Consider the following 285,322-nt stretch of genomic DNA (forward strand, 5'->3'; position numbering starts at 1 on the left):
TTTGCATTTTTCTTATTAGGGCTTGAGATTGAACATCTTCTCATGTGTTTAAGAGCCTTCTGATCTGTCTGGTCATATCCTGTGCCCACTTTCCTTTTCTCTCTTTCTTTTTTTTTTTTGGCCGTGCCACATGCCTTGCAGGATCTTAGTTCCCTGACCAGGGATTGAACCCCGGGCCCCAGGCAGTGGAAACAGAGAGTCCTAACCACTGGACCGCCAGGGAATTCCCTCTTTTCTCTTTCTTAGGTTGGTTTCTCTACACGTCAGCAAGACAAATTCTTTGTGATCTGAGTTGCAAATACTTTCTACTGCCTTGCCTTTTGTTTTGTTTTGTTTTTTCCCATTGAAGAAGACTTTTTACATATTTGAATGTATCCATCTTTTGTTATGGCTTCTGTGGTTTTTTGTTTTGTTTTGTTTTTTCCGTACCGCGGGCCCAGCCGCTCCGCGGCATGTGGGATCTTCCCGAACCGGGGCACGAACCCGTGTCCCCTGCATCGGCAGGCGGACTCTCAACCGCTGCGCCACCAGGGAAGCCCCGCTTCTGTGTTTTGAGTCATAGTTAGAAAGACCTTTCTCATTCCAGTCTTATAAAGGAAGCTTCCCACGTTTTCTTCTGGCACTTTGTGGTTTCCTTAATTTACAGGCAAATCTTTGATCCTTTTGGCATTTACCCTGATCTGTGGTGTGAGGTATGGATTCATCTTTGTTCTTCTTTCCAATGGCCGATTGTCCCATTACCTTTATCAAGAAGTAAGGTAGGAGCTGCATCAAACTGGAATTTCTTTGTTTTTGTCTTTATAGCAACATCGGCTCCCACTTTCCTGTAAATGTGGTCCCATCCACCCCCTCCCCCCATTTACCTGTTCGATGCTTGATCGGTTGATTTTTGTTTGTTTGCCATTGAGAATTTTATTACTAATCGGACATTGTTCTGACCTTTGGGGTTTCTATTTAGGATTTATTTTAGTTAATAACCAACAACGATGACCTTTTGTTGAAGGTCTAATATATCTGTTTATAAGTATCGGTTCCGTTAATCATAAAGCAAACCTATGGTGTCAGTACTATTATTATTTCATTGGAGGAAAGTAATCAGAGAGTTTTTCAGTCTTGTCCAAGGGCCCACAGTTAAAAAGAGGCAGGGCTAGATGCAATGCAAGAGCCAGGTCTCTGGGGTCTGGGCTTTTTACTTGCCTTGACCCTGTAACTCATCTTTGTGGAATGATTGCAGGAGGGAATGAATGAGTGAGTCAGTGAGGGCAGAAAGAAGACAGAATGAGTCAGCTCCTGCCCTCGGAGGAACCCAAAGGGAGAGATAAGCTGTGAATGCAAATAACCGGAACACAAAGTAAACAGTGATCCCACCAGCATTTTGGAAGCAGTCCACTTTCTATTCCCTCCTATTTAAAAATGCTTAATTCTTTCCAATTCCTCCCTACCTAGAAACCAGGGAGCCATACACTGGGGCAGGGGCAGTCTCCTTGGGTTTGATGCATTAAGTCACCCACTTGGAGATCCCCTGTGGAGCCCAGCAGCCTGGTGGGGGGGCAAGGGGGGAGGGGGATAGAGGGAGGGGATAGAGGGGAGGTGAGTATAGGTAGGAGGGAGGGGGGTTACGGAAGTGGGAGGAGCAAGGAGGAGGAGGGGAGGCGAGGGAGAAAATGAGGAGACAGGCTCAAGGAGTGAGGACGGAGAAGGACAAGAGAAGAGAGAGGGAAAGGAGAAACGGCTTGGGGAGGAGGAAATGGGGGGGGAAGCTGGGGGAGTGGGAGAAGGAGGAAAGGGCTGGGGGATACAGGAGAAGAGGGGGTAGGGAGAAGAGGAGGAGGAGGAAGGAGGAGGCGGGGGGAAAGAAGTCCCCTCCTCCAGCCCCCGCTGCAGAGTTGCGCAACTCACTCGGGCTGGGATTGGTCGCTGTCACGTAAAGAGCCCCGCCCTCGACGCCCTACGACCAATAGCGAGAGGAGGCGTGGCGGGATGCGTCCTGGGAGGCCAATGGCTGGAGGGGGGCGGGGCGGCGCGGCCTAGGTCTGGCGCGCGCTCACGGCGCCCTCGGAGCCAGAGCAGCGCTCGGAGCTCAGAGCTCGCTTTCCCCGGCCGCTGTCGCCGCCGCTGCCCGCCCGCCCGCCCTTGGAGCGTCCCCGCCCCGCTCTGCTCTGGTCCCTGTAGCCGTCCCGGAGCGCGCTTATCTGTCGCTGCGAGCACAGTATCCACGTTGCGGCATCGCGGCGATGGCCACCAAGATCGACAAAGAGGCTTGCCGGACGGCGTACAACCTGGTGCGCGACGACGGCTCGGCCGTCATCTGGTGAGGAACTTTCCTTTGCTCTCCAAGCCCCGCTCCCGAGCTCGCAAGGGGCCTGGTGCACTGACCCGTCTTCCAGACCGGACGGATGAAGGGTCATCCCGTGCTGTCTTCCCGCAGCCTTAACCCAGGACGGCGTGGAAAGCCAGCGCTGGCTTCTCCCTAGCCAGAGCATCTTTTAGATTGTCCTGCTGGAAGCTCGGCACTGTGCAGCTACCAACGCTGATGTGTGTATGTGTGTTTTTCTCTTCTCCCAATCCAAAGGGTGACTTTTAAATATGACGGCTCCACCATCGTCCCCGGCGAGCAGGGAGCGGAATATCAGGACTTCATCCAACAGTGCACAGGTAGGGAGACGCGCCATCTGGGGGAGTTCCCCGTCTTCTGGGATATTGTCAGTGCCGGGGAGGGGCGGCAGAGGCCAAACTGGGCGGAGCCTGTGGCCACCCTGGGCGCCTCTGGCACCGTAGGAACCAGATTTGAGCGTTCTAAAGCCTCACAAAGGCTTCTCCCCTCTGGGCATCCAGAGCGATCAGAGGCGACCGCCTGGCTTCCTCTCTCCCAAGGTAACCTTTTCAGGCACGGCAGCTCCTTTGCCTCCTGCGGGTCGCTAGTTTTCCACCGTCAACTGCCGCTGTTCCAAACTCCTGGCTCCAGCCCTCCCCGCTTTCCCCTTCCACCGGTCAGTGAGCCCCAATAAAAACAATCCTAGCGTTTATTGCAGGAGCTGGAAACGGTCAGCTTCACCCACCCCCCTTCTCCCACAATCATTGTCCGTGTGCTGGTGAAATGTTTTTATTTGTAGACTATAGAACCAGATATGAAAGTGTACCCACCGTAGGATCCCATGTATATGAAATGATAGAAAAGGCAAAGCCAATCTGTGGTGTGAAAAGTCAGAAGAATGGGCATATTTGCGGGTAGATAGGCACTGGTGGGGGGAGGGGCACCCGGAAGGTGGTGTGGGGTCGGGTGGGGTTGAAAATGTATTTTGATCTGTGAGGCGGTTAAACAGGTTTCTACATATGTAAGAAATCTTTCAAGCAGGATCCTTAGGGTTTGTAAACTTTCTGCCCTTCCCTGCGGTGTGTTGAACCATTAGGAGGAAAGAACGCACGCAGGTAGAACCACAACCCCCCATCCCCACCCCATAGAAGCAAAAGGCCCAGCATCGTTGGTAAGAGGGCCTTTTAAAGCTGAGATTGGAGAATGGGCTCTTTTCCAGGCTCTGGTCTCTAGCTTGGAAACATAGATTCAGACACAGGCAGTGCAGCCTGGAGGTTAGGGTGGGGACTCAGTCAGCAAGGTGGGTTGGAATCCCCACGTGGCCACCCTCTAGCTGTGTGGTTTGGGGCAAGTTACTTTAACTCTCGGGGCCTTGGTTTCCTCTCCTGTAATCTTAGAGGGCTGTTGTGAGAATTGGTGAGTCAGTGCCTGTGCAAACGACATGGTCATTTGTGAAATAAATAAAAAGTTCTCATCGTGCCCAGGATCATGCGACGGCCCCTTTCCTTTATTCAAATGGTATTTTGCATTTACTCTAATTAAAAGAATGTTTATAAAGTGTCTGCTATGGACTGGGTGGTACTGAGCTTTGTTTATTTTTTAAATCTTCTCTCAACTAGAACGTCTTCCTAAGTGCTGCCTCTAGACGTTCACTCACTGCTTTTGGATTGTTTAAAATATCAGATGTGTGAAGTACTCTCACAACTGACATCTAATGAGGTGCGGGGGCCGCTTGTGGAGAGCGGGGTGGGGGTGGGGGCTGGGTTCCAATCCTGGCGGAGGAGCCCCGTCTCTGAACCACCTCTATCCTTCCGCCACCACGATGACTGCTTTTACAAGTGGAGTAAGTGCAGACTCCTGGCTTTCACCCCATCTGGCATATAACTGGGAGTTTCAGCAGTATTTTCTGCCTTGCTGTCTCGGAGGCTTTGTCACAGGCTGGCTTCTTTCCTCCCTTGACAGTAAGGTAGCAGTTTCCTCCTGCCGGCCATCCATCACCCCACCCCCCATCAGAATGGGGTCTTCCCCTGCCCCCCGCCCCCTGCCTCTGAAGCTATTGTTCTCTCCATGGAGTAGGAGAAGGTGACCCCGGGAAGAAAGGGCATCCTGTGAGTAGGTTCCGAACAGATGCTCCTGGCCATGGGGCGAGGCTGTGGTCAGAGAACACTTCCTCCCTCCCTGGAGCTTTGCGGTTTGCTAGTCAGACCCTTCCCCCAATGACAGGAATGGGAGTGGGGAGGGCCTGGGGGGAGAACTAAAAATGCTCTCCCTGCTGCTTGTTGATCTTATGAATGGGCTGTGGGATCTGAAGGCTCCGTCTGCTTTGGCTGGAAGTCCGCCTTCCTTCCCCAGCCATCTGTTGGACAAATGTATAGGCGCGTTATGGTTGCCGTGTCTGCTCTTGTTTGTGTTAGAAAAGCTGGTTCCATCCCACTGCCGTGTCCTCATAACCCAGTGACCAAGGATTCAGAACGCTGAGTAGTAACTTTCTATATGCAAGTCACTACGCTGGACATGCCTTGTCTCTGTTACTTCCATAGATGAGGAAACCAAGACCCAGAGAGGTTAAGTGACTTGCCAGAGATCACACAGCAAGGTCGTGGCAGAGCTGGGACTTGAACCCGGGCAGGCTGGCTCCGAGGTCTGTGCTCTTGGCCCCTTCTTGCTGAGGAAGTGGTTTAGGCTCTCATTTCTAAGCCATGAGGATTCTTCAGTGGCACAGCAGGTTCTGGTCAGGGCTTGTGGGGTTGTTTGCAGGTCACAAAAGACACACTTGCCTATTCGCGTGATGCCGGGAGGCTTCTTGGTGGCCCTCATCCCCAGCCAGGTGTCCTGACAGGCCTGAGGCTCCCGCTCTGGTCCAGCCTTCCTATTTCCAAACCTCTCACAAGGTCACAGCGGACCTGGGGGCCTGAAAACAGCACCTGGTCTCCCCTCCGTCTGCACTGTGGGGATGAGGGGGTGGAGGGTCCCCGGGCTCGCTCTCCTCCCTGACAGCCCCTCCTTGGGCATCGTCTGTCTGCAACACCCTCCTTCACCTCTCCTGTGCTCGCTGGCTACTGTCTTCCTTCTCCTGTCCTTCCCCCAGGTTTTCCAGAATGGAATGTGCCCGTGCAGCCTCTCCCTGTCACCTCTCCTCAGCCCCCAGTCTGGCCTGTCCTTGTCTGCAGGAGGTGCTTCCCGAAGGTCGTGGATCTGGAAAGTCGCTGGGCCCTCGTCCTCCTGTTTCTTTCTGCCGGCAGGATTTGGAGTCCTCAGCGCCCCGCACTGGCTCGTCTGGCGCTGGACTCACCTGGCCCCCTTCCTGCTGCACTAAGTGCTCCATCACCGCGTCTGCGCTTGCTTCTTGCCCCAAACTTCAGTCCGTGTGGAATGGTGGGAGATCTGTCAGGGGCGGTGAGAGAAGCCCAGTGCAGTTAGCTTAAGCAAAAAAAAAAAAAAAAAAAAAAAAAGAAGTGTAGCTTCCACGGTTGGCAAGTCCAGGCCAAGTAGCAGCTGCAGGTAAGGCTGCCCAAACTCAACCTCCCCTCCTGCTGCTGCTAGCTCTGTCTTCCTCCTTTATTGCCCTTCTTGGGGGCAGGAGGGCAGGTTCTCCCTGAGCGGTGATACAGTTGCCCCCTAAGCATCCCAGCTTCCGGGCTGCGGGCAAAGCCATCCTGATGGGGACAGACAGACTCTGCCACCGATTTCAGTGGAAGTCTCCAGACTGACAGACACTGTTTGGCCTGGCTGGGTTCATGTGCCCACTGTGAACCAATCACCGCCATTCTGGCTGGCTAGAGCTGGATCGGTGCCCACCCCTGGAGAGGGGGAGGGGCAGGCCCACCCAAACCAGGAGCCAGGGTGGGGGAGGGTGGTTTCGTAAGGGAAAAGTGGATGGGAGGGCATATTGCTTCCAGAAGAGGGGCAAACCCAAAACAGGTCCACGGCCCGCGCTTACTGCAACAGTCCCTCAGCCCTTGTTCTTTCTTGTCCTACAACCATTCTACCCCACCCCAAACCCCCACTGGGAGTAACTCTTCCTAAAGAAGAGCTCTAATCAAGTCTCTCCTCTGCTCATTAGCCATCTATAGCTCCCATCTGCCCATTGCATTTACAGGCTGCCTGCTTGCCATTCCAGTCCGTTGGTCCCCACCCACCTCTCCTGCCCAATAGCTCCCCACACCCTTCTTTGTGCACCTGTGGCCTGACCCTGTGTAATACTCCCAGCCTGCAGGCCAGTGATTTTGGAGGTTCCCTCCGGGCAGAATTCCTCTCCCCTGTATCTGTCCATCTGGGATTGAGCCAGCAAACCAGTCTAGTGCAATCCCTTCTGTATTTCAACAGCCAGAACCCTTGGGAATCAGAAAAGCTCTAGATTCACATCCCAGCTCTGCCCCTTGCTGTGTGGCCTTGGGCAAGGACATCCCTTTCTCTGTGCCACAGTTTTCTGCTCGGTAAAATGCGGGTCCTGATGGTGCCTGCTTCTGATGGTGACTGAGAGGGTTAACTGAAATATCATGTCTAAAAGGAGAGTCCAGCACCTCCCTGGTGTTACTGTTACTTTTTATGGTATTATTTTTATTCTCCTAGTACTTAGGATGACAGGGTGCTTTCTACTCTGAAGCTATCAGTGCATGCCCCAGCTCAGCACACAGTAGGCGCTCAACTCTGGGTTTGCCCATGAGAGACGCTCAACCCCAGGCTGGCACGCAGTAGGCCCCATGTGGGCGTGCATGAGACCTTTAGCCTGGGCCTGCATGCAGTAGGTGCTCAGTACATGGTAACAGGTGGTTAGCACAGTGGTTAAAGGGCTGGGCTGCTTCAAACAGGCCTGGGTTCAAATACTTGCCAGTCGTGGGATCTGGAGCAGGTGAGTTCATCTGCTCTTTCTTTTGCTATAATGTGCTCAGTGGCAGGATTAAGGAAGCAGGTCTATGGTGCCAAAGATGCAATAAGTGCTCCCTAAATGGTAATCACTGCGATTGTCACCTCATTGGTGGATTTAGTTGTTGTGGAAGTAACGTATGTGGTCTGAGAGCACCAGAGAGATGGGAGGGGAAGAGATGCTGGGGAGGGAATGGGTACCGAGCTGTGCTGGAGGGTCTTTGGTTGCCCCAACAGAGCCCCGGGCAGTGGGGAGGAGCCAGGGCTCAGCTGGCAAAGGAGAAAGGAGCTGTTTCGCAGATTGACTGGTCACGTGATCTCTCTGATCTCAGCATAAGGGCTTACAGATCATGTGTGTGTGTTGGGGCAATGGCTCGAGTTGTCTATGAAATCATGTCTTCTTTCTGTACCTTACAAGTAATACACGTCCTTTGCAGGATACTCGGAAAGCAAGACTAAGCAGAAACAAGAGAATAAAAACCAGATATAGTTCAGATATAGTTGAACGCTCAGAAATTTGTTCATTCGTTCGTTCGTTCCCTCTTTCCTTCCTCCAGTGTATACGAGCGGCTACTCTGTTGGGTACTGTTCTAGGCACTGAGGATAAATATAGACGCAGAGAAAGCCCCTGTCCTCATGGAGCTGATGTTCTATTGTCATCGCCCAGCCTTTAAAGTAGCTCCAGGGGCTTCCCTGGCGGCGCAGTGGTTGGGAGTCCGCCTGCCGATGCAGGGGACACGGGTTCGTGCCCCGGTCCGGGAGGATCCCACGTGCCGCAGAGCGGCTGGGCCCGTGAGCCATGGCCGCTAGGCCTGCGTGTCCGGAGCCTGTGCTCCGCAACGGGAGGGGCCACAGCGGTGAGAGGCCTACATACCGCAAAAAAAAAAAAAAAAAAGCAATGGAGTTTTGGGCTTCCCTGGTGGCACAGTGGTTAAGAATCCGCCTGCCAATGCAAGGGACACGGGTTCGAGCCCTCGTCCAGGAAGATCCCCCATGCCGCGGAGCAACTAAGCCCGTTCACAACTACTGAGCCTGCATTCTAGAGCTCGCGAGCCACAACTACTGAGCCCACGTGCCACAACTACTGAAGCCCGTGTGCCTAGAGCCCATGCTCCACAACAAGAGAAGCCACCGCAATGAGAAGCCCGTGCACCGCAAGAAAGAGTAGTCCGTGCTTGCCACAACTAGAGAAAGCCCGCGCACAGCAGCAAAGACCTGACACAGCCAAAACTAAATAAATAAATTTATAAAGTAGCTCCAGAATGTCCTCTCATATAAATGTAGCCTTGTTTAATACATCTATTATTGATGGACCCCAAAATACTCTGTTGCAAGCCGTTCTATTTTAGAAAGAATCCAGCCGCCTGGGAAGGAATCCAGTTTTCTGTTGGTGCAGATTTTAGAGCCGATCAGTTACAGTTACGAGCATCGATGTTGGAGCCAAGGTGTCTCGCCTTCAGTTGTAGCCTTGCTGCGCTGTGTGACCTTGGTCAAGTCTCCCAGATTCTCTGTTTCCTCTTCTGTAACGTGGGGATAGTAATTGCACATGGTGTGCAGGGTTGTTGTGAGGGTAAATTGACATGATACGCATCAAGCTTGTAGGGCAATGCCTGGTATAGAGTGGCTGCTCAATAAATGTGGTTACTGTTAATGTAGCACTTCGGAAGGTGGTCTGTCTGGGTGCAGATGATATTCCCATGATGCTCTGGTGAGTCTGGAGTGTTCAGCTCCAACATCACTCCCAGAGAGATGTGGGGTTGCATGTTTTTGTCTGTCCAGCATGCCATCCTCTGGAGGAACTTCTCCCTGTCATTTTATAATAATCCTGCTCAGCCAGTGTAGTTCCAGTGAGGTTGACTCTGCCTCTCCCCACTGAGAGGGCACATGACCCAGATCTGGCCAGTCAGAGTAAGCCATTAACTGTTAACAAGTCTGTTAACTGATTGGTTCAGGGTTGGGCCCAGGTGACTCAAGTCAAACCAATCGGCTCCATCCCTTAGACTTTGGGTCCCTTTATCTTTCTCTGGGATTAAGACCTGTAAGCACGTTGAAGGCTTGGGGCTTGCAGCACCCATTAACCATTTGGAGAGGGAACCTGAAAACTCAGGTATAGAGCCAAAGATGGAGGATGGAGAACAGATGACATGGCTTAAGCTTCTGGATCCAGCCATGCCTGAAGCTCTCTCCTGGCTGTTTGCTTTCATGAGCCAATTAATTTTTTTTTTTCCTTAAGGCAGCTTGAGAGGGTTGTTTCTCATTTCCCTCTAAAAGAGTCCTGGTCATAGCACCCAGAGTAGATGGCTCGGACAGGCTAAGAGAGGAGAATCCAGGTTGGGCAAGGAATTCAAAACCTCTCATGTGAGAACTGACTGAGTAAATGGGGCATATTTCACTTGGAGAGACACCGCAGGGGGACAGGAGTGTTGTCTTCAGATGTTTGAGGAGCTGTCTTGTGGAAGGTGTGGACTTCTTCAGTGTTCCTACCCTCACCCCAACCCCATGTGGTAGAGCACCAAACAGTAGAAATTTCAGGGACAGATTTTGGATTTGCCTGAGGAAGAACTGGCCTCAAGTTAGAATGGGCTGTCACTGGTGGTAGTAAGACCCCCATCATGGGAGATATGTTAGGAGAGGCTGCCTGACCCCTTGGCATAGATATTTAAGAAAGAGGCCCTTCTTGACCATGCATTCTCTTTCTCTCTCACAGCCCCCTTCTCTAGTCTGCTCTGCTCCCAAGAAGAGTGGCAAAATGCATTAGCTGAGGTATAGGTAATGCCGCTCTGGGATGGGATCAGCCCCACCAGGGACTGAGTGTGGCAGTGGGATGGTTCCTAAGGAAACGGGGGTGTCTTTATTGTTAAAGAAAAAAACCATTCATTCTAACTCTTGTTAAAGAGCAGTAAGGCAGACTTTGTTCAGGGGACTGTTGGAGTAGGTGCAGGGACCACTACAGGGGAGAGAGATCAGGTCCAACTCTGAATACAACAAGGAAAAGTGGGAATTTGTAGTGAAGGAGCAAGGTGGGGATCCGTGGATAGAAAGTTACCAAGAGGAAGGGTCAGGGGTGAGGGGGGATTCTTGCTGAACTGACCTAACGGGATACTTGCTGAAGGCAGGCCAGTGATCAGACATCACCGGGGGAGGGTGGGGATGAGGAACCCAATTTAGATATCGAGGGTGATCGGATATGGAGGATGGGGGATTCTAGCTCGACTGACTTGGCAGGATCCTTGCTAAAGTCGGATAAGGCAGGGATGAACACAGAAGTCCAGAAGTTGAGACCTAGTTGAAAAAGAGCTCAGAAGAGCCTGGTTACAGTTTAGTCAAGGAGAGAGTCTTTGCCGTTACTGCAAGAGGGATGGAACGGGAAAGAGACAAATACACTTGCTGTCCATGGCCTCTGCCTGTGCAGCTGTACAACACACGTACAAGTGGCGGTCTATGTATTTTGCTCTTCTACATGTGGATCTTTTCCCCCTAGCTTCGCTCAAATTTAGAAATTGGTGTGAGAAGGGATGAAGAGAAATTGTCTAGTGAGTCTAAGGCAATATGAGGTCAAAAGGAAGCTGTAAATCTGTGACAGTGCTTTGGACATTGTAAAGTGCTAGATAGTCTGTTCCTCAGTATTCAACAAACATCGATTGAAACATCGCTTCTGTTGCTCCAGAAACAATGTTGGGTGCTGAGTCTTAAGTGGCACCTGAAGGGCTACTGAGACATTACCTCACAGTTTTCTGCAAAATTCACTCTCCCACTGCCTTCTTGGCCCACACATCCGTTGCTGGGAGGTCCTGAGCTGCATTGTGTCTTCTTTGTGTCATGAGATGCGTGGGCTTTGTGACAGCTCTTCTGGGTGATATTTGTGCTTCCTTTGGAGTTTGTGGGCCCATCTCCCATGGAGAAGTTTGCTAGATGTCCCTTTTCCTGGTAAGTAGGGTGTCTATGGTTCAGCAAAAGTGTTCAATTAGTTGAAATGAATTGAGTTTCTGCTCCTTGAAAATCTTTAGACGTTAATGCAAACTTTTTGAAAGTATTGCTTGTGGATCATATAGATGTTATATCTACGTCCTCATCTCCCATCGTTTTTTCACCTCGTTACATCGTGGCATCCCCCCCATAACCAGAGCTTGGCACCCTGTGCACAGGTCCTCTGTCACCCTCTGGTGGCAAATGTAGTGGCCGTTTCTTTGTCTTTTTTAAAATAAGTTTATTTTATTTATTTATTTATTTTTGGCTGCGTTGGGTCTTCGTTGCTGCACGTGGGCTTTCTCTAGTTGTGGCGAGCGGGGGCTAACTCTTCGTTGCGGTGCACGGGCTTCTCATTGCAGTGGCTTCTCTTGTTGCGGAGCACGGGCTCTAGGTGTGCGGGCTTCAGTAGTTGTGGCACGTGGGCTCAGTAGCTGTGGCGCACGGGCATAGTTGCTCCGCGGCATGTGGGGTCTTCCTGGACCAGGGCTCGAACCCGTGTGCCCTGCGTTGGCAGGCGGATTCTTAACCACTGCACCACCACCAGGGAAACCCCGTTTCTTTGTCTTTATTCCACTTTCCCTCCTTCCAGCCTTCGTCAGCGACCACTACTCACTGAAAAGATAATTTTCCCATGCTTCTGCGTCTGCACTGCAAAGCTTGCCTAGTTCTCCTTTTCTGTTTCTCATCTCTTGCTCTCACTTCCTTCTGCTGGTTCTCCTTCCCTTTCGTGCCCCATAAGTGTGGGTGTTTCCTGGGGTCCACCCTTGGCGCTGGCTTTTCCTTCTCCGGGATATGTATTGAGTGCCTGCTCTAGGGAAGCCCTTTGCTGAGTGCTGAGTTGACCCTTTCCTGACCCTGGCGAGCTTGCAGTCCAGGCGGGGGTGGAGATGGGAGGCGGACTTCTCTCTCCCTTTAACCACCTTTTGTAGTTTTTGCCCGTAAGGTCCAAATGCTTAGAGATGACATGGAATGTCCTTTAAGATGGGATGCTCGCCAGCTCACCCCACGCATATGCACACTCCCAACACATGATTCTGTCCCCATGGAGGCCAAATGCCCCGCACTGTGTGGCGCTTTGCATGTATCGGCTCATCTATTATAATTTTTCTTATCCATGAGGGGTGTGTATGTAATATGTACAATGGACCAGAGTAGGAGTCAGCCCCATTTTACTGATAAGGAATCTGATGGTTTCCTTGGAGAGTCAAAAGTCACTTGCTTGGTAGACTCACAGATGCAGAGAACAAACTAGTGGTTACCAGTGGGGGGGGGAGGGGCAAGTTAGGGGTGGGGGAAAAAAGGGTTATTATGGGATTATAGGAAATCATGTGTGCGAAACTTCTGAAAATTGTAAAGCACTATGGAACTTAAAGAATGTTTCATCCCATAAACAAAAATTTTTTTTAAAAGTCACTTGCTTGCTTGAGATGGCACAGTAGGTAGAAAATTTGGACTTTGAACCCAGATCTGTGTCCGAGGCTCCCAGCCTTTCCCCTGCACTGTGCTGCCCTGCCTCCCCTTTCCTTGGGACTTGTGCACAGTCTTCCCTCTTCCGGCCCTGTCCTCGTCCGTTTTGCTTTCCTGGAGGACTTCTATACATCCGTCAAGGCCCAGTGTAAATATCCCCTCCACTCAGATGCCCTCATTGCCTTTGTGATGCTCATCACATTCTGCGGTGGTTACATGTGCATCTGTTTCTTCAATTCCATGGCGAGATCCTGGAAAGGGAGACTTTGTCTCTGTGGCGGTGGTATCCTCAGTGGAGCATCTCCACCCCTCATGGTTACCTGGTTCCAATCTCTCTTTTTATTTATTTATTTATTTTTTTAAACATCTTTATGGAGTATAATTACTTTACAAGGGTGTATTAGTTTCTGCTTTATAACAAAGTGAATCAGTTATACATATACATATATCCCCATGTCTCTTCCCTCTTGCGTCTCCCTCCCTCCCACGCTCCCCATCCCACCCCTCTAGGTGGTCACAAAGCACTGAGCTGATCTCCCTGTGCTATGCGGCTTCTTCCCACTAGCTCTCTGTTTTACATTTGGTAGTGTATATATGTCCATACCACTCTTTCACTTTGTCCCAGCTTCCCCTTCCCCTTCCCTGTGTCCTCAAGTGCATTCTCTAGTAGATCTATGTCTTTATTCCAGTCTTGACCCTAGGTTCTTCATGACCTTTTTTTTTTTTTTTTTTAGATTTCATATATATGTGTTAGCATATGGTATTTGTTTTTCTTTTTCTGACTTACTTCACTCTGTATGACAGACTCTAGGTCCATCCACCTCACTACAAATAACTCAATTTCGTTTCTTTTTATGGCTGAGTAATATTCCATTGTATATATGTGCCACATCCTCTTTATGCATTCATCAGTCAATGGACACTTACGTTGCTTCCGTGTCCTGACTATTACAAATAGAGCTGCAATGAACATTGTGGTACATGACTTTTTCTGAATTATGGTTTTCTTAGGGTATATGGCCAGTAGTGGGATCGCTGGGTCATATGGTAGTTCTATTTTTAGTTTTTTGAGGAACCTCCATACTGTTCTCCATAGTGGCTGTATCAATTTACATTCCCACCAACAGTGCAAGAGGGTTCCCTTTTCTCCACACCCTCTCCAGCATTTATTGTTTGTAGATTTTTTGATGACGGCCATTCTGACTGGTGTGAGATGATATCCCAATCTCTTTTTCACCAGTGGGTGTGTCACTCCCTTGTGTGGACCCAAGTCGCGGGCTATAGCACTTCCTAACCCGCCAAGCTCTATCCACATGACTGTTCATGTACCTGTTTGCTGTCTGACTCTCCTGCTAGAATCTGAGCTCCTGGGGGGCAGAAGCCTGCTCTGCTTGGTTCTCTGCTGTACCATCAGCACCTGGCATTCTCCCCAGGTGGGTGTTGAATAGATGAATGAACATAGTCCCCTGAGATGTTTGAGAGCTGAGCTCAGCCCTGGACGGCCCGCTGTTCCCTCTGCCAATATAACAGCCCAGTGGCCTGTATGGAATGCCTGCAGGTGCCGAGGCTCTGAAACCCTCACCCGCACTGGCCTCTGGCCCAGCTCCCTGTCCCGGAGCCCGTGCGTGGCTGCATTCCTCACCGACTTAATTTGATGCTTTCGGCTTTTCAGATTCCACTCAGTGGCCTCTGCAGGGGCAGGTCCCCAGAGGCCTGTATGTGAAGGCAGGGCTGTTAACCTCAGCATTTTGTGTTTTTTTTTTTTTTTTTCCCGGTACACGGGCCTCTCACCGCTGTGGCCTCTCCTGTTGCGGAGCACAGGCTCCAGACGCGCAGGCTCAGCGGCCATGGCTCACGGGCCCAGCCGCTCTGCGGCATGTGGGATCTTCCCGGACCGGGGCACGAACCCGTGTCCCCTGCATCGGCAGGCGGACTCTCAACCACTGTGCCACCAGGGAAGCCCAGCATTTTGTGTTTTATTTCATCAGTGTATTTGAAATTAACCTGCCTGACATCCTGTTTAATTCTGGACTTAGTTTCTGGTCATCTGTCTCATTTTTCCTCACGTACTTAATCTTTTTTTATCATCCGTGTATTTGTGTAAGCTTCCTTGCCAATAATAAGTAATAGTAATACTTCAAAAATAATGGTGAACACTGGGCTTTTATTGTGCCAGGAATTGTGCTGAGGTCATTGTATGAGTTTCCTGTGGCTGCTGTAACAGATGGCCACAAACGTAGTGGTTTAAAACAATGTACTTTTCTCATCTTAGAGTTCTGGAGGGCAGAAATCCAAAATCAGCCTCACTGGGCTAACATCAAGGTGTGGGCCGGCTGTGTACCTTCTGGAGGCTTGAAAGGAGAACTGATTTCCTGGCCTCTTCCAGCTTCTAGAGACGCCTGCATCCCTTGGCTCGTGGCCCCTTCCTCCACCTTCAAGGCCGGCAATGGCTGGTTGAGTCCTTCTCACGATGCCATCTCTCTGATTCTTCTGCCTCCCTCTCTTCCCTATTTGAGGACCCCTGTGATGACTTTGGGCCCACTTGGATCATCCGGGATAATCTCCCCATGCCGAGATCCTTAATTTAATCACACCCATCAAGTCCCCTTTGCCGTGTCAAGTCACAGAGTCACAGGTTCTGGAGATTAGGCTGTGGACATCTTTAGGGGCCATTGTTTTGCCAGCCAGAGTCATCCAATCGTGATTTCATTTCATCGACACCGTGACCCCATGTTGTAGGCCCTGTTGTCATTCCCATTTCATAGACAGGAAAACTGAGGCTCAGAGCCATAAAGTCATTGGCCCGGGGTTGCACAGAGGCGGAGCTGTGTTCCTCACCCAGTGCCTGTGCTCCTGGCCACCATTCCTGACACCCTGCAGCACTTGCAGCTGAAATTCTTTTGAGACAAGGAGGGAAGACCAAGGACGAGCTCTTTTCTTTTTTTTCCTCTTCCCCTCCCCCAGTTTTATTGAGAAATAATTGGCATGCGCCACTGTATAAGTTTAAGGGGTACGGCATGATGGTTTGCTTTACATATATCATGAAATGATGACCGTAATAGGTTAACATCCACCGTCTGATATAGATACAATAAAAAGAAAAGAAAAAAGATTTGTTTTTCTCCTGTAATAGGAACTCTTAGGAGCTATCCTCTTAACAATTTTCCACAAGCTTTTTTCTTGAATGCCAAGGGCAGACCCGAGGCCTGTGTCTCTGGCTGGTGGTACATTTCTAAGAACATGCAGCTCAGAGGTACTTTTTCTGCCTTTATTCAAGTGAAGAACCTGTGATGGTCTCTGGGGAGCAACACTCCGTAATTCAAACGCCTCCATTCTTCCCAGGGAAGAATTGTCACTCTGCTACGTTTTTTTTTTTTTTTTTTTTTCCAGTACGCGGGCCTCTCACTGTTGTGGCCTCTCCCGTTGCGGAGCACAGGCTCCGGACGCGCAGGCCCAGCGGCCATGGCTCATGGGCCCAGCCGCTCCGCGGCACGCGGGATCCTCCCGGACCGGGGCACGAACCTGTGTCCCCTGCATCGGCAGGCGGACTCTCAACCACTGCGCCACCAGGGAAGCCCTCTGCTACTTTTGACCGAAGGGATGGCCCTTGGAGGTCATCTGATGTGACCCGGAAGTAGTGTTCTTCCTCTTTTTTGGCTATAATTCTACCCTGGCTCTAGAATGGAGTATACACTGTTCATGGTTTGCAAATAAAGGAAGCTGCTGCCTTGGGCAGGCCGCAGGCCCCCCTCTGGGTCAGAAGCTGGGGCTTCTGAGGAGGAGTGAGAAGAGCCAGGCTCTGTGCAGCCCCTGTGTGAGCTCCCTGCCCAACCAAGGAGGGATCCTTTGTTCACTCCGGCGAACTCTTGCAGCCCTGAGCTGGGATACCGTTTGCCCTGTTTTTTTGTGTTTGTGTTTGTTTTGTTTTGGTTTTAATTTTATTGAAGTATAGTTGATTTACATGACTTGCTCTGTTCTTTTTTTTTTTTTTTTGACTGCGTTGGGTCTTTGTTGCCGTGCGCGGGCTTTCTCTAGTTGCGGCGAGCGGGGGCTACTCTTCGTTGCGGTGCGCGGCCTTATTGCAGCGGCTCCCCTTGTTGCGGAGCATGGGCTCTAGGTGCGCAGGCTTCAGTAGTTGTGGCATGAGGGCTCAGTAGTTGTGGCTTGCGGGCTCTAGAGCGCAGGCTTAGTAGTTGAGGCGCACAGGCTTAGTTGCTCCGCGGCATGTGGGATCTTCCCGGACCGGGGCTCGAACCCACGTCCCGTGCATTGGCAGGCAGATTCTTAACCACTGTGCCACCAGGGAAGTCCCACTTGCTCTGTTCTTGATTTGCCAAAACCTACTGCCGTGTGTTCGATTTGGGGAAAGTAACTTACTCTCTTCTTTGGCGCTTTGTAACTACTCATTATCCAACAAACGTACACTGCGGACCTACTATGTGCCAGGCACTCTTGGTACTGGGGAATTGGGGGATCCGGATCACAGAGCTTACATTCAATGGGAATGCAGGGGTAGCTAATAGATAAGCTAGCAAATCTGATCTTTTCAGAACGAGATGAGTGCTAAGAAAATGAAACGAAGCAATGGGCCAGAGACGGATTGTGGGGAGGCCACTGTTAGCCAGGGTGGTCAGGGGAGGCCTAAAGAGGAGGTGACGCTAAGGCAAGACCTGAATGAATGGGAGCCGGGCATGCGGGTATCTGGGTGAGGAATGAGCCCAGCAAAAGGGGAGGCCCTCAAACCATACGTCCAATAATGGTCTAGCTTCCAGAATATATAAAGAACTCTTACAACTCAACAATACCAAGACCAATAACCCAAGTAAAAAATGGGCAAGGGATTTAAAAAAAATTTTTTTTAATTTATTTATTTTTGGCTGCGTTGGGTCTTTGTTGCTGTGCGCGGGCTTTCTCTGGTTGTGCCGAGCTGGGGCTGCTCTTCATTGTGGTGCACGAGCTTCTCATTGCGGTGGTTTCTCTTGTTGCAGAGCACCAGCTAGAGATGCGTGGGCTTCAGTAGTTGTGGCTCGCGGGCTCTAGAGCGCAGTGCCAGTAGTTGTGGCGCACGGGCTTAGTTGCTCCACGGCATGTGGGATCTTTCCAGACCAGGGCTTGAACCCATGTCCCCTGCATTGGCAGGTGGATTCTTAACCACTCTGCCACCAGGGAAGCCCTAGGCAAGGGATTTGAAGCGACATTTCTCCAAAGGAGACACACACACGGCCAGTAAATACATGAAAAGGTGCTCGGCATCATTGTCATTAGGGAAATGCAAACCAACCCACAGGGAAGCATCACTTCACACGCACAAGGAGACTATAATAAAAGGTGTTGAGAGGACGTTGCAACTCAGAACCCCCATGCACTGCTGGTGGGAAGGGAAACGGCTGCAGCCCCCATGGGAAACAGTGTAGCAGCTCCTGAAAGGTTAAGCCTGGCTATTTCATGCCTTAGTATCTACCCGACAGAGATGAAAACACACAAAAATTTGTACATGAATGTTCACAGCAGGATTATTCACAGTCCCCAAAGTGGAAACCACCCAAATGTCCATCAGCTGATGAACGGATAGACAAAAGGTGGTCCATCCATCAGTGGAATATCACTCGGTCATAAAAACAAACGAAGTACGAATTCATGCTATCACATGGGTGAACCTTGAAAACATGACGCTGAGTGACACATTATTGCTGAGAAGTCAGACTTGAAAGGCCACAGGTTGTGTGATTCCATTTATTTCAAGTTTCCAGAAGCAAATCCGTGGAGATAGAAAGCAGATTATTGGTTGCCAGGAGTGGCGACGGGGGACGACGAGTGACTATTCATGGGCACGGGGTCGCCTTTTGAGGTGATGAAAATGTTCTAAAATAGTGGTGATGGTTGCACAACCTGTGGATGTACCAAAAACCAATTAATTGTACACTTGAAAGGGGTGAATTTTATGGTATGTAACTATCTCAGTTTTTAAAACGTAAAGAAGAAAGGAGGTGGGGCTTCCCTGGTGGTCCAGTGGGTCAGACTCTGCACTCCCGATGCAGGGGGCCCGTGTTCCATCCCTGATCGGGGAACTAGAGCCCGCATGCTTGCCGCAACTAAGAGTCCACATGCCACAATGAAAGATCCCACGTGCCGCAACTAAGACCCGGTGCAGAATAAATAAATAAATAATTTTGGGGGGGGAAAAAGAAAACAAGAAACGGGGTGAGGGGGATGACAGAAATCCAGCAGGGTGGTGGCCTTGCGTGTGCAGGGAGGTGGGGTCAGAGGACTGATTTTGCCTGAACAGCGTGCATTTTATTCCCATGTCTTTTGTCCTACGACTTTGCAGAATTTCGCCTTGGGTCTTCCTGTCGTTCCTTCCCACGTCCACATTTGTGGTTCTGCCTGCCACTTTTCCCTCCATGTCAGACCTGCTTTTCCCCACGGCCCCTTTCCAAACCCACGCGCCCAGGACACGCTCAGCCCCGCCCCTCGTGCTCACGTGAACTTGATCGTCTCCCGGCTCTCATTTCCCACTGCCTCCGTGTGCTCTGAAATAGTTAGCCACATTCTTATCATCACCACTGTCTGGCGTTTTTAGTGCCGCTGCCTCTGTGCCAGGTTCAGTTCTGAGCCCTTCCATAATTCTGATGAGGATTGACAGCCAGACACAGCACCGGACCCACGACTGGGTTTTCATCTTCCAGTTCAGCGCCTGGCACCAAACTGGTGCCCAGAAGTTGTTTCATTGCCTGCAACTGTTGCATCGGACATGGGTACTTAAGGGAAAGCGGAAGGTCTGTCTTGGATGTTCATGTGCGTTAGTAGCTAAGAGAATCAATAAAAGAGTGAGTTGACACAGCTGTAAATGTGGGGGCAGACTCCAGGGCTGCGAGTGTCAACAGCTACGGGGATGAAGACCACTTGTGTGTCTGTCTCCACCACTCGGGGGCTCTGAGGCAGGGACAGAGAAACCCCCCACCCCCCCACCTAGCTCAGAACATTGGGGATCAGAGAGGGGATGCCAGGGAGCCCTGGTCACACAGCATAGAGAGGCAGAGTGGGGACTTGAACCTGGGTTTCCTGGATCTCTGAGCTGCTGAGGGTTGGCGTTTGCTTTGCACCTCTGAGGCCCCATGCTTGGTGATGTGAGCAGGGAAGGGAGAGGAGAACCCCGACGTTAGGCAGGCATTGCTAATCCTACCATCACCCTGTTCTCGGGCTGCCCTTCCCATGTGCTTTTAATTACAAGGCACATTTGTCCAGACCAGGCAATTGCTACCTGTCTGTCCACATCTGATTATTTCTGCTAGTCTCTTCATTAGAATCTACGCCTTTAAAATCCAGGGAGGGGATTGGTTTTATTCTTATAAGATAGCATCTCCCAGTGAAGTGACGCAGCTGAGGATTGGGGACCAACGTGCTTCTGAGCTGCTGAAGAAGATGGGCAGAGGCTCCTCATTTACTCGAGAAATGTTTATTGAGCGTGGACGGTGTGTCAGGCACCGTTGTGGGCACTGCAGATGTCACAGGGAACAGGATTCCTGTCCTCCTGGTGTAGGGATGAGCAGGCTGCAGGAGCCCTCAGGGATGTCACTCTGAGCCTTTAAACTCTTGTTTTACACACAGTAATAATAAGCTAATTATATGCCCCTCTAGCCTGTGGCAAGTCAGAGATAGAGAGAGGGACTGGTAGAGGAAGGCATTTTGAACTTGCCCGCAGAAGCTGGTGCTTTTGTCTGTGGAGTTCTGTCAGAATCTATCCCTCAAGTTGTTAACATGGGCCCCCTTCTTCCTCATTACCCCGTTAGCTGGGTGAACTCTAGGTCATCCTTCAAGACCCAGTTCAAACATCACCTCCTCTGTGAAGGCTGCCCTGATCACCACCCCACAGGAAGAGTTAATTTCTTTCTTTCTTTGATGTTCCCATATGCCCTGTGATGCCTCGTGGCTATGGTGCTAACTTCATTGCGTCCACACACTTAGTTTTTCTTATTTGCCCCGCTAGATTGTGTATTTTTTGAGGGTTCATATTGTGTCTTATTCAGCAAAGTCTTTGAACCAAAAATTGTCAACAAGTGTTTGTCAAATGACTAACAGCAATGGAAGAAACAGCAAAACTATAAAAAGTGGATACGAGAATGCAGAGCCGTGCACACCGGGGCACGTAGTGCTCAGGCAATCCTTCAGTGTCTTCGGAGTGTCTCATTGTCAACGCTGCAATTATGTACTCAGAGCCTCCAGGAACTGGTTACAGCCACTGTTCTCTAAGTCAGAAGGTGAAGCCAGATATAACACACTGACTGCCATTTAAGGAAGTAAAAGTAGTCATTAAAAAAAAAGTTACGGTGCTCTGTCACTGAGGGAAAACCTTTAGCTGTCCTGATAATTTGCGTCTCCAGATCAGCCCGTTCCCTGAGGGTTCTACCAAAGTCATCATCTTTCTTTTCCCCTGGCTATATTCTATACTCCATTTTCTTGTGTTCTCTGGCAAACTAGGAAAGCTGGATCATTCGCTTCACGAAAATGCAACGAGGAAGGAATCATTTGAGAAGTCTACTGCTTTGAGGAAGGGGTGGGACAAAGAATCAATGTGTACAGACAGTGTGATCTCACATGCAAGGACTGTATACACATCCATGGAGCCCTTGTTCTCCGTGTCCAAGAGAGGGAGGACATTTAGCACTTCCAGGTCTTTGTCTGTCGCTGCCTGGGCTCCCACATCAGCAACTTGCTGGAAATGATGCAGCTGTGGCAACCGGCCAGCTGTCCCTCTGCCCCAGGCGGCAGGATGTTTGAATTCTTTCCTGTTTCCTTTCATGCCCGCTCTAGGGAGCTTGCTTGGTGGAAGCTGACAGCTCAGCTTTTTGGAGTGTGGGTTGTTTTTTCCCTTACTGAACCTTGTTTGCATAACTTCTTAGGGAGTCTATATAAGGTAAGGGCAGCTTCAGCGCAGCTCTGGGGCAATTTCCTGCTGTCTCCTTCCCCCTTTCTTTTGTCTTGCTCTGAAGTTCGGTGTTGGATGGAAATTATGAAATGATTACTTCTCTCTCTCTCTTTTTTCTTTCTGTTGACCAGTAGATGTTTATTGAGTGCCTACTATGTGGCTGGTGCCGTGGTTTGTGCTGGGGATATGACAGGCATTGGACAGATATGAAAGCAGCTAAAGAGATCAAAGGACATGCACCCAAAGGTTTACTTAGGTGGCACTTAGGGAGTTTACTAAGGTTATTTAGGTAGTGAGGCTTTTTTTTTTTCCTCGCTTGTTTGTGCTCCTAATTATTCTACCCCTAGTACGTGTTTTTGTGTGTAATGAAAAAAATTGTTTAGAGCATTTGCAAAAGTGTGAGGAAACCTCACACTGCTTGACTCGTGGCAGATCCTCTGTCTCCTCTGGGTTTCATCCTCCAGCCAGTGCCAGCTTTGGGAAAAGGCAGAGGGGAAGACAAGCGTCTTTTTTGGGAGAAGGCGGGGCCCCTGGATCAATGTGGATCTGTGTCAGGGTCACCGTGGTGAGCATACTGGGTGTGACCAGTCAGAATCCGTCCCTCAGTGATTCTGAGCCTTAGGAGATTTCAAGTGTGGGTGGGAGGGGTGGGAGAGGGCAGGGAGTCGTTAAGAGCTTGGTGGGGATTATGTGCCGTTTATAGTTTTTGGGAAATTTATTAGAGCAGCTCATCCTGGTGGCCTTGGTGATTCCAGATAAATCTGACCCCCCTCTTTTCTTCACCCCTCTTCCCATGCCCTCTGTGGTCATCTCTCCCTCTTTGCGTCATCCTATTTCCTTCATATCCCTCTGCCTCCTGCCTTACCTCTACTCTCTTTTCCTAAGTCCCTCCCTCCTTTCTAGCCCTAGACTGGAGCTGGAGGAGGGAAGAGATGGGAGAAGGGGAGGGGGTGGTAAAGGCAGTTGATAGGAGAGAGAGAGGGAAATGCAGGGTTGAGAGGAGGATAGAGGAGGGCCGGGGGAGGAAGGGGCTACAAAGGAGAGAATGCCTAGTGACCACTGCCGGCGTTTCTTTTTTTTTCTTTTTGGCTGTGTTGGGTCTTCATTGCTGCACGTGGGCTGTCTCTAGTTGTGGCGAGCGGGGGCTACTCTTCGTTGTGGTGTGTGGGCTTCTTATCGCGGTGGCTTCTCTTGTTGTGGAACACAGGCTCTAGGCACGTGGGCTCAGTAGTTGTGGCTCACGGGCTCCAGAGCTCAGACCCAGTAGTTGTGGCTCGCGGGCTCAGTAGTTGTGGCGCACGGGCTTAGTTGCTCCGCGGCGTGTGGGATCTTCCCAGACCAGGGCTCGAACCCGTGTCTCCTGAATTGGCAGGTGGATTCTTAACCACTGCGCCACCAGGGAAGTCCACTGCCGGTGTTTCTGAGCAGAGTTCTGCCAGCCAGTATCCCAAGAACTTTTCAGACAATGACTTTATGCTGCAAATTAACTTACACGTAGTCAGTGAAGGCAAGGAGCTTTGAAAAGAGGAACCGGACTTTGAACCAAGTGGGCCCTGCCTGGGGTCTCTAGGTCCCGAGGGGTCCTTAGGGCTGTGGGACTGACTGGTTCAGGAGCTGTTTCACACTGATAACCCATCCTTGGCCCGTGATGAGGCTTCACAGACCAACCAAAGGGTCAAGTTCTTTGAGAGTGGAGTTTTATGAACGCCCTCTGAGGACCGTCTCTTCATGAACAAGACTCTCACTGAGCGAGGGAGGGGAGGGTGGTCACAGTCCCGAATTGGGGCCACCTCAGCGAAGGTCAGAAGGCAGCGTGCGGTGGTGTCGATGGTCCTTGGGGTCGGGGCTCCCAACCTTGCTTTGTCATCGGTTGATGGCTCCCCTGAGATGGGGCTCTGTGTGGTTTTGTGATGCATTTGGAAATCGTTGTTAATGATGGCTTATGTCAGCAGACATATAGAGGTCACAGAAAAACTCCCTATTACCGGTACCGTAGCTCAGCAGCTTTTTCTCTAAATACTGCTCTTCTGTCTTGGGCTGTGGGATTCGGGGGAAGGGGGAGACTCTGCGGGGGCAGTCCCGCTGGTCTTTGATGGGGAGATGCTCAGGGAACCACGCCTAGATGCCTCAAATTCTGTAAATTCTAGTGTTGAGAAGACACACCATACGGGAAGCTCCTTTACGCGATCAATTCCTTAAAATAAAAGGTGCTGGTGGGGAGGAAGTGGGTGAGGCTAAACTCTGGGCACTTCAACTTTTCTGCCCATGAGACGTTTTTTCTCACTCCCTTTCCCGGCCACGGGATAGCGGGTCCTCTGAGCTGAAAACCCCATCTTCTCTTCTCACCTCTTCCTCTAGGTCAGTGGTTCTCGGGCTTTGGAGGTACCAGAATCCCCCAGGGGCTCGTTCAAACTCACTTCCCAAACCCTATTCCCAGAGTTTCTGAATTCACAGTCTAATGAGTACCTGGGCGATGCTGTTGCTGCTGGTCTGAGCACCACACTTTGAGAACTGCTGCTCTAGATGTAAGCAGAGAAAGGGAATGTCTGGCTTCTTATCACTTCACCTCTCTGAGCCTTAATTTCTCCATCTGTGAAATGGGATCGGAAGCAGTGCTGACCGGACAGAGAGGTTGGGATAGAAAAACGTGCAGCTACGTGTAAGTGCTTAGGACGGCGCCTAGCACGTAGTAAATGCTTAGTAAACAGCCTCTGTCATCTTCAGGACCCTTGTTGGTCTTATCTGTGGCCCCTAGTGCTTGACACTGTGCTTGACACACAGTAGGTCCTCAAGAAATACTCATGGGACGAGTGGCCACATGACTGTGTGTGCCTAGGAGGGCCCTACTTTGAAACCGAGCAGAGTGTGCGTAAGTTTGGCAGATACAGAAAGCCAGCACAGAGGCTGGAAGGCAAGGAGCCTGTCCTGTTGGAGGGACTTTTTTTTTTTTTTTGACCGCACAGCACAGCTTGCGGGTTCTTAGTTCCCTGACCAGGGATCGAATCTGGGCCCCCTGCATTTGGAGCATGGAGTCTTAACCGCTGGAACTCCACGGAAGTCCTCGAGGCTGTCCCGTTGGGTTTGGCAGTTAGGAAGCCACTGTGGACCTCGGAGGGCATTTTCACCAGACAGATAGGGATAGAAAAATAGTCACCATCCCCATCAGGCAAGCCTTTCACATCTCTTGCTTTTTCACTGAATCCTCACAACAAACTTGTGAGGTAGGTATTGGACCCATTTTGCAGATGAGGAAACTGAGGCTTAGAGGCATTCAGGAATCTGGTCTCATCACAGAGCTGGTATGAAGAGGGGATGAGTTTCTAATGGATTCCAGAACTTGGACTCAACCTGGATACTGTAGACCAGAAGGTTGAGGCTGAATGGTCAAGGGAGCAGCAGGTGTAGACGGCTGTGCTGGGACCTCTCACAGAGGGAGCTCAGAGTGTGTGTCCCCTGGTATGAGTCCTGGGCCCGGGTGCCCCCCACCAAGGTTGTCCAGGGCTGCACCTCAACTTTTCAACCTCAGACTGGAAAGGTGTGCCATTGGCCCACTGGGGACCAAGCGCCACCCCAGGGGTGACAGTGACCCCAAGTACCAAACTTCTTCCGGCCAATTTTGCCATCCTAGTGTGTATGTGCCCACACATGCATTCACACACACACACACACACACATGCACGCACGAACATGCACACACATGCACACAGGCACACACACACACACACACACTCATATATGCATATGTGATGGGGTCAAGCTCTGCCTTCCAGGTGATGTGCCCGTGTGCACATCCGTGTTTGGCCTGCCCTGTTTGTTCAGAGGAAGGAAGTTAGCGACTAAATGAGAACTTCCTCCTGCATTGACTAGTTGGAGGTCACATGGGCTTAGGACCTCCTTCAGGCTGCGTGGGGGACAGAGGTCTGTGTGGGCAGCTGTGAAAATGTCACTCAGACCAACAGGTTTTTCATCTCAGACTTTCAGCTGACTTTTCAGTGTCATGCCAAATCCCGAGTGGCAGACATTTGTAAGCAAAACGTGACTCTCGGATTTTCAGAAACGTCAGCAGTCTTCTTGGCCAGAGCATTGTCAGATAAGCACCAAACAGGCACCCAGGAAAGCAGTCTCTCTGGCCTTGATAATTTAAATGACATTGGCCTGCAGTTCTGGAAGGGCTTAAAAGCCAGGTTCCCTGTGTCTTTGGAGGTGGGCGTGAGACTGACTTATCGGATATCTGTCTTGTGCCAGGTCCTGGGCTGTACTTGGGACACATGGTTTGAAACTTTCCCACTGAGTTTGGCCAGTGATGGGGCTGTTGGGATCCAAGTGTGGTCATGGGATCCCAAACGTCCAGGCTGACCAATGAGGAAAAGGGAAATAGAGTGGTTGCCATGGAAACAGACTGCGAGTTCTTTTTGCTGGTGTTGTCTTAGCCTTAACAAGGCGCGAGGCATCTGAGGTGTGGCCCGCCTCCCCCTCAAGTCAAGACTGCAATTTAATTAAACACTTTGGAGCTGGTTCTCCTGTTCCTCCAATAACACTAGGAACAGTGTGCTGGCTTCCCAAAAGCGGCCTCGATGCTCGGAAAAGCTCGGGAACGAAAGTCCTGCACCAGCCGTGCGTGGCTGCGTGAATTTCAGTTCCTCAACCCGGACAGCCTCATTTCCTGTTCTCACTCTCCACCCGCAGCTCTGCCTGGTAGCTCAGGCTCCGGGGAGAAGGTTCTACCATGTCGGGCCAGCATCCTATTGAATCCTCATGGCCACGGAAGGAGGGAGGTATAAAATGACCCCGATCTGGAAACATCCCGAGTGTCCATCAGTGCATGCATGGAGGAACAGAACACAATGTGGTCCATCCGTACAATGGAATATTATTCAGCCATAAAAGGAGTGAAGATCATGCTACCACGCGGATGAATCTTGCCAACATGCTGAGTGAGAGAAGCCAGACACAAAAGACCGCATAGTGTAGGTTTCATCTGTGAGAAATGTCCAGAACGGGCAAATCCAGAGACAGAAGGCAGATTAGTGGTTGCTTAGGGCTGGGGGAAGGGGGGTGAGGACTGATGGCTGGTGGGCAGGGGGTTCTTGTGGGGATGACGCAGATGTTCTGGAATAAGGTAGTGGTCACGATTGCACAGCAGTTTTCATGTACTAAATGCCGCTGACTTCTCTGCTTTAAAATAGTTAAAATGGTGAATTTTTTTTTTTTTTTTGGCGGTACGCGGGCCTCTCACTGTTGTGGCCTTTCCCGTTGCGGAGCACAGGCTCCGGACGCACAGGCTCAGCGGCCATGGCTCACGGGCCCAGCCGCTCCGCGGCATGTGGGATCTTCCCAGACCGGGGCACAAACCCGTGTCCCCTGCATCGGCAGGCGGACTCTCAACCACTGCGCCACCAGGGAAGCCCAAAATGGTGACTTTTGTGGTGTGATTTTTACCTCAATAAAGAAAAAAAATGGGGAGGACCAAAACAATCACCCCATTTTACAGGTGAGGCAGCGAGGCTCCGATGTTTGGGGATTAAGTCAGATTCCTCCGGGACTAAGAGACAGAGCTCACATGGCCTCCTGCCCTTGGACTTTTCTCATTTCCCACGGCCAGTTGGTCACCAAGCCATGTCAGTTTGGCCTGTGAAGTGTCCCTTACACCGGTCTGTCCTCACTGCCTGACCCCCGTGGTCAGGTCCCAGGATGGGCACCCACCAGGCTCCCATGGCTGGGTGGGGTGGTCCCCTAAAGCAGGGCAGCTGGGCAGACACACCCGAGATGTCCTAGCCCTTGGCTTCAGGCTGGCTCTGTCCTTGGCATGTTACCTTGGGCACGTCACACAACCTCCCAGCCTCATCTACCAAACGGTTGTTTGGATGTTGATGAGGGTGACAACGATGCCCCCCGACCCCACGGCCCACCTCCCAGAATCTTATAAAGACCCAATGAATACTGACCCGTAAACCGAAAGGTGCTGTGCCAGCGTGAATGGCGATTATGATCTGTTTCCTTTAAGAAATGCCCACATGGGGCGTTCGATCAGGAGTCCGTGGCTTGCCAGGGCTGTGTCTCAGCTCCCCGGTCAGATGGTTCCCCCTTAGACAGCATAGCTTGTTGTCAGGATGAGCTCATGCTTTGAGGTACTAACCAGCCAGTGTAGACTGTGTCTCAATTACACTGAGAGGGCTGGTGGCCTTGGATCTTGGTGAGAACCTTTACTTTGGTGGGATTCGGCAGGGAGACACCGGGAATGATTCTAGGAAGAAAGACTCCTTGATTTAAAAAAAAAAAAGCCATAAAACCTCAAAGTGTGAACCTTTGACCAGCATCAGTATCACTTGGGAGCTAGTTAGGAATGCAGACCCTGGGGCCCTATCCCCAACCTGCCGAATCAGAATCTGCATTTTAGCGAGATCCCAGGTGATTCAGACAATGCTTGGGAAACGCAGCTCGATGGGTCATTGGGTCGCTGAGAAATCCTAAAGCCAGCGACGAAAAGCCATTTGAGAATATGAGCTGAATGAAGCGGCAGGTACAAGATGCATGTCCCCAAACCAGCAGCATCCCGCGTACCAGCCATCACGGGGGGGGGGGGGGGGGGGTTGGGGGAGGGTGGAATGAGATTTCACCGATAACTTTAATTGACATGTGAACTATTTAGGCATTAATCTGAGTAAGGATATGTGATGCCCTCAACAAAACGTGCAGGATTTTGGTGGAAAACACAAAGGGGTCCTGATTAAATGGGGACACAAAGTATGTCTAGAATTTGTTCTCACCTGCGGGCGGTTCTGCGCCCCTGGGGACGTTGGGCAATGGCTGGAGGCGTTGTTGATTGTCCTAGTTGGCAGGGCGGCGGGTGTGTGTGTGTGTGTGAAGGCCAGGATGCTGCTCAGCACGAAGAATGACCCAGCCCCTAATGACTAGAGTACCTAGGTGGACACACACACACACACACACACACACACACACACACACGTCACTTTAAGAACTCAAGAATACCAGCTGATATCTGGGGGATGCAGAGCAGCGGAGGATGGGGGAACTTAGCACAATGTCCTATGAAAGAGATTCTGAAGTGATGGTGATGAGATTACTGGTGTGGCAACGACACAGACTTAAATGTGGATCCATCAGCCAGGATAGCCCCCAGAGTCATTTTAATAAAAACAAACATATACCATATAACAAGCATCACATACCCAGTGGAAAAATACTCAGAATTCTTTTTTTTTAAATTAATTTATTTTTATTTATTTATTTTTGGCTGCATTGGGTCTTCATTGCTGCCCGCGGGTTTTTTCTAATTGCGGCGAGCGGGGGCTACTCTTCATTTTGGAGCACGAGCTCTAAGCGCACAGGCTTCAGTAGTTGTGGCATGCGGGCTCAGTAGTTGTGGCTTGTGGTCTCTAGAGCGTAGGCTCAGTAGTTGTGGCGCACGGGCTTAGTTGCTCCACAGCATGTGGGATCTTCCCGGATCAGGGATCGAACCCGTGTTCCCTGCATTGGCAGGCAGATTCTTAACCACTGCGCCACCAGGGAAGCCCCAGAATTCTTTATTGGCCTAATTGTCTGGCCATAAGCTAGCCATGCCCAGTCGGCCCAGAGCTACATCCCAGACCAGAACAAGGGCCACCGTCTTTGTTTCCTCCTCTCCTCCCCACCCCAGCCCAGTTCCCATCTCTCCACCGTGTGGCTTTACTGTTCCAAATAGGGCCTCAAAGATTTGGGATTAAAAAGAGTCGACGAACTTCTGTTCCCTCAATCAGATTCAGAATTTGAGCCTTGACTGTATGGGGGAGGGGAGGGTCGCAGGCATGGCAGCCAGAGAGGCCTGGCCTCCATCTGCCTGTGCAGCCTTGGGAGTGTCACATGGCCCTTCTGTGCCTCCACTTTCCATCTGTGAAATGGGCATCCCAGCTTGTGGCACTGTTGTCGAGACTGAGTGAGGGAATGTTGGCTCTTGCCATGTGGCTCTGGACACCCTTGTGGCTCAGAGCCCCCGCTGGGGATGTGGATTTGGGGTGTTTTAACCGAGCACCGTGCCCTCCCTTTGCCGTTGGTGCAGATGACGTCCGATTGTTTGCCTTCGTGCGCTTCACCACCGGGGACGCGATGAGCAAGAGATCCAAGTTCGCCCTCATCACGTGGATCGGCGAGAATGTCAGCGGGCTGCAGCGCGCCAAGACCGGCACGGACAAGACCCTGGTGAAGGAGGTGGTGCAGGTAACTGTCCTTGTGTTCTTGTAGGGTCTCTGGGCGGGGAAGGGTGCTGGTCACATCCCACAAAGGGTCACCATCCAGCAGGGACACGAGGGGCTGGGCTGGGCTCCTTGGTCTGTGACTTTGAACGTGTCGTGCTACATTTCTGGACCACTAGCACCACTGGTGAGATGTACTCCAAATTGCTTTCTGGGGTGGTAGCCGCATTTGTGATCCTGACCATCAAATACTAGAAACGTGGTGGCTGGTGTCTGCCTCTGCGGGGGGCGGGCAGGTGGCTCACGGAGAAGGGGTGGCTGGTGTCTGCCTCTGCGGGGGGCGGGGCAGGTGGCTCACGGAGAAGGGGTGGCTGGTGTCTACCTCTGCGGGGGGCGGGCAGGTGGCTCACGGAGAAGGGGTTGGAGGGATGACCAAGTGGCACCGCTTCCTGATTGGGTGATGGATGACTTCCAACTGTGGCCATGAGGACCCAATGGGAGAATTCACGAGTGCTCTCTGAATGGTGTCTAGCACACAGTAGGTGCTCAATAGCACTTGGTGAATGAATAAATGTCAACCTTATGGGCACCAGCAGGGGTTTTATGATGACTTTGATGGCCATAGGATGACAAAGGCTATATCAACAGTGGCAGAGATGCCTAGTCTGGGCACTGGGCGTTGGTCATGACTGACTTACTCCTGTGTCCCTATGAGACGGAGAGGAGGAGGAAAAGGTGGGTGTACCCTTGGTTTTGTCTCTGAGCTTCTAAACAGTTCTACCTGTAGAGCTCCCCATTTTAAAGTTTTTCCCATTCTGGACATAACAAAAATTGACACTAAGTGATTCATCTGGGGCTGGGACACTGGGTCATGCTGAGAAAAATAAAATCCAGATTCCAGAAAGATAAACTGGGGAAGAGAGGTGAAGGGGAGATAGTTTTCTCCTTACCAAAGGATTCTCCAGTTTGCAAAACAATTTCCTAAAACCCATGAAGGGGAGGTGGTATAGCTACCGCCCACCGCGGGTATGGGGCTTCTTTTTGACGTGATGAAATATTCTAAAATCTGTGGTGATGGTTACACATATCTGTGAATATACAAAAGGAAGCCGTTGCATTGTAAAAAAACCAAAACCAAAACACACACACACAGAAATCGGCTGTGTGCAATGTGGTGTCCTGGATTGGATCCCAGAACAGAAAAACTGGTGACATCGGAATGAAGCCTGGGGTTTAGTTTAGTAGTCACGTACCAGCGTTGGCTTCTTAGCTGTGAGAGATGTGGCACCGTAACATAAGATGTTAACAATTGTCAAAATGACCGGTGGGGTACATGGGAACTCTTGGTATTGTCTCTTGCCACTTTTCTGTAAATCCTCAACTATCCCCAAATAAAACTTTTATTTAAAAAATAATAATAGGAAAAAATTTTCCTATCATTCCATTTTTCCATCTTCGCTACGAGTTCTGCGGGGAAGCTCACCTACCTCTTGGCATTGCTTGGTCACAGCCTGTGAATCACGCCCTAATCAGCTTCTTCTTTTTCTTCTTTTTTTTTTTTTCTAACATAACATAATTACATAAATTATGTGGCCTCAGAGTCTTTGTAATGAAGGTTTTTCTGGCGGCTGAGCGTCCCATTTCCACCGTGAGTTACTGAAAATCCCCCTGCTGTTGACCTCTTGAGTTGCTTCCACTTTTTTTTTTTTTTTTTGCGGTACGCGGGCCTCTCACTGTTGTGGCCTCTCCCGTTGCGGAGCACAGGCTCCGGACGCGCAGGCTCAGCGGCCATGGCTCACGCGCCCAGCCGCTCTGCGGCACGTGGGATCCTCCCAGACCGGGGCACGGACCCGTGTCCCCTGCATCGGCAGGCGGACTCTCAACCACTGCGCCACCAGGGAAGCCCAGTTGGGGGTTTTAATGGTTAACCAGCTTTCAAGGATCTCCTTTATGGCAACAGAATGGAAAACGCAAAAGAATGCATGTCCAAGTCCGAAGGTCTCCTGCTGGACTCGGCCCTCCACACTTAGCCCTCTTGTTGGCCAGCCAGGGGAACAGGGCACACAGGGAGAAGATGGTTGCTGACATGTGTCCAGTGGCGGCAGTCTTCTGAATCTTGCAATGCTCCTGTTTTCTTTCCATTTTTAAGATTGTGGTGAAATACAGTAACATGAAATGTTAGCCCTTTGGTGTACGGTTCAGTGGCGTGAAGTACATTTGCAGTGTTGGGCGATCATCACCATCGTCCGAAAGTTCCAGAACTTTTTTTTATCACCCCCCAAAGGAAACCCTGAACCTATTAGCAGTCTGCAGAGTTCTTTATATATCTAGAACTCTTCTCAATTTGGCTCAGTGGGTTAAGAGGGTGATTTGGGGAAATACGATTCTTTGGTAACCTCAATTGGGAGTATTGGTTATAATTCATTTGTTTGCAAACTCAAATACATTGCAGCAAAAAGGGGAATTGCTTGGCTCTCTGAACTGGGAAGCGCAGGGGTTGCCAGCTTTAGTGGTGGCTGGATCCAGGGCTGAAGCAGTATCTTCCTTTCGTTTCTCTTTTCTCTTTCCCCTGGATTTGTCCTCAGGCGGCCTCTGTGCAGCGGGAGAAATGGTCCAGGCATGGTGGTTCTTCCCGGTCTTGATCCCAGGGGAAGAGAGAGCCCCCCTCCCTCAGTGTCAATCATTCCCTTAAAATGATCCAGTTGGCACATCCCGTGGACCAGGCAGGTGGGGTCCCATGATTGGCAGCTCCGATTGTTAAAAGAAAGGGATGCTGGTAGATGAAAAGCACAAACGTCCCCTCCGGTGGTGGTGGGGGTGGGGGGGAACAGACGACAACGACGATGACGACTGTATCTTGAACTGCAGGTGCAATGTGATATTTTGACCATTACCTTTCGCATTTTTCACCTCTGCATTTAAAAAGGTTTATTACCCGAAGCTATTACAAGACCTCACATTTATACTACAGTTGCAAATACAGCCATTCATGTTACAAAGGGGTCGCTATTACTGGCATCATGGTATTTTCTGACAGTCACCGAAATCATGCTGATCTGGTGTGTCAGTTGTCCTCTCTGCTTAATGGAGACTCAGAACAGATGTTCTCTAAGGGTCTCCAGATGGACCTTTCTGGATTCCGTGTCTTGGGGACAGGATCACATCCCTAGATGCCTTTTACCACCGTTTCCATGTGAAGAATAAATGGATTGAGTTTTAGTGTAAGATTACTCATAACCCTTGGTTTTTGTAATAATAAAACTAATGTACCCACATCCTTAGGCTTTGTATGAGACGTAGACAATGTAAAGTAATGTAGAGACATTGAAATCCAGAGGAGTGGGTCTTTACGCCACCTGCCTGCCTGTGGGCAAGTCTCTCTCCCTTCCTGGGCCTCAGTTTCCCCATTTAAAAATGAGTTGGATGACTTGACCTGCTGTGTCGTATTCTGCTTTGATTTATTCTGAAATTGTTTCATTTTTTATGGGGTAGTTCGTTTACGACAGCATATTACATTTAAATGAACCATACTTCGCTTTGTCGGACAAAGAGAGTTTGTAGTGCAGTGGTCTGGGGTATAGCCGTTTGAGCCAGATGGGGTGAGTTCAGATTTCAGCCCGGCCATTTACTGTATGGCCTTGGGCAAGTTGCTCTCCTCTGGGCTTCACTCCCCTGATGGCTAAAACTGGGCTGGTATAGTGTCTGCCTCTTGCGGTTGTTGTGAGGATTAAATGAGCAGCTATACGGAAAGCGCTTAGAACTATCTCTGGTAGAGGCCTGGAAGTGCGGCTCTTATGACTCCCAGCTGTCCTGTTTAGACAGCACCACGATGCACAGCTTTCTAGGTTGTGGAGTGTTTCCCTGGGAGCCGATAGGTCCGCGTGCTGAGCCCGGGACACAAGGCATGAATCTTACTGTTGAGCCATCCTGCCTGACTGTCTTGCAGATGGCTTGGATCAAAGTCACATCCATCAGCAACACAGGAAGGTCCTGACCCTCACCCACCCTTGCTGACTTCAAACAATCCAGACTCCTTCAGGTTCCAGCCTGGGGCCTGCACATAGGTGCATCAGCAAGGGGAGCCCTAACCTTCATCCTAACCTTAACCCTAACCCTAACCCAGAGCAGTGATAGGATTTGCCCCGAACCCATGGCTACCAAGCAGCAGGCCTGGGGCTGGAGCCCAGAGGAGTGAAAAATCAGGAGGTTTGATTCTGGGTCTCTTTAGTCTGTGTTCAGAGCCGGGCTGAGATGCTGAGCTGCATCTGTGGCTGGTGGAAAACAAGACAAGACCAGCAAGGCCACGGGCAGTGACGGGTGCTGGGCTGGGCCATGGTGACAGCCGGACTCGAGCCCTGGGAATGTGCTGAGTGGACAGGGTGCGCGGCTGCGTCGTCACAGCCGTCATCAACACAACACCCGTCCCATTGTTCCGGCGCCTCTGTGGGATGACCGGGGCGATGCAGTCACCCCCCGTTAGAGACCTGCCCGCGCTGGGCCAGGCTGTCTTGCTTTAGAGCAGACTCGGTCGATGAAGCATTGTGCTGGCCTTGCGGAATCACTTTGTTCACGCGGTCCTTTTATCTGTTTTGTATTTTTTAACATCATACGAATGCTCACGGAGCCAAGTAACCAGAGGTAGATCTCAGCTTTCAGCACTGGGAAAAGAACGGCGGGGAGTGTTTCCTCCAAGGAGAAGTAGAGGTGGGAAGGATGGGCATGTCAGTGACTGCATGGAATCATCAGTGTAGTGTATCCTCATGGCCTCTAAACCCCAGGATCAGGGCTGGCTTACATTCCGGAGCCCCTCCACCCCCAGAGCCAGGACCAGATGTCCTAACTCTCCTCCAGGAGGGTCGTATTTGTGTACCAATATGGTAGTAATATTAATAACAAGAGTTTTACTGTGCCGCTACCACATGCCTGGCACTTTCAAGGACTTTCCACACATTAAAATGATTTCTTCTTCCCAACAAGGACAGTTCTGTCATTATCCTCACTTTATAGATGAGGAGACTGGGGCCCGGGGAAGTTGCCCAATGTCCCCTGTGCTTGTAGACTGGCCCCTGGGGCCCTGGTTCTGTCACTTCACCCCACTGAATGTTTCCCAAAGTCCTCTAGCACTCTGAGAAGGCTCTGAGAAGTTCTGCAGGAAACAAACCTCTTACATTTATTTTTTAAATTTACTGATCTGGTTCTCAAGCTCCTTGATGGTAGAACCTTTTTTTTTTTTTTTAAACTGGAAACTGAACATCATTGCACAGTGTTTCTTTTTTTAAAAAATGCTGTGTCAAATGGTAGAGATCATGGGCTTAAGGGGAGTGAGACCCAAGTTGATATTCCAGCTCTAGCAACTTTTCATCCTAGGACCTCGGGCAAGTAACTTTATCTCTAGACTCTGTTCTCACTTAGGAAAAAGAGACTGTAAAATTTCATAGAGCTGTTGGAAAGATTAAAGGAAAGTAAAGGATGTGAAAGGTTTCCCCTTTTAGTGACCGATGAACTCCTATTCATCCTTCAAAACCCTTCTTCTTTACCCCATTCTCCTACCAGCCTCAATCAGAATTAATTGCTCCTTTATCTGTTTGTATGATACTATGACCCAAATTCCATGAATTATAATTAAGTGACCCTAGAAACTAATCTCAAGGGCTGGGACCATGGCCGCTTAATTTGTGTTTCTCAAACCTAGAAAAGTACTAAACAGGTGCTAAAAAGTGAAGAAACAGATCTGTTCACCTAGGCTGTAGTCTGTGTCTTATTCTTGGTGTATTCCTAGGACAGAAGCTAGTAAATGTTCAGTAACTGCTCTTTGGGCTGAATTAAATCGTGGAAGCCATTTACACTCAGGGAGGGCTTTGGGGGTGGATTGGAATTTCCAAAGGCTCTGCTTTGTGTCAGTGAAAAGCAGAGGTGAGAGCTGGTTGGGTCAGCCGGGAGAGCCCACACGCTTCTGTGTCATGAGATTTACGGGGCTGCTGCTCCCCCTTGCAAAGCATTAGTTGCTGCCTGGCCCTCGGGTGACCAGCTTTGGGCTTCATCCATCTTTAAAGGGTTTCAGCTGTTTGTTTTTACAGGGAGTTTTATGCTTCTTCAAGCCCTTGGTTTGTGGAAAGGCCCTTTATTCTTCTCAGAACCAGAAAGGGCCTCTTGTGCTGATGCGTTTCACCTGGGCCTGGGCTCAGGCAAGGGGGCTTTCCCACGCTTGTGTCCTTTATTTAACACAAATACAAAACTCCCAAGCGGCCTGTGAATGGTGGAGCCAGGGATCATGTGTGGAGGGGCAGGTGCCATTATACACCCAATATACAGATGAGGAAACTGAGGCTGGGAGGGGTGAGTCCTCAAGCCAAGGTGAGTGTCAAGACAGAAGCCAGCTGGTGGGGCTCAGAGACCGCTTTAGTAGTGGGAAGGGCAGTGGGGAACCTGGTTCTATGCTCCTGCTACCAGGAGGTTAAAAGCCCTTGGGAGAGGAAGACGCCCAAGCCCTGAGCCCAGCACGTAAATGGAAGCCGCTTTCACAAGCCTGCCCTGCCAGGGGGCTGTGGCCGGGTGCCCATCACTGAACCCCAGACGGGTCCCAGACCTCGGCCAGCTGGCCTTGGCGTGGTGCCTGCCTGGTTGCCCCCCGCCAGCTGGCCTCCTGATGTCCACACAGTGATTCCCAACACTGTCAACAGCAGACAGTTTCCATGCTCTGGGGATGCCAGATTAGTGTGTGCAGGTCTTTACTGAAGGAGCCCAAACGCTGAGTCCAGACAGGCCTCCATGTGTGGCATGCATACCCCGTGGAGCTTGTCGGGGCTGAAGGCTGCCTACACTCTCTACGTTTGTCTTTCAGATTTTCCCTCCCTCGTTCTCTTCCCTTGCATGGACCAACCCCACGTTCGTCCTTGTCATAGTTTGTCCCTCGACATCCTGCCTTTTGAAAGACCTTCCCAGAACAAGCTCCAGGCTCTCTGTTTTCTCCCCCTTGGTGGTTTCTCCCAGGGTGATGTGGTTTTGAAAAATGGTTCGGACAAAATTAAGGACCTAAATGATGATCAGGCACTCAGCGATTTCTGCTAATTCCCCTGGAGCCCTGGCCACGGGGTACATGTTATTACAAACGGGATTAATCATAGCCGTGGTACAGTGTGTCCTTTCATGTAACATTTCATAAATGTTTTCAGTTTTCATAACTTTAATGGCTGAATACTATTCTGTTAGTGAATATGCGATTACATGTACGTGTGTGTGTGTGTGTGTGTGTGTGTGTGTGTGTGTGTGTGTTTTCACTCTCCTGGTAAAGACCTTGGCGTGGAGTTAAACACGGGTTTTGGTCCCAGCCCCACCACTCACCGTGTGTGCGACATTTTGCCGGCTACTTTACTTCCTTGAGTTTCAGCATCCTCTGAAAATTGGGGGTGATAATATCTAAACTCATGGAATTGTAAAAATTAAGTAAAATACTGTGTATCGTAAGTGTCTACTATGTATGAAGTGTTCAGTGTAAATACTACTTATTTACCCAACTTCTGTTGAAAGTGGAAGCAGTCTGGTATTTACTGACAATGAACATCTGTGAGTATGTGTGTTGTAATTTTTAAAAAATTCTGTTGAATTATTCCTTTGGGAAAAAGTCCCCAAAGTGGGTGTCACTGAGGAACAAGAAATGCTAAGCACAATTTCAACCAGGCAGCAACTGAAGCCCTAAACATGGATTTAATATCGTTTGTCGAGTGATCCATGGCAGGGGCTGTTTGGAGTTCTGGGTTAAGGATTTTGAGGTTAAGTCTGGACCCAGTGGGGAAAGTGCCAGGATTGATTAGTGATGTCTGCCACGGATACTGGAGAAGAGAGCGGAGTTTGTTTCCCGCGTTCTTACCGTCCCTGGTCTAGATGGAGCCGTAGTCAGAAATCAGGTGGAATGGAGTCAGGGCTTCTGGAAATGTCCGTGGTCAGGAAAGCAGGGGGTGTCAGAACCCAGGCAGCCACTCACACGCTAAAGAGGTGGGTGGCCCTGTGGGGGTCAGGATTCAAGGCATATGGATGTCTGCTCCTTTTCGGTTTGGACCCAAACCTACCCCAGCTTGCTATAAGACATCATGCTTTCCCCCATCCATCTGTGTTGGGCAATTACCTTGTGTCCACTCGAGATGCCACCACATTCCTCTCTCTTGTCCTTTGTCCTCTCCTTAGTGAAATAGGGTTGTGTCGTTTCTGCCCCGTGGTGGTGACGCAGGTGCCTGTGTTCCCGAATCTGTCAAACACTGGACCATACCATTTTGATCTATTTGTTTTTCCCTTGTCTGTGGTGACTCACGCCAGTTACGAGAACCTGTTCTTTTTGAGTGAATTACACCTTGCTGGAAGGATTTTGAAAACCTTGATCTCTGAGGCGCTGTAGAATAGTTGTAGGAGGGAAGGCGTAGGGGACCCAGGAGGGGTTGGCAGGTTTGATACTGTGCATTTTCATCAGGCCCGTGTTCCTTGGAGGGTGCCTTTTCTCCTAGCAAGATGCAGGCTGCTGGGGACCAACTGCTTTTCTTCAGCAGACCAAGGTCTTTGGTTTATAATTGATCTCTGCCTCCCTGGGGGAAGATACAATACTGTGGCCAGCATGCGTCTCACCCACCCCCTGTCCCATTGCACACATGTGGGAGGGGAGGTTCCATCCCCCGTTTTCTGGCCAGACTTTACTAGCACGAGGCCTCCTTTTCGAAAGCCACGCTCTAATCCCCAAGTTGACAGCTCTGTGCCAGTTTCCCCCGTTGCTCCTTGATTCTTGTGTCCAAGGTGGAACGTTGTCCCACATGCTCTGGAGGCTCAGGTGCAAATCCACAGATGGCTGGTGGGGAAAGGGCTGGCCGAACCTGCCTTCTAGAACCTATGAAAGAAGAAAGCCCTCTTCTTTCACGGAGGTGGAAACCAGGGCCCAGAGCCATTGGTGGCTTCCTTCGGGACATTTTAGAGCCCCCTGGTTCTCTTTCTCTGCTCTTAGACTCTCAGAGGGACCTGTAAGTACCAGATTTTGACTTCCATGGCCTAGGAGAGCGTCTGGCGTATAATAGGTGTTCAGTAAACACGTGTTTATTGCAAGAACGAATTGCATTACTTCTTTGGGACATTTTAGAGCCCCCTGGTTCTCTTTCTCTGCTCTTAGACTCTCAGAGGGACCTGTAAGTACCAGATTTTGACTTCCCGTGGCCTAGGGGAGCGTCTGGCGTATAATAGGTGTTCAGTAAACACGTGTTTATTGCAAGAACGAATTGCATTAGCTCTCATTGTCTTTGGATACAACGAAGGCCACCTTTCCTCCCCGGCCCTGCCTTGTAGAAATGTGCACAGCTGGCATCGCAAACTTAACTGTCGAAGGCTCCCACTCATTTTTTCTTCCCAGACCTTCCCAGCACCCATATTCTCTGCATAGGGTAGCAACCCACCATGGTCCTAATGTTCTAGGTAGAAGACCAGACACACTCCTACCCCAACAGGCTTCTTCTCTGTCCTCCTGTGGCTACTCCCACGCACAGCTTTTGGACGAGCAGCTGAATTTGCCGTCTTCTCTCTGCAAGGGCCGGGAGAGCCAGTGTCACTACCTTGCTTATTCCGAGGAATTCTCCAGACTTCCCTTCATTAAAAAGTAAACAGTGGGGATGGAGAAATCAGTGTGGGTGAGAGAAGAGGAACTAGCCACTCCCTGTGCTCTGAGTGTTTCAGAAAACTTTATAGCTCAGACTCCTCTAACAATCTTGAGAACAGAGGTAACTCAGGGTCATTTAAAATATTACCTAATCATTCTGGAGCACTTCTACTTCACAGTCATCCGATCATCACAGCCAGCCCTGGGATGTAGGTCCTCTTATTGTCCCGGCTTGGAGATGAGGAGACTGAAGCTCGGGGCAGGTAAGTTTCTGGGGAGGGTCAGGCTGCCGGAGATGCGTATGGACAGCTGTCCCTATTTGTATTTGGCACAAACTACTCCTAGCACGTTTTAGGACTGAAGCTGGGCTTTAAACCCAGGCAATTGGGAGCCATTTAAAAATGAAGTGATTTAAAACCAAGGATAGGAAAATACTTATACACTTTTAAAACCAGCCTTGCAAATAGATTGTTGACTATGTACAGAGCCCCAGTTCCTAACCCCAGTCCTTGCCTAGAATTGCCCTCCTTGGAAGCAGACCAATGTCCATCTTATATCTTTGAAGCATGAACTTAAATGCACTTGAGAAAAGTCACAGGGACAGAATGTATCCTGAACTTGACTGGTGTGTTTCCAAACCATCTTGGGGTCCTTTTTAGCTGGATGAGGCCTCTTCCTTTGAAAAGTCCTGCACTGGCAGAAAAGGGAGAGACCCTGTCTGGAGGCTCTCAGCCAGGGACCCCGAGTTCCCAGACATGAAGATCTTTCTAGAACCACAGGTGACAGTGCCCCCAGACTGGCATATTTTGCTTTGAAGTCTCTGGCATGTGGCTTTGGTAGCCTTGAGGGTATGACGGATGCTTCTGTGGGTGGGACAGACAGGCTGGAGCAGCCTCCCGGGGAGCGTGCGCAGGAGTGAGGACCTGCCCCCAGGGCCCCGAGGGGAGGCTGCTGTGCGCCCTGGGATGAATTGTTTCCCCCCTCTGGGTCTCCTACTTCTTCTCTATCAAATAAGGGGGTGAATGTCAGGGTTTCAAAGGCTCTTTCAGCTCAATGTCCCCTGCCCCCCCACCTGTTTTTGTTAACCAAGGTATAATGTACATAGGGGAAAAAGCACGAATCTTAGATGTACAGCTTGATAATTTTTTTTTTTTTTTTTTTTGCGGTACGCGGGCCTCTCACTGTTGTGGCCTCTCCTGTTGCGGAGCACAGGCTCGGGACGCGCAGGCTCAGCGGCCATGGCTCACGGGCCCAGCCGCTCTGCGGCACGCGGGATCTTCCCGGACCGGGGCACGAACCCGCCTCCCCTGCATCGGCAGGCGGACTCTCAACCACTGCGCCACCAGGGAAGCCCCCAGCTTGATAAATTTTTGAATTTAAAAATTTTGAATTTTTGTACGTACCCATGAAACTACTACCCAGATCAAGTCGGAACATTTCACGCTCTCCCTGTGCCGTCCCCAAAGGCTCCCCCTCCCCCACTCAGATCGGCTCCAATATTTTATGGTTAATGATTCTCCTTGACTGAGCACATTATTCTCTCAGGTTCTTTCCTGTTCTATCTAGACCTGGGCTGCCCCCAGCCACGTGTGGCTGCAGAGCACGTGAAGTCTGGCTTGTCATACTGCTGTGTGCCGTGCCTATGAGCAAAGTACACACTGGCTTTCCAAGATTTAATCTGGAGCGCAAACTGTAGACGTTTCACTGATGGCTTTATATATTGATTACCTGTTACGATGGCAATATTTTGGGTATAGAGTTAGATCAAATACTATTACAATGAATGTCACCTGTTACTTTTTTTCAGTGTGGCTACTAGAAAATTTAAAATTCCCTACGTATTAGCATTGCTCTGGGCCCTGCCGGTCTCCTTTCTGGAGAAAGGACTTGCTCCCCCTCATCTTGCAGCCCTCGTGTGGCCTGCCTCTGCCCCAGGAGGTGTTGCCTGGAGGATGCCAGTGACAGTGGCTGAGAGCAGAGGTGTGAGCGTGGCGGGGAGGTGGCCCAGCTTTGTGCAGTTGTGTTCTTTGTGGTTTTCAGCGCAGGCAAGTCCATGCAGGTCCCAGGTATTGCTCCCACATCAAAGTCTGGCTGTGCACAGAGCTGTTTTCGCTCTGTTTCTGCCTCTTTTGGAAAACTCACACTTAAGCCCACTCCACAGAGGTGGTGGCATCTCCCTTGCCACGTCGAAGGCCTGCTCTGTGAGAACCCTGGCAGGAACAGAGGTGGAGGAGTGTACAGTCATTTTGAGTTGGGTTCAGGCTGACTCAGACCTTTGCGGGACTTTTTGCAGAGTCCACACCCTGAGGGGAAGCATCGGCTCCCCTTTGAAGCCTCTGACCCCCCAGCATCCTGTGGTGGAGGAGGCCCACCAGGCCTGCTGGGACCACATCCACGTGGCCGGCCCCCTCCTGCCTGCCCTCTGGAGGGCAGGGGCTGGTTCCTATAGTGGGGATGGGTGACGTTGCTTTTCTCTGTACTTTTGTTTGAAAGAATTATTTTTTGGCAAATCTTTTGGTTTTAAACGTCTCAGATTCTCAGGTATATAGGGTTTGGGGCTGCTTTTCTTTGCACTTTGAGACATAGCTATTTTTTTAAGGTAATTTTTTTCATTTACATTTATTGTTATGTTTCACTGGGTTCTGCTATCCCGGTTTGCTCCTGCTGGCTATGATTCGACTTCCCATATACCTGTGGGTTGAAGGCGAATTGTGCTCTATGTGCACTTTCATTGTGGATTTCTGAGATCTTATCAAACTTCTTTTAATCTAGGTTGTCTAATGGCTAACAGACACAAGCGTGAGTGTTCTTGTTTCTCTAGATTGCCATATATAGCTACCACAGGGCAGAGGAACTTTGGACTTCCTTCTATAGGCGTCTTGAGCTGTGGGCTTCCTCCTTCTGGTCTGCTCTTCGCCCCTCCCCCTGCCGCTGGGGCTCAGCTTGAGAAACACATTACTTCTGGGTTCCCCTTTCTGGCTCTGCCATTCTGCTGTGTTCGGTGGTGTGCTGATGACTTACACAGACGCTTAGCAGCACAGCAGGGCAGGCTGGGGGTAGAAAGGGTTGAAAGGATGTTTGGTCATCTGGGCTAGTTACACAATCTCTCCAAGCCCAGCCTGCGGATCTTATCTTTAAAAAAAAAGCTAATATACTGAGGGAGGATTAAGTGAGAAAGTGTGTGAGCCCGCACCTGGTACATAATAGGTACCTGATAAATATTAACCTCCCATTTCCTCCTTCCTGTTAGTATTCTTGGTGGTTTGGCATGGCGAACGTTTCGTCTTAATATTGTAAAACTTGATCTTGGGAGTGCTCCTGGTTTAGTCATTCTCCTTTTTTTTCCTTTCTCTTGTTTTTTAAAAAATTGAGGTGAAAAAAAAATTGAGGTGAAATTCACATAACATAAAATTCGCCACCATTTAAAAATACACAACTCAGTGGCGTTTAGTACCTCACAAATGTTGTGCAGACACCACCTCTATCTAACTCCAAAATATTTTCATCACTCCTAAAGGGGATGGTGACACTTTTAAGAAGTCCAGCTTTAGAGTCGGCTGTACCTACTAGCTGTGTGACTTTGGGCAGGTGTCATAATCTCCGGCCTTTGTTTTCTCATCTTCACAATGGAAATAATATTGATCGTTTTATAGGATTTTTAAAAAAACAGCTTGATTGAGGTATAACTTACATACCACAAAATTAACTCATCCTAAGTCTACAATTCAGTGATTTTTTTAAAGTGAATTTACAGAGTTGTGCAGCTCTCTCCGCAATCCACTTTCAGCACATTTCCATTATTTTCTGTTGCGATCTCTAGCTCCTAGAAACCATGAATCTACTTTCTGTCTCTCTGGATTTGCCTTTTCTGGACATTTCATATAAATGGAATCATACAATATGTGGTCTTTCATGTCCGGTTTCTCTCACTGAGCATAATGGTTTTGAGGTTCATCCCTGTTGTAACCTGTGTCACTACCTCATTCCTTTTCATGACTGAATAATATTCCATTGTATGGATACACCATGTTTTGTTTACCCATTCATGTCTCGATGGGCATTTGGGTTGCTTCTACTTTTTGGTTGTTATGAATAATGTTGCCATGAATGTTTGTGTTTGCAAGTGTTTGTGTGGACATATGCTTTCACTTCTCTTGGGTACCTATCTAGGAATCCCGTACTAAAGGTTTTAAGAATTAAGTTTGCTAATGTGTGGCAGTGTCCGGTACCCACAGGTGCTTTGTAAATAGTGGTAATTGTTTACATTATTTCCTTGTGGACTCTTTTTGAATGGGGATGATTTCTGACCTTCAGACTTGTTATTCATATTTTGGTAAATTTCTCTGTATTTTTACCTGTCACCATCCTGCAATGTTCCTTGTTTATGGAAGTCTTATGATGCGTGTATTAAAATAACTCTAGATTCTTCATGCTTCAGGGTTACCTGCTAAGCCAGATCACCTGTGTCACTCATTCATGCCACGGGCGTTTATAAGAGCCTCACGTGTGCCAGGCCTGTGGGGTTTTATGGTTGAAATGTGTACCCTAAGGGGGCACAGTGACTGCCTCCATTTGCTCTCATTGTAGCCCCATCGCACGGCATGGTTTTTCTTGAATGTATGGAGACAGACTCCCTGCCTTCCAGTAGCTGAGTGTGGCTGAAGAGCCCAGTACATCCTTTAGTGCCTTCAGCGTCTGGGCTGATCACTCAGGCCTGGGACCAGAGGCCCTGCATCACTATGACAGGGGAGCTTGAAGCTACCTTGTACCAGCTGGTGACATCCAGTCATGTATCTCTTCCCAGCCCCACGTACTGGTCCCCTGTTGATAGCTTGTAATCAGATATCATGTGAATATATACACCATGGAAATGCGTAAAAGCTACAGATCACCCCGCCACCACCCCTCTTTTGAGAGAGCCTGGTATTAAACATTTACCAGCTGACCTGCCTACCTTTCCAATCTCCTCTTCTATTGAGAAGATGGGTTTTCACAGATGAGGAAACTGAGGCACAGAGAGTTGAAAGAACTTGCCCAAGGCCACACAGCCGGAGAACGACAGAGCCAGAATCCGAACCCAGACCTGACCTTGGCCCATCCCCTTGGTCCTGGAGCTGCACAGTCTCTCGACTTTACCCATTTCCTGATCTCTGGTCACGTTATTTTTGGGTTTGTTTTTTCTTCCCCTGCCAAACCATTCTGCCACCAGATTTTCATTTTGATCACTTCTTAGCGTTTTAGGTGCCAAGACTTCCTGGTGTGTTGCCTGAGCCATGCTCAGATCCCGTCCCCTCTTTTTTTATATATTTTTATTTTTATTTATTTTTTTCCCGTCCCCTCCTTTTTAACGGGAACTCTGTGTTCTATTTTGTTCCGGCAGAATTTCGCCAAAGAGTTTGTGATCAGCGACCGGAGGGAGCTGGAGGACGATTTCATCAGGAACGAGCTCAAGAAGGCGGGCGGAGCCAACTACGACGCCCAGACGGAGTAGCCCCCGCGCCCCGCCCCTTGCCAAAGTCATCTGCCTGCTCCCCGGGCGAGGGGCCCACGGCCTCAGCCACCAGCCCGCCAGGGAGAGGAGACGCCATGAGAGGCAGCGCCCAGCACCCCGTCCGAAACCCAGCTCCCCTCCCCGCTTCCCTTGTGCACCTGCCGCGTCCTAGCCCACGAAGCTCGTGGAACATCTTTCTTTTCTCTTTTTTTCTTTCTTTCCCCCCTTTCTTGTTCTAAAGAAAAATCATGTTGATGCCGAGGGCACACACATCATCAGATCAGAGGTGCCTCCCCTGGTGACCCTCTCCTGGTATTTCACTGACGGCACAGGTAGCCTGCCCGGCCTCACCCACCAACCTCGTGTTGCTTGTGGCGCCCGGGCCATGGCTGCTATCCTGGTTTTCCTCGGCGCCTGCCTGCTTCCCGCTGAGGAGGCAGCTGTGCCCTCGACGGCGGCCTCCACAAGCACACACATGTCCCGCTGGCCAGGCTCACACGCCCCGAGAGTCGCTCCAGAGTCCCCACCCCCCCATCCCAAGTTGCCTAAGCTCCAGGCTCCATCAGAGATGTGCAGGGCTGACTCAGACCGAAAGAGAAGAGAGAAATTTTGCCTTAAAAGTTGCCTGGCTTTGCCACCGGTCTGAAGTGGCCCCTTTCCCACCCTCTTGATCAAAATGTCACGATGGTGTGGAGTGGGGACAAAGGTCTAAGTCCAGATTCAACAGGAGGAGCCCTTCAGGGTTCACTTCCCAGGCTCCCCAAGTGGTGAGGGCATTAGGGAGAGAGGCCCGGGGTGCGGGATGGGAATTGAGGTCCAGTCGGTCCTCTGCCCGACGGCAAGGACAGCAGGGGACAGAGCATGTACAGCAGGAGCCCCGGCCTCTCGGGACCAGAAAGTAGGTGGTTTTAATCCTTGGTAGCACCACACCGGCAAAAGGGTTTTCTTTTTTTCAGAGAAAGATGAGATTGGCTTGGTTCTTCGTGAGCACGTTTGGTAGCATTCTTTTTCTCTTTTCCTTGTTCATTTCGTTGGGGGAAGTCTGTGCTGTGTTGGGGTCGTGAAGAGCATCTGCACTCAAAACGGTTTACAGAAATAAATGGGTTTTTTGTTTTTCAAAAAACAAGGCTGTCTGATTGGTCTTATGAAGCTTCTCACTTTACTGGAAAAACAAAGGCGGTTGTCGTATTCAGATGGAATCGGCATTCACAGAGCTATTAGGGGCTGGCGTATTCTCATTCCGTAGCTTGTTTAAGCTTTAGCAATAACCGTCAGAAATAGGTGCTGTTTGGGACTTCCCTGGCAGTCCAGCGGTTAAGACTCCGAGCTCCCAATGCAGGGGGCAAGGTTCGATCGCTGGTCGGGGAACTAAGATCCCACAAGCCTCACAGCGTGGCAAAAAAAAAAAAAAAAGAAAGAAAGAAAAAAAGATAGAAATAGGTGCTGTTGGCATCCCCATTTTATGGAAAGTGAGGCTCAGAGAGTCTCAGTGATTCACCTGAGGCCATCCAGCTGGAAGGTGGCAGAGCTGGGATTCGAACCTGGGTTTCCCAGTGGCCCTGGTGCTGTAGCTCGTGAGGGGAGTGGAGAGGCCCTGGATTGGAGATAGAGAGGAGATGGCAGGATTGTGATGTGTCTTGTGTGGTCAGAAGCCTCCTCTCTGTGTGTTCAGGAAAAGCTGGGAGAAAGCGTCCTCCTCAGCTGGGCTGTGACTTCCTTTATGAGGTTGTCCTAGAGCTTCAGCACGGGATTTCCAGCATGCTAGCCCCAGTGGGAGTGCAGAATGAGGCCAGAGGAGTTTCAGATGCACAACCGGCTTTGGAGGAGCTGACAGTGGGGAGGGGAGGGTGCGGGGAGAGGGCAGAAACCGAAATCAGAGCAGGAAGGAATCCTGCAAGATGTGGGCAAGATTGGAGGTCGCCCAAGGCCCATCCCCAGCCATGCCCCTCTGCTCACGGCTGTGTGGCTTTGGGCAAGTTGGCTAACCTCCCTGGGCCTCAGTTCTCTCATCCGCGAAATCCTTAAGGAACGGCGAGGATTTTGAGGGTATCCAGCAGGGCTCAGTCCTCATCCCATCCGGCCTGCCGCTAGGTCTTGATAGCTCGGGGTGCCCCAGTTTTTCCCTAAACCTAGAGCAGAGAGAGTCAAAGTAGGTCTCTGGCTTCCTGGCCTACGGGCTTTTAGCTCTGGTCAGAGAACTTGGGATAATTACACATGTAGATAAACCCCTTTGGGAAGAAAAGCCAGGTTCTGTGAGAGTAAATCACAAAGGGACTGGGCCTGGTTGGGGGCCAGGGAGGGCTTCCCTGAGGAGGTGACACCCGAGGACTAAAGGAGAGGAGGGAAGCAGGCAAAAGCTCCGTGGGGATGTTTGCCCAGGGGAAGAGCAAAGAGGATGGAGCTGGGTTTGTGTGTCAAGGAGCTTGGTTTTAATTGAAAGCTGAAGTTCAGGCCTTCAGCTGGGATTTCAGAGGGTGCCTGATGGGATCTCGAGGTCTTCAGGGGCAGAGAGACTTTGCCTTTAGCTCATTATCCCCTGTAAGTAGCATCCAGCAGGTGTCTGGTCACGTTGCCTGGAGCTGCCTCCACCTGCTCCCGACACTGCCCAGGGCCTGGACGCCCTGGATTGACCTCCATCAGGGCCCGGCAGGGGTTGGGGTGGAGCTCTGGGTACTCGAACCTCCTTGCTCACAGATGCTCTGAATTACTTGATGCACTGGGCATTCAGCAGCCGTTCCAGGTTATCCCAAACTGAAGGGTGTAAAGCAACCACCATGTTTTGCCCTTGATTTTGTAGGACCAGAATTTAGGAAGGGCTCAGCTGGGCAATTCTTACTAGCGGGGTCTCTCCTTTGGCTGCGGTCAGATTGACTGGGCCTGATGCCCAGGCTGAACGTGGCCGGCCGCTGATGCTGGGCTGTGAATCAGAGCGCTCAGCTTGTCCTGCCACTGTGCTATCAGCCTGTGGCCTTTTTTTTTTTTTTAATGTATTTGATTGACGTATAGTAGACTTACAATGTTGTGTTAATTTCTACTGTACAGCAAAGTGATTCGGTCATACGTATACATACATTCTTTTTCATATTCTTTCCCATTATGGTTTATCACAGGATATTGAATATAGTTCCCTGTGCTCTACAATAGGACCTTGTTGTGTGTCCATTCTCTGTATAATAGTTTGCATCTGCTAAACCCAAACTCCCACTCCATCCCTACCCCCCCACCCCCTCCCCCTCCCCCTTGACAACCACCGGTCTGTGGTCTGTTCTGTCCGTGTGCGACTGTTTCTGTTTCATAGATAAGTTCATTTGTGTCATATATTAGATTCCACATATAAGTGATATCATATGGTATTTGTCTTTCTTTGACTTACTTCACTTAGTATGATCATCTCTAGATCCATCCATGTTGCTGCAAATGGCATTATTTCATGCTTTTTATGGCTGAGGAGTATTCCATTGTACATATGGACCACATCTTCTTTAAGGGCTGTGGGCTTACACGGTGGCCGGCCTCCCCCAGAATGAGCATCCCAGACCAGGACGAGACTGCATGGCCTTTTCTGACCAACTCTCCAGAGTTACATGGCAGCATTTCCCCTGGACTCTCCTGGGGGAAGCAGTCATGAGCCCCTCCACATTCAAGGGGAGGGGACACTGACCCCGCCTCTCAGTAGGAGGAGTGCCAAGACCTGTGACCTTTTTAAAGCACCACGCCTGGGGACTTTCCTGGTGGTCCAGTGGTTAAGATTCTGCGCTTCCACTGCAGGGGGCCTGGGATGGATCCCTAGTCAGGTAACTAAGATCCCGCATGCCCTGCGGCCAAAAATAGTAACAATAAAAAAAAATATATATATATATAAAATCAAGTACCACACCTGTGACCAGGCACTGTTTGGGGCATGGGGTGACCCAGGCTCAGGGGACTTGCCCAGGGGTCCGTGTGGGGCAGAGGAGATCTACATGGAAACCAGCCAATAACTGTAGGGGCGGGGCTGGGGTGGAGGGGCTGATTGATTCCCCCGGGGGAGGCCCCGCCTCCCCATGGACGTTTACTCTCCGGGGGGCCATCTGAGGCTGGGAAGGGGGGCTCAGCCCCAGCTGCTGTCCTGGTAAGGGTGGGTTGTCCTCATCTCCCTGCTGCTTCCTGTTCCCCGCATCTTAGTGACTCACAGAAGAGAGGTGAAAACGAGAACCTAAAAAGGTCGGCTGTGAGGAAGTGACTCGTTAAGAGACAGGAGGCAGCTCTGCACTCAGGTCGAGTCAGGTCGGTGGCCGGCCAGGTGGGCCGCACCTCAGTTTCCTTCTCCTAATGGCTTTTCTTGCCGGTCAGAAAAGCTCTTCCTGAAATTAGCAGAGAATTTTGCTCCCCACCTGCAGCTCCATCCCGGCCCTAGGCTAACCGCCCCCCACCCCCAGGAGCACCTCACTGCCCTGTGATCAAGTTTAAACTTCCCAATGGGATGGCGCTGGGCAGGGGCCCTGTTTGTCTCTCTGCTCAGGACTCTGTCCACTTCCTCCTTGGACCCCCGATCCGGCATCCTTCCTTCCTTCACTTTCCTGAAGGCTACGTTCCCTCCCTCTAGAGAGAGACTGGTTCCTGCTCTGACCTGCTTCTTCAAGAAGGTTCCCCACGCCCTGTGTGGTCGGTTGGATGGTGGTCCCACAAAGATACACCTGTGCCTGGACCTTATTTGGAACTAGGGTCGTTGTAGATATAATTAGTTAAGGATCTTCAGGTGAGACCATCCTAGATTTAGGGCGGGCCTTGAATCCAATGACAGGTGTCCCTTATAAGAGAAAGCAGAGGAAAGCTTGAGACAGACATAGGGGAGGAGCCTGTTTGAAGACAGAGGCAGAGACTGGAGCAAGGCGGCCACAAGCCAAGGGCGCCCGGAGCCCCCAGGAGCCGGAAGAGGCAGGAGGGACCCCCTGACCCCGTGGAGCTTCTAACATCTGGAGGGAGCCTGGGTCTACCCACACCTTGATTTCAGACTTCCGGCCTCCAGAACGGTGAGAGGATAAATTTCTACTGTTTTAAGCCCTCAGTTGTGGTCCTTCGTTACAGGAGAGTCAGGAAACTTCCCTCTTTCATTTACTAACTGTGAACCTCTCAAGGGCAGGGACCATGTCTCCAGGGCCTTACGCAGTAAACAGTCCATGAGTGGGGCTCCCCTGGAGCAGGTGTGGCCTGAACTGGGAGCACGTGGGGCTCTGCACCCCTCTCCGAGCTCCACACAGAACCCAAACCTGCCTAGATCGGGGTCAGACTTGGTCGGTGCTCAACCAGGCCGAGGCTCCAGGGGCTTCCCGGCTTCCTTCCCCCGGGAGCTGGCTCTGCCCGAGGGCCGGTACGTACCTCACGTACCTGTCTACCTGTCCACTTGTCTCATGCACCTGTCCGGCTTCTCCACCTCTGGGGGCTCAAAGCCATTATCCTGATTGCTTCTCCCTTATCATTGTCTCTGGAAAATCCTTAAGATACCTTTAGGGAGGTTGCTGCAGAGGCTGGAGTGTGCCCCAGGGCTGGGGTGACTGGGGTACCTTGGTTTCCTCTGGGTGGGGCAGGAGGGGGCAGATTGGCCCCGAGGCCACGAGCCACGCCATTGAGTCTGGGGCTCTGGGGAGGACTCGGCCTGTGGAACCTTGCAGGTCCCCTCGGGATCCACCCTGTTCTGTCTGCCTGTGCCTGGGATCTGGAGCGGGGAGCCCATCACCATCCCTGGTTTGGGGGAGCTGCCCTGCAGCTGGGGAATAAGGGAGAAAAGAAGCCCCTTTGAACTGAGGGCCAACAGACTGCCACGGGTTATTTCTGGTAAAGCCAAGAGAAGTAGCGCAGACATCAACATGCCCTGGCCACATCCCCAGCAGGGCTGTGTCTGATGTCACTAGCAAGGAGGACATGCAGAGCCATGGATGGTGTGCATGGGCAAGACAAACTAGTTCTTCTGATAAGTCCCAAAGCATAAAGGTGGGTGTAAAAAAGTTGTAAAGGGCAACTTGCAAAACGATGAGGGTAGAGGATGGTAACACCAGAGCTAAATTTTCAGACAAAATAACATGACCTATTGGTTGTGCGTATATACTCACGAGCAAAAATACATCACATGCCCTGAGGGGTGGGTCGTGGGGAGGGAGAGCAGGAGGCAAAGGGAGGGTCAGAGTGAGACTCCAGCTGTGTCTGCTTGGTTCATTTATTTGTAACAGAGCTGAAGGAAATCTATAAAATGGAAGCATCTGTGTCATGGGCAGGTGGGAATTTGTCAGCTGATTTTCTGTTTTCCTGTCTGTTTGGGTTATGGAAGTTTCAAGAATTTTTAAAAACAAAAGAATTTGCGTAGCGTACCCAGCAACGGCAGGGAGGAATGACAGAGGGCTCACCTAGACAGGTGACTTTGTTTGAACTAGAACGGATGGAGGAGGCCGGGGAAGCAAAGGGAACAGCGGTGAGTGTTCTCACAGAGGCCCCGCCCAGAACAGACAGCCTGACTGCTGCCCAACAGCGTGATTTTTTTTTTTTTTAATTGAAGTATAGCTGGTTTACAATGTTGTGTTAATTTCTGCTGTACAGCAAAGTGACTCAGTTTTACATATATATATTGATAATTCTTTTTCATCTTCTTTTCCATTATGGTTTCTCACAGGATACTGAATACAGTTCCCTGTGCTATACAGTGGGACCTTGTTGTTTATCCATTGTCTATATAATAGTTTGCATCTGCTAACGCCAAACTCCCAATCATCCCTCCCTGATCCTTCTCCCTCTTGGCAACCACAAGTCTGTTCTGAATGTCTGTGAGTCTGTTTCTGTTTCGTAGATAAGTTCATTGGTGTCATTTTAGATTCCACATATAAGTGATATCATATGATACTTGTCTTTCTGACTTAGTGTGATAATCTCTAGGTCCATCCATGTTGCCACAAATGGCATTATTTTCTTTTTCAAGGCTGAGTAATATTCCACTGTATATATGTACCATATCTTTATTTATTTACCTGTGGATAGACATTTAACAAGACAGTTGTTTCCATGTCTTGGCTATCGTGAACAGTGCTGCTATGAACATAGGGGTGCATGACTCTTTTTGAATTATAGTTTTGTCTGGGTATATGCCCAGGAGTGGGATTGCTGGATCATATAGTAATTCTAGTTTGTTTTTTGAGGAACCTCCCTACTGTTCTCCATAGTGGCTGCACCAAGTTAAATTCCCACCAACAGTGCAGGAGGGTTCCCTTCTCTCCACACCCTCTCCAGCATTTATTTGTAGACTTTTTGATGATGGCCATTCTGATCGGTGTGAGGTGGTACCTCGTTGTAGTGCTCATTTGCATTTCTCTGATAATTAGTGATGTTGAGCATCTTTTCATGTGCCCCAACAGCACATGTTTTGAGTTAAAGATTCAAACTCCAACAGAAGTGCGGCTGGTTGCTGTTAAGAACAAATTGTTAGTCTGAAAGATCACGAGGAAGAAAGTCCCCAGATGCTCCCAGCGCCCTCCTCCAGGCTGCCTCCCTCAAGACCCGGGGCACAACAGCCCAGGCCCCCAAGTCCTGTATCCCTGCACCGCGTCTCGTCAGCCTCGGCAGAAGCCTTCCACCGGATGCTTGCTCCTTCTGGCTCTGCCTCCAGGGTCACACCTGGAGGGCAGGGGTATGGCTTATGCATCTGTCCAGTTCCTGGCACAGTGCCTGGCATACAGTAGGAACCCACTTAATACTCAGTAAATGGATACCACCTAAATGAGCTGGCACTACAAAGAGATGCCCGTGCTCCTCAAAGCATGTCCCCAGGCACCCACAGCAAAATCACCTGGCATATTCGCTAAGACGCAGATTCCTGGGCCCCAACCCAGACGCAGTGAGTCACTGTCTTTGGGGACCATCCCAGAATCTGCATTTTTAGCAAGTTTACCGAGTGATTCTTAGCTACCCTGAGAAGAAGGTCTTTTCAGGGGGTAGAGCCTAGTAACTCATTTTCCCTCTGGTTCTTGGTGTTTGTGGTCCAGGCACTGCATTAGCGTCACCTGGGAACGGGTGAAAGGCAGACTCTTCGAGCCCAGTCCCTGGCCTATTGAATCACAGACTCTGGGGGCGGGCTGGGGGGTTGTGCATTTAAAGACGCCCTCAGGCCGATGCTGGTGCACGTTTGAGTTTGGGAACCCGTTTCTGACCACAGCCCTACTTTCCACCCTTTTGCTACGTTTTTCATTGTATAAGTATTACTTGCCATCATAAAAGTATTTACAAAGCAGAGATAAAGAAGATAAAGATAGGGAATTCCCTGCTGGTCCAGTGGTTGGGACTCCGTGCCTCCAGTGCAGGTGGTGCAGGTTCGATCCCTGGTCGGGGAACTAAGATCCCACGTGATGCAAGGCACAGCCAAAAAAAAAGATAAAGATAAAAATGATCTGATACTCTACCTCTCAGATAGAAGTCTCGTCCCAATTGGGGGTATATCTTTCCAGATTTTCTGAAGCAGCTTATACATTTTTATTTTCAAAAATGGAGGTTGTACTCTGTTCATGTTTTTGTAACTTGCTGTTTCTACTCATCAATATGTGGTGAACACTCTTTCAGGTCGGTGAATACTACTATAGTCATCACTTTTTATGACTTATACTGGATAGTTGGACAGTCATTAAATTAGCCCTACCTCTATGACTGCATGTTTAGAGAGTTGCACTTCGCAAGCTGGATAAGCCAGATTTGGCTCCTTGATGTGATGGGATTGCACATATATAGCTGCACAGTTTGCCCCGAACTTACATGAGACTAGTGACTCCAGAGTTGTGCAGTGTACGACCTGCACAACGGTACTCAGAAGCCCCACCTCAAATCTTGAATTGGCTGCCACTGTTTAAAAATGGAAAGATTTCACATAAAAACCCAGCTCTCAACTTCTGACAAATCCAAAGATCTAGTAACACTGGGATTACATTCCAGCAGAGCCAGGAGAGCCTGGGACTGAGACAGCTGCTCTTACAGATGCGGGTGTGTGTGCACTCCCCAGGGCCCTGCAGTCTTCACCTCTCTGGTTAAACCCCTGGCCATCCTTTTCCACGAACTCCTTTATGTCAGCGGTCTGATCCTACAAGCATTTGAATTTGCCACTCCTGGATGACACTTTCAAATATTTATTGAATGAATGAATGAATCACTTTTCAAAGCCACAATAGCCTAGAGACAGAAGATGCTTCTGTTATTTCATTTAAATAACCCAGATGGGGAGTTGCTATAGCAACTCGGGGACCGAATTGTAGATTGCTTCAGGGATGATCACAGCATCCTTCAAGAAACAGTATCCCTCCCTCCCCCAGACCTCGACCCGGTGGGAGTTACTTCCAGCATGGCTATAGATACAGTGGCTGTTTAATGGGGAGAAGTAGGTGTGCTTTTAGAACAGAATGTTAGCTCTGAAAGGAGCAGAGGTACCATTTAGTCCTGTAGATTCCAGCTCCTCCCCCACAAAGGATTCCTTTCATTATTTACCTCCCCCTGCATCCCATATTTTAGAACAGTTGTCTTCCAAACAAACTGCATTTAGGAAGCACAGACTTGTTTTCTTATTTAAAAAGAAAATCAAAGATGAATTGTGGCAGCCCATGTTATATTGTGGTTAAGAGAACGGGTTCTAATCCTGACTCTGCCATTCACTTGCTGTGTGACCTTGGGCGAGTAATAAAACCCCTCTGAGCCTCAGTTTCGTTAGCTTTTTGTGTGTGTGTGTGGTACGCGGGCCTCTCACTGTTGTGGCCTCTCCCGTTGCGGAGCACAGGCTCCGGACGCGCAGGCTCAGCGGCCATGGCTCACGGGCCCAGCCGCTCCGCGGCACGTGGGATCTTCCCGGACCGGGGCACGAACCCGTGTCCCCTGCATCGGCAGGTGGGCTCTCAACCACTGCGCCACCAGGGAAGCCCTCATTACCTTTTTAATGATAACAACAGTCCCCATCTTATAAGGTTGTGGCACAATATCTGATACGTGGTAAGGCATGGAACACTCAGCGCAGTGCTTGGCTAATAATGACAACCACTCGATACAGAATGGCCATTGAAATTTTGATATCAACAGTAATCACGGGGGCCACCCAAGGCTCTCCATGCCACCTTGTGAGTGTGTTGTTGGGCCTTGGAGTTGGACTCTGCCCTATCTCCCAGGCCCCCGTCAGGGTCGTTGAACTCGTGTCATGTATTGTGTCTCTTGGGTAATGACCCTGGGTACTCAGTGTTCATTCTAACTCCTTTGAAAAGTTAAAAACCAATTCCCCAAATTCTCTTGGAGCTCAGGTTCTGGGGATGAGTTTGGCTGTGCCAATCAAATGCGTTCACAGGAGGTCTGGAAGGTGGGAAGGAGATGAAGCTGTGTCTCTGTGGTCTGTTTTTTTCTTGGCCATCAAGGTCGTGGGGATGCTGGTGTCCAGTCTCCAGCTTTGGGGGTGTCTAGATGCAGGGCAGCAGTGGGGGCTCTCACCCCTGGACTGCAGCTCTGAGGATGTGTTCCTCACTCAACAGTCCCCTTGGCAGCTTTCTGATTCTCATTCCTCCTGATTGTGGCAGCTCCCCCGGTGGGTCAGTTCTGCAGCGTCTGGAGGTCATTACTGCAGCTGGGCCTGGGGCGGCTCTTCCAGCCAGCCCTCAGTTTTGTAAGCACCTAGTGCTTTGTACTAAACTGTTTTCTGCCGGAAATACTTAGAATTGTTTCTGCTTTCTGCATGGAGCCTGACTCAGGCCACCCCCCCCCCGACCCTGTACCCCATCCCTGCTGGCCTCCTGGTATGTGTGCCTGCCCTGCCCTTCCATCAGCAGCTGGGTCTGACTCTAAGCCTGACTCAGGTCTCAGGGGTTGCTGCTTACCTCCAGTGTAGATAACCTACTTCAGACTGCAGCCTGCCTGCCCGGAGGCACTTGGACCCCTCTCGAGTACATTGAACAGGGGTGTGGTGGTTCTGCGTTCTCACTACTCTGATTGCTGGGAGCTCTCGCTTAGCAATGAGTAAGTTCGAGAGTCACTAAGGAATATTTCAAAACTAAAAATAATGAGTCTGGCTTGAAAATTACTCCCAGCATCATCACATCATAAAAGCCCGCGGGGGTGGGGTGAGAGCCAGACCAGTTTTCCTTCATGTGCCTTAAAATGTAATGATTCAACTAGTGACTAAGTCATAGCTTTTTCTTTCTTTCTTTTTTTAAAAAATAAATTTATTTTTCTTTCTTTATTTCTGGCTGTGTTGGTTACTTTTGGCTGTGTTGGTTCTTTGTTGCTGCACGCAGGCTTTCTCTAGTTGTGGACAGTGCAGTGCGCGGGCTTCTCATTGCGGTGGCTTCTCTTGTTGCGGAGCAAGGGCTCTAGGTGCATGGGCTTCAGTTGTGGCTCACGGGCTCTAGAGCACAGGCTCGGTAGTTGCGGCACACGGGCTTACTTGCTCTGCGGCATGTGGGATCATCCTGGACCAGGGCTCGAACCTGTGTCCCCTGCATTTGCGGGTGGATTCTTAACCACTGTACCACCAGGGAAGTCCCGATGAGCTTTTTCTTATTAATGTTTTAATCTTTCTAAACGACAAAAGTAATAGATACTCAGTGTAACTAATTCTAAATAATACAGAAGTATATAAAATAAAAAGTCTGGAAGAATACAGACCAAAGTATAAATGGCAAGTACCTCAATCATCTGTCTTCTTCCAGACTTTTCTTTGTACATGTACAAACACACACACATGTACAGGCATGCATAGATAGAATTTTTTGATAAAATGAACTTATATATGTAAAATTGCACATATATGAGAAATCTTACATACATGTGGAGAGAGTATATATAGTTTTGCAATGTGCTGCTTTCACTTAACAGTGCATCAGGGAAGATGTTCCCCACCAGTGCGTATAGATATCTTTCATTTTATTTAAATTCTCTTCAGTTTTTGAGGTCACAGAGGTACAACGGTTGACTGAGCTAGTCCCCTATTGATGGACACTGTGGCTGGCAGAATTCTCTGATGACCCCCAGTGACCCCCCTTAAATATCCGCCTCCCCCTTGAGTGTGGGAGGACCTTACCAATATGATGGGGTGTCACTCCTGTGACTAGGATGTGTTCACGGCACTGCAGATTTTAAGAAAGGGAGGTTAAAAAAAAAAAGGGAGGTTATCCTCGGTGGGCCTGACCTAATCAGGTGAGCTCTCAAAAGGGATGTGTTCTTTCTGGTGGGGAGATTCTCCACTGTTGAGGGGTGGGGGTCACGTGGAAGGGCCTGAGAGAGGTCCCCAGGAGTGGAGAGCCGCTCCTGGCTGACAGTGAGCCAGAAAAGGGGCCCTCAGTTATAAAGCCACGGGGAAATGAATTCTGCCACCAACCCGAATATGCTTATAAGAGGACCGTGATGTGCCGGTGAGACCACAGCTTGCTGACATCTTTATTTCAGCCTTGATACCTTGAGCAGAAAACCCAGCCCAGTTGTGCCAGGACTTAAAACCTACAGAATCGGGAAATCCTAGGTGGGCAGGGGGTTAGAGGGGTCTCATTTTCAGTTGCCGAGTTGGGGGTAATGTGTTAACACAACAGAAAACGAATGTGGCGTTTAGGCTGTTTCCAGCTTTTATGTGTGTGTGTTTGTTTTTAATTAACACCTCTGTCTTGAACCTCTTGCACATGCATATTTATGTCACAGAGTTTCTAAAAGATTTTTGGGTGAAGCATTTAGATTATGCCATGAACGGGCAAACTGCCCTCCTGAAGCCCTGTGTCGATCGACACCCTGCCCCGTGTCCCCACACCCTCACCATCACTGGCTATTAGCCAACTTTTTTGTTATGGTAAAATGCACACAACATCTACCATTTTAACCATTTTATTTTTTTAAGCATTTTGTGAGAATTTATTTTTAATTTATTTATTTGGTTGCACCAGGTCTCAGTTGCGGCTTGCGGGCTCTTTAGTTGTGGCTCGCAGCTCCTTAGTTGCAGCACGTGGGCTCCTTAGTTGCGGCAGCCAGGCTCCTTAGTTGCAGCATGCATGTGGGCTCTAGTTGCCTGACCAGGGATCGAACCCGGGCCCCTTGCATTGGGAGTGTGGAGTCTCATCCACTGCGCCACCAGGGAAGTCCCATTTTAACCATTTTATTTTAAAATTTATTTATCTATTTTTAATTTTTGGCTGCGTTGGGTCTTCGTTGCTGTGCGCGGGCTTCTCATTGCGGTGGCTTCTCTTGCTGAGGAGCACGGGCTCTAGGCGCACGGGCTTCAGTAGTTGTGGCACGTGGGCTCTAGAGCGCAGGCTCAGTAGTTGTGGCTCACAGGCCTAGCTGCCCCGCGGCATGCGGGATCTTCCCAGACTGGGGCTCCAACCCGTGTCCCCTGCATTGGCAGGCAGATTCTTAACCACTGAACCACCAGGGAAGCCCCCATTTTAACCATTTTAAAATGAATGATCCATTGGCATTATATTCACAACACTGCAACCGTCACCACTACGTAGTTTCAGAACTTTCCATCAGCCCGTAAGGACACCTCATACCCCTTAAACAGTTGCTCCCTATCTCCATCCCCATGCCCTGGCAGCCACTAATCTTTTCTCTATTTTTTTTTTTTAAGATTTTTTGATGTGGAGCATTTTTAAAGTCTTTCTTGAATTTGGTACAATATTGCTTTTGTTTTTTTATGTTTTAGTTTTTTGGCCATGAGTCATGTGGGATCTTAGCTCCCCTACCAGGGATCCAACCCAAGCCCCCTGCATTGGAAGGCGATGTCTTAACCACTGGACCATCAGGGAAGTTCCTTCTTTCTGTCTTATTGTTAACCTTTCTACTTTTTTGCCAACTGGATATGCAAATAGGGGTGTTTTTTTTTCAAACTGCTTTGACAGGAGGATAACGCACTGTCCTCCTTGAGCTCAGGCTTGTGTGTTTCAGTTGGGGCTCAACAAACAGCAAATGGACACATCCTCGCCCTCCGGTTCCTCCCTGCGTTCCGCATCTCTGTCGACCTCCATCTCGGCATCGACCACCTCCCAGATGGAGACCCTCATGTCCCTCCTCCCTTACTTGTCCGAGGTCTGTTGATTCCAACTGGGAAAGCCTCCTGCCTCCCATCCTGCTCCCCGCCCCCTTCAGGCCCTCCTGTGGCCGGCAGGGGACAGGGGGCAGGGAAGGAGGCTGAGTGCCAGGGAGACAGCAGGGAGGGGTGGGGACTGCGGCCACGGGGCGAGGCCATGCCCTGGTAAAGAGAGCACCCTCACCCACACTATGGTGGCTGCGTGTTCCCAGATCTTCTGGTTTTCAAAAGAAGCCCCAGATCTGGATACTGAAATAAAAGGGATTGGCATGTTACTCAGAGAGCAAGTTCTCGGTGTTCCGGACAGCCCAGGGGGAAGCGGGGGCAGCGGGGGGAGGCCTAGAGCCACGTTTCCCCACAGGCGGCTCTCTTGCCAGAAGAAGGTGTGGGGACAGCAGTTCCCAGGTTGCCAGAGGCCTGAAAAGCCCCAGGCAGACGTCCCCAGCTAGTCTCCAGGCCCTGCTCCCTCCTGCTAGGCCCTTGAAAGATTCTGGAACGTTCTCTCCAGCTGCCCGTGTGACTATGGCCGTTTCCATAGCGCTGCCTAGCGTCTGCAGAGCAGCAGACCCGTGTGTGTCGCTTTCCGGGGCCAGGGCCGAGCACCCCACCCCGTGTGACAGGGAGATGTCCGGCGGGGGTGTGCGGTGGGTTTCTGAGCAGAGGCGGGGGGGCGGCTCTGACCTGCCCAGGCTGGTGAATTGTGCTGAGAAAGTGTTAGGAGCTGCGGCTGTTACTGGGCTGAAAGAAAGAAAACCTCAGCCCCAGGCCAGGCTTTGGGAGCTGGCCGGGGCCACAGCAGCCGTCAGGGAGCGGGACGGGGTGCTGGGCGTGAGGGCAGGGAAGGCTGCCTTTGACAAGCTCCAGGGACCTTAGGACCTGCCTCCTGCTTGCAAGTTTCTCTACAAGGCTCTTCTTGGGAGCTTCCTGCTGGTCTAGTGGTTAGGATTCGGCACCTTCACGGCCAGGCCCGGGTTCAATTCCTGGTCAGGGAACTGAGATCCCACAAGCCGTGCTGTGTGACAAAAAAAAAAAAAAAGGCTGCTCTTGACAATAGCCATTAGGCCCCAAGGTCTGCTGTCACTTAAGATCTCAGGTTTCATTTCCACGTGGGAAGGCATTAGCTCTGGGCTTCCTGCGGGACCCACCACTAAAACCTCTGTGCTCAGAGGAGAAATTGGCAGTGTAGGTGGGGGGAGGGGAGCAAGAACCCCTCCCTTGAAGAAAGACCCTGTTAATTGAGGGCCTACTATGTGACAAGCCTACCTCATTCTCATCTAGGTGGAAGGCAGTACTATTAAGCCATTTTACAGATGTGGAACCTGAGGCTCAGAGAGGTCAAGCTACTTGCCCAAGGTCACAAAGCTAGAAAGCGGTGGAGCTGGCATTTCAACCCAAGTCTGCTGGCTCAAAAGTGCACCCTGATATCCTTCTCTCCCTCCCTTGCTCCCCCTCTACCTCCTTCCTTCCCTCTCTCTTTTTCCTTTTGTCCTTCCCTCCCCCTCTCCTTCCCCATCACCTACAGAACCATCCATCCTATGGTCTTTTATACTCCAGGTTGGATATTCCACCGGCCTCTCAAGCCTAACAGACGGGGGTGGTCCAAGCTGCCACAATCCTTCGCGTGGACCGTGGCCACAGTCTCCTGACTCCCCTTTTTGCCTGGTTTTCAAGATCTAAGTCAGATCACGTCCCTCCTCTGCTCAGATCCGGTATAGGTCCCCGTTCACACAGAGTGGTTACAACAGCACCAAGGCCAGATGTGACTGGGACCCCGATGTCTCACCAACCTCACTATCTGCCCCTGCATCACCGCCTAGTGTCCAGGCACACGAGCCTTCTCACTGAGCTTCACGCTCATGTGGCACAGTCAGCCTCAGGGCCTTTGCACGACTCCCTCCCCTCCCCGTGCCTGAAGTTTGCTTACGCTGACATTCCTGTGCTGCATCCCTCATTCACACAGCTCTCTACCCATGATCACCTATCAGAGAGGCCCGCCTTGACCCCTGTTCTAAAACAGCACCCTGCATCCTTCTCTAGGCCCTGGGCCTTACTTACTTTTCTTCAGAGTGCTAATCACCCCCTCGAGCAGAACAATCTATCTCTGCATCTGCGTCTGCATCCATATGTCCATCTGCATCTATAGCTGTTTCCATATCTGTATTTCTACTTTTTCTGTATCTGTGTCTATATGCATATCTATCTGGTACCCTAGCTATGTGGATAAATAGCTTAGGGGGTTTAAAAAGCTGCGTACGGTTCTGTGACCTTGTTTCACATTGTTCCACCTTATTTCACCTTGTTTAGTGCCCTTGACGTGAGGTCAGACCGGTGATTCTCGACCACAAGTGACTTTGTCCCTAGGAGATGCTGGGCAATGTCTGGAGACATTTTTGGGAATCTTGACTGGAAGGGTGGCGGGTGCTACGTGGCATCCAGTGGGTCCAGGCTTGGACCATCTGCTCCTTCACTTCTCCCTTCCCAGCACCTAGGAGGGCACCTGGGCCACAGTGGACGCTCGGTAAACAGGGTTACTGTCTTCGCCCTAAAATGTCAGCAGTGTGACAAGGACTGGGGAGGGAATGTGGGAAACTGTCCTAAACCTTGTGTTGAGGAGGCTTTTGTGACATAAAAACTGGAGATGATTGAGATGGTCTGTGTATCGATTTCTCCAAAGGCCAGACTTGTTACTTCACTAGTTATTTGTACTGAAGTCAGAAGAATCTTTTTTTTTTTTTTTTTTTTTTTTTTTTTTTTTTGCGGTACGCGGGCCTCTCACTGTTGTGGCCTCTCCCGTTGTGGAGCACAGGCTCCGGACGCGCAGGCCCAGCGACCATGGCTCACGGGCCCAGCCGTTCCGCGGCACGTGGGATCTTCCCAGACCGGGGCACGAACCCGTGTCCCCTGCATCGGCAGGCGGACTCTCAACCGCTGGGCCACCAGGGAAGCCCAGAAGAATCTTTAATAAACCTGAAAGGGACTTCCCTGGTGGTACAACGCAGGGGACATGAGTCTGAGCCCTGGTCTGGGAAGAACCCACGTGCCACAGAGCAGCTAAGCCCGTGCACCACAGCTACTGGGCCTGCGCTCTAGAGCCCGCGAGCCACAACGACTGAAGCCCACGCGCCACAACTACTGAAGCCCGCGCGCCTAGAGCCCATGCTCCGCAACAAAGAGTAGCCCCCGCTCGCCACAACTAGAGAAAGCCCGCGCGCAGCAACGAAGACCCAACGCAGCCAAAAAAAAAAAAAAGCCTGAAAGGAGAGGGTCGGGGACGCAGCGGTGAGGGCTCCAGGTCAGGAGAGAGACAACACACATCACCAAATACTCTGGGAACCCCTGGGGCTGTATCCTAAGGATGGGGCGAGATGGCTATTTAATTATTCATGATTCGCACTTTATTTCAGTTAAAAAAAAAAAAAGAGAAAGTTAATGCCTGAGGCCTTGGTCATGGGGTCCTCAGGTTCCCCCTGACACGCTGCTTCTGAGCTCTGGTTTCAGTGTTGATTTCAACGCTGGGATGACCCTGGGCCCCTTGGCCTTCGGGTGCCAGGTGTTGGCCCAGTGACCCCATCTGCTGTGCTGGGAATGGGATCCTGCCCGCCCAGGGTCACGGAGCCGGCACTTGAAAGGCTGTCTGTCTGACCCCCAAACCTGCGCTTTCTCACATGAAATCGTGTTCCCTTCACCCAGCGGAATTTTGAGCATCAACATGTCCACCAAAACAAGAGAAGTTGAAAGGCCAAAGGCATCCGCTCAACCCCATGTGTCACTGAGAGGGGCCCTGGGCAGAGAAGGGAGGGTTGGCGGTGTGGGGTCCTGGCTCTGACTCTGGTTGTGCTGGGGACAAGCTGTGTGGCCCTGGGACAGTCCCTTTGTTTCCATGGCTCTCAGTGTCCCTGGGATTAGGTCGGTATCCCCCAGAGTTGCCAGATATGAGACTGGCCATTTGCGTGGTGATTTCAGGGCACACAGAGGAACAGTCATTATGTTAATTGCCGTGTAATAATCGGAACATATTAAAACACGCAACAAAGGGAGCTAACATTTCCCCCAGCAGTTCTGACACTTGGGCAAGCACAGAACCCCCTGGAGGGTGTGTTAATATCCCCAGGACCACCCCTAGCATTTCTGACTCAGTGGGTCTGGGTAGTGCCCAAGAATCTGCGTTTCTGACCCCCAAGGGTTGCTGATGCTGTGCGTCGGGGGACCCCACTCTGAGAACCACTGACCAGCAGGACACTTCCCGGGTGCGATGTGCTCAGCGAGGTGCTGGAGCCGGCTTGACCTGGGGCTCATTCCTCCCAACACCACGGTTGGTGACCTCACATCTGTAACTTGAAATTGACTGTGATGGAAATATTTACACCAGGGAAATTGGAAATTCGTAAACGCTGCAAGTCAGGGCTCCCCTCAGAGCCAGTTGTTAAAGTTCCCAGCATACCACTGCCTGCCCAGAGCTGTTCTAACCACCGCACTTGTATTAACTCATTGAATCCTTTCAACCACCCGAGGCAGTACATGTTATTGTTATTCCCACTCTACAGATGTGGAAACAGAGGCCCAGGAAGTTTAAGTAACTTGCCAAAGATTACCCAGCTCACGCGGGCTTTTCAGCCTAAACATTCTGGATTCACAGTCTGTGTTTTTTGGGTTTTTTAAAATTTTTATTTATTTATTTTTGGCTGCGTTGGGTCTTCGTTGCTGCGCACAGGCTTTCTTTAGTTGTGGCGAGCGGGGGCTACCCCTCATTGCGGTGCGTAGGCTTCTCACTGCGGTGGCTTCTCTTGTTGTGGAGCATGGGCTCTAGGAGCACGGGCTTCAGTAGTTGCGGCACACGGGCTCAGTACTTGTGGCTCACGGGCTTAGTTGCTCCGAGGCATGTGGGATCTTCCCAGACTAGGGCTTGAACCCGTGTCCCCTGCATTGGTAGGCGGATTCTTAACTGCTGCGCCACCAGGGAAGTCCCCCACTGTCTGTGTTGTTAATCACTGAACTGTACAGCTCATCAAAACCCTGATTTCATGGATATTGCCTGGGGTATGGCTAAGAAAAGAAAAACCACAGTAGGTTGATTTTTTAAAAAATATGAACTGAATAATAGTGCTGCTGTGTTGCAGACGACAGAGTTAGCTCAGATGAGCTTTTCTGGGTTTATTTATCAGGAAAAGGTGTCCCCTCCTTTGGAGAAAAGATTCCAAAGCACTTCCACTGTGGTAGAGGGTCATACCAGGTGACAAACAGGGGACTCTTGGGGATTAAGAGTTCAGACGTGTTTCATCGTGTTCAGACGATGTTTCTAGATGTTTCTGAGATGCATGTTATGGCTTTGAATTTTATTTTTTATTTTTATCTTTATCTGTTTGGCTGCACCGGGTCTTAGTTGCAGCACGCGGGATCTAGTTCCTTGACCAGGGATCGAACCTGGGTCCCCCGCTTTGGGAGCGAGGAGTCTTAACCTCTGGACCACCAGGGCAGTCCCAAGGCTTTGAATTTTAAACAGTGATGCCAGGTTGAACTTGTCGTAAAATTTGGATCTATGCCCATTCCTTCAAAGTCTTATCAATATGTAAATAGAAAACAAGATTAAAAAAAATCCACGCTACATCGTCGTGCCTGGATGTGGGGAAATGTGTCAAGGTGGCCTTGAATGAAGGTCTTGGGGATGCCACGTGCTGTCGTGGGACCAGAGCCAGTGTTGACTGCACACCTCAGCTGTGCTGGGTGGATCGTGGGTGTTCACTGCCTATGTTACACGATAAGGACTGTCTGCCGACTGAAGCTTGGGGAGGCTCCGAATAAAGAAATGATAGAGAAATCGGGAAGTCAAACTCGGGACAGTCCAGTCTCAAGTTCCTGTCCGTCGCCTGTGCCGTCATAGTGCTTCGCAAATCAACTCAGGGCTTTGTGAGTGTGTTCAAAGACAAAATGCCAACTCATGTGTTCATGGAGCAAATAGTTATCGTGCTCGTAGTACGTGCCGGGTGCTGGGCTAGCAGAAGCCAACGATACACTCAGCCAGTTAAAAAAAAAAATGTAAATAGTCCACATCATTATAGTTAGTGCCACGCAGGAAAGAAGCAAGAGGGTGTGCTAAGAGCAATAGCCGTGGGTGGGAGAGGTGCGAGATCTCCTTTCAAACAGGGTGATCCTAGAAAGCCTCTCTGGATGCTGAAACTTCAGCTGATATTGCAAGGCTGAGGAGGCGGGGTCAGTTGGAGATCTGAGTGTGTTGGGGAGAATGGTGGTAGGTTGCCTAAGAGCCTCCTAAGGTATTCAGGTTTTAATCCCCGGAACCTGCAAATATTACTTCCTATGGCCACAGGGACTCTGTGGGTGAGATTAAGATTCCTGACACACAAGGTGCAGGATCCCAGATGATCCAGGGGGGCCTATGTAATCAATCACACATTTTCCTCTAGGAGGGAGGCAGGGGGATGTTTGATGACAGAAGCAGGTGTGGTGATGGAAGCAGGAGATTGGAGTGATGGGGCTGTGAGCTAAGGAATGTGAGCGCCTCTGGGAGTGGGAGGGGCAAGGAATGGATTCTCCCCTGGAGCCTCCAGGAGGGAACCCACACCATGGACACCTTGATTTTAGCCCAGTAAGACTCATTTCAGAATTCCGACCTGCTGAACTGTAACAGAATCATTTGTATTATTTTAAGCCACTGCCTTTGTGATGATTTGTTACAACAGTGAGCAGTAAAGGATTAACCTTGCCCGATTTGACCTGAGTTCTGGGAGGCGACCTTGGAATATCCTGCCTGAGTGCTTTTTTTTTAACCTGGAGCCTTGGGCCACACTGTATAGTCTAGGCCGACAATGGGATGTATGGTGGCGGCCTTGGACTCAGCCTCTGGAGGGGCTGCAGGTTAAGGTTGACCATGTGGGTGGTCAGGTCAGCCAAATCCATATGACTGAGCCCCGATAAAGACTCTGGGTGAGCTTCTCTGTCTGGCCATATTCTGAGTATGTTTTCACATCAATGATGGGAGAAATAAGTGCTGTCCACACGACCCCCTGGGGAGGGAGCAACTAGGTGCCCGTGCTTGGTCTTTCCCGGACTCCGTCCTTTGCGTCACTGCCCTTTGCTGATTTTAATCTATCCTTTCACTGTAGTAAACTGTAATCACAAGTATAATGGCTTTTCTGAATTCTGTGAGTCCTTCCAGTGAGTCATCAAACTGAAAGGTGGTCTCGGGGACCCCCACGTACAGTTGGTGTCGGAAGTGAGGTGGTCTTGGGAGTCCCAAGCCTTGTGTGCAGCAATGGGAAACCACCGCAAGTGCAAAGGCCCTGTGGTAGGAAAGTCACATTATGCACTTGGAGCTTCACTAAAGCCACTGTAGCTGGGGCATAGAGAATGATGGGGGGTAGGGGGCTGCCAGCCATGGAGACACAGTGTCCCCACCACTGACCATGATGGGGGCTCATCCACACCCCCCCTGCTGGAGATGGGTAACGTGGGCCTCCAAAGCTGGGCTGTTAAACCTGAATCCTTCGCTCCTCTGCCTAGCTCTATCCCTGAGATCCGGAATCTGTTCTGGGATGGTCCTTGGGCTCCTCTTAGATCTCTGCTTCTGCACTGGCCGCCGGAAGTTGTTTACACTGAGTCAGTTTCAGGCAGCTTGTCCACCAGGCATGTCTCACTGTAAAGGAATCTGGCTCTTTCTGGCGGATATGTTTCAGCCTCTTGTGTCCCGAGGTAGCATGAGCCCGGGTGCCAGGAATCTGTCCCCCAGGGTGCTGACAGTCTCATTAGGGGACTCCTGGGGGTCCTGCAGGTCGAGGTAGATGGAGACACCAGTGGTGTCAACGGGAACCACACACAGTAAACATTTGGGGAGTGCTCACCCTGCACAGACCCTGCCATGAGCCTTCCTGCCTCGCTCCCGCTCATCCTTACAGGCACCCTTTGGGGTGACCGATGATTATTCCCATTTCACAGGTGAGGGTCCTGAGGCTCAGGGGGGTAGTAACTGACTCTGGTAAGCAGACACACATGTGACTGGAATCCAGGTCGTACTCCAAAGCCCAGCTCTTAGGCCACGATGAGCTGCCTCTCACTCAGCAGGAAGGCTTCACACACCCCGGGGAAATCTGCTTCTTCCGTGGTTTGCTCGAGAAATGGTTTCTGAGCGCCCCTGCTGCTGGACTCTGCACTGGGGATTTCACGGTTGGTTTAGTTTGGGTTCGCAAACCAAAAGAACTCGAGGCAAGGATTCAAGTGCAAGGGGTTTATTTCGGAGGTGGTCTTGGCTAGTGAGGAGGGGAGTGGGGGTGAGACAGGAAGGGGAGGAGCCAGTAACGGGAGGGGCTGTGACTGCCATAGGACGCTTGCGGGACGCGCCTGCGTGTCTTTCCACCCGAGGTCAGGCGTTGGCTCAGGGCTGCTCTCAGCCTGTCTGGTGGGCCAGGCTTACAGGTGGGTCAAGTGGGTCCCGGCCAAAGAGAGCTTCCAGGCAGAGAAATGCAGGTGCTGGCGGTCCAGGGCAGGTAGGGACATCACATGATAAAGGCAAAGGGGAGTTGGGGCTAGAGTGGCAAAAGAGCCTGGTGGGGGGGGCATGTGATTAACATGTAATTAACTTATCATGAACAAGGTCCCAAACTGTGACTCTGGGGCCAGAGGAACCAAAGTGAGCAAATGGTCTGGGTGGGGACCAGGGTGACCAAATGCCCCGGTTTGCCCCAGGAGCATCCAGTTTTAAAACTGGAAGGCCCACGTCCTAGGCAATTCAGCATGATTGGTCCCCCTACCTCCTGCCTCGTGGGGACTGTGGGACCATGCAGAGCAGGTGCTCCCTCTGAAGGGACAACCCCACGTAGTTCCGCGAACTTCACCGTGCTGGGGGTGCGGCTTGGGTCTGCCGGATCATCTAACATTTCAAGGAGAGTCAGGAATCTAGATCTTATGTGAAATTTCTCAATTTGAATTGTTTGGAATTAATCCACATTTTAGAAGCTCTAGGTGTGTCTAGGGAGTGATGGGACAGCTTCCCCTGTAAGTGGTCAGAAGTCATTGCTTTGGTGAACAAGAGGCACCAAGGGGGCAGGACCCAGGGCAGAGCTCTTTGTTCTTTGCCCTTTGGTAATCCAGGCCGCCTGTGGGTGCCCATGAAGGAGCCCGTGGCTGAGGACGGCCCTCGCTGGGTCTACAGAACCCCATGGGAAGGGAGCTGAGTACCTCTAGCCCCTCATTTCACAAAAGAGGCCCAAGACTGAGAATCCTCTCCAGGGCCCCAAAGCAAAACCGTGAACCACCATAGTTCACCCATCCCTCCATCTGTTTGGCCCCCAGCCTCTTCCGCCTCACCACCCCTTCCAAGATTTCTATGACAGGGTCTGAGATTCTTCTCGAACACAAGCACCACGGACAAGTAACAAGATCCTTTGACAAACAGGAAGGGCCAAGGACACAGCTGCTCCTGAGGTTTTATTAGAGAAATCTGCCCAATGAAAGGAAGTTGCTGGTTGACTTTCTTTTCCCCAAAACAAGGAAGCTAATAAAACATTGTCTTTAGAAGGAAGGATAAGTATGCACTTTCCTAGTATATTTTTCAAGAATCCTATTATGGAGAGAAGCCAGATCTCCTCTGATGTTGCTTTAGCACACGATTATTTTAATGACAGAAGCCTGGGTTTCTATGCAGCTGAGTTTTGAACTCTTACAAACACAAGCCCCCTGCTTCATGCGAACATGGAAAGTGTGAGCACAGCTCTCAGGGTTGCTGGGCCCCACCTGGGCGAACTTACGAGGAAACGAGAGGAATTTATTGGAAGACACACGGTTGACTCCTAGGGAGTCAGAACCAGACGGAAGGCCATCAGATACCCTGGTAGTGTCCCTCCTCCATCTTCTCTCTATGCCGGTCTACTTACTCGCCTCAACCCACGTGGCAGAGAGCTGCCCGCAGCACCTAAAATTATGAATCACAAATCCAAGACACAGTATGATAAGGCATAGGCTCAGAGGAAGAACCTGATTGGCCCAGATTGAGTCAGGTGACCACCCTTTGTCCAATCACCTACAGCCAGAGCAGCTGACTTGCAAGGTGCAAATATGGCCGCTAGCGTCCGAGCCGCCCGAGGGGCTTGTGGAGCAGAGTTGCGGGGAGGTGGGGTGGGTGGGCTCGAGGGTGGAGCCCCTACCTGTGCTTTTCATCGTCTGGTGATACAGAAAATACCTAAGGACAAAAAGCCACTGAAGATTTAAGACGCCGATGGTAAGGGAGCTGTGTTTTATTCCTTAAAACTTCATTTATATAAATTTGTGAAATAGTGAATATATATTGGAGCCATTTTAAAATTCTGTTCACTAGTGGATTGTAGACCCCTTGCAAGGACCCCACCCGCAGCCTGAAGTTCAGGAACGGAGGTCTCAGATAGCTTCTTGCATAAGGATAATGAACTCTTTGCCGATATCGGCCTTTCTCCCCCAGGCGTGCCTCGCCTGTTTGGGCCCCGGAGAGGAAAGAGCTCGACCTGTCCGCTTTTTAGAAGGTCCCTCTGAGCTGGATTAATCCCCCCCAAGCCGAGGGGCAGGGAGGACCTGCCTGCGTGTTTTCTCCGAATCCTAAAGCAGGTGGAGAGCCAGGAAGGGAGTTGGGGGGGGCGGGGAGGGACCCTGAGGCTTAGCACGTGGGTTTATCAGCTAATCAGTCACCTCCTCCTTCACTCTGGTAACCCGTTCCATTCCTGTATTCATTCCTGAAAGTGTTGACCAATGAGAAAACGTGCTTTCATAATGCTGCCAGACCACTCTGGTGAGGGGTGCAGGGCCCCAGGGCCGGGACCTATCAGAGGCTTCAGAGAGGACAGGTACTTGAATTAGCCTTAAAAGGTGCGTTCATTCATTCATTTACTCATTCGGTCACCAAATACTTACTGAGCGTCAGCTGTGTGCAGACACCATTCTAGGTGCCGGGGATACACTGGGGAGATAAACAACAAAGTTCCCGCCCTTGTTACAGGCCAGGGAATTGATTCCACCATTTAGGGATGAGGGCGAAGCCAGCTGCTAGCGTTTAGACCCATCATACTTGTAACCCAGCAAAGGGCTTACGTGCCCGAGTTTCAGAAAGCCAAACTCTGGCAGCGGGAGTTTGCAGCAGGGCACCAAGCAAAGGAGTGGGAGACCAGCCTCAGACCCACTTGAACTTGGTCTTTGAGTTGGGGGTGTTTTAAAGGCATAGAACAAAGAATCTGGGTTTAATCATGGTCTTGTGAGATTTCTTAATCATAGTTTGGGGATTCGGAATGTCTCTGGTTTCCGATTCTCTGGCCAGGTGGTCCATGGCCGGGGGCTCTGTGAGCTCACGTTGCCCTCGAGGAGCAGCCCGAGTCCGTCCATTAATGATGACATCTGTAATGGCCTTTTAGTACACTAACGATGTTATCTACAACAGCTGTCTTAAGTCATCTGCTTCTAGCTGATTAGTTAGTGATCAGTTAGGCCGGAATTAAGGTCAAAGGGGACAAGAAAGGGAATAAAGTTTCTGTTAGAGAGGTTAATCATAAACTCGGTTAAGGGAATTCAATTTTAGGGGGACGCGGTTTCATACTCAGCTGGTGAGACTCCCCGGGCCGGGGTCAGCCCCTCCTCCCCACCTGGCAAGCACTGAGCACCTCCTGCCCGCCAGGCACCGTGCTTAGTGCTTGACCTGACTTTCTCATCCCGTCTTCATGCCAGTTCTCCTCAGTGGACACTCGCGTTAGCCCCACTTTGCAGATAAGGGAACGGAGGCTTAAGCCACTAGAGCCTTGTTCGCACCTGTGTGATTTGCTCTGTCCTGTATGCCGGGAGATTTGTCTGCTCGTCTATTATAATTCTCCATTCATCCGCTGCCCTCTCTGGAGGAGGAGGACCTCCCCTAACACAGGAAGTGCTCAGTGGGGTTCCTGGAGGGGACCAGTGTCTTCCCCACCCCCGGATCGCAGGTGTCTGCCCCCCACCTTGGAACCCTTGTTCTCAGCTCTTTCCTCCATGGTAAGGACCAATAGTAGCAAAGCAGTGCCCTTCCAGGGGAAGAGAAAGGATGACAGGGATGGAGGCTTTCGTGCTGGAATTTCAGGCATCAGGTTGCGGAGAAGATTTTAACCTCCACTTTCCGTGCTCCCGGAAGTGTCCCCATGGAATTGGTGGCAGTAAAAGTATACGGGTTGGGGAAGGATCTGAACCCAAGATTTCCCATTTCTATGTCACTGTGATTTACTGGCCCATGGGGCACCTGCCTGCATTGATGCCCAAGGTCCCCCAAATCTTGGGGAGGGTACCTGATGCTTCTGTTCCCAGAAAAGTCACCCCTCAGCTTACGCCTCGCAAAGGAGTCAGTACCCCTTTCTCAGTGGGTCCCAGTTGCTTTAAAAAGGAGAGCAGAATCGAGAGCTGCGGGGTTTGAAGCCATGTATTCTTGCGGGCAGTCAGTGGAGTTAGAATCCAGAGGGGAAGGGTCCCGGCCTTCTGTTCACTGCAGTCATAGCAAGAATGCAGCTTTAACCTCGAAAGTGACGTTGCCTCCTTCCAGTCCAGATGAAATTAACCTGTCCTGCATGGGTGATGTCCTGAGGGCCCCATAAACCTGGATTCCAGCTACCGCTCTGCTGCCCACCTCGGTGTGTGGCCTCACTTCCTCTGAGTCTCAGCTTCCTCTGCTCAGAAGTGAGAGACTCTTGGGTGCCTACAGGGGCCAGGGCATGGGTGAAGCAGATAGGGAGGTGGTGCCCAGGCTAAGTGAGCCTGGGAGACCCCTGCCCTTACTATGTGGGAATGAGGGTTCGGGTTTCTAGAGCTGCTGATTTTTCAAGAGAAACTAGAACGTTGGCTTTTTTGTCCTTTGAAGATTTTTATCATACTTTTGTCATTTTAAAGTTTTTAATTAACATACAACATTCATGCCCCAAAAAGGTGTTCACGTGCAAAGTGTCCAGCCAGATGGATTTTTGAGAACTGAACACAGTTCACCGCATCCAGAAACAGAGCACACCTGCCCCGAAGTCCCACCTTCCCCCAGCCCTCACTATCACTGCCCTGGTGGTTCCCCATCCCCAGAGGTGACCACCGTCCCAGCCTCTAACACTGGACATCAGCTTTGCCGGTTTGTATCAACACTTTACATCCAGGTGTACTTCTGAGGCTGGCTTCTTTCCCCCACATTGTCTGAGATTCAGGCAGATTTGGGGTGTGCTTGTAAACCATTCTCTCTCAACTTCTGCTTTAGTCATTTTACTGTGATGGGCATTTGGGTGCTTTCGTGTGTGAGGCCAATAATAAGAGAGCTGCTGTGAGCATCTTCGCGCGTGCCTGTTGACGTCTACACAAACACATTTCTATCGAATTCATGCCAGGGGTGGAATTGCTGGCTCATAGGAAGGCACACATTCAGAGAAAGATGAATTTGCTCTGAAATCTCCCTACTTTATAGTGACAGAAAGCAATGAATATTCGTTTAAACAGGGATTCAGTCAAGTGAAACATTCTTCAGGCAGATTAGGCCTGCTGGCAGCCAGTTCATACACTGTGGGCTGGGTTGAACTTGACGGTCTGAATTAACCCTCATAGTCTACAATTAGCTTCATTGGTGTTTTGTCTTCTTAAATTTTTTAACATTTTTCATCATAAAAGAGCTATAACCGTGTTATAGAAAATTCAGAAAAAGGAGAAAAGTAAAAAGTATCCCTGAGAGTTCATCCCCCTAAAACAAACATGGTAGTATCTTTGTATCCTTTGTGTTCTAGTGCTTTCTTCCCCCCGTGGATATATGTATTTTTTCTTACAAATGTGCAATTTTGTGCCGCATACATTTGTATATTCTGCCTTTTTGATTCAATCGTAAGCGTTTGCATGTTATTACATGGTCTTCCTATCCAACTGTGGTTGGTTTTAGATTCGTTTAATTTTCTGGGTGGAGAGAAAACAATTCCTGTCTCTGTTATTAGATGTATCATGACATCTGTAAATAAAAGGGCTGCTGGTAAGAGAGCTTTTTCTCCTTTAATAATGAGGCTTTATTCCAGGCGCATAGGAAAGTGGTTTTAAGAGCATGAAGTCTGCGGCCACGCTACTCGGGTTCAGAATCCTGGTTGTACTGATGGCCCGCTGCGTGCCCTCTCAAGGCCTCAGTTTGCTGTATCTGGAAAATGGGCACAATAAACAGCGTTTACCTCATGGTTTGTTGTGAGGATTGAATGAGGGGATCCATGTCACGTGCTCAGAACAGGGTTTGGCATTTCGAAAATGTATAGCAAGGGCTAGCTATTTAGTCTGAGCTACAAGAACTATTTGTTAGGTGTATTTTTCTGCGTATAAAACCAATACTTGTTCATTACAGAAACATGAGAATACTCAGAGCGAGACCCCCTGTGAACATTTATGGGTACATTTTGCCGGTCCAGCGTCAGTGCTTATGTAATACGCATGCTTGTCTGCCCATAACTCGAGATCGCAACATAGGGACTGTTTGTTTCTCGGTGACCCCAAATTTCTCTCTCTGTCATTGTTGGGAGCTGTTGTCCGTGGGCCTCTTAGGTTTCTGCGTGTTTTCAATGGAAAACATGGACCCTCTGTTCAAGGATGTTTGTATAGTGGTGGTTAGACGTGGCGCTTCTCTCCAAGTAAAGGCCAGGGTTGTTTTCTGATCAATATTAATACAGAATCTCCCTCCAGGACAAGGTCAGGCAGGCTGCCTGCCCCGCAGAAGAGATCTGGGTGCCTTAAGCTCAGGGTCCCTCAGCAGGGGAGAACATGCAGTGTGAGTGGCATCCTGCCGGGGCCCCCTCATGTCGCCCTGGGGAGCCTGGGCCGATGCTCATGCCGCCTGCGGTGTGCGAGGGATCAAGTCCTTTGTCTCTGATCCAGGACTCTCGTGTCTCCTGCGGCAGCTATGAAACTGTGGCAGGCTCACCTGTGGGCTTGCACGTTCGGTACAGTCTCTGCTCATCACAGGCCTTGAGAGCCATTCCACAGCCTCCTCCAGCATGATTTCCAGTGGCTGTGTCGTGGTCCCTCACTTTGCTTTTCTGTCCCTCTCTGGACCAATCTCTCATCATCGGAAACAGGTTAGTTTTCATTTGTTCACTATTTTAACCTTTTTAAAACTTTTACGATGTTGTTCATTTCTGCTGTACAGCAAAGTGATTCAGTTGTACGTATGTATACATTCTTTTTCATATTCTTTTCCATTATGATTTATCACACGATATTGAATATAGTTCCCTGTGTTATACAGTAGGACTGTGTTTAATTTTTTCACCATTTTCACAGCGTTGCAATGGACAGTCTTGTAGCTAAGCTTGGCTCTCATGTGACTATTTCCGTGCCATAAATAGAAATTCCAAGGAATGACAAGATGCTGGTGTTGGCATATCAATACGCCCATTGTGGATTGAGACCTAGCTGATCCTGAGCCCTGGGATTTTCTGTGTCACAGATTCCCAGCTCTTTGAGAGCAGGGACATCCTCATCCTTGTGTCCCTAATACCAAGCACATAGTAGGTGTGCATCCAGTGTTAGTTGGACTCAAATAGGGTCCGTAAATCAAGAGGGTGCCTCGGCACTGTATTGGATGACGTTGAACCCGCCTGTTCTCTCTCTTCACCGTTGTCCTCCAGGAGACCGTCTGAATGCCACAAAATTCCATTCAGTGTAAGGAGATAGGCAGAAGGCAAAGGAAACCCAGGACTTGGGGGGCTGCCCTGGGGGGAGGGGGCCGAGTCAGCTCCTTCATCCCCTAAATCATCCCCACAGTTATCTGTGAGATCCAGCCCTGTTGTCGTTTGTATTTGCAAGTCATTCTTTCTTCTGTGTGGGTCCCATCACCTGGAAAGGCCCCATTTGTTGAAGAATTCTGCGGTTGATGGGCACTTGGGTACTGCATTTCCAGCGTAGGGCTCTTGGGAGCAACGCTGCAAAGAACATTGTAGTACAGGTGCTCATACAAGTAGGTGTTCCTCTTGGGTGTCTACGGAGGAGTGGAGTTTCTGGTTGATACCGTTATGCCTATGTGCCGCTTCAGCTGGTGCTCCCGAATGGTTAGAAAGCGTTTATTCCATGAATGACTTTCTGGAATCCAAGAATCAGGGCGATGGATAAATCGGTCATCACTGCAGTCAGGGCTGGCCTCCCGGGCAAACGGCCCTGCGCTCAGACGGGCCTGGGCTTGGGATTTAAGGCTCTGTGGGAGCCTTCTTGAAATTCTAAATAATTTTATCTTTATGTTTGTGTTTTGTAAGTGATGTGCGATGGGTAATGGAGCATGCGCCGGGGGCTGGGCGGGCCTGCCTGCTGCCACCTCCCTGCTTCCCAGAATGAGTTCCGGCCACCGGCTCCCCCCTCCGCCCCTCCCAGTAGCCAGGGCTGCTCTCCACCCACTTGTCCCATGAGCAGCCTCTGTCTGAGGGAGCCTGTCATTAAATAACAAACGAAAAACACCGTGACGGTCTGAGAGAGAGAAAGAAGAAAAGGAAAAGAGGAAGCAGAGGAAGAGGTTTTTTTCTGCACATTTCCCTTCGCCCGGGCCCGCAGATTCCTCAGCGGCCCTGGCTGGAGTTCACGCCCTGCTCCCCGTGGCCAAGACCTTCTGCCCAAGTACTTCACACACGTGATCACACTTAACCTCTCACCACCCCGTGAGATCAGCATTACTGTCATCAGCTCCCGTGTGCAGACAAGGCGCCAAAGGCAGGGAGCGTGGAAGTAACCCTCCCGAGCAGAAGCTGGGAGGTGGGCACTGGGCAGGTGTGAAGGCTGCTGTTTCTGCCCCCAAAGCCTGTGCTTGTTACCCCCTTAGGGCACCCGGCCTCCCTGCCGGTCTGCACCCCCTCAGGCAGGAAGGGCCAGCTTGTCAGGGCAAGCGGAAGAGCCTCGTGGAGAAGGGGCCTTCTGACGGCTGGTGTCGCCCAGCGCGGCATCCGCAGAAGGCCTGGCGGACGCTTCTGGCCAGGGGTTAGTCCCCGGGGGGCTGGCGTGGGGCAGTGGGGGGCCAGCAAGGGGGCTCTGCAGTGTGTGCCCCGTGGGTGGGTGACGAGGTCGCGATTCATAATGCGTGAGGGGTCGGGTGGAGACGCCTCTCGGGACACAGGGCCTTTGTTCCCGGCTTGTAATCATCTCAGAAAGGAAGGAAGCAAACAAGATTTATCTCCCAGAGCCTAATCAACTTCCTTTTGGGGCGGCCTCTATCTGTCGCGCAGAACTCTGAATGCCCGCCAGGGAATGCTTTGCGATGAGTTAGTATTGGTCAGACTTTGAAGGGCCGAAGATGTGTAACTTGCTTACAGTGTCTTAGAAAACACGCGTTCTATTTTGTGTGTGTGTGTGTGTGTGTGTGTGTGTGTGTGTGTGTGTGTGTGTGTGTAGCTCCTTTCCAGACCAGCCATCTCACAGATCTCTGTATTGTTCACCCTTCCGGCCTCTATGAGAAGTTTTCTTTATTTCAGTTTGGTTTGTTTTTAAATGGGAGGAGAAAGAAAATGACAGGAGGGGAGATGGTTTGCGCCAATCAGTAGCTCAGCTGGAAATGGACTTAAGGTCAAGGGTCGGCTAATCAATCCCCGAATAGGCTTTGAGGAGCTCCCGCCTAGGAGTGAAGCTCCTGGGAGAGAACACCGGGTGCTTAAGCCGTAAATTCCGGGTGGCGGCAGCCAGGGGGCTGCTGACCGAGTGTCACGGGAAGCTTCAGGGCAGATGTGTCTCTTGCCAACTGCTGACTCTGGTTTCCGCCGGACCCTGCCCCCTGGGCCAGAACTGATTGCACGAAGGCTGGACACCCGATCCGCGCTGGGCCAGTCAGCATCTCTGCCCCCTTGAAACGCCATCAGGGCTGATTCTGGAACAGAGGAGATGAAATCCTGGGTGGGGCTGGCAGCCGCTCAGAGAGAGAATAAGCAGGGGTGGAGAAGGGGAGCTCAAGGGGGAGGCAGGGGCGGGGGAGCTAAAGAGAGAGAGACCTCCTTCCCGTTTTCCAGGCCCTGCTTCCAGCACTGCGACACCTAACCACATGCGTGCCTTTGGGTTCCCTGAGACACCCCCTGACCTTCCACTAAATCTCCTTTGGTAATTCAAGTTTCTAGAATGGCTTTATGCAGGACCAGCCACATAATGCTGGGGCCTTAGTGCACAAGGAACCCGTAGGGCCCCTTGTTCAAACATTGTTGAGAATTTCAAGCTGGTGACAGCAGAGCATGAAACCAAGTGGGGACCCTTCTAAGCCAGGCCCTGCGCTGTGACTATGCAGGTTGTGGGCCCCTGGGAGCCGGCCCTGGGTTCGTGTTACCTGCAACCCAGAGAGTCTTGAGCTAGACAGACAGACCCGGCCGGAAAGGTGGTCTTCCCACCTGAACAAAAGGTATTTCAAAATTCTTCCCAGAACTGCATCAAAGAGGGCAGCCACGGACCAGGAAACCAGAATGGACAGAAAAGAGTCCAGGAATAAAATGAAGGAAAAGGCACCTAGCAGGGAGCCCTGGGGTGGGGTGGGAGCTGCGAGCAAACTCCCTTACATTCCCTCCTGCCGGCCAAGTGCAGACAGAGCCCGAGGTCTGGGGGAGGAACGCGCCGAGGGCAGAGCAGTGCAGCCTGAGGACCCCACACGGGGCCACCACAGTGTGTGACAGTGAAGAGGGGGAGTCTGGCTCAGATCAGCGCAAAGAGAACCTTCCCTGCGCCCAGTGCAGCGGAGGGGGGCCCCATCAGCCGTGCGGAGAGCGGGGCTGCAAAGCACCATGGGCACCTCTCAGTGATGCAGGTGCACATCCCCTCTCTTGGTGTCTGCCGCCGTGTTTAATGAACTGAGGAATTAACTGAATCCTCTTCTCGTTCTCCTTTGTGAGTTCAAGTATTCCCTTCCCATCTACACCCCCAAAGGCCCATCCCCAGCTGCTGTCACGTTTGGTGCTTAAGGCTTCAACCTAACGAATTCTGAGGGGACACAGACATTCAGGCGATAACATCCAGCTGTGTGTGGGTCTTTGCCTTCCGATCCGGCTGTGTATCCTGACTCCGCTGCTGTCAATACAGCTTTGCCGTGGAAATGGCTCTGTGCTGAAACTCGTGACTTCTTTCAGTGAGTCTCTGAATGTGGGTGTGGTCTGGGAACCCTCGCCGCAATGGGCGTGTGTGGTTTCTTGCTTTTTTGTTTCTGGTAGGTAGTTCTGTTCCTTTCACAAGGAACACATAAATAGGCTCTAAGATTGTGTCGAACGAACGCGCAGATGCGCAGCCACGATGTTATTTCTGCAACAAGATCCCGTTCTCGGTGCGGCATCCGCATTGAGTGTTTCCAGCCACCGCTCGGCCCGGTGGCTTCCTTCCCACTCCTGGCCCTCGGCTCTGACATCCCTCCGATGAGGGGCAGATGGTCGGAACCCACGCCCGCCTCTCCTCCTGCCACTGAAGCCAGGAAACTGCTGGGGTACCCCGGAGCAGGGCCTCACCCCTGGAAGGGAAACCAAGTGTGTGCATGTTGCCAGAAACCAGAACTCCCAAGTAGAGAAGGAGACTGTGAGCAGTGGAGGGGCGCGCTTCCAGAGCTGGTTCCGAGGTCCTCAGTCGCTCCTGGGGAATTCCTCTCAGGAATGCAGAGGCGACTGGCCGTTCTTTTCTGGAAGGGTCACTGCTTGCATCCCATGCACTGTCCCGGTGACTGTCCTGGTTGCGCCCCAAATGAGGGAATCAGAACGGAGTGATTTCAGCCAGCAGAGTGGGCAAAAGATCGCTGTGCCAACAATACAAACCCGGCAGAGTCCAGAGTGCTCCTAAATTTGCAAGTCGGTAACATTGTTGCGTTCCTTTGTTCCTGTTCTGGCTTGTCTGCTTGGACAGCGCGTTTGTCCAGAGTTTCCCAACTGGTCCCCGGGGGGCCGTCTTCACACCGGGAGATGACGCCTCTCCCGGCTCCTGGAAGCCGAGGATGGAGGAGGGGAGGGAGAGCGGGCCCGGGGGTGGCTCTTGGGAACGCAGCACGCAAGCCCAGGGTTCCAAACGGTGCAGGCTGAGTGACATGGCAAGAGAGCGCAATGGTTAGAACAAGGGCTGGGGCATCAGACAGGCTTGGTCCCCCGCCTGCCTCGGCCCCAGGGAATGGGGGCAAGTCAAGTGACCTCTCTCTCTCTCTGAGCGTCTGCTTCCTCATCTGTAACGTGGTGACAGTATTTGTCCTTCACCTGAGGCTGAAATGAAATTGTGCGTGTGAAGTGCAGGCACTGGGCAGCGGTGGTTCACCTCTGGCTCCCTAGGGCCATCGCGATCGCTTGCCGGCGGAGGGTGGAGCGGGGGAAGGAGCTGACCTTTATCGAAGCCAATAAGGTACCAGGAACTTTAGATTTTCTTGACTCCAAACAAGAATCCCGTGAGGCAGGGCAGGACTTTCCAGACTTTAACGTGCAGACACATTCCCTGCAGGATCTTGCTAAACTGTAGATTCTGGTTTGGCAAGTCGGGGGTGGGGGGTGAGATCCTGCGTTTCTAACAGACCCTGAGACCTCACTGCTGCTGCCGGACCATGACCATACTTTCCTGCAGCCTGGCCTGATTTGTCCTCTCTCCTTACTGTCCATCTCCTAAGCGCCCACCCTCCCTGACCAGGTCGCATTCTTTTTTTTTTTTTTTTTTTAAATTTATTTTATTTTTGGCTGTGTTGGGTCTTTGTTGCTGCGCGCGGGCTTTCTCTAGTTGCGGTGAGCGGGGGCTGCTCTTCGTCGTGGTGCGCGGGCTTCTCATTGTGGTGGCTTCTCTTGTTGCGGAGCACGGGCTCTAGGCGCGCGGGCTTCAGTAGTTGTGGCGCGTGGGCTCAGTAGTTGTGGCGCACAGGCTTAGTTGCTCCGCGGCATGTGGGATCTTCCCGGACTAGGGCTTGAACCCGTGTCCCCTGCATTGGCAGGTGGATTCTTAACCACTGCGCCACCAGGGAAGCCCAGGTCGCATTCTCTGTGACCCTTTCTCCTGGTCCTGTTGTATTATCCTTCACAACACTTGTGATCAAGTGTTTATGTACATTTTAAAGATGGGGAAACTGAGGCCAGCTAAAGCGTGGGCGCAGGTCCCACAGCTAGGGAATCTGCAGAGCTTGGCTCCTGGGCCGCCTGTCTTTACCCGGAGGCTCTGCCGTCTGTTTGACGGTGGGTTCATCACAAAAGCTGTTCGATGCTAAAGGCCAAGGGTATTTCTGCCCTTAAATTCAGTGAGTTTTGATCCTTTTCATGAGCCAAACCCAGTTCTCTTGTGTTTCCTTTCTTTCCTCTGTGGCAGAGGGCAGCATTTAAAGCTCATTGATGCCAAACCACATGCCCGACTGTAAGTCCCAGCTCCGACATCCTTGTGTGATTTTGAGGGGGTCCATTAACCTTCCTGTGCCTCGGTTTTCTCAGCTGTAACACTTGAACCTGCCTAATGCCTGAACCTGCCTCCGAGATGATCAAACGAAACAGTGCCGGTGACGGGCTCAGAGCAGAACCTGGCAGGTTGTGAGCATGATACGTGTGCTTGGTGTTGTTACATTTTAAAATAACAACAAACCTATGTTTGCTCAAAGAACAGCGCTCTGTTGGGAGATTCTTTTGGCCGGTTCCTGGGTGGCCAGGCAAGCTGCCCTTTCCAGCTGTGTGACATTAGGCAAGTTCCTAGACCTTTCTGAGCGGCATTTCTCCCACCTGCAAAATCAGGGGTCGTCCTCCCCACAGGATTCCTCTGAGCAGTTGGAGAAGTACTGGGTCTAGAGAGCAAGGGACTGAACCTGAGAGTCTCTGCCTTGGAACCAGCGATCTGAGATTCACACGGGCAAATACAGCTTCAGAGGGAGAATCGTGCTTCTCTGAGCCTGGCGCGTGCGCCGCTGGAGAGCCTCTGGGTCGTCGTTGATGGCGCGGCCGCTGTCTCCCTGTTTCCCACCTTGTGGGCTGCCGAGGGGCTGGGCTCGTCATGTCCACGGTGGGGTTGGTGGGCCTTAGAAGAGCATCAGGAACTCTTCAGTCCTGACCAAAGAGGCAACACACCCGAAGTTCTCCGAGGCCTCGGCCTCCACTGCGCATGTGCTGGGGCCGCTCGCCCCCGCTCTGGGTGTCCCGTGGCTTTCCGGAGCGGGAGGTTATGGAAGGTCGGGGCAGCCTCTTGGACTGGCGGGGCTGGCAAAGGCGGATTGTGCTCTCTGAGGGCGATTTGCATGGAATCTGCTTATGCTCTTAGCTTGGCCGGTTCGGATGAACAAAGGATGGAGGCAGAGCCCCGGGGCCACGCGGCTGCAGGGAGGCCAGGAGGGAGTTTGGGGTCAGCAGGAGAGGGGGAGCCCTCCCCAAGCCTGGGGCTGAGGTGCTTCTCTGCACACAAGGCTTGTGGGGTGGGGAGTGGGGTGCTGTCAGTTCCAAGGTCGGGCTGGGGAGAGGGGCGATGGGGGCAGCCCTACGACAGAGCTCCTGAAAGTGTCTGGGGACCACTGGCTGGTCAGGAGGGGCCTTCCTTAGGTTCTTCTGGGCAACTGGTCAGCAATTCCCTGAACTTTCATCTCGATGTAAAGTAAGGGATGCTTAGCAGTAACTCAAAAAGCGAGTTATTAAGTTATTGTAATTATGAAGTTGGTGTCCATGGGATGCGGAAAATATTAACAAAAAGTATGCACGTCCTTCTCTGCTCTTCCAAGTGGGACTGATGGCAGGATTGCCTGATGGACATCTCTCAGGTCTTTATAGCTCTGATCAGGGAAATGGGTTATGTTTCTATGAGAAAGGGCACAGCGGAAAGATGCAGGGAAGAGGAGACCAGGTGTTTAAAAGGGAGAGAAGGATGGGAGAGAGGAGAGAGCAAGGGTGCTGGGGAGGGAGAGAGAGGGTCGGCTGCTGATTGGGGTGGGACTTTGGGGAGTGAGATGCACACAGAGGACACGTGTCATGTTGTGGCCATGGGTGTCTCGAATCCCATTCCTGGGTGTGGGGACCCACCCACCTGCCAGCTCCTGAGCTAGAAGCCAAGTTGAACCCTGTGCCAATTCAGAGGCCTGGTTGGAATTAGACGTGCAAGAGCCTGATTGGGTGGGAAGCCTGTGAAGGATCGGTGGGGAGGGAGAAGGAGGGGAGACCCACGGTGCGGGTCTGACACCCGGGAAAGGAGATGCAGAAGGAAGAGGCTCGGCCTGCAGGGCAGCACAGAGGGGGTCTTGGCCCGGCTGGTGGGGAGCCCCAGAGAGAAGGTGAGGTGATGGAGGAGCCCCCCGGGAGGCTGGAATGACCCATTCCTCCAGGTCTGTCCTCGGCTGGGAGCAGGGAGGCTGCTGAGTTCTCTCTTGGAGAGAGATGTGAGCAGTGCACCCCCATGGCCACCACAAACCCAGGAGCACAGACAGAGTAGCCCTGAAGAGCGTGGGTTCTGGAGGCAAAAGTCCGCTGCAGGACGGGGTTAGAAGAGGAGGGTCCCAGGCTGAGAGCCGCTGGTCTACACCAAGAGCGACGGGAAGCTGGATCTTTCGACTCAGTTATGCTCTGGATCCAACAGCCTGTGCTGTCCAAGTGTGTGTGTCACACATGGCCCAGCTCAGGTAACCTCCAGCACCTGAGCCCCGAGGCCTGGGGACACTCACAGTCGGTGGGTCTCATCAAAGCAACTCCCAGACCCTTCAGTGTCGGGTGTTAGGTGTTTCAGGAAGCACCGCCAGATGAGCATGCTCGTATTTAGGGCCGGATCCTTCCCTGGTGGCCTCTCCTGGGTGCCCCAGTTTATTTTGTGAAATTTGCTGGTTGGTGGGTGGGGCCCTGTCTCAAGGCCACGCCCCCACCCCTGGGGGAGGAGTGCCACCTGGCGGTCCCTCTCCAGCCTCAGTCTCCTGGTGGGTGTCAGTGGGCGCTGATGCCACTGTCATTGAGGCTGGAGGCACCCGTCTGGGATGAAGCCAGCCTCTGCCATTAGCTCTCGGAAACTGAAATCTCTTAAAGGAGGTTGCAGCCTTTCTTCCTCCCAGATGAGAGTGGAGACTTAAACATAAAACCTCCAGAGAAGAGGGGCTGAGATACTCAGAGGTGTAAGTCACAGAGCAGACCTTCGGGGGGCTGAATGGCAGCCCCCCTAAAAAGGCAGGTCCCAGCCCTCATACCTGGGCCCTGGGCATGTGACCTTGTTTGGAAGTAGGGTCTTTGCAGATATAATTAAGGCTCTGGAGAGGAGCTCATCCTGGATTAGGGTGGGCCCTGAATCCAATGACGGGTGTCCTGATGAGAGAAGTCACAGCCTCAGGAAGGCCGTGCGGTGATGCAGACAGAGACTGCGCTGATGCGTCTACGAGGTCCCTAATGCCCAGGAGTGCTGGCAGCCATCAGAAGCTAGCAGAGGCCTGGGGCGGTCTGCCCCTCGGAGCCCCGGAGGGAACCCACGCTGCCGACACCTTGATTTTGGACTCTGACCTCTGGGACTGTGAGAGAACATTTCTATTGTTCTCAGCCCCACAGTTTGTGTTGCTTCTTTACAGCAGCTCCAGGAAGCAATAGTTACAAGACCCATTCCAGGAAAATCGAGCTTGAGCACTGGGGGATGATAGCTAACACCTGTCTTATGAAGAATAGGTGGGCTTGGAGGCCTGGGAGGCCCCAACCCGGGAGGCCACCACATTGACCGTGTCCTTGCATTTTGCCTTTAGTGAACCAGGTTGAACCTGGGCGATGCTGGGTCTGCCGGGGGTCTTGTTAAAATGCAGATCCTGAGTTAATAGTTGGGGGCGGCCTGAGGTCCTGCATTTCTAACAGGCTCCCAGGTGATGCTGCAGGCCTAAGGACCACCCCGGGCAGCGAGGCCTGAGGATAGTGGGTCTGTGAGTGCTCCCTGGACCACGTGTGCCAGGATGGAGACGTCCCAGGCCCCCACTCGTGACCTGCAGAGTCAGCCTCTCTGGGACCACGCACCACATCTGCGTGTTTAAGCACCTCCCCAGGACAGCCTTACAACCACTGAATTTAAGGTGCCCAGGACCGTGTGGGTTCCTGGGGGTGGTCAGGGCTGGGGAGACAGTGGCCCTGAGGGAGCCAGAGTCCCTTTATTGGGGCCAGGGAAAAAGCATCCATGTTTTTTGAGCTCCTATTGTGTGCCAAGCCCTGTGACAAAATGCCTTCATCATTAGCATATTTAATCATCAGAACAGCTCCTGGGAGGCAGCTCTTATTCTTACCCCCATTTTACAGATGGTAAAACTGAGGCCCAGGGAGAGAGCGGCATCTTACTCAGTGTCCACAGACAGACACGGCGGCGGAGTGGGGTGCACAGCCAGCTGTCTGACGGTTCACTGCCCCCAAATTCACGCTGTCTGAATGCATGCCTTTCTGGGTCTCTGCAGAGCTCGGCTCGGGCAGCCCTTCTCAAGCTTTCCGGTGCCTGCGAGTCACCTGGTGAAACTTGGGTTCTGGCTTCCAGGTGCTGCTTTCTGCTGCCCTCAGACCAGGCATCGATGGGCCCAGTTTAGGAGACATCCGCGGGATCCCTCTGCAAACACGCATAGGAGGTGTGCGACGGCGAGCTCTCCGGGAGGGGCGGGGGGCGGGGTCAGACCGCCCTCCTGTTTTCTAGCCATTTTAACACCTGGATAGTAGAGACCAGGCAATTGAATTACGGAGCAGTTGGTTTCATCAGCTAGAGCTGAGTGAATGAGGACCTGCCAAAGGATTTCTTTGAGAATGAAATCCAGCTGTCTCAAAAATCTCATCAGACACGTGCTTGGAATTACCTTCCCCGAGCAACTCACTTGGCCCTTCCTCGTGAGGACAGAAGGCTCATTCTGCACTAGAGACCCCGGGACAGCAGGCGGCGCTGAGAGCGGGACGGGGGCGCCTGCTGGAGCCTCTCTTTACAAAACGACGCCCTTGGGGACGTTGGTGGGTGAGTGCACGTGCGCAATCCTGGATCCCTTCTTCCCTCGAAGCATCGTGTTGAAAACCATTCCAGGAGGAAGTTACTGCAGGTCTGTAGTAACTGAGAAACGCGAATCTTCTACGAAGCAAAGTACGTGGTTTTTTTTTTTTTAGCCTCTTAAAATAATCTTGTCTTGCTAAGATTTCGGTGTTAAAGTGGTTTTACTTTATGGAACAGAGGTGATGATAAGTGGCATTACTTTTTTTGTTTTTTAACATGCTTGTCGGTAAATAAGAAGCAGGCAGCCTCGTATCAGCCCCTTGGTGTTTTTAATTCATCTGTGAAATCCACAAATCTGGAGACCTTAGCGTTCGGCCGTTGGTATAAAGGTATCTGCAGAAGGGTGTTAAACGTAACATCACACATAGAACTAAAAGTTGGGGAGCAACGGAAATGCTCCTTCGTGGCGGATTGGCTTAAATCCGCTCAGACAGTGGCATGTAATGAAAACAGAGGCTTGTGTGGCTTCGTGATTAAGTAGAGGAAGGAGAGGTATGAAACTGCAGGGCTGCCGGAGTGTGGGTTTAAGGGAAATGGACGGCTGTGAAGGTGGATTCATAGCAGAGCTCTGGGAAAATCCACCAGAAGCTTCTGGCCGTGGTGGCCTCTGGGGAGAAGGACTGGGAACTGTGGGGAGATTTCCTTCCTCTCTTGGACCGTTTGAAATTGTTACCGTGTTGGTGTGTTAATATTTCAACGAACAAGTTAATTAACAAAGAAATTGGGGGGCTCCCCTGGTGGCGCAGTGGTTGAGAGTCCGCCTGCCGATGCAGGGGACACGGGTTCGTGCCCCGGTCCGGGAAGATCCCGCGTGCCGCAGAGCGGCTGGGCCCGTGAGCCATGGCCGCTGAGCCTGCGCGTCCGGAGCCTGTGCTCCGCAATGGGAGAGGCCGCAACAGTGAGAGGCCCGCGTATCGGAAAAAAAAAAAAAAAAAAAAGAAATTGGGAACCAGAGTCAGAGGGGGGATGCTGGTCAGGAGGGTCAGGAAGAAAACATCTGGTTTGTGGCTAGCAATGGAATTTGCTTCGTTTCGCTGATGGTTCTTAAAACTCCCACCGGCTGGCTCGGATGGAGGCTGTTAAGTGCACGCCGGGATCGGGGCCCACACCTCTCTGAGGCTTGTTCTCAAACTTGAGGTGCATGGGAATCACGAGGGGGGTGCTCCTTCAAACACGGCTTTCTGGGCCCCACCCCAGAGTCTCTGAAACAGCTCTGCCTGGGGCACGAGCCTCTGAATTTCCCACGAGCTCCCGGCTGGTGCCGAACTACTGGTCCAGGACCCCTGCTTTGAGGACTCCTGGCGTTGGGTATTTCTCTCCGCAGGTAACCCGCTAGCCCTTCACCACAAAGCAGTAGGCAGCAGGTGATCCGCTGGCTGATGGTTAACTGGGGAAGCAGAGCAGTTATTCCAGCCCGGCTACAGCTGGGAACCCCTCAGGAGCGTTACAGACGTCCACCCCTGAGCCTCTGCCTCAGACCCGTTATATCAGAAGCTTTCAATGGGGGCTCAGCTGGGGGCACTTAACCCCCCCCAACTTTGAATACTGAGTGTCCTAGGTCTGGCGCAGCAAAGTACCACAAGTTGCATGGTTTAAACAACAGAGGCATATCCTGTCTTAGCTCTGGGAGCCGGAAGTGTGAACTCAAGGTGGCTCTCAGCAGGGGTGGTCCTTCTGAGGCCATGGGGAACGGGTCTGGTCCAGGCCTCTCTCTTTGGCTTGGAGACGGCCGTCTACTCTCTGTCTCTCTTTAAAAAAATTTTTTTAAATTTTATATTGGAGTATAGTTGATTTACAATGTTGTGTTAGTTTCAGGCGTACAGCAAAGTGATTTAGTTATACATAAACATATATCTACACTTTCTCAGGGTCTGTTTCCCATATAGGTTATTACAGGATATTGAGTAGAGTTCCCTGTGCTGTACAGTAGGTCCTTGTTTGTTATCTGTTTTATATATAGTAGTGTGTGTATGTTCATCCCAAACTCCTAATTTATCCCTCCCCCCACCTCTCCCCTTTGGTAACCATAAACTTTTTTTCTAAGTCTATGTGTCTGTTTTGTAAATAAACTCATTTGTATCATGTTTTTAGATTCCACATGTAAGTGATATCATATGACGTATATATCATGTGACAAATAGTCTTTCTCTGTCTTCACTTAGTATGATAATCTCTAGGTCATATTGCTGCAAACGGCACTATTTCATTCTTTCTTATACTGTCTCTTCACATCACCCTCCCTTTATGCATGTCTGTCTCTAATTTTTAAAGTAAGGACACCAGTCATATTGGACTAGGGGCCACCCTATGCCAGTCTGACCTCGTCTGAACGAATTACGTCTGCAATGACCCTATTTCCAAATAAGGTCATAGTCCGAGGTCCTGGGGGTTAGGACTTCAACGTGTGGATTTTATGGGAGACAATTCAATAACAGACTGGATGTAAAGTTTGTTTCTCAAACTAATGGGCACACGAATTCTTCGGGACCTTATGGAGATGCAGAATCTGATTGAGAAGGCCTGGGGCAAGGCCCAGGACTCAGCATTTCTAATCAGCATCCAAAGAGTGAAGACTGGGTTATATTAAGGAAATATTGTTAATGGCATTGTGGTTGGGTATGAAGGTGTCATTTTTTACAGAGATGCAGACGGATCTATCTAAGGCTAAAATGTTAGGGTGCCTCTCATTTTCTTTCAAATACTCCCATGAACAATAGGAAATAGGGCAAAATGTTGATCATGGTTAAAGCTAGGTGGAGGGGTAAGGTTTGTTTGATTACCCTGCTTTTCCTCACGTTAGAAATTTCTCTTTGTGTGTGTGTGAATGTTGGTCTGGTATTTTTTTTGTTTGTTTTTTTAAATTGAGGTATAGTTGATTTACAATGTCCTGTTAATTTATGCCGTACAGCAAAGGGACTCAGTTTATATATATACACACACATACACATTCTTTACTGTTCTTTACCATCCTGGTTTCTCATAGGATATTGAAGATAGTGCCCTGTGCTCTACAGTAGGACCTCGTTGTGTGTCCATTCTCTATGTAAAAGCTTACAGCTGCTCCCCCAGCCTCCCATTCTACCCCTCCCCCAGCCCCCTCCCCTTGGCAACCACGAGTCTATTAGGCTGAGGTCGATGGAAGGACAGGTGGGGGATGTGGGCCTTGGGTTCCGGGCCTGGCTGCTGAGTTCTCTGACTGGAAGCACCAGCTGTATACATCAGTACCTGTGTGTCCTCTGTGGGTCGGCACTTTGTTTTTCTACCATTGTCACTTCCTTGCCTGTGCCTCTTGCTGAGTTCTGGGAGGTGTCAGGAAGGCGGTGGGATTCTAGGAGTCCCCTGCTGGACTTACCTGCTCTGGGGGCCAGGGACAATTCGTGTTTTTGAGCCACAGTCTTTGCTTCTGTGTCCCCAGCCCTTAGCGTAATGCCCAGCATGCGAGAGGCACTCAGTAAATGCACTGAATGAATGAGCAGTTGTACAATTACTTTGAAGGCCTGGTCTACTCCAGAGGAGCCAGGCTCGGGGAGGTCAAGTGACCTGTCCTAACCGCCGAGCTGGGTCTGAACTTCCAGGTCAGCGCTGTCCAGTGGAAACAGGCAAGCCCCGTGCACGATTCTAAATGTTCCAGTGGCGCATTTTCAAAGCGGAAAGAAACGGGCGGCATTAACCCCGATGATTTATTTTGTTTAACCCAACACAGCCGAGATAATATTTCAACATGCCATCGCTATTCTATAATTACTGTATCTCGATCATGGCGGTGGTTACACGAGTGCACACATGCGGTGAAAGGACGTAGAATTATACACACGTCAGTTTCCTGGTTTTGATACTGTACAATAATTATGATAATTACATAAGATGTCACCATGTGAAACTGAGTGAAGGGACCTCTGGGTACTACCTTTGCAACTTCCCATGAATCTATAATGATTTCAGAATGAAGCTGAAAATTTTGGAGATAGTTTACAGTTCAGATTTTTTTAACTTAAAATTTAAAGATGCAACCAAGTCTCTGAACTCTGGTGTGTGTTCCACACTCACAGCACATCGCAGCTGGGACCAGTTCAAAGGCTTGGTAGCCACATGTGGCCCGTGTGGCTGCTGCGTTGAACAGCGATCCTTCTCAGAGGGGGATTCCTGGAGGCCTCTTCAGTCTCTCCCACTTGCTGGTTGTCTGGTAGAAAAGCTACTTATCTTACCTTAGATAAGTTACTGCCTTCCTCTGAGCCTTAGTTTTCCTTATCTGCAAAGTGGGACTAATAGTGGTACTTATCCTACCCAGCTGTTGTAAGCGTTAAATGAGATACTGCGTGTCGGGTACTTGGTTCAGGCCTGGCCCATGGTTCACTAGAGCCGACATGTACTAGTATTGTCATCTTCGAAACCCCAAACTGCAGCTTCATCTGGTTCCCCTGATGTTATAATGCCCTCCTGCCTCTGTCTGCTAGCTGCTGGCCTCCCCAGGCAATGAATGTCCAAGCATCTCTTCTGGTTTTAACTGCTGAAAAGGAAGTAGGACCCTGTCCCCGTGCGTCTCTGGCACCTAACTCCTGTTGTTAACAGATACCCTGAGATACCCTGTAGCAAGCTGGCTGGGGGCTTGGAGGCCAGACCTGCAAAGATCGGTGCAGAGCTTCTTGCGAAACTCAGGACTTCCTTTCTGAGCCCTGGGCTGAACCCGCAGCGGGCGGGGCGGGCGGGCGGGCAGCTGCTTTTCACCTTATAAGGCAACCCCTTGACACACAGGTGAGCAGGGGTGAGCAGGCCGCTGCAGGGGCCTCGCTCAGCCCAGCCCCCAAGGCGCTCCTAACTGGGGGTGTGCACCACAGGATCTTAGCCATGGGGGCAGGGTGTGTGTGATTTGACATCTTTTATGGTTTTAGAGAAGAAGGAAAAGACCGTGCACCACAAAAGCAGAAAAACAGTGCTTTATCGTGGTGAGAAATGCTGGGTTGACCTCCCAGACACTTATTGCAAAACCAGAATGTAACTAACCCCTCAGAGCAGAGCGCCTGGCTCACAAGAGACCGCGAAGGAGGCTGTGTGTGCCCCCCGGGGTGGCCACAGGAATCACCTGCAGAATTTAAGCCCGGTGGGGGGGTTGGTCATTGGTTGGGGGGGCGTAAACCCCCATCCCCCCTCCGGAGCCTCAGGGCTCATCCTTGGGGTCTTCCCTGCTGGCCAGGTTAGGTTTTCCCACACGGTCCTTGAACCCTGTACTGTCTTCAGGGGACATCACCCTCTCTGCTCCACTTCATCGAGGCATCTGGGGTAGGGACGGGGGTGGGGGTGGGGGTGGAGGCAGGAAGGTCTCTGGGAGGTGGGATCTGAGCCGAGGCCTGAAGGTGAGGGAGTGGAGAAAGTGGGACACCTGTCCTGGGCAGAGTGGAAGGGCCCTTACAAAGGCCCTGAGCTGGGGAGTCGGTGTGCCCGTGACCCCATAGGTGGAGGGATGTCCAGGCCCAGGGTGTGGAGGCCGCAGGGTCTGCCTGGGACCGGAGGAGGTCACACAAGGGTTTCTAAGCAGAGAGGTGTGATCTGACTTAACTGATGGAAACTCACTGAGCTACAGGGAAGCCGGCCTGGGCGGAGTGGGGTGGGGGGCGGGTTGGGGGCACCAGTCTCCGTTCTGAGCAGCGCCGGTGTGTGTGTGGGGGGCGCATGCGCGGTGCCGCACTCCTGGGACGCCAAATCCTCGTGCTGCTCCCAGGGCAGCGTGACAGGGTCCCCTCTCCCACCGCTCTCCCTGGCCGCCCTCTCCTGTGCTCTCCTTCCTGTGACCCCTTCGAGGACACTGATGGAGGTTTACTTGGATCATCGGTGAGGTGGGAAGAGGCAAGAACCGCGAGTAACTGTCCTAGACTCCAACCTTTGTACACCCTGGGATGCATGTCTCCACTTCTCATGCCATGTGAGGGGCACCCCCCGCCCCCTCTTCTCACACCCGCCCCCACTGTCCTAACTGAACCAGGGGTGACACGAACTGATTTAAAAAGGAAACCTTTGGGAGTTCCTCGGTGGCCCAGTGGTTAGGATTCCAGGCTTTCACTGCCATGGCCCAGGTTTCAACCCCTGGTCAGGGGAACTGAGATCCTACAAGCCGTGCGTCCAAAAAAAAAAAAGGAAACTTAAAAAAACCACATGATCCAAGGAGCTCATTATGGAAAAGGGGAGCACGTGTAGAGAGGAGAAGCTGGATGGGACTGACCTCAGCCAGGTGATCAAGGCCAACACCAGCAGTGAGGGGTCTTGGGGCCCGTGTGTGCCCTTGATACCTGGGATGAGAGGGCACTGGACCTCTGGGGTCCTCATTCCCCAAATCCCAACTCCAGTCTAATCGTGAGAAAAACCTCAGACAAATCCCAGTAGAGAGGCACCTTACAGAACACCTACCCAGGTCATTACTAACCAGGAAAAGTCTGAGCAACTGTCAGAGCCCAGAGCTGCCTAAAGAGATACGATGCCTAAATGTAACGTGGGATCAGTATTGGTTCATCAGTGCTGACAAATGTTCGACACTAATGTAAGACGTTAATCACAGGGGAAGCTCGGTCTGGGACACACAGGAGCTCTTTGTATCCTATTCTCAACGAGCTTGTAAATCTAAAACTATTGTAAAATATTTTTTTGTGACAACAATGACCGGAGCAAATTGTTTTGCAGTGACCATGAGCGCCACCTTGTGGGCACACGGCTATATTAGCTGTGTCGGGTCTCCTCAGACACGCAGGGGCACAGACTGGGCTTGGGGAATGGGATAGGCCTGCTTCCGGCCCTGCACTGGCTGCACATCCAGTGGGGAACGTGCAGAGCAAACACAGGACTCGTCATCGCAGCCAACATCTATCTGCACCTTTACCTTGGGCGGGAGACGGAGCTGATGCATCCCATTGTCACTGGTCCAGGCCAGCCCGGCAGGTGTAGCAGCTTTATTTCCTGCTGTCCCTCCAACCTTCTCAGCGTGATGGAGGGAGGGAGCCACCTTCTCATCCTTGGATGAAAAGCCCAGACATTTCCTGTGGTTTTTTTCTCTCCATTCTTAGGAAATTAGGTCCCAGGGTCACTTTAGATTGAAAGTGGTCCCAATTCATGAATTAAAAGTGTCCAGTCCCAGGTAATAAAGTTTGGGGCTTGATTTAATATTAAATCTCTCTTCTCCCCTGGAGCACTTGCCGTGGGTGTCAGGGACAGGGCAGTTTTCCTCTTCTTTGCTCTTTTCTTCCCCTACAGCTGCTGTCTGTGGCTAGGGCTGCCAGATACAGCCACAGTATCCAGTTAAATATGTATTTCAGCTGAAAAACAGATCATTTCTTGTCAGTATAAGTATGTCCCATGCAATATTTGGGACTCTCCATACTAAAGACCTATTCATTGTTTACCTGAAATTCAGAATTAACGGGGCGTCTTGTATCTTTATTTGCTGCGTCTGTCCATCCTATTTCTGTCCCCTCCAGGCTCGTGGAGGAGGGAGGAGAGGTGGAAGGTAGGCAGAAAGTTTGTACTTGCCGGATGACAGTTTATTCATTTCCCATTGCTGCTGGAGCAAATTACCACAGATTTAGTGGCTCAAGATGTTCATTTATTCTCCTACAGTTCAGAAAGTCAGAAGTCTGAAATCAAGAATTCCTTCCCTTGCTTTTTCCAGGTTCTAGAAATCCTTCATCTTCAAACCAGTAGGCATAGCATCTTCCAGTCCCTCCCTCCCTCCTTCCTTCTTCTCCCCTCCCCCCCATCATCACATCTCTTTGTCTGACTCTGACACTCCCAATTTTTTTAAAAAAAACTATTTATTTATTTATTTATTTTTGGCTGTGTTGGGTCTTTGTTGCTGCGCGCAGGCTTTCTCTAGTTGTGGAGAGCAGGGGCTACTCTTCGTCGCTGTGTGTGGGCTTCTCATTGCGGTGGCTTCTCGTTGCGGAGCACGGGCTCTAGGCATGCGGGCTTCAGTAGTTGTGGCACACGGGCTCAGTAGTTGTGGCTCGCGGGCTCTAGAGTGCAGGCTCATTAGTTGTGGCGCACAGGCTTAGTTGCTCCGCGGCATGTGGGATCTTCCCGGACCAGAGATTGAACCCATGTCCCCTGCATTGAAAGGAAGATTCTTAACCACTGCGCCACCAGGGAAGTCCTGTCCTGCTCTCTCTTATAAGGACCTGTGATGACACTGGGCCCACGTGGATAATCCAGGATCATCTCCCATCTCAAGATCCTTAATGTAATCACATCTGCAAAGTTCCCTTTGCCATGTCAGCTCACATATCCCCGCAGGTTCTGGGAATTAGGACCTGGACGTCTTTGAGGGCTGCTGTTCGGCGTCCCGCGGGAAGCACGCTGGCTTCAGGTCATCTGGGCCTGGCCCATGTTTTGAGCTGACTTTGATCTCATGGTCACCTCTGCGCATCCTTGGGAGGCCTCCTTGGCCACTGCAACTCCCCTGACTGGGCACTGCCTGCCCTGGGCTGGCTGATGCCCTGCAGCCTGTTGCCGTGGGGCCCTGGGGAGACTCAGTGTGATTCCAGGCGTCTGCGCCCAGGGTGTGTCCTGAATCCTGTCCCAGATCCTCTTCCTCTGACGGGCTGCTGGGTGGCAGGGTGGTGACTGCCGGGAGCAGAGCCCGCTCCGCTGCCCTCACACCTCAGCTGTGGCATGTGTGACGTGGCCATTGGCTGGAGCTCTCGGAGGGGCACTGTAGCCCCGAACCCCCAGGGCCTGAGGTCAGAGGCAGGCTCCCCCCTCTCCTCCCGGGGAAACAGACTCGGCCCTCCAACAAGTCTCTCCCCAGATCTCCCCTCATCTCCATGACCTTGACCCTTTTACACCTTCCTCCTGTGAGGGGTTGAGCCTCCCTGCAGTGGAGATGTGAGCTCACGGGAGGGAAGAAAGAAGGCATGCCTGGTAACTGGAGAACAGCCGGTGAGGCTGGGAGAGATGCAGACTGGGCGGAACGTTCCAGAGAAAGCGGAAATACACAGGGGACCAGGGGGTTGAGGGTCCCCGGCCTGCAGGCCAACTTCATAGAGTGAAGAAGCTGCCTTTGCTGGGTCCGTGATGAGCTGAGGGCTCCCCAAACCAAGGTCACAGAGGGACCCTCTGGTCAGAAGGTCCCATTGTACCCATGTAATTTATGACTGTTGATGTCAGCTGTGATCATCTGCGTGCGGTAGCCTGGTCAGTTTCCTGCCCTGTGTGGTTCACTCCGGTCTCCATTTCCATTCTGATCTCTCTGGAAGGAAGTCGCCGTGTGCAGCCCAGGCCCAAGGAGAGGGAGTCATGCTCTGCCTCCCCCACTTGGGAGCATCTGCATAAATTACTGGGATTCTTTGGAAAGGGAGAGGTACCTTCTCTTCCACATTTATTTAAGCCATCACATATATATGAACAAGTTTTATTAGCTTTGCTTTCAAGATTGCTTTCATGAAGCAGCAGCTGTATGAGTAGGGAAGGCCTTAAGCCTAAGGCTACGTTTGACAGAGATTCACCCAAATTGCATTACATGCTACAGTCCAGAAACTGAAAAGCCATTTATGCCTCAGTTCCTTTGGGATTTATTCTAAAGGCTTTTAGATTGTTCTGGAGTTGAGAATTTTTAAGCACAAAAAGTCCAAGTGGTCATGTAGAATGTCAGCACTGAAGTAGCCCAAGGCCTGTTTCTTGGTCATGCGCATCACTGTATTGGTGATGTTTATTTCAAATCTATTCTTTCAACGCAGGGGGGGGCTGGAGACCCAAACTGCACCCTGAGTGACCTCAGAAAATTCCAGGTATTTCAAACTTGCTCTTGAGTTGAATGCCTGTAGCTGTATCCATGTGTGTTGGGGCCAGATCTATAACTGGTGTTCTCCAAATAAACCCAGTGTTTTAAAAGAGTCTACTTTTTATTGAAGTATAGTTGATTTACAATATTGTGTTAGTTTCAGGTATAAACTGATTCGCTTTTATATATATATGTGTATATGCGTAATGTTTTTTCAGATTCTTTTCCATTATAGGTTATTACAACATATTGAATATAGTTCCCTGTGCTATACAGGAGGTCCTTGTTGTTTATTTTATACATGGTGGTGTGTATCTGTTAAGCCCATGACCCTTTTTTCCCCTTCGGTAACCATAAATTTGTTTTCCTTGTCTGTGAGTCTGTTTTGTAAATAAGTTCATTTGTATCATTTTTTAAAGATGCCACATATAAGTGATATCATATATTTGTCTTTGTCTGACTTAGTATGATAATCTCTAGATCCATCCATGTTGCTGCAAATGGCATTCTTTCATTCTTTTTATGGCTGAGTAATATTCCATTGTATATATGTACCACATCTTCTTTATCCATTCATCTGTTGATGGACACTTAGGTTGCTTCCGTGTCTTGGCTATTGTAAATAGTGCTGCTATAAACATAGGGGTGCGTGTATCTTTTCGAATTATAGTTTTGTCTGGGTTTATGCCCAGGAGTGGGATTGCTGGATCATATGGCAACTCTATTTTTAATTTTTTGAGGAAACTTTGTACTGTTTTCCATAGTGGATGAACCAATTTACATTCCCACCAACAGTGTAGGGGGGTTCCCTATTCTCCATGCCCTCTTCAGCATTTGTTATGTGTAGACTTTTTAACCATGGCCATTCTGACGGGTGTGAGGTGGTACCTCATTGTAGTTTTGATTTGCATTTCTCTAATAATCAGTGATGTTGAGCATCTTTCCATGTGCCTATTGGCCACCTGTATGTCTTCTTTGGAGAAATGTCTCTTTAGGTCTTCTGCCCATTTTTCGATTGGGTTGTTTGTTTTTTTGCTGTTGAATTGTATGAGCCATTTGTCTATTTTGGAAATTAAGCCCTCGTTAGTTGCATCGTCTGCAGAGATTCTTCTCCCATTCTGTAGGTTGTCCTTCCCTCTTGTTTATGGTTTCCTTCGCTGTGCAAAAGCTTGTAAGTTTGATGAGGTCCCATTTTTTAATTTTCATTTTTATTTCTATTGCCTTGGGAGACTGACCTAAGAAAACAGTGGTACAACTTATGTCAGAGAATGTTTTGTCTGTGCTCTCTTCTAGGAGTTTTACGGTGACCTATCTTACGTTTAAGTCTTTAAGCCATTTTGAGTTTATTTTTGTGCATGGTGAGAGGGTGTGTTCTATCTTCACTGATTTACATGTAGCTGTCCAGCTTTCCCAACATCACTTGCTGAAGAGACTGTCTTTTCTGCATTGTATATTCTTGCCTCCTTTATTGAAGATTTATTGACCATAGGTGTGTGGGCTTATATCTGGGCTCTCTGTTCTGTTCCATTGATCCATATGTCTGTTTTTGTGCCGACACCACACTGTTTTGATTACTGTAGTATTGTCTGAAGTCTGGGAAGGTTGTGCCTCTGGCTTGGTTCTTTTTCTTCAGGATGGCTTTGGCAGTTCTGGGTCTTCTGTGGTTCCATGTCAATTTTAGGATTATTTGTTCTAGTTCTGTGAAAAATGTCATGGGTAATTTGATAGGGATTGCATTATATCTATAGATTGCTTTGGGTAGTACACCATTTTAACGATATTAATTCGTCTGATCCAAGAGCATGGGTTATCTTTCCACTTCTTTGAATCATCTTCTATCTCCTTTATCAGTGTTTTATAGTTCTCAGTGTGTAGGTCTTTCATTTCGTTGGTTAGGTTTATTCCTAGGTATTTTATTATTTTTTTTGACGCAATTTTAAACAGGATTGGTAAACTCGGTTTTTAAAGAAATGTCATAAAAATGTACAGTTTGAAGCTTATGTAAATATTATAAATATACATGAAAATATATAAATAAAAATATAAATATTATTAAAACATAAGCTTCTTCAAGCTCACTAATTCTTCCATATGGTCTGCTCTATTTCTAATGCTTTTTTTTTTTTTTTTTTTTTTTTGCAGTACGCGGGCCTCTCCCTGTTGTGGCCTCTCCCGTTGCGGAGCACAGGCTCCGGACGTGCAGGCTCAGCGGCCATGGCTCACGGGCCCAGCCGCTCTGCGGCATGTGGGATCTTCCCGGACCGGGGCACGAACCCGTGTCCCCTGCATCGGCAGGTGGACTCTCACCCACTGCGCCACCAGGGAAGCCCTCCAATGCCTTTTAATGCATTTTTCATCTCATTGAGTTCTTCAGCTCCAGAATTTATTTTGTTCTTTTTTAGAGTTGAGTATCTTTACTGAAGTATTTCTTCTGTTCCTTAATTTTAGTCCTGAGCTCACTGAACTGCCTTTCTGAGTTCTCTTGTAGCTCTTTAGTTTGTTTATGACAGCTGTGTTGAATCTCTATCAGTTAGATCATAGTATTCCTTGACTTCATGTTTGGTTTCTGGAGACTTGTCATTTTCCTTTTGTGAGATGATGTTATTGTGGCTCTTCATGCTTGATGAGTTGTTCCTCTGTTGGCACTTTTTTTTTTTTTTTTTGGTACGCGGGCCTCTCACTGCGGTGGCTTCTCCCGTTGCGGAGCACGGGCTCCGGACGTGCAGGCTCAGCAGCTGTGGCTCACGGGCCCAGCCGCTCCGCGGCACGTGGGATCTTCCCACACCGGGGCACGAACCCACGTCCCCTGCATCGTCAGGCAGACTCTCAACCACTGCACCACCAGGGAAGCCCTGTTGGCACATTTGAAGTAGCAAACAGCTTTCTTCTTTGGGTAAAGTTTTTTTTTTTTTTTTTTTTTTAATTCTAAGAATTCATCCTGCTAGTAAAAAATAAACCAACCAAACAAAAAAAACCGTCACAGTAACTGCAGTCCAGCCACTGTCTGCTTTTATATAGCCAGTGAGCTAAGAATGACTTTCATACTTTAAACAGTTGGAAACAAAATCAGAAGACTAATATTTTATGATGTGTGAAAATTATGTGAAATTCATATTTCTGTGTCCATAAATGTGTGACATAAACAGCCATGCCCAACTGTTCTTCTATTGCCTGTGGGTATTTTGGTGCCACAAGAGCTGTGAGTAGCTGTGACAGAGATGGTATGGCTTGAAAAATCAAAAATATTTACTGTCAGGCCCTTGACAGAAAAAGTCTGCCAACCCCTGGTTTTGTGCTTAGCCCAATAAAAGGCTTTTTCAGGGAGGAGAATGATGTCACTTGATGTTGCTTAGAATTGCTGGCGCTTGGGGATAAAAAGCAGACCGACTTTTAGTTGGTTTTATTGTCGGTATCTCTACAGCCGGGGGGCCCCCGCTGCCCCCCACTGCCTGCACCTGGGACCACCATAGCCCCCTGGCCCCCTGCCCTGGGCGTGTTCCGGCCTCTAGGAAATTGCCTTTTTGCACAGAATGCCACCACCTCGGATATTCCTGAAAGTATACTCACGAGGTTTGCACGCATAAGTACAGGGGATCTTATCCTTCCACTCCCTTGGCTGCAGGCGGCAGAAACCTGAGCGGGCGGAGACGAAGAGCTGGGGTTACTCCCTCGTGTCCAGGAGGGTGAGGGCGCCTGGGCTGCGGAACACTTTGCTCCCACGGGACAGCCTCGGTGCTCAGACCCATCTCTCCACGAGGGCCTGTGCCTTGCGGGCCTGAAGCATCCAGGCAGTCCCCAGGCAGCAGGCAAGAAGGGGCTCTGGCCAGGAAGCACCCAATTGGCAGGAACGGCGGGGACGAGGGTGAACAGAAAGAGTCTGGAAGGCAGTAGTCCCTTGACACAAAAAGGAAAATGTTCAGATGGCCTGAGTTCTTTTTTTTTTTTTTAATTGAAGTACAGTTGACTAAAATGTCGTGTTAGTTTCAGGTGTACAGCAAAGTGATTCAGTTTTTTATATATATATATATATATATATATATATATTCTTTTGCAGATTCTTTTCCCTTATAGATTATTACAAAATATTGAGTATAGTTCGCTGTGCTATATCGTAGGTCCTTGTTGGTTTTCTATTTTATATGTAGTGGTATATGTGTGTTAATCTCAAACTCCTAATTTATCCCTCCCCTCCCTTCCCCTTTGGTAACCATAAGTTTGTTTTCTATGTCTGTGTGTCTATTTCTGTTTTATAAATAAGTTCATTTGTACTTTTTTTTTCCTTTTTTTAAGATTCCACATATAAGCAATATCATATGATATCTGTCTTTCTCTGTCTGGCTTACTTCACTTAGTATGATAATCTCTAGGTCCATCCATGTTGCTGCAAATGGCATTATTTCATTCGTTTTGTGGCTGAGTAAATTCCATTGTATATGTACGTATATGTGTATATGTACACTACATCTTCTTTATTCCTCTGTTGATGGACACTTAGGTTGCTTCCATGTCTTGGCTATTGTAAATAGCGCCGTTATGAACGTAGGCATGCATGTATCTTCTCGAGTTAATAGTTTTCTATGGATATATGCCCAGGAGTGGGATTGCTGGATCACATGGCAACTCTACTTTTAGTTTTTTAAGGAACCTCCATACTGTTCTCCAGCTCTGAATTCTTTTTAAGCCTTGAAGTCTCTGTGTAGTTTTTAATATCCCATCTATTTTCCCGCCGTAGCTTCTCACCGTCCTGGTTTTTCTCCCTCTTATCTTCCCCAGCCTCTCCTCTGCAGCCAGAAACCCCCCAACCATCCCCTGCCCTCAATTTAATCATGCTCCTCCCCACTCATTCAGCAGGTGGAACTGAATGATAAAGGACTAGAAGACTGAGGGCAGGGACTGTAATGCTCACTGCTGTATCACAGGCCTGGCAGGTGTATAGCAGGTGCTCAGTATGATCTGGGGACCTGTGACCAGCACTGCCCTTGCCCTTGGGACCTTACAGCTGTCCTAGCCCCACAGGCCCAGGACCATCAAGGTCAACCCGTAGTCTGACAAATCAGGCCTGTTCACCCAGGACACTGGGAGCCCTGGGCAGCTCAAACTGACAAAGGCAAAGACAGATTTCATAGGACTTTGTGGAAAGGTGGGGTTTGGGTGAAACTTAAGAGAAGCAGCGTTTCAACAGGCTCAGGGCCAAACAGGGCTGTGTGGGAAGCGGCCAGCATCTGGCCTGGGCTGCAGTGTAGACTCGGCTCCCGTTCCCTTGGGAACCACAGAGTTAGGAGGGCAATGGACCATCATGTCCAAAAACCACTTATATGGATCTGCACCTGGGTTGGAAATCCCGGCTGCTTCTCCATCAAAGTTGACTTAAATCCTCAGGCGGGAGCAGGAAGTTTCATTCTGAGTGATACAATTTCAAAGAGTGAAGTTTCTGCTCATCTATGATTTTACAGTTCAAAGTTCTTTTTGAGTAAAACAGTCACTACACAAAAAAGGGGGTGATTATGACACTTTACAGCTGCAGCTGAGTGTCCTTGAGAAATGTTGTTCCTCGTGAACTTGAGGACAGCAAAACCCAGCAGCTGGTTTCATCTGTGTCTGTTACTCTGCTCGATCCTGTGCTGCCGTTTCTCAGTCTTGGGGGCAGGAGGAAGATTTCTGTGCTCACTGTTCCATTGGTTCTGGCTGGGAGATGGGTTGGAGGAGGCAAGGAGGCTGTTATTGGGGTCTGGCCCAGACAGGGGGCCCTGGGGACATGGAGGGAAGTGGGTGGATGCAGGCCAGATCTTGGGGGTAAAACAGATTTAGTGAGTAATGGAACACGGGGAGAGAAGGAGGAGGAAGCATCCAGGATGGTTCCAGTTCTCTGACTTGGGCCTGGAAGGTGGTGGACGGCCCTCAGGAAGGAAGTAAATAGGAGATGCAGTTTTGGAGGGAAGAGTTTGGATTTGGCTGGGCTGAGTTTGAGATGCAACCTGATGGGCGTTAAGGGTCAGAGTGCAGTCTAGACCACCAGGTGGACGTGCAGGTTTGGGGGTCAGCAGAGCAGACAGGTGGGAAGTGAAGTCACCAGGAAGGCAGGAGGAAGGAATTAATCTCAGGGAGGATGCGTAGCGTGAAAACTACCAGGGAGGGAGGGGAGAAAAGCCAGGGCTGAGTGACCTAGATGCCCAGGAAGGAGAGTTTTAATAAGGCTGACTGTGAACCCCTGCATGTAAGGACTGAAAGTGCCCCATGGATTTAGTGACAGAGCCCCTGGGGCCAGGTTTCAGTGGTTTGGGGAGCGAATGGAAGGTTTATAAATCCAGACAACAGTCCTGAGACATTTTGGAGTGAAGCTGGGGTCGAGGGGTTGAGGATGGGATGGGAGAAGCTGGAGAAGGCCTGAGGGTCTAGGTGAGTTTATTTATCCAGACTGGACAGACTTAAGCACGTTGAAATGCCACTGGAAAGGACTGGGGGTCAGAGAACCAAGACAGAAGTGAGGGCTCCCAGGAAGAGAGAGGGGCTGGGCTGCCGAGGGTTAGAAGCGGGGGTGGGGGGTAGGCAGGAGCCCGGGCCCTGGGATGCGAGGCTGCGCCCAGATTAGTTGGGGGAGGGAGAGGGGTGCCAGAGGAGGGTTGCCTGGGTCTTAATCCATGGAGGCCTCAGTAGCGGAGGGTCCCGCGGCTGGGTTACCTGCCTCTCTCGTCTCTCGCTGGGTCTCACTTAGGCCCGCTCTCCTCTCTCCCAGCTCCGTCCTCATCCCGGCCACACCCCGTACTCCCAAGGCCCAGCTACTTTACCCGAGGCCAGACAACCCCTCCCTCCCCAGGTGCTCCTCCCTGGCTCCTCCCGTGAATCCTCAGCCACTCTCTTTCCCAGTTCCGCCTCTAGCGCCTTTTCCAGCTCCTCCCACGGCGGCTCCCCAGGAATCCCACCTCCTTCCTTCCTGCATCCGGCCCCGCCCACGGCCCCGCCCTTACCCTTCTGCGCCTGGCCGGCTCCCCATGAGGTGCATATCCATTGACTGAATTCTTTATAAGGCTCCGCCCCTAGACTTCCGCTTCTGCGATTGGGGCAGATAGCCGTCCGTCAGCGCTGTCGCCTGGCAACGGGGTGGGCGGCTCTAGAGGAGCACCTGTGGACCGCAACCGGAAAGGCAGGTCGGGTCGGCTCTGGGGCTGAGGGTGAGGGCTTCGGTGGGAGGAAGGGTGGGGGTGTGGGAGGGGGAAGGTCGTTGGTCAGGAGGCCTGGAGGGAGCAGCCTGGCCAACTTAGGGTTGGGGGCGATGACCCTGGTCCTGGGAACGAATGGTGCCAGAGTGGACCTGGGCCCTGCCCCTCCCTGGCAGCCCGTGCCTCTCTGCCCAGCGGCGGGGTGGGGAGTGGTGGGGGGATAGCTGCGAGGGAGGAAGAGTCTCTCCGCGTGTTGGAGCACAGAATCACTCCTCACATTCTGCTTGCCGTGTGGTTGAGATCGGAGGGTTCCGGCAGATTCTTACCCGAGGGTTCTCAGGGTGGAAGCCCGCTGTCAGAAGGGAAAGCGAGAGAGAGCTGTAGAGACGCAGGAAGAACTGGGGAGCGTCGGCGGGAGGAGGCGAGGCAGGGGGCTGTACTGGAGTGTGTGCCGGGCTGGGGCGGTCTCTCTAATGACCACAGCCTACTCACTTTGTCCCCGGAGAGTGGAGCTGATGGCTAAATTTAGGGCAGAGGGGAGAGAAGAAAGTGCTCCTAGGCTGACACCCTGCAGATGAGCCACTGGGGCTCCCTGGAGGGAGGGAAGCCAGCACAGGGCAGGAGCGGGACAGGTCACCTTCTGGCTAGCAGGGACTCTGCACAGCTGGCGGCTGGCCCAGGCTCAAGCTGACCCTTCGCGGAAGGTTCTGGGATGTAAACAAAGCTTGAAGCAGATGAGGGGCTGGGAGTCTTCGCAGAAGGGGCGTACTGAGGGCCAGATTGCTGCTCCCAGGACTGTGGCCCCTTGGAGGTGGAGGGTCCAGGGTGTCCCTCGAGCACAGGAGTCCTCAGAGAGGCTCTGAAAAGAGGTGCCTGAGCCATGCTAGGATGCCAGCAGGAACTGCGGCCGATTCTGCAGAAAAACAGCTCCTGGCTCCCTCCCTAGCCCTGGGGAGCTTGTTCCTTCCAAGCTGAGCTGTTTTGTTCCAAGGCAAGAAACCTTCTGTTGCCTTGGGCTCATGTGTCTCCTCCTCTGGCCTCCAGAAAGCCGAATTATTGATAAATAAATGCCCGATGCTGCGTCATTTAATCCTTTCCCCTCATTACAGGGCTGGTGGCACTGTCCCTGTGTTACTAGGGTTGGAAAAGCCTTCATAACTTGCCCTCAGTCTTAGCACCGACCAGTGTCAGAGCTTGGACTCGGATCTGTGCACCTTTGCTTACACCGCCTGGATGCCAGCGCACTTCAGTGCCCACCCTCCCGCTCTGCCCCACGGCCCTGCATCTTTGGAAGCCAGTTTCTCATTCTCAGTCCTACTCACATTTGGGGCCAGGGACTTCTTTGTTCAGGGGGGGCTGTCCTGTGCGTTGTAGGGTATTTAGCAGCACCCCTGGTTGGTATCCTCTAGATGCCAGCAGCACCCCTCTCCCTGGTCGTGACAACCAGACATCATTGCCAGCTGTCCCCCCGGCAGACAGAACCGCCCCCAGTTGAGAACCGCTGGGGTTAGCCATCTTAAAGGAACACTGAGGCGCGTCCTCTTGAAAGAGAATGTGATATACGTAAACCTGCAGGAGACTCAGGCCAGCGCTGGGTTGTTTTATGCACAGCTTGCCCGGAAAAAAAAACCTGTGGCACATATCGAGGTGCACCCAGGACAGTCCCGTGAGAAAACCATGGCCAGGGACTGAAAGAAAGTTCAGGAATATGCATCTGGGGAGAAGTAAGGACGCATCAAAGGCCTTCAGTTCCTCCCCAAAGTTGATTGAAGAGATTTCAGGCCTGATAAAACGATGCAGTCCAGGCTGGAGGAACTTGGGGACACTGTACCACTGCCACTACTTCATCCCGCCGTGTGGAGCTCTTTAACAGGAGCGGGCTGTCCTTGGAGCTGTCTAAAGATGTGTCCTCTTACCAGTGCCCTGCGGACGCCGAGAATGGTGGGCCAGGGGCCTGGGGCATGGTCTGAGAGGCTGCCCTTCCTTCCACCTTTTGTTGGCTCCAGGCCGGTGGCTCCTGCTTGAGGGCGTAGCAGTTCCTCCTCCTAGAAGAAAAGCCAGTGTTGCCAGCTGCCCTGCTTCTGGGCCATCCCTGGCATCTCTTCCAGGGGCCGCCCTGAGCCTACCGCATGCATGCCGATGGGCCGCACCTCTCCTGTGCATTTCTGCCCTCCAGTCCTCCCTGTGGGCGCCTCGCCCAGCTCTGGTCCTTTCTCGAAGGCATTTGGACCCTGAGGAGGCCAGGCTGCTGTTTCCGGACAACAGTGGAGGAGACTGTTTCCGGTGGGACAGAGGAGGGGGCTGGGATGGGCTGGAAGTGAGTGGCTGGGTGGAGGCAGATGAGGCCGCCTTGCTCTGTAGACCCCTCTGGCCCCCTCCGCACACCAGACCTCGCCTGGACGATGTCGGTGTCACCCTGCACCTTTGTGTGCACTGTCCCTGCTTCCTGGGTGAACCACCAGTGGGTGCCGGAAAACCCAGCCAGAACATGTCCTTTGGGACGTTTTCCACTCTCGCCCCATCCCTGCCGATCCCCGCAGCATTTGCTGGACGGGACGCTCCTGCAGGCCCTGGGCCTTTCTGAGGCTTCTGTCTGCTCTCCCTCGACGGGGCCTGGCCTAGGAGACACCGAGTTATCTGTTGAAGGAATTAGACGCATGTGCTGATGTCAGGAAGGCCAGTGTGCTGGAGGGGGCAGGCCCCGTGACCTCTCAGTGCGCTGCCCCTGGTCGCCCTGATTGCTCAGTCATGGAGCATCTGGGAATGACTGAGGAGAAGCATTTACGTGTTGGCAGCCTCTTAGCCCCAGACGTCCCCCTAAGAGAGGCTGGTATCCCCCGGTCGAGCGATTCCTTGGTTTTGAGAAGGAAGGATGTTTTCCCAGGATGTGGGGAGTTTGAGGTGCGGCATGTAGATGGAGCCCCTGTCCTTGCTGTGAGCTCTCCCTGGTGGCCCAGGCCTGGTGGACCATGGGTACAGAGGTGGGCAGGGGACTGGTCACGGGTGGTGGAGTGAGTGGCACTGATCCAAGGGGCCCTGAGTGCCTGGGGTCTGGGAGTGAGTCCCATGGGGCCCGAACGTGAGGGACCCAGGCAAGGCCGACCTCCTGGAGTTAGCACACGGGATCTCACGAGCTGGTGAGAGAACAGGCCGTCCACCCGAGGGGTGGGTGGGGAACAACATAGCTGTTGGACCGGCACGTCCCCGTGCGTGCGTGTACCAGGCTGACTCAGGTGCTGGCCAGGTGGCCGTGCGGCAGTCTCTTTAATGGCATTCAGATTCTGCGGTGGGTGAGTCAGGCGTGCAGGTGTGGGTGCCGCGCAAGCAGCGTGAGTAAGGAGGGCCCTGTGTCCCCGTCAGTTAAGGCAGCAGTCGGTTCTAGGAAAGTCAGGAATGCTGGGTAGTCGTGGAACCTGAGGCTGAGTAGATGATGAGGGGTGCAGAGGTGGACATGAGGGTCCTCTGAGCCAGACAACGGGCAGAAGGGAACTGTCCACAGAGACTGGTGTCTGACGTTCCGAGGGGACCACACGCATCCGCCAGGTCGGCCTTGGGAGCCCACCCGGGTGGGCACGGCTGTCACCGGCCGGGAGGGTCCAGCTCTGATATGCAGCTGTGCTGACATCTCAGAAACCTTTCCCCGCAGGTGTCAGAAGGCCGCCATCTCTTCCAGAGTTTAGGTGAGTCAGGGGCCTTCTCGTGTCACAACCTTAAGGTTTTCTAGAGGAAGTGAAGAAACGTGGTGATCTTTGCTAGGAAGACCCTGAGAACGAAATAGCTTTCACTAGGGTACATTTTAATTCATTGACCATTTCCAGGATTTCAGCAGGATAACAAGGGAGGGACGCAGGGAGAGTTGTGTGACAGATCTTTTGGTGACTTGACAAATTAACACAGATTTTGAGAGAATCTTGAATTTCCCTGGTTGGAAGGGTGTGACTCTAAAAATCCTTTTGACTAAAGCCATCGTGATGTATCGCTAATGGAAGCAAAGCGGGGGTGAACCCAGTGAAAGCAAGATCATGCTGTGTAGACAGATCAGGTCACTGTGCGGGGTCCCAGAATGACCTGCAGCCTGCTTTCGGGTCCACAGAACAGTGCAGCGTCCTTCTTAATTATCACCCTAGCCCTTCTCCGTTCCTCCTGCATCCTCGATGAAAAGGATTAAGCTACCCAGTCACTGAATGGCATCAGCCCCTTCTTCGAGCCTTCCAAGAAAGCAGCCCCCTTCACACTCTCACCGAGACCCCGCGCTTCCTCGCTGCCTTGGGTTGGAAATGCAGCTCTGACCACACGCGTACTCCTGCTTGTCGATAGCCGGGGGCACCGACCTATTTTCTATTGTGATTTCTCTTAGGCGTGGCTTTCAGACACTTAATACTAAGAGCACGGCTTGGCAGTTGGCAGAATATATTAAATTAACTGCAGCGTCAGTGATGTTCGTACCTTCTTTCTGCCTTTGCTTGGCACTCTTTCCTCCTCTCTTCCGGAAGTGGCAGGTAGTTAAAAATCAGATGATGATGGCTCGTCTCCTCATCCACTCCTACGTGATCAGGTTGTTTCCTGGGGCTCTTAGAAAAGTTGACAAACAAGACGGGTCTGCCTTGGCATGGCTGCTTGGGCTGTGCCCCCTGGAGGGGACCAGGCACCCGGTGGTGCCACTCGCTGTATCTTAGACATGAAGAAAGACTCACGCAGGCAGGACCTTGAGCCCAGGGCCAGAAGTTTTCCTTCTTGGCTCTTAGGCTGCTGAAAAACTTGAGAATTGGAACCAGTTAGATCAGGTGGCCTGTGAGTGATAGCCCCAAACTGGGCTGCACAAGCACCCGTTTCCAGCAGCCTTTGCAAGTGCGCTACAGCTCCTGTCCAAGGAGCCCTCTGCTGGACGCTTCCTGTTTGGGGCAGATGGGCACCCCTGCCAGGATGGCTGGATTAAAAAGCTGGAAAAATAGCAAGAATGTCAGAGAGGATATGGAGAAATTGGAACCCTCATGCTTTCCTGCTGGGAATGTAAATCAGAAAATAGTTTGGCAATTCCTCAGAAAGGGAACATCAGATTATACAACCCAGCAATTCATTCCTAGGTATAGCACCTGCCGCCCCCAAATTTGAAAGCAGGGACTCAGACAAGTACATGTACACATATGTTCACAGCAGCACTGTTCACAACACCCAAAGGATAGAAACAGCCCCCAATGTCCATCAGCAGACGAATGGATAAGCCAAAGACGGCATCTCCATCTACCATAATTATTATTCACCCATAAAAAGGAGTGAAGTACTGATCGTGCTACCATGCAGATGAAATTTTAAAACATTATGCTGAGTGAAAAGAGCCAGAACCCAAAGACCATGTACTGGATGATTTCATTTACATGAAATGTTCGAAATAGGCAAATCCACAGAGAAAGCGCATTAGTGGTTGCCAGGGGCTGAGGGATCGGGGATGGGGAATAACCGCTCATGGGTGTGGGCTGTCTTTTGGGGTGATGGAAACGTTTTAGAGCTAGATAAAGGTGGTGGTCTCACAATGTTGTGAATGTCCCAAATGCCACTGAATTGTTCACTTTTTTTTTTTGGTACCTGGAGTTTATTTTTTTTTATCTTTTGTTTTTATACATAGATCTTTTGGGGGGAATAATCGCTTTACAATACAGTTTCTGTTGTACACCAAAGTGAATCAGCCATATGCATACATATGTCCCTATAGCCCCTCCCTCTTGAGCCTCCCTCCCACCTTCCCTATCCCACCCCTCTAGGTCATCACAGATCACCGAGCCCATGTCCCTGTGCTATGCTGCTGCTTCCCACTAGCTAACTGTTTTACATTTGGTAGTGTATATATGTCAATGCTACTCTCACTTTGCCCCAGCTTCCTTCTCCCACCCTGTGTCCTCAAGTCCATTCTCTATGTCTACCTCTTTATTCCTGCCATGCAACTAGGTTCATCAGTACCATTTTTTTTTTTTTTTTTTAGATTCCATAAATATGCGTTAGAATACAGTATTTGTTTTTCTCTTTCTGACTTACTTCACTCTATGACAGACTTTCGGTCCATCTACCTCACTACAAATATTTCAATTTCGTTTCTTTTCATGACTGACTAATATTGCATTGTATCTATGTGCCATATCTTCTTTATCCATTCATCTGTCGATGGACACTTAGGTTGCTTCCATGTCCTGGCTATTACAAATAGTGCTGCAGTGAACATTGCAGCATGTCTCTTTTTGAATCATGGTTTTCTCAGGATATATGCCCAGTAGTGGGATTGCTGGGTCATATGGTAATACGATTTTTAGTTTTTTAAGGAACCTCCATACTGTTTTCCATAGTGGTTGTATCAATTTACATTCCCACCGACAGTGCAGGAGGGTTCCGTTTTCACCAAACCTTTCCCAGCATTTATTGTTTCTAAATTTTTTGTTAATAGCCATTCTGACCGGCGTGAGGTGATACCTTATTGTAGTTTTGATTTGCATTTCTCTAATAATTAGTGATGTTGAGCATCTTTTCATGTGCCTCTTGGCCATCTGTATGCCTTCCTTGGTGAAATGTCTATTTAGGTCTTCCGTCCATTTTTTAATTGGATTGTTTGTTTTTTTGATATTGAGTTCCATGAGCTGTTTGTATATTTCGAGATTAATCCTTTGTCTGTTGTTTCATTTGCAAATATTTTCTCCCATTCTGAGGGTTGTCTTTTTGTCTTGTGTACTGTTTCCTTTGCTGTGTAAAAGCTTTTAAGTTTAATTAAGTCCCATTTGTTTATTTTTGTTTTTATTTCCATTTCTCTGGGAGGTGGGTCAAAAATGATCTTGCTGTGGTTTATGTCAAAGAGTGTTTTTCCTATGTTTCCCTCTAAGAGTTTTATAGTGTCTGGCCTTACATTTAGGTCTTTAATCCATTTGGAGTTTATTTTTGTGTATGGTGGTAGGGAGTGTATTTCATTCTTTTACATGTAGCTGTCCAATTTTCCCTGCACCACTTATTGAAGAGGCTGTCTTTTCTCCATTGTATGTTCTTGCCTCCTTTGTTGTAAATTAGGTGCCCATATGTGCGTGGGTTTATCTCTGGGCATTCTGTCCTGTACCATTGATCTATATTTCTGTTTTTGTGCCAGTACCGTACTGTCTTGATTACTGTAGCTTTGTGGTATAGTTTGAAGTCGGGGAGCCTGATCCTTCCAACTCTGTTTTTCTTTCTCAATATTGCTTTGGCTATTCGGGGTCTTTTGTGTTTCCATACGAATTGTAATGGCATTCTAATTCTGTGAAGAATGCCATTGGTAGTTTGATAGGGATTGCATTGAATCTGTAGATTGCTTTGGGTAGTATAGTCATTTTCACAATATTGATTCTTTCAATCCAAGAACATGGTATATTTCTCCATCTGTTTATGTCATCTTTGATTTCTTTCATCAGTGTTTTATAGTTTTCTGAGTACAAATCTTTCGCCTCTTTAGGCAGGTTTATTCCGAGGTATTTTATTCTTTTTGTTGAGATGTTAAATGGGATTGTTTCCTTAATTTCTGTTTCTGATTTTTCATTGTTGGTGTATAGGAATGCCAGAGATTTCTGTGCATTAATTTTGTATCTTGCAACCTTACCAAATTCATTGATTAGCTCCAGTAGTTTTCTGGTAGCATCTTTAGGATTCTCTATGTATAGTATCATGTTATCTGCAAACAGTGACAGTTTTACTTCTTCTTTTCCAATTTGTATTCCTTTTATTTCTTTTTCTTCTCTGATTGCCGTGGCTAGGACTTCCAAAATATGTTGAATAAGAGTGGCGAGAGTGGACATCCTTGTCTTTTTCCTGATCTTAGAGGAAATGCTTTCAGTTTTTCATCATTGAGTATGATGCTTGCTGTGGGTCTGTCATATATGGCCTTTATTATGTTGAGGTAGGTTCCCTCTTTGCCCATTTTCTGGAGAGTTTTTATCATAAATGGGTGTTGAATTTTGTCAAAAACCTTTTCTGCATCTGTTGAGATTATCATATGGTTTTTATTCCTTAATTTGTTAATGTGGTGTATGACATTGATTGATTTGCATATATTGAAGAATCTTTGCATCTCTTGGATAAATCCCACTTAATCATAGTTTATGATCCTTTTAATGTGCTGTTGGATTCTGTTTGCTAGTGTTTTGTTCAGGATTTTTGCATCTATATTCATCAGTGATATTGGTCTGTAATTTTCTTTTTTTGTGATATCTTTTCCTAGTTTTGGTATCAGGGTGAAGGTGGCTTCATAGAATGAATTTGGGAGTGTTTCTCCCTCTGCAATGTTTTGGAAGGGTTTGAGAATGATTAGGTGTTAGCTCTGCTCTAAGTGTTTGATAGAATTTGCCTCTGAAGCCATCTGGTCCTGGACCTTTGTTTGGTGGAAGATTTTTAATTACAGTTAAAATTTCATTTCTTGTGATAGGTATATTTTTTATCAAAAATAGTTATATTTTTTAAGATATATTTTCTAATTCTTCCTGGTTCAGTCTTGGAAAATTGTACCTTTCCAAGAATTTGTCCATTTCTTCGTGGTTGTCCATTTTATTGGCATATAGTTCTTTGTAGTAATCTCTTGTAATCCTTTGTATTTCTGCAGTATCAATTGTGATTTCTCCTTTTTCATTTCTAATTTTATTGATTTGCATCCTCTCCCTTTTTTCCTTGATGAGTCTGGCTAAGGGTTTATCAATTTTGTTTACCTTCTCAAAGAACCAGCTTTTAGTTTTATTGATCTTTGCTCTTTTGTTTGTTTCTATTTCATTTATTTCTCCTCTGATTTTTATGATTTCTTTCCTTCTACTGACTTTGGGTTTTCTTTGTTCTTCTTTCTCTAGTTGTTTTTTTTTTTTTAAATTAATTAATTAATTAATTAATTAATTTAGGGCTGTGTTGGGTCTTCGTTTCTGTGCTAGGGCTTTCTCTAGTTGTGGCAAGCGGGGGCCACTCTTCATCGCGGTGCGCGGGCCTCTCACTATCGGGGCCTCTCTTGTTGCGGAGCACAGGCTCCAGACGCGCAGGTTCAGTAGTTGTGGCTCACGGGCCCAGTTGCTCCACGGCATGTGGGATCTTCCCAGACCAGGGCTCGAACCCGTGTCCCCTGCATTGGCAGGCAGATTCTCAACCACTGCGCCACCAGGGAAGCCCCTCTCTAGTTGTTTTATGTGTAGGGTTAGATTGTTTGAGATTTTTCTTGTTTCTTGAGGTGAGATTGAATTGCTATAGACTTCCCTGAACTGGTTTTGCTGTGTCCCATAGGTTTTGGATTGTCATGTTTTCATTGTCATTTGTTTCTATGTTTTTTTTTTTTATTTCTTCTTTGATTTCTTCAGTGATCTCTTGGTTATTTAGTAGCACACTGTGTAGTCTCCACGTATTTGTGTTTTTTACAGTTTTTTTCCTGTAATTGATTTCCAATCTCATAATGTTGTGGTTAGGAAAGATGCTTGATACGATTTCAATTTTCTTAAATTTTCTGAGGCTTGATTTGTGACCCAAGAGGTGATCTATCCTGGAGAATGTTCCATGTGCACTTGAGAAGAAAGTGTATTCTGCCACTTTTGGGTAGAATGTTCTATAAATATCAGTTAAATCTAACTGTTCTGTTGTGTCATTTAAAGCTTGTGTTTCCGTATTTATTTTCTGTTTGGACGATCTGTCCATTGGTGTAAGTGGCGTGTTAAAGTCCCCTACTATTATTGTGTTACTGTTGATTTCTGCTTTCATGGTTGTTAGCATTTGCCTTATGTATTGAGGTGCTCCTGTGTTGGGTGCATAAACATTTATAGTTGTTATATCTTCTTCTTGGATTGATCCTTTGATCATTATGTAGTGTCCTTCCTTGTCTCTTGTAACAGTCTTTATGTTAAAGTCTATTTTATTGGATATGAGTATTGCTTCTCCAGCTTTCTTTTGATTTCCATTTGCAAGGAATATCCTTTTTCCATCCCTTCACCTTCAGTCTGTATGTGTCACTAAGTCTGAAGTGGGTCTCTTGTAGACAGCATATATTTGGGTCTTGTTTTTGTATCCATTCAGCCAGTCTGTATCTTTTGGTTGGGGCATTTAATCCATTTACACTCAAGGTTGTTATTGATATGTATGTTCCTATGACCATTTTCTTAATTGTTTTGGGTTTGTTTTTGTAGATCTTTTCTTCTCTTGTGTTTCCCTCCTAGAGAAGTTTCTTTAGCATTTGTGGTAAAGCTGGTTCGGTGGTGCTGAATTCTCTTAGCTTTTGCTTGTCTGGAAAGCTTTTGATTTCTCCCTTGAATCTGAATGAGATCCTTGCTGGGTAATCTTGGTTGTAGGTTTTTCTCTTTCATCACTTTAAGTATATCCTGCCACTCCCTTCTGGCCTGCAGAGTTTCGGCTGAAAAATCAGCTGATAACGTTATGGGAATTCCTTTGTATGTTATTTACTTCTTTACTTTTTAATAAATTAATTTTATTTATTTATTTTTGGCTGCATTGGGTCTTCATTGCTGCATGCGGGCTTTCTCCAGTAGCGGCGAGTGGGGGCTACTGTTTGTTGTGGTGTGCAGGCTTCTTATTGTGGTGGCTTCTCTTTTTGTGGAGCATGGGCTCTAGGTGCACGGGCTTCAGTAGTTGTGGCATGGGGGCTCAGTAGTTGTGGCTCGTGGGCTCTAGAGCACAGGCTCAGTAGTTGTGGTGCATGGTCTTAGTTGCTCGGTGGCATGTGGGATCTTCCCGGACCAGGGCTCAAACCTGTTGTCCCCTGCATTGGCAGGTGGATTCTTAACCACTGTGCCACCGGGGAAGTCCTGATCTCACAGCTTTGGCCAACCATGATCACAGCCGTCTGAGGTTGGGCTGTGATTATTCCCATTTTACAAACGAGGAAACTGGGGCACAGAGAGTTTTGGTCGCTTGCCCAAGACCATACAGCCAGCCAGGTGGAGCCAGGATCACAAAGGGAAAAACATGTCTAATAGCACGTCTGCTCTCTAGGTGATATTTGCAGGGTGTTGATTTTTTTAAAATGTGTGTGATCATCCAGCCTTATAGATTATTTTTTCAACTCAGACTTTTAAAAAATAAATATTTAGATTGAAATCCTGATTCTTCTACATTTTAGTTACATTAGCTTAGAAACTGTTTTCGAATAAAGAAATCGACTTTTGGTTGGCAATTATGAGCAGGCCTCAGGCAGTCAGAAGAATTAGAATTGGGTTTTCCCACTTTATTTGTGTCGACCATTAATTTCTGCCACACTGAAACAACATTACATAGCTCTGACGCGTTGTAGCTGCATTTTGCAAGGAGGTCAGTATTGATTACCTTGACCATGTAATTATCAATGTTTATTTTCTGTGATGATTACCTCTTGATTTCCCTGCTAACTGGGTGTGAACTTTCCTTCTGCAGAGACTCCTGCCAGCTACCAGGACAGATGGGGAATAGCCAGAGCCTCTCGGGGCAGAGTCTCTCCCCGCGGTTTCTTCCTGCGGAGCAGGCCGAGATCGACAGATTGTTTGATGCTCTGTCGTCGGCGGAACTCCGCTCCAGTACCTCGCCCAGATCCTTCTCTCTACAGGCACTGAAGGCAAGAGTAACAGTCAGAAGTTCATGTTGAGTTTGGGGAGGGGTCAGGCCAACATTGGCTGTCTGTTCCCGTAAGACAGGTGTGGGAACACGGAGGGGTGTGTTTTCTAGAAAGGGAGAGATAGTACCTATTTTCAGCTTTGTGGGTTCCGTGGTCCGTGTTGTAGCTGCTCTGCTCAGCCTTCGTATCACAGTGTTTGGGGGACTTTTCCCACTTGAGGTTGACTAGAGGGGCTGGCCTCTTCCTGTCTCTTGAACCACTGTCGCCGGTTTCCCTCCAGACGAGTGATAGGCTGCCCTTAGCTGTATTTGTGGGTCCAATAACTGCAAAGTTTCAAGTCCACCTTGGCCTTTAGGATTCGTAAGCGTTTGACGTCCTGGGAGTTTGGTGGTTTTCCTAACAAAATAACGAAGTCTCAGAGTCAAGATTCACCTGACAACGAGTGGGAACTGCCCATTTACCCATCTTTTGGCCCCGTTCCATGGGGCTCTTAGCCACATGTTTGGGTGGTTTGGGTGCTCAGACAGAGCGAGACAACAGCAAAGAGACCTCATCAGCCCATCCCCCTGGGCAGTGGGGAGGCGGTGCAATGTGTGAAGACATTTCAGAGCCTCCTCTTTCAAATTTAGTTTTTTATCGAACTATAGTTGATTTACAACGTAGAGTTAATTTCTGCTGTACAGCAAAGTGACTCGGCTATACACATATACACATTCTTTTTTATATTCTTTTCCATTTTGGTTTCTCTCAGGATATTGAATATAGTTCCATGTACCATATAGTGGGACCTTGTTGTTTATCCATCCTATGTATAATAGTTGACATCTGCTAACCTGAAACTCCCACTCCATCCCTCCCTGACTCCCCCTCGGCCTTGGCAACCACAAGTATGACCTCTTATGTCTGTGAGTCTGTTTCTGTTTTGTAGATAGGTTCTTCTGTGCCATATTTTAGATTCCACATATAAGTGACATCGTATAGTATTTGTCTTTCTCTGTCTGACTTACTTCACTTAGTATGATAATCTCTAGGTCCATCCAATGTTGCTGCAAATGGCATAATTTCATTCTTTTTTATGGCTGAGTAGTATTCCATTGTGTATATGTACCACATCTTCTTTATGCATTCCTCTGTCGATGGACACTTAGGTTGTTTCCATGTGTTGGCCATTGTCAGTAGTGCTGCTGTGAACATAGGGGTGCAGGTATCTTTTTGAGTTATAGTTTTGTCTGCATGTATGCCCAGAAGTAGGAGTGTGGGATCATATGGTAGCTCTATTTTTAGTTTTCTGAGGAGAGCCTCCTGTTTTAGGACATGCAGAATAGGAGCGGATGGTATTGGGGATCCCCCCAACATACTCACGTTATAGTTGAGGAAACTGGCCAGGGAGGTTATTGGGGTTACAGCTTGTGTGTGTGTGTGTGTGTGTGTGTGTGTGTGTGTGTGTATCATGTGTATCTCCACTAGACCAAAAGCACCCCAGTCTGCTGGGTCGCCCACTAAGCTGGAGCAGACAGAACAAGACAGGCCACTTAGGGACTTAACTGCTGAGTTCGTGACAACGTTCACAGGTGTTTATCAAGATAAATAGGGTGGGGCTTCCCTGGTGGCGCAGTGGTTAAGAATCCTCCTGCCAGTGCAGGGGACACGGGTTTGAGCCCTGGTCCGGGAAGATCCCGCATGCCGCAGAGCAGCTAAGCCCGTGCGCCACAACTACTGAGCCTGCGTTCTACAGCTCACGAGCCACAACTACTGAGCCTGCATGCCACAACTACTGAAGCCTGCACGCCTAGAGCCCATGCTCCACAAGAGAAGCCACTGCAATGAGAAGCCCGCGCACCGCAACGAAGAGTAGCCCCCGCTGGCTGCAACTAGAGAAAGCCTGCGCGCAGCAATGAAGACCCAGTGCGGCAAAAAAAAAAAAAAAAAGATAAATATGGTGAAAAGTTGGTCAGAAAACCTTGGCAACCAAATAAAGGTTCCTTTGGGAACGAATTAGAGGTTTCTCTTCCAGTAGAACTTTGGAAACACCGACAGAAATAGGAATACTCTTTTTGAGCAATGAGGGTGGGAAACTGCTTTACAAGAAATACAGAATATTGATGTTGTCACAGACCATGTAGACACGGGAAGTTGTTACAGGAGAGTTCAGTTTTCAGACCTCGCTGATTTAGTTCATGGTTTGCTTTCTCTCCCCCTGTATTTATGATCCCTGGACAAAATCAGATTTCATGTTGGAGTTAAAGAGAAGAGGATATTTACAGAACGTTACTGGCAAGACGATTAAGAACTAGATTTTTTTCTTTTAATTTTTTGGGCTTGCTGTGTGGCATGTAGGATCTTAGTTCCCTGACCAGAGATTGAACCCATGCCCCCTGCATTGGCAGCGTGGAGTCTTAACCACTGGACCGCCAGGGAAGTCCCAAGAACTAGAGTTTTAAAATTTTAAAAAGTTTTTATTGGAGTGTAGTTGATTTACAGTGATGTGTTAGTTTCTGCTGTACAGCAAAGTGAATCAGTTACACATATATCCACTCTTTTTTAGCTTCTGTTCCCATATAGGTCATTACAGAATTTTGAGTAGTTCCCTGTGCCATACAGTAGGACCTTATTCGTTATCTATTTTATATATGGTAGTATGTATATGTCACTCCCAATCTCCCAATTTATCCTCCCCCCCCCTTTCCAATGCATACTGAGCACAAAGAACTCGGATTGATAAAGCTAGCTAATATATTTGGAAGTCCATAGTATAGAGCATGCCAATTTAGCACTACACAGACCGTATGTTCCATATGGAAATGAATTTAGACATGCAAATGACAGCTACTAGAATCTAGAATTGAGGAGATGTTGTAAGCAGAGTGAAGAGCAGACGATGGCCAGAGGCAGGAATGACACAGCCAGTCTGGGAGACTGGGAAGTCTGGAGGGCAGGATGGGAACAGATGATGGAAGAGTCGGACGGCCAAGATGAGCCACGAGCCAGGACGCGTTAGGTGTGTGGGTCCTGCGGTGTCATGATGCCCTTAGGTGGGGAGAGATGGTGCATTTGGGGATCTAGGAAGGTTATGTGCTGGTAGCAGCGGTTGGTCTTTCTCCCTTAGCTATATTTCCATCATCCTGCCTCATTTGACTGGCACCCTGTCTGACCTCTTCACCTACCTGTCCCCGCAGAGCCATGTGGGGGAAGCTCTTCCCCAAGAGATGGTCACCAGACTGTTTGAGGGCATGCGGAGGGTGGACGTGACTGGGAAGACCAAGGGGCCCAGTGAGCGCATCTCCCAGGAGCAGTTCACAGTGTCCATGTCCTACCTTTTGAAAGGAAATGCTGAGGAGAAGAGTCTCGTGATCCTGAAAATGATTTCTGCCACAGAAGGTCCTGTGAAAGCAAGAGAGGTCAAAAAGGTAAGAGGCCACCAGGCCCTTTGCAGCCATCCCAAGCAACCTTGGTATCCTTTGGTGGGGGACCTAGGACGATTAAGCAGCTGATGGAGGCATTGCGCACAAGTCCACCCCGGGGGGCGGGTACCTAGACCATGTCACTGGTTGAGGTCAGAACTCCTGGACAAAAAGGCACTGGCAATCTAGACCAGCCAAATGTGTCATTGGAAAAATGAGTAACTACCCAAGTTACATGATCTGTTCCAGATTGTGGGCCATCACAGTTGGCCTTAAGGACATGAGACACCCTTCCCCATGTTGATATGATGTAGGTCATAGGTGACAACGGAAATGCGATTAATGGTAAAATTGCGGTCTTCAAGTTTACAGAGGACCTGGTTGGCTCTGTGGCACACGTGCTAAACTACAGACAGGAGCTGAGAGGCTGGACTCAGAAGCAAGGCCCAGGCTCCCTGTCCAGGGTGCAGGTGCTGGCTGCTCAGCTGTGCTCCGAGATGAAGCTTCAAGGCAAGTGCCCTGCCTCCGTCCTTAGACCTTGGCCTTGTAGAGTGGTACCACGCCATCTCCATTACTGTAGGCTTGTACTGAACCTTTGAAGCCAGCAAATGTGGGTCTTCCAACTTTGGAGGACTATTTAGATTATTTAACCGTGGGCAGTCGTTCATAGTATTCCCTTATAATCCTTATTTCTGCAGGGTCAGTAGTGACGTCCCCACTTTCATTTCTGATGTTAGCCATTTGATTCTTCTCCTTTTTTCTTGGTCAGTCTAGCTAATGGTTTGTTCACTTTTTGTTATTTTCAAAGAGCCAACTTTTGGTTTTATGGGTTTTCTCTGTTGTCTAATCTCTATTTCATTTATCTTCATCCAAGTCTTTTCTTTCTTTCTTCTGCTTCTTTTAGATTTAGTTTGGTTTTCTTTCCTTTTTTTAAAAAGAAATTTTATTGAAGTATAGTTGATTTACAATGTTGTGTCAATTTCTGCTGTACAGCAAAGGGACTCAGTTATATATATATATATATATATATATATATATATATGAATATATACATTCTTACTCTTTTTAAAAAATATTTATTTACTTTTGGCTGCATCAGGTCTTAGTTGCAGCACGCAGGATCTTTCATTGCAGTGTGCGGGCTTCTCTCTAGTTGTGGCACATGGGCTCAGTAGTTGTGGCACGTGGGCTTAGTTGCCCCACGGCATGTGGGTTCTTAGTTCCCTGACCAGGGATTGAACCAGAGTCACCTGCATTGCAAGACCTGCATTGCAAGTGATTCTTAATCACTGGACCACCAGGGAAGTCCCTATATTATTATTCTTTTCCATTCTGGTTTGTCACAGGATATTAAATGTAGTTCCCTGTGCCATACAGTAGGACCTTGTTTATCCATCCTATATATACTAGTTTGCCTCTGCTAATCCCAAACTCCCAATCCTTCCCTCCCCTCCCCTACCTCCCCCTTGGCAACCACAAGTCTGTTCTCTATGTCTGTGAGTCTGTTTTTGTTTCATAGATATGTGTCATATTTTAGATTCCACATATAAGTGATATCATATGGTATTTGTCTTTCTCTTTCTGACTTACCTTTCTTAGTATGATAATCTCTAGGTCCCTCCATGTTGCTGCAAATGGCATTCTTTCATTCTTTTTTATGGCTGAGTAATATTCCATTATATATATCTGCCACATCTCCTTTATCCATTCATCCGTCCATGGACATTTAGGTTGTTTCCATGTCCTGGCTCTTGTAAATAGTGCTGCGGTGAACACTGGGGTACATGTGTCTTTTTGAATTATGGTTTTCTCAGGGTGTATGCCCAGTAGTGGGATCGCTGGGTCATATGGTAGTTCCATTTTTAGTTTTTTAAGGATCCTCCATACTGTTCTCCACAGTGGCTGTACAATTTACATTCCCATGAACAGTGCAAGAGGGTTCTCTTTTCTCCGCACCCTCTCCAGCATTTATTGATTTTAGATTTTCTGATGCTGGCCATTCTGACTGGTGTGAGGTGGTACCTCATTGTAGTTTTGATTTGCATTTCTTTAATAATTAGCGACCTTGAGCATCTCTTCTCTTTTTGGCCATCTGTATGTCTTCTTTGGAGAAATGTCTGTTTACGGCTTCTGCCCATTTATGAATTGGGTTGTTTGTTTTTTTTTGTTGTTGAGTTGTATGAGCCATTTGTATATTTTGGAAATTAAGCCCTTGTTGGTCATATCATTTGCAAATATTTTCTCCCAGTCTGTAGGTTGTCTTTTTGTTTTGTTTATGGTTTCCTTTGCTGTGCAAAAGCTTTTAAGTTTGATTAGGTCCCATTTGTTTATTTTGGCTTTTATTTCTATTGCCCTGGGAGCCTGACCTAAGAAAACATTGGTATGATTTATGTCAGAGAATGTTTTGCCTATGTTCTCTTCTAGGAGTTTTATGGTGTCTTGTCTTGTATTTAGGTCTTTAAGTAATTTTGAGTGTATTTTTGTGTGTGGTGAGAGGGTGTGTTCTAACTTCACTGATGTAAAATGCAGCTGTGCAGCTTTTCCAGCACCACTTGCTGAAGAGACTGTCTTTTCTCCATTGTATATTCTTGCCTGCTTTGTTGAAGATTAATTGGCCGTAGGTGTGTGGGCTTATTTCTGGGCTCTGTCTTCTGTTCCATTGATCTATATGCCTGTTTTTGTGCCAATATCATGCTGTTTTGATTACTGTAACTTGGTAATATTGTCTGAAGTCTGGGAGGGTTATGTCTCCAGCTTTGCTCTTTTTCCTCAGGATTGCTTTGACAATTCTGGGTCTTTTATGGTTCCATATAAATTTTATTATTATTTGTTCTATTTCTGTGCAAAATGTCATGGGTAATTTCATAGGTATTGCATTATACCTATAGATTGCTTTGGGTAGTATGGCCATTTAAACAATATTCTTCCAATCTAAGAGCATGGGATATCTTTCCATTTCTTTGAATCATCTTTTAAAAAATAAATAGTTAATTAATTTATGGCTGTGTTGGGTCTTTGTTGCTGCACACGGTCTTTCTCTAGTTGTGGCAAGCCAGGGCTGCTTTTCATTGTGGTGCATGGGCTTCTCATTGTGGTGGCTTCTCTTGTTGCAGAGCACGGGCTCTAGGCATGCGGGCTCAGTAGTTGTGGCCTGCGAGCTCAGTAGCTGTGGCTTGTGGGCTCTAGAGTTCTAGTAGTTTTTGTGTGGAGTCTTGAGGGTTTTCTATATATATTATCATGTCATCTGTGTATAATGATAATTTTACCTCCGCCCTACCAAGTTGAATACCTTTTATTTCTATTTCTTGTCTGATTGCTGTGGCTAGGATTTCCAATGCTATGTTGAAAAGAAGTGGTGAGAGTGGTCACCCTTGTCTTGTTCCAGATTTTAGCAGGAAGGCTTTCGGCTTTTCACCATTGAGTATTATGTTGGCTGTGGGTTTGTCATAAATAGCTTTTATTATGTTGAGATACGTTCCCTCTATACCCAATTTTGTAAGGGCTTTTATCATGCATGGGTGTTGAATTTCATCATATGCTTTTTATGCGTCTATTAAGACGATCATGTAGTGTTTGTCCTTTCTTTTGTTGATGTGGTATATCATGTAGATTGATTTGAATATGTTGAACCATCCTGGTGATCCTGGGATGAATCCAACTTGGTTGTGGTGTATGACTTTTTTAATGTGTTGTTGGATTTGGTTTGCTAATAATTCGTTGAGAATTTTTGCATCTATATTCATCAAAGGTATTGGCCTGTAATTATCTTTTTTGGTAGTGTCTTTGTCTGCTTTTGGTATCAGGGTGATAGTGTCTTCATAGAATGTCTTTGGGAGTGTTCCTTCCTCTTCAGTTTTTTGGAAGAATTTGAGAAAGATCAGTATAAGTTCTTCTTTGTATGTTTGGTAGAATTTGCCTGTGAAGCCATATGGTCCTGGAATTTTATTTTAGGCAGGTTTTGTTTTGTTTGCTGTTTTTTTTTTTTTTTTTTTTAACAGGTTTGATTTCTTTTCTAGTGATTGGTCTGTTTAAGTTGTCTCTTTCTTTGTGATTCAGTTTTGATGGGTTATATGTTTCTAGAAAGTTGTCCGTTTCTTGGAGGTTGTCAGATTTGTTGGCATATAATTGTTCATAGTATTCACTCAGGGTTTTTTGTGTTTCTGTGGTATCTGTTGTGATTTCCCTTCTTTCATTTCTTATTTTGTTTATTTGGGTCTTCTCTCTTTTCTTTTTGGTGAGCCTGGCCAAAGGTTTGTCAATTTTGTTTACCCTTTCAAAGAAACAGCTCTTGGTTTTATTGATTTTTTTGTTTGTTTTTTAATCTCTCTTATATTTATTTCATTTCTGATCTTTATTATCTTTCCTTTGCTTTATTATCTTTTCCTTTAGGTTTTGTTTGTTCTTTTCCTAATTTTTTTAGGTAGTGTGTTAGGTTGTTTATTTGAGATATTTGTTGCTTTTTTAAAAAAATATATTTAGTTTTGGCTATGCTGGGTTTTCATTGCTGCGCGCGGGCTTTCTCTAGTTGTGGCGAGCGGGGGCTACTCTTTGTTGCAGTGCGCAGGTTTCTCATTGCAGTGGCTTCTCTTTGTTGCGGAGCACAGGCTCTAGGCACGCGGGCTTCAGTAGCTGTGGCACACGGGCTCAGTATTTGTGGCTCGCGGGCTGTAGTGCACAGACTTTGTAGTTGTGGCACACAGGCTTAGTTGCTCTGTGGCATGTGGGATCTTCCCGGACCAGGGCTCGAACCCGTGTCCCCTGCACTGGCAGGCAGACTCCCAACCACTGCACCACCAGGGAAGTCCCAAGGTATTTGTTTCTTAAAGAAGGCCTGTATCACTATGAACTACCCTCTAAGAACTGCTTTTGCTACATCCCATAGTTCTTGTATGGTTGTGTTTTCATTGTCATTTGCTCAAGGTATTTTTTAATTTCTTCTTTGATTTCATCATTGACCCATTGGGTTTTAAAAATTATTTTTATTTTTGGCTGCATTGGGTCTTCGTTGCTGCGTGTACGCTTTCTCTAGTTGTCGTGAGTGGGGGCTACTCTTCGTTGCAGTGCACGGGCTTCTCATTATGGTGGCTTCTCTTGTTGTGGAGCAGGGCTCTAGGCTCGTGGGCTTCATTTGTGGCATGTGGGCTCAGTAGTTGTGGTGCACGGGCTTAGCTGCTCTGCAGCATCTGGGATCTTCCTGGACCAGGGCTCGAACCCATGTGTCCCCTGCCTTGGCAGGCAGATTCTTAACCACTGCGCCACCAGGGAAGCCTGACCCATTGTTTTTTTAGTAGCATGTTTAGCCTCTATGTAATTGTTTTTTTCTTGTTTCTTTTTCTGTGGTTGAGTTTTAGTTTCATGCTTTTGTGGTCAGAAAAGATGCTTGAAATAATTTCTTTACTCTTAAATTTGTTGAGGCTTGTTTTGTGCCCAAGTGTGTGGTCAATCCTAGAAAATGTTCTGTGTGCACTTGAAAAGAATGTATTTTTTTTTAGATGTAATGTCCTGAAGATATCAATTAAGTCTAACTGTTCTAATGTATGATTTGGGACCTCTGTTGCCTTATTGATTTTCTGTCTCAAAGATCTATTCATTGATGTGAGTGCGGTGCTAAAGTCTCCTACTATTACTATATTCCTGTCAGTTTCTCCCTTTATGTCTGTTAGTATTTGTTTTCTGTATTTGGGTGCTCCTATATTGGGTGCATATATGTTGACAAATGTAATATCCTCTCCTTGTATTGATCCTTTTATTATACAGTGTCCTTCTTTATCTTTTTTTATAACCTTTGTTTTAAAGTCTTTTTTGTCTGATATGAGTATTGCGACCCCTGCTTTCTTTTCATTTCTGTTTGCATGCAGTATCTTTCTCCATCCCCTCACTTTTAATACACGTGTGTCCTTTGCCCTAAAGTGGGTGTCTTGTAGGCAGCATGTTGTAGACTCTTGTTTTTTATCCAATCTACCACTCAGTGTCTTTTGATGGGAGCATTTAGTCCATTGACATTAAGGTAATTATTGATAGATATATATTTATTTCCATTTTAAACCTTGTTTTCCTGTTGATTTTATATTCTTTTGTCCCTTTTTCTTTTGTGCTTTTCTTTTGTATTATGCTTATAGTTTTTTCTTTTTGATTTTTGTGAGTCTGTTGTATGTTTTTGATTTGTGGTTGCCCTGTTTTTCAAGTATATTAACCCCTTCATTTATCTACTTGCTTTAGACTAGTAGTCACTTAGGCTCAAACACATTCTAGAAAAATAATTGTGATTTTTCTCTTTCCTATAGCTTCTTACTACTTTTCTATTTAGAGAAGACCTTTCAATATTTCTTTTAGGATAGGTTTAGTATTGCTGTATTTTTTTTAGCTTTTGCTTGTCTGAGAAATTCTTTCTTTCTCCTTCTGTTCTAAATGATCATCTTGCCGGGTAGTGTCCTAGGTTGCAGATATTTCCCTTTCAGGACTTTGGATATATCTTGCCACTCCCTTCTGGCCTGCGACGTTTCTGTAGAGAAATCAGCTGACAGCCTTATGGGGGTTCCCTTGTCGTTAACTCTGTGTTTCTCTCTTGCTGCCTTTAGAATCCTCTTTCTCATGTTTAACTTTTGGTATTGGTGTGGGTCTTCCCGGGTTTGTCTCGTTCAGGACCCTCTGTGTTTCCTGTATCTGCATATCTGTTTCCTTCTTTAGCTTTGGGAAGTTTTAAGCCATCATTTCTTCAAATACATTTTCAGTCCCCTTTTCTCTTTCTTCTCCTTCTGGGATCCCTATTATGTGTAGATGGGCATGCTTTACATTCTCCCATAGGTCTCTTGGATTGCTTTCATGTTTTTCACTTGGCTTTCTGTCTGATGTCCTGATTGGATGATTTCCTTTACTGTATCTTCCAGATCACTTATTCGTTCTTCTGCATTATTTATTCTGCTATTCATAGCCTTTGGTTCTGCTTTTGTCTCAGCAAATGAATCTCCTAATGTTTCTTGACTCCTCCTTATAGTTTCTAGTTCCTTTTTAGTTATCTGCATTTCTATTGATAGCCTTTCTTAGTTCCTTCAGTATTTTCATTATCTCCTTTTTGAACTTGGTATCTATTAGACTGAAGAGACCTGTTTCATTGTTCTTTCAGGGGAATTCTCTCGATATTTTAATTGGGAGTGGTCCCTCTGCTTCTTCATTTTACTTGTATTTCTCTTGCTCTGTGAGTTTAGGAGAAACAATTACCTACTGTGGTCTCGGTGGGCTATTTTTATGTGGGAGCGTCCCTGCGTAGCCTGCATGGGTTTAGTATTTTTTTGGTGCAAGGACTGTTTTCAGTATGGATGCCTGCTGCCTCTTTCCTCAGCGTGTGCTGGCTGTTATCCCCTTGATAGGAGGTGCGACTAGTGTTGCGATGACCAGAGCCAGCACTGGCCAGTGAGTGGGGACTCGTCTTCCCTCTGTGGTTATCACTGCCCTGTCCAGGGCAGGGTCTGCTCTCTAGTTGTTGGTGTAGAAGCCCCTAGCTCTGTTTCTGATCTGCAGTGCAAGAATAGGCGGGACTGGAGCGCTCCCACTGGGAGAGGAGCCACGGAGTATTGCTGTGCTGGAGCTGTTCCCCTGTGAGTGTGTCGCCTTTCACCTGCTGTGCGGGCTCACCGAGTACACTGTTGTTGGCACTGCCCTCAGCCCCACCTCAGCTCTGGGTGTGCTGGCAGGCAGCCCTGGTGCCTCTCAGGCTTTGTTTTCACAAGGCCACCAGCGCAGATCCACTGAAGTCAGGTCCCAGGACTGCAGTCGTTACATACCTGGACCCACTATGGGAGCTGTGGATGCAGCCCAGACCCTGGCCCAGCCCAGCCCCCGCGTGTACGCGCCCACAAAGCCCACAGCTGCTGAGGCCAGACCCGTCCCAGCTGCGGGAGCACCAGTTGTCCGTTTGGTTGTTCCACAGGCATTGAATTTACAAAGTCGGCCGTGGAGGTATAAATCCAAGGTTCACGCAGCCGTGGGGAGAGATTTCAGCTCCGCTTCCTAAGTCACACGGCCTGTGGGCCTCAGCTGTGATTTCAGCCCCACCTGTGCGTATGGGCAACCCACTGCTGTCTGCTTCTGGGGGCACAGGGCAGTGGCTGGGGCACACGAGCCTGCCCAGGCAGGAGGGGACCGGGGTGGCCGGGGTGTGTGACCTGCCTGGGCAGGAGCCTGTCCTGGAGCCTGCGTAGGCAGGAGCCGGTGGGTGGGGAAAGAGGCTGCGATGGCAGCCCCGCCTCTACCTTGGCCACTTAACAACGGCGCCCGGGGTTCTTAACAATGGCGGCCCGGGGTTCTTCCGCAAACACTCCTGGTTGCTGCGCCCCACGCTCCAGCCCCTTCAGGCGTCTCTGCACAGCCAACAGCAGTCCTCTCCCTGGGTCTGTCCCCTAAACCCCGTATTACAGCCCCCAGCCCCCACCCATACCAGCGGACGTGCGTCTCAGGCTGGGGCACACAGGGCGGTGGCACAGCCATCCGTGTAGGTCTGTGTCTGTCCTGCCCGCCACTAACTGGCTGCCGTGCTCTCCTCCAAGCCGCTGAAGCTCCCTTTCTGTCCCGGCCGATCTCCCCACCGGTGAGGCTTCCCTGGGTGCGGGAACCTCTCCTGTCCTTCAGCTCCACCCCCCCAGGGGCACAGGTCTCGTCCCACTTCCTCTATTGTTTTTTTCCTTTGTCCTGCCCAGTTACTTGGAGATCTTTCTTGTCCTTTGAGGTGTTTGAGATCTTCTGCTAGTTTTCTGAGAGCATTGTTCCATTCATAGATGTATTCTTGATGTTTTCGTGGGAAGAGGTGAGTTCCACGTCCCACTACTGACCATCTTGATTCTGATCGCTAGTTTGATTTTCTTTTTTTCATTTCTCAAGTTAGAAGTTTAGGTTATTGATTTGAGATCTCTCTTCTTTTTCATATAGGCATTTATGACTATAAATTTCCCTCTAAGCACTGTTTTAGCTGAAGCCCATAAGTTTTGGTATATTGTGTTTTTGTTTTCATTCATCTCAGTTTTTTCTTTCTTTTTTTTAAAAAAATTATTTATTTATTTATTTATGTGGTCGTTCTGGGTCTTAGTTGTGGCAGGTGGGCTCCTTAGTTGAGGCTCGCCGGCTCCTTAGTTGTGGCCTGTGAACTCTTAGTTGTGGCATGCTTGTGGGATCTAGTTCCCTGACTAGGGATTGAACCTGTGTCCCCTGCATTGGGAGCGTGGAGTCTTATCCACTGCGCCACCAGGGAAGTCCCCATCTCAGTATTTTCTAACTTCCTTCATGATTTCTTCTTTGGCCTGTTGGTTGTTTAGAGGTATAGTCTTTAATTTCTATGTGTTTGTGAAATTCCCAAATGGCCTTGTTACTGATTTGTAATTTCATTACATTGTGGTTGAAGAACATACATGACATGATTTCAGTTCTTTTCAATTTATTGAGGCATGTTTTATGGCCTAACATATGGTCTGTTCTGGAGAATATTCCAGGTACACTTGAGAAGAATATATATTCTGCTGTTGTTGGCTGAGAAACAGTATATAATTAAATTTACTTGCGATTTTAAAATACCTTGTGGTGAATCTCTTTGCAAAGTAGATTCGTTTTATAAAAGTGTTACTGTTTTATTATAAAGCTGGATTTTTAAACACAGTTTGAAAAATTAAGTGAGGTATTTGGAACTTGGAAAGAATAATGACATCATATACTATATAATACTGTTATATATATATACACACATATATACGTGTGTATATGTACGTATATACATATATATGAATGAAGTACCGACAGCTCGTCTCTTGGTATCACCTCCATGTCACCTCTGTTCTTAGTAGATAAGAGATGGAAATCAGAACGATGGGTGCTGGTCGGAAACAATTAAGTATAATTTGCAGTTAATGATATCCGTTCTCCCCAGATAAACTAGAGGGGTGCCCAGGAAGTAACCAACCACTACCCTGCCATAGCTGGAGGACAGCACACTTTCTAAATCCTTTGCAAATGATTTTGTTAGGACTAGTGGCTTTTGGTGTAGCCCTCTCAGGAGGGATTGCTGGGGAGTCTTGGGGCCCTGGGGTGAGGGTGTAGCTGTCTCCTGTGTCTCTGAAATGCAGCTTGGAGCAGAGAGAAAAGATAAGAGTGTCGATATTGAATTGTTTAGATGAGCACTGTCCGATAGAGACAGAATGTGAACTCCAAAGCCAACCACATATGAAATTTTACGTATTTCAGTAGCCACATGGAAATACCAAAAAGAAACAAGTGAAATTAATCTTAAGAATATGTCCAAAGTATACTTTAACATTCGCAATCAATGTAAAGAAAAATGAGATATTTTACGTTCATTTTCTTTTTCACGCCAAGCCTTGGGGTGAAATGGGGTGTGCATTTTACACTTACTGTGCATCTCAATGCAGACGAACCACGCGTGCCTCCCCCGCTGGACAGAGCAGGTTTAGGTAAGTAGAGAAAAGGCGATGTCCTCACCCACTAATACTGTTTTCTCCTCCCCTAGGCGGTGAGAAGCCTCTGGGGCCTCAGCGGCTGGAATGTGACCGCACCACAATTGAGGACTGGGTGTTCAGGGCTCCCCACGTGGCCACGTTTCTGAGCGTGGTCATCCACCAAGGCTTCCTCCTCCTGGGCTCGTCCCTCGATCTGGCCACCCTGGTCCCCGAGCGCCAAGTCGACCAGGGACGGGAGTTTGCGAGCGTCCTGGATGTCCTGTCCGTCATCTACATCAACTCCCACCTGCCCAGGGAGCAGAGGAACCACTGGCGCCTGCTGTTCTCATCCGAGCTCCACGGGCACAGCTTCGCCCAGCTCTGCGGGCGCATCACACACTGCGGGCCCTGCGTGGTGCTGCTCGAGGACCACGACGGCCATGTGTTCGGTGGCTTTGCTTCCTGCTCCTGGGAGGTCAAACCTCAGTTTCAAGGTGAGTCTTGGCCACCAAAACCCCACACGGTAGCACCAGTGCTCGTTCCAAGTTCTGGTCAGACGGCTGCTGTGTGGAGACCTCCGAGCCCGCCAGGGGATGTGCGTGTTTCTTCCATCTCCTCCCGCAAGCGTTTTGCGAGACGTGTTTGGGGGGATAGTGAAACGGGGTGTTTCTTTATGATGGTTTAACTTCATGGATTTCCTTATAGATTCTGGCTGCAGGGTCAGGTAAGCAGGACAGCTGTCCTCACCCCTGGCCTTCAGGTGAGGAAACAGCGGATCAGCATTAAACGATGCCAGGTCCTGACCGCGGGCGAGGCTGGGCCGTAGGTGCTGCATAGGGGACTGGGAGATACCGGCTCTTGCAGGTGGGGTGTGTTTTCTCGGAGGACCGTCTTCCTTTCCTGGAACCCCCTGTGTGGGTCTGCTTTGCTGCTTCTGCCCGTAGTTTTTCGGTTTTGTGATTTTGCTGGAGATTGGAAGCTCTTTGCTAGACCTTGAATGCCCTGGATCAAAGGCCCTGATGAAATACTTCCCTTCCTCAAAGAACTACTCTGATAAACGCTCTTAAAGGACTCTTTTTGAAAACGCTCATCTGTCAGTGGGCTGTTCTCGTACTCAGAGGTGAACCTGTCTTCCCAGGATTGATGTCACGGTGTGTCCCCTGGGACCTGCCCCGGGCTGCCCGAGTCTCTGTTCTCAGAAGGTCTCCTGGGGGCCAACAGCTGTGAGATGGAGGCCTTTTCCTAGTGGCTCTGAGCAGCTGGATACAGGCCTGTCATCACTCCCCTCAGCTAAATGGCGCAGCCTGGCCGACGCAGTTCCGGGGAGAGTCCCTCCCAGTGAGGGCGCGAGGCTAACACCCTCCCTGGCTGGGTCAGTGGAAGGGAGAACCCAGGGTCCTGAGATGCGAAATACGGGGGAGAAAGGCCACGTGCTCCTCTGGGATGGGGGCTGCACATCGTAGCCAGACAGCTGTCAGCTGCATCCACCTTGCCTGCGTCCCCGCTCCCTCTTCTCTCCACCCCACTCTCACCTGCATTGCTGCGGGTGCCTTCTGCCTGGCCCTCGCCTCCTGGTCTCACCCGTCCAGTTCATTTGCCACATCCCGGCCCACCTGCCGTGGTGCTTGTGCCCTGGAGACCCTTGGACGGACCCCCCGTGCACTCAGAATGGTGAATCCTTATCTCCAGCCTCACGACCTCTCCTGTGCCCTGGGCCCTGGGCTCAGTCTCACTGAATTACCCAGAGTTTCCAGAACAGGCCACGCTCTCATCTCAGGACTGGCACATGCTGCTTTTTCTCCCTCTTCCACCTGTGCACAGTCAGCTCCTTGTCGGGACTCAGCCCAGGGTCACCTCCTTCAGGAAGCCTTCCCGACCACACGAGTGCCAGCTACTCCCCGCGGTCCTCTACGGGACTGCACGCTTCTGGAATTGTTCCCATCTTCCTTGCACCAGGGAAGCTTCTGCTGGTTGGGGAGCCGTGTCCAGGTGCAGAGGTGCCATTACAGGAGGGCTTTTAGCAGTGGTGGGGTGGGTGGAAGGGACCATGGTGTGAAGGCTGGGTGCCTTCATCCCCGAGATCCTGTTGCTTCCAGGGTTTGGTTCTCTCTAGGTTTTAGATTGTTCTAGATCTTTAATCCAGCTGTTGCTACCAGCCCTTCCCCACTGTGTCAGGGTCCCTTAAGACCACCCACATATCAGTGAGTCGCTAGGAGGACTCGGGGACGCAGCACAGCGCTGTCATCACAGCTGATCTATTACAGTGAGAGGATGCAGAGCACGATCAGCTCAGAGGCTGGGTAGGGGTTGGGAGGGTGAAGTCCGGGGGAACCAGGCTCCAGCATCCTCTCTAGTGGGGTCGCACAGGACGCGCTAAATTCCCCCAGCCGCGAGCTGTGACAGCACGTGTGCAGCGTCGTCCATCAGGGACGTGTTAGAGGTTCAGCGCCCAGGGTCTTTACTGGGGGGACTGGTCACACGAGCACTCTCTGCCTGGCATGCACCCAAACCCCAGACTCGCAGGAGGACAGCAGGAGTCCGGCACCAACACCCCCGTCTGTACACACGGCCTAGGCACAGGGAGCTGCTCATCAGTCTTGGGAGGGGGGGACCCTCCCCAAATCCACCTTCCCAGACGCCAGCCAAGGGCTGACCTTGGAAGGCGGCCCTTCTGGGGACCCCAGTCTCAGGCCTGGGCTTCCACACACCCAGGTCTCTCTGTCACGGTGTCACGGGGAGGGGCTCTGGGGGGGTGACGGGCTGGGTCTCTGTGTGGTTGGAGGATGTGGAAAAACCCTGAGAATCATTATTATAGACGGAACTTCCGCTTCTTCCAGCTCCTTTAGTATTAACTCCAGGTCAGCTCTGCTGCGTCTTCATGTTTTATTAACAAGCAGAATTCATCTTCTTGAAGAAAGGGGGAAAAATGAGATTACCATGTTTTCAAACTTGAGCTCATTCTGTTCTGAAGCGTGAGGACAGAATTCCAGCAGGGGGCAGCCTAGCATCACAGATTCCAGTCAAGTTCAGGGCGTTCCTGTCCATTTGTCCCGGGAAACAATCACTCCGAGTATCTGAGCCTTGAGTATTTGAGCCTTGTGACAGCCGCTGGGTCACTTCATTTTCGGCTCTGTCGTCCAGGGGGCAGCTACAGGCCCGCAGCTCTGAGCTGAGGCCGGCTCTGTCCTGGGCAAGTTGCTTACCCTCTCTGGGCCTCCGTTCCCCAGAACCACAGGAATGGCAGCTTGTAACCCACTGGGCGATGGGTGGTGGTGTCACTGTGAGAGTTGGGTGAGGAGCCCCTCTGTGGAAGTGATGTTTTTACGGGTCTTATGACTCCTTGGTCCTTGCCCTGCACCCTCGAGGGTCATCTTCCCCACGGGGCCCTTCTCTCTGGGCACAGACCGGAGGATGGACTAGAGTGGGGTCCGTTGTAGCCAAGGGGCCCACGCTTTGTGGCCCCATCACCTCACTTAGCATCCGGGACCCAGTAAATGTTGGTTGACAGGCAGCCTTAGGATGGCAAGGCAAAGTGATGCTTAGGCCCAGTGCCCGGGGCCACAGGTGGGACCAGGCAATTCCTTGAGGCTAAACCCAACCTTCTGAGGCACATGGACTCAAGCCGGAGTCTTAAGCCTGGAGGGGAGCCCTGTGCCACCTGGTCCCGGTGACCTCCCCAGGCTCACCTCCCCCTTTCCCCAACCAGGGCTCACACCCTGCACTATAGCCGAGGGCCCTGCTGTTTCCCCCATGCCCTGCGGGGTCCCTCCTCCCTGAGTGGCTCTCACCCAACCGTCTGCACCTCAGGACGTCCTTCCCGACTTTGGGAGAGCTAAGTCCCCGCAGAGGCCCGAGCGTCACTGGTCCTGACTCGGCAGGTCCAGGCCCATCTGTGGCCGAGGGCTGTCCTCCCCAAGGCCCCTCTGGGGCTCAAAGCCCCCTTCCTGTCCGCCCTCCACATTCGGGCTCCCTGGAGCTTCCTGGAGCGTCCTTCCCACCTGACGAATGGCCCCACCCCCAAGTACCTGAGCTCGGTCCTGTGTCAGGTGCCCTCACGCTGTCACCGTCAAGGGGCGGTCCTTCCGGCCAAGGTCTCACAGCTGTGGGCCTCATGCTGTCACCGTCGAGGGGCGGTCCTTCCGGCCAAGGTCTCACAGCTGTGGGCCTCATGCTGTCACCGTCGAGGGGCGGTCCTTCCGGCCAAGGTCTCACAGCTGTGGGGAGCATCCCTGGTCTGGCTCTGGCCTAGCCGGGAGTTCCCTTGGTGAGGTGCAGCCTCCGTCCCCTCCCTAGCGAGTGCGTCGGGGAGGGCAGGAGTCTCTGAGCTGGAGGGTGCTGTTCATTTCCAGGATTTTGACCGGTACCTTCTCTGCGTGGTGGCATGCCCACTCCTGTGCCCGGGCAAAGGCAGAGGGTCCCCTTTCCCTGCGTGTCCCCGCCCCTCCCTGTGGGCGGCTGTGTCTGCAGGCACCCTGCCTTCTCCGCGCTGCGTGATGTGCCTGCTTGAGGCCACGTGAGTGCCCAGCCAATACGTGGAGTGGCCGCCTGCCCCTTGCTCCTTGGTTGAGACGAGGCTGCTCTTGCTGACTCTGGGGCGGTGGGGCAGGGCTCCCATCTCCCCGGGAGAGCGCTAACAGGTGTTCCCAGCAAGCAGATGTCACATTCCTTTGTAACGGTCACCCGCAGCTCATCCTACGGTCCCGGGCTCCGCCCGCTGGCCGGCCGGCCCTGCCCCCAATGCACAGGAGCCCTGCGCACGCCGAGGACCCGAGGGCAGCCCTTCCTGCTCAGCCATCCGAGCCACGGCCCGTTTCCATTTCCTGCTTCTCCCCGTGCCCAGCGCCGATGGCTGACCTTGCTGCTTTTTGCTCTGATCGATTTCAGGGGATGACAGGTGCTTCCTGTTCTCCATCTCCCCCAGCATGGCCGTGTACACCTCCACGGGCTACAATGACCACTACATGTACCTGAATCAAGGGCAGCAGACCATCCCGAATGGACTGGTAAGGACTTGGGCGGGCAGGGCACGTCCCCCCCGTGGTGATGCACTGACCCCGACGTGCCCGGGGACACTCCGCCCTGCGTCAGGGCAGCCGTACGTGCTCAGTTCGTTCTGCCCGAGTCTCAGGGTGGTGATGCGATGAGCGACAACGAGGACAGAATTTCTCTCGTGGAAAAAAGGGGCCTCTATTGGGGCATTTCCGGGGTTTGTGTGCAAATGACAGAGTCGCCCAGTGTTCCTGGCCGTCAGGTGGTTGGTCTGTGGCCTTCATGGCTGGAGATGCTGCCCTGCCTGGGGTACCACCCGGGCACGGGGCCGGGGCTGGGCTCCCCAGACCCTTTGGACCCACGGGGGGTTGTCTGCTCTGTGCTCCAGCCGGAGCACAGGAAGAAGAGGACGTGGGGGAAGGCCGGGGGCGGTGGTGGGGACGGGCGCCCGCACAGATGCTTAGCTTGGGTGAGAAATGTGTGTCCTGGCAGCACCAGCCTATTTCTTTCCCCTGCTTCTTAAAAAGCCCCTCTCGGGAAATTCCAGCCCTGTCTCTGCAAAGCCAAGGGCCGGGGGGGCTGGTCCATCTTGTCGGTGTGGAGAGGGCCCTGTGCTCCTTCCCAGGCTCACTGTGAGGCTCCCACGGGGCCACCTGATGACCCCGGACGCCTTTCAGAAAGGGGCTTCCCTGGTGGCGCAGTGGTTGAGAGTCCGCCTGCTGATGCAGGGGACACGGGTTCGTGCCCCGGTCCGGGAGGATCCCACATGCCGCGGAGCGGCTGGGCCCGTGAGCCATGGCCGCTGAGCCTGCACGTCCGGAGCCTGTGCTCTGCAATGGGAGAGGCCACAACAGTGAGAGGCCTGTGTACCGGAAAAAAAAAAAAAGAAAGGTCAGTTTGGTGATGACAGGGGCGAGGGCCTTGGCCTCAGGAGCAGCACCCAGTGGGTCTCGGTGGTGGTCAGTAATCGGCCCGAGGGGAGAAGCAGCCCCGAGGTTAGCTGCGTTTCCTGCCCTGGTCTCTTGCTCTGGCGTTAGCTTCAGGCTCTCCGGGCCCGGGGCGGGGAGGCACTGTTGGAGAGGGAAAGGGATCAGAGAGGTTGAACAGCAGTCTGTTCCCATCGGCCGCTGGCTCAGAGCCGGCCGTGTGCCGAGTGGTTCCCGCCTTCCCGGGGCTGCCTCCTCCTTTCCCTCCCTGCTGTGCTGAGTGAACGACCTGCCTGCTTGAGCACCGGGTCCTGGGCCGGGTACGGATCGGCATCCCTGTCCGGGAAGTGCTGTGTAGACCTCTCCCCTTATTTTACCGATTGGGGTCTCTAGGCCTGAGGGCCTGTATTCTTTTGTCCTCTCTTGTCCCTTGTGTTTCCTGCCAGTGCAGCCCCGTGAGAAGGGGCCATGGCGTACGAGTCAGGACACCTTGATGAGTGTTCTAGGAACTTGTCATGGGATACTTAAATTGTATCAATCTGTGAATGTGTATTTCACAGTTAAAAAAAAAAAAAAGAAAGGAAGAAAATTGCGTTCACTTCTCATACGCCCCGGTGGCATGACGGCCGGGGTGGGCTTCAGGTGTCTGGTGCTCCAGACCGAGGCGGTGCTATGCCCCTCCCTCCGCAGGGCATGGGAGGGCAGCACAATTATTTTGGCCTGTGGATCGATGTCGATTTCGGGAAAGGACACAGCAAGGCCAAGCCCACATGCACCACGTACAACAGCCCTCAGCTCTCGGCCCAGGAGGACTTCCGGTTCGAGAAGATGGAGGTGTGGGCAGTGGGAGATGCTTCGGTGACACAGCTGGTGAGCATGGGGGCGTTTCTCCCCTTTCTCGGCTTTGTCCCTTTTACTCCTCCATCTGGAGATGGTTTATTCCAGTTTGTTTCCAGCAGCCGTTGCTGGCCAGAGGGATGCCAGTGGGTGCACAGCAGAGCAGAGGATGCTGTCTGGGGTCTGTGGAGGTTTATTAGAAAGAACCGCCCCAGGGAGGTGGGATCCCGGGGGAGTGGGGACTTGTCTGCAAGATGAGGAGGGTCTGGGGTTCCTTCCAGTTCCGGGGTTTGACGGTGAGTCGCCGTTGGGGCCCCTGCGTCTTGTCACCTCCCAGCGATGGCATCCCGGGGCGGGGGCACTCAGTAGGGCTCGGGGGAGGAGCCTCTACCACATTTCCCTTGTGGCGACAGTAGGAAATTCCCCTCTGATAAACTTGACAGCAGCAGGACGTCACTGCCTGGTTTTGGTCACTGAACACACCCATCCTTCCCTTCTTCCCAAGGCCAAGAACACCAAGAGCGTTCTGGACGTGGACCCTACGGCCCAGGCCCTGTTGGAAGTCAGTGGGCGGATGCGCCACAGCGAAGGGCTCCGGGAGGTGCCTGAGGACCAGTGAGGCGGAGCCCCCAGCACGGGCCTTCCTGGAGCTGGAGCACAGCCTGCAGACTGTGTTTTACTTTAATCCAGAGCGTGCTGGTCACGTCTAGGTGGTCCTGGAGGTGCCTAATTGAAACAGAGTACAGTTCCTCTGATGCTATATATCAATGGTGGGTGTGTCTCCCCCGAACTATGTCCAATTACCAGCTTGATTCCTGGACTTCGCTCATTTTGTACAGATGAAATCCAAAGACGATGCTGAGACGTTTGAGGCCGACTGCAATTAGCAGTGGTTGGGGATTTGAGTTCTTGCTGGAGGGGGGGGGGGTCCACTCACTGAGGGTCACTTGGCCTCTGCACAGGCCTCTCGATGTCCCATTTCTACTGGTAAAGGGCAGAGGTGCTCAGACGGGAATCTCAACCCTTTGGGGAACAGCTTCCTCTGACATGGAATTTTTGTATTTCGGAAAAAAAAAAAAAAAAAAGCACAGGAGTGTACTAACGGGGGTAACAGCTGGAGATTTTGAAGATAACGGTGATATGGGTCTTCAGTAAGGTTCAGTATCTGCCTTTCTCAGCTGTTTTTAACACATTACTGACCAGAGACGTATTACTACGTCTTTTGTTACCCAAACATCATTGACCAGAGACGTTTCAGTATTCATTTACCTAACAAATCGCTGTCCACAGGCGTTAGTTTCTGCAAAAATCCCCCGGTCAATGATGAGTTAAGTGAGTCTGTGCTATGAGCAAATGGGAAAACCAGGAGGTCTACAGAGAAGCAAAGTTGTGGTTCTCTTACTAATTTAAACGTGGGGCCATTCGGGGCCCTGAGGCTAAGATTCCTGTTAATACACGTATGGCCTGTCGCAGGAATTAGTGGTGAGTAACTGGACTGGCCCGGGCTCCTGACCTCCCAGCATCACCCCCACCCCGTGCTGCTTCCCGAGGGGACGTTGGGTACTTTGACAGCATGGACTTGCTTTAAACGAACAGTGATCCTGAAGCGCTAGCACAGATGTTGGTGGGCTGGACCTCAGGCAGAGCTGCCGTGTCCCTTCCAGTCCCTGCAGGAATCTCCGGACACTGAGAATCCCGCTCAGCGGAGCTCTGCCCTTTGCTACCCATTGCCCTTCTGCAGATCTGACGAGATGCCGCCTTGTTACTGAGTTGCCCCCGATTATAAGCCGTAGTAAACCGAGCTGTTTGCATTTCACAGGCTCTGCATTTTCCACCGGGAGGCTCGTCAAACTCTGCGCTGAGCCCTGAGCAGAAGGCCTTGCACATGGGCCTTCGAAGAGAGGTGCTCAGACGGTGACATGCACGCTCGGTCATGATCGATTTTCCTTATAAAAAGCCAGTTTTTAACAGCTTCTCAGGTACATTTTGTGAGTTCTTAATTGATGGGAAGCAGATGCAGGATATTAGGATCCTCACATATCCTTACCGTAATCTGAAGAATTAGGCCCCGAGTCTTCAGTGTGTTACAGAATATTTTTTTAGAAAAATGCAATGAAATAATGCCTCGCTAATAAAAGGTCCGTTGAAGACCACTTCCTACGGCCTCTGTCTGTGGCTGTCAGAGAGGCTGGATGTGTCTGCCGGCCCGTTTTCTGCCTTGTGCCTCTTCTAACAAGAGTGCAGGTCATACCTGGGGGCCTGACGGTTTCCTAAGACAGCACACCTCCTCGAGGGAAGCTGGGCGCCCAGCCCAGGCGCTTGGTCACCTGGGGTGTTCGGCCCTCGCAGGGGGTGTGGGGCAGCCGTGTGATTCCCCAGCACGTGTGGTCCCGAGCACACAGACCAGTTTGGTGTCAGCCGTGCCCGGGGCCACAGGACCCGAGGAACCACGCTCCTCCTGGGCCTGAGAAACCCATGATGCTAGTTTTAACATGTGATGAGTTTGTTCTTTGATAAAATGGGAGTAAGAATTCAGGTTGTAAGGACTAGCGGTCTCCCTGGAGGTGAAGACTCATAAGGGCCCCTGATAGGCGCTGGAAGAAAGCGGTGAAAAAACGCTGTTCATGGTACAGCATGGCTGTTGTTACTTTTCTCCCCCACCATATTTTTTTCTGGAAATTTTTTTCTTTTATTGAATGAAAGAGTCTTTAAATTCTCCAGTGCTTTACAATTTTAAAAGGTTTCACACACGTGGTCTTATATAATCCCATAATCCCCCCCCATATCGCCCCTCCCCACTGGTAACCACTAGCTTGGTCTCTGTATCTGTGAATCTGCTTCTTTTTTGTTTTATTCCCTAGTTTGTTGTATTTTTTAGATTCCACATATAAGTGATATCAGACAGGATTTGTCTTTCTCTGACTTACTTCATTTAGCATAATGCCCTCCAAGTCCATCCATGTTGCTGCAAATGGCAAAGTTTCATTCTTTTTTATGGCTGAGTAATATTCCATCATATGTATGTACACACACACCACATACTCATGTGTACGTATATATGTGCACACCACATGTTTATCCATTCATCTGTTGATAGACACACCATAGTTTTTTTTAATTAAAAAATTAGCTTATGCATACACAGCAAAAAAGGTCAAAATACAAAAGGATGTAACTTGAAAGCTAAGTCTTCCTCCTGACTCCGCTCTAGCATTTTGTTCCCAAGAGGTAATGTGCTGTACACACTGGTGTGTCCCTCACCTTTTTTTGGGTGGAAATTGCTCTGTCTACCCATTTATTCTCATTGTCTATGTGATGTCCCATGAGATGGACGCCCCATCCTTTCTGGTGGTCAGCCATCCCCGGCTGGGGAACGGTCTGTTTGTAGCTAATTGTTACTGGAATGAATATCGTTTATATACATCTTGGTGTGGTTTTGTCTGGCGAATAAACTCTTTGAAGCTGAATTGCTGGATCAAAAGGTACGTGCTTTTTTATTTAGGTATTAACAAATGAACCTCTTTCAAGCTAGATTTTTACTTTTGAGACCTGGCATGCCTGTTTGCCATGTTTTCACCAATACTATATTAAAATTTAGTTTTTGTTTACCGGATGCTTGAAAACTAATTTTTTTTTTCTCTTATGAATGACAGTGAAGAGCTTCATTTTTCAAGAATGGTGTGTGTCCTATCCCTCACCTGGTTTCCTAGGGTGTGGGTGTTATTGGTTTGCAAAAGTGCTCTTTTTAAAAAAAAAAAAAATTTATTTATTTATTTTTGGCTGCGTTGGGTCTTCATTGCTGCACGCGCAGGCTTTCTCTAGTTGTGGCGAGCGAGGGCTACTCTTCGTTGCAGTGGCTTCTCTTGTTGTGGAGCATGGGCTCTAGAGGTGTGGGCTTCAGTAGCTGTGGCACGCGGGCTGTGTAGTTGTGGCTCGTGGGCTCTAGAGCACAGGCTCAGTAGTTGTGGCGCACGGGCTTAGTTGCCCCGCGGTATGTGGGATCTTCCCAGACCGGGGATCGAACCTGTGTCCCCTGCATTGGCAGGCAGATTCTTAACCACTGCGCCACCAGGGAATTCCAAGAGTGCTCTTTTGAATTAAGCAAAATGGCATTGGCCGCGTGTGGTAAATGTTTTTTCCAGTTTGTCTGCCTTTATTTTTCCATACATAAATTTTGCATTTGATGTCATCATATTTCCCAGCTTCTGAGATGTGTGGTTTGCTTAGGAAGTTTTTCTCCACTCTGAGATTAAACAAAAAGAAATACCGTGTTTTCTTCTACTACTACTGTGCTTTCCACTTATACTTCTGAATCTTTGATCCATTCAAAATGTATTTTAATTTTTTATTTGTTTTTTTGATTCTCTTTAAAAATTTTTTTATTTTATATTGAACTATAGTTGATTTACAATGTTGTATTAGTTTCAGGTGTGCAGCAAAGTGATTTGGTTATACATATATCTGTTCTTTTCCAACTTCTTTTCACATTCATGTTATTATAGAATATTGAGTAGAGTTCCCTGTGCTGTATAGTAGGTCCTTGTTGGTTATCTATTTTACATATAGTAGTGTGTACATGTCAATCCTAAACTTCCAGTTTATCCCCCCATTGCCTTTCCCCTTTGGCAACCATAAGTTTGTTTTCAAAGTCTGTGAGTCTGTTTCTGTTTTGTAAATAAATTCATTGGTATCATTTTTTAAAGATTCCTCATATAAGTGATGTCATATGATATTTGTCTTTCTCTGCCAGGCTTACTTCACTTAGTATGATAGTCTCCAGGTCCATCCATGTTGCTCCAAATGACATTATTTCATTTTTTTAATGGCTGAATAATATTCCATTGTATATATATACCACGTTCTTTATCCATTCTTCTGTCGATGGACACTTAGGTTGCTTCCATGTCTTGGCTTCTGTAAATAGTGCTGCAATGAACATTGGAACTATGGTTTATAAACTATGGTTTATAGCTTCCGAACTATGGTTTTCCCCGATGTATGCCCAGTAATGGGATTGTTGGATCATATAGCAAGTCTATTTTTAGTTTTTTAAGGAACCTCCATACTGTTCTCCATAGTGGCTCTACCAGTTTACATTCCCACCAACAGTGTAGGAAGGTTCCCTTTTCTCCACACCCTCTCCAGCATTTATTGTTCGTAGGCTTTTTGATCATGGCCATTCTGACCTGTGTGAGGTGTTACCTCATTGTAGTTTTGATTTGCATCTCTCTAATAATTAGCGATGTTGAGCATCTTTTCATGTGCCTGTTGGCCATTTGTATGTCTTCTTTGGAGAAATGTCTGTTTAGGTCTTCTGCCCATTTTTTGATTGGGTTGTTCGTGTTTTTGATATTGAGCTTCATGAGCTGTTTGTGTTTTGGAGATAAAGCCCTTGTCGGTTGCTTTGTTTGCAAATGTTTTTTCCCATTCTGTGGGTTGTCTTTTCATTTTGTTTATGGTTTCCTTTGCTGTGCAAAAGCTTTTGAGTTTAATTAGGTCCCATTTGTTTATTTTTGTTTTTATTTCTGTTACTCTAGGAGACAGATCACAAAAGATATTGCTGCGATTTATGTCAAAGAGTGTCCTGCCTATGTTTTCCTCTAAGAGTTTTATAGTATCTGGTATTACATTTAGGTCTTTAACTCATTTTGAGTTTATTTTTGTGTATGGTGTTAGAGAATGTTCTAATTTCATTCTTTCACATGTAGCTGTCCAGTTTTCCCAGCACCACTTGTTGAAGAGACTCTCTTTTCTCCATTGTATAGTCTTGCCTCCTTTGTCATAGATTAATTCACCGTAGATGCGTGGGCTTTCTATCCTGTTCCATTGATCTACATTTCTGTTTTTTTGTGCCAGTACCATACGGTTTTGATTACTGTAGCTTTGAAGTATAGTCTGAAGTCATGGGGCCTGATTCCTCCAGTTCTGTTTTTCTTTCTCAAGATTGCTTTGGCTCAAACTGTATTTTAAAATATACCTCTATCTTACCCCCAAATAAATTCCAGTACATTTTATATTAAACTGTGTGTCTCTTTCCCACTGACTTAAAATGCTACTTTCTCACTGAAGGTTTCTGTCTCATGTTTTAATTATCAGAGTTTTGTGATAAAAAGATGTAAGAGCTGGGCTTCGCTGGTGGTGCAGTGGTTGAGAGTCTGCCTGCCGATTCAGGTGACACGGGTTCGTGCCCCATTTCCGGGAAGATCCCACATGCCGCGGAGCAGCTGGGCCCGTGAGCCATGGCCACTGAGCCTGCGCGTACGGAGCCTGTGCTCCGCAAAGGGAGAGGCCACAACAGTGAGAGGACCGTGTACCGCAAAAAAAAAAAAAAGTAACAGCTATTCCTTTATTACTACTGGGTTTTTTTGCTTGTTTGTTTTGTTTTGTTTTGTTTTCCCTTCAAATGCTTGCCTGCTTATTTTGTCTGATCTTTGGTAGCACTTTGACTACTTCTAAGAAGTTTGATAGTATTTTCTTTTTCTTTTTGGATAGTATTTTCAAGATGGCATTAAGTATCGATGAACGTAGGCAGAACTGACATTGGCTAATGCTGATTCTTCCAAGAACAGGAACATCTCAGTTTGCTATGTAAATTTTTGTTGTCATTGCTGGCACTGTGAGTGGACTTCCCCCTCCCCCCCACCCCAACTGATGATTCTATGAACATTGGAAAGCTCTTGATTTTTCTACATAGTGTTGTACCCCGTTACCTTACTGAATTCTTTTATCCAGCGGTTCTCGACCTTGAGCCCGCATCAGAATCACCTAGGGGGCTTCTTAAAGTACAGACTGGGGACCTCCACTCCCAGAGTTTGATTCAGTAGTTCTGGGGAGGGACTAGAGAATTTACATTGCTAATACATTCCCAGGTGATGCTGCTGTGGCTGGTCTGGGGACCTCACACAGAGAACTACTGCTGTTCATTGTTTCTGATAATCTATGAATTCTCTGGGAGTTTGCAGCTATTATGATTCTTTTTGTCTGAAAAAAATTTTTGCCTTTATTTTATTTTGGCTGCGTTGTGTTTTCGTTGCTGCGTGTGGCTTTTTCTAGTTGCTGCGAGCGGGGGCTACTCTTTGATGTGGGCTTCTTATTGCGGTGGCTTCTCTTGTTGTGGAGCACGGGCTCTAGGCACGTGGGCTCAGTAGTTGTGGTGTGCGGGCTCTAGGGCGCATGAGCTTCAGTAGTTGCGACGCGTGGGCTCAGTAGTTGTGGTGCATGGGCTTAGTTGCTCTGTGACATGTGGGATCTTCCCGGACCAGGGATCAAACCCGTGTCCCTTGCATTGGCAGGTGGATTCTTAACCACTGTGCCACCAGGGAAGTCCTTCCCTTTATTTATTTATTTATTTATTTTACGGTGTGCGGGCCTCTCACTGTTGTGGCCTCTCCCGTTGCGGAGCACAGGCTCCGGACGCGCAGGCTCAGCGGCCATGGCTCACGGGCCCAGCCGCTCCGCGGCATGTGGGATCTTCCCGGACCGGGGCACGAACCCGTGTCCCCTGCATCGGCAGGCGGACTCTCAACCACTGCACCACCAGGGAAGCCCGAAACTGTCACTCTTAATGTGTTCATTCAGTTGGCCCATGTTTAGTGTTTTTGTGGCAGTGTGTATAAATGAGTTGGTCTGTGGTTTCTTGTTTTGTTTTGGTCAGATTTTATGTAAGTCACGCTTTAAAATTGTGCTGGCCTTACAAAAATAATTTAGAATCTTTCTTTCTTCCAGGTTCTAGAAAATGCAAATGAAAGGAGTTCCTTAAAGTCTGGGTAGAATCCATCTGGTATTTCTTGGTTTGGTGGTGGAGGGAAGGGGTTAATTATTGATAACCTTATCCTTTTTTTTTTTTTTTAATCATCTGGGTTGTCTGAAATCTCTGCTGGGATCAGTTTTGATGATTTTTTATATTTCTTAGTAAATTTTCCACATCATTTAAGTCTTCAAATTAATTTACATAGATTGACTGAAATATTTGAAATTTTTTATAGTTGTAGATTTTTCCTGTGTTTTCCTTTCATTTTTTTCCCTAGGTTAGGTTCTACCAATTTGGTTTTGTAGTTAATATTGTTTTTATATTATTTTTGCTGCTTTTTTATATTTATTTTTCATTTTCATTTTTTTGAGTTGATTATTAAATGACTAAATAAAACGAGAGTAAATTAGAATATTTGGGGCTACTACTGTTTTTCTGTGAGCTCTGCTTTACCTTGCGGCGTGACCATTGCATTTACAGATTCTGATTGGCGTGTGTGTGATGAGCTTCCAGGTTTTCTGCAGTTGCATTTTGATTTTCTCTTGGGCCCAAGAGTTTTACAGTTTTGGTGTGCTAGAGAATTTCTCCACAGCTTCTTTTGTGTTTTTTTTTTTTTTTTTGCCGTACGTGGGCCTCTCCCGTTGCGGAGCACAGGCTCCGGACGCGCAGGCCCAGCAGCCATGGCTCACGGGCCCAGCCGCTTCGCGGCATGTGGGATCCTCCCGGACTGGGGCACGAACTCGTATCCCCCGCATTGGCAGGCGGACTCCCAAACCACTGTGCCACCAGGGAAGCCTCTTTTGTGGTTTTGTTGAACAGTGATTAGAGAGGTCGATTGTATCACATCTACTTCCTGGAATCAATCGAGGTTTCAGTGGTGTCCTTACATGGCAGGTTAGTGATGAGTGAGGTCACCTGTATCTACTTTTTGAGGTCAATTTATTTCCTTGCTTGTGGTCAGTTAAGAGTCTCCTAGTGAAGTTTCTGTGTTTTTCCTAAATTTCCTCTACTGTGCTCTATGAATTCGGATGTTGTGTTGGTACGTACCGAGGCCTATTAGATTTTCGGTGGTGGTTATGTCTTATTAAATTCCCTTCTTTGTCTCACTGAATGCTTTTGCCCTGGATTTTTAAAATCTCATCTGACGTTAGTAGTGTCACCCCTGTTGCGTGAGTTGTTGTCTGCATTTGCCTGGTATATTTTTGCTCAATTTTTTTGAGTCTTATTTTTCCTTGAACTTTATTTTGAAATAATTTTAGATTGACATAGAAGTTGTAAAAATAGTGCAGAGAGTTCCTGTGTACCCATCACCCAGCATCCCCCAATGAAAACATCTTAAATAACCACAGACCAAATGATCAAAACCAGAAAATCAGAGTTAATGCAGTACTATGAACTAAACAGCTCAAACCGTATGTGAATTTTACCAGTTTTGCATAGTACCTGATTTGAGGCCTACTTGAAGTTAAGGGCACAGTCCTCCAGATAGCAAAGTCTACCCAAGACTTCTGAAACCAATTGCAAGTTCAGGGAATTCCCCAAACCACCCTCAGGTTGGATAATTTGCTAAAAAAAAAAAAAAAAAAATTCATGGAAACCTATCATACTGATGGTCATATTTATTACAGGGAAGGGATACAAATGAGAACCAGATAAAGGGAAGATTCTGGGAGGGTTCAAAACACAGAGCCTCTGGTTGTCCTCTTCGTGTGAGTCCTTCTAGAGAATCACTGAGCCTGAGGGTAGTCTTGGGGACCCCTGCCACAAGTTATATGAAATTTTATTACACGTGTAGATCAGTGAAACCACCACTACAATTGGGATACAGAACTATCCCATCACCCCCAAACTCCTCCAGGTTCTCCCTCGACAGTCACACCCTCTTAATCCTACCCTTAGCAACCTCAAATCCATTTTCCATCATTATAATTTTGTCACCTTGGGGATCTCTGTAAATGGAACCATTTAGTATGTAACCTTTTAAAACTGGATACTGTCACTCAGCATAATACCCATGAGATCCATCCAAGTTGTTCTGTGCGTGTTCCTTCTCATTGCTGGGGAGAATTCCAGTGTATGGTTGTACCAGTTTCTTTATCTGTTCACCCTCTTAAGGACATTTGGGTTATTTCTAAGATTTGGCTCTTGTAAATAAACCTGCCATGAACTTTCATGCGTAGATTTTTGTGTGGTAAGTCATCTTTAGGATCAATACCTAGGAGTAGGTGATGGGTCACGTGCTAAGTGTATGTTAAAGTTTACAGGATGTTGCCATGTTCTCCAGAGAGGCTGTAGCATTTACATCCGCATCAGCAACATATAAGAGTTCCAGATGCTGTGCATCCTTGTCATCACTTAGTATTGTCAGTATTTTATTTTAGCCACTTTAATAGGTGTGTAGTGTATCTCATTGTGGGTTAAGGTTGCCTTTCCCTACTGGTTAATGATGTTGAACATCTTTTCTTGTGCTTACTTATCGTGGGTATGTCCTCTTTGGTGAAGACTCAGTTCAAGACCTCTGCCCTTTTTGTAAAATTTAACTGTTAAGTTTTGAGATTTAAAAAATATTCTGGCTCAAGTCCTTTGTTAGATATGATTTGAAAATGGTTTTCAGTGTGTAGGTTCTAAAGAATTCTCTTAATTGTAACTTTCATGAGTAAAAGTTTTTAAAGTTGTGAAATTCAATTTATCAGTTTTTCTTTTCTTTTACGGATAGTACTTTCGGTGTCACGTCTAAGAACTCTTTGCCTAATCCTCAATTCCAAAGATTTTCTCTCTTGTTTTCTTCTATGGTTTGGTCTATTGCCCATTTTTGGTTAATTTTTGTAGAAAGTATAAGTTTCTTTTTTGCTATGGATGTCCAGTTGTTGCAGCACATTTGTTGAAAGGAATATTTTTTCCCCCTTGAATTGCTGTTGGCTTTTTGTCAAAAATAAGTTGGCTATACTTGTGTGGGACTATTTCTGGACTCTATTCTGACATTGATCTGTGTGTCTGTTACTTTACCAGTATTGCCCTGTCTTGACTACTGTAGCTATATAGTAAGTCTTAAAACCAGGAAATATGTTTCTTCCAACTTTTTGCCTCTTTTTCAGAATTGTTTTAGCTATTTTATAGTTCCTTTGTCTTTTCATATAAATTTTAGAATAAGATCGTCTATGTCTTAAAAAAAGATCCTGCTGAGATTTTGATAGAAATTGTGTTAAATCTATAGACCAATTTAGGGAGAACTGATATCTTTACTATATTGAGCCGTCCAAGGCATGAACACAGTATGTCTCCCCATTGTTTTAGGTTTTCTCTGATTTCTTTCATCGGCATTTTGTAGTTTGCAGCACACAAACAGATCCTAAACATGTTTTGTTACTTTAAGTATTTCAATTTGCTTCATTGTAAATGTGTATTATGTTTAAAATTTCAGTTTCCAATTGTTCATTGCTAGTATATAGAAATACCAGTGATTTTTTGTTAACCTTGTATCTGTGGCTTCCCTAGACTCACTTATTGGTTCTGGAAAGGTTTTAGTGTTTAGATTCCTTGGGAGTTTCTACATACACAGTGTCACGTGAATAGGGACAGTTTTATTTTCCCCTTTTAAATCTCTTTTCCAGTGCCTTTTAATTTTCTTTTCTTGCCGTATTGCACTGACTAGGAATTCCAGTATTATGCTGAATAGGAGTGGTGAGGCTGGACATCTTTGCTTTGCTCTTAATGTTATGGGGGAAGCATTCAGTCTTTCATCATTAAGTATGATGTTGACTATAGGGTTTTTTGTTTTTTATTTTTTCTAGATACTTTTCATTTGGTTCAAGAAGTTTCCTTCTATTCCTAGTTCACTGAGTTTTTATCATGAATGGGGTTTGAATGTTATGCTTTTCCTGCTTCAATTGATATGACCATGTGGTTTTCCTTCTCTAGATTATTAATATGGTGGATTGCAGTGATTATTGAATATTGACCTAGCTTTCCATTTTTGGATTAATCCCACTTGCTCATGGTGTCTTGTACTCTTTATATATGGCTGGATCCAATTTGCTAATATTTCATTGAGGATTCTTGTCTCTGTGTTCATGAGGGATGTTGGTCTATGGTACTGTGTTTGTATGGTTTTTTAAAATTTTTTATTATTATTTTTTTGCCGTACGTGGGCCTCTCACTGTTGTGGCCTCTCCCGTTACAGAGCACAGGCTCCGGACGTGCAGGCTCAGCGGCCGTGGCTCACGGGCCCAGCCGCTCCACGTCACGTGGGATCTTCCCGGACCGGGGCACGAACCCGCGTCCCCTGCATCGGCAGGCGGACTCTCAACCACTGCGCCACCAGGGAAGCCCTGTATGGTTTTGATATCAGGGTAATGTTGGCTTCATAAAATGAGTTGAGAAGTGTTCCCTCCTCTTATATCCTGGAAGGGATTGTGCAGGATTGTTATTTCTTTAAACGTTTAGTAAAATTTACCAGTGAAACCATCTGGCTTTGGTGATTTCCTTTTCGGGGGATGGTTTTAATGATAACTTCAGTGTCTTTGCTAGTTATACGACTACTCAGATTATGTATTATTTCATCTTCAGTGAGTTTTAGTAGTTTGTGGTTTTCAAGGAATTGGTTTATTTCATCTAACTTGTTGAGTGCGTAAAGGTGTTCTTAGGGTTCCTTTATTTTGGGAATATCTTGAGGGATCTGTATGGTATACCATCTCTCATTCCTAATATTGGTAGTTTGTATCTTTTTTTTCCTTGGATGAACCTCTAGCAAGACTGATACTTCCATTGATTTTTTTCAAAGACTGGTTTTGATTTTTTTTTTTCTATTTTTGCCTTTGACGTCATTGTTTTCTGCTCTTTCTTTACTGTCTATTTTGGTGAACGGCCCCCTGCTGTTGATGGGTGGAGTTCTATAAAAATAAATGGAGCTAAGCTGCTTAATGGTCCTGTTCTCTCTGTTACATCCTTGACGAGAAGAGTGTCTTCACTTGCATGCAGTCCAGTCCATCCTGTATATATAACACTTAGTGGCTAGCTCTTTGTGTCTCATTTGGTAAAAATTTACCTATCCCTATTTTTTCTTTCAAAAGCTTTACTGTTTTACCTTTTACATTTGCAGTTTATCCTGGCTTGTTCTGTATGGTATAAGTAAGGGTTAAGAATACTTTTTTGTTGTTTCTATTGCAAGTATCAATCGACCCTAGTTATTATTTTAATGAGAAACCTATTGCTTGGGCCAGCAATTTGCTGAAGAATCCTGAAAAGGGAGGGAGCCGCAGGGAGTGTCCCTGACTCAGAGAGAAGCCCCGTAGCAGGCTGTGTGTGTGTGACGTTATTTGGCTTTACGTCTAGGCAGTCGCTAAAGGCTGGTAGCTGTGGGCAGGTATCACCCCTGCCCCAAAGGGGTCTTCTCCAGCCAGCCCCTCCCCTCTTCTCGTGGGGATGGCTTGTGTGTGTGTCTCCTCATTCAGCTCTGCTGTCACTAGGGGCCAAGGAGCCTAGTGAGGCTGTGAATCTTACTTTGGAGGAATGTGGGCTTTGCCTGGGAGCTTCAGGGGTCCACTTTGACCTTCTTCGCCCTGTCTGGCCTGGGTGTTACCACCCGGGGCAGCCTGTCTCACAGCTCCTGTGGCTGGGTGTAGTGATTCACTTTCGTGTGTCAGTTTGGCTAGGCCATGGTGCCTAGATGTCTCTGGGATTTTTTAGATGTGATTAACATTTCAACCAGTAGACTCTGAATGAAGCAGATGACCTTCATCATGTGGGAGGGCCTCATCCAATCAATTGAAGGCTAGAAGACTGAGGTCCCCAAGAAGAAAGGAACCCAGACCCGAGCCCTGCCATACCAACTCCTTCCTGAGTCTCCAGCCTGTCGGCCAGCACTGGAAATGTCAGACTCCCTGGCCCCGACAGTCATGTAAGCCAACTTCTTAACACAACCGTCCTTCTCTTCCTCTCCTCTCCATCCTGTTGGTTGGATTTCTCTGGAAAGCCCTGCGTCGGGGGTGGGGGGGCGTTATAGCTATGGCCTCATTTCATGAAAGGTGGAGTTGCATTTCTGGTTCTCCGTGGTGGTTTTCACCTGGCCACAGACATCCCCGCTCTGCCATCTTTCAGCTGGAAGGGCGGACACGTGTTAAGAACAGCCCTGGGGCCAGTGGGAAAGAAGCCTCAGGCTGGGGGGACATATTCCGGTTCCTGATTCTGGAGGGCAAGGCCACGCCTTGTTCAGCCTCAAAAGCAGAGGCCTTTGCTTAGGCTGTTCAGGATGTGACTGCCTCTTGCCACATACGTGGTCATGAACATGAGGTTGTGCGTTTCCCACCCGGCCACGTGTAGGAAAGGGCTGATTAAATCCATCAAAATAATCATCATTAAAAATACCGAAAGCCCCCCTTTTACGGATGAGGCGAGGGGGCCTCAGTTGGGCAGTGCGACCAGAAGCCTGGGTCCTGCCCTCTCCCCCGCCCCCACCTTCCCATCCTACCAGGGGCTGCACGGCATCAAGCTATGGCACAGATATGTAGCCACACGTGGTTAATAAAAATCATTGTGATTTAATAAATAGTGAGGTGTTTCTGTGCAGGTCCTTCACTGTTTGTCCCAGGGCCTGGCGGGACACAGTGGTGGATGGACGCAAGGCTGAGCCCAAGCTCCCCGCCGGTTTCCCAGGAATAGCCAGGTGAGTGACCTGACGCCACGGTGTCCTGAAAGCACCTCTCGGAAGAGGCGGGGCAGGGGGAGGGCCACAGTCACATAAAAATATAGATTTAGGGGAATTTTACATGGGTCGGGGTCCACTATACATCTTCCTGGTGGATCTGGGCTTTCTGGGCTCTGGAGCAGAATTTTTCACATAGTTTGAAGAGCTCTGACAAAACGAACACGGAGGAGGCCAATCCAGTTAAAAGCAATAGATCTGCCAACAGGTGAAGAGGGAAAAAGGTCAGAGAGCACAAGCTGGCCCCTCTGGTCCCCAGCCCTGTGCTGCCCAGCACTGGAGCCCAGGGGGCCGCGGAGTTCCCCGTGCTTGGTTCGTTCTGAGTCACAGAGGCGAGGGGCCGGGACCCGGGAGCCGAGGACCAGACTTTCCACTGTCCTGATGGGGCAGAGATTTCCCCAGCCCAGCATCCAAAACGCTGCAGAGCCAGCTCCACCAGGACCAGCTGGTCTTTGCAGGCGGCTCAGAGCTGGGGGGCGGGCAGGCTGCAAGCCTCAGCTGTAAGGAGACCCTGCCTTGGGCAGACGCCCCCGCCACGGTTCAGGCTCCCAGTCCAGCCCGACTCCAGCTTGTTCTGACCCCTACATTCTCCCCCTGAGCCTTTTCTGGGCTCCCTGCTGTCAACGGTGCGTGACGGACATGGTGTCCGGCACAGGCCCTGCACTTCCTTTAGACTTGGGAAGCTTCCTGAATTCCCAGTGGATGGAGACATCTGTAAAAAAACATTTTTAGGTTTTTTTCCTTTCTCCGTACCCTCAGGGACCCTGCTTTTTAGATTTTGGGGAAGGAGAAGCTGGGGGTTCCCAGTCTTGCCCAAAGGTTTTCAGTGCCCTTGTCTCCACCACCTCGGACGCTGCTGAGCATTTCATGATCCTGGGAGGTACCCCGCACTGTGCTCTGCCTTGGAGGCTGCCCTGGGGGGCTGCCTCCCCAGCCCCCTCACCCTCTGGCTCCCCGGTAGGGTCTGGGATTGCCGACGGAAAGCTGGGTCGGCGGTCACCCTGGTGCTCTCCCTGCACTGCTGCTCTCCAGGCCCCCTCCTCCCACTTCTGGTCCCCGTCACCACCGTTTCAGGCACAGGAGGCCAAGCCACCCGGCGCAGCTTCCGAAGAGAAGCCTGCTGAAGATGCAGGGCAGTCCCTGGGGTGCCCCACGTGGCATGTGTGCTTGGGGCCCAGAGAGCTGTGGTCATCGCATGTGGCCCTTTCAGCAGGAAGTGCTTGCTGGCCCACTCCTGCCTCCAGGTAAGCGGGTCCCAGTGACACAGGCCCTGTTAAAACCCCCAACAGGGTAAACTCACTCCTAAGCTGGGGCAGCACATCACAGGCTGAGCCTAGACTGTGGTCCATCCTGGCGCTGCCCCTGGGCCTCGCCGTCCCTGCTCTGAGCCTCCTGCTGTGGGGCGGGGAGGGGGTGGGCCGGGACGTTGAGACCCCTGTGCCCTCCCTTGACTCCTAGGAGGTACCCCCGTGTTTGCCGCCTTCTCCACTCCCCCCATCACATCGCCCCCTCCTACCCAGTGCAGATGTCCAGGAACGAGCCCAGTTCTTTGGGGACAGGAAGGCCCCATGCGGGGACTTCACGGCCCAGAAAGGTCTGCAGCTGCCCCGTGCATGCGGCGAGGACGGCTGCGGTCCCGGGTGACCCCTCCCACTCACCGAGCGCCCCCAGGTTCTCCGTCTGGAAGACCTTCTGCAGGGGCGGCAGGTATATCACTGCTAGCTGCCCCAGGACAGACCCGAGCACAGAGTAGAGGAAGGTGCGGTTCCTGAGGAAGCCAATCTCGGATATCAGCTTGGTCTGCGGAGAAGAAGGTCACAGTTGGGGCACAGGAGCCGCCTAGAGACGCGGGCCGGGAAAGCGTGAGCCGGGGCCGTGGGGGCTCACCTGGGAGCGGCAGGTCAAGGCGTTGAAGAGGTCAAAGAGCACGAAACAGGTGAAGGTCATGGTTGTGGTACGTGGGGTGCTTGCCTTGTCTTCGGGCATCTGGAACACGAGTGCACAGGGTGAGAAGGTGCAGGGGAGGCGGGGACCCCATCCTCAGGACCCCTGTGTGAGAGCTGACAGATCTGTGCCTCTCTCTCCCGCCTGGCTGAGCACACGCGCTGGACAAACGCGGGGCCTCTTCCACCTTCCGGGCCGTTGAGGATGCAAGAGCCCCGCTGCTCCTCGGGGGTGGTGTGGGGAACACCTGAGAAAAACAGAGCTGGGGGCTGTCCGGCGCCCCATCCCGCCTCCCGCACATGGGCGAGCTGGGGTTTAAACGCCTGGACGATCACCTGCCTAATTCTCTCTCTAGCTCCCTGGCCATGTCAGCACAGGGGCTGTCTGAACCTGCAGGCCATGGAAAGGTGACGCATAGGAGGAGCCCCTACAGTGAGAACAGACAGCCTCTTCAGTGAGTGGTGTTGGGAAAACTGGACAGCTACATGGAAGACAATGAAATTAGAACACTCCCTAACCATACACAGAAATAAACTCCAGATGGCTGAAAGACCTAAATGGAAGGCCAGACACTATAAAACCCCTAGAGGAAAACACAGGCAGAACACTCGGACATAAATCAGAGAAATATCTTCTTTGATCCACCTCCTAGAGTAATGAAAATAAAAGACGACCCACAGAATGGGAGACAATATTTGCAAAGGAGGCAACAGACAAGGGCTTAATCTCCAAAATATATAAACAGCTCATACAGCTCAATATCAACAGAACAACCCAGTCAAAAAAGGGGCAGAAGATCTAAACAGACATTTCTCCAGAGAAGACATACAGGTGGCCAAAAAGTGCATAAAAAGATGCTCAACATCACTAATTATTAGAGAAATGCAAACCAAAACTGTAAGAGAGAACACCCCACACCAGTCAGAATGGCCATCATCTAAAAGCCTACAACAATAAATGCTGGAGAGGGTGTGGAGAAAAGGGAACCTTCCTACACTGTTGGTGGGAATGTAAACTGGTAGAGCCACTATGGAGAACAGTAGGGAGGTTCCTTAAAACACTAAAAATCGAATTACCCAGACAAAGCTATAATTTGAAAAGATACCTGCACCCCTATGTTCACAGCAGCACTACTTACAAAAGCCAAAACATGGACGCAGCCTCAACGTCCATCAACAGAGGAATGCATAAAGAGGAGGTGGTACATACACACAATGGAATATTACTCAGCCAGAAAAAAGAGTGAAATAATGCTCCTTGCAGCAACATGGATGGACCTGGAGCTTATCATACTAAGTGAAGTAAGCCAAAGACAACTATATGCTATCACTTATATGTGGAATCTAAAAAAAATGATACAAATGAACTTATTTACAAAACAGACTCACAGACTTTGAAAACAAACTTATGGTTACTAAAGGGGAATCGTTGGCGGGGAAGATAGATTGGGAGTTTGGGATTAATTTATACACACTACTACATGTAAATAATCAACAAGGACCTACTGGGTAGCACAGGGAACTCAGTATTCTGTAATAACCTATAAGGAAAAAGATTCTGAAAAAGAATGGATACGTATATATGTATACCTGAATTACCTTGCTGTACACCTGAAACTAACACAACATTGTAAATCAACTCCACCCCAATATAAAATAAATAAAAAATAAGATCTCGGGCTTCCCTGGTGGCGCAGTGGTTGAGAGTCCGCCTGCCGATGGGGACACGGGTTCGTGCCCCGGTCCGGGAGGATCCCACGTGCCGCGGAGTGGCTGGGCCCGTGAGCCATGGCCGCTGAGCCTGCGCTCCACAACGGGAGAGGCCGCAGCGGTGACAGGCCCGCGTACCGCAAAAAAAAAAAAAAAAAAAAAAAAAAGATCTCCCAAACAGTCACCTCCTGAGAATAAGACAGGAGTTTCTTTTACTAGATGTCAGATTGTTTCCTGGGGATAATACAAAGCAGGAGAGGCACTGTGTCCCGTTTAGGAAAAAACCTGCCACCTTTTCTCTGCCTGTGAGGCCTCACCTCCCTTCCGCCCGGTCCCACCTCTGCAGCGTCAGCTTGCAGTCCCTCCCCACCCTCTGCTGCCCCCTCCCCTGCACGTGTGTTTGTCTCCCCCAGCCACGGCGCCTGCACCCCTGGGGGCCGGGACCACACAGACCCGCTGGCCAAGCCCATGAGGACTCCCCCACCTCTTTCCAGAAGATGAAGAGGGTCCCGCTGATGATGGTGGCGGCCGACAGGAGGATCTTCAGGATGAGGGCTCTGCCGAGTATCACGTCCTTGACGTTCCGTGGCGGCTGCCTGAGGGTGTCCCTGTCCACCGGCTCTACCCCCAAGCTGCTCGGAACAAAACCGGACGCTTTGAACTAAACCACTGAAAAGACGTGCAGGGGTTAAATGCGCGAGGCCACCGGCAAAGTGACGCACAAGGGTCCACAGTGAAGGCCTGGACGGGCGTGGGCAGTGCCTCCAGGCTGTCCCCTGCTCTGCCGCCACAGCCTGGACCCCACCGGCAGCCTGGCAGCTCCCCCGCCCTCCTGCATCCCCAGCCATGAGTGCGGTGAGAGAAGACCATGCCTGTGGCCGACCACGTGGCCCTGAATGGCGCCCGGTTGTTCCCCATCACCTCGGAGACCCCCGCCCCCAGCTCAGGCCTGGCCTCATCCCCGCTGGCCTGGAGAAATGGGATCCAGGCCCTGCCCACGGAAGAGCCCCCCAGCAACTGAGGGGTCCTGCCTTCAGCCAACTCCAAGGCAGCGGGATCGGGGCCAGGCCCGGAGTGGACGGTGTGGGGCACCCAGGAGGGAGCAGGCTGGGGGATGCCCACGCTGGGCAGATACGGCTGGGTCCAGCTTTGCTCACGGCCCCGTTCCCAGGGAGAGCACGTATAAGAGGTGGCCCTCTCGCTGGGCGTGGTGGGGGGAGCAAAGCCATCACTGGTGGTGATTAGATTAATAACTAACAATTCAGCTGCACCGAGAGCAACACTGCTATGTGCTCAGACACAGGGAGGTGCCTTGCTTGCTCACATCGGCCTCCCTGCCTCCAGAGCCCATCCTTCCTCCTGCAGCATTCATTCCGTTAGCCTCACGCTCCCTCCTCATTCACCCAGCCAATAACGTCTTGAGCACCTAGTGTGTGCCAGGCACCATTATAGGAGTCGGGGATCCTACAGGGAACGAAAAAGCCCTCCCCCAGGAAGCTGACGTCCTAAAGGGGAGACGGATTATGACCAGATAAACAAGGAAATATGGGCCCCTCTAGACAAAAATAAAGCAGGGTAAGGTGACTGGGAGGGAGGAGGCTGCTGCTAGAGAAATCAGGGAGGACTTCTTGGAGGCAGTGACCTGAATGAAGAGAGGGCTCGAGCCATGCAGGTAGCTCAGGGAGAGCATTCCAGGCAGAGGAGCAGAAAGTTCGGTCGTCCCCCTGCCCGCCCACCAGACGCCTCCTCCTGCGCCTGGTGCATTCCCCTCGCCATCTCCCCTGCACGCTCCCGCCAGCCCACTGCCTTACCTCTGCGCCGGCGGCCCATCCATGATGATGTTGATCCACAGGATCTGCATGGCATTGAGGGGGCTGGGCAGGTTGCACACGGTGGACAGAGTGATGAGGCTCAAGGCCGAGATGCTCCTGCAGGGCACACACAGGGCACTGTCACGAGCTGCTCCCAGACCTGGCACGTGGGGGGACGCCGGCGTCGACTTACGTGCTCAGCTGAAATCGGACAAAGTTCTTGATGTTATGAAAAATCCCCTTGCCTTCCTCCACCGCATTCCTGCAAGAGAGGAGAAAGCATTTATTCACCAAGGCGGCCGGGAGAGAAGGGTCAGCCAGCTCCGTCACCTGCTAAAGGAAGCGACGGTGTCAGCAGAGGTCACGATTCTCCTTGCTGGCATTCTCGGGGAATCACCGGTAGAGGATGCTCATGTCCTAACAGGTGCCTTCAGCCACTGGGGGCTGGTCGCCAAGCCACGATCGCCCTTCTGTCCAAAGACTGTAGACCATTCTCTCGTCCGAGCCCTGGGACCCCAGCCCTCACCCAAGGCCCCCGAAGTGCCCCCTGCCCCTCGGTGACCCACCAAGGAGACGGAGCCCCCGTGGCCCTGCTTTCCATGGGGGGAGTGGGCCTGGGGACACCGTGTATATACACCACAGCAGAGGAGGCGGCTGCCACCCCAGGCATTTTTGCCACCAAAGAAACATCTAAAGAGCAAATTACATGATGGCTGAGAAGTCGTCGTCCACCAGGATCATGTTGGCGGCCTCCTTGCTGACGTCCGTCCCTGTCCGCCCCATGGCAATCCCGATGTCCGCCGACTTCAGGGCGACCGCGTCGTTCACCCCGTCCCCCGTCATGGCCACGATCGCCCCCGACTCCTGCAAAGCCTTTGGAAAGAGGAGGCCAGTGGAGGCCTGCAGCCTGAGGACCTTCCTTCCAGATCCTTCCCTCCTCCTGCCCCGCCTCTCACACAGAGTGGTCCACGGCAAAGGCCCCTCTCTAGAGGGCACTGGGGTCAGCTGGCCCGGGTCTGAATCCCAGTTCCCCCCGTATGAGCTGTGGGCACTGGGCAAGCCCTGAACCTAACCTCAGCTTCTCTATCTGCAGAGTGGGAGCACGGTCTCTCCTTATCAGGGGTGTTGTGAGCCCTAAACCAAGAACACAGAGGGCACAGTGCCCGGCACCGAGCGCAGGCGTGAATGTGTTATCCGTCACCACGCCAGCTAAAAACTGTCGCTTGCCGTCTGGTTCTACAAGGTCGAAGTCACTGGCCACTGCAGCCGCTGACCTTCCACACCCGCTGAAAGGGGTTCAGGGCGGAGATCGGGAACGAGGGAAGAACTGGCAGAACAAGCCTCAGATGGTTAGCTGTTTCCAGGAGCAGATTTTATGCGCCCAGATTCGTACAACTTTTCGTATCTAGAAAAGCACTAAAATCACTAACAGAGACGTCTGCTCCTCGTGGCCAGGAGCAGCCTTCTGCCAAAGCACGTGCATGCCTGCTGGTACCGCCTTCACTGGAGTCACATACATACCCCACCCCTACCTCTTCGGAGTGGCCCCTCAGAGACCCTCAGAGCTGAGACGCTGTCTCCCCAGCTGTAGTTCTCTCTCTTTTTTTTTTTTTTGCAGTACGCGGGCCTCTCACTGCCGTGGCCTCTCCCGTTCCGGAGGAGCACAGGCTCCGGACGCGCAGGCTCAGTGGCCGTGGCTCATGGGCCCAGCCGCTCCGCGGCATGTGGGATCCTCCCAGACCGGGGCACGAACCCGTGTCCCCTGCATCGGCAGGCGGACTCTCAACCACTGCGCCACCTTCAGGGAAACCCTGTAGTCCTCATTTTGCCCCCAATAAAACTTAACTCACAACTCTCACGGTGTGCTTTCTTTTTCAGTCAACAACCATTAATAATAATCAGCTCGTCCCCTGAATCCATGTGGTACCCAATAAGGATTAATATTTTCTTTGAGGAATGACTGGCACAGAGATTTACTCTGTAGAACTAAAAAACCCCAAAATGACACAAAAGAAAAAACACAAGTGTTAAAGAACAACTTTTCAAAGCATCCACGTGTGGGAACCACACAGGAGTCTCTCGTTCTAGTCGTTTCGTTTTTGATGCGCCATCAGAAGGCACCTGCGGTGGGCCAGGCGGCGGCCAAGGGCTTCACAGGCCCAGCTTCGTTTCTTTCTTTTTTTTTTTTTGGCCGATCCCATGTGGGATCGTAGTTCCCTGACCAGGGATTGAACCCGCACCCGCTACATTGGAAGCGTGGAGCCTTAACCACTGGACAGCCAGGAAAGCCCCCTGGCTTCGTTTCGTCCTCTCCTGCCTTGTGAATTAGCTGGTGTCATTCTGTCATTCATATTATCCCCATTTTACAGATGAGGAAACTAAGGCCTGGAGTTAAATACAGGAATACGCCAAGGAGCACCCGACTAACGAAGGCTGGCCTCTGCGCTTCTCCCTTTGCACCACCCAATTCCCGCTCCCCGCTTTTGGTACACGTGGCACGGGGCCCCCAGTTCTCCCCTCCCCAGAGGCCAGTGCAGAGGAGGCGGCCACCGCTGGGCCCTGGACCACCTTGTGAGCAGAGCCGCCACCGCCCTGGGCTGTGCCCTGAGGGACCAGAGAGGCACACAACTGACCTTGATGATTTTGAGTTTGTGCTTTGGGCTGGTCCTGAAGAAGACAGACACCTGCATACGGAGACGGGAGAGGGCCGGGCATCAGTGAATGAGGAGGTGGCACCTTCACCCCGTGCCCCTCGGCGGCGAGCCTCGGGAGGACCCCACCTTCCCGACGCGCTCGGCCAGCTCGCCCTGCTCGGCGCTTTCCACCTCTTCCCCGGACATGGCGCTCAGCTTCCCGTTGCACAGGCCGATGTTTCTTCCTGCAAGGTGTGGACAGTCCCTTCTGAGGGCCTGAGACTGTGGTCCCTGCACTTGCCCCTCACTCCACCTACCTGACATCAGGCCCCGCCTTGGCCACAGGGAAAAACAAAACCACGGTGGGCCCAATGAGAGAGCCCCTGCTACGGTATCTGACCTTAATCCCATCCACAGAATGAACTGGCAACCAAGGCCTCTTATCCCCACTCTAAAGATGAGGAAACAGAGAGCGGTGACTTTCCCAAGGTCCTAGGGCTGGTAAGTGCTAATCCTGGAACTGACATGGTTCTTTCTGTCTGATTCCAGAGTCTGTGATCTTTCCATGGTGCCAGGCTGCCTCAAGACAGAGGGGGAAGAAACCCAAGGTGTGGCAACCGTGCTAACAGTAATAAAAAGAGTAGGAGGAGGAAGGTTGCTAGCCCTCTGCTGATGAAAAGCCTGAGGGTCAGAGTGGCTCAATGATTTGCCAAGGGCGCACCGCTGCTGGCAGAAGCCAGACTGGAAGTGTGCACTGGCAGTGATGCTGCCTGTGCAGATGAGGTGAGATCATGGATGGAAGGCCCCAGGGCAGAGAAGGTTCTTGGTGCACACGAGGTCTTTTCCTCTTTGGGAGAACCTGCCAACATTTTAGAGACAAACACCCACTCGGAAGGTGGGATGCTGGTCCTCGAACCTCAGAGTCTCTTCCAAGCACGTGGAAGGTAGGCGTGAGCTCTCCTGACCAGGTCCCTCGAGGAGTAAGCAGTGGTAGCGACCCTCACCCTCCACCCCATTCCCTGGTTACCTATCGCCAAGGCCGTCTCCAGAGCATCTCCCGTTATCATTTTCACGGACAAGCCCGAATCAGAGAGAACGTGGACCGCTTCCTCCACGCCAGCCCTCGGAGGGTCGATGATTCCGATGAGACCCAGGAAGGTCAGCTCCCCCAGCTCAGGCCCAGAAGCCAGGGCCAGCACTGCGGACAGAGCAAGACCCACAGAAGGTTCAGAAGATTTTCGTCCCCAGTCAGCCCCAGCCCCACTGTGTCCCAGACTCTCTTCTGTCCGCGAGGGGCTTGGGCACTAAGTCCCTGGACCACAAAGGGGAGGGATGATCTTTCCGATGGTCGTCAGGCCCGTGCAGGGCAGCGGCTGTTGACGGCTCACCCACGATGGAGAGCAAGGGAAGTAGCAACAACCTGCCCAGCGGGAGACGGGCCTCTGTCTGCTGGTGGTGCAGTCCCCACGGGGAGTGGCCACGAGCACACCTGTGGGCTGGCACATAAGGGCACATTTCGGATGGCCTGTCATTGCTCTGCCCTCCTCTGTCATTGCCAGCAGACTCGGGGCGACAGCTACCAAGGTCAAGAAAAACGTGCAGGAGGCAACACGGGTCAGAGGACTCTGTTTCAGGGGCACAGAAGCCAGACCCGGCTCTTGGGGACAGGTGCTCTGAGAGGGGGTGGTGTGAGAACTGACCTTACTGATACTGGAGGGGAGCTATGGCCAACAAGTTCCAGCTGTGACCCCTCAGTCATGACACTGTACCAGTGATGCAGGGGGGTGCGCCAGCGATGCGGGTACCATTCCCCCCTTTCTCAAAGCAACCCTCCCTGCCCTGCCAAGCTCAGCTCTGTCCTGACATGTCCTCACCTTATAGGCTCGTCAGTTTATAATTACTGTCCCCTGAAGGGGAAAACTAGGCCAACTGAAACCAATACAGGAAGCCAACGCTTCTCACTTTCCCCTGAGGGAATACACGTGTTCCAGAGTGTTTTCAGACATTTTCTCCGAAAACGGACGGGCTGACACATGACACTACGGGAAACGTGAGGTTTCATGTTCAGCCCATCGGGGAAGGCGTTGGCCCTGGTGCAGAAAATTGGAAATGGCCAAGGAATGAAACGTCTGTATTAATTTACAAGAGCTTTGGGTTTTCCTGACAGTGAGCCGTGAGCAGGACGACCAGTCGGGAAAATCATTGTTTCAGGGGCGGCCTGTCCACCTGTCTTAGAAAACTCAGAACCTCTTCTTGCAGGCATGAGCTGCGTCTGGGATAACGGGTATCGTCTGGCGGCTGAGATGGGTGGGGGTCTCCCTGTCTTTCATCTGCCCAAGAGAGTCCACCCTGGCTTTGCTTGCATTAGCATCCTGCCTGACACCACTCTGATCATCACTGCGTTGACTCGGGACGCTGCGTCAATACACTTGAGAAGTCAGTGTTAGGTGCAAACTTAGAGCTTGGGGCTGGGACCACAGGCACTGACCCCGCAGGCCAAGCGACCCCATCCTCTTCTCCTCCTGCTGGCAGAAGGCTCGCTGCTGGGGCGTCAGCGGCAGGGGGATACCCCCGTGGTTGTACATGGTACAGTAACGAATCACTTCCTCGAAGGCCCCCTTCATGAAGTAGATGTCTTCCTGCTCCTTGGAAAAGACAAAAGGAAAAAAATGGGCTGACACTGGCTGCTTCAGCTCTTGGTGACCGTCACCTCATCCACACAGAGATGTTCACGGCGGGGCTATTTACCCCGGACCGTCACTGTTCACCAATACAGGACAGGTTAGAGAAGTTACAGGAAATCCATGTGATGGAATACCGATCTCTGAGCCAACCCAGGCCTGCCCTACATCGGGCTCCCCGGTTAATGTCACCCAGAACATCTGCACGTTTCACGAACTGGTCATATCCCAGCCATTGCTGTGTCTTTAAGTGTGTGACTGACCCCTAGATGTCTCTTTCAGGGAGGCTTCCAAGCAAGGCAGGCACCATGAACTTGGCCCGTAAGAATGAACCCAAATGAGCAGCTGACCCGTTTCCCGTGCATTTGTGAAGCGCCGTCTCCCTGAGAGAGACCGTAAGCGCCAGGTGCCTTGTCAGTGTGGGTCACCCTGTAACCCCGGCACGAGCACAGCACCTTCCTGCTCGCAGTGGGCAGCGAGTGAGCCTGTGCAAACTGACACGGAAAGCTGTCCAAGACAGCACTTCAGGGAAGAGAGCAAATTACACACACTGTATACGGCATGACCTTCTTTTGAAACTACTACCCCCCGTGTTGCATTCGCACATTTAGAACCTGGAACACTCTATCTCTGACTGCTAAGGGGTGTCAGCATGGGTGGGGAGTGGGGAGGGAGAAAAGAGGGGCAGAATTGTCGTGAGCTTGCGTTTTTGAAGTTACATTTCTATAATTTTTTCCAATGAAAATATATTACCATTGCCTTTGGGGGGAAAATAAGATTTGAAGGTATTAAAACATAAAAAAAAAAATCCAAATCCCTTCTTAAGCACCCAGAATTTATATGCCTGTCCACTCATGGCAAAGAGCTGGGATAAGCTGGCCCAGCTACCCGCCACTGTGAACGAGACGGGAAGTCTCAGCATGGGCAAGACGTGACATATTCCAGAAAGAGCAGGAAGTTTGGAGAAAAAGGTAGAAGGCGATAAAAATCTCTTAAAAAAAAAAAAGTTTCTTCATTGTAGAAAATCTGAAAAGCTACAGAAAAAGAAAAAAGTGGGGGAAAAATGGCTGAATCCCCCCCAGGCACAGCTAGTAGGAATTCGGTACCTGTTCCCCAGGTGGCCTAGAACCTATGCGTGCACACACGTGCGAGCCCACCGTCCACACCATCTATGGTGGATGCGGGGGTGTGTGTCCTGGATCCCCCTTCAGGATGAAGGCTCGTTCCCCCGTTATGACAGTTACGTGAGGTCATGTGTATAAAGAACTCAGCACAGGGATGCGAAAAAAGGACCCTAAGTTAGCAGCGGGGTCAGTGTCATCAGTAAGGACATGCAGTCACTCCAGTAGTAATTACTCAGTCATTGTACTGTAGGCCAGTGAGTCTCACACGTGAACTTGCATCAGAACCCCCGGCAGACACAGATGACCGGGTCCCAGCCCTGGAATTTCTGAGTCAGTGGGTCTGGGGTAGAACCTGAGAATCTGCATTTCAAACAAATTCCAAGGTGATGCTTCTGCGGGTTCAGGGACCCCACTTTGAGAACCAGAGATTCAGAGGACAATCTCAGAAGAGGACCCAAGGTAATCAAAGGTTTATACTTTCACGTATTTGGAAGCTCCCAGAAGTAGCCAGGAACCTTCTGACGTCTGCATTTTGCTTTGCTGGAAAGGGGCAGAGAGGCAGACTCACCTCATTGCTGGGGCTGCACTGAACCGCCATCCACTTCTGTTCCGAACTGAATGGAATCTCTTTTTTTCGCTTGTATGAATCTTTAATATCACTTAAGCCCATCTAGGAAAATAAAATGGGACGTTTTCAGTGAGTCATCCTAAACCAATCTCTATGCAAAGCTCAGTCCCTTTAAATTATTCATTATTCAAACCACCTCAGGCAGATGAGAAATCCAAGCGTTCAGCACACAGAGAAAAGCCATTTGCTTTCAAACGTCCCACGGGAAAAGAAATCAATCTCTCTTTTCTCTTGTCCCAGGGGCAGAGCCTGATGGCCTCTGCCACAGCGTCTAGCTGGAACCTGTGGGGTTTCTTGCCGGGATGAATGTTTCAGACTTGAAGACGTGGCAAAAGGAGCCCTGGGAAGTGGGGTGCCTGCGGTCACCACCTGGGGTCCCTGCCAGGCCTCACATTCACTCGCTCTTTGATGGCTTTCAGGCCAGTTCCTCGACAGCTCTGAGCCTTGGTTTCCCCAGTTGTAAACCAATCCTAACCCGTGCATCCCATCGCCCCCCAAGGGGTGAAAACGGGTTCTTAGGGGGTGAAAAAAATCTCCTTTATGTATAAAGCACAGACACCCATACAGTACAGGAACAGATACATACTATTGGGCTGACAAAAAAGTGCGTTTGGGTCTTTCCATAACATCTGAAGTATTAAAATCTCATGGGGGGAGTGATAAGGGAAAAAACATCTAAAAAGTCTCCTTAGGGGAGTGTCATCGGTTGCACTGTGTCCCTCAAAGACTTACGGAAGGTGTAATTCCCCAGTGCCTGCGAACAGGATCTGATTTGGAAATAGGGTCTTTGGAGGTGTAACGAAGTTAAGATGAGGTTGTTGGGGGAGCCCACGACGGCATGACCGGTGTCCTTCCAAGAAGAGGACAAGGCCACGTGAGGACCTCCCTCACTCAGACAGGACCTCGAATTGTACTGCCAGTGTAGCTCCGAGAGAAGGAATTCCCCACGCAGACGTCACAGACCTCCTACCTTCATTGCCAGGGCCACCAAGGCGCCCTCCGTGGGCTGCCCCATCATGGCGTTCTTTCTGATGGTGGCGTTGTTGGCGACACAGCCTGCCTGGAAGGAGAGGTGTCCGAAGGTCGTTTGTTAGTATTTGGAGCTGCACCCGCCGGGGTTCCAGGCTTACTCAGGCACGTGAAAGGGTGCCTGAACGCTGCACCCATTTTCAGAGCTGGGGCTGGCATGGGGGCCAGGGACAAGTTTACTCTTCAAAATACATCAGTCTCAAAATCCACACGATTAATATTCACTGACTCTGCTGAATGTGGGTCGTCACACAGCTGTCACGAGGAACTACAGTGGGGAGGCAGGCAGACTGGGGGGTCACGCGTGTGGGGTGATGGCCAGTGCCTGATAATGGGGACGGGGTTTCTGATTGGGGCGACGAAGCATCCTGGAATTAGATAGCGGTGAGGGCTGCCCAACCTTGTGAATATACTAAAACCCACTGAACTGTACACTTTAAAAGGGTGAATTCTGTGGTGTGCGACCTACATCTCAATTTAAAATAATAACTGAAAAATGAGAAGTACAAACAAATAGACAAAAAGAGCACGGGGGTGAATCCCGGCTCCCTCCCACTCACTGGGGGACCGTGGGCACTCACGCTACCTCTCTGAGCCCCCGTTTTTCTTTCTGGCCGGCGCTGTGCATGCCAGCATGCCGTATCTTAGTTCTCCAACCAGGGACCGAACCTGTGCCCCCTGCATTGGGAGCGCTGCGTCTTAACCACTGGACCGCCAGGGAAGTCCCAAGCTCCCGTTTCTTAATCTGCACAACTGAGATCATGGGGCAGCCCTCTCAGGGCTCTGTTAATTGTCACCGTGGAGGTGGGACCTGCGCGGAGAGGATGGTGGTCAAACTTCCTGTGGGGAGGGGACGTGAGCTCCTGCGAGGACAGGTATGGCTCACGTTACAAGTACTGATGGTCACAACAGGCAGCGTTCATCCCGTGCTTGTTTCCCAACATTCACAGAGCCCCTTCCCTGTCCAGCAAGCAAGGGGGGAGGAAGGGGCTCCCAGCTCCCTTACGTCCCATATTTCCATCTGTATCTGGGCCGCCGTGACAACCTGACCCCTGGGCTGTGGCCCAGTCATCACCGAGAACCAGCTGGTCCAACTGCTGTCTCTCTTTCCGGAGAGAGTCCCCATTACCTCTGTTTTAAATGCATGTTTACTTCCACGGTGGCGCTTTTGACACTTACCTCCACTAATTTCCCCACTGAGATGTTGGAAAACTGCTTAATGACTTCCTTTGAGGGTAAAAGACAGACAGTCCCTTGGCCGTTGTAGCCAACTCCGCTGACCTACAGGGCAAAGGCAAAAAACGGGGTGTCGCTAGGAGGCAAAAAGACGCTTCCCCGGTTGACCCCTATCCCTTTCTGGGGATCCATCCCTAAGGACACGGTCCCACCACGAACACGTCTCCAAGCGTGAAGTGTCCCCTGCAGGATTACGTATTCATCAGATACCTCACCAAGTGCCGTGCTTCAGTAAAATGCAACAGGGCATTCTTCAGCCGGTAAAAATTATGGTTATGAAAACCAAGTATTAGCATACAAGGGTGCTTATGTTCTAGAACCGGGGCGGGCAAGCTCTTTCTTGCAGAGCCGATAGCAAATATCGTAGCCTTGGCAGTAATCTCTGCTGCGATTACTCTGTAGCTGTGATGTGACAGGAAGCACGGACAATGTGAACATCCATCCAATGTGGACATCCTCTGCCAGCCAAAGGGTGGCTGCCTTCCACCAGTCGTGTTCCTTGCTGCTACTGGTAGCAAGGAGATTGTCCAATAACCCATATTTGCTTCTTCCTTACTGTTCTCTGGAAGACTCCGTGTGCTTTCTCTGGGAAGGAAGGGGTCTGGCAGGGCACAACCTGGACTTGAACCTTATAAATTCACAGGCTCACCTCAGCGTGGAGCCCGTCCGACGTCACAAGTTGGGTGACAGTCATTTCATTGGCAGTCAGAGTCCCCGTCTTATCAGAACAGATGACATTGCAGCAACCTGGCACAAGAAGACACCAGAGTTTATAGGAACAAGAAGTCGTCACCACCAACTCTCAGGCTTAGGAAACACCCAGGTAGAATCAGCACGGCACTAAAATGCCCACGCAGTCCAATTCGTAATCCAACCAGCTGGGTTCCCTCACCTAAAGTCTCCACGATCGGCAGCTTCTTCACAATGACCCGCTTCCTGGCCATCCGCAGCACTCCCAGGACCAGCGTCACTGTGACGACGATGGGCAGACCCTCGGGAATGGCGGCCACAGCCAGGCTGGATCGAAAAGGCCAGGCGGATCACCTCGAGCACGCACTTAACGATGACGTGCATCGCACCTGGCGTTGGCAGCATGTTTACCCGGTGAAGCTTGTCCGTGGTTCCCCCACCTTCTCTGTTCTGTTCTCTGCTGCCAGTCCCATGACACACCTGCCTCCTCCTTCAGCATCCATTGCTCTGAGCTTTCCCCCTGCGAAACCCTGCTTTCCTACCAGACAACCACACTTCAGTGTGAATTAGTCTGTCCCTTGTTTTGCCTATTTAAGTGCTTTTGTCATCTATTAAAGACAAAAGTCTTGGGCCCTATGAAAGCAATCTCCGGAATCAGGCACTAAGTGGGAAGCGGAATTATTAGGTTTAGAGGGTCCTCCCTGGGTCCCTTGAATTTTACTCTAAATTGGTCTAATGGTTTAGACATTTGCTGTGAGAAAACCAGACAAGGAAATGAAAGTTGGGGGAGGTGAAGTGGCGCGGCGAGGCCTTTGCCTAAGCAGGCTGTTGTGCTGTCTGCTCATTTGCTTAAGACGCCCCGCACCCCCCACCACTCTTTCTGTACCACGGGGCCCCGCCCTCCCACAGCCAAGGTTGATTGGGTTAGAGGAGAACATATGACTCCAGCTGAACCACTGAGCTCCTCCCTTGGGAATCTGCATTGGGACTGGGCACAGGATCCCCTTCCTGTGGGCAGGGTTTGTGTCTTGCCAGTGACCTCAGGCCGATGGGGGAGGCTGGAGAGTGCGGGGCAGACTGTGCAGAGCTGTGGGGTGAGCATTACCATGCCAAGCCCCAGGGTGGTTCACCCTTTGCAGAGCACAGTGCCGCAGGTAGTCAGTAAATATTTGCTGAGTGAACACACAGGAATGAGTGAACACATGGCAAGTGCAAGAGCCTGGACCCACCCTGGCCTAGCACACAGTGAGCGCTCTACATAGGTTGGTTAATAATCAGAAAGCCCCGCCGCCGCAGCCGCCGCCCCACCGCCGAGGATGAACCGAAGCCACGCATGGCTACCGTATTTCATCAGATCTAAGGCGCTGCTGATTGGGAAGGGCACCATTATCCTGCGCACCTCTAAAAACATACTGCCCATTAACGGTGCCGGGATGCTTTCTTATCACCTCACTTGTGAGAAGCAGTCTGACTTCAGAGAAGGTAGAAGGTGAAAAAGAATGTGTGTCTTAGAATCAAAGAAATACGGTATATGAATGGCGGCCTTTCACCTGGAGGCCATGGAGCATTCAGGGGTAAGTTATATAAACCAAGGTGACGGAATTTGGTCGAGGGACTGTGCCCGGTTTCTACGGTGACGGCAAGAAGGTTTCCTTGCTTTTATGGCACAGGCTGACAAGGCCAGCTAAGCAAACATTTGCAAAGGGTTCTCACGGGCACTTTCCTTCTACATGGCATGAGAAGGGCATTGTGTGTGCCTGGATGTTTTCATAATAATAAAAAAGTAATTGGCAAACTAATAAAGATTAGAATAGACCAGGAAAAGCAAGTAGACCTTGGGTCATCTTGAATGTCGCTCAAGGCACAGGGAAGTAGGATAAAGTTTCTAAAAGAATGATTCTCTTGCTATTTATTTTGGAGAATCTCTTCCTCACCAGCTATCCTGCCATTTCTACCTTATGACTGAGAGGTGTTGAGTGATTTTCTTCTGCTAAAAACTGAAGAACCTCATCCTTTCAAAGTCACAAGTGAAATGACCACAGTCAGTTTTCTTTCAATTGCAAGTTTCCCATGGACCGAGTGGGATGAGAGAGATGAAAGGGGCTGTTAGACAAGAAATCAGAAATGACCTTGGGGAAGTAGGGATGCGGTGGACACAGGAGCCTTTTCTCTTATTTACCTGGAAATACTTAACAGTCTTTTTGCCTCATGGAACTTTCTGTGGTTTACAAGATGGGATGGAACGCATCCTTATTTGGGGGAGGTTCTCATGCATCATGGCCTCTGAGAGCTCTGCTTTTTCTGGGAGCCCCTCGTGGCTGAGGCTCCACCCTCTGCCACCACCCCCTACCTCTGAAGACCGAGTCACCTGAGCCTTCTTTCTGGGGCTCCACCTTCTTCCCTAGTGCCACCTCTTGCTGGAGCCCCGACTAGGGTAATTGTAGCCATGGCCTCACTGCTCAGAGTGATGCTTCCTGAACCGGCAGCATCACCATCCCTGGGGAGCATGTTAGGAATGCAGAATCTTGGGCCCTCCCCCCAGACCCACTGAGTCAGAGCGCCGGCAATCTGTGTGGGACAAGCTCTCCCAGGGACGCTTGTATGGTGAGGTTAGTTACGGTCAAGTCCAAGACCCCCTGCTCTACGGCGGCCTCCTCTTGCAGGAGGCCCTGCCCTCACCTCAAACGCCACCGTCCACAGCGCAGCCAGCTGCCCGCTGCCCTGTTCCCTCTTGCCCCCTCCCTCCTCAGAGCGAGCCAGGGTTCACCCCTCCCATCACCATTCCAAGAATGGCCAACACTTTTCATCTCTCTGCTCCAAAAGAATAGTAGAGATGGCCGGGCACAGCGTGTTGAGAAGGGTTCTGAGGATGTGATTAGAATTCAGAGAAAAAGGGGCCCATGAGTTTCCGCGTGATCAGCCCCGTCATCTACCCCACCGTCTGGTCTTATCACCCAGCCTGACCACAGCCTCCCCGCTGCTTCCACAGATGCGCTAGGCTCACTCCGCCTCCGCGCCTTTGCCCCTGCCATTCCCCTGCCTGAACGCCCCGCCCACCCTTAGCAGCATCTCTCCAGCTTCACCTCCTCAGAGAAACCTCTCCCGGCCCCCTTTTCCGGCCACATCCCTTCCCGCCTCCCTTTTAATCTCTCTCAACCATCGTTCCCTTTGTAGCTTTGATCATAAGTTGTGATTATTTTGCTAACGTTCACTTAAATTGTTCACGTTTACTTTCCCCACCAGCCTGCAGACTCCGTGGTCCAGCTCCATCAGCACTGGACGATGCAAGTACATAGTGAACAGGTGCTCAAGAAACATGTGTGGGGCAAATAAGCAAACGAAGCGCCATGGCCGGGGAGGGTAGGGAGAGTCCCCGCCCTGCCCGGGAGGTGGCCAGGGGCACTGAGCCGGACCCCGGCTTTGGATCAGAATCGTGGGGTCTGCAGTCTGTCTCCTCCACTCCCTGATCCTGTAACTACAGCCAGATGTGTTGGCCTAACCCGCAGCGTCTCCATCTGTGAAACGGAGACCGGCCTGCCTCTCGGAGCTGTGCCTCGATGAGCGAGGTCACCTGCTCCTCCCGAGTCCTTCCCCCTCCTCCACTCGGCATCAGCAGACCCTGGCTGCGCCCCCTTCACGTTCTCGAAGATTCTAGAACCGCCTCACCTAGCTGGTCAACACTCCGACACTGACACGGAAGGATAAACGGCCAATGAAAGCTCTGGGTCCTATTTTCCTTTATACCATTCACGGCACGTAGCTCAGGATATAAAGTCAGGAAACCCCCGCTCGACTTGAGATCATGACCTCGTCCACTCAAAAGAACGCGTTGGGCTCTGCATCTAGAGCTCTGCAAGCCGTCTGCTGTGGCCACCACCCAAATGTGACGATGATGATCCGGGTGTGTTTCAGGGAAAAGGCCTGAAATCCAGCAGGAACATCTGTACAGCACAATGGCCTGATTTTCATGGTCCCAAAGAGTTTGGGGGGAAGACCCAAGCCCTGGTATCAATCCATTTATTGATAGCTTATATAAAGTGAAAACCTAAAGACAATTGCTGTTAGGGTATCTTTTCTTTTTATACTCAGAATTAGTCTGAGATGGCGTTTTCCAAATGTTTGCCATTTGTATCTTGCTTTTATGGTTTCTGTCACATAATATTCTAACTGCATAATAGTCTTTAAACCAACGTTTCCTTTTCCTTTTTCATGTCCCCAGGAGTTGGCATTAATGAGATTTTGTTTGTTAAGGACTGGTAGAGCTTCTAAAACCAGACACAGACTTTTCCAGTTTCCATTCAGTCACAAAATAGTCACGGAATAATAGGTACACACCTGCCCGCAGGTGGATTTTGCTGGCCTGCCTCTCAGTGCACACAGGGCATTGACACAGGGCAATGACGCAGTTGAAAGAATGTATATATATATGTACAACTGAATCACTTTGCTGTACAGCAGAAATTAACACAACATTGTAAATCAACTATACTTCAATTTTAAAAAGGGAGGCATTTGGAATTTTACAAGACCTGCATTTGAATTTCTTCTATTGCTAATTGCCAGGTAATGGTGTCCACTCATTTTTACACAGACAGACTTGACTCTGTACCAGAGACGTGTACACTCAACCCCCTAACGCAAGGTTCTCTGGCCCACGTTGGCCGGCCCTGTGGGAAGCAGCTCCCCGCAGCCTCCGTCCTACACTGGGATGCCCCGAGCCGTTGTGAGGCGCGTCACTGTAATTTACTGTAATGACAGTTACAACGTGGCTGTCTGCAAACAGTTCACTTTTTATATATAAATTAGAAAGGATCCAAGGATCCTTGTAATAACAGCTTTCCTAATTACCTGCTTTATGTTTTCTTTATTGAGATGTCATTCACGTACCGTAAGATTCGCCCTTTTAAAGTATCTAATTCAGTGGTTTTATATTCAGAGTTGTATAACTATCACTACAATCACTTTAGAGCCTTTTCATCACCCCCAGAAGAAACCCCATCACTGTTGGGGTCCCTCCTCGTTCCCCGACCCCAGTCCCTGGCAGTCACTAATCTACGTTCCGTCTGTATGGATTTGCGTGTTTGGGGCATTTCATAGAGACAAAGTCACATGGCATGTGGCCATTTCTGTCTGGTCTCCTTCTCCTAGCCTCATGTTTCTGTGGCATCCACACCGTAGCACGTGTCAGTGCTTCACTCTTTTTTTCTAATATCTTTATTGGAATATAATTGCTTTACAATGTTGTGTTAGTTTCTGCTGTACAACAAAGTGAGTCAGCTGTACGTATACATATGTCCCCATATCCCCTCCCTCTTGCGTCTCCCTCCCACCCCCCCATCCCACCCCTCTAGGTGGTCACAAAGCACCGAGCTGATCCCCTGTGCTATGCACCTGTTTCCCACTAGCTAGCTATTTTACATTTGGTGGTGTATATATGTCCGTGCCACTCTCTCACTTCCTGACAGCTTACCCTTCCCCCACTGGCTTCCCTCCTTCTCGTGGCTGAATAGTATTCCCCTGTATGCTGTTTATCTGTTCACTACTTGACGGGCACCGAAGTTTGTTTACATTGTGGGTTTGAGGTACTAAGTATGTATTTTCGCTCACCGACATTAATCTTCCACGTAACACCTGACCATCTTACAGACAACAACACAAGGGGGCGTCACCCTGAGGAAACCATGAGGGGCCTGACGTGGGTCCTCCACGTCCCGGATTACCGGCTGCCCTTCTGCTGGGACATGCCCCATTAGGGACAATCCCCAGCACCCCGTGTCCCCGAGCAGCCGTGGAAAAGCTGTGGCAACTTCACGCCCCTGCACAGAGCCTGCCTTCTGTCTGCCTCTGCTTCTCCACTGGGACCCAGGGTGGGGCGGTCAGTTATGAGCACCACCAGGTCGTGGAAGGGCAGGTTCCCGGGGCTTAAAGTCAGGGCCCCGATCCCCAGCCCTGCAGTCAGCCGTGCGGCCTCGGCTACACGGTCTCTGTCCTCTCCTGCAGCTGCCTCCTTAAATCAAGGGCCGAGTTCCAAGTGCGTAATGAGAACACACACCCCCTGCGCGTTCCGCGTGGCCGCAGGCACCTGCGCAGGGCACCCGGGGCATCCTCACCGCGCCCCTCGGAGGGCTGACATCACACCCGTTTACAGAGGAGGAAAAGAAGGACCAGTAAATGAAGACGCTGGGCCGGGGTCGCATGGCTAGCAAGTGGCAAAGGCAGAATCTAAACGTGGGTTGGCTGGCTCTGGAGTCTGCGCTCAGCCAGGAAGACCCAGACCCACGGGCCAGGGGGACAGTGACAGGGACTCCAAATCGTCAGCTTTCCTTCCTTTTGCAGACATTCGCTGGGCACCCACCTGCCAGACAGTGTGCTACGGAGAGACTGTGGCTTAGGGGGAAGGGCTGCATCTTCCCCCCAATCTCCCCACCTTCTCTTGTACACAGACGAGGGGGGGATGGCCCAGCGCCCTTACCTGACCCCGATGGTGAACATGCTGAGGAGATGCTTCCCTTGCAGCCAGCCCGTGAACATGATCAGGCCTGGGAGAAGATAAAAACATACACGTATGTACGTACACACACACACGCGCACACACCTGCACACACACACACACACGCACACACACGCGCACACGCACACGCACGAGTATGTCCTCCAAAGGACGAAGGCATTCCAAACTCATTTCCTTAAAGAGTTTCCAGTAATATAGACACAGGACGGTTATGAATAACCTCAAACACGTGCCACCTCTCCCCTTTTTCTTTTTAAGAAACAACTCCCCTGCCTACGAGAAAGAGGATGGCTTTACTTTTTCAGGAGAAGATCAAGCCAGCTCAAGTAAAAGAAACAGCCAACCAGTTTATTTGGGGCTGTTGTCAACATTTCTGTATTATTCCACAAGTTCCCATGGGCTGCACGCCCCCAGGACTTGCCCCAAGGTGTCTGCTGTGCTCCTGTGACGCACAGATTGGCCGCTGTCTCTTGACTGACTTTATCCTGCGTGTTCATGATTAAATACATTCCTTTTTCCATTTTTCTCCTTCGTCAATCGTTGACCCAACGTCTTCTAAACGCCAGGCACTGTGCTATGCATGGGACACACAGTCAGTCAGAGACGGACCCTCCAGGCACAGGAGTGGCATGAGTCGCTGGGACCCGTGAAAGTGCTGAGACGTTCTGACAATGGGGAAAAGTTCAGGGGCCGCCAGGCGTGGCCTCAGTTTCCTCACCTGCAAAGTGGGTACAATGACCTTGTCTTCCTCAAGGACTTGTTTCAGGATGTAAGATGTGACAATGCACTTGGAGTGCTTAGCACGGCTCCTGGCCCCCAGTAGCACCCAGTCGTGAACTGCTGGGGCCACGGTTACCGGACAGGTGAAGGGAAAAATGTGTGAGGTGAGAGGAGTCGCCTGTTGACACGTCCTGGGAGATTTGCTGAAAAGCACTAGCTTTGTTTTGCAGGGAAAGGGGAGTCAGCGCAAGCTTTCTGCTGGGTAGTAGCGGTGTGCGTGTGTGCGTGTGTGTTGGAGTACGGGGGTCAGAAGAGCTGATTTATTAGGGGCTATTTTCATACTATGTATCTTTCTAATTAATTTATTTATTTTTGGCTGCGTTGGGTCTTCATTGTGGTGCGGTGGCTTTCATCGCGGTGGCTTCTCTTGTTGCGGAACACGGGCTCAAGGCGCGCGGGCTTCAGTAGCTGTGGCTCGGGGGCTCTAGAGCGCAGGCTCAGTAGTTGTGGCGCACAGGCTTTGTTGCTCCGCGGCATGTGGGATCTTCCCGGACCAGGGCTTCAACCCGTGTCCCCTGCATTGGCAGGCGGATTCTTAACCGCTGCACCACCAGGGAAGTCCGTATTTTCATACTATGATTAGCAACAGGCTTCAGTAGTCAAATAAAATCTTCGCTGCAATCCAAATGAACCCAGTTGCAAAAGACTGGGTGGGAGGGAACTCTATTAAAAATAGGTGCAGGTCGCACCCACCAGGACCCGCCCCTACCCTGGGGGCCTCCCTGCAGTAGGAGGCTGAGCTTGTTCCCCAGGGGCTCACAAGAGCTGACTGTGCTCATTTCTTCCCAAATCCACGTTCAGTAACTTTGCACTGGTAGCTTGAAATGGGCGGCTGTGACTACTGATACCATGGAAAGGGGCAAACACCGCTTTCCGCTGGAGCTCGCTGTTCCCCTGAATCTCCTCCTTGGACCCTCTGAGGGTTCAAAATTCCCACTCTGCCGAGCAATTCTTCAAATATTTATTAAAAAGAAAACACGTCTGAATGGTATCATGGGCCTGGCCATGCACATGCTAATTTACTTTCTCATTTAACTTGAGGAATAATGGCTTATACGAGGCAATGACCGTGCAGGACCTCTGACTTGGATTTTTTTTTTTTAAAACAAATTTCATCTTGTGGAAAGGCCTGCTAAGAGCATCTATTTGACAATGTGCCTTGAAGCACATCTACTTGGTATTTGCTCTTGGGGCCATTATTACGGCCCAGTCTCCTTCTGGCAACCCCAATGTCTAGAGCAGGTGGTGGAAAGGTCTTCATATAACAGATCAGATAGTAAACAGCATCGGCTCTATGGGCCATATGGTCTGTTACAACTCAGCTTGGCCACTGCAGTGTGCAAGCAGCTATGGATAATACGCGAATGGGTGTGGCCGTGTGCCCATAAAACAGATGTGTGAACACTGAAATTTGAATCTCATATAACTTTAATGTCATAACATATTCTTCTTCTATTTTTTTCAGTCATTTAAAAATGTAAAAAAAATTCTCGGCTTGTGAGCCACACAAAAACAGGTGGCAAACCCGATTTGGCCTGGGAGTCATAGTTTCCATCCCCTGCTCCAGACTGTAAAAGGGTCCTCTGGCCAGCTGGGGCCACGTGGGCATCCAGTCTAGCCCAAAAGCCTGATCAATGTAACCCCGAGGATGGCAGGTGAACGGCGATGCAGAGCCACTTTCCCCTCCTGCGTCCATGACAGACATCACTAATCCATCACAGTTCTCTGCCACCAAGCCCGAGCATGGACTCCAAATCCTCTCACAAGCACAGAGCCCCCTTAGCTGGGATCAGACTTAGCAGGTTAAGATGAAACCCATTTTCCATAACTGCTCCAGGACAAACTAGGGTGGAGAGGAGGGAAGAGGACATAGAGCTACATGAAAACAGTAAAACTACTGACTGAGCAAAGTCTGAGCACTAAATCCAAAGTTGACATTTGGAAACTGGATACTAGAAGGTTGGGATGGGGTGGCCAGGGAGGAAAGGGTGGGCAGGTCTGTCCCCAGCATGACAGAATTGAGAGCTTTGACTTCAGACCATATCCTCTTAACACTCTACTAAATTTACCACCTCTTACAAGTTGTGAAGGAGTGGGAGATACCTTCCATGCCTTTGAATCTACCCCTTCCTCTGTCTGGAATTCCCAATCTCTTCTTTTTTTTTTTTTTTTTTTTTTTTTTCACTTGGCAAACTCCTACCCATCCTGCAAGACCCAACTTAATGTCACCTCCTCCTGGGAGCCTTCCCAACTCTCCCATGCAAACTTAACTGCTGCCTTCACATTTCATATTTGTTCAGGCGTCTCTCTCCTATTTCCCTGGGGTCCTTCAAAGGGCACAAGCTGTGTCTGACTCATCTTGGTGGCTCCAGAACCTATCATAGGGTCTAGCATGTCATAAGATACTCACTAAATGAATGAATTGCATCTAGATGCCCAGAAGCACAACAAAACTGCTGCTAGGAGGGACAGATGTTTCTCCCAAGAACATTACTGGCTCTGCAGTTTAGCCAGATTCTCTAGTACTTCCTCCCATCACTGCTCATGCTATGAGCAGTGGTTCGTTGGTTGGTTTCTTTATTCACTCATTCATTCAACCAACATTTATTGAGAATCTACAGTGGCCAAGGCACTGGTTGATCCTGAAAGCTGGGAACGAAGGACACAGACTCCAAACCAGAGCTGGAGACAGCAGGAAGGAGCAGGTGAAGGGACCAGGGCAGCCCCATGAGGATCTTCAGGAGTAAGACCTGAATTTAGCTCTGCAGCATCTGTGGATGCTGTTTGGTGTGTTGCCAAAGGCCAGGACGCACAAGCCCAGGCACAACCTGCTTTGTAGAATAGAAACATGGCTGGGTGCACCACCAGACTACATTTCCCAGTCTCCTCTGCAGTTAGGTAGGCCATGTGACTTCATTCCAGCCAATCGAGAATAGGCAAAATTGATGACATCACTTCCTGGTCCCTGCCTTAAAAATTTTCCCCCACAAGCCTCCATATTCTCTCTTTCCCTACCTGCTGGCTACATAGAATTATGGCCCACCTCCCAGGACCTGCAGGAAGGCAGAGCAACAATAGAGTAGGGGCCTGGGATCCCGAGTCAGTGTTTGGAGGTGAGCTATCCAGGAAAGCCATTTCACCAGGAACATGCCCATGGATTGTGGTGTGGGCAAGAAATAGATTTTGACCATGTTAGGCCATTAAAATGTGGGGGCTGCTTGTTACAGCCATTAGCTTGTTCTGATAGAGAAACCTCTTGTTACTGTCCAAGAACCTCTGATCCCAAACCCCGATTCTCACCCAGGTGAGTAGCAGGGTATTTGAGAAACAGCTGTGGGTGCTCCGGACGGCTCCCTCCACACACCCCATCCCCTCTGGGACCCCGTGCAGAAATTGCTTCACCCACCAATTATGCCGAATGAGAAAAGTGTCAATTGCTTCCCCAGTTTGTCCATGCTTTTTTGTAGAGGAGTTTTAGGCGTCTGAAAGGATGAGAACAATGGGTTTGTTAGATGAGATCCCAGCAGCGTCCCCCAGTTTCTGCCTGGATTTTTTAATGTCTTAAGCTGAGTGATGATTACACAAGGACACATACATAAAACTTCATTGACTGCTACGTTTCAGATCTGCGCATGTCACCGTAAGTTATCTTGACAAAAATCCGAATAAATGTTTTAAAAGAAAAAATTTGAAAAAGGGTACTCACGTTAATCATATCATCCTTAGTCCTAAGGAGCAGGCAGGGCTGGTGTCACCAGCTGAGAATCATCTCAAACCCCAGCTTCCACAAACCCAGAGCCCCACTGCCCTCACCTCTTCAGCCTGCATCATCTTAAACACTTCTCCAAACTGGGATCTTTCTCCTGTTCCGATCACGACGCCCTGCGTACAGGAGAGAGGAGCTTGAGTTCTGAGGCTTAAAGCCTGCAGATGACGGAGGCCGGGGCCCCCAGGCACCCGGGGCTTACCTGTCCCTTCCCGTACTGCACCAGGGTCCCCATGAAGACGATGTTGCTCAGGGTGGTGAGGTCGCCCCCGCCCGTCAGCGGGGTGTCCGTCTTGCTGCTCGGCTCGGCTTCTCCCGTGAAACTGGACTCGTCCACCAGGAGGTCTGTGACCTGGGGGAGCAAAGCGAGAAGGCGTGGCACCCACCCTCCCATCTGTGAGCTGGTGTTCAAAGCCCAGAACGGTGTCTAGCATCTTAGTGTCATCGCCAGCAGACAGCAAACAGGAACGTGCTGAAAGCAGGAAGCGAGGATCAGAACGCAGCCTCAGATGCCTCCAGGAAACAGAAAAGCTTTGAATGTACGGCCCCTTTCAGAAAGCAGAAAGGTCTCATATCCTATTTTAACATTATTTTAAATTTTAATATTGTTAAAAACTTAGGCAATGGTTAAATTAGAACATCCCTCTCAGAGCATCCTGTCTTTCCCCTAACACTCCACATCCCACCCGCCTTGGAAGGTCCCGTACAATCCGTGTAGTCTGAGTAGCACTGAGCCGTGTTATGCAGTGACAGCCTAAGGTCATGTCAACACCCAAAACACATACTCGGGCACAGATACGCACGCACACCCAGACGTTTCCAGGGTGACACTTCCAGAACACCTACCATGCGCCAGGCCAGGCGCGCAACACTTCACAAGGCTTATCTCTTTTTTTTTTAATTTATTTTTTATCTTTGGCTGCATTGGGTCTTTGTTGCTGCGCGCAGGCTTTCTCTAGTTGCTGCGAGCGGGGGCTACTCTTTGTTGCGGTGCGCGGGCTTCTCATTGCGGTGGCTTCTCTTGTTGTGGAGCACGGGCTCTAGGTGCGCGGGCTTCCGTAGTTGCGGCACGTGGGCTCAGTCGTTGTGGCTCACAAGCTCAGTAGCTGTGGTGCACGGCCCAGCCACTCTGCGGCATGTGGGATCTTCCTGGACCAGGGCTCAAACCCGTGTCGCCTGCATTGGCAGGTGGATTCTTAATCACTGTGCCACGAGGGGAGTCCCACACAAGGCTAATCTCTCAATCCTCACAGACTCAATGAAAGATGCTATTATTTTCTCCTTTCTACATTTGGGGTAACTGAGGCATGGACTGATTAAGAAATGTGCTCAAGTCTACACAGCTAGTTAGTGGCAGAGCAGAGGTCTGAACCAAGGCGATGGCTCCAGAAACTGCACTCTTAACCACCTTGCAAAACTGACCACAGGCCCAGTACGTATCATTCAAGAGGTGAGTCTCCTGTGGCCAGAACTGTGCCAGGTACCACCGAGGACATGCAAGGCATCAGGGTGGGCTCTGCCCCTAAGGACCTTCTCATTTAAGCAAAAAAGAGGGCTTCCCTGGTGGCGCAGTGGTTGAGAGTCTGCCTGCCGATGCAGGGGATGCGGGTTCGTGCCCCTGTCCGGGAAGATCCCACATGCCGCGGAGCGGCTGGGCCCGTGAGCCGTGGCCGCTGAGCCTGCGCGTCCGGAGCCTGTGCTCCGCAACGGGAGAGGCCACAACAGTGAGAGGCCCGCGTACAGCAAAAAAAAAAAAAAAAAAAAAAAGTCTAATCAGACAAGTCCAGATTGCGGCACATTCTACAAAATACCTGACCAGCCCTCCTCACAACTGTCAAGGTCATGACAAACAAGGCGAGTCTGAGCAACTGTCACAGCCCAGAGGAGCCTAAAGAGACATGATTAAATGTAACGTGGGACCCTGGAACAACAACAACAACAGGGCATTAGGGAAGAACTAAGGCAATCTGGTAAAAGTATGGACCTTAGTTAATAATAACGTGCCTCGATTGGTTCATTAATTGGAACAAAGGTACCCTACTAATCTATGATGCTGACATTACAGGAAAGGGTGTGGCATCTATGGGAATCCTCTCAACTATCTTCTCAATTTTTCTGTAAATCTAAAATGGCTCTAAAAAATAAAGTCTGTTTTTTCTTAAAAAGAGGAAACGAAGAGAGAGATGAGACAAAGGTGCCTCTCGGAAGGCAGATGGCCAGAGAAGCAGGAAGAATGGGGCGCGGGGCTGGGAAGGGAAGGGGACGCAGGTGCGGAGGTGGGTGTGGGTTTGGATGTACTGGAATGCAGGTGGGCAATCTGTCCATCTGTCCATCCGTCTCCTACGAGGGGCCAGGCATTCTTCTGGGCCCTGGGAATCCAGCAGGGCCGAGACAGACAAACCCCCTGCCTTTGTGGAGGGACTGGCAATAAACATGAAAGCAAACAGACACTGGAAAGAGCAGCAGATACCCAGGGTGGGGGGGTGGGGTGATGCCTCAGGAGACGGGTCAGGGGAGGCCAGTGAGAAGGGGACAGTGAGTTGAGACCTCAGGAATGAGAAAGGCTGTAAGTCATGCTGGTGGAAAGTGGGTTCTGGCGGCAGAAATGGCCCTCCTGAGTGAAGACACACTGCAGGCAGTTGAAAGCATCAATGCACCTGGCTTCTAAGTCAGGGCTGGGCATACAGCTTGGGCCTCCTCTGCCTAGAACAGCTGATTCACGTCCATTCCAGGACGGCTCAAAAGCCACTGCCTCCAGGAAGCCCTCTGTGACTGCGTCGGGCCAGGCAAGTCTGTCCTGTTTGGGAAACCCAGAGTTCCCGGGGCTTTTCCCTCAAGCCCCTGCAGCAATCGTTACCTGTCATGAGTAGATGTGGTTTGTGTGTTACTCTGGGCAATAAACCCATGAGCACAGAGATCTCGTCTGTTTTCTCCACTGCCTCCTCAGCACGCAGCACAGTTCCTGGCACATAGTAGGTGCTCAAGAAATACGTGTTAACTGAATGAGTGATGAGGATATGGGGAGGGGTGCCCAGAGGCAGGGAGGGAGGGCAGAGAGGCCTAGAGGAGGGCTTTGAGTGTGCTGGGCTGAGTAATAGCCCCCGACCATCCGATCCCCCAAAGACACCCAAGTCCTAATCCTTGGAACATGTGAAAGTGTTACCTTAATGGCAAAACAGCCTTTGCAGATGTGACTGAATTAAGGACCTTGCGATGCGGACATTACCCTGGATGATCCTGATGGGGCCTAAATGTCATCACAAGGGTCCTTTTAAGAGGAGGATCAGAGAAGTGTCTGAGAGAAGGAAGTACAAAGATAGAAGCAGCGGTTGGAGCAATTTGAGGCCACAAGCCCAGGAATGCGGGCGGCCTCTGGAGGCTGAAAGATGCAAGGGAACCAATTAATAGCTTAATGTGGTTAATTGGAACTAATTAAGAGCTTAATAGTGGAGAAGAATATTCCACTGTGAGTAAACAAAGCTATTGATTGTTCACTGGAGTTGCAAAAGGACAAAAAAGGAAACCTGTAGAGTGTTGGCGGCTGGCAGCCTTGAAAAAAGTCCTCGTGGTGGCAATGACCAGGCACAATTTCATTTGACAGAAGCGGGGCAGGAAGAAAACCAGCTGAAGTAGGAAAGGAGTCATTTGGGGTTTAAAAAATTGTTTCAAAGAACTGTTGTAGAGCCTGGCACTGATCAACAGTAAAATCAATTGCAGATATTTGTGACTCTGTCCCCCCATCAGGTGCTGCACGAGCAGGCAGCAGGTCTTAGCGTTTCAGGTTTAGGAGAACCCCACAAGGCAGGAATAAACATTAACCGCTTGGATAGATGAGGAAACCGAGGCAAAGAGAAGGTAAGCAACTCGCTCCAGGTCACACAGCTTATGAATGACAGGATCCGGCTAATGCCCAGTCCCAGGGCACTAACCACTCGGCAACACTGCCTCTCTGGAGAGCCTGTAGTATATGTGTATCCTCCCTATCAGCATGTGGACTCCCCACCCCGTACCTGGGGACTCCCTCACACTGTGGGGCAGAGCCCACCCCTAGGCGAGGCATGGACAACGTCACATTGGCTTCCCCAGCCTTCCCGCACGTGGGGCTTGGCCACTGGACGATGGTTCCTCTAATGGGACCCACCTGCCCCGCCTGGAGATCTGAAAGCCAGGGGCAGAAGGGCTTGAAAGCCTGGGTGCCCTCTGGCCTCTGCCTCTACGTCGAAGACTGTCTCAGGATGCTGTCAACACAGCTCCCGGGGGTTAGCTCCCAGCCTCTTTGCCTCTCTGCATCCCCCGACTCCAGGCCACCCTGCAAACAGCCTGCTGTGCATCCTGAGAACATGTCCTCCCTAAATAAATAAATCAGGCTGATATTCTTAAGTATTCCAGGGATCATAACATAGATTACTCCCATCAACGGATCCCTCTGAACTTGATTTAAGCTTTTCTCCAGAATCAAATGTATCTTGGAGAGCCTCAGGAAATGTTCTGTGAAGCTGTGACACCCTGAGACCCACAAAGGTTGGGGATAGAGCTTGCCCCACACCCGATGTCCCCAACTGCGCTGTTGTAAAATCTTGCGCTACTATTTATGGCTGTACCGGTTGTTCCCATCCTCGTGATTAAGCAGTCAGATAGTGTTTCTCTCCGACATCAGTGTGGCCGTTTCTAGAAGCAACTTTTCCCTCATTCCTCAGCCCCACCCTGGTTTAATTGCCACTGCAGTTTCCTGTAAACTAGAAAAATCACATAACCACAGTTGGTTAGGCTTATACTTAAATGAGAAGAAATAATTTGTGAAGTGCCATTGGAGGAGGTTTATGCTTAAAATGAGCTCGCTTGCTAACCTCCTGTTTGTGTGCACACATGCCTGTGTCTGTGCAGTGCACGAGACAGAGAGAACGCCTGCCTCTGAGAAGCTAAGTGTCTGCATGGCCCCTGGACCCAGGGTCTGGGACCCCTCACCTCTGTGAGACGGATGTCTGCAGGGATCCGGTCTCCGATAGAGAGAGACACGATGTCTCCAGGCACCAGGTCTCGAGCAAGAAGGTGATGGAGTTTTCCTTCTCTTATGCTGTGTTTGAAATGGGAAAAAGCAAAAGCACCCATGTTGACATCTCATTTTCAGGCACTTTGACAACCTTGAGCAAAGATTGCAGAAACACACTTTCTCTTTCCCTTATGGACAAACCCTTGTGCCTTTACGGTTTTATTATTTTTTAAATTCACCTATCCTAAAAGACTTTCGGGAAAGTGTATGGCTTCTAGGAGACCCTGAGCCTCATTTGAAAAGTGGGGTGACTACTGTTCACTCTGCCTGGAAACAAGGCTGGGCCACACGGCCTCCAGACGCTTCTGCTGGTCTAGGGAAGCGATTCCTTAATGAAGCTGGCAGCTAGCGGCGCTTCTGTCCTCAGAGGACACAGCACTCTGGTGTGCAGAGCCCGGCTCGGGACCTCAGGGATGGCAGAGGCTTGCCAAAGCTGGGAGGAGCATCTTAAGTGCTCGAGAAGCTGGGGACACCCCCTCCCACAGGGCCTGGACTGTTCCTCACGGCCATCTGCCGTCTAACGTTAGACACGGATGTGCTTCTGTGCATGGGCTCCCACTGGAATCCCACCACACACTGCCCCTTGCCCGACATGGCAGGAGCCTCCCAGATGGACCTGTGCCCACCCCACCTCCGACCTCCTTCAATTCATCCTGTACGTGGCAACCAGAGAGCTCTTAACGCACAAAATCGGATCACAACTTCCTCCTACTCCAACCGTCTCCAGTGACCTTGGAGTCAAATCCAGAGGCCCTGCCTCCTGTCACCCCACCCCCGAATGCACCCAACTCCTTCTAGTCTCAAGGTCTTTGCTGACCTGGAATGCTGGAGCAGACATTCCCCTCTTCCCTGTTAACAGAATTCAATCTTATTCAGGTACCGCCCTTCTCCCCACTGCGCAGTGCTCTAGCGGGTGGGTCCTGAGTGGCTGAGACCATCAGGGTGATCCCAGCACCTGCCATGACCGGCATAGGGACAGGCATGATCTACAATACTGGCCTAAGAGACAGGAGTGGATATTTCCTGGGGGCTTGAGAGAAAGTTTTTTTCACTCTGTACACGTACACGTACACACACACACACACACACACACACACACACACACACAGAGATGGCCTCTTCTTCTGTTGGACCTTTTTATACCTGGCTGTGATGCCCGGAGCTGTGGCAGCCATTTTGGGATCATGAGGGAAGCTGGCCCAAGAACAAAGCTAACAAGCTGAGGATAAAAGGCACCAGGTCCTTGGTACCATCTTGAATTAACTAACCCCAGCATCCACCCCCCCACTCAGATCCCTTACCATAAGACAACACAATTTCCTTGTGGTTTGCACAGCTGAATTTTCTGGGTTTTGTATCCAAGAGTGCCTATCAGATATACACCTGCTCTTCCCTCAGCTCTTCCCATGGCTGGCTCCTGCTGTTTCTCAGTCCTCAACCTAAAGGTCAGCTCCTCCTTAAATGTCAGATCAGGGTGGGCTGCCAGCCAGTTATTTAAGGTAGTTCCCACACCTCCCCTCGTCACTACCGCATCTCCGTGAGGTTCTCTTCCTTCTAATTTTTGTGCGGCTTTGGGTTTCAGGGGGTCTTTTTGGCTTTAATGCACCTGCCACATTCCAAAATCATCTCATCCTTCACTTCATCATCTGGCTCCCCTGTTAGAAACGTGAGCGCCCCGAAGGCCAGGGCCTTCCCATCGCTTCGCTTGGGACAATACCTCCCTGCACACAGTAGGTGCGTAGTAAGTATTTAGTGAATGCATAAAGGATGGAGGTAACATAGGAAGTGTCTGCAGGGCAGATGCTGTTCCCGATTTGTGACACGGGTCTCAGGGACTCGGGGAGTGAGGCTGTGTCCCTTCAGTGCTCTTTCAACACTACCAGCCTATCCGCCTCCGCTGCTCTTGAAAATAAAAATATCTTTCAGAAGTGACTTCCAGGGACATCAATAATGCACACTATTCATCCAAAAGGCCAAGACTTGATATTTAAACTTAAGATCAGCTCATCAAGCTGTTTAAATCATAGATACTTCCGTCCGCTTATAGGATTACGTCACACATCACACGTCTGGATTTCTGACAGCCTTGTTCATCCAATCATTAGGCCCAGACGTTTTTACTGCCCCCCGATGAACCTTCTAGAATTGACTCATCCTCTCTCATGCTTTCACATCGTGCTCTTCTGGTCTCTATTTTGTTACTCATTATTCTCTGCCTGTTCTCACACACACACACACGCACACACATACTCTTTGCTCGCTGTTTCCATGAGAGGTGGAACTCTGTCTCACTAGATTTTTCTATCCCCCAGCCCTATGCTCCATTTTGCCAAATACACGTTAAGGTTCTTTCCCCCAAATTATCCTTCAGGTAATAGAGAGTTACTGTATGTTTAAATCCTTCCAAGTCACCTCAGATCACGAGATACTTTCAGTTACTTTCTTTTGAGCAACAATGTCTATTTGGGAAAGACACGTGACTTTAAAACAACCTCAACTGACGCTAGCAGTGGTAAGGGAGAAGACCTGGGCCTTTTCCAAAAGAGTTTCATTTTTACAGGGAAAATAACATAGGCATTACTGATACACTAAAAAATTAAACGGACAAAAAAAATCAAGCCTAAAACATTCTCCCGGGGCTTCCCTGGTGGCGCAGTGGTTAAGAACCTGCCTGCCGATGCAGGGGACACGGGTTCGAGCCCTGCTGGGAAGATCCCACATGCCGTGGAGCAACTAAGCCTGTGCGCCACAACTACTGAGACTGCTCTCTAGAGCCCACAAGCCACAACTACTGAGCCCACGCACCACAACTACTGAGCCCGCGTGCCTAGAGCCCGTTCTCTGCAACAAGAGAAGCCACCGCAGTGAGACGCCTGCGCACCGCAATGAAGAGCAGCCCCCGCTCGCCGCAGCTAGAGAAAGCCCGCGTGCAGCAACGAAGACCCAACACAGCCAAAAATAAATAAATAAATTAAAAAACAAAAACAAACCTTCTCCCTTCTGCCTCTGCGGCTCCCTTTACCCATGGCGGCAGCCCCTGAACATCCTCTACGCTGAGCTGTCCGAGACTGCAACCACTAGCCTGTGAGGCTATTTGAATTCAAGTTAAATAAAGTGAAGACTTCAGTTCCTCGGGTGAAGTCCTCAGTAGCCATATGGGACTAGTGGTGCCGTCCCAGGCAGCACACATGACAGAACATTCCAGAAAGTCCTATGGCCACCGCACTGCGCTAAGCAGACAGGCCCCGGAGGAATGGGGAGACATTTTCGTCTTTCTTTTTTCCTTTTTAAATGTCTCTGGGGAGGGCTGTGTGATAACCAAATGGCAAAGCAGGAATGTCCGGGCAGGAAAGAGGCTGGCGGGCAGCTGAGCAAATGACCGGAGTTCATTACTGAGCTGTCCACCCCCTTCAGCCAGAGTTCTGATGCCTCAGCTCCTTCAAGCCCCGCCTCTCAGCCTCTTCCGAGCCCCCCTTTGAGAATCCAGTGAAAATTCCGAATGCCTCCCTAGGAAAAATGCACACGTTTTTGCACACTTCATCACAGGTTTTGTGGGCCACCCTCTCCCCAAAGCCACTCCCGTCACCCGTGGCCCCCAGGCCGGGCGCCCTGATTAGACACCAGTGACAGCGGAGGCCCAGAGAGGTTGAACGACACACCCAAAGACATGTAGCAATCGGCCGGCGGGGCAGAGAGACCAGGTTTCCCAACCCCCAGTGAGACATGCTTCTCCCATATCACATTACAAAGGATATTAATATTGCCAAGCTTTTTGTCAAACTCACCAGCCCACTGGCTCCTCTGAGGAACCAAAAAGTCCCAGGGCGGGTCTCTGACTTACCAGTTACATTCGGGAGGCACCAGCTTGGTCAGCTCTTCCAGAGATTTCTCTGACCTGTACTCCTGGTAGGAAGCATGTGAAACGTGGTGTTTAAGAGGGAGGCTTCCACGGAGCTCCCATCAGCCCGGGTGACCCCGCCCAGGACTTCAGGACACACATTACACACCTGGATGAAGGCGACGGTGACCACCATTAGCACGGCCTAGGGGGCAAACGGGAGGGACGTTAACACCCAGCTGCCCAACGAGCAGGCGAACGAGCCCGGGGGAGGCAAGGAGGGGGCATCGTCCTGCAAAATATTATTTCCTTTTTTCTTGCAAAATAAGAACACTGTGCAGAAATTTAGAAAACAGACGAGCCAGAAAAGCACCTCCAATTCTGCCACCTAGAGGTTCACATCTGGGGGTGATCCTTCTAGATTTTTCAGCATAGATACACGTACAACACAGGATCAGCTAGTACAGAGGTAATCGTTTATATCTCAACAGCAGCTAATAAACATCAGTCCACATCAGAAGATGCGGACCTAGCCTCAGGCTTTCGAACAGAAGCGTCGCATTCCACTGCACGGAAGAAGTCTGTTTTTGTATTTTAAACGACGGCACTTGACAGATGGAAGGAGGCAGGAACAAAAGTCATCAGAATATGTTCAGAGCCACATTTAGAAGGTCACGTACTGTATGAGTCCATTTATAGGAACTACCCAGAACAGGTAAATCCGTGGGGACAGAAAGCGATGGTGGTTTCAAGGGGCTGGTTGTGGGGGGGGGGCGGGGGAGGAGAGCATCTGTGTAATGGGTACGGGATCTCTTTTAGGGTGAGGAAAACATTTTGGAACTAGACAGAGGTGGTGGTGGCACAACATTGTGAATGGAGTAAATGTCCCTGAATTATTCACTTTAAAATGGCTGATTTTTAAAATTAAAAAAAACCATTTTTTTTAAAGGTGCCCAACGGTTCTCTCTGTATAATGATTACGAACAATGATTCTTGTTTTGTTTTGTTTTTGTTTTTTTGGACGCACCACACAGGATGTGGGATCTTAGTTCCCTGACCAGGGATCGAACCCACGTCCCCTGAGGTGGAAGCACAGAGTCTTAACCAGTGGACCGCCGGGGAAGTCCCCGAGCAATTATTCTTTGTACTGCGCACACAGCCAGGATCCGGCAATTCCACCCAGGGGTCACAGGGGAGGAGTGCATTACAACATTGTTCCTGACGGCAAAGAACCAGAAGCCACCAGCGTAACCGCCAAGAGAGCGATGGCCAGGGAACCAGGACGCCCTATTTGGGGGTAGAGAAGGATGTGGATTTCCTGTCCTTTCTTTCTGTTGTGTTTTCTTTTTCTAAAAAAATCTACAGCCAAACTCTTTTTTCCTTGCATAACAAAGACAAGCACAGACTCAGCAAGCCCCTTGGCAGCCGGGTCTGGGATGGGGCACTGCCCCCCACGGGGTGCACTCACCATGGCGATGCTGATGGCATCCTCGTACTCCTTCGTGAGGACGCTCACCAAGGCAGAGGCCAGAAGCAGTAGGATCAGGGGGTTCTTAAACTGAAAAATGAACACAGGGCAGGGGGATCTTTTCTGGGCTCACAGAGATCAGAGACTGGGCTTTCTCCCGTGTAGCAGCATGAGCTCTTCACTCACAGCCCGCTTCCAGGCCAACCCTACAGTGATGCGCGGGCTGGGAGACGAGGACCACCGCCACCCGATGGTTCTCCACCACCTGAAGACCCACCACTGCAGTTTCACTGACATCGACTTCCTGGGGTCATCCTGACACTGTCCCTGTCAAGACGCCAGCCCCGGCCCTGTCTTTGAGTTCTTGGTCTTGCTTTGCCACATCTCCACGACGCTCCGGGTCAGAATCTTCCCCTCTGGTGGGATGCCAGCCCTGGCCCAGCATGGCCAAGGGGTCCCCTCTCACCACACCAGGCCTGCAATCCTGTGTGTCCCAATCACAACGACTCACTCTTGTAACTGCCTCTGGGAGCTCCAGAGATGTCCCTCCTGAGAAAACGTGTTCCAGAAACTTCCCAAAGGATTTTTACTTTATGATTTTAGGTACAGTGGTCTTCTCTTATCAGTGGTTTTGCTTTCCACAGTCTCAGTGACCTGCGGTCAACTGTGGTCCAAAGCTATTACATGGAAAATTCCAGAAATACATAATTCATAAGTTTAAAATTCTGTGCCATTCTGCGTAGCATAATGAAGTCTGTGCTACCCCATTCCATCCTGCCTGGGATCCCCAACCAAACACATCCCCTGCTCCTGGCATCCAACCACTGACACCCTCGTGGCTCAATGATCCAGGATGACATGAAGCAGATAAGCCTCCTTCTATGTCACAATGCCTGCGTCACTCCCGTCACTTCAGCTCTTCATGTAGGCATTGTACCGTCTCACATCATCACAAGGAAAAGAAAGGTGAGTACAGGACAATGAGATATTTTGAGAGAGAGAGAGATTAATTCACACGGCTTTGATTACAGTATATTGTTATAATGGCTCTATTTTATTATTACTGCTGTTAATCTCTTGCTGTGCCTAATTTATTAATTAAACTGTATCATAGATATGTATGTACAGGAAAAAACATAGTATATATAGGGTTTGGCACTATCAACTGTTTCAGCCATCCTTTGGGGTCTTGGCATGTACCCTCCACAGGTAAGGGGGGACTACTGTATCTGTCTCATTTCACACATACATTTCAATGGTTACAGACAAGTGAAAGGAAGCATAAACACAAACATATAAAGACAGGATCGGAGAGAGTAGACCAAAGATCAGGATCGGGGTGGGAGTCAAAATATCAATAAGCAAATCATGGTTGTTTAAATTGGGGCTGTACCTTTGGCTCTGAGCTTCCCAGCAGCAAAGGCAAAAAGGGAAATGTGATCAGATGTGTGATTCGTACTGCTGACAGAAAGAAGCACATCAGCATCATGCCAGTGTGGTACATGAAGGGATTTAATGCCTCTCACCCCAGAACTGCTGTGCTTTAACTCCTCTGAATGAGGGACAGGGCACTTTGCAGTCAGCTCACGGGCCACCCGGTGTTAGCCACCGCATCTATTGTGAATCCTCAAGACTGGGCAACTCAAATGTATTTCACCTTCTTAGCTACAATTTTTCTGCGACTGTATCAAATTATTTGTCTCTATTCTCTGCTAGAATGTAATCTTCCTAAGCATACAGGCCATGCCCATCCTGGGGTCCCCAATCCCTCCAGGACCTAGAAGGGGATCTGAGCACATGGGGAGGCAGGCGAGAGCTCAGGAATCTGATAGAATTCCAGCTGTCTCCACCATGAGCTCACTGACAGACCTCGAGCGAGCCTCTGACTTCTCCAGCCTCTCGGCTGATGGGAGGACTAAAGGGCATAAGGAGGATAGAGTGACCTGCCCAGTGGGTGGCACACAGTGGATGCTCGGTACACGGGAGCCAGAAGGACCAAGACTGATTCCAAAAGGCACTGGACAAACACTGGTCAAAGGGAGGAATCGTGGCTGCCTGAGCTCCAGAAAACGGTCCCACTTATCAGGGCTCTTGATCCAATAGCTGGCCCTCAGGGAAGCTTTCCCATCGATCCTTGCTAGGGCTGGGCTGGGCTGGGGTAGGGGGGGGTCACCACACCTTCAGAGAGAACCACACCTCAAAGCCAGCTTGCCTGGGAGCCCCGGTGCTCCGGTCTGAGACACACGGGTGGGAGTCAACCCCGGGAGACCCGCGAAAGAGCTTCCCACAAAAACTTGAAACCTGCATCAAAGTTCCTGAGATGGACCTTATTCAATTAGCTACAGGCTTCTTCCCAAGAGCGATGTCTTCAACATGTAAATAAACTATCCATCCATTTTATGGATCTTATAAGCCATTCCATGGGCATGAGTCCACAGATTAGGAAAAGGGATTCGATTTAAAGGGCACTAACAAATCAACTGTGAAGAGGTGCCTTTGAGGCATGTGGGGAAAACCAGCTCTGAACCAGGCACTGGATGATGTGAATGAAACGCTCATGCTCTTAGTGGGATAACAGTATTGTTGTTATGGTTTAAAAGAAAAACAACAAAAAAAGACAGTCTTCCCTGGTGGTCCAGTGGTTGGGACTCTGAGCTTCCACTGCAGGGGGCACGGGTTCGATCCCCGGTTGGGGAGCTAGGATCCTGCGTGCCGCACAGGGCGGCCAAAAATAAATAAATAAATAAAAAATAAAAGAGAGAGAGAGAGAGAAAGAACAATGTCCTCCAGGGCAGAGATACACATCAAAGTATAGATGGTAAAATGATTCAGTATCTAGAATTTGCTTTAAAATGCTGCAGAGGAAAAAGGGGGATAAAAAATGGGGCAAAACGGGTTGACAATTAGTGAAACTAGATGCTGGATACATGGGGTTTATTATCTTATCCTCCCTCCTAATGTATCTTTTTGAAATTTTCCCTAATAAAAGGTTTTGGTCAGAGAAGTTCCAGTTTTGGTCCTGAGAGCACCTGGAAGCACCGGAGATGGGGGTAAGGGGATTGGGGGCAGTTTGCAGAGGGAAGGGGCTGCCGAGAGTCCTTGGGCTAGACTCACAGCTGCCCAGCAGAGCTCACAGCCACGGCCAAACACCACCACCCCAGAGAGGGACACACCCTTTCCTTAGAAGTCCAGGGAGGATGAAGGGCCAGATACAAGGGCAAGCCGGCTAACAGTATATTGGTGTCCTGGGGATGTGGTGATAAATGACAACCTGGGGGGCTTAAAACAAGACACTTATTCTCTCACAGTTCTGGAGGCCGGAAGTCCAGAATCAAGGTGTCGGCAGGGCCGTGCTCTCTCCGGAGGCCCCGGGGTCTCCTAGGGGAGGAACCTTTCCTGACTATTCCAGTTCCTGGTATTGCCGGCACTCCTTGGCTTGTAGACACATCACTCCACCTCTGCTGTCACAGGGCCTTCTCCCCTCTGTGTGTGTCTGAGTCTCTTCTAAGGACACCAGTCACTGGATAGGGGCCCACCCTAACCCAGTATGACCTCATCCTCACTAATCACATCTGCAGAGACCTTATTTCCAAATAAGACCATATTCTGAGGTTCCAGGCAGATGTGAATTTTGAGGGGATGCTATTCAACCTTGCACAGGGAAGGAGAACCCCTCAGTTCAGTGGAGTTAAGAATAAGATTTTATTTCAGCCCCGAGCCCATCATAGACTTCCCACCCGGTTGGACAGAAGTGAGCGGGGAGGGGGCACAAATACGCCCTGAACACCTGTCATGCACCTGCATTCTCCAGGCCACCTTCCGAGGCCGGGTTACCCCACATGCACCAGGCCTCTCCTCAGGGCCTTTGCACGTCCCCCTCCTGCAGCATCCTTCATCCAGACCCTACCACGGCTCCTCTCCTCACTTCACTGGGTCTCTGCTCAGACATCGCCCCCTCCAGACGCCAGTCAGATGCCCCTGCTGACCACCCGGCTCCCCACTGGCACGTCCTCACTCCTGTCTTGACTCCTCTCCTCAGGCCACGCCCACTGGGTGCTGTATCACTCACCGAGTGTCTGTTTCCCTGAAACCAGAAACTCGGTTTAGGCCACTGCTCTGTGCACAGTGCCTCGACCTGGCCAGGAGCGCAAAAGGCGCTTATCTAGAATGAATGAACGAACAGCCAACGCCCATCGTTAGGTGGGGGAATTGGAGGCTTGGTGGGGTTGGAGCTCCTGACCCCGGTCACCCAGCACGGTGCGGATCAGCAGTGGGTCTGCACTGCCCCGGCGGCGCGTCCTCCTGGCCAGGTCACTGCTGTGCCGCCGCCTGGATCCCTGCCCTCACCTCTGCCGGCCCTGGCTGGCAGCTCCCTCCCTCCCTGCAGGCTGTACCCAGTGAAGACTCAGAGAGCAGGGTGCCTGTTTCTGCACAAGGGACCCCTCCAGCCATGGGCTCAGGGCTAGCTCATGGGTCCACAGTCCCGGCCAGGATGCTCTGAGAGCTGGGACCAGGTGCTGGCCTCACCCTGAACTCTAATCCCAAGCCCATAATCTCACCCCCTCCCCCTGAGGCTGGACCTGAGCAACCCTCCAGACTGACACTGGTACCATCAGCCTCCCTCCCTCCTTCCCCTCCAGGAGACCATCCCAAGCACCTGCCCTCTCCCACGCAAGACAGGTGAGTCACCGTGAGACACGGCACACAAGTGTCAGATCCAATGGGAAGATCCCACCACGTGCCACTAGGGCTGCCCTGGCCACAGATAATCAGACTCTTCTGGCTCTTGGGGCCCCTTCTAAGCCCACAAGTAAAGGGGGACAGGTAGAAAGCGGTCTGTTGAAACCTTACTGTGCGGTGCAATGGTGGTACACGGGAGACGTTCATTACCATGAACAGTAACAACCGCAACAGCCAGCATTTCCCGAGCACCTCCTCCAGGCCACGCCCTGTGCTCAGCGCTTTCCCTGCATCATTTCGTAGGCTCCTCCCAGCCCCAAGACACAGGTACTGTTAAGTAGTCCTGCCTGATAAATGACCAACCTGGGGCTCTGAAAGAAACTGAATTGCCAAGGGTTGAATTAGATCAGGCAACTCCAACACCTGTGCTCTTAACAGCTACGCTCGAATCAAACCAGGGCTAACTGGCAGACACTGGGACTTGGGGCAAGCTTTACTGGGCACTTAATACGGGCTCAGCCTCTTCTTTTGTAAAACTCAGAACAGGAGGTACTTATTAGGCCTATTTTCTAGATGGGGACAATTGAGGCTCAAGGAGGAGTAACAGTCCCAAGGCTGAAGTGGGATCTGAACCCGGCTGACTCTCCTCTGCCTTTGCTTCATGACTCCAGGACAGGGATCTCGGGTCACGCTAAGGTAGAATTCCTGATGGTGAGTCTCCTGAGACGGAGAAGCAGGGCTGCCTCGTGAAGTGGTTGAGTTCCCTGTCACTGCAGGTGACAGACAGGAGAGTCACAGCCTCTGGCATGTAGCAGATGCTCAATGAACAAAAAGAATTAATAAGTGAGAGCACGTGGACTTCCTGTGCCCATCCAGGGCGGGTAAACATGGCCATCGGGAGCTTCCTTCCAATCCCGCGAGGATTCCCTGAGATGGATTCCTGAACTGATGAGGTTAAGAAGAAGAAGCACGTTTCCTGCTCTTAGAAACTGAAGAGATTGCATTCCCGGAAAGGCCCTGGCTGGAGGACAGCCCTTGGCGTGAGGTAGAGGCCAGGTGAGCAGGTCCTAGTGGAAGGGGCGGCCAGGGCAGAACTGACCAAGGCCCCACTCCAGAAGGGAGAATGTCCCTCACAGCCTGCATGTCTGCCCCCTTCCCTGAACTTCACCTTCCAGGAGCCTCTGCTGCCTCTTCCCAACACTGGGATTCCAGGAAGTTTCTGGGTCGCCCAGAACCACCTGCATACCTAGAAGCCTATTTTGGGGCCAAAATGCGTCCATGAATGACATCCCTAGGGCACTGAGAACCGACCAATGAGCGGGGTGGGGACTGGAGGAGAAAGGAAGGTGGGGATGCTGCAAGGAGGGCTGTGATTGGTTCCTGAACTGACCAATTGAGAGAGCCCTAAATGTGAGCCAGGGGAAGGCAGCTGAAGCGGGGCAGCCCTGAGTTAGGCTAAGAGGGAGGTGTCGGGGCTGGGAGAGGGTGCAAAAGGCCAGAGGGGACACTGAGGCAATCTGCATGGCTTCACGTTCCCATGGCTTCATGGGAAGTTCTGCCTGTTAACTGGAGCTTTCAGAGCTGGTACTGGGGGGGTGGGGGGCTGATTTCTAGACGGGAATTTGCAGCCGTGTCTATTTCCATTTTTTCCCCCTTCCCAATGGCTTCCAGGCGTTTGACTCATGCCCCATGCATTCAGCACCAATGGCAGAGGCTAAGGGGGCCGGGGCTCTGGAACCAGATGTCTGGCTTCACTTCCCAGCAGTGCCACTAACTACTGCGTGACTCTGGGCCCTGGTTGCCAGATAAACTACAGGTCACCCGGTTAAATGTGAATTTCAGACAAACAAGGAACTTTTTTTTTTTTTTTTTTAAGTATAAGTAGGTCCCATGCAACATTTGGGACATAGATTTAAAAAAGAACAGTTTTTTTATGTATGTGAAATTCAAATGTTAACAGGGCATCCTGTAACTTTATTGGCTAAATCTGGCAACCCTACACAGCCTCGGGAAATATTTCAACTTCTCTGTACTTCACCCTTCTCATCTCGAAGTGGGGATTAGGAAGATGATTAAGTGAGTTGATGCTTGCGGACTCAGTCAGCGTGTGCCTGGTACATGGTAAACCCTCCCTGAACGGAACAACTACTATTCATGGCCAGGGCTGCTGGGGTAGTTAGTGATCCCTCCTGCCGGCTAAGAGCAGCCTGAATGGGGAGAGCCTTGTTTAACTTTGTAGTACAGTTGCCCCACACCCTGGGACTTGTCCACGGACACCCTCAATCCATACTTAAACAATGAATGTCCGTCCCCCACCCCTACCCCCCAGGCATGCACGAGTTCATTCACGGAATGACACCTACAGTCCTACCTGATCGAGATATTTCTTCCACACGGGTTCTGTGTTATCAGCGACAAACTCATTCCAGCCATGGACCAGCCTGCGCTGTGTCACCGAGAACTCTGACAGTCCGTTCTGTAAATCCACCTGGAGGGAGAAGGATGGGCCAGTAAGGATTAAGAAGCCCAGGTCACAGGATACCCACTCTGGAAGGCAGCTGCTTCCATGATGATCAAGGAAAATGGGCTGTCCACAGAGGAGGGGGCACCGGTTCAAAGACACCGAGCGAAGAGGGGCAGAGACAGGAGGAAACCCAGAGTCCAATTCTTTGTCAGTTAGGCCGCACTCTGCCCTCCAGATACTGCAGAAAAGACAGCCTTGGGCCTACATTTCAAGAAGCAACTGTAGTATGGACACCTGGAGATGCAGGAACACTTATGTTTCATCTTTAGAAAAATGCGTGGGCCTGGGAATGTAAAATGGTGCAGCTGCCGTAGGAAACGTTATGGAAGTACCTCAAAAAATTAAAAACAGGGCTTCCCTGGTGGCGCAGTGGTTGAGAGTCCGCCTGCTGATGCAGGGGACGCGGGCTCGTGCCCCGGTCTGGGAAGATCCCACATGCCGCGGAGCGGCTGGGCCCGTGAGTCATGGGCGCTGAGCCTGCGCGTCCGGAGCCTGTGCTCCGCAACGGGAGAGGCCACAGCAGTGAGAGGCCCGCGTACCGCATAAAAAAAAAAAAAAAAAATTAAAAATAGAACCACCATATAATCCAGCAATTCCATTTCTGGGTGTGTATACCCAGAGAACTGGAAGGCCATCTCAGAGAGATATTTGTCCACCCATGTTCATAGCAGCGTAACATACAACAGCCAGAGGTGGAAGCAACCCAGTGTCCACAAATGCATGAATGGATAAGCAAAATGCGGTGAGGACACACACACACACACACACACACACACACACACACACACACACACACACACATGTGTGCTCAGTTATCTAAGTAAAGATAATTAAAAACATAAAGCAAGCAAAGTCCTTCAGCCTCAGAGGGGAGCCTCATGGAACGGAAGTGGTTTTTTGGTTTGGGTTTTGTCTTGTACTGGCCAGGAATTCAAATTCGCTGGAGAAACTGGTGAGATTTGTTTTCGGTCACTGGAAACACCATGGATTAGAAAAGATGAAGGGTGTGCACAGCACACGGTGAAGAGTTTGAGCTTTGATGTCAAAACACCTGGACTCAACTCTGGCTGTGCTGCTGTGGAACCGTGTGGGTCCCCTGAGACATCCTCTGTCTCCCATCAACAGGTACACAGAGAGCTGGGAGGATCCTGGCTGCTAGGAAGGGCCTTGACGATTAGCGCCACTGCCATTAATGTGGATGCCACTCCTGGTGGAAATCAGAATGGCTCAACGGCGATAGTATTTTCTAGCAGTGATGATAAAAAGGTACTATAGCACAGAATTCTAAAGCCACTTTCAGGACTTTGTACTGCTCTCTCCTTAATCTAAAAACCCTACCGCACCTGGCATCAGACACAAATTCAATTCTTACATAAAATGCTTTGGCCAGATCCTCTCTGTGGCATTTGCTTGCTTCCTTGGCGGGCAGAGCGACCACCGTCTTCTCTTTCTCGATGGCTTTCAACTCATTTTGTCCGTCAATCTGTGAAAAAAAGCAGGATTGCTATTAGGCACACAGGTTTTGTACTGATATGTCTTTTTAAAGTATAATATACAAAGAGAAAGTGTGCAGATCTTAACTGTACAGCTCGAATTTTCACAAACTGACCCATATAACCAGCCTCCATATCAAGAAACAAACATTACCAGCCCCCAGGAGATTTGTGTTGCTGGGGTTTGAACTCTGTGTAAATGGTAACATGCAATATATATGCTTTTGACTCAAGGTTATGAGTGAGATTCATGCATGATGTGTGTAGTGATGGTTCGCTAATTTTCATGGCTGCATAATATACTGCCAAAAGACTATAGCACAATTTATTTATCTGTTCTACTGCTGATGGATTGTTTCCAGTTGTTGGCTATTACAGATGCAAGCACCGGAACTCACAAAGCTGACAGAACAAGGCAACAATGCACAGGCTTAGAACCCTGGACCTTGAACGTCTGGGATTCTGTGAAGTTTGCCCCATACTACAGAGAGTGCCCCCTGATGGTGACTGGTGATATCACAGCCTGTTCTAGGAGATGTCTGCAATAACCTAAGAAGAGGGGGGAACCCGGCCAAGGTATGGGTGTCTAGCAGGTCTGGGAAGAAGCCACCTGAAACACCTGAAGGGTGTGGGAGGACACGGGAACACAGAGGAGACCTCATAATTAGGAAAACGCTGAGTATTTTTGCAAAATTATTCCTAGTATTCTTACCCCTAGAACATGATAATCATCTTTTCCTTTTCCACCAGGTAGTCTGGCACTGGGAAGGAGGAAGGGGAGTGGCATTGGCTAACCTCTTCCTTCAGCTGGAACAGAGACGGTAAATTCCTCTGTTACTTCTTGCCATTCCCCACCCCCCCACCCCCATCTCCCAAACGCCTTGTTTGCTTAGAAATGCACTGCTAACCACACCCACTTCCGGGGGGTGCTTCTCACCGTGCCAGTGACCAGGAAGCAACCAATGATTATTACACATATCACTCGACAGACTCTCTCTGCTTAAGTCAAGCTTACTTTCTTCACTGTGCAAGATCCACTTCCCAGAGAAATGCACATCACAGCCGAGACAGGATGTTTTTTCTGCTCTCAAGACCTGGTTCAGTGGTACCAAATCAAGTGCTCAATCCTTGATCACACTGCAGATGGACACAGTCCTGGGGTTACAGGACCTGCCTGCCTGGTGTTCTCCAGCTGACCATTTCTGTCTGGCATGACCACACTCAACTCACTTTTTATGCAGCATCTCAAGCAACCCTGAAGGTATAAATCTTGCCCCCTCCTCTCCCTTCTGCTCTCTGTCTCTTTCTGTCTGTCTGTCTGTCTGTCTGTCTGTCTGTCTCTCTCTCTCTCACACACTCACACACACACACACACACACACACACACACACACACACACACACACACACGATGCTGGAAACATCTGGATAGACTCCAGTTACAGGGCAGTACCCAACCGTCTCCAATATGGCTGCAGCAGACCCCGCCTCACATCCACCCTCCATGCTCTCCTGGCCTCAGGTGGGGCAGCAGCATACTAGCTAAAAATTCCACTGCCCACTGGAGGAGTCCTGTGTCCCCAGGAGTGGACTGCTCCGGTGCCCCTGCAGAAGATGGTACACTCTCCCGACTGCCAAACCAAACTTTAAATCCAGGGTTCTCAACCAAGGGCAGTTTTGCCTCCTGGGGGACTCTGCCACTGTCTGGAGACATGTTTGGTTGTCATAATGGGGGTCAGGGGTGCTACTGGCATCTAGTGTAGAGGCCACTTGTGCTGCCAAGCATCCTATAAGGAATGACCTGGAAAAGAAACGTCCATCCAGCTGAGGGCGAGAAGACCTGCTTTAGAAATAGATGATGGGGGACTTCCCTGGCGGTCCAGTGGTTAAGACTCCACGCTCCCAATGCAGGGGGCCCGGGTTCGATCCCCGGTCAGGGAACTAGATCCCGCGTGCTGCAACTAAGAGTTCACATACCGCAACTAAAAGATCCCGCACACGTCAAGGAAGATCCTGTGTGCCGCAACTAAGACCCAGCACAGCCAAATAAATAAACATTTAAAATAATAAATATTTAATAAATAATAAATAAATATTAAATAAAAAAAATTTTTGAAGAAAGAAATAGGTGGGGGTCCTGTCCTGATGTCTTCCCAGAACAGCTGAGTTACCCTGCTCTACCCTCTCGGCACCCTGGAGGTCTCCTTGACGGCACTTACACAACTTTCATTTGCAACATGACCAGCAAGTGATTATCACTCGGATGCCTCCATCTGCTCATGACGCAGCCCCTCCAGAAGGCAAGACCAGGGCCTGGTACCCAGGGGCTGCTCCGCGAGCATCTGTCAGTCAGAGCTCAGGACACCAATCCAAGTGCACGTGCACTTAGCGCCACGGTGTGGACGACTGGATACGCACTCTTGGCCACAAGCCTCATTTTACCCTCATTGTCAGCACTGCCCAGGAGACAGTCCAGCTCCACTGGCCAGCATGTCACCTCGGGCAAGTGTTGACCTCTCTGATCATAATTTCCTCATCTGCAAAATGGGGATGATGATGGCTAGCTACCTCGTCCTGCTTTTTTGGAATCAAGCAAGTGTGTGCCTGTACAGGGCTTGACACAGTCCAGACTCACCATGAACTCCGAGTAAATGCTGGCCTGGTACCTGTCTCAGGGACCAGGCCTCCGACACTTGGTTGGAATGACAATGACGGTGACATCACTAGGGTGGCTCAGCCACGTTCAGACAACTCAAGAGCAGGAAGACGCCCAGAGCGACAGAAGGGGCACGGAGGTTGGAATCACACAGACCTGGGTTCAAATCCCCCTCTGTCACTGACCAGCCCTGTAACCAGGGATGATAATCTGTCCCAGGTAGTTTTGAAGATTTAAGAAAACCCAACTCTGTAATTGTGACTTGCACGTGGCAGGTGCATTCAGTAAATATTTCACAAGCGACCAGCAGCCTAAAGAACCAGAGGGATTTAGGAGGTGTGGTGACCCCAGCACTGGAGGAGCTTCTCTCTGGGACTTTGTCTCTTTGGAGATGATATTCCCTGATGTTCTCTCAGAGGCCGAGGCTTCTACAAGTGGCTCTGGAAGATACATAAATATTTAAATCTGTGTGGTTTTATTTTATTTTTAAATTTTTATTCATTTTTTTGAATCTGTGTGCTTTTATTTATTTTTTAAAATTTATTTTATATTTGGCTGGGTTGGGTCTTCCTTGTTGTGTGCGGGCTCTGTCTAGTTGCAGAGAGCGGGGGCTACTCTTCGTTGCGGTGCGTGGGCTTCTCGTTGAGGTGGCTTCCCTTGTTGCAGAGCATGGGCTTCAGTAGTTGTGGTGTGCGCAGGCTCAGTAGTTGTGGCACGTGGGCTCAGTAGCTGTGGCTCATGGGCTCTAGAGTGCAGGCTCAGTAGTTGTGCTGCACGGGCTTAGTTGCTCTGTGGCATGTGGGATCTTCCCGGACCAGGGCTTGAATCCATGTCCCCCACAGTGGCAGGCGGATTCTTAACCACTGCGCCACCAGGGAGGTCCCGAATCTGTGTGTTTTTAACCAACACTGAAAGTACAGGCAGAAAAATTGTGAATTCTATTTTTTAAAAATCTCCTTTGATTTGCATTTGATGCTAGGCTCAAATAATTTCTCTACATTTCAATTTTTTTAAGAAAAGAGATCAGGAAACTTACACAAGCCTCTTAGATAGCCTCATTCACCAGAGGGCAAACAGCAGAAGCAAGAAGAACTACAACCCTGCAGCCTGTGGAACAAAAACCACATTCACAGAAAGACAGACAAGATGAAAAGGCAGAGGGCTATGTACCAGATGAAGGAACAAGATAAAACCCCAGAAAAACAACTAAATGAAGTGGAGATAGGCAACATTCCAGAAAAAGAATTCAGAATAATGATAGTGAAGATGAACCAGGACCTCAGAAAAAGAATGGAGGCAAAGATCGAGGAGATGCAAGAGATGTTTAACAAAGACCTAGAAGAATTAAAGAACAAACAAACAGAGATGAACAATACAATAACTGAAATGAAAACTACACTAGAAGGAATCAATAGCAGAATACCTGAGGTGGAAGAACGGATAAGTCACCTGGAAGACAGAATGCTGGAATTCACTGCTGCAGAACAGAATAAAGAAAAAAGAATGAAAAGAAACGAAGACAGCCTAAGAGACCTATGGGACAACGTTAAACACAACAACATTCGCATTATAGGGGTCCCAGAAGGAGAAGAGAGAGAGAAAGGACCCGAGAAAATATTTGAAGAGATTATAGTTGAAAACTTCCCTAACATGGGAAAGGAAATAGCCACCCAAGTCCAGGAAGCGCAGAGAGTCTCATACAGGATAAACCAAAGGAGAAACACGCCGAGACACACAGTAATCAAATCAAAAATTAAAGACAAAGAAAAATTACTGAAAGCAGCAAGGGAGAAACGACAAATAACATACAAAGGAACACCCATAAGGTTAACAGCTGATTTCTCAGCAGAAACTCTACAATCCAGAAGGGAGTGGCATGATATACTTAAAGTGATGAAAGGGAAGAACCTACAACCAAGATTAGTCTACCCAGCAAGGATCTCATTCAGATTCGATGGAGAAATCAAAAGCTTTACAGACAAGCAAAAGCTAAGAGAATTCAGCACCACCAAACCAGCTCTACAACAGATGCTAAAGGAACGTCTCTAAATGGGAAACACAACAGAGGACAAGAACCTACAAAAACAACCCCAAAACAATTAAGAAAATGGTAATAGGAACCTACATATCGATAACTACCTTAAATGTGAATGGATTAAATACTCCAACCAAAAGACACAGGCTTGCTGAATGGATACAAAAACAAGACCCATCTATATGCTGTCTACAAGAGACCCACTTCAGACCCAGGGACACATACAGACTGAAAGTGAGGGGATGGAAAAAGATATTCCATGCAAATGGAAATCAAAAGAAAGCTGGAGTAGCAATACTCATATCAGATAAAATAGACTTTAAAATAAAGAATGTTACAAGAGACAAGGAAGGACACTACATAATGATCAAGGGATCAATCCAGGAAGAAGGTATAACAATTATAAATATATATATGCACCCAACACAGGAGCACCTCAATATATAAGGCAACTGCTAACAGCTATAAAAGAGGAAGTCAATAGTAACACAATAATAGTGGGGGACTTTAACACCTCACTTACACCAATGGACAGATCATCCAAAATGAAAATAAATAAGTAAACACAAGCTTTAAATGACACAACAGACCAGATAGATTTAATTCATATTTATAGGACATTCCATCCCAAAACAGCAGAGTACACTTTCTTCTCAATTGCGCATGAAACATTCTCCAGGATAGGTCACACCTTGGGTCACAAATCAAGCCTCAGTAAATTTAAGAAAACTGAAATCATATCAAGCATCTTTTCTGACCACAACGTTATGAGATTAGAAATGAATCACAGGGAAAAAAGTGTAAAAAACACAAACACATGGAGGCTAAACAATACGTTACTAAATAACCAAGAGATCACTGAAGAAATCAAAGAGGAAATCAGAAAATACCTAGAGACAAATGACAATGAAAACACGACAATCCAAAACCTATGGGAGGCAGCAAAAGCAGTTCTAAGCGGGAAGTTTATAGCTATACAATCCTACCTCAAGAAATAACAAACATCTCAAACAATCTAACCTTACACCTAAAGGAACTAGAGAAAGAAGAACAAACAAAACTCAAAGTTACTAGAAGGAAAGAAATCAGAGCAGAAATAAATGAAATAGAAACAAAGAAAACAATAGCACAGATCAATGAAATTAAAAGCTGATTCTTTGAGAAGATAAACAAAATTGATAAACCATTAGCCAGACTCATCAAGAAAAAGAGGGAGAGGACTCAAATCAATAAAATTAGACATGAAAAAGGAGGAGTTACAAAAGACACCGCAAAAATACAAAGCATCCTAAGCGACTACTACAAGCAACTCTATGCCAATAAAATGCACAACCTGGAAGAAATGGACAAATTTCTTAGAAAGGTATAACCTTCCAAGACTGAACCAGGAAGAAATAGAAAATATGAACAGACCAATCACAAGTAATGAAATTAAAACGGTGATTAAAAATCTTCCAACAGGGGCTTCCCTGGTGGCGCAGTGGTTGAGAGTCCGCCTGCCGATGCAGGGGACACGGGTTTGTGCCCCGGTCCGGGAGGATCCCACATGCCGCGGAGTGGCTGGGCCCGTGAGCCATGGCCACTAGGCCTGTGCGTCCGTAGCCTGTGCTCCGCAGTGGGAGAGGCCGCAACAGTGAGAGGCCCACGTACCACAAAAAAAAAAAAAAAAAATCTTCCAACAAACAAAAGCGCAGGACCAGATGGCTTCACAGGCGAATTCTATCAAACATTTAGAGAAGAGAGAACACCTTTCCTTCTCAAACTCTTCCAAAAAATTGCGGAGGAAGGAGCACTCCCAAACTCATTCTATGAGGCCAACATCACCCTGATACCAAAACCAGACAAAGATACTACAAAAAAAGAAAATTGCAGACCCATATCACTGATGAATATAGATGCCAAAATCCTCAACAAAACACTAGCAAACAGAATCCAACAGCACATTAAAAGGATCATACACCATGATCAAGTGGGGTTTATCCCAGAGATGCAAGGATTCTTCAATATACGCAAATCAATCAATGTGATAAAACATACTAACAAACTGAAGAAGAAAAACCATATGATCATCTCAATAGATGCAGAAAAAGCTTTTGACAAAATTCAACACCATATATGATAAAAACTCTCCAGAAAGTGGGCATAGAGGGAACCTATCTCAACATAATAAAGGCCATATACGACAAACCCACAGCAAACATTACTCTCAATGGTGAAAACCTGAAACCATTTCCTCTAAGATCAGGAACACGACAAGGATGTCCACTCTCACCACTATTATTCAACATTGTTTTGGAAGTCCTAGCCACGGCAATCAGAGAAGAAAAAGAAATAAAAGGAATACAAATTGGAAAAGAAGAAGTAAAACTGTCACTCTTTGCAGATGACATGATACTATACATAGAGAATCCTAAAGATGCTACCAGAAAACTACTAGAGCTAATCAGTGAATTTGGTAAAATAGCAGGATACAAAATTAATGCACAGAAATCTCTTGCATTCCTGTACACTGATGATGAAAAATCTGAAAGAAAAATTAAGGAAACACTCCCATTTACCACTGCAACGAAAAGAATAAAATACGTAGGAATAAACCTACCTAGGGAGACAAAAGACCTGTATGCAGAAAACTATAAGACACTGATGAAAGAAATTAAAGATGATACCAACAGATGGAGAGATATACCATGTTCTTGGATTGGAAGAATCAATATTGTGAAAACGACTATACTACCCAAAGCAATCTGCAGATTCAATGCAATCCCTATCAAATTACTAATGGCATTTTTTACAGAACTAGAACAAAAAATCTTAAAATTTGTATGGAGACACAAAAGACCCTGAATAGCCAAAGCAGTCTTAAGGGAAAAAAACGGAGCTGGAGGAATCAGACTCCCTGACTTCAGACTATACTACAGAGCTACAGTAATCCAGACAATATGGTACTGGCACAAAAACAGAAACATAGATCAATGGAACAAGACAGAAAACCCAGAGATAAACCCACGCACCTATGGTCAACTAATCTATGACAAAGGAGGCAGGGATATACAATGGAGAAAAGACAGTCTCTTCAATAAGTGGTGCTGGGAAAACTGGACAGCTACACGTGAAAGAATGAAATTAGAACACTCCCTAACACTGTACACAAAAATAAACTCAAAATGGGGCTTCTCTGGTGGCGCAGTGGTTGAGAGTCCGCCTGCCGATGCAGGGGACATGGGTTCGTGCCCCGGTCCGGGAAGATCCCACATGCCGCGGAGCAGCTGGGCCCGTGAGCCATGGCTGCTGAGCCTTCGCATCTGGAGCCTATGCTCCGCAACGGCAGAGGCCACAACAGTGAGAGGCCCACATACCGCAAAAACAAACAAACAAAAAAACCTCAAAATGGATTAGAGACCTAAATGTAAGACTGGACACTATAAAACTCTTAGAGGAAAACATAGGAAGAACACTCTTTGACATAAATCACAGCAAGATCTTTTTTGATCCACCTCGTAGAGACATGGAAATAAAAACAAAAATAAACAACTGGGACCTAATGAAACTTCAAAGCTTTTGTACAGCAAAGGAAACCATAAACAAGACGAAAAGACAACCCTCAGAATGGGAGAAAATATTTGCAAACGAATCAACGGACAAAGGATTAATCTCCGATATATATAAACAGCTCATGCAGCTCAATATTAAAGAAACCAACAATGCAATCCAAAAATAGGCAGAAGACCTAAATAGACATTTCTCCAAAGAAGACACACAAATGGCCAAGAGGCACATGAAAAGCTGCTCAACATCACTAATTATTAGAGAAATGCAAATCAAAACTACAATGAGGTATCACCTCACACCAGTTAGAATGGGCATCATCAGAAAATCTACAAACAGGGCTTCCCTGGTGGCGCAGTGGTTGAGAGTCTGCCTGCTGATGCAGGGGACATGGGTTCGTGCCCCGGTCCGGGAAGATCCCACATGCCATGGAGCGGCTGGGCCCGTGAGCCATGGTCGCTGAGCCTGCACATCCGGAGACTGTGCTCCGCAATGGGAGAGGCCACAGCAGTGAGAGGCCTGCGCACCGCAAAAAAAAAAAAAAAAGAAAAAGAAAGTCTACAAACAACAAATGCTGGAGAGGGTGTGGAGAAAAGGGAACCCTCTTGCACTGCTGGTGGGAATGTAAATTGATACAGCCACTATGGAGAACAGTATGGAGGTTCCTTAAAAAACTAAAAATAGAATCACCATATGATCCAGCAATCCCACTACTGGGCATATACCCAAAGAAAACCGTAATTCAAAAAGACACATGCACCCCAATGTTCATTGCAGCACTATTTACAATAGCCAGGTCATGGAAACAACCTAAATGCCCATCGACAGACAAATGGATGAAGAAGTTGTGGTACATATATACAATGGAATATTACTCAGCTATAAAAAGGAACGAAATTGGGTCATTTGTTGAGACGTGGATGGATCTAGAGACTGTCATACAGAGTGAAGTAAGTCAGAAAGAGAAAAACAAATATCATATATTAATGCATGTATGTGAAATCTAGAAAAATGGTACAGATGAACCGGTTTGTAGGGCAGAAATTGAGACACAGATCTAGAGAACAAAGGAATGGACACCAAGGGGGGAAGCGGCGGGCGGGTGGTGGTGGTGGTGGGATGAATTGGGCGATTGGGATTGACATGTATATATACACTGATATGTCTAAAATGGATGACTAATAAGAACCTGCTGTATAAAAAGTTAAATGAAATAAAATTTAAAAAAAAAAACAAAAAAACTAATACTAAACTTTCTTTGGGTTATTTGTATGGAAATATGTTGATATAAATGTTTCAGGAAAAAAAAATCCATCAAGAGATAAATGGGTAAGCAAAGTGTGGTCTAACCACACAATGGAATATTATTCAACCTGAAAAAGGAAGGGAATTCTGACACCTACCACATCATGGATGAAGCTGGAGGACATTATGCTAAGTGAAACACGCCAGTTACAAAAGGACAAATACTGTTATGATACCACTTATGTGTGGTACCCACCATAGAGAAATTCATAGAGACAGGAGGTAGAATGGTGGTTACCAGCAGCTGGGGAGGAATTAGTGGGTTTTTTGTTTGTTTGTTTTGTTTTGTTTTTGGCCACGTCGCTCAGCTTGCGGGATCTCAGTTCCCTGACCAGGGACTGAATCTGGGCCACGGCGGTGAAAGCGCCAAGTCCTAACCACTGGACCGCCAGGGAAGTCCCGGGAGTTAGTGTTTAATGGGGACAGAGTTTCAGTGGGAGAAGTTGAAAAAGTTCTGGAGACGGACGGTAGTGATGATTGGAGGACCACGCGAATGTACTTAATGCCACTGGACCGCGCACTTAAAAACAGTTACGATGGTGAATGTTATGTACATTCTACCAGACACACACAAAATCCACAAGAAAAAAAAAAGGATCAAAGGAATCCACTCCCTCTGCCTCTGTGGGTCACGATTAGCAGGAGTTCCCACCATTTCTCAGGAACTCCCAGTTTGTCCGAGCGCATGTCCCTGGGAACCAGCCAAGTGGCCGAAAGAGGCTTGGGTGTGTAAGGGGAGGGGCCAGGAAAGGCCGCCTGGAGGGGGAGGGTCCACATTCCAGCTGTGTACTGTGACCATGACTGTGGGGACAGAGTCTGAGGCCAAAGTGGGAGGGCACCTGGCCTCCAACTGTGTTCTCTGAGTGAAAGTCATTGACACACTCCCAGGTATGTGAACAAGAGAACAGAAAATAGGGACTCAAATAACTACACGTTCGTGGACGTTCACAGCAGCACAATTCACAGCAGCTCAAAGGCCCATCAACGGATAAGGGATGAACGAGATGTGCTCTCTCCACACAATGGAATATTATTCAGCCTCAGAAAGGAATGAAGTGCTGATGGATGCTATGCTCTGGGTTGAACCGTGTCCTTTCAAAAAAGATACCTTGATATGGAAGCAACCTAAGTGCCCAGTAATAGATGAAGAGATAAAGAAGATGCAGTGTATATATATGTGTGTGTGTGTATATATATATATATATATGTAAACACACACTCACACACACACGATGGAATATTACTCAACCATAAAAAAGAAAGAAACCTTGCCATTTGCAACAGCATGGATGGACCTAGAGAGTATCACGCTCAGTGACATAAGTCAGACAGAGAAAGACAAATACTGTAGGATATCACTTATATGTGGACTCTAAAAAACAAATGAACAAACATCACAAAACAGAAACAGAGTTACAGACGCTGAAAACAAACAAGTGGTTGTCAGAGGGAAGAGGGGTGGTGGGAGGAGAGAAATAGGTGAGGGAGATTAAGACGTACAAATTTTACAAACTGCAAAATAAACGTGTCGCAGGTATGAAATCGACACTGTGAGAGGGACACATGCAGTTATTAAGTAATATCTTCGTATGGTGACAGATTGTCACTAGACATCCTGGTGATCATTTTGAAATATACAGAAATGCTGAATCACTATGTTGTACATCAGGAACTAACATAGTGTCATAGGTCAATTAAACTTCAAAAAACAACATTTGATCTTATAGAAAAAGAGATTAAATTTGTGGTTACCAGAGGTGGGGAGGGTGAATTGGATGAAGGTGGTCAAAAGGTTCAAATTTCTAGTTATAAGATAAATAAGTACTAGGCATATAATGTACAAAATGATAAATATAACTAACAGTGCCGTATGTTATGTACAAAAGTTGTTAAGAGGGTAAGTCCTAAGAGTTCTCATCACAAGGAAAAAATATGAGATGGATGTTCGCTAAACTTACTGTGATAATCACTTCACGAAGTGTGTAGGTCAAATCATTCTGCTGTACACCTTAAACTTAGTGCTGTATTTCAATTATATCTCAATAAATCTGGAAGGAGGGACTTCCTTGGTGGTCCAGTGGTAAAGAATCGGCCTTACAATGCAGGGGACGCGGGTTCGATCCCTGGTCCAGGAACTAAGATCCCACATGCCTCGGGGCACCTAAGCCCGTGTGCCACAACTACTGAGCTCTCGCGCCTCAACCAGAGAGCCTGCTTGCCGCAAACTACAGAGCCCACGTGTTCTGGAGCCCACGCGCCACAGCTACAGAGCCCATGCACCCTGGAGCCTGCGCGCCACAACTAGAGAGAGAAAACCCGCATGGCGCAACTACAGAGAAGCCCACACACCACAACGCAGAGCCTGCACACCGCAACACAAGATCCCACGTGGCTCAACGAAGATCCCGCGTGCCGCAACTAAGACCGACGCAGCCAAAACTAATAAAATAAATAAATAAACAAATCTTAAAAAACATAAATCTGGAATGAAAAAGAAGCTACCTTCAAGTTATAACCCCCAGAACGTCAGAATGCGACCTCATTTAGAAATAGGGTCTTTACAGAGGTAACCAAGTGAGAATGACGTCACTAGCGTGGGCCCTAATCGAATATGCCTGATGTTCTCATAAGGAGTGCTCTGGACACAGGGACAGACCCACATGGCCAGAAGACGATGCAAAGACAGAGCAAGGAGCGATGCCTCTGCAAGCCCAGGACATCAGGGATCGCCAGCAGGACCGGAAGCTAAGAGAAAGGCATGGCACAGGTTCTCCACTACAGCCGTTTGAGACAGCCAGGCCCTGCCAACACCGTCATCTGGGACGTCTGGCCTCCAGAACCGTGAGAGAATAAATTTCTGTTGTTTGAAGCCACCATAATTTAGAGTGCTTTGTCTCAGGAGCCCTAGGGAATGACGACAACCCTCCAACACGGATGAACCTCGAAAATTTCACGTTGAGTGAAGGAAGCCGAACACAAAAGCCACATATCACGTGATTCTGTTTTTAGGGGATGATCAGAACAGGTAAATCCACGGAGACAGAAGGTAGATGCATGGCTGCCAGGTGCCGGCGGCAGGGGGATGACTGGAGAGCGGCTGCTCTGGGTGTGACCTTTCTTTTAGGGGTGACCAAAATGTTTGGAGCCCTCCACTGGGGGTTCCGCTAGAAGCAGGGGTCACGACATTAGGGATGCACTTGGTGCCACTGAATTGGTCACTTTAACGTGGGGAATTTTATGTTATGTGAATGTCACCTCAATAAATTTTATCTTTCAAAAAAAAATTTAAAAGCCACTTGGGGACTTCCCTGGTGGCGCAGTGGTTAAGAATCTGCCTGCCAATGCAGGGGACATGGGTTTGAGCCCTGGTCCGGGAAGATTCCACATGCCGCGGAGCAACTAAGCCCGTGTGCCACAACTACTGAGCTTGTGCTCTAGAGCCCGCGAGCCACAACTACTGAAGCCCGCGCACCTAGAGCCTGTGCTCTGCAACGAGAAACTACCGCAATGAGAAGCCCGCGCACCGCAACAAAGAGTAGCCCCTGCTCGCTACAACTAGAGAAAGCCCGCGTGCAGCAATGAAGACAAAACGCAGCCAAAAATAAATAAGTAAATTAAATTAAAAAAAGAAAATATTCCTTCTTTAAAAAATAAAAAGCCACTTAGACTTGAACTCCCTCCAAAACCTTGACCTGTGTCCCCAACTCGCTCCTGGGCCCCAACTGCATCAGGTCTCAGACCTCCGCCCCACCCCTGCGGGTCTCCAATCCCTCTGCCGCATTTCCGTGTGGTTTTCCCCGTACCTCTAACCTCCGTTCTGGGCTTCACGCTGGAGACCACACACTCACTCCTCTCCTTGCCCACGATCGAGCTTGGGAAGAAGCCGTCTACACTTGCTGTCTCTCCTTTGTTAACGCCCATCCACTTCCCAACCCACTTCAGCCGGGCTCCCAGGTCCCTCCTGTGTTCCCAGGCTGCTAGGACAGGGCATCCGCAGGGGCTCACTCCGCCTTACTGCAGGGTTGCCATTCTCAGAAAGCACAGCCCTCAGATGGGACTGCAATGTGGTCCCTGTTCCCACTGGCACGTGGGTGCTCTCGTGTAGCCCCCTCTACCCCTTAAGGACATGTGCTTTGTGGATTCTGCCGGGTTTGAATCGCGGCGTTTTCCTTCTGTAAAGACTGGCCCATCCTGACTCAGGTCAGGCACCCTCTGGGGCACCCCTGATTCTCCCTTCCTGTCCAGCCTGATTTGGGGGGCACCACCCCTCCTTTCTCCTTTGTGTCTTTTTTTTTTTGCGGTACGCAGGCCTCTCACTGTTGTGGCCCCTCCCGTTGTGGAGCACAGGCCCCGGACGCGCAGGCTCAGCAGCCACGGCTCACGGGCCCAGCCGCTCCACAGCATGTGGGATCTTCCCGGACCGGGGCACGAACCCGTGTCCCCTGCATCGGCAGGCGGTCTCTCAACCACTGCGCCACCAGGGAAGCCCCCTTTTTTTTTTTCACAAAGTTCTTTTTCACTAAGGTGAAATTCACATAACATAAAATGACCCATCTTGGAGTGAACAATTCAGGAAGATTCAGAACATTCTCAGTGTCGTGCAATCACCCCATCTACCTAGTGGTAAGACATTGCCATCACCCCAAAAGGAGACCTTGTACCATCATCAGTCACACACACACACCCAGCTCCTGGCAACCTCCAATCTGCCGTCTGCCTCCACAGATTTACCAATTCTACATATTTCATATGAATAGAATCATATAATATGTGACCTTCCGTGCCTCCTTTGTGACCCCCGAAGGATCGTTTGCTCACAGAGGACAGACCCACACTGGTGATGGTGAGTGGGGTCTTCCCGAGACCCGAGGAAAGAGTCTGGAACATATGAACTTCTTAGGGCATTTTCACCAAGCAAGACAGCCCAGGGCTGATGCTACCTGGCGGAGGCTTCCAAGGGAACCACAGAGGTAAACAGCATCGCTGAAAGATGAGCTGTGAGCTCACAGCAGAGCAAGCGACCACATGGCACCTGGGGGTGAACCGTCTCCTCTGAGCAGAGCCCGGCTTCCTCTGCATCCCATCCAGCTCTGGTTCACCTCAAACACTTACTGAGTTAGACCCCAATGCTCGCTTCCCTCTTTAAAGGGTTCATGCAAACATTTATTTCTGCAACATATTTGCCCCAAACCTCCCCCGTGCCTCGATTTCCCCCTCTGCAAAGTGGGGGTTATAACAGCAGGGATTCCATAAGCTGCCGTGAGGTAACAGGAAACCAGGGACTCGGAGCCCCGAGTTCAGGGCCTGGCACCCGGGAAGCATAAGTGAACCTAAGCAATGGGGTGATGAACAGGGACAACAGAGGGCGGGGATGTCCTCATCCTCCAGCAGCTCCAAGAACACGGTAGGGGAGGGGGTTCCTAATAGGGCCGCCAGAATAAGCAAAAAAAAGAAAAGAAAAGAAAAAAAGTGCAGGATGTCCAGTTACTTCCGAACTCCAGATAAACAATGGATCATCTTTCAGTATATGTTCTTGACAAACACTGCATAGAACTCACGTATACTAAAAAGCGATTCGCTGTTTATCTGAAACTCAAATGCAGCTGGACGTCCTCTGGGGATCTGGCAACACCAGGAAGGAACAAGCCAAGAGATGCCCGTGACCCGTGCGGCCATACCGTGACGGGGACACCTCGCCCTACGAAGGAGCCACGGGGCCCCGGTTCAGAGTGCGGGCGCTCAGGAATCGCGAGAAAACAGCCTTGAAGAAGGTGCAGGAGTGAGCTCCCATGGAGCAGAGGGGGCCTTCAGGTGGAAAGGCCACCGGAAAGAGCCAGCAAGTGGCCCACTTGGGAGTGAGAGTCTGCCTGCCGATGCAGGGGACGCGAGTTCGTGCCCCGGTCCGGGAAGATCCCACATGCCGCGGAGCGGCTGGGCCCGTGAGCCATGGCCGCTGAGCCTGCGCGTCCGGAGCCTGTGCTCCGCAACGGGAGAGGCCAAACAGTGAGGGGCCCGCGTACCGAAAAAAAAAAAAAAAACAACCCTATGATAAGCCATAATGGAAAAGAATATGAAAAAGAATGTGTGTGTGTGTGTATATATATATATATATATATACACACACACATGTATATATATATATAACTGAATCACTTTGCTGTACAGTAGAAATTAACACAACATTGTAACTCAACTATACTTCAATAAAAGAAATTTTAGGACAAGTAGAAACAAAAGAAACCACTGAAGTACTAGAAGAAACTATGGACTACATTTCAAAAACATCTCAGAGTAAGAAAGGGCGTTCTGAGTGCCAGATGAAGCCAGACGCCAGGAAGGAAAAGACTGATAAATTCACTACATAGAACCGGGTTGTCTTCTGCAAGAAGCACCACACGCTAAGTCCCAAGGTAAAAGCCACACTGTGGAACATATCTGTAGCTTAGAACACCGATGAAAAACAATTCCCCAAACAAATGAAGGGCTCTTACTTATGAAGAAGGGAAAAAACTAGCAGCTCATGTTTTTCAAAAATGGGCAAAAGGGGGGCTTCCCTGGTGGCGTAGTGGCTGAGAGTCCGCCTGCCGATGCAGGGGACGCGGGTTCGTGCCCCGGTCCGGGAAGATCCCACGTGCCGCGGAGCGGCTGGGCCCGTGAGCCATGGCCGCTGAGCCTGCGCGTCCGGAGCCTGTGCTCCGCAACGGGAGAGGCCACAACAGTCAGAGGCCCGCGTACCGCAAAAAAAAAAAAAAAAAGAGGGCAAAGGACATAAACAAAGAGGTCACAGAAAGGGAATAAAGATGAATAACTTTGAAACATGAAAGGATCATCAAACTCATTTAAAATCAGAGATTCGCATTCAAGAGACTCCAGTACACCCTCCGCCACCTATCTGATAGGTAAGGTTCCAGAAATTTGTAACAGGAGAGCTGGTGCCAGGGGGTGGGGATGGAGCCTCTCATCGAGGCCGGGAGGGGCAGGTGAAGCCAGATGAGCCCCAGGGGAGGGCAGGCGGCAGCATCAAAGTTGAAAACGGACCTGCTCTCCTCATATCGTTTGCAGATTTATTTACTGCAGAATGGCTTCTGTTCAGTCATCCATTGCAATATTGTTTATAATAACAAAGTACTAGAAACAACCCACGTGCTGCTAATAAAGGATGGGTTACATTAATTACGGTAGCACCATACCGTGAAACCCTTTGTTGCCACCCAAAGAGCATAAGCGTTTATTTTTTCTTTGCCTACATGGAAAATGTGAAATATATGTGGCAGTATCCTGTACACAAATCCCGCGTGTGCCTGGACGCACTTCTGCGCATGTGTACGACAGAGTCACCCCACCAGGTGCCACGTGGAACCTCTCCAGCTCCCAAAAGGCTCCCTCGGGCCCTCTCCCGGTTGACAGCCCCCCAGAAGATGACCGACACTGGGGCTTCTATCAACGTGGATGTCTTCTGCCCGTTAGGGAACTCCACACAAAGGAAACCGTACACATGTACTCCTGTAATTGGCTCTTAGCAAGACTCATCCAGCTTGTTCCATGGTCTGTAAGTCACTGTCTTTTGTTGCTGTGTAGTATTCCCAGGATGCCATTGCATGGATATGCACGATTCATGTAACTCTTTGCACGCGGTTGGGTGTTCAGGCTGTGCCCAGTTTGGCCTCTTATACATAACACTGCTGGGACCACTGTGCGCACGTCTTTTAGCAGACAGAAGCCCCCATTTCTCCTGGGCACAGACCTAGAAGTGGACCGCGGGGTCACAGGGTGGGTTTACGTGCTTTTAGTGACAGTAGACACTGCCCAAGAGCTCTCCCAAGTAGTGGTACCATTAGCAATAGTTTGAGAAGAAATAAAAAACGTGCAGCATGTCATGAGCAATACGCTAGCCTGTGTATAACCAGAAGGAGAGGAGGGATTTGCTAGTCGAATCAGGGCACACCTCCAGCAGAAGCCACAGAGACCGGGGGCTGGGTCGCCTTTGGGGCTGGGAACAGGGTGGTGGAAAACCGAGGCAATGACAGACTCCTACTGGACCCCCTTTTGTATCTTCTTAAATCTTGAACCACGCGTAAGAATTGCTGATTCCAAGGGGGAGAAACCAGTCCCGACCAAGCCTGGGGGCAGAGATGGTGCAGGAGGGGAGGGGCTTCCTGGGAACAGGGATGCTTGGAGAATCAGACTGGGGCCGGTGCTCACTTGGGAAGGAGGGGCAGAGGCTGGGACCAGAGGGACCCATAAGGAGGCCGGTAGGGCTGGGCGCACAGAGCAACAGGAGGCTCCGATCCTGGGGCAAGAGTGATGTAATGAACTCAAAGGGCCTGCCCACTGCTTTCTTTTTTGTCCCCTTTCTTTTCCCTCTCTTTTTTTCCCCCCTACTACTTTTTAATACTTGTGGGGCGATGTGGGGGGAGGAACCCTCACTGCAGAAATTGGGTGGAGGCCCACGTCTCACTGATCTGGGCTCTGATTCTAGTTCCCCCAGCTACCAGCTGTGCAACTCTCAGCAACTCCCTTGACTTCCCTGAGTCTCAGTGTTCTCCTCTGTAAAATGGGAATGATACCACACACGGAGCATTGCTGAGGCGGGGGTTCTTAAAGTCCAGCCTCAGGTCAAGATGGGTTTCAGAGGTGTTTTCCAGTCCCTAAAATCACATCTAGGTAGTGTCTGTGGTCTGTGAGTGTGTGTGTAACGGTGGTGTGACCCCAGACAGCAAAGAACTGCCAATAGGACATGAGATACTCAAGAAAACATATGTTGTTGGGGGTGTGGGGTGCAGTGCAGTCAAGGGGCCAAGAGAGAAGACAGCAGAGCTAGGAGGTGGCCAGTGGATTGGGGACCAATAGGTGGTTGGCAAGGTGAAGAGCCTGGTTACACACAGGGAGATTGGCAATAAGTAAATATACCAAAGATCCTGGGAGCTGGCGCTCTCCCTGTTGGTGAAGGGACTTACAAATATATAAAGAGCTGGCACCAGCCCTGTGGTATTTATTGCATTGAACTCTATGATCAAGTATATTAAAAATATGTATGTGTACACATACACACAGGTATAAAACTAAATATGGCTCTAACAGTGTACACACACACACCTGCTCTGAGGGCCCAGAGGCCGTCATACCCCAAGAGCATGAACACACATCATACCAGATCTTGATTTCTAAAGACCATTCTTCCAGTGAAAAGACAGCCAAGACTCCTGGGAGAAATGGCTGATTCCAGGGCTGGGGCAGGGAAGGTACCCAATGAGTCTGGAATTTCTTGGGATGCCAGAGAGCAGGCAAGTGCTCAAAGAAGGATGGAAAAATGTCTAGAGGATGCAAACGTCACCACGAGAAAAGGCTTCTATTGGCCAAATCTGGGCAATCTGGGCATCAGAATAAAAAAAAATTGATGGTAACCAGTTTTAACCCACCTAATAGAATAGGAATTTGTGAGCTCATAACGATACGTGAATGAATACACAAACAACTACGTGAAGAGGGGAAAGGGGCAGCTCTTCCTGATATCAGAACACAGGTAATAAATGAGGGAGGAATGAGGAAATTGGAAATTTTCTGTTTAGCAAACATTATAAAAGTAATGGAAGATGGCCAACAAACACATGAAAAAATGCTCAATACCACTAATTGTTAGAAAAATGCAAATCAAAACTACAATGAGGTATCACCTCACACCGGTCAGAATGGCCATCATCAGAAAATCTACAAACAATAAATGCTGGAGAGGGTGTGGAGAAAAGGGAACCCTCCTACACTGTTGGTGGGAATGTAAATTGATACAGCCACTATGGAGAACAGTAGGGAGGTTCCTTATAAAACTAAAAATAGAACTACCATACGACCCAGCAATCCCACTACTGGGCATATACCTAGAGAAAACCATAACTCAGAAAGACACATGCACCCCAATGTTCACTGCAGCACTATTTACAATAGCCAGGACATGGAAACAACTTAAATGTCCATCAACAGAAGAATGGATAAAGAACATGTGGTACATATATACAATGGAATATTACTCGGCCATAAAAAGGAACGAAGTTGGGTCATCTGTAGAGACGCGGATGGACATAGAGACTGTCATACAGAATGAAGTAAGTCAGAAAGAGAAAAACAAATATTGTGTAATAATGCATATATGTGGAATCTGAAAAACATGGTATAAACGATCTTATTTACAAAGCAGAGACACAGAGTGAACAAACATATAGATACCAAGGGGGAAAGTGGGGTGGGATGAATTGGGAGATTGGGATTGACACATATACACTATTGATACTACGTATAAAATAGATAACTAATGAGAACCTACTGTATAGCACAGGGAACTCTACTCAATGCTCTGTGGTGACCTAAACGGAAAGGAAATCCAAAAAAGAGGGGATATATGTATAATTATAGCTGATTCGCTTTGTTGTACAGGAGAAACTAACACAACATTGTAACGCAACTATACTCCAATAAAAATTTTAAAAATAAATAAATAAAAGTAATGGATTCAGGCAAGGATCACCAACAGAAAATGAGAAACAGGCTATTGACATAGCCTTAATGCGACTCGTCATAAAATACCAGTTGATTACAATGGGGAAACAGTAACTTTATAGCAGAGAAACCTGGCCAGTAGGAGTGGAGAATTCAAGCACAGAAATCAGGCAGACCCAGGTCCGAGCTCCTGGGCAAGTTACTTCACTTTCCAAGTGAAGGGATTTTTGTAAGGATTCAAAGTAATGTGGTGCACCCACACATGTTCAGTGGAACACTGTTCTAAAAATTAAAGAAGGGAAACTACTTAAATGCCCATCCGCTGGGGAGGGAGGTTAAATAAAAATGGCTACACGGCCACTAGAAAAGAACGTGCTGCTATTCACAATAGCCAAGACATGGAAACAACTTAAATGTCCATCGGCAGATGAACGGATAAAGAAGATCTGGTACATATATACAATGGACTATTATTCAGTCAGAAAAAGGAATGAAATTGGGTCATTTGTAGACACATGGATGGACCTAGAGACTGTCATACACACAGTGAAGTAAGTCAGAAAAAGAATAACAAATACTGTATATTAATGCATATATGTGGAATCTAGAAAAATGGTACAGATGAACTGGTTGGCAAGGCGGAAATCGAGACACAGATGTAGAGAACAAATGTATGGACACCAAGGAGGGAAAGGTGGGGAGGGGGTGGTGGGATGAACTGGGAGATTGGGATTGACACATATACACTAACATGTATAAAATAGATAACTAATAAAAAAAAGAATGAAATAATGTCATTTGCAGCAACAACGGATGGACCTAGAGATTATCACATTAAGCCAAGTAAGTCACAGAGAAAGACAAATACCATATGATATCACTTATATGTGCAACCTAAAATATGGCACAAATGAACCTACCTACGAAACAGGAAGACTCACAGACATAGAGAACAGACTTGTGGCTGCCAAGGGCAAGGGGAGGGAGAGACGGAGGGGTGGAGAAGGGATGGAGTTTGGGAGTTTGGGATTAGCAGAGGCAAACTGTTACATAATAGGACAGATAAACAACAAGGTCCTACTGTACAGCACAGGGAACTACATTCAATACGCTGTGATAAACCATAATGGAAAGGAATATGAAAAAGAATACATAAGTGTATAACTGAATCACTTTGCTGTATTGAAGAAATTAACACAACACTGTAAATCAACTATACTTCAATCACATTTAAAAAAGAAAAGAAAAGAATGTGATTGATTGGGATGTATTGCAGGGATGTGGGGAGAGTGGAGGAGTTGCTGACGGTGTGTGCAGTAGGACCCTATGTATGTAAAAAAAAAAAAAAAAGACTTATGTTGTTGTATATAAATAACAGTAACTACTGTGATCAGGTGCTGCCCTGAGTACTCCGTTAGTACTGAATCATTCCACTCCATAACAGATCTCTGATTTGTGTGCACTTGACACCACTGGAGAGAAAACAGAGGCGCTGGAAATATTAAGAAATTTGCTTAACATCTTCCGCTGGCTGCGGAACTGGACTTTGCAGCCAGGTATCTGGTGCTGCAGACTCCAGTGTTCCTAACCATAGCCTCTCTAGAATTGCATAGAAAGGGGGCCAGGACCACCCAAGCAAACGGTAATCTGATTACTGCAAACTGATTAGCTGGCAAACGGTACCTCCCTCCTCCCCTCACTAAGGAGGAAAGTTAAAGCAAAGAAGTGGGGCAGTGAAGCAGGAATCTCAGTCTCCGCAAACTTTTACTGTGGTTCATGAAAAAACAAACAAACAAAAACTAAGACAAGTTTCGAAAGGGAAAAGAACAAAGGACAAAGAGGGAGGCGAATAAAGAAAAAAACCATGCAGCGTTCCTGGTTCATAAAAGACAGTTGAAAAATAGCCAAGGTAACGTTAGCCTAATTCAGTGGTCAATGAAGGCGAAACTGTCACTCAAATTTCAATATGCAGGTACTTGGGGGAGGGAGGGGCAGAGAGAGGGGCAGCCCAGTAGGTTGATTTCTGAAACTGGAGATGAGGTGCTGCTGAATGAGACCAGCGACCAGCAGGATCCCCCAGGCAGAGAGGTACCTCCCAGATCAGAGGAGGGAGGCCATGTTCCAGGGCACGCATGACATGTGGCCCATGGAAACAATTAAAATGAGACTATGTCGCTTAAGTGCAAATCTCAGTTCGCCAAGTCCCTGCCACCTCCTCCAGGAAGCCTCCCTGGATTGCAGCAGTAGCGTCCCCACAGGTGACAGGCATACACAGGCGGTATCCAACTCCTTTCTTACATGCACTGCTTTCCTTCATGGGACTTATCTCATTTTGTAATTATATGCTCACTATATAATTACTTGATGACTTACCCACCAGACTATAAGCTCCACTCAGTAGACGGGTGTTTTATTCACTGAAGGGGTCTGGCCTCAGGAGGACAGATGTCACAGGGATGGCGAAGCAATGGTTCTCAAACTCACTGAGCATCAGAACCAACCAACTCAGATTCCTGGGCCCCAGACCACATGTGAGGAAGAGCTGATCTAAAGGAACCACAAAAGTATGTGAGGGTCAGAAGGCTGTGCGGAGCCTGAAAAGGAGGAAACCAGATGGCAAGGACTTTCCGGCATCTCCGACTACGGACCTCACACAAAGATGCCCACCAGGCCGGCTCGGCAGGTGTGCTCAGGAGGGCGTGTGCTGCGTGCAACACCCTGCCGGCGCTGACCTGAAATTCTCAGTCATTTTTCACGACAGGAACCCACACTTTCGTTTTGCAAATTATGTAGCTGGTCCTGCCCTCACCACTGAGCACCTCCCTGGGCACAGAGCTGAGCACTGGACCCGAGGCCAGACAATGAACAAGACAGTGATGATTCCTAATAAAACCCAACGTCACATTTTGAACTAGGCATTGTGTAGCATTTTAAACCGTTCTCTCATTTATTCTGTTTTGTTTTTTAAATTTTTTGGCCGTGCCTTGTGGCATGCGGGATCTCAATTCCCTGACTAGGGCTGGAACCCGTGCCCCCTGCAGTGGAAGTGCAGAGTCTTAACCACTGGACCGCCAGGGAAGTCCCTCTCATTTATCCTTGTTTTGTTACTACGGTCATACTCGTGTGAGTATCTGCATATATCACCTAATCTAATCTTCACCAAGAGTCAGGGAACACCACCCATGGGGAAACTCGAAGCCACTATGGGCACATCCCCGCTATCAGACAAAGACATTGATGTGGAGAGATGAAGTAAGTTTGCCCAAACTCACGTAGTCATAGTGATGGAACCTGGGCTCCACCTCTGGGCTTCTGGCCCCAGTCCCTTCCCTAAACCAAGACCTCCTGGTTAGGAGCAATCTTCTAGGCCAATATTCTTTCCCCCATATCCACAAGGTCCCCCAGATTCAGTGTTACTGGAGAGGCACAGACCGGAGGATCCTGAGATGTACACAGGGTGATCCTGTGTGTCAGCTGTAAATCTACCAGAGCCCGACCACAGTAGTCCGGTTTCAGTGGTTTGAAATATAAAGAATACTTATGGGTAATGCCTGACTTTATTCTAGATGTTTCAAGTCTCTCTTACCCCGGGGACTCCAGAATCATGAACTTTGAGCACGTCTTCCTTGGCATGTACTTGAGTTTCAAGTTGGGTCAGACACGTGCTCTGCTGGGCTCTGCTCCCTGCCCACGGGAAGTTCACGGGCAAGACGAGCTGGAAGAACACGAGCCATTTCCAGGGATTTGGGGCACACTGGTGGGGTCGATCAACACAACCTTAAGAGTGTCTGCAACCTCCACAGAAGGTTACATATTTCCCCAGTGTGACCCACAGCTTTCCCCCCACCCCAAATACCCATCCAGATATTTTCTGCAAGGAACATAGTATTACAGGCTGAATCGTGCTCCCCCCAAATGCCTGTGCTGAAGTCCTAACCCCCAGTACCTCAGATTGTGACTGTGTTTGGAGACAGGGTCTTTGAAGAGGCGGTTAAGGTAAAATGAGGTCATTAGGATGGGCTCGAATCCAATGTGACTGGTGTCCTTGTAGGAAGAGATTAGGACACAGAGGAAAGACCAGGTGAGGACACGGGGAGAAGACGGCTGTCTGCATGCCTGCTACTCCCCTCCCCTTAGGAGCTCGGGGATCTAGGATCCGTTATCCTTACTAATAAGGCTCATGACATGGGACTGGGGCAGAGTTTCTAACAGGGCATCTTCAGACGTACTCTCAAGAGTCCACAAGTTTTCTGAGATCTTCCAAACTTTGAATACGTGTTTTAATAATTAGCCTACTATAATGCATAATATAGACCTTCGGGTGGCCAGTTTATAATGAAGAGCTGTGATGTGACCCTAGTGCCACATGTGCATCTATGCCAACAATCAGGTGACACATTGAAGGGATGCAAGTTTCTCAGGGGCTCAGAGAGAAGAAATGGCAGGAGAACGGAGCCATCGCACAGCAGGCGGTGTTGACATCGGCGCATCCGCTTTAAAACGTCTCACTTTTGAAGAGTGTCGTCTTGTTGCAAGCGAGGCCGTACACGCACCCAGTCTCTGCACGCAGCTGCTTGCCACAGGTGATGTGCAGCAAGTATGGTCATCGCACACAGTGAAGAAACATCCCTTCCACAATGGCCGGCACTCACCTTATCGCCAAGTGAGCCAGCAGGTTCTATGGTTATCAAATGAGAGCCTTTCCAACTGGCATTCACGGGCTGCCCGCTGCCAGTTGGGGTGAAGTATGATGCGGGTGGTCCTAATCTAGCAAACACATTCTTGATCAATTTAAATGCCGTTTTCTACATATGCGTGTAATTAGACATTCCCAGTATGAGCTTTATCAAGATCAAAATTCAAGAGAGTCTAAATAAAGACTGGACCTCAGGACTACTAAACACACTAACATAACGAGACAGCTGTGCAGCAGACTTCGTGCCAGGTGTGGTTCTGTCATTTAAGGAACTATTCCTTTCTACCACTGTGGTCGGCAGGCTCTAAGACGTCCCCCATCACCCTGCCTCCACTTAATGACATCCTCGTGTAATCCCCATCCCTTGAGAACCAGCTAGATCTAGACTCCTTCCAATGAACAGAACATGCCACACATGAGGAGATATCACTTCCAAAACTGGGTTATAAAAAGGATCACTCTTCCTTGGGGAAGCCAGGTGTTGAGCCATGAGGCAGCCGCGAGGCTGCCCCTTGGAGAGGCCCATGTAGCCGGGGCCAGAGACCCGCCAACAGTCACAAGAGGGAGCTTGGAAGGGGATTCTCTCCCCTTCCACCCAGAAAGCCTTCAGATGAGACCACAGCTCTGGCGAGAGCTGGACAGCCACCTCACGAGATACCTGGAGCATCCCCCAGATCTGCGACCCAAAGAAACTGGGAGAGAATCAACATTTGTTGCTTTCAGCTGCTGCATTTGGGAGTGACCTGCTACACAGCAATCCGTAATGAACACAATCATTCGACATCACTGGTTGACGTTTTTTTGTTGTTGTTGTTTGTTTTGTTTTTTGTGGTACGCGGGCCTCTCACTGTTGTGGCCTCTCCCGTTGCGGAGCACAGGCTCCAGACACGCAGGCTCAGCGGCCATGGCTCACGGGCCCAGCCGCTCCGCGGCATGTGGGATCTTCCCGGACCGGGGCATGAACCCGTGTCCCCTGCATCGGCAGGCGGACTCTCAACCACTGCGCCACCAGGGAAGCCCGACTAGTTGACTTTTAACGATACATCACCAGTCACATCAAAATGCACTTGCTACATGTGTACTTCCTAATTTTATTATAAACGTAGTTCGCTTTTATTGAGTTATAAGCACATGGCTATGTTTGTTGCAAATTTTAGGCTTCTACTTAGTTAAGTCACATTTTGATACAAATAATTTAAGACAACACTGGGGGCTTCCAATACATTTCTTCAAGATGACATATAATGGGCTTCCCTGGTGGCACAGTGGTTAAGGATCCGCCTGCCAAGGCAGGGGACACGGGTTTGAGCCCTGGTCCGGGAAGATCCCACATGCCGCGGAGCAACTAAGCCCGTGCGCCCAACTACTGAGCCTGCGCTCTAGAGCCTGCGAGCCACAGCTACTGAAGCCTGTGCGCCTAGAGTCCAGGGTCCACAGCAAGAGAAGCCACAGCAATGAGAAGCCCACGCACCGCAACGAAGAGTAGCCCCCACTCGCCGCAGCTAGAGAAAGCCCGCGCGCAGCAACAAAGACCCAACACAGCCAAAAAGTAAAAATAAATAAATAAAACCAAAATAAAATTTAAAAGAAAAAGATGACATATACTGCTAAATTTTGAGAGACACCAATGATGTGTGCATGTGTGTGTGTGTGTGTGTGTGTGTGTGTGTGTGTGTGTGTGTGTGTAAACCTCAGAACTCCTCTTCCTGCAACCCAAGTGTGATCTCTTAAAAACGCAAATCTGACTGTGTCTGCTCTGTTACCTGCATTCCTCATGTTCGGCACATCTTTGAATAAATGAATGACTACCATGCCCCGACGTAAAACGTGTCGGTGATTCCCTGTTGCGCTATGGATGGAGCCCAAACCCTTTACAAGGCCCAAAGGCTCTGAGTGGTCCACCTCGGCAGCCTCAACCTCTCCCACTAACCCTTGCACCTCACTCCCTTCTGCCTAGAACTCTCCATCAGCTCTGCCCTTCCCACTCACCCTAGCCATTCCTATGAGTCTTAAACACCCCTTCTCATTAAACAGTCAACTATGATCTGTAGTTTGGGACCCATCTCTGCCCACCAGACACGGCGCCGCGAGGGCAGGGAGTGTGTGCACCTTTTTCTCCACCCCATCCCTGGCACGCAGCACCACCCTAACACGGGGTAGACGCCCCATGAATCTGGGCTGAATGAATAACCAGGACACAGGTCTGCTGGAAGCCAGGCTTCCCCCTGCAGAGCCCCAGGAAGGTGGATCAGTTCACAAGAGGGAAGGCGGCACAGGATATGGAGCCGTGCCGGTCTCGGTTAAGAGAAGGGAGCCCTGAGGGTCAAAGATAACTTCCTGAGTTGGTACTGAGTCATCTGGGAAGCAGGTATTTCTGGTCCAACATTTTCCTTGTCCAAAGCTCAGATCAGCAGAGAGAGCGTTTTTCCAATAATGAAAGGGGATCTCCCACACATTTTTCTTTTCATGACACTGGAACTGCAGCAAGAATGAACCGTCTGCGGAGCCGTAAGAACTGTGCTGATTCGGCCTCAGAAGCTCCTAACTCTGGGTCCTCCCCCATCCCTGTCTCAGCCACCTATCCCCTGCCCGGTCACTCTGCCATTTAAGACGGTTGGATCTTAAATTAAACTTCTCTTGGGGTCTCTGCTGTCAGCCTCCCCCACGAACTCTGTTTTGGATACAACCGTATCCTTACCACCTGGCCGACATGAGCGCCTCAGCAGCCTCATCTAACACACCGGTACAATAACACAACTCAACTAGGGGTGAAGAGACACAGCATGTTCTCAATAATAATTAGTATTATAACTGAGGTGACTCGGCAAAGTGGCGGGGAGGTTCAGGGCCCGCCCAGGACACCCCCTACAACAAGTGCTCATGAAAGAGAGTTACGACTATTACGGAAATGACCACGGTAAGCAAACTTTGCTTCTTTTTCAAATGTTTCTGAGGAAAAAAAAAAAAAAGAGTTCAAATTGGAGGATGTAAGCGTGAGAGCAAAGACTGTCAGCTGAGCTGGCAGGAAGCCGGTCACCTGGCCCGGCCGGTCTCCTCCCTCATCACACTCCCCATTTATCTTTATTTCAATTTCCTGGGTTTGATGAACTGCCTTTAAAGACAGGATACTTTGTTTCTCTGCCAGCCTTTGCGGCTGGCGGCCTGGGTCTCCTGTCTCGCCTCACGTCCACACTGCTAAGTCGTCACACACCCTTCGGGGTGCAGCTGAGAACATCCCGACCACACCAGGTGGGCAAGCCCCCGCCAGTGCATACCTATAGACGGGTTGAAGACCTGTCCCACTCTCGAGGGCCCCTCTGGGGGCACGAAGCCCACTTTGGTGCAGAGATCAAATTCGCCCCAGCATCTCTATTCATGATACATCATCCCCATACCTGGCACACCTGGATACCTGGCAAACCTGGACATCCCATAAAATCTGACTGCAAGCAACTACATCAGGAGTGTTTGAAAAATACCTAGCTTGATGCAAAAATCAAAAGATGGAAAGAAAATAGACAAAGTAACATAGAACAGGCAACCATGTTGGCAAACTAACTTCAAACTCCTCCAACAGAATGAGTTACGTGGCATATAGGGAGAGAAATGGATGTCGGCAAAATATTGGAACTCTGCATCCAATCCGTGGTTAACATACATGTCGCTTCAGAATAATAGAGATTATCTGAGAACTGCTAGTTACACGGCACCGTGGTCTACCACCCTAGCACCAGAATTCTCACGTTAGCAACCATTTATAAAATACTAGTTTTTTAAATGCACAAATACTAAGACCCATACAACCAAAATGTTTTGACTGCTGTCAAGTTTTTCCAGCTGACCTCTTTCATTAAAAAGTAAATTTAGGGCTTTCCTGGTGGCGCAGTGGTTGAGAGTCTGCCTGCCAATGCAGGGGACGCGGGTTCGTGCCCCGGTCCGGGAAGATTCCACATGCCGCAGAGCGGCTGGGCCCGTGAGACATGGCCACTGAGCCTGCGCGTCCAGAGCCTGTGCTCCGCAACGGGAGAGGCCACAACAGTGAGAGGCCTGCGTACCGCAAACAAACAAACAAACAAACAAACAAACAAAAAAACCCAGTAAACTTAACTTGAGGTTTCCCTTCAGCCGTGGAAAGGCCACGAGCACCTCCAGAGTTCCACATCAGGAAGTTTATTTTTGAATGACTGATTACATTTTAAAAAGTGCAGTGACCCAGAGATGCTTTTGCAGAAATTCCATGCTCTCTGCTCTTGTATCACGCACTGAGTTCTGCTTACAAGCTACGGAGAAAGTTGGGGGTCACCCGTTGACCCTGCTTCATCTCTGGGTCCTCCACATGGAAGGAAGGGCTTTTGGGGGCAGCTTTGTCAGTTTCTCTGCTGGTAAAAACTCCCCTGGCCCTAGAATCCTGTTGGCTTATCCTCGAGGGTCCCCTGGAGGCTGCAAAGTCAACACACAAATCTGGGTGTTTTCTTTTAAAGTGTCTCTGGAGATGCGGGAAACAAAGGTGGTAGGCATGGCCACTCTTACCTTGATTTCCACCATTATTCCTACTATTCAAGCTAAAACATTTGCACGACAGTTTTTGTTTTTTAGGGCGCTCTAATCCCCCCGCCCCATTCAAGTCACTTTAAAAAATCCGGATAGCAACCTGGTGTGGAGACCCGGTAATTTAAATTTTCTGGAGTCAGAGAAACCAAAGTTAAGTTCCTAGCTGGGTCATTTGCTAGCCGCGTGTCCCTTAAGGGACATATTTCCCCTGTCTCGGCCTCAGTTTCGAGTCCGCAAAATGGGCTGGCAGGCGAGGGTTAAAAGGCGAGCGCCGGGCCCAGAACAGAAACGCGAGCTGGCGTTGCTATGAAGACACCTTCTTTCTAGAACCGGGGGAGGCGGGCGAGCTGGCGGAACGCAGCCCGCAGCGCGCGGACGGGCTCTTGGGCTCGGACGGGGTGGGGGGTGGGGTGTCGGGTCTCACGCCCCGCGCCCGGACTCACCAAGGTTTCCAACTCGCCCCTCTCCAGCAGCTGGTACTGGTGGCCCCCGCCCGAGAAGGCGAGTTTCTTCAGAAACTTGGAGAAGCGTCCCTCGACCATGGTGAGCGGGCGGAGGCCCCTCGCCCAGCCTCCCGTCCCGCCGGCGGCCGCCCCTGCCTGAGTCCCTCGGTCCCTGGCGTGGCCGGGGCTGGCTGCGCGCGCCCAAGCCTCCCGGGCCAGGCCCACGTTACCGGGTAGCCGTCTACCTGTGCGCCGCAGCTGAGGCCCCGCCCCCTAGGCGGAGCTACGCCCGCGGCGGCCCTCGCGCACCTGGCCCCGCCCCGTCCGGCGATTCCGCCCGAGACTTTCTCGCCCTTAGGGGCCGCGGCGGCTCGGGAAGGCCCGGGGGCTGCAGAGGCGCCTAGCTGTTTCCCAAACTTGCCAGATGATGAGATGCATCTGGAGCGGGGCGCGGGGGGGCGGAATGGGTTGGAGATGAGCGATAAAGGCTTGTTTAAAATGTAGATTTCCACACCCCTCCCTACCCTGGGCCGGGAAGCTGGACTTTAGCAAGCACCCAGGTGATTCTCATGGGGAGCCACGTGTGGTCAGCTAAGGTGTTGGGAGCACGGTTAGCGGGAGCTGAGTCAGACTCCTACAGCCGCTGCGAGGCTCGGGACCAGCCACGTGGCCTCTCTGAGCCGCGGTTCCCAGTTTGTTATTGAAGGAGGAGAAAGCTAAGACCTCACCTCGGCCCTGGGAGTGAATCCCAGGAGCTGGAGAGTTTGAGGACCCCTTTGGGCGCCACCTGGTGCTGCATGATCTCTGAGCTCTCTTTCCTCACCTGCAGAATGGGCTCCTGGCACTCACTAATCGTGGGGCTTGGGGCAGGTTTCTAAAATGTTCAGAGCCTTAGTTTACTGATCTGTAAAACGGCCACCATGATTGCACTTCCTTCCCAGTGAAGTTGAGGGGATTCGATGGACCATGTTATGTAGGAAGACCTCAGGGCAGGGCTTGGCATAGTGTGTGTGTGGGGACATATTCATCACCATCCTCGTCATCATCATCACGGGGAAGTCACTGGGCTCAAAGGGCTCCCAAAGTATGTGGGTGAATGTGCAGTGTAGGCAGTTCCCAGCCTCCAAGTGGATATACTGGAATGTATAAGGGCTTTGGCTTCACGTGGGACTGGAATCCAGAACAAGACCCACCGCTTAGTAGGGAGGTGGCTTTAGAGAAGGCTGTGCCACTCTTCTGTGCCTCAGTTTTCTCATCTGTCGAGTGGGGTTACTTAAGGACTATAGGACAGGGCATGTGTATATGTCCATTAAACGGTGCTGCCCCTTTGGAGCAAAGGTTTGCCACTTACCCCACCTGCCCCCCCAGGGGGTGGCCACCTCAGCCCCACTCAAGCTGATAGGTTCTAGAGACCCTTCCTGTTTCTCCTGCCTCATCCCCCCTTTGCAGAAACCATGCTGCTTGATTCCAGCAAAGGCCCAGAAGTGATGGAAAGAGCAAAAGTCTGGTGTGACTCAAATTTGAATCCCAGGCCTGTTCCTTTCAGATGTGTGACCTCGGGCAACTTTCACCACCTGTTTCCACCTCGGTTTACTCACCCACAAAATGCGGATGACGCTACCTATCCGTCTGAGTGAGGGTCCCAGCAAAAACCAGATGGTGCCTCACACTGAGTGCTTTGGGGAAAGTTTGATAAACAGACTATTTGTGAGCAGGGGGTGATGTGTTGGGCAAATGCCTTTCCCTTGAAAGCCCCACCTCCGCTCCAGCTCAGAGCTGTCAAGAATGTGTGGATCATGTATGAGAATGCCCAGGGCATTCAGGAAGTAAATTCTGGGTAGTGGATATGGTGCAACGCCCAGACCTGTTGGGATGAAAAAAAAAAAAAAAATGGAGTGGGTCACAGCAAAAGCAGTTTAACAGACCAGCTTTGTGACTGGGATGGCTGAAGCGGCATCGTTAGGCTTAAGTTTGCCTAATTTTTGTCTTTGCTGCATAGTGATCAGAAAATGCAGCCTGCACACAGGTCTACTAACTTTCCTTAATTTATTGAGACTTTGTGCCTGGTTTGTATGCAGTTTTTGTAAATATTTCAATCCCAGTAAGGCAAGTTGGTATATTCTTTGTACAAGTATTGGTAAGCTGTACTTTCTTTGTAAATTAGTTCTGTATTTATTCACTCTAACTTTATGACTCCATTGTTCATGTCTTTATTTTTGACTACCTGATCTGACACAGGAAGAAGAGTTTGAAATTTCCCAGTTTAATGGCTTTCCTGTCCATTTTCCCCTTTTGCCTTCAGCCTGTTGAATTCTCGAGTCCACTCTCAAGGAATTAACTCAGACAAGACAGCTGCTGGGAAACTTTCTGAGGTTGGCCGCTCTGGGAGCCATTGATCCTGACGTTCTGGCCTGACCTTGAGAGTCAAGGGCACGACTCAGCCCAAAACATCCAGCCTTTCCTTAAGTATCGGCTCTGGGCATCTTAAACAATGAGGTCACACTCTTCAAGGCCCATTCACTCTCTGTATGAAAGTGGTGTCATTTCATGAACCATAAATTATCTCCCCAAAACACACCGTGTTGGGAAGCCTCAGTGCAGCCCCAGGCACCTGAAACGTATTTGGTAATAAACCTCACTGGTGAATTACAAGGTTAGAATTTGAAAACATCCTTTTCAGAAGGGGTATAGAATACAAAGGATATATATATTAGTTTTAGGACTTAGTTTGAAGTTTTCATGCCTTACCTAGACCCTCAATTCTGTTTTTTTTTTTTAATGGCTGAGCATACAAGTGATAATATAATCATTTTACAGATGAAGAAATTAGAGAAGTAAAGCCACTTTCATTCCTTCAGCAAATATTTTTACGCACCTGCCATGTGGCCGTGGAGACCAGCCCCTGCTACAACAGACTCTATTCCCCTTGTCTTGTATCTTATCTCCTAGTGGGTGTGATAAGGTGCAAACAAAACCACCCGTAATGCAGTGTCAGGCAGTGAATGTAGTGGGTTGAGTAATGGGCCCCCCAAAAGCATTCGTCCATGTCCGAATCCCCAGAAGCTGTGTAATGTAACCTTATTGGGGAAAATAATCTTTGAAGACATAATTAAGGATCTCAAGATCATCCCGGATTAGCTGGGTGAGCCCTAAATCCAAGGACTGCTGTCCCTCTAAGAGACAGAAGAAGAGAGACACAGACACAGAGGAGAGGCTACATGAAGATGGAGGCACAGATGGGAGGGATGCGGCCACAAGCCAAGGACCACCCGGAGGCACCCAAAGCTGGAAGAGGTAAGGAAGGGTCCCCCCACCCCGCCCCAGAGCCTTCCGAGGGAGCATGGCTCTGCCAACACCGTGATTTCAGACTTCTCGCTTCCAGACTGTGGGAGAATTCGTGTTGCTTCAAGCCACCTGGTTTGTGGTCACTTGTTGCGGCCGCCCCAGGAAACTAGCAGCGTGAGCAACGCTGTGAAGACAAGGATGCAGAGTGGGGACCAGAGAGTCGCTTGAGCAGTCAGGAGAGGTGACATTCAAGCAGAGGCCTGAACGAGGTGAGAAGTGACACTTGTGGATATCTGTGGGGGGGGGGGGGCAGTATTCCAAGCAGAGGGAAGGGACGGGACCAAGGCCTCAGGCGAAGGTCCCAGGCGAAAGTGTGCTTAGCTCGTGTCACCATTGTGAGACCTGCTTATGTGAAATGACTCACACATTTGCACCCAAACTCTGGCCACACTCACCCCACGCCCACACAGAGCCTTATTCCAGGCACTCTTCACGTCATGTTCTTTGTCAGTTCTTCCACAGTCATTGTTTGCTGAGTGATGGGGTAACACTGGCTGAGAACCTTCTGCAGCTGAGGGCATCTCTGGGTTTCCAAGGGGCTTGACTCCACCAGGCGAGCGAGGCCCAGCCCTGTGGAACTTGATGCCAGGTGCCAAGTGATCATGCCTTGGGACTTGCTAAATCTCGAGAGGTAAACACCTAGCACGGATGCCACCCATCCCACCTCCTGCACCCATGGCAGACATCACGTGTCAATCTCAGGGGTGACATTCCCCCGTTGGCTGGGACAGGCCTGGGAATCCTTCTACTTGTCAACTTTAAGTAGCTACCAACAAGTCTTTAGGCCTGGCACGTGAACAGACCCGTTTACCGAAAGATTTTCAGAAGAGGAGGGAATGACCTTGGGTGGGGGCCGTTGTAGAACCTTCTAGAAGGTGGTGGTATAGCCGAAGGTCTCCATACGTGAAATCTATCACTTACATGAGGGTTTACTCTTGGTGTTCTGTAGTCTGTGGGTTTTGACAAACGTAGAATGTCATCTAGCTACCATTACAGTATCACATGGAAGAGCTTCACTGCCTAAAAATCCCCTGGTCTTCACGTATTCATCCCTCCCTCCCCCCAAACCCCCGGCAACCACTGATCCTTCTACTGCTGTCGCTATAGTTTTGCCTTTTCCAGAATGTCATAGAGTGGGACATTTGAAAATGTTAACTGTCCAATTTCTGTTGGCTTTTTGATATAGTAAAGAGTTCAAAGTTCTCAGTGCCTGCCCTTTGAAAGTTCAGAAAGCCTCAGGGTCCCCCTGTTAGGTGGTGCTGAAGGGGTGGGGCTAGTTCTCAGTTAAGTGGCTATTAGAATGGCCCCTCTGTCAACCCCGGGCGCCTCCTGTCCCAGCACCACCCCCACCTCGGCCTCCTGGCTGTTTCTCAAACTCGCTGAGCTCAGCCCACCTTTGAACTTCACAGGTCCCTCTGCCAGGTGTGTTTCCTCCAGCTCCTCACAGGACCCAAAATTCCCTCCCTTCAGGCCTAGACTACAGTCCGGGTGTCCACTTTGTAATAACTCATGGAGCGGAACTTGCATTGTGTGTACTTTTCGGGAGGTAAATTTTGTTGCAATAAAAGATTCTGTTAAATAGAGAACAGACTTGTGGTTGCCAAGGGGGAGAGGGGGAGGGGGAGGGATGGAGTGGGACTCTGAGGTTGGTAGGTGTAAACTATTACATTTAGAACAGATTAAAAAAAAAAAGGTTCTACTATTTAGCACTGGGAACTATATCCAACCTCCAGGGATAAACCATACTGGAAAAGAATCTAAAAAAAGAACGTATAGGGCTTCCCTGGTGGCGCAGTTGTTGAGAGTCCGCCTGCCGATGCAGGGGACACGGGTTCGTGCCCCAGTCCGGGAAGATCCCACATGCCACGGAGCGGCTGGGCCCGTGAGCCATGGCCGCTGAGCCTGCGCATCCAGAGCCTGTGCTTTGCAACGGGAGAGGCCACAACAGTGAGAGGCCCGCGTACCGCAAAAAAAAAAAAAAAAAAGAATGTATATATGTATATATATATATATATATATATATATATATATAAAACTGAGCCACTTTGCTGTACAGCAGAGATTAGCACAGCATTGTAAATCATCTATACTCCAATAAAAAGAAATTCTGTTAACATTTAAAAAAGGAAGCAGATGAAAGTTGAATGAGAAACAAGACGTTTACACCATCTTAAGTGGGTCCCCACAAGATAGTTATGAATTACAAAGGGAAACAGTCACTTTAGTTGGAGAAATCTGGCAGACCCCAGCTGGACCAAGGGATCAGGGTCACCAGGACCACCGATGAGACAAATGACATCGTGCGCCTTGGATACGGTGCACCAAGGAAACACGGCTTCACTTCGGGGGATTCCTGGCAAAGTGCTGAACGCGAGTCCCAGCGTGAGGAAGCAGCCCTCCCACTGCAGAGCAGCCTAGGAAGGGATGTTCCAGGGAGACTAAAGAATCATGGTAACCAAATGCAAATGGAACCCTGGATCAGATCTGGAGCTGGGAAAAATGTCTTTACCATTTGCTATAAAGGACGTTAGTGGGACCAGCGGTGAATTTGAGTGAGCTCTGGAGATAATGGTATTGTACTGATGTGGACTTCTGATTTGGGTCATTGTTCTCTAGTTATAGGAGAGAATGTCCCTTTTGGAAGGGCACCCTGAGGTTCTTACGGGTAACGAAGGGAGGGGAAGCAAGAAAGTGGGGGGCGGGGGAGGAGCATGCACAAAGACTCGGGTAATCTGGGAAGGATATACGCACATCTGAAAAGGTCACACAGTGTATGATTCCACTTATAGAACATTCTTGACATGACAAAATTATACAGACGGAGGGCAGATTAGTGGCTGGCGGGGGTTAGGGATGGTGTGACTACAGAGGCAGTGAGAACGAGACCTACGTGGTGATGGAGCAGTTCTGTCTCTTGATGGAGTTGGTACTTACACCAATCTGTACCTGAGATCCGGTGGCTCGGAGACCACGCCCCCCCATACCGTACCGTGTCAATTTCCTGGCTTCAGTATGGCACTGTGGTTACACAAGATGTGACATTGGGGGAGTCTAAGTGAAGGGCCTCGCTGTGTAATTTTTGTAGCTTCCTGTCAAGTTGTAATTATTTCAAAATAAAGAGTTTAAAAAGTAAGAGAAATAGCATATCCCACTCTGTCACCCTGTTCCCCCCCCACCCCCCCAATCCTTGCTTTGGGCCATTTGTAGCAGCCAGCCAGGACACAGAGAGACTTCCGATAACCAGCCTGGGCAGCCACGGTGGACCCGGTTTAACCAGTAGGCAAGCTGGTTCATTCATTCCACAAATATTTGAGAGCCTGCAGAGGAAGGAGGCTGCTCGGGCCAGGTGACAATACCACCAGTGAACAGCACAGCTCCTGCGGTGCCAGGGTCTGCGCTCAGGGCTGTGTCCTCAACTTAATCCTCATAACACGTGCCTGATCTGCTGTCAGCACTGCCCGCACCCACCCTTTCACAGAAGAGGGACTCTAGCGGACGATGGGGTCCTCCACCCAGATACCCTGGCATCCCTTTTCCCGTTTGTGGGCTCCCCGCTCTGACATCCAGCAGCTGCAGTGCCTGGAAATGTGCTTCCCCAGGTTTCCCTCAATGAGGACCGGCAGAAAGCCCACCCTGTGCCCCCCGAGAGGGACAACTCCAAAGCTCCCCAGGGGCCAGGCTGAACCTGGGACCCAGCCTGAAACCTTGCCCCTCTCGTTCCCTTACCAGGTTCTGCTGGAAAGACATCCTTAATAAACCATGAGTCTTGCCTCGGGCTCTGCTTCTGGGGAACCCGACCTGGGACAGAATCGGAGGCACAGAGGGGTTGAGTAACTTGGCCCCAGCCACACAGCTAAGAGGGTGAGCCAGAAGTTATACCACTGGACTCTGATGCCGGAACCTGCACGTCTGACCATCACGCTGCACTGCCTCCAAGGAGGGGCTCAGTCATCCCTTCACAGACCTGCTCAGACCATCCCCTACTGCCAGGCTCTTAGCTGATTGAGGGCAAATACGATTCTCAGGCCGCTTCTCAGAAGCTCTCAGCGTACCCAGGAAGGCAGACCCAACCTCACCCATTGGCTCAGTCACCGATTCAATAATCCAGCATTTAGGGGCTACGGTGTACCTGCACCATGCTGGATATTGGGAGAGAGATGAGCTAGACGTGGCCCCTGCCCTCCAGGAGCTCTGAGTCCCGTGGAGAAGGAGGAAGCCACGTGGCATGTGTCACAACGTTGCCGCGTGCGGGACCCAGTGGGGGCGCATGTCAGTCTACCCGGATGACTCAGGGAAGACTCCCAAGGAGGTGATGTAGAGCCAGGACTGTGGAACACAGAGGAGCCAGGCTGGGGGAGGAGGGTGGAGACAGACAGTCTAGGAGAGGGGCAGTTGCATAATACCCGTGGCTCCTGGTTCGGGCTGAAAGGAGGACATGTGATCACAGCCAGTGTGCTGTTGGCTGGGTGGGGGGTGGCGCGTTCCCAGGAGGTGGCCCCGTATCCCACCCTCCCGTGGGAAGCCCTTAGTGTGGGGTGCAGGCTCCACTACTTTGGGACCCTGGGCCACGTGTGTCCCCCTCTGTCATCTCTAAAAGGGGAAAATGGTCCACACCTGGCAGGTGGTTATGGAGGAATTATCTGGTGCTGAGTGAGCCTGACTGGGATCAGTAGGGCTGCCAAGTGGGCTTGGACAGGTCATGCAGAGGTCCTGGGGGCACCAGTCACACCCCTGTAGATTTGAAGAGGCTCGTGGCAGAGGACAGGTGCCCTTTTTGAGCCCCTTACGAAGCTGTCGTAAGGACCAGCAGTGGCGCTGTCCACGGGGGCTGTTATCGCAGGTGGGGTTCCGCCCTGAGAACTGCCTGGGGAGGGGGCTTTGGTACCCACACACGATCCCCACAGCCAACAGCAGTTCATCAGAGCCCAGAGCATCACGCTCCTCCTTGGGTCTTTGGGTCAAGCCGGGCAGTGGACAGAGCATGGGGCGCGGGAAGAGGGGAGGATTTCAGTGCATAGAAGCGTTGGCGCAGAGACTTAGGGAAAGCAATTCACATGACCAATTTCTACTCTACGATGGACTTCCGGGAGCCCTGGACAAACGGCCCTGCTTTCTGAACCTCATTTCTTACAAGTTAGAACAGGAGAAGAATGCCCACTGTCATGCCGGTCAAGAAAGGCCGAATTCTCAGCCACACCCCTGCACCCATGAAACCGCACCTTCCCGAGGTTATTGTATTAATCTCTATGTTTTGTTAAGGTTTGAAATATTTCATACACTTGTTCTAACTTTTTTTTAAAGATTCTACTTACTCTTCAGAGGCTGGCGAGCATCATGGGATAGGATAACTTACCAAAACAAACAAACAAACCAATGAAAACCAACAACAAAAAAGCTTTTCTCCCTTGATGAACTGTCCACTTTTTTCCCAGCATTGAACTTTTGGTCTTAGCTGTCAGGAACCTCCATGCTGTTTAGTGCTCAGTTAACGCTAAGCTTCACCTGGCTGTATCAGTTACCAATCTCCCGTCTGCGAGCAGCAGAAACTGACTGGTTATTTTAAACAGAAAGGGAATTTGGCGGAAGGATGTCAGGTCTGCCAAGACTATGCAAGGGGAGGGAGAGAGACCCGTTCTTCTCAAGTTCCCCAGTGGGTGTGGGATGGGCTCCCGGGCCACCCACCTATCCATCCAGCAGAGAGTTGCTGAGTGGGACGAGGTGGGGGCGGGGCACTGGTGGTGGGAGAAACTGTCAGGTAAAGGCTACAGGTGTTCTCTGTAACCAGGTGTTTTAGGGTAAACACCTCCTCCCACTTCATTAGAGTTTTTCTCAGTATCTTGCTTTGGGTTCTCCCAAACCCAAAGATCTGAACACATGTCGTCTGAGAGGTGACCCCAGAAACGCTGGCAGAGGGGAATGAGGCAGGGCTGGGAAGGGGGGCATCTGGTCCTCCCTGATGGGGGCTGAGCGTGTTCTTGCAGTTGAAAGAGAGCCCTCGATGGGGAGTCAGGTGTTCGCGGGAAGCAGCTTTCCGCAGAGGAGGGGATGCTGAGGGTCAGGGGGCTGGAGACACTGCCATGTCCGCTACCCCGGGCTTTATATGTACACTGCAAACATTTTCACACCCCATATTCCACGTGTTGATAAGTCTGCTCTGTCCCGCTCGTTTGCATAATATAAGTTATGAGCCCCACAGACCTTGCTTCTCCTTTGTGCCAATCGCTGTGCTGCTGGTGAAAGAAATGTCAGCAAGATCAGGAAAAGAAAATGTTTTGTCTTCAACAGCTCTGGGGAAGGAGATCCTATCCTACCCCACGGAATCGTCCTTGCAACTGTTACGATTTTTACCTGGTTGAATGGAAATGAAACAGTCTTAGAGGACCACAGAACACAAAGGTACTGCTTAATGAATGATTACCAGGTGAACCCCCTTGGAACCACCAGCCGGGCTCCACCATGTGCCCCCTCCAACGACAACCACCCCCTCCCCACAGATGTACCCATTCTCCTGACTTACGGTCATATGTTCATCACTTCCTATGTCCTGTACAGTTCTTTAACCAACACGTTTCCCATCTGCATTTGTTTCCTAGGACTGCTATGACAGACGGTCACAAACTTAGTGGCAACACAAATAGTTTCTCTTAGGGTGCTCTTACAGGTCAGATGTCTGAAACAGTCTTACCGAACTAAACTCAAAGTGTCTGCAGGGCTGCATTCCTTCTGGAGGTGCTGGGGAGAATCCATTCTCTTATCTTTTCCAGCTTCTAGAAGCCACCCACATTCCTTGGCTAATGACCCCTCTCTCCATCTTCAAAACCAGCAACGCTGGTTGGGTGTTTCTCATGCTGCTTCACCCTGCTTTCAAGCCCTCTGCCACCCTCTTATAAGGACCTTGTCACCACCCTGGGCCCACCTGGACCATCCAGGATCATCTCCCATCTCAAGATCCTCAGCTCAGTTACACACCTGCCAAGGCCCTTTTGCCAGGTCAGATCACATATTTACAGGTTCTGGGGCTTAGGACGTGGATACGTTTGAGAGGCCATTATCCTGCCCACGGCTCCACCCATCTTTTTCCCCTCCCCCCTTACATTTTATCTGTTGAGACGCCCTTGGCCTTGGCTGTCTGACCTTGGCCGTCCCCACAGTCTGGATTTTGCTGGTTGCACACTGCAGGTGCAGTGCCGCATGGCCCTCCGTCCTGGGAATTTCGTGCAAACTGGCAGTGGGATCCAGAGGCTGGATCGGGCTCAGGCTCCGTCCCCTTGGTCTTGTGTGTTTCCGTCAGGAGGCTCCTTGTGGCCGGTGGTCTCTTTTTGTGATGTCAGTATCACTGACGTTCAATGTCCTGAACCACTCATTCCCTGGGGATTGCAAAACTGTGATATTCCAATCCTATCAATTGCCTTTGTTTGTTTGTTTGTTTTGCGGTACGCGGGCCTCTCACTGTTGTGGCCTCTTCTGTTGCGGAGCACAGGCTCCGGACGCGCAGGCTCAGCGGCCATGGCTCGCGGGCCCAGCTGCCCCACGGCATGTGGGATCTTCCCGGACCGGGGCACGGACCCGTGTCCCCTGCATCGGCAGGCGGACTCAACCACTGCGCCACCAGGGAAGCCCTCAATTGCTTTTAATGTATTAGTTGGGATACTTTCATCAGGAGACGCTTCCTCTCATCTATATAGAGTTTGTTACCAATGGAAACAGGAAGGCAGAATCACTGCTTGATTCCCTCCCTTGACCGATTTCAAGATAACAAGCCAGTTCCTATCAATCTCAGGAGATCCACTAGTTTTTAGAAACATTTTTGTGAACTCATGTCTGTAAACGTAGATGGGTTTCAATCCAGTGCAATGTTATCCTTCCTGAAGCTCCCATGGTCACGTCTTTGACCACCGAGAGCCTTTCCAAGCTGGCTTCAGAGTTCTTTTAGCATAATCCCCGGAGTCTCTCTTTGACAGTTCCCTTGCCATTTGGGAAAACAAAATATTCCAGCCTTCTCTTGTACATTTCCAGCCCTGGAATCAGCTATGTCTCTGAGAAACCCTGCTTTTTTAATTTTCCAAAAAATGGGAAATGGCATTTCAAGACCACAATCTGTGTGTCAGGCTACAGAGGTGACCACTTTATCTGGGACTTTTAAGGGGGCAGAGTTGGCTAATGTAAGTGTATTTTCAAAATGAAACACCTCCGGAGTTCACACTGTGACCCTCTCCCACGTCTACAGGTGGACGGTGGGCTCATGTCATGACTTCTCCTGATCACATTATTTGATTGGTAGCTCTATCCCCTCAAAGGTTAAAACCTATGACTCTTCTCTCACATGCCTGCAGGTAAAAGAAACAAGGTTTCTATCCCTCTGTTAGATTTTTCATTTAAACCAAGGGTTTGAGAGACTGCATCCTATTTAAATGAACAATTCTTAACTGAAGTTGCAGAGCCTCGGGGACAACCAAATCTGGGACAATTGCCTCATCAGTGTTAGCTCGGAACCCGGCCATGACCTCCTGCGCCCCCAGCCTGCCTGGTGTCCAGGACTCCCCACGATCCTTGACTGTTCCTGCCTCCTGTCTCCCCACCGGGGCCCTGGGGGAGAGGAGCCTTCCTGAGGCTCCCAGCTGCATCACAGCTCTTGCAGCTCAGAGGCCCTCTCCCGCCTTCCCCCGGGGGGCTCTGGGGAACCCATCGCCCTGGGCAACCGTGAGCTCCTCCCTTACCATCTCTGGCCACGGCAGTGTCTTGTAGTCTCCCTGCCTCAGGGGCACTCCCTGCTCTTCCCAGCAGCCCCCAAATCTCCTTCCCGTTCTGTCCCGGGAGGCGCCCCCGCCCCAGCCCTGCCTGTGAGAAGCAGGCTCCCGTCGACGCGTTTCGAGCTCACTCGCAAGCATCCTACGATGGTGTGTACGTTAGGCTATACTTCCCTTGGCTCTTCCACCCCTGTTTGGTCAGAACAGCTAGTCCTTCCGTAATACCCGCTGTGCACCAGGAACCATTCTAAGCGCTTAACTAGTCTCTCTGCACAGCCGGACTAGGAGGCTGCTGCTGTCGTCCATGTATTTTATGGAGGAGGAAACGCTGGCTCGGGGACACCTCGGGAGTGGGAGGGCTCACCCACTGACTGCTGGGCTCCTGAGTCGGCTGGAAGGCAATGCTGCTTAAGACCCACCCCCAGCATCCTTTGGGGAAGGAGGCAGTAGCTACGTAAATAAGAAATCAACAATGCAAGAAAGGAAACACCTCCCTGGGCCGTCCCCCTCCTCAGGAGCAGCAGTTCTGGAGTTCCAGACGGCATCAGAGTCACCGGGAGGGCACGCTGAAATCCAGACTGCCGGGACTGACAAGGGCTTAACCTCCAAATATATAGACAGCTCATACAACTCAACAACAACAAAACAAACAACCCAATCGAAAAATGGGCAGAAGACCTAAACAGAAGACATACAGGTGGCCAACAGGCACATGAAAAGATGCTCAGCGTCACTAATTATTAGAGAAATGCAAATCAAAACTACAATGAGGTGTCACCTCACACTAGTCAGAGTGGCCATCATCAAAAAGTCTACAAATAACAAATGCTGGAGAGGGTGTGGAGAAAAGGGAACCCTCCTGCACTGCTGGTGGGAATGTAAGCTGGTGCAGCCACTATGGAGAACAGTACGGAGGTTCCTTAAAAACTGAAAATAGAGCTACCATATGATCCAGCAATCCCACTCCTGGGCAGATGTCCAGAGAAAACTATAATTCAAAAAGATACATGCACCCCTATGTTCATAGCAGCACTATTCACAATAGCCAAGATGTGGAAACAAATGAAATGTCCATTGACAGATGAATGGATAAAGAAGATGTGGTATATATATACAGTGGAATACTACTCAGCCATAAAAAAGAATGAAATAATGCCATTTTCAACAACATGGATGGACCTAGAGATCATTATACTAAGCGAAGTAAGTCAGACAGAGAAAGACAAATAGCATATGATGTCACTTACATGTGGAATCTAAAATATGATACAAATGAACTTATCTACAAAACAGAAACAGACTCACAGACATAGAGAATAGACTTATGGTTGCCAAGGGGGAGTAGGGTGGAGGAGGGTTGCATTGGGAGTTTGGGATTAGTGGATGCAAACTATTATATATAGGATGGATAAACAACAAGGTCCTACTGTAGAGCACAGGGAACTATATTCAATATCCTGTGATAAACCATAACGGAAAAGAATATTGAAAAATAATGTATATATATGTGTATGTATAACTGAATCATTTTGCTGTACAGCAGAAATTAACACAACATTGTAAATCAACTATGCTTCCAATAAGAAATAATAAAATTAAAAGAAAAAAACCACACACAGACTGCTGGGCCCAACCTCAGAGTCCCTCACTTGTTAGGGCTGGGGTGGCCTGAGAACCTGCATTTCTAATGAGTTCCCTGGTGAAGCTGATGCTGCAGGTCTGAGGACCCCCCGTTTGGAAACTGATGCTCTAGTGAACTTGCCTGCCGTGGAAGAGCAGGACTTGGCTGGGACCGTGCTCCCTCCCAGGGCACGTGGTGTGGTGGTTCCAATTCGAACTTTCCCGTCCAGGCGGTCCTGTGATAATGACCTTATGATTATGTTAAAAAACATAGTCATCTGTTAGAGATGCAATTCTGAAGCATTCACAGGTGATGTATATGATGTCTGGGATTTACTTTAAAATACTCCAGACTCTACCTCTGCAAAAAGTTGAGGGTCTACATGAAGCAATGGTAGCTGGCTGATGCGTCCAAAGAGGTTCCTTCTACCACTTTCTACGCCTTGTTTATATTTGAAAGTGTTAATAATAAGCCTTTTGATTTCAGGTAGGAAGAAAGCTCGGGCTTCCCACTTAGTAACTGTTTGATCTTGAGCTAGAAACTTGCAATATCTGAGCCTTGATTCTTTCTGCTCTCAAGGCAGGTGGTGGCATCTTCCCAACCTGGATGTCGAGGACACAATGGATGTTAGATGTTCGTGCTCACCTTGGCATATAACCCATGAGACTTTAGTCCCCTCAATATACTCTCTTTAGTCTCCCTCAATATTCTCCAGCCTGGCCTGGCCAGGGCAGTGCCTAATGGGCAGGGGATCGCCCATGTCAAGGCACCTGTTCAACAAGTTCCTGGGCCGAGCGTGGAACTTTCCAGAAGTCTGCCCACTTGGGATCAGGCGGTGTGGATGTGGAATGTGGGGTGGGGAGGCCACGCGTGTGTTCCCAGGACGGGAGGCTTCTGGGCGGTCACAGGCAGGACGGCCTCCCCACAGTGTGGCTTAGACCTGCCAGGGGGTTCTTTAGGGAGCCACCGGGTCTGAGGCAGGAAAGCCCCGGCATGCAGTTCAAAGGTGGTTCCAGGGGCTTCCACGGGGCCTTCAGCTTGCCAGACCATCTCCATCAAGGCGTGTTTTGGTTGGTGTTCTGTATTGGTTTGGTTTTGATTGCAAAACAACAACAACAACAACAACCTATTTGTTTTAGCCCAGGGCAAAGTCAGGGGCAGCCGGCGACTGGGAACCACTGAGCTGTTTCCCTGAACCTCAGTACAGGAAGGGGACGGTGGCCAAGTCTCATATCAGTTGCAAGCAAGTCCTGGAAAGCGATCAAGTACCTGCTGGCTTCTCTCTCTCTCTCTCCCCTTCCCGTCTGTCTTCCCATGGACACGGCAGGAGGTGGCCTCCGCACAGCCCCGAGTCCCACCCCCTGTCTATACCACTAGCAGAGCCAGCTGCTGCGTGCCCAGCATTTTCTGTGCGCCAGGGGTCGGGCAGGAAGCTTCACCACCAGGACTTCCTGTAATCCCACAGCAGCCATGCCGGGAGGGGCTGCTTTCATCCTTCCGACTTCCAAAGAAGGAACTGAAACATCAAGGGGCTGGAGAAGTTACCTGAGGCCACGCTGTTGAGAGGAGGCTCCTGAGCTAGGCTCCTAGTCACGGCCATGCTACCTTCCGGCGTCAAAAAGACTCAAGAGCATTGCGGGGGAGGAATCTGACAGGCTTAGCTGGAGTCACGTGACCTGTTTCTCCACCAATCAGGTGTGGCCAAGGAGGCTGGTCTCAGAGCATCAACATGGCAACCCCCAGGCCCAACATTAGAGAACCGTTGTCAGGTGGGGCAGGATCCTGGCACCTGATCTCACTTCCGTTCCTTTCTTCCTTCCTGAGTAGGCTTCCACGGACACAGATCCCTGCTGCATTTGTCTTCCCACTTATGGAGTTAGATGAGGCCTGAGTTCAAATCCTGCCTCTGTCATTTTCCTGATGGTCTGCTCTTGGGCAAATGCCTTCACCTCTCTGAACCTCAGTGTTTTCATCTGTAAACGCAGATTGTAAGACTGGGCTTCTTGGGGAGAAGCAAACAAGATCATAACCCAGGTAAAACCTTCAGTGGCTTCCCATTGTTTTCACGGTCAAGTTCAAACTCAAGATGTGAACTGGCTGGCACCTGCTTAACTTTCTAGCCCGCATCCTCCCAGTCCCAGAGTGCCCCCCTTCTCCAGCCATGCCCAGCTGTGCCTCTGCTCATACCGTTCCCTCTGCCTGGAATGCCTTTCCTCTTCTCCCCCAGTCTAAGTTAGCTAACTTGCTCCTGAGTGGGTTGAATTGTGTCCCCCCAAAAAAGTTGTGTCCACATCCGAACTCCAGAACCTGTGTATGTGACCTTATTAAGGATCTGAGATGAGATGGTCTTGGGTTTAGGGTGGGTCCTAAATCCAATAAGTGTCCTTACAAACCAAAGGAGAGGGAAATCCGGGACACACAGACACAGAGGGGAAGGCCGTGGGATGACGAAGACAGATTGCAGTGATGGGTCTGTAAGAAGAGGAAGGGCACGGGTTACTGGCCGCCCCCAGAAACTGGACAGGGGCGTGGGACAGCCTCTGGAAGGAGCCAACCCTACGGACACCCTGACATGGACCTCTGGTCTCCAGAGCTGGGAGAGGCTACATTTCTGTTGTTTATGGTAATGTGTATGGTAGTTACAGAAAACTTGTACTGGTGAGCTTAGCTCAGAAGCCCCTCCTCTGGGAAGCCCTCCCTGACCTCTCAGCCTGCACAGATGCCCAGAGCCTACATAAGCTTTATCCTAGCCCTTTCCACCGTGCCTGTGGTCACCCACACACCAGTGTCTCCCCCTCCACCCTCTTCCAGAGGAATCCACACTCCACTGACCTCCAAGCTGTGGACAACAGATGATACTCTGATGGTGGAATTTCAGGCAGCAGCCTACAGGCGCCCACAGGGAGAAATCTGTCTGGAGCTGGGTGCCACCACCGTCTCACCTGAAGGCCTGCTCACCTCTTCCCAGGTGGAAGCATGCAGAGGCCTTCCCTGGGGTCACAAGATAAAGTCTGTCCGGCACTATGTCCCCTGGAAGGGCGCCCCTCTGCCTTCCCTTGACACTGCCTTGCTGATCTCTGTGAGATGGTCTACAGAAAGATCTGGGGTCGGGAAGATAGTTAATCCTGGCAACTCTGGTGGAAACTGGCCCCAGGGAAGACGGTGGCTATGTCAGCCAGCCCAAGGGACAGAGAGACTGTTTAATTAAGTTTGTTCTCATGGAAAAGCTGCCCCTGTGGCTGAGGTGTCTGTCCTCACCCAAGGGCCCCCAGGGTCCAGCTGCTTTCCAGGCGCCTTGGAGCAGGCAGGGCTGACTTGCCCAGCTGTTTCCTGGGGCCCTGCTTACCCTCTGGAGGGACGCAGCTCTCTCAGAGGCTGGGCATCCCCCCCGCAACTCAGCCCCCCACAGCTGTGGGACGGTCCCCAGACAGCCAAAGACGTGGCCGTGGTCTCTTCAATACGGGAGGCTTCGTGTGTGTGGCAAGAGAGAAAACTCCAGACTGGGGATTCGGGGGAGTGGGGTCGGCCTCCTGCACTTCCTGGGAGAGTGGGAAAATGGGCAGTTGCAAGCTAGGTGAGCCTGGGTGAATTGCTTCTCCCCTACCAGGCTCCTCTGTGGAACCAGAGAAAACCCACATGCTCTGTAGATGGTGCCACTGCCAGCTTCCTGGTGGCAGTACCGCGTTGTAGTTACACAAGATGTTACCATGGGGGAGGTGGGCCTCTCTGGACTTTTCCTCACATGTTCTGTGAATTTACTATTATTTTAAATTTAAATTTTTTTGGGGGGTGCCGCGCTGCGTGGCACGCGGGATCTTAGTTCTCCAACCGGGGATCGAACCCACACCCCCTGCAATGGAAGCGCAGAGTCTTAACCGCTGGACCGCCAGGGAAGTCCCTTAAAAATGTTTTAAAATTATTTTCAGAAAAAAAAAATAAAAACAGGTAGATGACCATAGTATGAAATAGAATCTGACTTCAACAACTAATGGCAAAAAAAAAAAAAAAAAAAAGAGCAGGTGCATTCTTTCCTTCCTAGTCTTTTCCAGAAAGTCTTCCTATAATGTGTACTTCCTGGGAGACTGACAATAACTATGTGACATCGCTGTTCCGAATGGCTGCAGATGTAAGAACGTCATGATCAAGTCAACTATCGCATCCAAAACTCAATACCTAGGTGTGTTACCTTTTTCTTTTTAATTAATTAATTAATTTTATTTTTGGCTGTGTTGGGTCTTCGTTGCTGCGTGCGGGCTTTCTCTAGTTGCGGCGAGCGGGGGCTACTCTTCGTTGCAGTGCGTGGGCTTCTCACTGCGGTGGCTTCTCTTGTTGCGGAGCACGGGCTGTAGGCACGCGGGCTTCAGTAGTTGTGGCTCGCGGGCTCTAGAGCGCAGGCTCAGTCGTTGTGGTGCACGGGCTTAGTTGCTCTGCGGCATGTGGGATCTTCCTGGACCAGGGCTCGAACCTAAATCCCCTGCACTGGCAGGCGGATTCTTAACCACTGCGCCACCAGGGAAGTCCCTAGATGTGTTCTTAAACCACACAAATTAAAGGCTTTTTCTCGCTGATTAAAAAAAAAAAGACAAAGGTCGAACCTCCCAAGGAGTCAGATCCGGAATTCGTTTACTTGGGTCTGTATCTTCACTCTGCCATTTACTGGCTCTGTGATCCTTGCTAAGTGACTATTTCTCCGTGCCTCAGTTTCCCTCATCTGTAAAATGGGTGTCAAGAGTCTCTTCCTCATGGGTTAGAAGAACTCAGATGAGTGGTTGGTTTCTGTAAAGGGCTTCCAGAGGCACCTGGCACGTGGTCAGCTCTCAGAAGGTGCTGGCGACCACGTTAAGGTTGCCACGAGAGCAGTGAAATAATACAGGGCAAGGGCTGAGCGGAGGGAGATCCCTGTAATTGACTGTCCCCCATGGCTGCCTGGCTGTGTGTGACCTTTGGCAAGTCACGGGACACTGTGGGGTCTTTGCTGCCCTCCCCTGTGGAATGAGAGGTGGAATCTAGGAGACTGTCTGCCCAGCCCCACGTGCGCGTTTTCCTGGGACCCCCTCCTGGCTCGGCATTCCCACCCTCACCCCCATGGCCACTGCTGATGGGGGACCTGCCGGTTCTTCCTCCCTGCTTCCCATGGCCTCAGTCGATGGGCCCAGATGTGGGTGCCTTCCCCAGGGTGTCACAGGGGAGGCATCCCATTCACGGGGACCATGCGCTGGATGGAGCTCTAGGGCTGCCTGGGGCCACTCTCATGTCCCGAGGAGACAGTGGCTCTGCCCAGAGAAAACAGAGAGACGAGGGGGACTCCATCCCTGGTTCCCGCTGTCCCTGAAGCCCAGGTGTGGTCCTGTCCTCCCAAGGTGTGACCGCTCACTTCTGCCTTAGAGACGAGAACAACAGTAGCAGCGATCGCTTATAGAAGCCGAGCTACGAGCCAGACACTGTTCTGAGAACTGCACACATTTCAACTTTTACTTCTCTTCACAGCCCGGAGTATCATCACCCCCTTTTGCAGATGGGGAAACCGAGGCACAGTGACTAACTTGTGCAAGGTCACACACCAGTGAGTGGCAGGGCCGGGACTTGAACCCCATCAGCCTAGCACCAAATCAGTGCCCCCACCCACTCCTCCTGTCTCTCCTGGCGGCCCTCTTCGCCGCAGCTGCTCGGCCGGGATCCTGTCATTGCCAGCAGCACAGCAGACCTCTAGCCCGAGGGTCCTTCAACTCCGGTCCACTGCACTGTCTGCCTTCCTTCTGCCTCTTCACCCTGAGGACCCAGGACAGGCCTTTCCGGGTTTCCCACCTGTTCTCACAACTCTCATCTCCTTCATCCTGCAGCAGGTATGGCAGGTGTCATCCCGTTCCATCGTGGTAGAAACTGAGTCTCCGAGAGGCTAAGCTCTGTGTCCAGGGGCACACAGCTGCGACCACCACTGGAACCCAGCTCCAAGTCCAGAGGTCTCTCACGTCCTGGACAACAGGACCTCTGCTCACACTTTAGCTCAGGTGAGCAGCCCTGTCATCTCGTTTCCAAATCAATCAAGTCCAAGGAAGGGCTGTGCCAGCTCCCAAGGGGACGGTGCTCTGGGCTCAAAGCCAAGAAACACAGCTGAGCTCCGGGTACACACCCCAGTGCCTGCAATCACCCATTCACCTGCGTGTCTTCCTCCAGAATGAGGACCCAGGGCAGGGACATAAGGGGGAAAGCCGGTGAGGGCAGGGCGGAGGTTCCACCAGGAAGGGGGCTTGCAAGCCCACCCCTGGGGCTGCGTGATGGAGGGGCAGAGCCCTGGAGTCAGGAGGCGGTGGTTCCAATTCCCACTAGACCATAAACGCCATGCAGGCAGGGACCGTTTCTGTGCTGTTCCCCTCTGTGTCTCAGACGGAAACTAAGACAGGCAGCATATATCATAATAACCCAAGCAGAACATTATATATAATGAAAAGATAAAAGGCACTGCCAACTAAGCTGCTACGATGCCTTCACCTTTCCATTGTAAACTTAGTAAAGACCTCTTTCAGATTTATTTAGACATAGATTTTAATCATGCCTCATTCTTGTGCAGACATCAGAAAGAAAATGTTAAGTGACATACACGGGATAAGGTCTTTCCTAGAAGGTCATCGTGCTTGGATCCAACCTTTCCGAATCACTTTTTCACTCAGAGTTGCCAGGGTCCGAGTTTTTCTGCCAACGTGGACTCTGAATCCCCAAGATTCTGATGATGTAGGATTTCCCAGAAGGCGGTTCCTTGGTTTTTCCTGGAAGTTTCCACTGGGTTGCTTACACCCAGCCTGCATGTTTAGATGTGCTCACGTGCAGGCAATGACGCCTGGTGGTCACGACTAGGACACTTCCCAGCTTCGGGGACGTGGAAAGGTGAAAAAAAACGTGCATCTTGCATTCGCCAAGAAAAGGTGGTTCGTGCTTGGTAAATATTTCTTGATAGGTGGAATGTATGAATGAGTGAATGAGTACCCGATGAGTGAGTGGGAAAGTTAATGAATTACCCTGAACCTAAGGGAAATGCACCAATGAAACTTACTGATGGATGAAGTGAGATAATTAGAGTCTCGGTATTTGGGCTTAAACAGAGGCGCTCAGCTGGGGGCCCATGGACTCTTGGGCCAAGGTAATAATAATGAAGAATGATAACCATACCCACTGACTGCTCTCTATACACCATCTCTCATAATCCTCCCCGGCAACTCTGAAAGGCAGTTACCCTTATCGTACCCATTTCACAGAGGAAGAAACTGAGGCTCAGCGAGGGGAAGTGCCTTGCCCAGGATCAGAACCCAGGTTGACCAGCCTCTGCTCTCTCCACCCCATCTAGTGGACAGCCCCCCAGAAGTGGGGGTGAGCTCCGCCCTGTCCCCAGGGCCCTCTGCAGATCCGTACAGCGGCAGTGTCCCCTTCTGGGCCTCCACGGCTGGAGGGAATGTGCTTGATGGGTCCCTGGAGCCCGAGCTGTGAGCAGGTCAGACCAGTTTGGAACCCAGACCACTTCCGGGCTGTGTGACTTTGGGTGAGTCCTTTCAGATTTCTGACACCCAAGTCTCTGCTGGTTGTAATTGTTTACCCCTGCCACGTATGGCCAGCCACGAAGGGGACAGTCCCTTAGACCTCTGGGCCTCGGCCCTGATGGTCTGGCTGTTCATCCCCGCCACCTCCCCGGGAGGGAGCTTCAGCCAACTGCAGGCTCAGGTCCCGTCCAGACCAGTGAGATGGACCCTCCAGCACAGACAGATGGGGCACTGGGGATTTCATGGGTGACCCACGCTGGGACCCCTGAAATCACGTGTATAAATTCCACAACATGCCTGGAATGGATTGACATAAACCTCAGCATCTGAGATGGAAACCAGATTTGTCTCTGGTCGGACCTGCCATTCTTGGATAAAGGCGTCTTCCTTTTCCATCAACGGGAAGGTCAAAACCTCCCCCAGCCAGTGTGACAAAGGCACACTTTACACAACTTTGACATGAATCGCTTGACTGTTTTTCTCTCACATGTTCCATACACAAAAACAAAGCAACCATCAAAGTAATTCTTGAGCAATGTGAACGCACGGACGCTCAGAAACGACCAGAAAAAGGCCCATCGGTCATCAGTCTCCACTTTAAATTGGACTTGGCGTGTTTTGCAAGACAGTCTGGATGGTATCTGGAGAAAAAGTGTGGATGTGTGGGCCGGGGCACGAGTGAGGAGACATGCTTGTTTTTAAAATACGGGCGCTCAGGAGCCTCCGCACAAGCCCATTATGGAATTTGAAAGGTCAAGCCCTGCCCAATGTTTGATCATCGATCCCTATCGGTCACCAGTGGGGCTGTGTTACATGCCCAATGAACTGAATCATTTCCCCCAAAAGCCGGTGGATGTGTGTGTCCGTTTGGATGGTGTAACAGATGCCCCCAGGGCTCTGCCTGTGTCCTCTTGGGTGCCCTCCCTGGCAGGGGGTGGGATGCCCCTGGAATTGACAACTGCTCCTCCAAGGGACAGCCCTCCCCCCACCGCTGAGCGGGGCTCGGCTCCCTTGCCTTCTCAAGGGGCCAGCGCCACAGTGGGACTCAAACCCACTTACATCATTTGCAAAATGAACATGCGGGCCCCTTGTTCGACTCTGTTAAACCAAGCACGGGGCCCTTGTGAGCACCTGTATTGGTGCCGCCCCTGGAGCTGGTCCTGGTGGGACACAGGCCGCCTCTGGGACCCCCAGGGGATCTCGCCTCGGGACCGTCTTACATCACCTGGTAGGACCTCTTCTCTTCCTGTCCCACTGCCCCACCCTTCCGCTAGTTCTTCCCAGGAACCTTTCTAATGAATCAAATCCTCCTCCCTCTGCTTCAGAGGGACCCACACTGACACGGTACACGTGTGGCCCAGACAGTGTGGGGGTCCAGAAGCAGAGCTGAGCTGAAACCTCATCCCAGTCACACCCGCCCACCTCCCACTCCCAGGACTCTACGGCGTCAGCACCTCCGATTTAAGATCATCAGGTCGTGAACACTGTGAATCACGCGTAAGTAGGTAAGTTCATTTCCATTTTATGATGAGCAAACGTATCTTGAGGACATTTGGGATGGGGACATGCCTCCAAGAGTCAAACCTGGAAGAAATCTGTACCAGCCAAGACACTGACATCTGTCTTAGAAAGGGGCTTCACACAGCTCACAGAGGCAGTGACTTCCCACGGTAGATCTGGGGAGCTGCAAGGTCAAGGGGACTGCTAGGTAGGCCTCATTGCCAGGACAATAAAACAGGGACCCGGAACAGGCGAGTGGCTCCCACGAAGTCACCCTGCCAGGTGGGGCCACCCAGGGGTTGAGAGCCAGGGGTCCTGTCTCCAAGCATCTCTGGGGTCATGCTCCGTTGAGCTGGGCATGACCTCTGGGGGTCAAATCATGTTTTACCCAACGGTTTCTGAGGCTTAGCAGAAAGTGGAGGAATGTTCTTCCAGGTTGGCTGCAAGGGAAGCAAAGAGGGAATGAATATGAACCACTGCTTGGGTTCGCATGAACCCAAGAACGTGGGGTCAAAAGTGTGTCATCTACTTCCTCCACACCCACCAGAAACACCAGAAAGATGCCAGTTTCCAATAAGACTAAATTCTTAACTCACTGCTAAGTCTCTCTAGGCTCCGTCTTCCTCTTCCCTTCCTACCTGATTCTGTGGGGATCTTTCTTACAACCTTGGTTGCACGAGAATCTTTTTGCCAGTTTCCAGTTTGTTTTCAGTGAGCGGTGCTCCACGTGGAGATGTAGTTTTGATGCATTCATTGCGGGAGATGGGCTCTGTGTCCTACGCCGCCGCCATCTTGTCTCCCCTCCTATCTTACTTAGTTCCTAACGCATCCCTCCCCATCACTCCCATTTTACAGATGAGGAGACTGAGGCTTGGAGAGTGGAAGTCATTTGCCTAAGGTCACCTTGTGGTGGAGCCGGCTGGTTCTTAAGAGCCATCCCAAATCATCTCTCACTGTCCCTTTCTTTCCCACTGGCCCCAGCACGTCCCGGTGTAAGGTTCACAGATTCAGGTGGGTCAGACCCACTCCAAGAACTGTTCCTGTCATCATTAGGTAATAGACGTGTTGGCATCAATCCCCATGGACTCTAGACTTTCCTGCAGGACTCACACCTGAGTATTCTGAATCTCAAACCTGATGTTTGCCTTTCAAGGGCACTGCGGTGGGCGGGGGAATCATCCCCTTTCAAGGGCACTGCGGTGGGCGGGGAATCATCCCCTTTCAAGGGCACTGCGGTGGGCGGGGGAATCATCCCCTTTCAAGGGCTTTTGTTTACCATGCACAGACTTGAGCTACCACAGCGCTGGGTGGGTGTTCAGGTTTTCCTGGCCAAGACCCCTGGACCTTTGCGTCCACCTGCATCTCACCTTGAAGAGCATCTGAGAGCAGAGCCTGTGCCTTCCTTACCTGGTCGCCTCTGATGCCAGCCTTCCCCACCATCATTCTGTTCCCACCCCAGTGGCCTCCCTGGGGTTCCTCAAACCAAGATCTTTCCTGCCTCGGGACCTCTGCCCTTCCCGCTCCGCCTGCCTGGGAGCCCATGTCAGATCTTGGCTCAGATATCGTGGCTCTGCTCACAGCGGCCTTCCTTCCCGGCCCGGATCTGAAGCAGCTCCCTCCTCGCCTGGCTACCCCGCATCACATCACCTGTCTGTCCAGCTTCCTTCACGACACTATTGCAGTCTGGGCCTTTCTTGCTGGTTTACTGGTTGCCCAGTTTAGTCTCCTACTAGGATGTAAGCCCCCGAGAGCAGGAGTCCTGATTTATCCACGGCGTCCCCCCCGCACCACGCCTGCATGCTGGAGATTTCCACGAATGACTGCTGAACCTCTGGGCACCCGGTTCGTGCCTGAGAGTTGGCCCCGGATAGCACCGCGTGGCAGAGGGAGGGAGACAGAGGGACCAACTTCATGGGACACAGGAGGGCTCGTCTGTCTGTTCACAGAGGCATGACGGCAAAGGAACGTGTAAGTTACAGTCTAGTCTGGTCCTTGGATGTAGGGCTATAGAAACTTCCATTTCTGAGCAGGCCCAGAGCTCTCATATGTTCACTTTGAAATTAGAAGGGAATTTTCAAATTCTCCCCGTAGGTAAAGCCCTACTCTTGCCCTCCCACTGTTCAACTTCGTGATGAAAGCTACCTTGGACACCTGGCTGCCCAAAGCCACCCGCTGTCGCTGACCCATCCCGCCTCCCACTTACCCACTGCCATCGCTTTACTGAAAGTGCTTCTGCCGTCCTTTCCCGTGCTCTGCCACATTTTTGAAGCCACCCTCTGCGAAAGGAAGTGGGCTCTGTCAGGGAAGGTGTGTCGATTCCTAATCAGATGCTCACGGCTCACCGGCCAAACCAAGTCCAAACACCTCAGCCTGGCCCGGCGCCCTGGCCCTGCCCCCTCTCCTCCCCCAAAGAGGTCCCCCAGTCCCCACCTGCAGCTGCTCCCCCAGCCCGTATGGTCTGCCCTCAACTCCTGCCATTTCCCACCCCAGCCCCATGCTCACGACGCACTCCGGCTGCTGTGATGGCCAAGTTCATCCTACCTCAGGATTTCCACATCTGCTGTCCCTCTGCCCGCTATTTCTTATTCTTGATACTGGGCTTCAATATCCCCTCCTCAGGAAGCCTTCCTTGACATCCTAGTCTAAGGTGTCCTTTTTTTTCTTTTCTCTTTTTTTTGCGGTACGCGGGCCTCTCACTGTTGTGGCCTCTCCCGTTGCGGAGCACAGGCTCCGGACGCGCAGGCTCAGCGGCCATGGCTCACGGGCCCAGCCGCTCCGTGGCATGTGGGATCCTCCTGGACCGGGGCACGAACCCGTGTCCCCTGCATCGGCAGGCGGACTCTCACCCACTGCGCCACCAGGGAAGCCCTGTGTACTGTCAATTCTTTAAAAAGATATGGTGGATGAATGGAAGAATGGATGGATCGATGGACAGCTGGATGGATGACTGGCTGGAGGGATGGTGTCAACCATATTTTCTAATTCCCTCAATGAAAGTAGGAGGAACTTTTGCACGTCTAGTCCCAGGTTCTGATGTTTAGCGTGAAGCTGTGTTTGCTGTAAGCCCCTCTTGCCCAACATCAGACAATAAGGCTTCTACCTTATTTCCCAATCTAATTCCCATTTTGTCCGCTATGAGCCATCCCTGAGCTGCTGCCTCAGTCCCGGCCTGCAGCCTGGAATGGCTCCTGCCCACGTGGAGGACCACACAGGCTGGAGGAGAGATTTTTCACAACAGAAGCATCTAGGCATCCCAGCACCTTACCCCCAACATGCCATCTGACAGCATAAAATCAACCACGGAGAATACAGTCACTTTCCTTCATAGCAGCTTCAAACTGTAGTTCTCAGAACAGTCCGTTGGGTTTCTTTTCTTCACCCCAGAAATGCCCACTGCCCTTTTTAGTACCCTCCGCAAAGTACGAACGGTTCTTCTCTTACCTGGATATTCTTTGTAAAATTTGTGTCGTAAGAATCGCCCATCTGGAAAAGAAGTGAGAGGATTAAACTCCTTTCGGGGAGTTTATAAGGCCAAAACTAAGAAATTATTTGTGTTTTCCACTCTCATTCTCTCACAGGTGTCCGGTGGAATTTTCCAGAAGCTACAGTGGCGTGTGACACTGCGGCCGATTAAATGCAGAAGCAGAACGACCCAATTCCCACTGTTGATTGTCATCAACCACCTCCTTCCTCGGCCCCAGCCCTGTCACAGCAGTAAAACATCTTCTGGTGGGAGTCGGGGAAACTTCACGTGGGAGAGCGGAGAAGTCTGGCCAGATCACGCAGACGTTTCACGTGGCAACGCGTCTATCGGTAAACGCCCCCCTCCCCCCTGTGCATCGTCTCCTCTGACCGCTGTAAGGGTAATAAATCACATTTGTGCCCTTGAAACTAATATTCTGTGCCCATCATAGCTCCATCAAAATCGTGTTTATGTACTCAGGGGCATTTTGTTTCCTCCTCTTCTGTGGCTCTCCTAACAATCATCACGGTGTCCAGGACCAGCAGTGACGTTTACTGTACAAGGCGACAGAACCAACGGCTGACCCACACCCTCGGGCAGAGAGCTTATCAGCAAGCTCAACGACTACCATTTACCACGATTCTTCCATTTACGGCTATTTCCTGAAGCAAATGGCAAAATTCTTCCAGGCCGGAGGCTCTCGGAAACATTCCTGCTCCTCCCTTCTCCCTGGGGGTGAATTATGGCCCCTGATGCCATGGGCAGGAGACGGTGGTCTGTGCGGAGCCGGACCCCTTCCTCACACCAGGTGTGTTTACCAGAGGTGTCACTTTTACAAAATAAACCTAAGGATTTGAGCCCCTGCTCCGGGCTATGCCACTCTGTTATCCTTCCCAGGCAGCGTCCAGTGAAGTCACTTTGTCAGAGGGAAGAGTCGGGGTGGGGGGGCTCATCTCCCACATCTCAGTCTTGGATGGTCAGTATCGGAGCAGCATGGAACCCACTCAGAAGACGCACGCGGTGGGGATAAATTAGGAGGTTGGGATTGACATGTACACACGACTATGTATAAAACAGATAACCAACCAGGACCTATTGTATAGCACAGGGAACTCTACTCAATATTTTGTAATAACCTCTAAGGGAAAACAACCTGAAAAGGAACAGATATATATATGTGTGTGTATATATCTGAATCACTGTGTTGTACACCTGAAACTAACGTGACGTTGGAAATCAATTATACTTCAATAAAGTAAAATAAAATAAAATAAAAAGATGCACTGAGGACCCCGACCCTGCTCTCTGAGAAATCAGATTACTGCCTGTGTTGATGTTCATTTTCCTCTCAAGAAAGACATGAACTCCTCAGACGTCAGGGTCCAGGCTGAACTCACAGCGGTCCTTGGCCCCCTGTAGCAGCCAGCTCTCAGCAGAGACCTGCATCTTAGGCGTGGGCAGGAGATCTGTAACTTATTCTCAGATAGTCCCCAAAAGTAACTATGTGGATTTATATATAGAGAGAGTGCAGGGTTGGGGGAGAGGCAGAGAGAGCATGATAAAGGAAAGAGTATTTAACAATTGATGAATTAGGGTGGAGGCTCCAAGGTACTCTCCTTGCCGCTTTTCTGTAAGTCAGAAATTACTTCAGTTCTTCCCTGGTGGCGCAGTGCTTAAGAACCTGCCTGCCAATGCAGGGAACACGGGTTTGAGCTCTGATCTGGGAAGATCCCACATGCCGTGGAGCACCTAAGCCCGTGCGCCACAACTACTGAGCCCGTGCTCTAGAGCCCGCGAGCCACAACGACTGAGCCCACGTGCCACAACTACTGAAGCCCACACGCCTAGAGCCCGTGCTCCACAACAAGAGAAGCCACTGCAATGAGAAGCCCGTGCACCACTACGAAGACCCAACGCAACCAAAAAATTTTTAAAAATTAAAAAAAGAAATGACCTCAAATATGCAGTTTTTTAAACACTTAAAATCCGAGGCTTCTTGTTTGGTTACCCTGGGACAAGAGTGCTCCTCTATTCCCAGAGACCATTGCTCCAAGGGAAGTTGTTGGAATTTAAGATGTTTCCAAACTCCTGTACAATTACCAATAATTACTGCTAAGTGACAGCCCTCTGGGGACAAGGCTAGGGGAAATTTCAATTACATTTCTATCTAGAAGGCTCCGATCATTCCTATGGGTGGGGGAGGACACACACCCATGGGCTTTGGAGCAGGTGGCCAGGCTTGGAATTCTCACTCTGCTCCCTGGTGGTGTATGCATTGTCTGGGCACGTTTCTGATCTCCAGCCCTCCCTCTTCCGGAAGGCAGGTGACGGCTGCGCACATTGGTTGGGGACCTACTATGCATCAGGCGCTGCCCTAAGCACTTTATAAGTGTTCTCTCATTCAAGCTTCATCACTACCCCAAGAAGCAATTACTATCGTGACCCTCACTGCTCCATTTTACAGATGAAGAAACTGAGGCTAAGAAAGCTTAGGTTAGCTGCCCAAGGTCACCCAGGAAGAACGCCGCAGCATTTGAACCCATTTCAGTGGCCTGCAGTCTTAATCCCACTCGACACTGCTCCTGGTCATACTTCTGCCTTTGCAGGCTCGCACTGAAGCTTAGGGGAGCGCCCACAAGGGCCTCAATCAACCCCGGGTGTCATCGGTACAGCCACCTGGCTGTCCCTTTGTTTATCTCCACCCTTGAAGTGGGTCCTTTTTGAACTGGTTTGGTCCCTCGAGAACGGGTTTGAACCTGTCTGGCTTACTCTGGTCTTGGAGGTCACATAACTGAATGAGTGAGATCAGGAGATGAGAAAGGCCACATAATTCCAGGCCTTTCCAGTTATAAAAATGACATTTCGGTTCAGAGGACTCCTGACTAACCCCCACCATCCCCAGCTCTTTTGGAAAAAGCTGCTCCTTCCAGCGGGTTCCTACAGGCTGGCCTGTTCTTGGGGTTGTACGTCCGAAGGACGGCGTATCCCGTCCACCTGCGTACTCCGTCCACTGTGGTGTCTACAGACAGCAGTGGTGCCAACAGAAGGGATTCGGTTCTGTGCTTGAGAAACTACAGACACGGTTTATTTACATGGATTAACTCACTGGCTCCTCAAAGAGTCCATGAAGTAGCTTAACTACTATTAGCCCTGTTTACAGGTAAGGAAAGCGAGGCCTGAAAAGGCTGGGCGATTTGCCGCACACAGCAGCAAGGGGCCAAGTGGCCACTGGAACCCTGGCTGTCTGGCTGGAGAACCTACTCATAACCCTAAAGAGCAAGTGGAATGTAGGAGAAATCTCAGATTCCTGGTTGGTTCCAATCCTTTTATAAGTAATTCTTTTCAAAGCTCAGAATTCCAGGAACCAGGATTCCTGAGACAGTTCCACGTCTCCTAATTTTATTACTTGCAATGACGCTGACGCTAAATGCATGACAGATTTAACATCTATGTCTTTCTTGAAACGCCTCAGAGAGATAAATTCTCAAATGAGGAAAAAGAAGTGCTTTGCCAGATAGCGCATGTGATGGGTTCTCTGGGCCGGTAAGGTCGCTGTGATTATCCTCGATTTTGACCGAGGTGCTATCCTCAGCTATTAGGACTAAGAGATGCTAAAGTGGGGACGTGGGCCCTGGAGGGCATGGTCTCAAAGTTCCAATAAGCTCAGCTTTGACATGGTTACCCTCCATCTCCCTGGAGTTCCCGATTCTTCGTTTGCCACACATTTCTGGCAAATTCCATGCCTAGCCTCTCCACCTTACACCTTGCATGAGGCAGGAGTGGCTTTTAGGTACCCTCAGCAGTCCCTCCTCTGCCGTCCTTGCCCCCCTGGGGAAAAGTATGCAAACTAAAACCCCACTATTCAGGCCCTTCACTGAACTATTTATTGCCTTGTCTCCAAAGACAAATACTAATTAAGTCACACTGAACAGTCCTAGCAGAGAGAAGTTACGGGTTCTCAGACAATTCAAATTCTGTGCAGTTTAAAAGGGACAGATAGATACAAATTATCCACCTTTTACTGAGCACCTTTAGTCTCTGCTCTGGCATCACACGTATGATTTCAATTAATCCCCATAACCCAGCATGAAGTGGCCCCATTTTACAGATAAGAAAACCGAGGCTCAGAGATTTGAAACAACTGACCCCAAGGTCAGCCAGGCAGGAGGTGGCCGAGCTGGGGTTTGCCCGCATCCTGCTCACATGAGGAGGGAGAAGGTGCAGAGGAGCAGGGCAGAGAGGGGACAGGAGGAGGGCGTGGCCAGGCTCAGGGGCGGGGGCTTCCTTTGGGACGGGTCTCCCGTGGGGGGTTCCGGGGAGAGTGGGGCGGGGCTCGGTGTCCACACTCACCTGCCGGCCGGCGCTGCTTGACACACTGCCCGCTGTTGGGGATGCCCTCAGCCAGGTCACCCGGGCTCAGGATGTGGCACTCATAGCCTGAGGGGCAGAGGAGTGGCTCGGCCCCGTCCTCTGTGGTGCTGCAGGCCTCTGCTGCGGGGGACACACACGCGGGGGGCTCAGGGGTGGCCCCCATGGGGGCAGAGGGGCCGCCTCTCATCGGCACCCCAGATTGCACGCTGTGCCTGGGGTCTCTGCACACACACATGCACACGGGGGCAGCCCAGAGTCACATGATCCCAAACACGCCCTCGCATGCATGCATCGTGACATGCATATTGGGTTGGCCAAAAAGTTCGTTCGGTTAGCGAATGCGTTGTTCCAGAAAAGTTCTTTGTGAAAATGAAAAACGTCAATTTTTACTTAAAACCGAGCGAACTTTTTGGCCAACCCACTACATGTATGTTCATCCCCACACAGTGAAACACATGTGCTCGTGCTTATAATCACACGTACATACATGTTTACCCACCAAGATCCTATACACACACATATCACATACACACATTTTCGCCGTCCCACAAGTCCGAACACACGTATACACACACACACACAGCCATATCCACACCCACGTTCACACGCACACAAATCCTGCACACACACACACACCCCTACAGTCGCACACATCTGCACGAACACGGATGCACAAGTTCTCAGACACACGGCCACAAGCACAGCCAGCTGGCTTCACGCACAGCCGCACACCCTGACAGCCACGGTCACGCACTCGGATGTACGTAGGGTCACAAGCACAGCTGCACAAACACAAAGGTGCTCCCGCACAGCCGCACCCCCACAGTGGTCCAGGCCCCTGGGCCTCCTGCCATTCCTTTCAGAAACTGTTCTCCACCCACCCCGGAAGGAGGCCTCGTCAGCAGGGAACAGTGAACCCCTTATGGTGACTTGAGGGATCTGAAAACCCCAAGCCCCCTCCCTCTGAATTCTCCACCCAGGGAGGAGGCCCCGTTGCCAGGGACAGTCAAACCCCACACTGTTCTGCGGATTCTGAGAGCCTGGCCAAGCCCCAGCCACCCCCTTCCGTGTCGGGGTGGGGAGGGTCCAAGTGGGCCAGGTATTAGACGACAGGCAGCATGCCGGAGCAGAGGCTGACCCTGGTTCTCAGTTTTCTGGGGGCACCTGAGAAGGGGGGACCCTGGCTCTGCTGTCGGGTTGGGCATCACCCTGCAGGTACCTTGCAATGCCTCCTCAGGGCCGTCCAGGAGCCAGCCGTTGCCCCCAAGCCATCGAGGTTTCGGCTGCACTAGCCAGTCTAAAACTGACAAGATAATAGATGGTTAAATCGAGGCCCTCCTCAGGCAGCTGAGAAATGCCCCAGCCTCTGGGGATGCGGAGCCTACATCTCATGATGAAACACAGAGCCTCCCCGCAGGAGAAACAACTCAGTTCCCCAGCAAAAGTTCATCCCTTCCTTTTAGTAACAGAACTCCTGAGTTTCAGCTAGGCACTGGCTGGCCAAGCTGGAGACTACATTTCCCAGCCTCCCATGCAGCAAGGTGTGCCATGTGACTGAGTTCTGGCCAATTGGATATGAGCAGAAGTAACCACGCCACATCCCAGCTTTCACTGGTATGGTTACCTGTCGGCTCCCCTCCCTCTCTCTTTCCAGCTTCCTGCAGACTGGGAGCCACCACGGGGAGCAACGAGACAGAGGGAACCTGGGTCCCTGGGTGACTGGAGCGGAGCCACCTGCCTGTCATGGACCACCTGTCGACTCTGGCCTTTTAACCGAGGGAGAAGTAAATGTCTAATAGGTTGGGCCCCTGAGTTTGTGGGTCTTTTTGTTACAGCATCATGGCCTGTTCTCTAACCAACACATTTTTAACAGGAAGAGTGACCATGTAGTAGACTGGACGGTCTTCAAAACCCCAAACAGGGATTGAAAACCCAAATGCCTCTGGAGACAGATAGGTAACATAAAGGAGGACGGTAGGCTGGGTAGGCTCACGGCCAACAGGAGAGTGTTCCTGCCTCAGTGGGTCAGCGGCTGGTCAGCTCTGGCCAGCTGTTCCCAGAACTTCTGGGTGGTTTTTGTGTGTGTGTTTTTTTAAACTTTAGATCTATATTTTAAAAAATATAAACTCTTGGCTTTAAATGTTGACAAATAATTTTTTTTAATTTTAAGTACTTTGGAGATTAAATAAAACTGGTCTGGGATCACAATCGTTTATGACCTCTGCTTTAGTCTGACTCCAAAATAGAGAGATTGATGTGCTGTCCAGTGCCTTTGAAAGTACCTAGATAGGGATTGGTAAAAATACCAGTTAGCTCTTTCTTTAAAAGAGCACAATATGGTTATAAGAAGGTTGCTCTCAGTGTGGAAAGGGAAACAGCAGAACCAGCAGTTTACAACTTCCACACGAGAGGGGTGAGATGTGGTTCCAGAGCCTCTATTTCCAATCTCCTGGTTCTTCCCTCCTTTTCCCCACTGCCTCGGACTTAATGTCAGAAAATGTATTTTCAATGTTATTTTTTACTAAACAGGAAATGTATTAATTTTTCCTGTACAGGGAAACGTACACATTTTGCTATACTTTTTGGAATACTGAAATTTGGTCAAGGTCTCCCATCAATATGCAGGCCCTAAAGGCCTGGAGGCCCAGGGTCTCGCCTCTCTGCTCCCCAACTAGAACTTCCTGGGGTCACCTGCTAAATAAACTCCCCTCACTCAAGACCTTATCTCGGGGTCTGCTTTGGAGGAGACCCACAGGCTGCCTGCAAGGAAGTGTGTAAGCTGCTTAGAACAGGGCCTGGTGCACTTCAAGTCATGTTAGATGTGCGGTTCTCAATCTGGAGCGATTGTGCCCCCGCCCCGAGGAAACATCTAGTGAAGTCTAAAGATATTTTTGGTTGTCCCAGTGTGGGGTGGGGCCACCACTGCCACCTAGTGGGTGGAGGCCAGGGATGCTGCTCAAAATCTACACTGCCCAGGTCAGCGCCCCACCGCCCACCCCAACTAGAATTACCCAAGCCCAAACGTCAAGAGTGCCGAGGGCGAGGAACCTTGTTCTAGATATTATTATCGTAATTCTTATTATGACTAATATTTTGTCGGCTCTTCCTGTTGGCCAGTGAAAGCTAGGCCTTCATTGCTTCATCTGTTCTTCATCGAGTACCTTTTATGAGTCCAGAGACTATTTCAGGTAGTGGGGATACAGCAGTGAATGAAACAAACCAAACCTCCTGCCTCATGGGGCTGACCTTCAAGTCAGGGGAATGGTCAGGAAACAAATGAAACACAATATTCTAGACTGGGCTATAAAGAAAGCTTAAGCCAGAAGGCAGTTAGCAATGGCCAGAGGAAAGATTACCATTTAGAGAGGGAAATTTCCCTGAGAAAGTAACCACCTCTGCCTGAGATCTGAAGGAGGTGAGGAAGTGAGCTGTGTGGCTGTCTGGGGGAAGGATGTTCTGGGCTGTGAGGGATCCCACAAATGAGCCTGGGGCCCCGTAACCCTACACTCAGAGCCTAAGGCAGTGGACACTTCTCCACAGTCAGAAGACTAAATGGAAATGCCAGCTCTGCCTGCTGTGTGACTTTGGGCAACGTACTCAGCTTCTCTGAGCTCCCGTGTCTTCAGCTGTAAAACAGGGCTGATAGTGGTCTCTCTACCCCATGGGAGCATTAAATGAGATGGTGTAAGGAAAGGCTATTTGGAATGTCATGGTCAGTTGTACAGTTTGTGCACTGCTCAGAAGCACCTGTTCTAGGCAGCAAGTAAGGTTGGAGTCCCTATGCCCTGTCTCAGTCCAAAGGAAGGGGCACCTTTTTGACTTGTCCAACCAGATGGGCATACTTTTACGTGCTTCCTCCAAGAGGAAGGGGTGCTATTTTGTCTTTCTCATAAAAGGCCCTGTAGGAGCCAGCGTGGCCATGAGGCAGTGCTCAAAGGCAGCACAGACTGTAATTATGAGCATTATTAAGGGTGCCGAGTCCCTTGTCGTCGCTGTGACCTCACCCCAAAGAGAACTGAGTGTGTTCGTTCTTGCCTTGGCCTTGAGGAGGGGGTAGTAATGAAGGCCCGGGGGACCACAGCCTCTGGCCGACAGTGCAGTCCTAACAGGCTGCAGTCCTCCAAAGGCTCAGCCCCTGGAGGCTGGGAGCGGAGGAAACTTCTAGGGCACCTTTTCTCCCCTCAGCTGCCCATAATCAGCCCCACCCTGTATTCCCCCCAGGCTCCCTTCCCTCCCCTCCCAAACCTCTCCAGAAGGGATCTGAAACTCCTTCCCTCCACAGATGAACCCCTGAGGCCTGTGTCTCCCAAAGAGAATCCCCGTTCAGATGCAACAAACATCCTACTGATTCTCTGCTCCTAGCCGGAGGCGGGGCTGAGCACTTCCGGATGCGGCACTCCGCGTGAGCCGCACATTCTCCTTTCAGCCCTGCTTTACAAGTGGGGGTTTAAGTTGGTGACCAGCTAGCCAGTGGATTTGATTGAACCCAGGAGTCTGCATGCCCACCTGGATCGCTAAGGTGTCAGGTCTCCATCTCAAATACCCCCACGGCCAGGCGTCATGAGTGAAGTGGGCCTTGTGGGGTCCCTGGAAACCTGGAGGCCACCCCCGCTGCCCTCTAGGGGCACCTGAGGCTCCAGCAGATGGTGGCCCAGGGAATGCGGTCCAGGATTTTTAAGAAAAGCTGGAGGACTTCCGTGGTGGCGCAGTGCTTAAGAATCCGCCTGCCAATGCAGGGCACAGGGGTTCGACCCCTGCTCCGGGAAGATCGCACAGGAGGCGGAGCAACTAAGCCCACGCCCTAGAGACCCTGTTCCACAACAAGAGAAGCCACCGCAGTGAGAAGCCCGCGCACAGCAAGGAAGAGTAGCCCCCGCTCGCCGCAACTAGAGAAAGCCCGCGCGCAGCAAGGAAGACCCAACACATCCAAAAATAAATAAAATTAAAAAAAATTTTTTTTAAAGGAAAAGCTGGAAATCTGGATTTTTTATGCGAAATCTCCCCCATCTTCATAAGAGGGGTATTTTCCTTTTAACGGGCGGCCCCTGGACTGCAGTTCTCTGCCCGTAGTGGCGAGCCCCGCATACAGCAGGCGCTCAGTGCATGCAGCTGGATGCTTGCTCCAGGAGCGCTATGTTCCCATCTCACAGGGCGGCCCGCCCAGGTGGTCCAGGTTTAAGCCCAGCTGTTCCTCCAGTCGGGCAGCGATGGGTAGGACAGTTCCCCGCGCCCCCACCCCCACCCCGTCCCCCCCGGCCTGGAGCACCTACCTGGCGGGGGCGGCACGGCCTCCAGGCAGGCGTAGGCGCAGCCGTTGTAGCAGCAGCGCCGGTGCCGCGGGCACTCAGAGTCAGCCTGGCAGCGCGCCGCCTGGCAGGCGCCGGGGGGCAGCGAGCGCGGGGGCGGCGGGCAGCGGTCGGCTCGCGCCTGTCGGGGGCCGCCAGCCTCCTCGGCCTGCGGGAAGAGGGGGCGTTAGCGGGACGGGGCGGGTGCTGTGCGCCGTGGGCAAGTCGCTGGGCCTCTCTGAGCCGCCGCGTCCTCGCGTGATCACAGCAGAACCAGCCTCAGCGGGTTGCTCTGAGGATGAAAGGCTGCTGTTTCTCTTTGTAATAGCCCCAAACTGAAATGACTGTAAGCCCAGCAGCAGCAAAAAGGAGAAATGAATCTGGATAAGAGTTGTATGTTAAGCGTCCATCCTGATGTTTATATGTATGTATGTACATATATGTATGTATTTACATATAAAATACGGTATATATATGTATACAAACACAATAGATACACACACATATTTATATACTTCTTATAATTCATCTGTTTATATAGAGCTTTGAGAATTTACAGATCACGCACAAAATGAATAAATTCACCTAGCAAACGGCTTGGATAAACGTCACAGGCATAACACCGAGAAAAAAAAAGAAGTCAGCTCACAAGAGAACATATAGTATGAATCCATCTACAGTTTTCGTTCAAAAACAGGCAAAGCTGATGTCTGGTGTGAGAACAGGAGCGTGGTCCCCTGGTGGGTGGTGACCTGAAGGGGGTCTGGGGTCCCTGGGGGCCGGCCCCGTTCTGCTTCCTGATCTGGGCGCTGGTTCCATGGTGTGTTCGTTTTGTGGGGATTCATGGAGCTGAACTCAGGATTTTCACACTTTCTGGTACTATGTTTCCAGAAAGAGTTAAAAATATGATATCCTGGGCTTCCCTGGTGGCGCAGTGGTTGAGTCCGCCTGCCGATGCAGGGGGCACGGGTTCGTGCCCCGGTCCGGGAGAATCCCGCATGCCGCGGAGCGGCTGGGCCCGTGAGCCACGGCCGCTGAGCCTGCGTGTCCGGAGCCTGTGCTCCGCAGCGGGAGAGGCCACAATGGTGAGAGGCCCGCGTACCGCAAAAAAAAACAAACAAACAAACAAAAAAGATATCCTATTTAACATATAGGAAGTGTGGACGCATTACCAATAAAATAAGCATTTTAGAGGCGGGGTTGGGAGAGTTCAAGTCACACCAGACCCCATCTATGCCGGGAACACTGTTCTGCTTCTGAATATGGAGGTGGGGTGTATGGAGGGCAGGTCTTACACATCCCGACACAGGTGTGCGCACACACACGTGCACACTCACGCGCAGAGTTAGATACAGAGTAGGTTCTTTGGGGGAAAAACCACCCCGGCTTGCCCCGCCTCCGGCTTATGCCTGAACCGCTCCACCCATCTAAAATGCTTTACCCACTGATCCCCCGATCTCCCCCAACATATATGTATTGCAAAATCCTGCACCTTGTACTGTCCAAGTAAATAATACACATCTGCAGACTGGAGTAGCACGCAGCCACTAAACCTGCTGATGAGAGATCCCCAAGAGACGGTGGTTCATGAAGAGAATTAAGATATAGAACAGTCTGTCTGCTCTTCACCTATGTTTTCAAATATTCATATGCACACACATGTAATATGCATATGTTTAACAGGCCTAGAACATCTTTGGAAGGATATACAAGAATACACAGCAGCCGTTGGTCAAAGATTGCCTCTGGAGAGAAGAATTAGGTTCTGAAGCCAAGGGAGAGTTCTCCTTATTGTACACTTTTTTTCCCTTATTGCATGCTCTTTTGCACAGGTTCCAATATATATATATTGCCATGAACACATTGAGTTTTTTTCAATTTAAAGAAGACAATTAAAAAACTTAAAAGGTAGAAGTACTTAAGAAGAATGATTAAGGACAGGAAAAACCTTATATGTTAGTAAATAAATAAATAAAAGGCAAGCTACACAATGCTATATGCCCTCAAAGGTCAAGGATGTATGAACGTCCTTCCGCCACAGCTATTGCGGTGGCTGCAAACTCCACGCGCTGCTCCCAGCGCCCAGTAGGGGGCGTCGGGTCACAGAGAACAGGTCCCGACCAGACGCATCTGCCGATGCGTGCAATCACAAGGACCAGTGGTTCTCAAACTACCTCCCAGGGACCCCTCCCCCCCACCAGGGGCTAAGACTGGGCGGGGTGGGGGGTGGGGAGGAAACCGTGACCAAGTGGAGCGCGGGAGGGGTGCAGTCTGGGGAGGGTGGGGCTCCTGGCCCTCCCTGCTTCAGCCAGCGAATTCCTTTTTTTTTTTTTAAAATAGAAGCAGAGTTGATTTCCGATATTGTGTTAATTTCAGGTGTGCAGCAAAGTGATTCAGTTATACGTATATATTTTTTCAGATTATTTTCCATTATAGGTTATTCCAAGATATTGCATATAATTCCGTGCTTTACAGTAGACCCCTGTTGCTTATCTATTTTGTGTATAGTAGTTTGTACCCAGAGAGTTCATCTTTTCTCCCTTATATAAATCATTTAATTTGTGAAAAGCAAAAATGAATACAAAGCCAACATTTGGCGGAAACGAAGCCAAAATAAAGGGGCAATCTTGTAACTCCTGGATCTTCTAACTCCTGGTTCAGCCTTTTTGCCATCCTCTGCTCGGCTGGGTGCCCCAAATTCCTGTATCCTCAGGAATAATTTCCAAGATGCAGGCAGGGCACATAATCCCGCACCATTAACTCAGTTCATTTTCTTAAGAATTAGCAACATCGGACCCACGTTGGGGCCCCACCATTTGAATCCTAATTGGAGGTGACAGCTGCCCTGGCCTCCTTCGGAGGGTGAGGGAGGATGCCTGTGCGTGGCTGGGAAGGGACGGCTGGTTTTTCCGCCCAGCCTGTTTTCACATCAAGCCTCATTTATAAAATTTAACAGAACCTGGAGATCAGACGCGAAATGCTTTCCACCCACCTCCAAGGCCTCCCAGGTGGGTGACTTCCTAAGGGCAGCCCCTAACAGGGGCGTTCTCCAGGGAAAATTCAAATGTCGGTTCTCAGAATTTGGAGAAAACAAAAGAGATAAGCGCCTTAGAAGTCAAATGCCCCAGTGATTTATGGTGCTGCCGGAACAACAGATGGTCCTGGGTGATAAAGAACCGATTTCACGGAGGGGCCAGATTAAAGGATTAAATGTTTTGAAAAATATTTCATGTCATGCAAGGTGATGCTCACAGAGGGTCCTAAACAAAGGATGTTTCCTGGTGTTCTGAGAAAAAACGGACGGACTTTTATAAACGAAATAAATAGATCACCTTCCCAGCCCACGGGGGTTAAAGGTTAAAGGCCAAAGTCCTTGGGCTAAAGGTCAGACCCCAGCTGGCCCCATGCCCCTGCCCCTCCACTTCTCTGGCCTCCCTCCTGTCGTCCCACCACTCTCCCCTCGCTCATTCCTGGCCAGAGCCCTGGCCTGTCTGAGGTCCCACCTCCGGGCCTTTACAGGCTGTGTCTCGCTCCTGAGATGCCGGGCTGGTTCCAGCCCTCACTTGGTCCAGGTCTCTGCTCACACGCGCCCGTAGCTGATGCTCCCCGTTCCCCTCTGCCTGCCTTACATAGCTCCAAACCTCTGATCACCCTGGGAGGACAGTGTATTGATTCACTGCTTGGTTTACTGTTTTTCTCCCTGCTACAACGTGTCCTCCTAGGGACTCGGTCTTCTTCCCACCTGTGTCCCCAGCACCTACGACCGTGCCTGGTGTAGAGCCGGTGTTCAGTTCACTTTTGTTGTGGTTGATTGAAAGCTGTGATGATGAGAATGATGGAGGCGTGACAGTGACGGGCATCTCTTACTGGCGGTCCACCACGTGCCAGGCATCCTCATCCTTCTAGGCGTTTAACAACCTGCACAGTGTCCCTGTGAAGGTGGCTCCGCAGGCCAGGTGGCCTGCACTGATGTGGAGCTGTCCCTTCGTGTTTGTTTAATGCTGTACCTTTCCCCCAGCACCTGTACACGCCTTTGCTCACGTGAGTCCAGGAGGGGCAGGTCCTATTTTATCCACACTCTAAAGACGAGGCCCCCCGAGGCTCAGAGAATTAAAGGTTTGCCCAAGGCTACCGGCGGAGAAGGGTCATATTACACTCCTCCCTCTGGAAGCCAAAATAATGCATCCAGAATATAAGTCTGGGGTCAGTGTTGGAAGGTTTGCTAGGACCCCAAACTCCTCCTCGCCTTGGAGCCTTCCGCACACTGTCCTTTGCACTCAGAACTCTTCCCTCTCCTTGCCCAGCTAATGCCTCCTCTTCCTTTGGGGCGAGAACTTAGGGGTTACATCCCACCTTCAAGTGTACCAAGATGGACGGCGCTGAGGCCGTGACTTCAACAGTCAGGGATTTGAGCTCAGGTGTGGGAATTAGATGAGTCTGGCTTGGACCCCTGTAGCTGTGTCATCATACAGGAAAATGACCTCTCTGAGCCTCCGTCTTCCTCACCTGCGAAATGGGCCCCGAAGTTAAGTGCCCGCTGCGGGGGTTTGCGGAGGCAGCAGATGAGACCACATCTGTGGGTGCTCTGCTCGGCGATGCTGATCGCTAGGTTTTATCATTACTTTTATTTTTGGTCTTTCCTGCTTCCTCCCTCCTTCTCGCCCTCGATTCACTCACACACTGATGATGCATTAGGTGTGATGCTGAGGCGGATGCAAAAGCAACCTACGAGCCGGTCCCTGCCCCCAAGGAGTTCAGGATCTAGCTGGGGTCTAAAGGTCCGCAAGCAAGAAACCCTCCCGCAGCAGCGCCATCATTTCTAGGGAGGGAGGGGGGGCGGTCGGGGGGATGGGGGCAAACAACTGGCAGGGTTCCTAAGAGGAAGCAGCCGCCCCAGCACTGCTCCCTGAGGGTCCCCTGAGGTAGCATCCATCTCTCCCCTGTAGTTACACCTGCTGATCCCATTGTACAGGTGAGGAAACTGAGGCGCATACTCAGCATATGGGGAAGCGTCAGGGTCGGAACTCAGGCAGGTTGATTCATAATCACTGCAGGGCAGGCAGCATTTATTAAGCTCCCACTGCGTGCCAACGCCGTGCTAGGTCCTCACATACTGAGTTTCACGGAATTCTCAGCATAACCCTCACTGCTATTATTTACCCACTTTACGGATGAGGAAACGGACACAGAAATATTAAAGGCACTTGCCCCAGGTCACACAGCTGGCCAGCAGCAGAGGCAGGATTCAAACCTGGGTCTGTCTGACTCTGGCAACTTCCTGTCCCAGGAGCCTGGATCTGGGGAGCTGCTTCTCAGTCTCGCCTGTGAGATTCTTCCCGTTTTGTCGGCGCGGGGTCCCCCTCTCTCACACGCCCCTGCCTCCTGCCCACCTCTGGACCAGCCCCAGCTCTGGATGTAGTCATGTAACTGCCTCCCCAAGGGATACATTCTGGAAAGAACTCGTCCTGGCCCCCGCCGTCCGTTGCCACTCAGCTGAAAACAACACAACAGCATGTCAAATCCCAGCTCACCCCTGACTGACAACGTCCTTCATGAACATCCCAGACAACCCATGATCTCCATCTTTCATTTTCATCCCTGCAAAAGGATGGTACAGCAAGTCTGCTTCAAAGTAGCTGTGAACATACATTTACGGTACAGCTCCGACAAGAATGTCCCAGCGCTGTTTGCCTTACCTGGATAAAGATGGTTCCCTTAAGGTTTCGACCTGGTGGCTATTTTTTTTTTTCATACCCTGGGGGGAGTTTTTGGAGGCCTCTATAGATTTGCAAAGCCATTCCTCTTCTGATATCCTCAGGAAGCAGGTAGGGAAATGCCAATTCTGGGCTGCTTCAGTGGGAAGCCCAATTCCACCAGTCCAAATGCAGGGTCCACTGAAGCAAGTGCCTGGCGGTCCAACCAAAGGAGGCTGGATAAACAAATAACTGCAGATCCACACCTTGGAACACCATAGACGTCTTTGAAAAGAGGACACGGGGGCTTCCCTGGTGGCGCAGTGGTCGAGAGTCCGCCTGCCGATGCAGGGGACACACACACACAAAAAAAGAGGACACGGATCTATCATATTAACATATTCACCATATATCGTTCAATGAAAAATGCACGGTACAAAACAATATGAATAATACGCCAGACACAAATTCCACGTAGTGTATGATCACGTTTATATGAAACGTCTAGAATAGGGAAATTTGGGCTTCCCTGGTGGCGCAGTGGTTGAGAGTCCGCCTGCCGGTGCAGGGGACACGAGTTCGAGCCCTGGTCCGGGAGGATCCCACATGCCGCGGAGCGACTGGGCCCGTGAGCCACAACGACTGAGCCTGCGCATCTGGAGCCTGTGCTCCGCAACAAGAGAGGCCGCGATAGTGAGAGGCCCGCAAACCGCGATAAAGAGGGTCCCCCGCTCGCCGCAACTGGAGAAAGCCCTCGCACAGAAACGAAGACCCAACACAGCCAAAAATAAATAAATAAATAATAGAATAGGGAATTTTATGGAGACCGGAAGCAGACTGGTGTTTGCCAGGGGGCGAGGATGGGAAGGGGGGTGGGGAGCAACTGTTTAATAGGTCTGGGTTTTCCTTTTGGGGTGATGGGAAGATTTTGGAACTAGAGAGAGGTGGTGGTTGCACAACACTGTCGATGCACTAAATCCCACTGAATTGTCCCCTGTAACGTGGTCAATTGTATAGTATGTGAATTTCATCTCAATAAACAAATTGTAAACAATATGAACAGAATACCATTAAGAAAACAACGTGTGCCGATCATAACTGCTTCACGAAAAAGTCTAGGCACTCACACATACCAAAATGTCAACAGAGCTCGTGTCTCGGAGAATTTAGAATATTTTTACTTATTTGTGACTTTCTGTATTGTCTGAATGTGTGCAGAGTAAACATCACTGTTTTCATAATCCGGAAAAAAATTGAAACCATTTCCATTTAAGGAGAAAGAATTCAGTCTCCAGAGCTGCCCCAGTTTACCGCATCCCTCCCTCAGCACTCCACCCCCTTCATTCCCCTGCAAGAGCTTTACCCTTCTTTGGAATGTTCCAGAGAGTTAACGGCCTGACCAATAAATATGCACCCCAGGACCGGTTTGCGTGGTGCAGGAAGAAAGCCAATTTTCTTCTAAGCTTTACTTGCTCTTCCTCTGGAATTCGGATGTCAAAGATCTAAAAATATGTCTCTCCCTGGAACAGAGGGCTTAGAGTTTAGCGTGCATTGAATGCCACTTCCTGACGCCCTGAGACCTCCAGGACACGCTGGGCTCCGGGAGCAGAGTTTGGTGCATGGCTAATGGGACGTCCTCGGAGAGGTACTCAAAAACCCAGGATCTCACGCCAGGACAAGTCATCTCAGTGCATGTCGAGGGCAAGAGTGCACACTTGGCCAGCTCCTCCCGCTGGTGTCCACTGAGCCCTGCTGTGCACCTGAGAGTCTTCTAGAACTTTCCATCCCTGCTCTTCCGCTCTAGAGGGTTTTAATGTAATTCAGTCATTCATTTCATGGTAAATTCATAGTTCCCAGGCCTACCACGTGCCAGGCACTGGCTGCATGTGAGGAGAGCTGACCTAAACCAGAAGACACTGGCCCTGCCTTCACGCGTGGCTCAGCTCCAGGACATGTGACAAACACCAACCCAACACCACACAGAAAGGAAACGAATTGCTTCCTTTCTGTTTATCTGTGAAGGCAGGTAATGAAAAATGAAACAAAGCCAGAGTAAAAAAAAAATTCATGCAGATAATAAGGGAGGTAAACGTTATGAAGAAGTCGAGAAGAGACCTAAATAGGGGATCAGGGAACGGGCCTCTGAGGAGGGGACCATGAAGCTGAGACAAGCCTGACCAGGAGCCCCTCACAGAATCCCTAAGATGTACCTTAGTTTCCCACTGCTTTTTAAAAAACTCACCGTGGTAAAATACATTGGGTTGGCCAAAAAGTCTGTTTGGTTTTAAGCAAAAATAAAAGACACATTTTTCGTTTTCACCAAGAATTTTATTGAACAATATATTCACTAACCAAATGAACTTTTTGGCCAACTCAATATAACATAACATTTGCCATTTTCACCATTTTTAAGTGTACAATTCTATGGCACTGATTAAATTCACAATATTGTGCAACACCTGCCTCTTATCTGTTTCTAAAATATTTACATCACCCCAAACAAATTCTTTTTTCTTTCTAACTGAAGTATAGTTGATTTACAATGTTGTGTTCGTTTCTGGAAAACTTCTATTCTCATTAAGCAGTCCCTCCTTCACCCTCACGCCCTCAGCCCCTGGCAACATCTAATCTGTTTTCTGTCCCTATGAACGTGCCTTTTCTGGGCATCTCGTACAGACAGCACAGGCTACGTGGCCTTCTCTGACTGGCATCTTTCACTGAGCATGATGTTCCCAGGGCTCATCCATGCTGCAGTGTGTCTCAGTGCTTCATGCCTTTTCATGGCTGAGTAATATTCCATTGTGTGGATGGACCCCGTGGTGTTGATCTATTCTGAGCTTATGGACATCTGGGCTGTGTCCACTTTGGTTACCGTGACTAGTGCCACCATGACAGGTAAGTTTCCCTCTGCTTTCCTGCCTCCTCGCAGGCAGGGTCCCAGGTTATAACCACATGGTTCTTAGATACTTTTCCCCTTGCTCGTTTCCACCTGGAATCAATTTCAGGACTGAAACCTCAGGTACAGAAGCCAGATTCAGAGAGGAGGAAGTCACCCCCGAGGTCACACTATTCATTTGTTTTTCCTCCCTTCCATCTACCCGCCCATCCATCCAGCTCCTCCCCCTAGTTCTTCAAATGTTTCTGAGAGTCTGTGACGCGTCAGGCACTGCGTTAGGTGCTCGGGGGGGGGGCCGAGCCTCCAGTGGGGCACTTTACCGCGGTATGTCACGTCCCCTCTCTCCAGCCCCCAGGGGGGACTTGCGGGGTCTTGACCATGAACACTCCGGGACCCACTGAGCAGCCCCTCCCCTCCAGATGGAGGCGTCCTAGTGGTGCTGATGATAGGGTCCTGCACGGGTGCAATAAATCTCACATCTTTCAAGGAGCAAGGAAAGCCTCTAGGACTCTGAGGGCACAGTGATAGCTTCACCAGTGCACGGCCAGAATGGTGCGGGGTGAGTCACTCTCTGCTCTGGCCGGAATTCCCTCATCTGGGAAGCGTCTACCATTGGGGTTGCTGGTTGCAAGCAACAGAACTGACTATGTTGGTTCCCAGAGGCTGACCGTATGAGTGTGCTAGGGCTGCTGTAACAAACACCACAGACTGGGGGCCTTAAACAATGGAGCTGTGTTCTCTCACGGCTCTGGAGGCCAGACGTTCAAAATCAAGGTGTCGGCAGGGTTGCTTCCTTCTGAGGCTGTGAGGGAGAATCTGTTCCATGTTTCTCTCCTGGCAATCCTTGGAGTTCCGCGACTTGAGATGCAACACTCTAATCTCTGTCTCTGTCTCCACACGGCCTTCTCCCTGTGTGTCTCTGTCTCTCTTGTCTTCTTCACCAGCCACATCGGATTAAGGGCCTACCTAATTTCAATATGTCCTCATCTTAATTAATTACACTACAATGACCCTATTTCCAAATAAAGTCACATTCACAGGCACCAGGGCTTAGGACTTGAACAGATCTTTTTGGGGGTAGGGGAAACAAAATTAAACCCTGAGACTAGGATTTTAGTGCAGGTGGTATATTTGCGAGAGGGTCCCAGGCAGCTCTAGCAGGGGAGGGGGCACGTGAGGCAGGGAAGGGGGGGCCATCTGGGGACCATTAATGCCCAGGTGACTGCCCTGGGCACCTGGAGCTCAAACCCAAGGGCAACCTCTGAGAAACTGTCCAGATCACTCTTCAGAGGCGTCCCAGCCTGGGTTGAGGAAGCCAGGCCGTGGTCCTTCAGCTCCGTTTGCTCCCACGTTATGGACCCGAGCACCTTGGCCCGTCCTGTGTGCCGGCCGAGCGTGTTCCGAGGACAGAGTTTCCAGGCTGAAGGTGAGAATTCAGGACTCAGGGAATGATGAGAGCAGAGGGGAGGTACCCACAGCTCCCGGCCACCTGCCTCTCCCACTCTTGCTAACTTAGCAAAAAATAAAAGATGCACCAGAAAGCTCTCGAGCTCAGAGAAGTAACAAGGGAAAGGAGGACCAGCCTGGGGAGACTGGGGAACACGCCTTGCACGGGGCCTCTGTGCTCGTCACCAGAAGATGCTGCTCTGGGCAGGCCAACTGCAAAGGGGTGCCCCGTCCGGCAGGATGCATTACATCCTCTCTCTGGGCTGCTGCAGCCCCACGCTGCCCCTCCACTGGGCAGGCCCCTTTGGGCAGGGTGCAAACTGCCTAGCCATTTCCAGCTGCCCCGAATGGGAGCTTAGGGTACAAAACAGACACACAGCCACAGTGACACGTGGGGATCATGGGGCTACCCAGTCCCCAAGCCGACATGGCGGCTCCAATAAGTCCCACCTGGTAGGTTTGTTCAGAGGATCCTGAGACAGCCTGGCCTGACACACAGGAACGCTCAGCAAAGAACTGTTCTTACAACTTTCACCAAACGGCAGGAAAGCAAGTCCCAAAGCACCAGCTCCACAGAACTGACCCTGAGCTCCCCAGAAAGCCTCTTGGGCTACTGACCAACATCCCTCTTCCTAGCCTATTCCTTTCCGTCTTATCTAGCCTCGTAAATATCTTTGTTTTCCTTTTATTAGTACACAGAGAGAGGTGTTCCCTGGCCAGGCACCAGGCTGAAGGCTCTCGGGGTCTTTCCACTGGATCGCAAAGTAGCACTGCCGTCTCCCAGGCTGCAGACGAGGAAACGGAGGCTCACGGAGGACAAGCCTTCTTCTCCCTACAAGCCTCCCTACAGGGCCTCCCGTGTCTTCCTCTCAGGCACTGTCTCTTGGGCAGGAAAATGCACACAGCATCCAGGAAGTGCCCCGGACCCCCTCAGGCCCCTCTGCCCACTCTGTCAAGGGGCGGAGAAGGGGAGGAGCCAAGATGCAGGCAGCCACGTGCGGGTCCGGGTTTAACACCCAGTTCTCCATGTGCAGCCTTTGCCAATTTCCATGGTGTAAATACTCTCACTGCGGCTGATTTCAAGCTACCAATGTGAGGCCACTGAATGAGGAGTTGGGAAGAGACGTGTAATAGCTCCTCGAGAGATGGTGTTTCTACCAGGCAGATGCCACAGACATGAATGACCTCGAGAGCAGGGAGAATGGTAAGAATGCAACCAAAATAATTAGGAAGTGATATGTTTCTGATAAGGAGGATTTCCTTCCTTCCTTTTTCATGTAAATTATATAAGTTTATATGACTTCATTTTTTTTTTTTTTTTTTTTGCGGTACGTGGGCCTCTCACTGTTGTGGCCTCTCCCGTTGCAGAGCACAGGCTCCGGACGCGCAGGCCCAGCAGCCATGGCTCACGGGCCCAGTTGCTCCGCGGCATGTGGGATCTTCCCGGACTGGGCACGAACCCGTGTCCCCTGCATCGGCAGGTGGACTCTCAACCACTGCGCCACCAGGGAAGCCCTATGACTTCATTTTTAATAAGGGCTGTTTAACTCTCTGGAGTGGGTATGAGCTGGCTTCAGCATAATCCTAAACACCTGGCCTCTCCTCGCCCTGACCTGCCCCATGGGGTCCAGGGCCAAGGCTGAAGGGCTGACCCAGCTTGGGGTGGGCAATGGGGGCCACATAAGAAGTTCTGCCCCTGAATATGCAGAGCTGCTTCCTATTACTCCTAGATTCCCTGTTGGACATTTGCATGGATGTTAGAACTGAAAGGGCCCTGGAGGTCATCTGGTCCTTCGTCTTCATTTCCCAGGTAATGGCCTGAGGCCCAGAGAGGGGCAGCAAGCAGCCTGAGGCTGCACAGCTCATGAGAGACGTCACTGAAAGATTCCTAGGCCTGGCGCCCTGCCCAACCTCCATATCCTCTGAGCCACCAGTCGACAGCCTGTCTTTCCCCAGCGGCTCTCTGTGAGGCACAATCTGGGCACAAACCTCTCCCATGTCTAGGCACTGGAGAGGGAAGCTGATATCTGTTGATAGCAGGGAAGAGTTCCAGTCTAGTGAGTACAAACTCAAAGTGCTTGCATTCTGACAAATGGTGGCTAGGAGTAATTTAGTTCCTGAAGCCCACCCAGGCCTGTGTTTTTAAAGAGACTCCCCCTGACCCCCAGTGCATATCGTCCCCAACCTCCTAGCCTCCTCGTTCCTCCTAGTGAGATGTCACGGCCTCAGCCCGTGACGCTCCAGGACAAGGTGGAGATAAGGCCAGATGATGTATTGGAAATCTCTCTGTGGTCCTAGAACCAAAGTGCTGGATGCTTTGAGGCCTAAATCGTCCTGTTGGAACAGCGAAAAGCATGGGGGAGTCCAACCTGACAAGGGTCTCTCTTCTCCCTCCAAACACCTACCACCATTTCACTTGCTACTATGATTTTCTACACCCACGTGGCCTCCTGCTTGACCTATAGTGTGAGCCCTGGAGGCTGAGATTAGCCTCCATACAGTTTCATTTCACATGGTGCCTGGGGTCATTAAACATTCCCTTCTCCCTCTTCTCTGCCTGGAAAACTCCTATTCATCCTTCAAAGCCCTGGGTTGAATGTCCCCGATCCTGGAAAACCCTCCCTGACTCTCTTGGGGCAGAGCTGCACACACTCTTCTGTGCTTCCATTGCACTTGCCCATAATTTACCCACAAGAATGTATGGGCGCCTACTTCATGGCAGGCACCAGGAACACTGCACTGACGGAGACAGAATCAGGCCCTACTGTGAGGAACCTACATTCCACCTGGGGAAGCAAACACCAACCAATTTTCTAATATTTGAGTAAAAGTCACCAAGACGCAAGGACCACTCGCTATGCGCTGTGTTTGACAGATACGGAGTCATTTACATGCTCACCCACATGCTGAGAGTGCTGGTATTGTCTTCCCGAACCTTCTATGCCTCTGTGCTCCCTTTTGGGGTGGGGCATCTAAAGTGACACCCTTCCCACCTCCACTCTCTCTCCTGGTCCCCTTCCTGCTTTATTTCCCTTCTCAACACTTGTCACCAAATACACTACCGGCAGGCCTTGGAGATACTGTGGTTTGGGTTCCGGACCCCTGCAAGAAAGCGAGTCACAAGAATATTTTGGTTTCCCAGTGCATCTAAAAGTTAGGTTCACATTACACCGTAGCATATTAAGTGTGCAACAGCCTTATGTCTAAAAAACGCAATGTACGCACCTTAATTTTAAAGAGCCTGTTGCTGAGAAATGCTAACCATGCTAAAAGTCGCGATCTTTTCGCAATAGTCACGTCAAAGATCACTGACCACAGATCAACGTAACAAATAGAGTAAAAATGAAAAAGTTGGAGGTAGTGGGAGATTTACCAAAATGTGACACAGAGACAAGAAATGAGCAAACACTGTTGGACAAAAGGCGCTGAGAGACTTGCTCAAGGCCGGGTTGCCACAAACCTGCAATTTGTAAAAACGCAGTTTCTGCAAAGCACAATGAGATCAGGGGTGCTTGTATACATTTTCCTTTCACTTCTCATTCATTCTCTGCAAGCCCAGCCCTGTGGGGTAACACGAGTCTCCCAAGGCTTGGGGACATATAAGTCTGTATCCCCACAGCCTAGGGCAACAGTGACCTAGGTAAATAGTGGCGATCAGACATACATATTTGATGAAAGGAACTGAAAGGAACGCACCAATCTGTCTTTTTCAGATGAGATCACCGGCGCTCACAGACGTCCAACAACTTTCCTCAAGTCACACAGCCTGTGAGCAGCAGAGCTTGGATTCAGACTTAGGGCTGCAGGGCGCATGCTCCTCGCCTCCCACCACAGCGAGCCGACCCTTTGTATTGCTGTCACATGTCACCTGACTGCCTCCCCCACTCGACCACCCTGCAGGGTGGGAGCTGGTGTCTCCATGTTGTACCTACAGGAACGCACAGAGCGCCCGGCCTGGAGCAGTTTCCACTAAATGTTTACTGAATGAGTCAGGAATGGCACGGAAGCGTAATTGCATCCTATCGACTATCGACATTTGGTTATTGACTGTTGAGACAAACACCCAGTTTTAAGTCCTCGGACTCTAAAATCAGGTGCTCTTTGTCAGGAGAAAGTAAACGTGGGTAGGCAGAAGCACGTCACCGGCCCCCTGTGCATTTTTAGGGGCCCCTGGCTTCTTTACTCCCAGGCTCGGAATCTTTGGAGGGCTGTGAGTTTCCTCTGCTCCCCACCCGACTTTGGCACAACTCAGATAAAGAAAGAAGGACGCCTGCCCTGTGCTGTCCGCATCTGGGTGGAGCGCTTGTACACCGTACAGTGCGGGCATCACCCATCTCCTCCCAGCACCCCCCAGCCCGGGCACTTACACGGGTCCTCTCCGCCAGCCTCGCGTGCAATGCCCGTTTCCAGATATTCCTGGCAGAACTGGCTTCAAGGAGCAGCAGCAGGCAGCACAGAGTCCAGCTGACCTTCCTCCGGCCGCTGCCCATCCTGCAGCTGGTCAAAGGCATTTCCTCCCAGATGGTCAGAGGAGAGGGGCCCTCTGGTCGGGGCGGGGGGGGGGGCGGTCCTGGAAGTGTGGAGCAGAAGTGTGCACGGTCTGCCGGACGGTCTCAGCTCCACTCGGCCGGGTCCCGGGGATCATGTGTCCGCGCCCAGCCCAGACCCCCCCACCCCGACCCGCACTCCCGATGGGGGCCGCCCACCGGGTTATTTTTAGCTTGCCCTATTGCATCTGGCCCGGAGACTCCAAGCCAGACAGACGTCTGCAGCCCAGGCAGCTCAGAAGTCAGCGGCGGCGGCAGCAGGCGGGGGTATCACGCTGCTAGGAGACGTGGCCGGGAGCGGCCCTGTCACACTGGGATAAGGAGTACTTCCTTGCAGGCTGGGCGGTCCCCTCCCCAGGAGGTGTGCTGGCTCTGGGGAGCGGGGGTGGGCACGCAGGGAATGGGTGGGGGGCTTCCGGCTGCTACTTTGTCCAAGTTTTGAGCTGGTCTGACAAACTCTTCTGCCCACAAAAGCTTCTTTGGAAGACTTGTTGCCGAACGGGGACCAGTGGAGCGCGTCACCGTGGGAAGAGCGTCCTGGAACCCTGGTGACCTCCGCTGTAATGTGGGCGTGTGGACGGTTACATCGTGTGTTTCTTGGGAGAGTTCTATGCAATTGTGTGTGTAAAGCGCTTCACAGACGTCGTAAGTGTGCTATAAATGTTGGCTTGCGTGTGTTTTATACAAGGATCCATATCTCACAAGCTTTATACTCTATCGCCTGTCTCAGCAACCCCAAGACAGGCACTGCTTTGATGTCCATTTTACAGATGGGGAAATAGAGGTACAATACTTGCCTGAAGTCAGGCAGTAGTAGCAGAGCTGGGGCTCAACCCAAGCCCCATCTGATCACCACGACACCCTACCAAGCGAAGCAGAAGGGACCCGAGCTCTGGATTCAGAGCCCCTGGGCTGAGTCCCAGCTCAGCCTCTGTGTCTGTGGGATGCTCGCTGCTCCGCACTTCTCTCATCTGAGACACTGAGTTTGTGGTCATTCACTACAGCGGCAGAGGGAAGCGGCTACACCCTGGAGCAGGTTGTAGGCTCTCAAGGTCAGGTACCCACGTCTCTCTTACTGCTTGCACCCCTGTGCCTTGCACAGCGCTCAGTAGGCACTGGCCCACTGCACAGAACAAATGTCATCATCATGACACAAAGGCATATCCCTGGTCTACGGACTAAGAGATGGTCACAAAAGCCAGGCGTGTTTCCCAAAGCCCCCATTCATGACTGACCTCCCAGGCGCCTTCCTCAGGACACGGCACAGGGCTTGGCCACAGTAGGGGCTTAATACATGTTCCTCAATTGAGCTATCAGTTCCTCAGCTGTATTCAGACCACAGGGACCCAAGGCACCGAGCTGTGTGCCATCCGTTGATTTCTTGTAAACGTTAACTTACAAAAATGATCTTCCCACGTCTTGAAGACAGGGGGTGGCTATTCTGGGAACACGGCTGCCCTCCGGGTTTCATGTGGAAGGAGAAAAGGCTCTGAGTCGAGAAATAAACGTGGTACAAATCTACCCAGGAAAGCAGCCGCTTTCCTTTGACCAGGACGAGGCAGGATCCCGGCCTGCCAGCCAGCCTGGGCGCTCCCAGCTGGGGCCGAGGGGGCCGGCCAGGGCCTGGGGCCCCTCGTGACGTCAGGGCGGGCAACTCGTCCGCAATTCCTGCCAAGCCTCAGAACTTTATGTTCCAAGTGGCGGAGGGCCTTCTGGTTTATCTGAGCTCCGGAGACCTGGATTTGAGCCCAAGCCTCATGGGCTGCACTCCTGGGATTCATCAAGCCTGAGTGTGACTTCCTGCAGATCTGTGGGCGGGGCTTCCTCTGGGAAAGCCTTGGAGCTGGCAAGGTTTTTCAACTCCTCTGCTGCCAGAGGCCAGCTGGCGAGGCCTGCCCACAGGAGTCTGACAGCCGCTGCCTGCTGGCAGCTTTGCTCCCTCCAGAAAGGGAGGAAAATATCTCCTTTAAAAATACAAAGGGTGGGACTTCCCTAGGCGCGCAGTGCTTGAGAATTCGCCTCCCAATGCAGGGGACACCGGTTCAAGCCCTGGTCCGGGAAGATCCCACATGCCGCGGAGCAACGAAGCCCTTGCACCACAGCTACTGAGCCCGCGCTGTAGAGCCCACGACCCACAACTACTGAGCCCGCGTGCCACAACTACTGAAGCCTGCGTGCCTAGAGCCTGTGCTCCTCAACAAGAGAAGCCACCGCAGTGAGATGCCCATGCACCGCAACGAAGAGAAGCCCCCGCTCGCCACAACTAGAGAAAGCCCGTGGGCAGCAACGAAGACGTAATACAGCCAAAAAAAGGAAATACAAAGGGTGCAAGTGCTCAGGGTCTCCCTCTAAGGAGCAGAGGACATGGCTCGTGGTGCCAGGGTCTAGGAAGAAACCCTGCCCTTCCAACCCCCATGAAACTCCCCCACCTGATCACTGAGGTACCACATTCCTTCCCCAAAGAGGCAGAACATTTCTTCCACAGTGATCAGGTCAGGCAAATAAGTGCTCTAGGAAAGGGGACAGCGTGGCATTCATTCATACTTTATACTAAAGTGTGAGTGACTTCCAGCAGAAACAGACATACAGGCATACAAGGAGGAGCAGAAAACATTCATTCATTCAAACCTTTGAATATCTACTATGTGCCAGGCCTGGGGATGCTGGGGAGAAACCAGGCCCAGTCCCTGCCTTTATGGAGCTTAACAAGTAGAGGAGTCAGATAATAATCAGTGTTTTTAATAAACACTTAGATGACACTTTTTGGCTCCAGGCATGGTTTCAAGTGCTTCAAGAATACTAATGTAATCTATCACAACTCTACTAGCTAGTTACTATCATCATCCCATTTTATAGATGAGACTGAGTCTCAGATTAACAATGGAGTGCTTTAAAAATATTCACTCATCTAATCGATCAAAACCCTGTCAGTTAGGTACTCTTACTATCCCCACTTTACAGACAGGGAACTGAGGGTCAGAGAAATGAACAACCTGCCCAGCTATGCATGGCCGATAACTGGCAGAGCTGGGATTGCAACCCAGACACTCACTCTCAGAGTCTGGGCTCAAAACTATTGCACCGTGTGTCCACAGGACCAAGCTGCAACAAGGGCGTATGGGGGGAGGGGGAGTGACCTAGTCACAGAAGCCAGCAGAGGTCCCCTGGTGAAGTGGCCACGCATCTGGGAAGTGAAGGACGAGGCTGGACAGAGAACGGGCTGGAGATGCAGCCCGATGCCCAGGAGGAGAGCCTCGCCTTACCTAAGTGGCGAGGGGGTGTCACCATCCAAACAGCCATGTTATTCCACGAGCCCTTGGTGCTTTTGCCTTCCTGGGCCCTTTCCTCTATCAGAAAAAAAAAAAAATTAACAATGATCTATTATGACGGCATTGATAAAAGGACAAATATAATCCAACCTGGAATATATTCTTTTTATTTCCTCTGATTTTAAGAGAATTTAAAACACTCTCCTGGGCCCCTAAAAGCCTTGTGGGCCCTGGGACGTATGCCTGAAGATGGCCCTGGTTCCAAATACTGCTGTGTGACATCGGGTAAGCCTTCGCACCCTCTGGGCCAAGATTAAATAGAGAGGGTAGTCAAGCCTCTATAGGAGGTGCCTGGTTCTCGGCAGCGTCCTCTGCAAGAGCAGGGAGGACCGCTGGGAAAGGCCCTGGAGTTGCACAATCAGCCTGCAGAACAGCCCCGCCCAGCTCTGCTCCAGCCCATGAATGAAAGCAGATGTCCCCTGGGCCGCCCATTCTTGGACAGCCAGGCCCTGACCTCACGCCACCCCGCCACCCCGTTCCTGACCTCCACTCACTGTCCCTCTCCCCACTTAATTCACAGCGGATGCCCTCCCAGCCGGGAAACTCCCAGCTTCCCTCGTCCAGCGCCCCAGAGTGACTGGTCCAGGGCCAGACCCCACCACCACCTGGAACTGACCCCTCCTCTCTGGCCAATGGGACCTCCCTCGCTTCCTTCTGCCTTTCGGGATTGCTGCAGTACAAGGTCCCCTTTCAAGCAGTAGGAAGCCATGAAGCCAATGGACATGGATGGAAAGGTCCGGCGGGCAGGCTGGCTGGCTCGCGACCCCCTTCTTCCCGCAGCCGAGGCTGGTACCAATTCCATCAGCAGGCTCAGCCCCTCTCTAGCTGCCAGGCCAGATCGCTAACAGGCTTCTCTCGGTTTTTTCTGCAGGACCTGGACCCACCCCCAAAGCAAGGTTTACTTCTCAGCTGCTCGCTTTTGTTTCTCCCCCAAAGCACATGTGATCGTGAAACCCCTCCTCGTCCCACCTCCCAAGCTGAAGACCTTGCCAGGGCCCTGCTGGGATACGGATAAAAATGCATGCCCCACGGGCCTTGCTGGTCTGGCCCGGCCTTTCTCCACCTGGCCACGCGGGAGCATCACCCATGGGAAGGGGTTTCAATCACACCCATACCCAGGTCCAGCACAGACCAAGTGAATCAGACCCAGATCAAGGAAATCAGAACTGGTGGTTTCCAAAGTTCCCCAGCTGATTCTTTATTTTTTTAAATAAATAAATTTATTCATTCATTCATTTTTGGCTGCACTGGGTTTTCGTTGCTGTGCGCGGGCTTTCTCTAGTTGCGGCGAGCAGGGGCTACTCTTCGTTGCGGTGCGTGGGCTTCTCACTGCGGTGGTTTCTCTTGTTGCAGAGCACGGGCTCTAGGCACGTGGGCTTCAGTAGTTGTTGCACGTGGGCTCAGTACTTGTGGCTCACGGGCTCTAGAGTGCAGGCTCAGTAGTTGTGGCGCACGGGCTTAGTTGCTCCACGGCATGTGGGATCTTCCCGGACCAGGGCTCGAACCCGTGTCCCCTACATTGGCAGGAGGATTCTTAACCACTGCGCCACCAGGGAAGTCCCTCCCCAGCTGATTCTAATGAACTACCAGGGCCAGGAGCCCTGATAAAGTTGGCCTCTCCTCCACTGGCCCCCACCCTGACCTCGGGGGCCACGTGTCCCTACACGCTCCCTCCTGCTTCTCCCTGCTGCCGCGTGCTGGACTGTCCCCTACACACACTCACCATGTGCCTTAGCCACAGTGCCTTTGCATATGCTGTTCCCACTTCCCAACACTCTTCCCTGTTTTCTTTGTTGAATAAACTTGTTAAGCCTCTTCATATCTCCGCTCTCGGCAAAACAGTTAGTCCCTTCATCCCAGAAACATTCCCTGATCTCCAGAGTAGCTCAGTTCCTCTAGAACAGGCTTTCACCGCCCCGTGTACCTCTGCTGGACAGGGCTCACACAACCCGATGGTGGAAGTGACCATTCTTTGTTACCATGCCCGACTTTCCTGATAGACAGAAAGCACCCTAAGAGCAGGGACAGCATCTTTATTGTTTCTGGTTTATTCTTTCTCACGTACTGTGCGCCTGGCACGTAGTAGGGTCTCAGCAAATACTCACTGATGGGCTAAATGGGTGCTCCCACACTCCTCACCCAGGGCTCCTGCCCAGATGGCTTTGACGGGCCATCCTAATGCCAGCCAGCGATCCGAGTCGCTGACCGCCTGGCACCGAGTCCCCTGGCCTGGTTGGACAAACTTGAGCCCCTGCATGGGAACTAAGATCCCACAAGCCACGTGGAACGGCCAGGAAAAAAAAAAAAAAGGACTAGGGCAGAAACAGATTCCAGTTATCTGTGCCCATATCCTACACCTGGGCAAGGGAGTAGCTAAATTCAACAGCTCAGCAATATCACCAAGAACTCAGCTCAACCACCAAGACAAGCATGATGTAGCTGTTTCTTTCGGACCATCGCTCGACCGGGTCAACCTCGTGGGGGTCGAGGGCAGACAATCCAGGATGCTGCTAATGTGGGCTCCACAACACCTAAACTAGGTGAAACCACCCAAGATGTTGTTTAAATGCCAAGGACGACATTTTTAAAAAATGAAAACAAAAACCCTCTGACTCCAGATAAGTTGGACGTCAGACCATTCCCCTCTGCTGATACATGGCTGGGAGGTGAGCTGGAGAGTTCACCATCCTTTCCCGGGGAAACGCTTAACTTTCCAGGGAAGCAAATGCTTCCCACCTTCATACACACCAGCCTCATCTTGTGTTTTCCTGGGGTATCCAGGATCTCTGTGTCCTGTGACACAGTAGGACCCGGATAAAATGGGGGAGATCCCCTCTGTCACGAAGGGGGCGGTCCAGCGGGGAGACACAGACCAAGAAAGCAGGTAAATTACGCTAAGTGCTGAAATGACACAAAAGTCTGAGGAAGTGACTCTGGGGTGCCGTGTGGGATGGGGAACCCCCTTTAGATTGGGTGGGGAGGGGCAGCGTCCAGGGGGTGACGCCTAAACCCAGAGATGGTAAGGAGCAACACGTCTGGGATGGGAGGTGGGAAGAATCTTCCAGGCAGGGGCCACCTGCCTCTGGCTCCAATTCTGCTGGCTTGTAAAGTCATGAGGGTCTTAAGGGGTAAGAAGAAGGCTCTAGCTGTATCCAGAGATGAGGGAGGAATTGGAGAAAAGGGTGGAGAGCAGGATTTCAAAGAGCAGTCACCTAGTGATGAGGGTGGCGGATCACCCCATAGCCCTAACCACCTGGATGATTGGCTGAAGCCAGTCATGTATTCCCACCCACCACCTACTGGTGATTGGCTCAGGAATGGGTCTGTCATCTGATCTGGGCCAATGAGGTGTGAGGGGAAATCAGGGGAGGTGCTTCTGGGAAAGTGGTCCTCACCCCAGAGACTAGCAGGAAAGTGGTGGTTCTTTTGTGTGTCTGGACTTTACCCAGTCAGGATGCAATGCCAGGATCTGCAGCAGCCACTTTGCCACAATGAGGGGAGCTGATCGGACAGTGAGGCCAACGCTGAAATGGCCGCATGGGAAACAAAACAAAACAAAAAATCTGAATTCTTGGGAACATTGCTGAGCTGTTGAATTTAGTCAGCCTTGGAGCCGTCCTACCTCTGGGCTTGTTATTACAAGGACAAACTAATCTTCCTTAGGGTTAAGCGGGTAGAGTTGGAGCTTTTTCTTACTGACCGCCAAATACATCCCAACTGATACAAATCAAGTTTGCGTTGCGTCCAACCTGACTGATGAGCATCTATGAAAGCAGAAGCTAAAGGAGAAAGAAGCTAAAGGAGAAAGACAGTAGGGACTCACATTTCTTGAGCACCTACTATATGCCGCACTTTGTACTAGGCACTTTACATAGGCCTCTCCTTTATCCTCAGACCAGCCCTTTGAGGTGGTTCCTACAACGTTACCCCACTTAGCAGACGAGGAAACTGAGGCTGTGAGCTGAAGACACTTGCCTGATTCCAAGCGGTGGGAGCAGGATGTGAACCCAGGTCTGCCTGGGCACTTGGCCACAGCCTGCTTCCTGGAGGCATGATGGTGCTGCCCTGGCAGGGGAGGAGCCTCAGCTTGGGCTAAGCCAGGGTTTTCTGCAGACATCCAGCATCTCCCAAGAGCCAAGGACGCTGATCTGCCCGGTGGCCAGCAGCCCCCGAGAGCCAGGAGCCCACCTGCGAGAGACTGGGAGCCTGATTGGGCTCCATTTGACCACGGGGACACCACTGTCAAAACCCACATGATGATTCCACACAAACCCTTCCTTCTTCCTTCTTCCTTCTCCCTTCCTGGGGGTCAGTGATTCGGGCCACTTGACTGGGAGTGGTCAACAGGTACAGCAGGACACCCCTTCCCCGCACAGACCTTGAAGAATGCTTTAGCTTGACATGAGTTTAAAAAAAGAAGAGAGGGGCTTCCCTGGTGGCGCAGTGGTTGAGAGTCCACCTGTCGATGCAGGGGACACAGGTTTGTGCCCCGGTCCGGGAAGATCCCATATGCTGCGAGCGGCTGGGCCCGTGAGCCATGGCCGCTCAGCCTGCACGTCTGGAGCCTGTGCTCTGCAACGGGAGAGGCCACAACAGTGAGAGGCCCGCGTACCGCAAAAAAAAAAAAAGAGAGAGAAAGAAATAATCTTTGACCCTTATTATGTAGTGTGCCTGGTGCACATAAATCTATCACTTGGCAAACACAAGCTGTCCCATCGTAAATCGTGGTGTGATGGGCGCATAAATTCAGAAAGCGATTTCTGCCTGGCTGGGCGTGCAGGGTCCCGGCCCTGGCAGGCGGGCGGGAAAGGTGGCAGCCCTTCTCGGGCCCCTGTCCTACCCTCCCCCTCGCCCATTCCTCAAAAACCAGCCCCCAACCACTTTTCTGGCTTTTATTTATCTTTTTTTCTTATTATAGAGGCATAGATTTTGTATCACAGGAAAATGAAGATAATGACGGGCATTTAAAGCAGACAGAGTAACGCAGGAATAACGCAGGGACTTGGTCACACAGGCTGCAGAAGGGCTGAGAAACTAAGCATGGGACAGTGAGATGACCCGGAGATAAACAACAGCAATTCAGGGCTGCCCCATCCCCAGGGCAGGGCACGAAGAGATGGGGTGGTGTTTCTCAGGCCCAGGACCTGGGGTCACCTGGAAGAAGCTGAACCACGGGAAGATGATGCCTGGTGATGCTGGAACCACAGAGGAGACATGGCCACTGCTCGGGGCCCTGCCCCAGGCGCAGAGATGGGGAGAACCCCCTGGCTTCTGCCTCGTGCCCTCCCACCCTCCATCAGGGTCTCCCATTGGCTGAACCCAGTGACACAAGAGCTGGGGACAAGCTACACACTGGAATCAGTCCCCTTGTAAAATCCCCCAGAGCAGGAGAGGAGGGTGGATCTAGGAGCAAACGAGCCCAGGCCCAGCACAGGTAGACAGGCAGTCACTGCAAAAAACCCCCACCCCTTACACACACACACACACACACACACACACACACACACACACACACATGGTGACTGCTTCATTTTCTCCCTTCCCTTCCTCCTCTTGTCCTTCCTCTAACTGGATCAAAAGCTGACAGAACCCAAGCAACAATGGCAGAAATTTCCCATTCATCTGTTAAACATATTTACTGAGCACCTACTATGTGCCGGGTATCACTGTAGGCCTGGGGCGCCTGCATTCTAATAGGGGGAGTGGGGAGAGTTGCTCCCTGTATCAGAACACGAAACAAATGAAAGAACAAAGTAATCTCAGGGTGATGGGTACTGTGAAGAAAATAACACAGCCATGAGCAGGGAGAATGAGATGGGTAGGGTGGTGGGCAGGGAAGGCCTCTCTGAACAGGTGACATCCTAGCCAAGATTAGAGTGATGAAAAGGAATCACCTGTATGGAGAGAAGGTCAAGGCATTTTCCAGGCAAAGGGCAAAGCAGGTGCAAAGGCCCTGAGGTGAGCACCAGCTTGGCTTGCTGTAAGAATCGTAATATAATCGACATGCCAAAGGGTCTCCAATCAGCGGTGCAAAACCAAGCAACAGCTTCTCGACTGTGCTATCTGGGATCTCCTGGCTCCACCCTGCACATCAGGACACTTTGTTATGAAATCTTGGCCAGCTATGCAAACTCCAAGCTCATATCTAGTTCTGAGTTCTCTTGGAGAGGAGGCCAGTTGGAGGCTCCAGGGGACCACACACCAGGCTTGTCCCTCCTTGATCCCCCCAGGCACCTCAGGCTCTTTGTCCTCTGGGGCAGCTCTTCCTCCCAAAGACTCTTCTTTTTTTTTTTTTGGCGTTAGGCGGGCCTCTCACTACTGGGGCCCCTCCCGTTGCGGAGCACAGGTTCCGGACGCGCAGGCTCAGCGGCCATGGCTCACGGGCGCAGCCGCTCCGCGGCATGTGGGATCTTCGGCAGGCAGACTCTCAACCACTGCGCCACCAGGGAAGCCCCCAAAGACTCTTGTTCCTCTTCTTTGAACCTAAATACCAAAGCCTTCCCAAGCATATTAACAAATGCAAATAGGTAGAGGGTGGGTTGGAGAGTTGTGGTGTTGGGGGCACCCAACTCTACCGGCCACAGTGACCTGTGACACATTAGTGGGCAGGAAGAAAGCCCCAAGCCAGGATGAACAGCGAACACCATTCATAGCCTTGCATCTCCCATCAAAAATGCTCATGTGGGCTGCCCTGGTGGCGCAGTGGTTGAGAGTCCACCTGCCGATGCTGCCGATGCAGGGGACGCGGGTTCGTGCCCCGGTCCGGGAAGATCCCACATGCCGCGGAGCGGCTGGGCCCGTTGAGCCACGGCCACTGAGCCTGCGCGCCCTGAGCCTGTGCTCCGCAACGGGAGAGGCCACAACAGTGAGAGACCCGCGTACCGCAAAAAAAAAAAAAAAAAAAAAAAACTCATGGTGGCTTTCTCTGGATGGTAGAATTTCAGTGGGTTTAATTTTACCTCCATTGTTACTAATATATAGTTTCCAATTTGCCTACAATGATCGTCTATTACTCAGAGCATGGCCCTGGGTTCAAATCCCAGCTCTGCCACTTCCCAGAAATGTCCCCTGGGGCAGAAATGCATATGTTCTCTGAGCTTCACATGCTGCCCCATCAAAAATGGCCCAATAGGGACTTCCCTGTTGGCACAGTGTCCCCCCAATGCAGGGGACACAGGTTCGAGCCCTGGTCCGGGAAGATCCCACATGCCGTGGAGCAACTAAGCCCACGTGACTAGAGCCCGCGAGCCACAACTACCGAAGCCCACGAACCACAACTACTGAAGCCCGCGTGCCCAGAGCCCGTGCTCCACAACAAGAGAAGCCACCGCAATGAGAAGCGTACTGCAACAAAGAGTAGCCCCTGCTCGCCACGAGAGAAAGCCCGGGCACAGCAACGAAGACCTAACGCGGCCAAAAATAAAAATTAAAAAAAATTAAATCTTTAAAAAAAAAAAGGCACAATAATGGCACCTGGCCCATAGGACTATTGTGCAAATTAAAAAAAAAAAAAAAAAAAACTTTGTATAGAACATAACATAGTCAGTGCTTCTTTACATGTTTATCATGGTGATCTCATTATAGAAAATTGCAAAGTCACTCTAAATAACTAACTTTCATGGTGCTTGTGATCTGGGGTCACCACAAAGTGACATTGCAAAAGGCACTGGAAAAAAAAAAAAAAGCTGGGGAATGATCTCATGCCCCTGGATCAGCCAGAAGGACTGGAAATCAGACGGGAGTGAATGAATGATGAGCATGTCTGGGACACAAAGTCATGTGTCAGTGTCAAAGGGACCAGCCGCACTCGACCAAAGCTGAAAGCTTCTGATGTGAAGCGGGCTGCTCAGAGGGTGCCTGGCACCCACCCCAGCTGGGGGGTGTAGGCAGCAGCTGGGATCCTGTAGGCTTCCAGACGTGACAGAGAACCTGTGGAAACCCCACCCAC

At 50.2% G+C, this 285,322-nt stretch overlaps 4 protein-coding genes across 9 annotated transcripts; 2 read left to right on the forward strand and 2 right to left on the reverse strand.

Annotated features, from left to right (window-relative positions):
* The first annotated feature begins 2,148 nt into the window (after positions 1-2,148).
* Positions 2,149-45,964, forward strand: COTL1 (coactosin like F-actin binding protein 1). The gene is made up of 4 exons (XM_079907650.1): positions 2,149-2,311; positions 2,573-2,655; positions 29,599-29,756; positions 44,737-45,964. The coding sequence occupies exons 1-4, from the start codon at positions 2,235-2,237 to the stop codon at positions 44,845-44,847; spliced, it is 429 nt and encodes a 142-aa protein (XP_079763776.1). The 5' UTR covers positions 2,149-2,234; the 3' UTR covers positions 44,848-45,964.
* A 23,105-nt stretch (positions 45,965-69,069) lies between these two features.
* Positions 69,070-149,943, forward strand: MEAK7 (MTOR associated protein, eak-7 homolog). Of its 4 annotated transcripts, none has more exons than XM_079907047.1 (12): positions 69,070-69,119; positions 113,069-113,246; positions 116,423-116,653; positions 117,013-117,157; positions 127,155-127,577; positions 131,968-132,086; positions 133,689-133,868; positions 134,341-135,814; positions 147,296-147,481; positions 148,151-148,246; positions 149,360-149,529; positions 149,811-149,943. In XM_079907047.1, the coding sequence occupies exons 2-8, from the start codon at positions 113,094-113,096 to the stop codon at positions 134,452-134,454; spliced, it is 1,365 nt and encodes a 454-aa protein (XP_079763173.1). In that variant the 5' UTR covers positions 69,070-69,119; positions 113,069-113,093; the 3' UTR covers positions 134,455-135,814; positions 147,296-147,481; positions 148,151-148,246; positions 149,360-149,529; positions 149,811-149,943. The 4 variants fall into 4 exon arrangements, with proteins under 4 accessions (XP_079763173.1, XP_079763170.1, XP_079763172.1 ...); XM_079907044.1 differs by lacking the exon at positions 69,070-69,119 and adding an exon at positions 101,623-101,661; XM_079907045.1 differs by lacking the exon at positions 69,070-69,119 and adding an exon at positions 101,646-101,665.
* Positions 148,151-223,796, reverse strand: ATP2C2 (ATPase secretory pathway Ca2+ transporting 2). Its single transcript, XM_079907048.1, has 27 exons — positions 223,603-223,796; positions 193,760-193,870; positions 192,235-192,351; positions 185,184-185,273; positions 183,885-183,920; positions 183,719-183,780; positions 179,793-179,901; positions 175,030-175,179; positions 174,875-174,943; positions 174,468-174,543; positions 170,243-170,309; positions 163,973-164,097; positions 163,730-163,827; positions 163,024-163,125; positions 161,786-161,875; positions 160,756-160,857; positions 158,871-159,027; positions 157,410-157,580; positions 156,530-156,627; positions 156,383-156,433; positions 154,456-154,622; positions 153,943-154,011; positions 153,750-153,866; positions 152,423-152,570; positions 150,173-150,271; positions 149,944-150,085; positions 148,151-148,483 (listed from the first exon to the last, which is right to left on the reverse strand). The coding sequence occupies exons 1-27, from the start codon at positions 223,699-223,701 to the stop codon at positions 148,365-148,367; spliced, it is 2,841 nt and encodes a 946-aa protein (XP_079763174.1). The 5' UTR covers positions 223,702-223,796; the 3' UTR covers positions 148,151-148,364.
* Positions 223,797-245,549: 21,753 nt separating this feature from the next.
* WFDC1 (WAP four-disulfide core domain 1) lies at positions 245,550-274,238 on the reverse strand. 3 transcript variants are annotated; one of them, XM_079907608.1, is made up of 7 exons: positions 273,866-274,238; positions 259,449-259,632; positions 255,398-255,481; positions 254,158-254,244; positions 249,786-249,827; positions 248,548-248,620; positions 245,550-246,784 (listed from the first exon to the last, which is right to left on the reverse strand). In XM_079907608.1, the coding sequence occupies exons 1-6, from the start codon at positions 274,007-274,009 to the stop codon at positions 248,562-248,564; spliced, it is 600 nt and encodes a 199-aa protein (XP_079763734.1). In that variant the 5' UTR covers positions 274,010-274,238; the 3' UTR covers positions 245,550-246,784; positions 248,548-248,561. The 3 variants fall into 3 exon arrangements, with proteins under 3 accessions (XP_079763734.1, XP_079763733.1, XP_079763732.1); XM_079907607.1 differs by having other exon boundaries at positions 254,158-254,295; XM_079907606.1 differs by having other exon boundaries at positions 254,158-254,298.
* Between the last annotated feature and the right edge of the window lie 11,084 nt (positions 274,239-285,322).

Source organism: Stenella coeruleoalba, assembly GCF_951394435.1.
Source record: "Stenella coeruleoalba genome assembly, chromosome: 20".
Lineage (NCBI taxonomy): Eukaryota > Metazoa > Chordata > Mammalia > Artiodactyla > Delphinidae > Stenella > Stenella coeruleoalba.

Coding starts and splice junctions, on each gene's coding strand:
- WFDC1 (XM_079907606.1), bottom strand. CDS start 274,009: ATGCCTTTGACCAGCTGCAGGATGGGCAGCGGCCGGAGGAAGGTCAGC. Junction 259,633..273,865: donor GGCTGGCGGAGAGGACCCGT/GTAAGTGCCCGG, acceptor CTCTTCCCGCAG/GCCGAGGAGGCTGGCGGCCC. Junction 248,621..249,785: donor ATTTTACAAAGAATATCCAG/GTAAGAGAAGAA, acceptor TTCCTTTCGCAG/AGGGTGGCTTCAAAAATGTG.
- MEAK7 (XM_079907047.1), top strand. CDS start 113,094: ATGGGGAATAGCCAGAGCCTCTCGGGGCAGAGTCTCTCCCCGCGGTTT. Junction 116,654..117,012: donor AAGCAAGAGAGGTCAAAAAG/GTAAGAGGCCAC, acceptor GCGGTCTTCAAG/TTTACAGAGGACCTGGTTGG. Junction 132,087..133,688: donor AGACCATCCCGAATGGACTG/GTAAGGACTTGG, acceptor CTCCCTCCGCAG/GGCATGGGAGGGCAGCACAA.
- COTL1 (XM_079907650.1), top strand. CDS start 2,235: ATGGCCACCAAGATCGACAAAGAGGCTTGCCGGACGGCGTACAACCTG. Junction 2,312..2,572: donor GACGGCTCGGCCGTCATCTG/GTGAGGAACTTT, acceptor CCCAATCCAAAG/GGTGACTTTTAAATATGACG. Junction 29,757..44,736: donor TGGTGAAGGAGGTGGTGCAG/GTAACTGTCCTT, acceptor TTGTTCCGGCAG/AATTTCGCCAAAGAGTTTGT.
- ATP2C2 (XM_079907048.1), bottom strand. CDS start 223,701: ATGGTCGAGGGACGCTTCTCCAAGTTTCTGAAGAAACTCGCCTTCTCG. Junction 150,272..152,422: donor TCTTCATCTTCTGGAAAGAG/GTGGGGGAGTCC, acceptor CTCGTGTTCCAG/ATGCCCGAAGACAAGGCAAG. Junction 148,484..149,943: donor GGAGAACCTGGGGGCGCTCG/GTGAGTGGGAGG, acceptor ACCTGTTGGCAG/ATCTATTGCTTTTAACTGGA.